Below are 221,434 nucleotides of genomic sequence, written 5' to 3'. Positions count from 1 at the left end.
TCCTCAGTTAATCAGAATGTTTAGTGCTTTCAAGCTCATTTTAGATTTTATAGAACTTGGATCATTATTTTGCTTTTTAAAATGTTTACAAATGATTCATTTATGCCACTACACCATGTGATTAAGCAAAGCAATGACTTATCTGAGGCCAAGCAGGAAATAACACAGCCAAATTCTCCAATGTTATTTATATGGGAAAACAATACCCACATTACAGTTGCATTTACTATGCCAAAAAAGTAGAAACTACTTAATTTATTGACTTACTGATTTATTGATTTATGCCCTGCCACTTTCAGAAAGAATTTCAGAAAGCAACTGTGTCCATAGTCATATTCACCACATTTGAACAGTATAACTATCATTGTTGTGTTGTTGTTTATAGCTACCTTTACATAATTTTTTTATAAATAAAGTTTTATTGGAACATGGTCCCACACATCCTTTTATGTTTTTTGTTTTCTGGTTTTTTTTGGTATGTGGTCCTCTCACTGTTGTGGCCTCTCCTGTTGCGGAGCACAGGCTCTGGCTGCACAGGCTCAGTGGCCATGGCTCACGGGCCCAGCCGCTCCGCGGCATGTGGGATCTTCCCGAACCGGGGCAAGAACCCGTGTCCCCTGCATCGGCAGGCGGACTCTCAACCACTGCGCCACCAGGGAAGTCCCTTTTTTTTTTTAAAGCTCTATGGAGTTGGGGTTTTGGGGGGGGTCTTTGTTTTTTTATTTTTTGGCTGTATTGGGTCTTCGTTGCTGTGCACGGGCTTTCTCTGGTTGTGGAGAGCGGGGGCTACTCTTCGTTGTGGTGCTTGGGCTTCTCATTGCGGTGGCTTCTCTTGTGGCGGAGCACAGGCTTTAGGCGTGTGGGCTTCAGTAGTTGTGGCTCGCGGGCTCTGGAGCACAGGCTCAGTAGTTGTGGCGCACGGGCTTAGTTGCTCCGTGGCATGTAGGATCTTCCCGGACCAGGGTCCGAACCCGTGTCCCCTGCATCTGCAGGCGGACTCTCAACCACTGCACCACCAAGGAAGCCCAGTCCCCTACTATTATTGTGTTACTGTCGATTTCCCCTTCTCTGGCTGTTAGCATCCACCCCGTGCATTGAGGTGCTCCTATGTTGGGTGAACAAACATCTACAATTGTTATATCTTCTTCTTGGATTGATCCCCCGATCACCGTATAGTGTCCTTCCTCATCTCTTGTAATGGTCCCTATTTTAAAGTCTATTCTGTCTGATATGAGAATTGCTACTCCAACTTTCTTTTTTTGTTGTTGTTTTTGTTTTTGTTTTTTTGCGGTATGCGGGCCTCTCTCTGTCGTGGCCTCTCCTGTTGTGGAGCACAGGCTCTGGACATGCAGGCTCAGTGGCCATGGCTCACAGGCCTAGCCGCTCTGCGGCATGTGGGAATCTTCCCGGACTGGGGCACGAACCCGTGTCCCCTGCATCGGCAGGCGGACTCTCAACAACTGTGCCACCAGGGAAGCCCTCCAACTTTCTTTTGAATTCCATTTGCATGGAATATCTTTTTCCATCCCCTCACTCTCAGTTGGAATGTGTCCCCAGGTGTGAAGTGGGTCTCTTGTAGACAGCGTATGTATGGATCTTATTTTTGCATCCACCCAGCCAGTCTATGTCCCTTGGTGGAGCACCTAATCCTTCTACATTTAAGGTAATCATTGATATGTATGTTCCTATTACCATTTTCCTAATTGTTTTGGGTTTGTTATTGTAGGTCTTTTCCTTCTCTTGTGTTTCCTGCCTAGAGAAGCTCCCCCAGCATTTTTTGTAAAGCTGGTTTGGTAGTGCTGAACCCTCTTAACTTTTGCTTATCTGTAAAGGTTTTAATTTCTCCCTTGAATCTGAATGAATTCCTTGCTGGGTAGAGCAATCCTGGTTGTAGGTCCCCCCCACCCCCCACAACACTTTAAATATGACCTGCCACTCCCTTCTGGCCTGCAGAGTTTCTACCAAAAAATCAGCTTTTAAACTTATGGGGATTCTCGTGAACGTTACCTGGTGCCCTTCCGTTGCTGCTTTCAATATTCTTTCTTTGTATTTAATTTTTGACAGTTTGATAAATATGTGTCTCTCATGTTTCTCCCTGGGTTTATCCTGTATGGTACTCTCTGCGCTTCCTGGACTTGACCAACCATCTCCTTTCCCATGTTAGGGAAGTTTTCGACTCCAATCTCTTCAAATATTTTCTCAGACACTTTCTTCCTCTCTTCTTCCTCTGGGACCCCTATAATTCGAATGTTGGTGCATTTAATGTTGTCCCAGAGGTCTCTGAGACTGTCCTCAACCCTTTTCACTCTTCCTTCTTTATTCTGCTCCCTGGCAGTTATTTCCACCATTTTATCCTCCAGCTCACTCATCCGGTCTTCTGCCTCAGCTATTCTGTCATTGATTCCCTCTACAGCAATTTTAATTTCAGTAATTGTGTTGTTCATCAGTTTGTTTGCTTCTCAGTTCCTCTAGATCCTTGTTAAATGTTGCTTGTATTTTCTCCATTGTCCCTCCAAGACCAAGGATAATCTTTACTATCATTTCTCTGAATTCTTTTTCAGGCAGGTTGCCCATTTCGTCTTCATTCACCTGGTCTTGTAGGTTTTACCTTGCTCCCTCGTCCATAACAAATTTTTTTGTCTTTTTTTTTTTTTTTTTTTTTTGATGGGTGGTACTGTATTCCTGTCTTACTGGTTGTTTGGCCTGAGACGTCCCGCACTGGACTTTGCAGGCAGTTGGGTAGAGCTGGGTCTTGGTGCTGAGATGAGGACCTCCCAGAGGCCTCACTCCGATTGATATTCCCTGGGGTCTGAGGTTCTCTGTTAGTCCAGCAGTTTGGACTCAGAGCTCCCACCACAGGAGCTTGGGCCCGACCTCTGGCCTGGGAACCAAGATCCCGCAAGTTTCGTGGCATGGTTAAAAAAAGAAGAAAGAAAGAAAAAAAGGAGCAGTATGATATCAAAGAATAAAAAACAAAATAAAATTAGAAAGATAAAAAATATATTAGGAAAAATAAAAATATAATGGAAACAACTGCAACAAGGTAAAACAAAACCGCAGCAGAAAAAAGAAAGAAAAAGCCTTGGCTATGGGGGCGGAGTTTAGGCGGGGGTAGAACTTAGGTAGGGCCAGGGTTTAGGGTGGGGTGGGACCTAGGCTGGTGGGGGTGTGATGTTTGAGCATGGGGCGGGGCCTAGGCTCAGGACCCACGCAGCAGGGAAAGGCCCTGGGGGCGGAGCCTAGGCTGGGCCGCGTTCAAGAGTGTGGCGGGGCCTCTGCTTAGGACCTGCACAGAAGGGGAGAGGCAGCGCGTGGAAAGGGAGGCCTGTGGAGCGTGGAGTTCCCGAGTTTGCAGGTAGGGCCCTGAGGGTGTGTGGGTGGGGTTCAGGCCCAGCGTGTTGGAGAGCGTCTCAGAGGTAGGGCCCTGGGTGAGGGTGTAGTAGCAGGGCTTGGGCTCTGCACCGCAGGAGGGAGGCTCCGAGGTTAGAGGATTAGGTCCAGGAGTCCAACAGGCTCCCTGGTGCCTAAGTGGACGGGGAAAGCACTGGCCACATTCCCTTCCGTTCCTTCGTGCCCCTCCCCCACTGTCTCCCCCAGGGTCTCCCCCGTCCCTGCTGGACCCCTAACTGTGGGTGCGTCCCGTTGGGTGTAGGAACTCCTCCCCTCTCCCAGCTGCCCCTCAGGGGTGCCGGTCCCCGGGGTCCAGCCTTTACTTTTGCTCCCCCTTCCCTCCCTCCCACTCCCTCAGGACCTGCTGGCTGGAGGGGGCCTCGGTGGGCAGAGGTTCAGTCCCGGGAATCTCAGCAGGCTCTCGGGGGCCCAAGTGGGCAGGGGAAACCTGGCCTTGCTCCCTTTTGATCCTCTGCTCTCCCAATCATTCCTCAATTAAGCTAGTTAAGATTCCCTTGGCACACTAGTTAAGATTAATTTCCAGTTCTTCATAGCTAAGTCATTAGAGACTCAGAACACTTTAAATTTAAAAAAATTTATTGTTGATAAATGTGGAAGTTTAATGTTGAATGTCCATAGAGCCATTACATTTTCCTTCTGGGCACACAGTTAAATATGTACAGCTTAGCCTGCAGTTAGGTAGGGCCGTGTGATCTATTTCTAGCCATTAGAATATGGGTAGAGGTGATGTAGGCCATTTCCAGATGTGGCCCATTAAACCTCCCAAGAACTCCTCCACACCCCTTTCTCTCCACTGCGGAGAAACCTGCATGTTGAAGATGGCAGCTACACACAGTGGGGGCACCAGCAAAGCCCCCATCCCCCATATACTAGCACTGATTGGTTTGAATGTAATGCAGGTGAAAAATAAACTTTTGTTGTTTTAAGACACTATCTGGAGACTAATCTCAAAATAATGCCCTAACTCCAAGCTGTCCAGTGCAATACCTACTAGCCGAATGTGACTATTTAAATTTAAGTTTTAATTATTGTGGCTATTGCACACTTGAAATGTGGCTTGTGTAACTGAGAAACTGATTTTAATTTTAATAAATTTAAATAGCCACATGTGGCTAATGGCTACCATATTGGACATAGCAGATATAGAATATATCCATCATCACAGAAAATTCTGCCATACAGTGCTGCCCTAACTAATAAAATAAACACAGAGAGAAAACTGTTCTTATTTTTAAAATAATCCCCCACCACCACCAAAACAAAAACAAACGAACAAAAACACCTCCCTACCGGGCTTCCCTGGTGGCACAGTGGTTGAGAGTCCGCCTGCCAATGCAGGGGACACGGGTTCGTGACCCGGTCCGGGAAGATCCCACGTGCCGCGGAGCGGCTGGGCCCGTGAGCCATGGCTGCTGAGCCTGTGCGTCCGGAGCCTGTGCTCCGCAACGGGAGAGACCACAGCAGTGAGAGGCCCGCGTACCGCAAAAAAAAAAAACAACCTCCCTACCTCTTTAATGGCTAATTTCCCTCTGCCTAAAAGAAGACTCAAAACACTCATTTTTCACATTGTTACCTCTGCCTGACACTGAATGGACAAGCTTCCGTCCTGCTCCTTCCTGCCTTTGCCTAACTTGGGTTCAATTAGAATTGAATGGGTGGTCTTGAACTCCTTGCAGTTTGGCTTCCCTTCCCTACTACTCACCTGTGCGCTTGGCAAAAGTCTGGCCACATCTCTCTCCCAAATGTTTCCTAAATAGTTCTCTCTGGATCCACTTCTCTCCTAAGCTCATTTTCACTCTTTAGCAACTCAAGGTCACCACACGTTTCAGTGACATCTCATCAGACAGACCAGGTCAACTCTGAACTATTTATGCCAAACCACAGATGGGTCATGTTACCATTGTTACCCCATCAAAATAACTACAGGCTTTTCAGTGTGACAGAACACATTCGCATTTAGACGAACACTGAAGGTATCATGAATCCTTGATGTTTGCAAGCTTAGAATTAAAAGGAAATAAATTCATTAGGAGGAGGCAGTCCCGGTACTGAGCAGAAGGGCTCTGACCACAAGCTAATTCATATGCGAGTCAGAGCCCTGTGAGGGAACTCTAGGCCAGCTTGCTAAAACCGAGCAGAAGAATTTGGAGACGGTCCAGAGGGGAGCCACAAAAACAACCGAAGCATGACAAGAAAAATGGCAGTTCTGTTAGGAAGAAGCCATCTATATCAGGCTTTTACCATGTGAAATGTTACAACGCCCAGCATGGAGAACAGCTGTTGTGGGTCTTACTAAGAGGACGGAAGAAATGAGAACAGGTGGGAGATCAAGAATTTAGGTTAGACACAGGGGAAGTCAGGACAGTTAAAGGTGGGCTCACCTTCTCAGCTGAGCGGGTGGCAGCCTCCTCTCAGGGGCAGCACACTGCCCCCCCCCCCCACCCGCCTTCCCAGGGAAGCCATCAGACTGGGTTAAACTTGCAGTAAACTATTTAACTTCCAGTTTGCTGCAAGAAGCTTCTAAGTATGTGGTAGGTCGTTCTAAAAATATGGTGAAAAGGAAAGTAAAAAAAAAAAAAAAAGTTATAAAGCCTGTACAGAGTGCAATTATCTGGAAAAACTTAGCAGTTTAATTTCCTTGAAAAATGCAGCCAGAGTTCAGAGTGCAGTAACCAAGGCAAGTTAACTAAGTTGATGGCAGGTCTAAGTAAGTAATTGGAAACTGCAGACATGAATATAAATCTGAACATGACTATAACAATTTGAAACATTAGATATTCAAATGTGACGGAGAGGAATCCACAGGCTAAGCCATCAGACTAACAACTCTGCAAGCCAAAGGCTCACAAACTGCACCAGAACCTGGCCTTAGTCTTATTGTGTTTCTGGCACAAGATTAGAAGGGCCCCGTTGGTTCAAGTGTCGCTTGGACAGAGCAGGACAAATTGTCAGAGACATGGCATAATTTTTTAAACGACCACTGTCATTTATTGCCCTAGTTTCCCAAATAAGTTTGTGAATATTAAAAATATTGATATATAAATGCAGTGCGTTCCAGTTTCAATAAAATAGCATTTTTTTCCATAAGATGTTTCTTTTCAGTTTATAATACTTTCTAAATACAATAAAAATCCTCATAGTTTCTATCTTTATTAGCTATTAAAGGTTCTGCATGGTATTTGTGGACATATGAAAAAATAATTTTTGTAGTTCCCCTTTGAAATGTATACAATATCTCAAAAGTTGGGTCAATATCCTGGAAACAAAGGATTATGTAATTCATACAAAATTATCCAGTGAAAAGTTTTAAAATTTAGTGTAACTTTTATTTCCATAGAACTAAAAAGCATTGCATAAAAATAAAAGCAGAAGGAGCATATCTTTTCAATTTTTTATGAGGTAAAAATATTCAACATATAGGAAGCCAGTGCAATTTTTGTGTCAATATTTGGAAGGGGTATCTTTTTTTCTATTTTCTTTTCTTTCAAAGCAAGATTATAATGGCTTTTATTTTGTGTTCATCTGATTTTAGGTTTAAATTGCCCAAGGAAGTTACATAATATTGAGTACTATTGCCTAGGTTCTATATTTCATGTGAGAATTATCTTTACATAAGAAAGACAGTTTAAGGGAAAAAATATGGCAACCACTTCATTTATAAGAGAAATTATGTTTTGTTCACTTGTATTTTGTTGGCTAAATGACATATTTGTTACCTGGATTCACAGCATACTTTTCACAGATGAAGATTAAATCATTTCCATGACCTTCTAATTTTTGGCCCATCCCCGGTAGGCTGTAGAATAAATGGTTTTCATGTAATATTTTCTTGTGTCTCCACCGTTGATTGGTTTAGGGAAATGATGTGTGTGTGTGTGTGTGTGTGTGTGTGTTTATCTATCAAAAATGACAACCAGCACGAAAGTCTCAAGGTCAGAAGTACATTTTAAGTACATGCCTGGTGAAATACATAAACTTTTTGTTACAAAACACTTACTTAATAATAGGGAAAAGGGAATAATTAACACTTAAAATGAAATACTCTTCTCAGCCATTTTAGTAACTTCACTATTAAAGTTATTAAAACATTGCAACTCTATGGAGTAATGTGGCAGAAGTCATTTGAGACTGGCTAGAATCTGAGAGCCGGAGCTCCAGGGGAAAGACATTTGGTGCCTAATGGTATTTCCTACCATCTCAGGAGGAAATAGCTGTTTTGTCAGACAAAGTGGAACAAGTTAGTATGTAGCTATAACTTTCTAATATAAGTATCAAAATATGGAGAAGAGCTAACTCCCTAATATTGGGCAGGTATGTGATCTGTTATTTAGGACTTTGGGTACACAAACACACACACACACACACACACACACACATTCATCCAACCTTTTTTACTGGAACATTTCCACATTAAAGAATATCAGTGTTCCAGAAAGTTCTAGAGCTGAACAAATCAGTTTTTAAAGTATTCTTGTTTGTCTTTCAAATATTTGAAGTGCAGTTATAGAGCCTTCAAATTCTATCTTTGCAAGATAGAATTTTTAACATTGAAAAATTATTGATCTGATAAATGAGGGTAAGTCTCATATATTTATTTTTCTTTGTTCTCCAGAGTTATATGGTGTTTCTGTTTCAAAGCCTTGCATTCTGACAAATTGCTAATAGTTTACTTGTTTTATTAAAGGACTCTAGGGAGTCATAAAAAGAGCATTACATATCAAAATCCCAAGGTAGGGACTTCCCTGGTGGTGCAGTGATTAAGAATCCGCCTGCCAATGCAGGGGAAACGGGTTTGAGCCCTGGTCCAGGAAGGTCCCACATGCTGTGGAGCAACTACGCCCGGTGCCACAACTACTGAAGCCCGCACGCCTAGAGCCTGTGCTCGGCAACAAAAGAAGCCACCGCAATGAGAAGCCCGTGCACCGCAACCAAGAGTAGCCCCTGCTCGCCACAACTAGAGAAAGCCCGCACACAGCAACGAAGACCCAACGTGGCCAAAAATTAATTAATAAATTAATAATAAAAATAAAAATCCCAAGGTAATACACTCTTATTTTCCATTTTCCCCTGTGTTCCATTATTTTCTCCTGTTCTTATTTGAATGAATGGGTCACACACAAAATAGAGGCTTGTATGCTTGATATGATTACTTATAGTACTGTAGTCTTGTCAGAATTTGTGGGAAGAAGTTTGACTAAACAGCTATTAATCCTATTGTTTTATTATACTTTGTAAAAGAAGACGCTCTAGGTTCATAAAATCAATTTAAAAAAAACAAGGTAATAACTGCTTTACTTGGTGTTATGTGTTTAAAAACGTTACAATCTTTCTCTAAATTTCTGCATTTATTAACACAGGTTATGGTGGAATAGGGTGAAAAGGAAATAGAACGAGGTAGCATGAACTATTCTCAGCCCCCTGTTACTTTTACATGTGTTCTCCCATCTTCATTCACTGCCTCTCAATAGACAAATTAAGCAGTCATAAAAAGAATTGCTTTGATATTGTGTCCATCTACACATATAGTTCTGTGTAACTTCCATAACCTTGTTTTTAAGAGGAAGCAGAATAGCCCAATGATCAAGATTCGGGGGCTAGATCCCTTTGAGTTGGAATTTAGCTCAGCTATTTTCCAGCTGTGTCTTTGACAAGTCCCTTACTCTCTCTAAACCTTGGATTTTTTGTGCGTACAATAGGGATGCCTACTGTGATGGCTAATTTATGTGTCAACTTGGCTGGGCCTCAGGATGCCCAGACATTTGTCACACATTATTCTGGGTATGTCTGTGACGGTGTTTCTGGATGATATTAACATTTGAATAGGTAGACAGAGTAAAGCAGATTTCACCCCTTCATGTGGGTAGGACTCATCCAATCAAGTGAATACCTGAATAGAACAAAAGGTCTGTAACGTTTTCTTTCTTGTAACTGGTATCATGAACATTTCCTCATATTATTAACCACCTTTCTACTTTCTGTTTTTGTGACTTTGCCTACTCTAGGTACTTCATGTGAGTAGAATGATATATAATTTGTTCTTTCGTGACTTTTTAAAATTTTTCATTTAGCATAATGTTCTCAAGTTTCATCCATGTTGTAGCATGTGATATTCCATTGTAGGTGTACACCACAATTTCTTTATCCAGTCATCTGTCAGTGGATACATGTGTTGCTTCCACTTGTTGGATATTGTGAATATTGCTGTGATGAACATGGTGTGTACAAATATCTCTTCGAGTCCTGCTTTGAGTTCTTTCGGATGACGTTATATTTTTAATGTGCTTTTATTCCCTCTCTCACCTGGCCATCCCACTTGGCCCTCTTCTAGATTTGTTTTCTTTTTCTAAACACAAGCATTGCAATTGAATGCAGTCAGGGCCATAGATTCCAATGAAATATATTCCTGAGGGACCTCAGAATGCAAACCTGGGCACCAAGCAGCTGGAAACACACAATGACAGGAAAGGATAAACCAATGTGTGCAACAATGTAAAATGAGATACTTTGTGTGAAGAGTGAAGCCACTTAAGATGAGCTCGTTTATCTCCCCTTCACTGTAAAGCTTTCTTCTCCTTAATTTCGTCTCAGTCACAGAAGAAAATGCCTTTAGACTTAGCCAATCTTCTTATGATCATATGGCATTCAAATCCACACCCAGCTCCTCCCTTCTCCTGGCTCCACTACTGGAGGGTGGAAATAATAACAAACCCTCACTGAGTACTTATTACGTTCAGGCATTGTCCAAGCTCTTTCATATGTTAACTCACTTAATACTCACAAAAGCCCATGAGAAGCCCTAATTTTTATCTGCATTTTACCAATAAAGAACTGAGGCACAGAGAAATTAAATAACTTGTCCAAGGTACAAGTGGGAGCTAGGATATTCAAGTATATAAAGATATAGTAATAGGTACACAGAAAATTAAGCAAGTTTAAAAAGTACACTTAACTCCAGAAAAAACAAAGTTCCAAAGCAAAGGAATGTAATCATATCCACTATTTAGTTCATCTATGAATAATATTTTCATAATAATAATGAATACTGATTTAACAAAAATTGTGGTAGAACTAGATTGTGAGGACAGGAGGAGGAGAGATACAGGATAATGAGTGGGTGGTTTGAGACCACAGAATTTTCATCTTTCATGGTACAAAGTCAATAGGTGATTCTGAAATTGGTATATGAAGAAATAGCAATGTAAGAATATTTTTGGAAACATAACACGAAACCGTTAAAATAGTTGTGTCATTTTCTCAGATGCAGATAACAGAATTCTCCCTAGCAAGTTTAAGGAAGGGATATTAGTTCACAAAAGAACTCCTGGAGCTACAATACAGAACTGGCCTAGTAAGGGTGCTGCTGAGGCTGTCTCCAGAGCTAGCTGTGTCTACTGTGGTCAGGAAACTCTTGCTGCCAAAACTGACCCCTGAATATATTGTCTGCTGTACGCATACCAGCAAAAATGGACTGCAGTCACCCAGCCTCTTTCCTCACATTCTTTGCGTCTAAAATCAAAGTATATGATTAGCAGAACCTCAGTCACATTCCCTAATCCAGTAGCAAGGGAGACTGGGATTTTTTCCCTTAATTCTATCTTGGTAAAGTGGGATTCACAATGAGGGGGTTATCAAACTACGGAGAAGGTGTTCGCAAGATTTGGGGCAGCCATGAATGACAGATATTCACTATACACACCTTATCTCTTCTTTCTCTCTAATCCCCTGTTGTCCTCAAATCACTAAAACTGTAATCTCCTTCATAAATAGCTCATAAATCTGTTCACTTTTCCCCACTCTCCCTGCCATTTCTCTAGTGTAGATCACTTTAACAACTTCTCAACTGGTCTCCCTTCTGGCAGTGTTGACTCTTAGATCTGAGTATGGAAAATAAGAGGCTAGATAAGAGAAGGAGAGAAAAGCTTAGAAATTTATGGGTTTTCTATAAACATTGTCAAATTAAAATTTAATTGTAGACAATGCCAAAGGCAGAAATAAATCTAAATTGTTTCCACAGGGACAATTTAGTCTTTTGTTTGTTTGTTTGGTTTTTTTTTTTTTTGCGGTACACAGGCCTTTCACTGTTGTGGCCTTTCCTGTTGTGGAGCACAGGCTCCGGACGCGCAGGCTCAGCGGCCATGGCTCACAGGCCCAGCAGCTCCGTGGCATATGGGATCTTCCCGGACCAGGGCACGAACCCGTGTCCCCTGCATCGGCAGGTGGACTCTCAACCACTGCACCACGAGGGAAGCCCTAGTCGTCTTTTAAATGGAAACAGAACTCCTCCCTGAACTTCAGTGTTGACTTATGAACATATTCAAGGCAGCCACATGGGGGATGGTGCAAACTCTCTGGACTGGGAGACTAGAGCTTAGGTTCTGTGATCTTCTTTACTCTTTCTGTAATCTTGAGCAACCTCTCTGAGCCTATTCACTATAGAAGCATTAGAGAATTTCTATGGAATAATCAGGCATTTAAAAGTACTGAGGTTGTTGGAAGTGTCCAAGTGACTAAACAAATGATGACCAACCTACACACCAAAATGCTATGTAGGCATTAAAAAGAAGGATGTAACTCTAAATATGCTAACGTAAAACAATTTTCAAGATATTCTGAGTAAGAAAACATGGTATAGAACAATGTATATAGTATGCTACCATGTGTGTGTGTGTGCATACCAGCATGTGTGTGCGCTTTTAAAGAATATAGACATATTCATGCTTGTAAATTCACAGACCATCATTGGAAGGGCGCACAAGTAACTGTCAATTGTGGTTGCCTTCAGAGAAGAGAACTTAATGGCTGGAGGTGAGAAGTGTTCATCATCTTTTGAATTTTGTTCCATGTTCATATATTACCAACTCAAAAAATAAATACATGTATTTTTAAAGAACTTGGAATTAACTCCTATTTTTGAAGTCTGAAGAGATGAGAATTAAGAGATAACTAAATCTGAAACTTGGGTGCAGCAGAAGCTTGGGGCTCATCTGTTACCGGAAATTCTCCACACCTTCATTTTTCTTTTTTTCTGAAGCAGTTGAAACTTTACATATTTAAATATCTATGGCTTCCTAGGTAGGGTTTTTGTTATGCCATACATCTGTGTATTTCTCAATTTCTTTGCTTGGAACAGATTCATTAAATTCTATTAAATACTCAAAAGGTATAAATCATGAAAAGTGGAAGGACTTTCAATAGGAATTATTTTTCAGGAGCTTAGAAATAGTTACGCCTAATGGTTTTATAATACCTGCAGTGCAGCATTTTGCAGTGTACGGAATGCACTCACATACTTTATCAGCTGATCCTTTGTGCAGAAGCTCCATGTGATTTTTGCTATTCTCAGCTTTGACCATGAACTAAAATTAGAACTAGGCTGACATTACATTTCACTTGGTTACAGTCTGACTGAGGATTTTAATCATTCGGAGTCACACTGAAAACAATTCTCCCAGCAATCCACGCCTAGCTGATGCACTAACTTTGGGCATGTCAGCGTTTGCATCTACCGACTGTGGTAAGTAGTTTTCAAAAACATTTTTTCCCACTCTTGACATATAAATAAATTGCTATTGATGTTTATACTGTGTCAGTATTTGCTGGAATATACAACTAAAATTGGAATTGAATTTAAAAGTCTCTTGGAGGTTCATAGTCATTCATGTAGTTGTCCTCCTCAGGAAGATTGATTTCCCCAGAAGTCAAGAAGTATTTCTTCTGAGATTGTATTTCTTTTGTTTTCTTTTGACTCTGGGAAGCTGACTCCTGAGTCATGTCACAGCCATGCCTACTTCACTGCTACGCGATGTGCTTTTCTGTTGTGGTAATCAAGGTAGAGAACACAATCCCATGCTGAAGGCAGACACACATATCACTACTGACTTGTTTTCCTCAAAGGGGCATTGGTCGCTATTACAGAAAAACAGATGGTTGACCAAAGTTTAATGGCAAGCGAGGACATGAATGAGCACATGAATAGTTATATATGTCCAGTAAAATACACATTTACCTGTAGATACTTGAGATTTTAAACTTTATTATTTGACAAATAACTACTTCAAACCTGCTTACATCTGAGGTAATAAATTGTAACTGGACAGGGGGTTGGAATATTAGCATAAATATCCCAAGGTTTCTTGATGGCAAAAAGGTCTTGCAGATCTGTTCCTGTTTAAATTCCACATGCATTGCTTAAAATAAGGACCTCCTCCTAATAATTTTCTGCATATTGTCACTTATACATTCATCCTGAAACATTAAACTTTTTCCCTCTGTAATACCAACACATTTTTCTCCCACTCTCTGTCTCTGTCCTTCTCTCACACACACTGCATACTTTTAGTTTAAAGAAATCAGTAATTTAGAGATTAATAATGAAAAGCAATATTATCCACCCCATTTCTATCACCCTAGAAGTAACCGTTTTTTAAAATAGATCTTTATCGGAGTATAATTGCTTCACAATACTGTGTTAGTTTCTGTTGCACAACAAAGCGACTCAGCCATATGCATACACATGTCTCCATATCCCATCCCTCTTGAGTCTCCGTCGCCTCCTCTCTATTCTACCCCTCTAGGTCATCGCAGAGCACAGAGCTGATCTCCTTGTGCTATGCTGCTGCTTCCCACCAGCCAACTATTTTACATTCAGTAGTGTATATATGTCGATGCTACTCTCACTTTGCCCCAGCTTTACCCTCCCACCCCATGTCCTCAAGTCCATTTTCTATGTCTGCCTCTTTATTTCTGTCCTGCCCCTAGGTTCATCAGTACCTTTTTTTTTTTTAGATTCCATATATATGTGTTAGCATACGGTATTTGTTTTTCTCTTTCTGACTTACTTCACTCTGTATGACAAACTCTAAGTCCATCCACCTCACTACAAATACCTCAATTTCGTTTCTTTTTATGGCTGAATAATATTCCATTGTATATATGTGCTACATCTTCTTTATCCATTCATCTGTCGATGGACACTTAGGTTGCTTCCATGTCCTGGCTATTGTAAATAGTGCTGCAATGAACATTGTGGTACATGTTTCTTTTTGAACTATGGTTTTCTCAGGGTATATGCCCGATAGTGGGATTGCTGGGTCATGTGGTAGTTCTATTTTTAGTTTTTTAAGGAACCTCCATACTGTTCTGCACAATGGCTGTATCGATTTACATTCCCACAAACAGTGCAGGAGGGTTCCCTTTTCACCACACCCTTCCCAGCATTTATTGTTTCTAGATTTTTTGATAATGGCCATTCAGACTGGCGTAAGGTGATACTTCATTGTAGTTTTGATTTGCATTTCTCTAATAGTGATGTTAAGTATCTTTTCATGTGCCTCTTGGCCATCTGTATGTCTTGCTTGGTGAAATGTCTATTTAGGTCTTCCACCCATTTTTTTTTTTTTTTTTGCGGTACGCGGGCCTCTCCCGGTTGTGACCTCTCCTGTTACGGAGCACAGGCTCTGGATGCGCAGGCTCAGCAGCCATGGCTCACGCAGCATGTGGGATCTTCCTGGACCAGGGCACGAACCCGTGTCCCCTGCATCAGCAGGCAGACTCTCAACCACTGCGCCACCAGGGAAGCCCCCACCCATTTTTTAACTGTATTGTTTGTTGTTTTGATATTGAGCTCCATGAGCTGCTTGTATATTTTGGAGATTAATCCTTTGTTGTTTCATTTGCAAATATTTTCCTCCATTCTGAGGGTTGTCTTTTTGTCTTGTTTATGGTTTCCTTTGCTGTGCAAAAGCTTTTAAGTTTAATTAAGTCCCATTTATTTATTTTTGTTTTTATTTCTGTTACTCTAGGAGGTGGGTCAAAAAAGATCTTGTTGTGGTTTATGTCAAAGAGTGTTTTTTCCTATGTTTTCCTCTAAGAGTTTTATAGTGTCTGGTCTTACATTTAAGTCCTTAATCCTTTTGGAGTTTATTTTTGTGTATGGTGCTAAGGAGTGTTCTAATTTCATTCTTTTACATGTAGCTGTCCAGTTTTCCCAGCACCACTTATTGAAGAGGCTGTCTTTTCTCCATTGTATGTTCTTGCCTCCTTTGTTGTGAAGTAACCATTTTAACTATTTCAGGATTAGTTTTCAGTGGTTATCTCCATAATACATTTTTTTTTCCAAAGGCAGTTATGCTGTGTCTTCTCAGCTTTAGACATTATCTATGGAGTTTCATTATGAAAGATGATGCTTAAATTCACTTGCACCCCCATAGAGTTATATCCCTATTTTAATTTCTTTTGATTGCCTTATAACTTAAATCTCTATTTCTTGTTCCATAACGTATAGACAGTATCTCTTGACTCCCCTACCCTCTACTTCCCCATTTCCTTCTTCCACATTCTATTAAAAGTACTTTTATTTTTATATTTTCAAGATGTACCACATTTATTACATTCTGGTTGTTAGCCATAAAGCTTTGCTTTTTCATAGGTTGATTTATTTCAAAAAGTTGATTTTCATCATTCAAAAAAGAAACTTCGTACTCTTAGCAATCCCTCCTATTTCCCCCTCTGCAAAGCCCCTGGTTATCACTAATCTATTTTCTTTCTTCATGGATTTGCCTATTCTGGACATTTCATATAAATGGGATTATACAATTTGTGGTATTTTGTGTCTGGCTTCTATCAGCATAATTTTACTCAAAATTTCTCCATGAGGTAGCATGTATCAGTGCTTTGTTCCTTTTTATGCCAGAATAACATTCCATTGTATGGATACACCACATTTTGTTTGTCCATTCGTTAGTTAATAGCCATTTGTTTTCCACTTTAGGGCTCTTAGAATAATGCTACTATCAACATTCATGTACAAGTTTTTGTGTGAACATATATTTTCATTTCTCTTGAGTATAAACCTAGGAGTGATCTTTTTCTTTTTTGTATTTCCATTTTTTTCTATCTTTATGTTTTAGGTGTGCCTTTTGTAAACAATACACAGGATTTTGTCTTTTATTCAACTGGACAATCTTTGTTTAGTAGCCTGGAACATTTATTAATCAGGAAAGCATAAATGATAACCATGATGAGATATCATTTTATGTAGTAGTGTATTGGTGAGGATATACATCAGTGGGGACATTTATACAGTTGTAGTAGGAGTATAAATGGGCATAATCATTTTGGAAAACAATTGGGCTCTATCTTAAAAGTTTGAACAGTCACATACACAGTGATCTAGCAATTCTAATCCTGGGTATATACACAATAGGAATAATACCACTTGAGCAACAAGAAGATAACAGGAATTTTAGAAACGGTATTACTCATAATAGCAAAAATTATTACTCATAATAGCAAAAATCTGGGACCCAAGTATCCATATTAATTAGAATGGACAATAAACTGTCATAGTCATACATTTTGGAGATCATGGTATATCAGTATATAAAATGCTTTTCCAGGCTTCCCTGGTGGCGCAGTGGTTGAGAGTCCGCCTGCCGATGCAGGGGACACGGGTTCGTTGCCCGGTCTGGGAAGATCCCACATGCCACGGAGCGGCTGGGCCCGTGAGTCATGGCCACTGAGCCTGCACGTCCAGAGCCTGTGCTCCGCAACGGGAGAGGCCACAACAGTGAGAGGCCCACGTACCGCAAAAAAAAAAAAAAAAAAAAAAAGGTTTTCCTTCTTTATGGAGCTATATAATTTCCCATGATATGCATGTACTATAATTTATTGGTGGAAAGTATGTTGTTTCCAATCTTTTGCTGTTATGAAAAACACCATAGTGAATAACTTTGTAATATGTCATTTTACAATTGAAAATATTTACAGTATATATTCTTATGAGTGTGAATGTGGCTCTGTAAGTTTGATAGATATTACTAAAATTCTCTCCATAGAGAATATAACAATATATACTGTCACCTTTAGTGCATGAGAGTACCTTTTTTCCTATGCTGTTGCAAATTTCACTTTTTCCTTTCCAAACTTTATACCTTTCTATTTAATTTTCTTGAATTATTGCATTCCAGTATAATGTTGAATAGAAGTGGTAATTGTGGACATCTTTGACTTCTTGAATTTTGAACAAAATAGTTAAACTAATTGTGAATCAAATTTTTTCATTATTACTAATATAATCTGGTGAAAAATCAATACTATTATTTGTAAGACAAAGAGCATTCCATCAGATAGATCTACCATAATTTACATAACCATTCCCCTATTATTATTTTCCTCTCATTTCTGAGATTCACATCACAATCCTCAGTGTTAGATGAGTCCGGTTTGCAATTTATTTTACACAAGAGAAAACAATACCAATATATCCCACTTAACTGAATTCCAGCTTGTACATATAGCATTTAGATTAAGCAGATATACCAAGATACCTGCTTATCTTGTATATCCATTATTAAACATTTCCTTATAATTGGACACGTAAACCAGTTGCAGTTTTTCATTATTGTGAATTAATAGTAACAAAGGAAGTAGACTTGGCATCAGTTCCCCCCTCTGCCACTTATTAGAGATGAGACCTTAACCAACTGCCCACCTTTTTTAGGGGTCGGTTTTCTCATGTGTATTAGAGACAATAAAAGTACCCATGTCATGATATTTATATGAGAATTATTTAGTGAAATATGGCATGTAAAGTGCATAAAATAGTTTTGGGAACGTGGAATGTGTTCAATAAAAAGCTATTACGATCATTGTGGTACTCAGTAAACATTCTAAAACATTACTGTTTTTTTTCTTTCCTCTGGTACAATCAGGCCCTTTCTGAGATGGCATCTGTGATTCAGCTATTCAAAATGAAGTTGGTGACTCTGTGACAATGTGGAGAAGTCATGTCAGACAATGTGGTTTGTACTGGGGCTGTCAATGCTGTAAAGGAAGTTTGGGAGAAAAGAATAAAGAAATACAATGAAGACCTGAAGCGAGAGAAGGAATTTCAACAAAAGTATGCTATAACATGTTTATTATCTTGAATTAGCAAAAATTCATAACATCCTCATTATTAAAAATAGTATTTATTAAATGCCTATTATTGAATTTGATAGAGGTTTCTGTTTACTGAAAACCCAAAATATAACTAAAGGAAGCACCTGACAATTAAGTGTGGCCATGTGATGGGGGCCACAAAAAATACAAGTGTCTGTAAGTGAAAATAGTAGTTGTCCTAGGAGTCTGTTCAACTTCATCAAAGTTTGATTAGTATCATTTAGTCTACTTTTCAGAGATTGTTTGTTCAACATTATATTCCCTAGGATCTAAAACAACAACTGGCAGTAGAAGGTACGGTAGATTCTCACCTATTTAAATAGCTGTGAGTTCCAGCCAGGGCCCCTGTGGATCACCTGATTCCTCTATTTGGGCTATACTTAAATAGTTCGGCTCTCACTTCCTCTGCCTCATTGATACCAACCTACCTTCCTCATTGGATATCTCCAAATTATCCTACTACTCTTGCAAGGATAGCCCCTTTCCTCATAGATTCCACATAGCCCCCTACAGTTATCATTTGTTAGGTCTCTTTCTAAACATTAATAGTCTTGCAATATGTACAAATATCAAACCATTATGTTGTACATCTAGAACTAATATAATGTTATATGTCAGTTATATCTCATTTAAAAAAATGGTCTTGTGTCAGCAAATAACAGAAAACTCAACTAAAAATGGGTTAAACAATAAGGAAGTCCTGAGGTAAGGCAATTCCAAAGCTTCAACAGTTTTAAAGACTCAGCTTCTTTTTATCAGTGTGTCAGTTTAGTCCTCAGGTTAGCTTCTCTCAGTGTCACAGGATGACTGGTATACTTCCAGGCATCACAGCCAGGCATCATTATGTTATCAGAAGAGCAGGAATTATTTATTTCTGTATCTTCTTTAAGAATGAGAAAACCTTTCTGAGGTCTCCATCAAACTTCTCCATTACCTCTCATTGGCCAGAACTGGGTCATTAGTACACCCCTAATCCAATTACCTTCCAGGGAAATGAGATTGTATGATTGGTTTAGACAAATTAAGATTTATACTTGGGTAACTTGGAGGAAGTGTAAACACTTAGAAATAACTGGCATTCTCCCAGCAAAGAAGAGGGCTGGCACAGCACTGCACTGAGTCACACATTCAGGCTTTTATCTTGTTGTTCAACTGTGCACAGTCTCCATTCCTTTAGGAATGGACTTTAGTCACCTCATGGCCCCAAATACATAGATACACCAACTGTGGCCAATGTACTTGATTCTAGCCAGCAGGAAGTTGCACACATGACTATTTCTGCTAACATCTCACTAGCCAAAGCTTCATATGACCCATACCTAACTGCAAAGGAGGATGGCTAAATGAAGTCTTGTGCCCAGTTAAATTTAGAGGATCTGTTACTGAGGAAGAAGAGGAGTAACAGATACTGGGGAATGATAAGCAGTCTCTGCCACACATAGGTGATATTATTTTCTCCATTTTAAAGATGGAAAACCTGAAGGATAGGCCTAGGTAACTTGTCAAAGATCACATGGCTAATAAATGTGGAACTGGTATTCACTTGTATTCATACCTAAGCAATGTGACTCAGTAAGCTTATGTTCACCTTAGGTCTTATATTTCCCTAGACTGAAATGTGTAAAACTACTCTTATGACACATATTATGTTTATATTATACAATTATGACAAACTTGACTCAAGTACTATTTTTTAAAAAATTTTATTGAAGTATAGTTGATTTACAATGTTGTGTTAATTTCTACAGTACAGCAAAGTGACTCAGTTATATGTGTATATATATATATATATTTTTTCCATTATGGTTTATCACAGGCTATTAAATATAGTTCCCTGTGCTATACAATAGGACCTTGTTGTTTATCCATCCTATATATACTAGTTTGCATCTGCTAATCCCAAACCCCACCCCGCCCTTGGCAACCACAAGTCTGTTCTCTGTTCTCTGTTGACTCGAGTACTCATAAATCCTATCCACTTTTTAAAAAACTGTGGTCAGAAATCACAAGTTGGTTCTAAACTCTTGAATTTCACCTGTTATATGTGTCTAGTTAAGAATCATTTAATTTCAGCAGCGTCAAGTTTTCTCTGTACAAAACAGGCAAGGGGTAAAAATGTAATCTAATGCTTCTTCTCTCAGCTAAAAGAGGCTAAAGATTTAGCTCAAAAAGCCTTAAGTTTAAACAGAAATTGTTCTGTCTTTGGATGCCAAGCTGCCTTGAAGAAAGCAAGCACTTGGGTAAGAGTTGGTATAACAACATTGGAGAAAGTCTTTAGGCTATAATAAAAGGGTTTTAGAGGAGGTAGAAAATTTCTGTTCAAAACTTTGAAAGAACATCAAGCTTAAAATAAACAGTGTAGGAATTATAGAATACTAGAGCTAGAAGAGACCTTAGATATTATTTAATCCAAACCCCATGTTTTATCGGCAAGGTCCTTAGAGGTGAGATGTCTTGCCCATGGTCACCAAATTAAGTGATACATTCTGGACTTAGATCATAGTAATACAGAGCCAGAAAGAATTAATGAATCATTTAAGAGATGGAAATAAACTTGTTTAATAATAGTTAGCCTCACTCATTAAGGACAGAGCTTTTTGTATCCACAATGTCCAGCATAGTATTTAGCATATAATGGGTGCTTGATGAATTCTTTAATTGAAATTAAACGTTAGGGAATAACACACTTCATTGCCCATCATTAAATCTTGCTCTGAAATACATATATTTCAGTAAGTAATAAGTAATTAATAATCATTATGTCTACTGTTTAAATAGTTCTATTTTTATAAAACGTGGTGTAATTGAATAGATGGCAGTATACACTTTGTCTCACTTAACCACATCTGTTGGAAGCTTAGCTGTTCAGTCTAGGAGGCCACACATAACCATTGCCACAGTGCACTTGTTAGCAGATTAATTAACTTTCAGACAAGCAGTGGATAAAAATACTCAGACTCCATAGAAATGTTTTGCAAACACAAACATATATAGACAGCAAATATTATACTTTTATTTGGTTTTCTGTTCATTAAAATAAAATCCTCGGGCTTCCCTGGTGGCGCAGTGGTTGAGAGTCCGCCTGCCGATGCAGGGGACACGGGTTCGTGCCCTGGTCCGGGAAGATCCCACATGCCGCGGAGCGGCTGGGCCCGTGAGCCATGGCCGCTGAGCCTGCGAGTCCGGAGCCTGTGCTCCGCAACGGGAGAGGCCACAACAGTGAGAGGCCCGCGTACCGCAAACAAAACAAAACAAAACAAAACAAAACAAAAACCCGTGGAACCCGTGTACCCTGCATCGGCAGGCGGACTCTCAACCACTGCGCCACCAGGGAAGCCCCCAAGTGGTTGTTTTTGATGGGTCACTTTTTCATACAAAAGTGAATGCTACCTATGTCATTACCTGTGAACTAAAATGATTTCCTGGTCTCCTAGGCTAGTGCGAATCTGGGAAGAACGAGTGAGCTTAACCAAGCTAAGAGAAAAGGTCACCAGGGAAGATGGAAGGGTCATTTTGAAGATAGAAAATGAGGAATGGAAGGTAAGCTTTATAGAAGTAATATTTGATTTTTTATATTTCGCATTTTGTGGGAGAGTTGAGAGAATGATTCTTAAATTATGTGCTTAAGTCTGGAATAGTTAGGAATTCTAATAATGTACCAAATGAATTTGGGCAACATGAACTGAAAATTAATGTAACTTCACAACTGTTTATTGCAAAACTTCAACCAATGTGCTTGAACTCTGCCTAAATTTAAGTCATTTGTAATATTTCTCCCACTAATCCTTCTAATAAGTAATTTCTCATTTTCCGTAAAAAGATGACCATCTGCTTAACAAAAATCGTGTAGCTTTTTCAAAGCAAATGCTCAACTAAAAGCAGCGGAAGGTGTTTTAAATAAAGCTTTGGCCTTAAAGTAAAAAAAAACAGCAAATGCTCAGTTAAAACTTCACAAAATGGAAATGTATATTAATCTTTTTCTTAGGTCCACAACCAAATTCACATTATCTCCTCTTTCTCTCTTTCCAACTCTCTCTCTCTCTCCCTCTCTCTCACACACACACAAACATAGTTGCTTAATTACATTAGGCCTACTCTAAGTTTGACAAGGGCCACCTCTATCCCTTGAGTCAGTGTTTGTTTTCATACATATCAGTATATTTAGCTAGGGGGTTAGCTCCTGTATTTTGTCTTTTGGCTACTTTAGGCTGAAAGGGAAAAGGCATAGAGTTCAGTATAGTTGAAACTTTTAAAATTCTTAAATTAAAAGAAAATCTGCTTAAAAAAAAACTAAACTATTTCAAAACAGAATGGGAAGAGAAGTTTGGATTAGAATGATCTTTTTCTCTATAATTTCAATTAGCCACCATATTCTCATGTTCAGTAACATATGTATTCTAGTTAAGCCTAATAAAATAGAATCTTTAGAACACAGCTCTATGTGTGTGCAATATTGACTGAAATATGTTATTTCTGTTTATGTTATTATGATTGGGGTTTGAAGGTTTAGCACCCACCAAAAAAGGGAAGTTCTTAAAACTTAGAAGTAGCACAAAGTATTTGGAAATATAACCCATTAAAGAAAAAATATTCCTAAGTTCTTTTACAAATCAAATAGTATCTCTACAGTCATATTTCTGTATGTCATGATACTAAAATAATTTAAGTAATATAGTAACTTTCATTTTTTTTACTTGAGTTTAGACCCTCCCTTCTTCTCTACTAAAACTAAATCAGCTACAGGAATGGCAACTTCATAGAACTGGCTTGGTGAAAATTCCTGAGTTCATTGGAAGATTCCAGAACCTTATAGTGTTAGATTTATCTCGAAACACAATTTCAGACATACCTCGAGGAATTGGTAAGGAAAATTGCTTTTATTCCTGTGTTTTTCACTGATAATTTTTTTTGATACATGGAATAAAGATCTCATCTTTATATAGTCCCGAATCTTAAAATTTTAAACATCTAGTCTAAACTGAAGCTTCCAGGGGATTCAAGCTTCTGGATTTACTGAGGTGATTCAAGATGAGATTTCAATGCAAGAGAAGTCTCTTTGGAAATAATATTGTGTAGATTCTGGAAACAATATTGTTGGTTTGGTTATTTCTCCTAGAAGGGAAAAAATTGAAGACAAGAAAGAAAATTAGAAATAATTCCTTAAATGAGGAAAAAAAAAATCCCCAAATGGAAAACTAGTCAGGATATAGTATAGATAAAACCGAATAAAAAAAATATTTTTGTCTATAGCACTGATAAATCACCAGCTCTTTATCTGAAGAAGGGGCAAGACACACAGTGGGAAAAGGGAAGAGCCTAAGTGTGAATTTGCCAATATGAAACGGGCAAGTAAGTTATGCTGTAATACTTAATAACTGGAAACATTATTTTATATCCCTCTGCTCTTTACTGCGTATTATTTTCCCGTAGGACTGCTCACTAGACTTCAGGAACTGATTCTTAGTTACAACAAAATCAAAACTGTCCCCAAGGAACTAAGTAACTGTGCCAGACTGGAGAAACTTGAACTTGCTGTTAACAGAGATATATGTGATCTTCCACAAGAGGTCAGAATGATATAAATACTTATGATTTTATTTTCCTTCTACTGGTGGTTTACTTCTCCACTGCGTGATCATTAAAAATAACACTAATGGAAGAATGCTATAAATTTTATTTCAGAAAATGTTTAGAGAAAACCATTTCCTATTATTATAAAGCATGTTTTTAATTAGAGAAAGATTTATTTAGCATAAAAAGCTATTTCTATTATTGTTACAGTACTGACATCATTAGTGATCTCCTTGAAGGCCAGAGTGAGAATCTTATTTATTTCACTTCCCAGAATTGAAGGTACAGCCTAGGTTGTAGATGTTACTTAAGCCTATTGAATGAATAAATGATTATCATAAAGCACAATGTGGTGACAGAAAAACTCTTTTGTTTATTAGTTAGTTTTTATAGGTGATCAGCTTTTGAGATAGAGGTAAAGTAAAAAGACATGAATTCTTCAGTTTAGGAAAAGTGTCTGCTAGCGTCCTAGGCTCTACCAAGTAAAGCAAGGCAGTGGGCTTGGAAAGCCCTCAAACTTTGATTTGGTATGATATCTTGTTCTTGGTAAGACCAAACTGATCATAGAGATATAGACATTCCTGTCATTTTTCAAGCATATTTAAGGCTCTTAGAATCAGCAAAGGAAATTTCCTTGGTGCTTTGCCTTGAAAACAATGATTTTGCAAGATAAAAGTTAAGAAAAATAATAAAACTCAAAATGAAAGACTATTCCCCTTTCCCACTTTATCTTGGTAAGAATGTCACTTTCCTCCCCAAACCAGTAAACATGCACCAATTATTGTTGCTCTTGCAAGTAAAACATAGTTTCTATAGCTATATCCATCTGATCTTATAATAGTTCAGTTTAGTGAAATGTATACACTTGATTATGATGAAAATCATGATCACAGGGACAATTTCTTTATACCTAAAAGAGGGCCAATAAACATTTTATTTCTAATTTTTTTTTTTTTTTTTTTTTTTTTGCGGTACGCGGGCCTCTCACTGTTGTGGCCTCTCCCGTTGCGGAGCACAGGCTCCGGACGCGCAGGCCCAGCGGCCATGGCTCACGGGCCCAGCCGCTCCGCAGCATGTGGGATCCTCCCGGACCTGGGCACGAACCCATGTCCCCTGCATCAGCAGGCGGACTCAACCACTGCGCCACCAGGGAAGCCCTCTAATTTTTAATTATTGTGATTTTGTTTCTAGCTTTGGTTCCGTCACTAAAAAGCTATGTGAATTTGGGCATGTCTCTTAACCTGTCTTTACCTTAATGTCTTTACTTAAAGAAATACGTTTTACAGGAACAAATAGTGAACTGAGATCTTGAGCCTGGAATTATTTCCAAGTGTGGCCTTTAAGTAGCTGTGAGGCCTTGAACACACCACTTTACATAACTAGGTCTCAATTTTCACATATGCAAAATTAAGACTTAGATTATAATGGTTTTAATATCTTTCTTCAAGCTTTTAAAACCAAAGAGTTCTAGTCCCACTGAGAAATCTGCAACAGGAGACTTAACTCTCAGCCATTAAATTGCACACACTGTAACACACAAACAAATTTATGCTAATGTAAAAACAATCTTTTTATACACTATTCTGAATCATTTGAAAATTTTAAAAGTCTGATGACAAGTTTTGAAAAGTGTTTCATTCATGACGAATTATAAAGCTAGAGAAATATCACCTACTAAATGGAAAACTGCTTTTTTGCATTACCCATAAAACGCTGTATTTGTGCATTTTTTGAGGTGTTAAAGTTGTGGAATGAATCTGAATGTGCCCTGAGATAGAAATAAAACATAGAACTTGCCTAGCTAAATGGAGAGTCTTTTGTAAAAGTTAACTAAATTCTTACATTTTGAAATTTTCACTACAGAGGAAAGAGAAATTTAGAAATTTTGCAGCTTTAGGTCCACGAAAACTTGAGTGCACATCATAGCTCCATCATTTCTAGTCACATGGCTTCTCTAAACCATTTTGTCCATAAAAGGGAAAAAAGGTACTCACCTTGTAAAGTTGATGAATAAACTAGAGCTATATGCATCAATGTGAATACATATAAAGACTGATATTGAGAGAAAAAAGCAAGTTAAAGAAAGATAAGTACAGTATCATCATCTTTAAATAAAATTCAAAAACATATAAAGATAATTTTGTTTATGAAAAATACACATAATAGTAATATATAGAGAGAACTATATAGAAAACATGTATTTATGTATAGTAATAAAAACATTTAAAAAATGCATGGAAATAATAGATACCAAATTCAGGATAGAGTTATCTTCAAAGAGGAAGAAGGAAGAAGTACATTGAGGGCAGTCATATTGATATATTTGTTTTCTTAAGCTGAGCACACTGGTGTTGTTATATAGTCTTAATAAATGTTTTATTGATGTTTTCATTTTAAAAATAGAATTACCAAACAGTAAATTCTATGACTGAGATAACGTTATGTAAAGCATCAGGCACGGGCTTCCCTGGTGGCTCAGTGGTTGAGAGTCTGCCTGCCGATGCAGGGGACATGGGTTCATGCCCCGGTCCGGGAAGATCCCACATGCTGCGGAGCGGCTGGGCCCGTGAGCCATGGCCGCTGAGCCTGCACGTCCGGAGCCTGTGGTCCACAATGGGAGAGGCCACAACAGTGAGAGGCTCGCGTACCGCAAAAAAAAAAAAAAAAAAAAAAAGCATCAGGCACAAAGAAAGGGGGTTAACAAAAGTAACTATTATTCTGAAGTTTGAGTTTTCCCAAGAAAATCTCAACTACTAGATAAAAGGAAAACATAACATATATTTACTCCCAGAAAGAAAAAAAAAAGCTTCTGCCAGGCAGATGCTATAAACCCTGGAGCTTGGTTATTTTGGAAGATAAGCTTTCTTTGAATAGATGAACTTTCTATGAGAGAGTTTTTCATTTATCTGGAGGTTATTTAGCATTATTGTTATCTCAAATTTGTTGTGGACTGCTGTGACTAAATAAAGTGCAAGCATCATGTAGACAATCCTTGATGTGATATATCTCCTTTACCATTGTGGGTGTTCTAGTAGTTTACGTTGTTGACATTTATTTTGAAAAACCTTGCCTTCCTCTTCAGCTCAGCAACTTGTTAAAGCTTACTCACCTTGATCTGAGTATGAACCACTTTACTACAATCCCTCCTGCTGTGTTGAACATGCCTGCCCTTGAGTGGCTTGATATGGGAAGCAACAGACTTGAACAACTTCCTGATACTGTAGAAAGGTAACATAAATAACTTTTTTGCTACCAAGAGACATGTTGAAGCTCTCTATGATAAATAAGAAAGAATAGACAAAACACAGGGGACCCCAAGCATAATCAATCACAATAGATCTATTTAGTTCCAAATAATGTATGCTACTTTTTAACAGAATATATTCATGTACTCCAAATTTAAAAAAAAAAAAAAAGGGTTTTGAGGAATTCCCTGATGGTCCAGTGGTTAGGACTCAGCGCTTCCACTGCAGAGGGCTGGGTTTGATCCTTGGTCAGGGCACTAAGATCCCACAAGCCACGTGGTACAGCCAAAGAAAGAAAAGGGGGGGGGCGGGTTTGGGAGAGAAAAACTGGCTATCTGACTTGAACAAATTGACAAGAATAGGCCACAGCAATAACAACATTGCTTAGTGCATGCCAGGCACTTCTGTGCACTTTAAAAACATTGAGGAAACTAATGTAGAGATGATAGTAAATTGCTCAAGATCACAGTTAGTAAGTGTGCCAGTTAGGATTTGGACCCAGGCACCCTGGCCCCAGAGTCCATGCTGTTAACCATTATGCATACTTGCCTTGCCCTAAATGGGCATATTAATAATTTCTGAGTTTCCTCTTAAGACTCTAATTCAGATTAGATAGCCTTTTAGCAGGTCTTCTGCAAGAAATCCTATGAGAATAGTGAAGAATTCTAGAATACATTGATTTAATTTCTACCACTACATGATGAGAGCTATACAGTAGGTAGAGATTGAAATCTCCCTTGTCATAGTTTCCCTAAAATAAGGTAATGTGAAGTCAGTTAACTCAATATGTATACTGGTTAAAGGAGATGTTATACAAGATGACATTTAAAAAAATTTTGGGTTAATAAGAACCAGGGTTTTCATATTGTATGTGATTAATCACAGGAACCTCTTAATTTTTCAGAATGCAAAGTCTACACACATTATGGCTCCAACGGAATAAAATAACATGCTTGCCAGAAACAATCAGCAATATGAAAAATCTGGGTACTCTTGTTCTCAGCAACAATAAACTGAAAGATATTCCAGTGTGCATGGAAGAGATGACCAATCTAAGGTAAAAGTTGTAGACACAGAACTGACATGTTCCTTTCTGGCTGCAGAACAAAGTAATATAAAGAAATTGTTATTAACAGATTTGAGTTCTCATTCACATAAATGAATACATTTAAAAATCTTTTCCAACCTTGAAATTCTATAATTTATAAAGAGGATAAATATAATACTGGTCTAAATTATTCAAGAAAGAATCCTTGAAACTAAAGCTGTACTGGGATTTATCAGCTTTAAGGAATGCCCTGTGTTGGTGACATTTTCCTGAAAATCATCTCTATAACTGCTAACAAACTTTATCCACGATACAGTTTTATCCACGATAAACCAAAACCATAAGAATAGTGATTATTTTCTTCCTAAATAACTACAAATGGACAAGGCAATTACGTTAGAGGTAAATATAACTTTTTACTAAGTTAATTACTAACAGAACTCCCTCAAATAACTTCCAAAACTTAATTTCCTGACAGTGAGCATAAGATGTGAGAATTCACACCAAATCTCACAACTTTCATAACAAAATCATTCATTTACTTATTCAGCAACTACTAAGCCTTGTACTAGATGGTGACGATACAATGATAAATAAGACATGCTTTATAAAATATGCAGAAAATTTAAGTTCATAGCATTAATTGTATATTTGAGATGCATTAGGGTTGCTCTTGGAAGTTAAAGTGTACCACATTACACATATGCTATGGACTAATAGTTGCTTTTACAAGCTTGGAAAATAAGTTGTCTAAAGCTAATACTTTTTTCTTCTAGGCAAGAAATTTAAAGATTCTTGGGATATATCACATCTCACCAAGATGTTCAGTTACTGAAACCAGTTAAAAAAAAGAGTAATTTTAGTATATTACCACTTGATCTTTCTCCAGGAAAATAAATGTACACTTCTATGGCACCTATAAAAATACTGTTTTTTGGTTAACTGCTAGGTTTGTGAACTTCCGAGACAACCCACTGAAATTGGAAGTAACACTTCCTCCTGGAGAAAACATAGATGAGGAAGAGGAAAGGGAATTATTCGGCCTTCAGTTTATGCACACGTACATACAGGAGTCACGGAGAGCAGGTATGAGATTTGTACATAACACAGGTTAAGAATTCTTTTTAATAGAGGAACGCATATATATATATATATATATATATATATAAATTCCTTTATAGACTTTTCGTTCCATCTTACCTTTTGTCAAATTCTGGTCTCTTCGTTAATATTGTTGAAGCAAAAAAAAGTGAAATTCTAATCTGTTCACGATTTTGATAAAGGCTTGGAGAGAAAGGTTGTAAAGATACTGAAAATCTTTCAAGTAGAGTCAGGAAATAAACTTCTTTGGTCAAGCACTTGAAGCACGACCAAGTGAATGAAGATGTAATTCTTAAAGCTTCATTACCTCATCTATCAGTTTGTCATGTCAGTTTACTCATGAACACTACCTTCCCTGCCATTTCCTCTTTGTCTACAATAATCCACAAATAGCAAAAAGAAATATTTTGACTAGGAATGAAAACTATTTTGCTACTGTGCCTAGGAATGAAAAATATCAAGAGAACATAGATTTTAGCCAACAGTTAAAATGTGAGTTTTTGATATATAGGCTTCAATCACTTTTATCTCTGATAATTTAGAATTAAAACCTTTTTTGTTGCTTTTTTAACTAAGGAAGGAATGACTTTAACTTAACCCAAGATTAGGGGAAGAGGACAAACAACATAACTCTCTGTTAATAAAAAATATAATAGGACTTCCCTGGTGGTGCAGTGGTTAAGAATCCGCCTGCCAATGCAGGGGACACGGGTTCGATCCCTGGTCCAGGAATATCCCACATGCTGCGAAGCCATCGCAATGAGAAGCATGTGCACCGCAAGGAAAAGTAGCCCCCGCTCACTGCAACTAGAGAAAGCCTGTATGTAGCAACGAAGATCCAACACAGCCAAAAATAAATAAAATATAAATTTTAAAAGAACAGCTTTATAAAAAAAATAAATAGTATAGTAATGGAAAACATGGTTTTATAATTCACTAAAATGTGAAGAATTTTTGAGTTAAAAGGTAGAGTTTAGTTACCTCTTCAAATAGTTACTTTGAAGAACAGGTAGAATCTGAGCAAACAGATATGAGAGTATTTTCAGCTGGAGAAAATATTTTTACCAACATCCAATAGAGGTCATTAGATCTGTTGTAGCAAGGTCACAGAAACAGTAACATGGAGGTTAGACTGGAGGAAGATATGTAAAAAAGCTGTAATAGTTTGGGGCCTAGGTTTGAAAAGTACAGTATAAATATATAAAAGCCAAGCAGGAGACAGAATTGATGACTGAAGATGAGAAGAGGGAGGAGTCTAGGATGAATCTGTTTTTGGTTAGAGCAACTGGATGAATGGTGGTGCTGAGATGGGGAAATGAAATATAGAAGCTGGTTTGGTGGTAGAAGTGGAACATGAGCTTCAGTTTTAACAGTAAATTTGATATATCTGTGGGACATGCAGGAAGAGGTAGTTGTGTAGATCAATCTAAAGTTCAAGGAGTTTGCTGAACCTGCAAATTCTGCAGGTCGAGAAACAGCTATAATGCATATCCCATGTATTCACTGTCTCATGTAATCTTAAGGGAAATAAGCAAGGTTGGGGAAAACAATAATCTTGGTACACCTGGCATGTTGAAGAACAACCTTATCTTCCCATAGAGGACTTGGTATCATTGTCAGAAACATTCATTGGGCCACAGGACTCTATCAGTATAATTGTGTGTGTGTGTATGTTTTATGAAATATAACAGAGATAATGCCTGTTGTAGCATAGCTTTTATTTCTGGGCATAAATTGTTGAATGAAGCAAAACAGACTGTATAACACAAATTAGCATTGCCTAACTGAGTAAAATCAGGTTAATTATTGAACGACGTATTATTATCTTCATTTATGTTCTCTTGAGTTGGGGGCATGAGTAGCTAATTTAAACAAACTACCTTATTTTAATAATATTTGACACAGAACTTATAACAAGAGAAAAAAGGTTACAACTTAAACATAATAAAACCAAGTCTGCCTATTTCATTAAAAATATTGTTATGAATTACTACTATTAAAAACGGTTAATATTTATTGAGTACTTACTCTGTACTTAGAACTGTTCTAAGCATTTTAATGTGTTATTTCATTTAATGCTCATAACAACCTTGTGAGGTATTATTATTATCTTCATCACGCCCATTTTAAGTGGGGAATTGAGGCACAAAGAGATCAAGTAGTAGGGTTGGGATTTGAACCTAGGCAGTCTCATAAGACATGTAAGATTAAAGTAGAAAGGTCAGAAACTAAAAATGAGCTAGACTTCTAATTTATAATTAAGGTAATCATAGACCTACAAATAATAGTTACCTAAGAATATCATTACAAATATCTACAATCAGTAATTCTGTATCTTTGTCTTGGCAAATGTACAATGATTAAGATAAGTTTTACAAATAAGGCAGAAATAAACCAAGGATAAGATGAGGAAAAGACTAACAGTCTTACCATATGTTTGGTTTAATGTTTTCTTGTGCATAGAAACTGCTTATGAGCTAAATGAGGCCCGAAAGTGAGGTTTTTGGTATCACTATCTAATTTCTACTTTATTCCAAATTATTTTCCCAAACAGGAGAGAATATATTTGTTCTTGTATATGTAAAAATGACCTTTTAAAAGATATGACACCTAATTAACTTCAGAAGTTATTTGCAAATTTCAATTTAATTTGTGAATTAGGCTTACAAGTATCTTTTTAGAAGTTCTCACTAGATAATTAATTTAAAAAATGAAGTGAAATAGTTTTTTTCCTTGAAAATATCTTTTTAGGGGCTTCCCTGGTGGCACAGTGGTTGAGTCTGCCTGCTGATGCAGGGGACACGGGTTCATGCCCCGGTCCAGGAAGATCCCACATGCCGTGGAGCGGCTGGGCCCCTGAGCCATGGCCACTGAGCCTGTGCGTCTGGAGCCTGTGCTCCGCAGCGGGAGAGCCCACAACAGTGAGAGGCCCGCGTACCGCAAAAAAAAAAAAAAAAAAAAAATTATATATATATATATATATATATATATATATATTTTTAGTTTTGGTGTCTGTCATGGACAAATTCTGATAATATTTAAACACAGGTATGGCTCTTGAAATCTGAAGGTGAATTCATTAATTGATTGTGAACATCTCTGAATTTGTTTGCAGTAGAAACAAATAATCACAATTAATTATTCTTTCTAGATCTGCCTGGACAAAAAATCCATACATAAACCAACTTCTCAGATTGGTCCTTGTTATAAACTGACAATTGATTATTACATCTTGAACTTGAAAAATAAAAAGTATTAAATAAAACCAAAAGAAAGTAAATTTCCAAAATTAATGCAAATAGAAAGTTAATGTGCTAGTTACATGTTGACATGTTATGTGTGTTTCAGGTAACCAAGTCAACTGCTCTACTACTTTACCAAACTCTATAAATGCTGATGGATAATATAATTCAAGATGCCCTGCTGAAGAGGATTACTTTGGGAATTTGGTGAATTCTCTAATGTTTGGACTTCTAAAGTAAAAAACAAAGCCATTACCAAAGTTCAATGAGGCCACATTTTTTAAAGTTCATATTATCTGCTATTTAAATTATATTTTCATGAATATAAAAATACAATTAAAAAATTTTTTTTGGTGGAAGACAGATGTTGTTCAAAATTTCTTTTCCATTAAGCAGTTGTTTCTGGTGATGAAGAATGATTTGGTAAAGCAGTTAACAATACATTTTCCAAAGACACCAGAGGGTCTGTATAGTACTGTAAAGCGGGATTGAATCCTTTCTGCTGTAAATAGTTGATTCGGCCTTGGTCAATCAGCAATTTACAAAGATGCCCTATTTTCTTCTTTTCTTCAACATTAAGAAACCTAAATTGAATAAACACACACAACACATTGTTAAAATTCTGTAAAACCTTATAACAAATTATTTTAGTCTTATTCATTGATAAGCTGCTAAATAACCCACAACATACTATGTGCTATGTCCCATGCTCCCAAGATATGTTTTATTAATGCCACAGTTAAAGTGTGTATCTTTTAACTTATTCTAAAATTAGTAAAATATACATATATATTTTTTTAGTAAAATATATTTTCATGAATGAATTTTTGGTAATATTCATCTAAAAATAAAGTATAGTAATAATAAAGTATTTCTGCCCTAGTGTTGTGCATTTCAAAGTAGTCACTTACCCAGGCAAACTCTCAGTGCTGTCATCTGTGATTCTGTATCCTCCATCATCATGCTCTTCACTGCCATCATTCTGTTGATCTTTTCTTTTTGTGGAGATATTTGAAGCTTCCAAAGATGTTTTTTGCATCCCACAAGTCGCCCAACTACTCATTCGCTGGAAATAGTGGAATTCCACTGCTCCAAGGCCTAGAGCCCTGAAATATTCTTTGCCCACATAATGTCTCCAATCACACCTGTGGTGACAACAGAGTGCAATAACAATGCCAGCCACAGGGGTCCACTTCTCTGGGATATTTTTTTCATTTCCTTCCTTGGCCAAAGTGTTAATTTCTTTTTCTGTTTTATCATTCTTTACGCGTTTGGCTAAAGGTTCTTCATTCCTTTCCTCACAACTGGCAGCATAGGTTTCAACCAAACATCGTAATGCAAGATCTGCAAACACAATTATGTGGCCCCCCAAACCACATCATCTTTAAAAATAAGTATTTTTTACATTTATTAGGCAGTATGGTTTTTAAAAGCCCAACAAAAACTTACTTAGCTCTATACTTGTACTAATTCTTTCATGTATTATCAACTTTGTTCATATTTGCCCTTTTCTCATTATTGTACCATTTTCTCTAATGATTTATTCTGCATAAAGTCAACTTCCCCAAAAAAACTGTGTGAAGCTTAAGATCTAAAATTTGGAAAACTTTTTGTCCAACTACTCAAATTTGCTCTCATTTCTCCTACCCTTGTTAAGGAAACGACTTGTATAGAAAAAATTTATGTCTCTATATTTAACATTCCAGGGAAGTTTTGAGCTTAAAGAACCCAAAGAAAGAAAGACGAAAGGCATTGGCTAAGCATCTGCTAAGTTGATGTTAGGTGTCAGTCTTGAAATGTAAGATGTTCACAGCAAATAGTGAAGAGTTGAGAAGAGTGGAGTCAGAAGGTGGAAAGTAGGCCTTGCTGAGTAGCCTTACTATAGTTATACATTCATTCAGCAAATAGTTACTGAATGCTTTTCATGTGCAAGGCTTTGTGGATGTATGATGATTAATAAACACAAACTTAGAGAAAAGTGAACTCTATATTAAAATGAAAAATTTATAGTCCACTTAAAAACTAAACAAATGGATTTATGATGATTATGATAATTTCCCACTGACGACTGCTATATTATTGACAATACTGGAAAGACTCCAAATATATGCTGTAAAACCCACATTTTCTGTCTGATTAGAATGTCACACTGTGTTTGATCAATCAAAAACATATGTATTTTTAAACTTTATTATCGCACGATGTCACAAGTGAATAGTAAATGATCTGATATTTTACTAGTATATATAGTACAATATATGAATTTAAGTCAACAAACTATCAGGAACGTGTTATTTGGAGAAGGCGATAGCTGATCTATTATTTTATAAACTATTATTTTCTGACAAAAGATATTCAGTCACTGTTTTACTTAAGTAAATGTTTTTCAGAAATGGGGATAATCAGAAAAATTATTAAAAGAATGAAGTTATTTTAGAATCAGAAGGAGCTTTAGCAATCCATCTCAACCCCCTCCTTTACAGAGAACTTGAGGGACAAAGCCACGTACCTAGAAAGGGACAAGGAAACACAGCACATTTGTGGCCAAGATTATTTATTCATTCAAATAATAAATAAATAAATAAATTCTGAACAAATTCATTCAGAATTAGATATATAAACAGAAAATTAATATACAATGAGCTCCAGATATGCAGAGGCAACTATGATAAACACTAAGGAGGAGTATCTTATTTAGGGAGGTTCCCTGAAAGTGGTGACAATGAGCTGAAGAAGGAGTAGAAATTGATCAGTTTAGAAATGGACACATTATAGTATACGGGAAGGGTTAGAATGTATAGACCAATAGATATAGAGGCAGAAAGTGGCAAAGAGAGGAAGGCAGAGGCCAGATTAAGACTAGGATGTCATGTTAAAGAGCTTAGACTTTAAGGTGTAGGTGACTGGGAGCTACTGAATAGTTTTAAGGGGAAAGACACATTAGGTGTGTGGAAGATGGGTCTGAGTATTAGTATTTAAAGGACAAGTAGTGGAAAGACACCATGAGATATACAGAAAGAATGGCACAGATGTAGGGGAAGAACCCGGAAAGAATGTCACAAAAGAGAAGAAAACAGAATTTCCAGAAGGGTAAGCAACAATAGCAGAGATTTTTCATTAAGATGATGATAGAGTGATGAAGGGAGAATTCAGATAGAGTGAATCAAGGAGGGAAAAAGTGTGTGGAACAATGAGAAATGGCCAGTGTAGATAAGATTTCTGAGAAACTTGGGTTAGATGGGTAGGAGTAAAGGAGCATTTTTTGTTTCCTCCCCAGGACAGAACTGGCTTACTTCAGAAGGCTTTTATGAGAGTTAAATGAGACAAGGTACGTGAAAATCATCTAAAAACTATGAAGGACAACACATATATAATACTTAAAGTCATCTCCAGCCAACTTGAATAACTCTTATGGAGGCTCCAAGTTCCCCATATGGGTAGACATGAAATTAGCGGAAGCCAGAAGAAGATATAACAATAGTTAACATTTATTGAGCACTGATATGTGCCAGACACTTTATATGTAAACTGGCAAATTATATGTTGTTATCCTCGTTTTACAGACGAGATAACCAAAGCTCAGAAAGGTTAAGTAATCTGCCAAGGTTATACAGCAAAGTTGAACCCTGTACTATCTGATTTCAAAGCCCATGTTCTTTCTACTTTATCATGCTACATCCGATGGATCCAAGTGCTAAGGCACATCTTAATGTTTCCATTTTTGTGTTCCCTAGAATCCTGATACATAATCATCTTCTAGTGGGAGAAGTTTCAGAGTCCTTCCCAAGCAACTCCTCTAAAAAAATGAGTAGCTTCTGGGATAGAATCATACAGTTTCCATAAATGGTTTATTTCCTTTTTGGTTGAAGTATAACCCAACGAACTTTAAGGTTCCATATGACACAGTATTTACACGTAAAACTCTTTAATTCATCCTGCAAAATGGCCAAAATGAGCAGATAAGTAGGAAAGCTCTAAATCTGATATAATACAGGGCCAGTGCTACTATGAAGATTAATCAGTTGCAAACAAAGGATAAAAACTACTGAAAAGAGACTCTTTAAATATTTGAGACCATGTTAAGCTAAAACTTAATGTGTTCGTCTCGACATTATTAGTATGTTTACATACCTGTTGCCACACCACACAGATGTTTTCCAATTCCTACCACAGGTAGTTTTTCTTTGCTTAGCAAAGGAATCTTGTCTGAAATAAAAAGAAATGAGAACTAAGTTAGCTCTCTTGTGAATTAAGGCATTAAGTGGCCTCCCAAAGAGAGAACTAATTAGAATCTTTGAATTTTAGGGCTGAAAGAGACACAGACAAAAAATTCTCACTTTATAGCTTAGGAATAAGAGGCTCAAAGATGTAGTGACTTGATAAGTAACACAGATGGCTACGGACATAGCCAGAATCAGAGTTAAAAATTTTTCTGTCTTCCTTTTCTTCCCACCTCGACCCAGCTGGTTCTTTACTCCCGAGTTAATTTCTTGACTTTTAGGCCAATGCTATTTCTTCTATACTGACTCAGGACTTTACCCTGTAGAAGCCTTATTTTGCTAAATATTATTACCCATTGATAAAAGGACTGAAAAGTTTCCTTACTAGATTTATTTTGCATAACTAATATATATGATAAATACATATAATACAACCGACACTTTATATTATAGAATACTATATTCAATATTATAATCAAACTAAAGATATAGCTTTCATTATATCTTGATAATCAAGGATAAGATATTTTAGCTTTCACACTGTTCTGAATATGAATAAAAGAAAATATTCATAATAGTAGTATAAAAGTAAAATAAAAAAAGACATCTACAAGGTAATGCAGTAAAATGTAGTATATCACAGTTATGGCTTCCATTTTTTCCTCCCTATTCATTTTCCTTTTTCTAAGATTCTGAAATGAAAAGTATGTTTCCCCCTACAAATCCAGCTACAGCGCCCAGCACAGTGAATTGTCCAATGGAGGTCCTTAGTAAATATTTCAAATTCTTTGTTGCTTGCTTTCAGATGATATCACATACTAGGAGAAGAAATTGGTACCAACTGGAATAGTTTGCCTGTGTAAGGTGGTTCAAGAAACTTATCCTCAATCAGGGTGAAGAGAAAGGTTGTCTAAGAAAGCCCTTATGGAATTGGGGGCATCAGGAACCTTGGAAGTAGAGCTGAGTTAGTTACTGATAACAGAGTGTGCCTGCACAAAGTCTATTTAACAAGTAATCAGATCCTCACCTCATAGCCACCTGGTGACTACCTCTTTACCAACTGGTGGAAAACTGTAGGTTAATTCTCTCAAGCAAGTAAAACAGGAGGTCACTGGGTTGAAGGATAATAGGAAGTTGAAAGTTGAAGTGTGGTAAAATAGCAGGATTAAGTGAGTATGCGTATAGATTAAGCTCTTGTCACTGGGTCCCAGAATGTTGGTAATCAGACCTTTACCCTCTAGGCAGGTGATCAGAAGAGTCTTTTCTGGGGAACCTGACCAGCCCAAGAGGAAAGATCATGTTCTAGACAGGTCATTCCAAACTGGAGCTCAGAGTCGTCAACTCCACCTGAAGGCTCAGAGCTCTTAGTCCCTCAGTCCTCACTATGAACACACCATCAAAAAGCACAGATGTTTGAGCAGAGCCTCTAAGTTGAAAGAGACAGACCAAAACAAATGGAAAAGAGCAACTTAGTGAAAATACAATATGAAGGGAGGATACTTCTAAAAAAAATCATTAATATCCTCACAAAGATAGTTTAATTATGAAAAAAGAACAGGTTACAAAGATAAATTCAGAGAAAAAAAATCTTAGAAATTAAAACTATGACAGAAGAAATTAAGTTGAAGAAATCTGAGAAAGTATACAAAAAAGGCAAAAGATATAGAACAGAGAAGTAAAGTCAAGAAAAGTAGAGAACCATTCCAGGAGGTCTAATAACTAAATCATAAAAGTTCTTCCATTAAGGGAGAAAAGAAAAAATGGAGCAGAGAAAATTATGAAAGAAAGAATGCAAGGAAATTTCCCAGAAAGCTGAGAATACTGGAATCTCTCAATCAGGATTTCTCATCCTTGCCATTATTAACTTTCGGCCCCCAATAATTCTTTGTTGTCAGGAGCTATACTGTACCTTACAGGATATTTAGCAGGTCTCTGGTTTAGCAGGCTCCCTGGCCTGTATCCACAAGATGCTGGCAGCATGTGCATTCTTAGGACAACGAAAAATGTCTCAGACATTGTCAATGTTCCCTGAGGGCCAAAACTGCTTCTAGTTGAGAATCACTGCTATACACAAAAGAGTCCATCAAGTGCCCAGTACAACAGATAAAAATATAACTACATCAAGACACATCACTGTGAGAATTTACAACACTGAGGACAAAGAAAAGAACCTATAAATCTCTGTAAAGAAAAAAGCAGATGACACACAAGGGATCAGGACTCAGAATGGCACTGAACTTCTGAACAACAATACTAGTGGAGTAATAGTTTCAAAATTCTTAGAAATAGAAATACCCAGACAAATCAAGTGTAAGGGTAAAGTAAAAGATATTTTCAGACAATGCAAGGTCTCAAATTTATCTCTAATCCAATTGTTTCTCAGGAAGCTATAGGAGGAGGTGCTTTCCCCAAAGACAGTAAATCCATAGAGGAAGATGTGTGATAAGATGTGGAAAAATAAATCCCAACCTAGGAGAGTGAAGGGAATCCCCAGGATGAAAATGAAGAGAATTTTAAGGTTGACAATTGTGCTCCAGGAACAGAGGGCACCCAGTCTACGTTGGAATGTATCTGAAGGATCCAGGAGAGAATTTTTCAGGAAGATAGAAACTAACAGAATACTTGGTAAATGTATTAAAACAAATACAAATTTTAAAGTTATACCTTTTTGTTTAAATTGAAGTATAGTTGATTTACAATGTTGTGTTAATTTCTGCTGTACAGCGAAGTGATTCAGTTATACTTATGTATATTTTCATATTTTTTTCCATTATGGTTTACCAGGAAATACTGAATATTCCCTGTGCTATACAATAGGACCTTAAAACAAACACATTTTTAAAAGACCAAGTAAACAAAATTTTAAATTAACTATTAACTCAATAAACAAATTTTATTTACTACAGGGGCCAGCTGTGGTTTGCGTCACAGGGCTGAATTTAAATTAGCAGAAGAGGTTGCTGGCATATGTTTGCATTATTTTCATTTTATTTATTTTTTAAAATTTATTTATTTATTTTTGGCTGCATTGGGTCTTCGTTGCTGCGTGCGGGCTTTCTCTAGTTGTGGCAAGCAGGGGCTATTCTTTGTTGCGGTGTGTGGGCTTCTCATTGTGGTGGTGGCTTCTCTTGTTGCAGAGCACAGGCTCTAGGCACACGGGCTTCAGTACTTGTGGCTTGCGGGCTCTAGAGCACAGGCTCAGTAGTTGTGGCACACGGGCTTAGTTGCTCTGTGGCGTGTGGGATCTTCCCGTACCAGGGCTCGAACCTGTGTCCTCTGCATTGGCAGGTGGATTGTTAACCATTGTGCCACCAGGGAAGCCCATATTTTCATTTTAAATAATATGAAAAACTATTTTTTTTTTTTTGCGGTACGCGGGCCTCTCACTGTTGTGGCCTCTCCCGCTGCGGAGCACAGGCTCCGGATGCGCAGGCTCAGCGGCCATGGCTCACGGGCCCAGCCGCTCCGCGGCATGTGGGATCTTCCCGGACCGGGGCACGAACCCGTGTCCCCTGCATCGGCAGGCGGATTCCCAACCACTGCGCCACCAGGGAAACCCAAAAGGTACAGAAAGGGTATTAAAGAGTATGACTGATATGTGTGTGTGTGTATGAAATATGAGGTCCATGGGTTATTTTCTTTGGTACAATTTAAAATTGTAGGAAGTATTTTTTACATATTAGCTAGGCAGAAAGTATCTTTTACATATTAGCTAGGCAGAGAACTATCTCATTTCTGTAATAGTTTAGCTAAAGTCATGTTAACTATAGGCAGAAGGCTAGTGTATGGTATGAACAGACTCAGTAATTAATTTAAACAGGATAAAGAAGCAACATAAGGACATATTCTCAAAACTTTTAAGCTATTCCCTAGTATGATACTTCATTCCTAGTTGATACTGAAAAACAATTTCTTAAAGTTTCAACCCTAATTCTATTTATATTTACCTAAATGTTAGATATAACATTCTATATTAACAAAGGATTAATCTCTGTTTTCCCTGAAGCAGTGTTCTGTGGGATTGGATTTCTAAGCAACCCTCAGAGTTTGAAATTTCTATGATTTATGGACGAGCAACTGCAAGTTATGCAACTTACTCAAACACAGGTGCTGAATATCAATTTGAAGTCTCTCAAACACTGAATTTTTCTTTCTGTGTTTGCCATCTACCTGCGCAAATAGAACATTATTATAACAATGCCTTTTATGTAAAAAAAGAACAAAAGCTTTATGAAAAAAGATTTCTATTTGTTTTCAAAATTCACAGCAAATAATTTTCCATCTTAGTTTTTAGTGTTTAAAAAGTAGAATTGTTAATTAAAAAAATTTAAGATTGTATATTCTGTGATGAAAACTCCAAAATAACAATATTGTACATCTTTATAAGACTTGAACATTCTATAAATTATTATGTACACATTATTTCCTTTAACTCTAAAAATTCCCAATTCACTGATGAAGGAATTAAGGTTCATAGATAATAAATAGCTCTACTTCAACAGCAAGTTCATTCAAAACTGAACTCATTATTTCTCCCTCCAAACTATTTTTCCCTTTCCTTCTTCTGTATTCCCTATCTGAGGGAAGCACACCACTTAGTCACTTAAGGCACAAAAGGTCACCAGAAGAACTCCTCTTTCACACTTAATAGATAACAAGTCACCAGGTCTCGGGGCTTCCAACATCATAACATTTCTCACACTCTTTTATTCCTCTCTATCTCATTGCAACATCCTTAGCTCTGGCCCATTTCTTACCTGGATTACTGGATAATAATGATCTTATTATTAATCTCTCTAATTCAAGGTTCACACTCTTCTGACACAGCTTCAATGGTACTGCTAGGAGGAACTTTTAAAACCCTTTTCTATTTACTTCACTAATTCTTATATATTCTTTCAATCTCCTCTCAGCTACCACCTCCTCCAGGAAAACTTCAGTGACCCACACTAGACTGAGGCTGGCACTCTATCTTCACACTCCTATAGCATCTGGTACTTATCACTATCATAAGACACTTAGCATACTGAGCCAAGATACTTATAAGTCTGTCCCATTAGATGTAAGCTTCCTGAAGACAAGAATTAAATCTTGTTTCCACTGTACCCCCAGCTTGTAGCAGGATAAAGTCAAACTCCTCCCTTCGCATAAAATATGAGCCCTTCCAGAGTCTAGGCCTCCTCTCCCATCTCATCACTGCTGAACTCTACTTCGCACCATGGACTTCCATCACACAGAAATGTTTCCATGCCTCCCTGCCGTTTCGGGCATTTAGTTACACTCTTCTTGCTTCCTAGAATGCTTCTGAAACCCTGTATCTAGCAAATACCCACTTTTCAAGATATAGCTCAAGCACCACCTTTTCTGTGTAGCCATTCACCAGCCCTTCTCTGCAGTAAAACTTGTCACTCCCTCCTTTGAACCTACACTGTACTCTGTATGACCTTTTTTCATATTTTAACCCTTTTCTATAATCATTTATCTGTTTGTCTCTTCTTTCATAAGTAACAGAACATAGGGACGTTGTCTTATTTGACTTTACCCAATATCTATTAAGGTGCTTGTGGTATGCTCAATAAATGTTTACTGAACAAATAGTTGGTAAGTTTCAGATGTAGGTTAGGACTTAAGACTTTTAACTCCTAGCTTGAGCTTGGCTCTTTCCACATAATTTCTTGTCTCTGTAAATATTTTAAGAACTCAGATCAATGAACTATCAAAATTTAGATTAAAAAATTTACCTTCAGTTTAAATCATCAATATAATTAGAATAAAAAGCTATAATCAAATAAACACAAAAAAATTCATTTTCTTTAAGAGGCCTGTTTCTGAGCATCATTTTTTTTTTCCAAACAAGAAAAGTGCAAACAAAGTTTGGTTACCAATAGACTACAATGATTTCACTTACCTTGAATCTTGTGGTCACCTTTTCTACTAGGATGAAGTGAACTTTTTCAGCATCTTTTAAGGCAATATCAACCCAATGAGATAATTTTCCCTTTCCTGCTCCAAACTCAACAAAGCATCTTCTTGGACCAAGTAACTTTAATTTTTCAATGTTACCTAAAATAGAAGCCTGCAAACTTCACGAGATTATTTTATAAACTAGAGCAAAAACATTCGGCTCAAATGGGAAAATAGCAAGATAATTTCTATATAGGGCAGCATGTTCACACTGATAATTTTTGTTTGGCTTTAAAGCTTTTCTCTTGCTTTTAAATATTTAACATGTAATACTCAGAACCATATCCATTCCAAGGATTTTTATATATTTTTATATACATTTTTTGAAATGGGGATTCTGTACCCTGAAAGATAATCTAAACAAAATCTCATTAATAACTATATTTAGAAACAACAGAATGTTAGCTTTGACAAATGAACAAAAAGGCCATTTTTAGTAGAGTTACTATGGCTAAACATACCTGCTGTTTCAGATGTTTGGTTGCAGAATCACCGTTTTTAGGGTCATTAAGGGCATCATGCAACGCTGGATGGGACATAATTTGATCTTTAAGTGTAGAGTTCAAACCTGTGCCAAATAAAAGCACAAAAGCTTAAACAACCAAACATGAAACCATAGGGCTCTAAACAATGGTAGTAATATCTCTTAAACCACAGTGGAATTAACTCATATACCACCTGATTATTCTAAAAAAATTTAACTTGCAAATTTAGGCAGACTTACCCTCACTTGCTTTTCTCAGTTTCTTAATTAAGTTTTCCATCTGCTCTTCAGAGAGAAAAGAAATTGGAACCTATATACAAAAATGGGGCGTGAGCTGGTCTGGGAACTAATAAATAACATTGATTCTATAAGAAAATGCACTCTAAATCAAAATAGTTAATTTATTCCAAAAATTGGAACACAGCTTATTTACAGTGTGGAGATGATCATAAATACTTTGTAAAATTAAAAAGTCAAGTACTTACTAATTGTTCAGGTATTTCTGTTTCATCTTTTAAGCCTGCATTAATATCTTGAATAAAGAAGTCCTGAATAAAAACAAAACCAAACCATAACAATACCGTTATTAACGTGACGAGTTCACAAAAATTAAGCTGAAAAACTGATCCGTGCCTTCTTCCAATACTTTGTACCTGCCATCCTCCCTTTCTCCCGTTCATTTATTCATTAAATAATTACTGAGTGACTACTATGGTCCTTAACTTGCTTTAGGTGCTGAGGATTTACCACAGTGGAGAATAGTACAGACAAAAATCTCTGTGTTCACGGATCTTACATTCTAGTGAGGTGGCTATGTGAATAAATATTTATAGTCTGAAGAAATTCATTAGTAATTTTTATTAAAGTTTTTACCTGTCTCCAGCATAGACTGAGGACTGTGTCATTTTTGCTAATGGTTAAAGCAAAAACAAAGACCCAACTACAAATGGCTGTTTATCAGATAGGCAGCAGGGCCAAAAGCAGAGATAAGAAAAAATATTACAATGGTTTAGGTCTGATTTCTTCTATTTTAAAATACTAATTAAAATAGAAATGTCCTGTGATATTATGTTGTTTAAATTAACATAGTGAGATATTTATAGTCCATTTTCAGAGAGAGAGACCCTAGGTAAGGATCTAGATTAGCATTGTCCAATAGCACTTTCTGCAACAATGAAAATGTTCTACATTTACCCTGGCCAACTTGGTAGCTATTAGCCTTGAAATACGGCTAGTGTGACTGAGGAACTGGATTTTCAATTTTATTTAATTTCAATTGACTCAAATTTTAATAGTTACATAGCCATAGTTAATGGCTAGTGGCTACCATATTAGACCACGTAGATATAGATGAATGAAACAGCACAATTTTTACAAATTCTGTTTTGAAAGTGAAAACAACTCCTGGGACATTATGCATAGCAATGGGCTTTAGTTACGCAGATAGGAGAAAGGTAACATGTGGATTGTATGCTGCTACCTTTACCTATATGGGTAATAACGGAAACCAGTGATTAAGTGGAACAGGTGAAGAAAGCAGGTATTAGAATATTTTGTTGGATGACTGGCAAAACTATAAGAGAAAATTAACTACAACTATTAGTAAACAAACGAGTGATAAGATTTTACCTGGGTTTCATGTTATACATAGTGTACTAAACACTGTTCTGCATTTCTTTCCTCTTATCTCGTCATCCCACTACTTTTCTCCCCTTCCTTTCCACTGTGTCCCAGCATGCAATGGAATCTGTGCAGGGGTATTCCTTTTTTTTTTTTTTTTTTTGCCCATGCCATGTGGATTGTGGGATCTTAGTTCCCCAACCAGGGATTGAACCCAGTCCACTGGCCATGAAAGCACGAGTCCTAACCACTGGACCACCAGGAAATTCACAGGGGTATTCCATTTTTAATAAATTCATTTCTTCTCTCAAACTGTTTCCAGAACACGTATTCAACCTGCTTGCTTTAACTAAAGCCTGACATTTAGGTAAGGAAGATAACCTCCATGCATACCTGAAAGTAAAGGCAACATTCTTTCTTCTTACTGAGGGGCTAACTGGGGTAGTCATCACTTTTCTTCTACATGTTTTTTTCTTTCTCTTTTTTTTTTAATTGGAGTATAATTGCTTTACAATGTTGTGTTTCTGCCATACAAGGAAGTGAATCAGCTCTATGTATACCTATATCTCCTCCCTCTTGTATATCCCTCCGACACCCCCCCCCATCCCACCCATCTAGGTCGTCACAGAGCACCAAGCTGAGTTTCCTGTGCTTTATTAGCATGTTCCCACTAGCTATCTATTTTACGCATGGTAGTGTATGTACGTCAATCCTAATCTCCCAATTCGTCCCACTCTCCCCTTCCTCCCCTGTGTCCACATGTCCATTCTCTACGTCTATGTCTCTATTCCTGCCCTGCAAGTAGGTTCATCTGTACCATTTTTCTAGATTCCACATATATGAGTTAGTATACGATATTTGTTTTTCTCTTTCTGGCTTACTTCATTCTGTATGACAGACTCTAGGTCTGTCCACATCTCTACAAATGACCCACTTTCATTCCTTTTTATGGCTGAGTAATATTCCATTGTATATATGTACCACATCTTCTTTATCCATTCACCATTACACATTTAGGTTGTTTCCGTGTCCTGGCTATTGTAAATAGTGCTGCAATGAACATTGGGGTGCGTGTGTCCTTTTGAGTTATGGTTTTCTCAGGGTATATGCCCAGTAGTGGGATTGCTGAGTCATATGGTAGTTCTATTTTTAGTTTTTTAAGGACCCTCCATACTGTTCTCTACAGTGGCTGTATCAATTTACATTCCCACCAGCAGTGCAAGAGGGTTCCCTTTTCTCCACACCCTCTCCAGCATTTATTATTTATAGATTTTTTTGATGATGGCCCTTCTGACTAGTGTGAAGTGATACCTCATTGTAGTTTTGATTTGCATTTCTCTAATAATTAGTGATGTTGAGCATCCTTTCATGTGCCCCTTGGCCATCTACATGTCCTCCTTGGAAAGATGTCTATTTAAGTCTTCTGCCCATTTTTTGATTGGGTTGCTTGTTTTTTTGGTATTGAGCTCCATGAGCTGCTTATATATTCTGGAGATTAATCTTTTGTCTGTTGCTTCAATTGCAAATATTTTCTCCCATTCTGAGGGTTGTCTTTTTGCCTTGTTTATGGTTTCCTTTGCTGTGAAAAAGCTTTTAAGTTTAATTAGGTCCCATTTGTTTGTTTTTATTTTCATTACTCTAGGAGGTGGATCCAAAAAGATACTGCTGAGATTTACGTCAAAGAGTGTTCTTCCTATGTTTTCCTCTAAGAGTTTTATAGTATCCAGTCTTACATTTAGGCCTTTAATCCATTTTGAGTTTACTTTTGTGTATGGTGCTAGGGAGTGTTCTAATTTCACTCTTTTACATGTAGCTGTCCAGTTTTCCCACCACCACTTATTGAAGAGGCTGTCTTTTCTCCATTGCATGTTCTTGCCTCCTTTGTCATAAATTAGGTGACCATGTGTGTGTGGGTTTATCTCTGGGCTTTCTATCCTGTACCACTGATCTATATTTCTGTTTTTGTGCCAGTACCATACTGTCTTGATTACTGTAGATTTTTGGTATAGTTTGAAGTCGGGGAGCCTGATTCCTCTGGCTCCATTTTTCTTTCTCAAGATTGCTTTGGCTATTCAGGGTCTTTCCATACAAATTGTAAAATTTTTTGTCCTAATTCTGTGAAAAATGCCATTGGTAATTTGATAGGGATTGCACTGAATCTGTAGATTGCTTTGAGTAGTAGAGTCATTTTCACAATGTTGATTCTTCCAGTCCAGGAGCATGGTATATCTCTCCATCTGTTTATGTCATCTTTGACTTCTTTCATCAGCGTTTTATAGTTTTCTGAGTACAGGTCTTTCGCCTCCTTATGTAGGTTTATTGCTAGGTATTTTATTCCTTTTGATGAGATGGTAAATGAGATTGTTTCCTTAATTTCTTCCAAGACTGAACCAGGAAGAATTAGAAAATATTAGCAGACCTATCACAAGTAATGAAATTGAAACTGTAATTAAAAATCTTCCAACAAACAAGTCCAGAACCAGATGGCTTCACAGGTGAATTCTATCAAACATTTACAGAAGAGCTAACACTTATCCTTCTCAAACTTTTCCAAAAAATTGCAGAGGAAGGAACACTCCCAAATTCATTCTGTGAGGCCACCATAACCCCGATAGCAAAACCAGACAAAGATATCACACAAAAAAGAAAATTACATTGATGAACATAGATGCAAAAATCCACAACAAAATACTAGCAAACAGAATCCAACAACACATTGAAAGGATCATACACTATGATCAAGTGGGATTTGACCCAGGAATGCAAGAGTTCTTCAATATACGCAAATCAATCAATGTGATGCACCATATTAACGAGCTGAAGAATAAAAAGCATATGATCATCTCAATAGATGCAGAAAAAGCTTTTGACAAAATTCAACACCCATTTATGATAAAAACTCTCCAGAAAGTGGGCACAGAGGGAACCTACCTCAACATAATAAAGGCCATATATGACAAACCCAAAGCAAACATCATTCTCAATGGTGAAAAACTGAAAGCATTTCCACTAAGATCAGGAACAAGACAAGGATGTCCACTCTTGCCGCTCTTATTCAACATAGTTTTGGAAGTCCTAGCCACAGCAATCAGAGAAGAAAAGGAAATAAAAGGAATACAAATTGGAAAAGAAGAAGTAAAACTGTCACTGTTCGCCGATGACATGATATATACATAGTATACAAAGAAAATCCTACAGATGCCACCAGAAAACTACTAGAACTAATCAATGAATTTGGTAAGGTTGCAGGATACAAAATTAATGCACAGAAATCTCTGGCATTCCTATGCACTAACAATGAAAGGTCAGAAAGAGAAATTAAGGAAACAATCTTCTACACATCTTTATGTAAAAATATTTTTCTTTTTAAACTTATGCCATTTGTCCTACTAGTTCTCACTTGGGAGGCATCTGGAAATGTATGGGGATATTTTGTTCTCAAAATGACTGAGAGGTGTTATTGGGAGACAATTATCTACAGGTCTCTCAATTTTCTGTAAGTCTTATAAGCAAAGGCATTGACCCCCCTCTATTCTAGACTATCTTTGCAAGGACATTTGTATACCAATCAATCTTGGAAGATAGAAGTAGTGTCTCCTTCTAGAGCAGTGGCAGGCCTGCTTATTGTACAATACAATAAAGAAATGTCTACTTATGGAACAAAGGTGAGGCAGGTTTCCTTACTGCTCATTTAAAAAGATGTATTTCCTAAGCTTGGCCTTCTTCAGCTATGACACAAGCTGTGCACAAACATGTGCAGCATCCACCAAGACCACTTCAACTTGAGGGCACTTAGGGAACAAAGGGAGTTGATGCAGACAAGAAGCTCACATTGCTTGCTGTGCAGCGAGTAATAAAGCCCTTTGTCTCTGACCCAGGAGTCTCATATCTTCTTCCAGCATCCACAATCCTATGGTAGGCTAACTTGTTAGCTTGAAAATAAGATTAAATTTCAAATCCTTCATACTTCTTGACAAGGGCCTTTGTCATCTTCCACTCAGAAGCCAGGAATTCTAAAAACAGGGATGCTCTCAAGTGCACAGGATAGGACTGTCCCACTCGAAATGCCAAAAGCCCCCACTGAGAAACAGTGGGCTGTTAAACATCTTCTAATTCTCCCAGCAGTTGTCAACTATCAATCTGTTGGTCATTATCCAATATTCATTAAGAACTTTGACACCAAGCTGTTCTTTCCACTAAGTTCAGCCAATTTGACTATGTTTTCAAGGCATCCAACAAACAGCTCTGCTTGACCTTTTTAATTCTAATGACCTTTGCTCCACTTTGGCAAACTACTTTCAGGGGGCCTCTAGATTCTGGTGTTACTATGAACCATTTAACCTCTGAAACCTTAAACTTCATTAGCCCATTCTCTGACTATAACTTTGTACTATGTTAGTACAAAGTATAGTGATTCTCTTGTTCCTAATCATATTCTTTCACCTTTTAAAGAGTTTCACCTTTTAAAGAGTCTATTTTTTTCTCAGCTAATTTCTGGCTTCCCTTTCATGCCACCCAGTCTGGACACTCAGTACCATTGTTATCATTATCTTTCACAATCTGGTTCTCTGTCAAACCCACCCTTACAAAACCGAATGCCTGCATTAATATGACGTTTTTTGGGGGTTTTTTTGTCTTTTTTTTTTTGCGGTACGCGGGTCTCTCACTGTTGTGGCCTCTCCCATTGTGGAGCACAGGCTCCGGACGCGCAGGCTCAGCAGCCATGGCTCACGGGCCTAGCCGCTCCACGGCATGCGGGATCTTCCCGGACCGGGGCACGAACCCATGTCCCCTGCGTCGGCAGGCAGACTCGCAACCACTGCGCCACCAGGAAAGCCCTAATATGACTTTTAACTCCCAATAGTTTGAAAGTTAAAACTGCTGAACACTGCTGAAGCAAAGCTCCTCAGTCATTTGGACTGGTGCCAGTTCAAATTCAGTATCTCCATCAGTCTGACTCTCAAAGATGCCTAGCAATTATTCTGCATAACTCTAATTCTAAACTTTTACCTCTCTCCTCAAATCTCCTACTATACCATCACCTCCCTTAATCACCTTATCTCTTACTTCAGCAAGGAAGTGTAGCTATCAAATGACATCTTTCTCAATTAACCTCCTGTCAGCTCAAATTTACCTGAACTGATATCCATCTTATACTACTTCCCATCTACGTAAGTGGAAGAGCTATTTCTTCCCTTCGACCTCTATTTTGTACCCTATTTCTGCCTGCTTCCTGGGGAGCCTCACACTAACAGTGATGCCCTCTTCTATTTCCAACTTCTTCTTCTCTACTGGCTCATTACTCTAAGCATACAAATAAAACTCTTTTCTCCCATTTTATCTATCTATCTATCTATCATTTATTTAAATTCATTTTTTGGCCACACCGCACGGCACATGGTATCTTAGTTACCTGACCAGGGATCGAACCCATGCCCCCTGTATTAGAAGCGTGGAGTCTTAACCACTGGACTGCCAGGGAAGTCCCTCCCATTTTAAAACACACTCCTTCTGTCCTACCTTCCTCTCTGACTGCTATTCTACCTCTCAAGTTCCATTCATAGACTAGTTTCTTAAAAGAATAGTTGACACTTAAGATTTCTACTGCCTTGTCTTCCATTTACTCATATATCATTTCAGTCTGATTTCTGCCCACTCCATTCTATTTAACATGCATTTTGCTAAACTCTTTGATCTTTAACAACTGCCATATAGCCAACCCAACGGATTCTTTTCTGTCCCTACCTTACTTGACTCCACTGTGATGCTAGACACAGCTGATCACTCGTTTCTTTTAGGTGTCAGTGTCACCTAGAGCTCTGTCCTTGGTCTCATGCTCTAATTCCTGTCTACCTCTCATCTTCTATTCAGCTCTCCCCTTGTATTTCATACTTGTCATGTGAGTTACCCATGTTTTCTTCCTTGTCTGGATGACTCTCCTTTGACCTTTAGGTCTCATCTTATGACATTCCTTCAGAAAAGCCTCCTTGACTCCTTTCCCATCTCTCTAAACCCCTATGTCCTCCCCCAAAAGGGTTAGGCTCTTCTCCTTTATTCTTCCATAGCACTCTGTAATTAATCTATTTTAACACATATAATATTGTATTTTCTATCCCTTCCACTAGATTTTCATGTTATTTTAAGCAGGGTGCTTGGTACAATGTCTGGCGTAAGTGCTCAATTAATATCTATTGAATAAACAAGTCCCCCAACTTCCCCCCAGTTCTAACTAATCTCTTACCCTGGGTAACTTAAAAATCCAAAGCTTCACCTATGATCTGTATGTATTTGACTTCTGAATCTTTATTACTCGCCCAACCCCTCTACTGAGTTTCGGACTCACATATCCAACTCCGAATTTCCAATCAGTCAACAACTTTTATTGATTCTGCTACATAAATAATTCTTGCATTTATCTATATTCTTTCCATCCTCTTTAATTCAGTCTCTTATCATGTCCTACCTGGATTGCAGCAATGCCCCCCTCACTAGACCTTCTGATTGCAAGCCATCCTCCCACATTGCTCTAAGAGATAAATCTGACCCCACCATTTCCTCACTTGCAATCTTTCAATGGTTCCCTGTATCTTTTAGAATAAGTACAAGTTCCTTGAAAACCTCAAGTGGTTTCTCAATTTCTGCCTCTGCACATATAGTTCTTTCCACTTAGAAAGATTCTTCTTTCTTTTCTTTGCCAAATCAAGACTTAGCTCAAGTGTTATTCCCTCTGGGAAGCCTTTCTTGACCCCTTGGATTTAATTTTAATGCAAGTATGTGCTCTTATCACATGTGTACTTACTTCTTTCATTGAACTTATTAAATAATGCCCATTATTTACAAGTTACTTACCAGTCTCAAGTAATTTCCATGAAGGCTGGGATCATATTTTATTGAAATGAATTTAGTAGGCACTAAGTAAATATTTTTGAATAACTAAACTGTGGAATTATTCTCTGAATACCACTCTTCTTGCATAAAATTCTGTTATCTCAATTAGGAGTCTAAGTGGATTCACAATCTGATGTCTTATATACACTCAAATGTATTTGCCATATTTAAGCCTCCTTGTTAAAAATTCACATTTGTAATCTACTAAGTATATATAAACATTACATACCACACATTTCACCATTCAGTTTTACTGATCAAACACTTACAGGTTTTGGCTTCTCTCTTGAGTTACATTTTTTCAAATGTTTTGCTAGTTGATCTTCATATACTGTGCTAAATTTAAAGAGAAAATTATTTAAAATAAGACTGTGATAATCACTGTTTCCAGCACAGAAAAACCCTTCTCTGACCCATACTTACTGTTTTGGATCTAAAGGACACAGGATTCTTTTCCGAGCATTTTCTTCCTAATTAAAAAAAAAAAAAAGGCATATTTATTTGAATAAAATATCAAGATACTAGATACAACTTCAGTGTAATCATAAGCTTATGCTATCCCAAAACAAGGTAAGGAAACCTTACAAGGACATTAACAAAACACTGGCAAAATCAGGTCATAGAGTTTAACAACAAAAATCTCCAGTGTCATGTGATATCACCTCATACCTGTCAGAATGGCTATCATCAAAAAGAACACAAATAACAAATGTTGACAAGCATGTGGAGAAAAGGGAACCCTCCTACACTGTTGGTGGGAATGTAAATTGGTGCAGCGGAAAACAGTAGGGAGGAATGTCAAAAAACTAAAAACAGAACTACCTCATGACCCAGCAATTCCATTCCTGGGTACAGATCCAAAAAAACCAAAAACACTAATTCGAAAAGATACATGTACCCCAATGTTCAAGGCAGCATTATTTACAATTGCCAAGATATGGAAGCAACCTAAGTGTCCATCAACAGATGAATAGATCAAGATGTGGTATATATATATACATATATATACACAAACACACACACACACACACACACACACACACACACACACATATACACACAGTGGAATACTATTCAGCCATAAAAAGAATGGAATTTTGCCATTTGCAACAAAATGGATAGACTTGGAGGGTTTTATAGTAAGTGAAATAAGTCAGACAGGGAAGACAAATACTGTAGGATATCACTTATATGTGGAATCTAAAAAAATACAACAAACTGGTTAATATAACAAAAAAAGAAACAGACTTACAGATATAGAGAACAAACTAGTGGTTACCGGGGGGAGAGGGAAGGGGGAAGGGGCAGTACAGGGGTAGAGGATTAAGAGGTACAAACTGCTACGTATAAAATAAATAAGCTACAAAGATATATTGTACAACAAAGGGAATATAGCCAATATTTTATAATCATTATAAATGGAGTATAACCTTTAAAAATTGTGAATCACTGTATTGTACACCTGTAACATATAACACTGTACATCAACTACACTTCAATTAAAAAAACACCTTTGGTGTAGCTCGTTTATGTATATCTGAGCAAATAATGCTTTGGACAACCAGGGTCTATAGCTTCAAACACGTTATAGAAAAGGCCTACATATGGAATTTTGAATCTATGACAGCACTGACTATAATATACACTATTATTTTAGGTATTACTAAGAAAGGAAAAATGTTGCCAATTTAAATTATAACATGTCATTGATTTTAAGAAGCATTCGAATTTCAGAGATGTTAAAATGTGAAAAAAAAAGTAAAAAAAAAGTATCTCAGAAACAAAGAAAGACAGATCTTCCTCAACTTATGATGGAATTACAACCTGATAAACCCATCATAAGTTGACATATCTTAAGTCAATAATGCATTTAATACACCTAGCCTACTGAACATCGTAGCATAGCCTAGTCTACCTTAAATGTGATCAGAACACTTATATTAGACTACAGTTGGGCAAAATCATCTAACAGCCTATTTCATAATAAAGTGTTGAATATCTCATGTAATTTATTGAATACTGTACTGAAAGTGAAAAACAGATGGTTGTATGGGTACAGAATGGTAGTAAGCATATTACTTGTTTACCCTCATGATAACGTGGCTGACTTGAAGCCCTGGCTCCCTGCCACTGCCCAGCAGTGCATATCGCTAGCCCCGGAAAAGATGAAAATTCAAAATTCAAAGTACACTCTCTACTGAATGCCTACCGCTCTTCCAACATCATAAATCCAAAAAAATCATAAGTCGAACCATTCATTGTAAGTTGGGGACTGTCTATATGGTATTTTAACCATTTGGTATGTGGCCTTACTCTACTAGCTTTGCAACTTTTTAGTATAGAAGAGTTACATCCTGTTCGTTTCTAAGTTACACGGATTTAACTACATATACTCAGGGAAAAAAAAAGGAATTAATAGTGTTGGCAAGTCTACCCAACACTGACATGAATCTGTATGTAACAGGATAGCATAACAGTTAAAACCAAAGGTCAGCCAGACTACCTAGGTATGACTCCCAGTTCTATCTATCAGGCTCCTAACTATCAGCTCCTAACTCTACAATCTGAGGTAGTCTTACTGCCTCATCTGAAAGATGAGAATAATATATCTTACCTCCTAAGGGTTGTAAAAATTAAGTGAGCTAATAGGTTAAAAAAACAAAACAAAACTGCTTAGCATGGTGCTGTTCATACAGTAAATGCTAAGTGTTCACGATTAGCATTAAGAATTCCTTTTTCAGTTTATTTCAGTTCTGATCTGCCTCCCAGCATATTCATGAAACTATGTACACAGAATTTCATGAACATGCTAAGAGACTTTTCAGTATCTTTTGAAAATATAGTACATTATTCTTCCCTATTTGCTGACTTGAAAGTCTAACCTCCATGAAAGAGAAGACTCTATACTAACCTCCCAAAGCTTAATGATAGAGTAGGGGAGAAAAGCACTTTTAACATTTATTATTTGGGTTTACAAACAGGGCTTCTCAACCTTGGCACTACTGATATTTCAGGTTGGATAATTCTTTTTCGTCCTGTCCATTGTAGGATGTTTAGCAGAATCTCTGGCCTCTCTCCACTAGAAGCAAGAAACACTCTTCAGTTGTGACAACCAATATGTCTTCAAACATTGTCTGGGGGTGCTAAATCAGCCCCATTTAAGAACCACTGGGTAAAACTGAGTACAAGTGATCTCAGCCATATATGACACTTAAGAAAAAAAAAGACGGAAACAATACATCCAATTATAACATAAATTACAGATTCAGTAGGATGCCCAAAATTGAAAACCAAATCATAGTCATGGAAACTGTTTCCACTTAGTGTTTTGCAGTCTTTTTTCAAGGGATTAATAACATGATGTCATTCCTCTCCAGGAATATGGATCACCCTGTAAGGATCTATTCATATTCTACCACTGTCACCGTCTGCAGTCACCTCTGGGTGTCTGATTAAGGTGAAGTGTAAGGCCTTAGAGTGAGAACAAAATCCTCCTCCTATCAGAAAGTTCATTTTTCAATCAGGGGATGTTTGCTGGTGCTCTCAAAACCAGCCAATACAACAGAGAGTGTACTTCAAAGAGTTCCCATAAATCACAGGTCACTCACATTCCAAAACAAGAATAAGCTTGTTTCAGTACACTTCACCCTAGGCAAATATTAGCCAAATCAAAATATGAACTAGAGCTATAGCTATGAGGGACAGTAGGAGATGAAGGGGTTCTGGGGTTATCTGTACTGGATAGTGCCTAGAAGGATAAACCATCTAACAAAGAAAAATAATGTAAATAATACTGGACATTCAGAAGGCATAAAATCAGATGCTTGTCTCTTTGGTTTAATCTTTCTAAAACCTATTAAACATGCTCTTTTTCTATTAGCATTTTATTGTTCTTGATTTTTAAATTTCCTATCATATATATCCTAAAGAAACACACATACTAAAAATATGTTGTTTGACAATACAATCATAAGTATAATTGAACAAAAACTGTACACTTTCTGTTCTCAATTTTAAAAGGAGAGTCAATTCTTACATGTTTTTAAATCTTTCCTTCCCCTTTTCAGCAAAGTAGTTATTAGTTGCTTTCAAAAGACCGTACGTCTAAATAAAAAATTTAAAAAGTTTCTCTCAACCGCATTGACAAGAAGTTATTATCACTCACGGAACAATGAAAACACAATTAGTGAAACCTTGGGATGCTTCTTTGATCACTCTTCTTTCTAAACCACCATTTCCCATCAGGAAGGCGGAGAGTGAGCGGAGGGCAAGAAGCGGTAGTCTGCCGTAAAACTAAAATCTAGCATTACCATGAGTTGGTATCAAGATAAACGGGTCACTGCTGGCGCTTTACTTAGTACAAGAAAACACTGCACTTCACTACGGCTCATCATCTCTCCCTAGGGAGGCCAGGACTGCGTTTATCACAGGAAAAGCTGGAAAATCCAGGGGACTGAAGCAGAAATCTGTCAGAGGGGAGGTGCCGGACCAGGAAACTTATTTCCGACTCTCGAGAGGGTAAGGCGATACCAGACCTCCGCGGCTCCAGCGTGTTCACCACAGAACCTTTTTCCTGCTGCCACCACCATCCTGCAGAAGCGCTTCTTCTTTTCCACATAGTAGCCACATCGCCCCTCTGCTGGAAAGCCAGTTCCGTGCGGCGTCGGCGCAGAAGCCGCCATAATTCAGGTCTCACTTTGGGTGGCAAGCATTGATCGGGTGAAGACAGGAAAAGTTGTCAGGTTCTCTCGGGTCTCCTTCCCTTAACAAATATGTCTGCCTCGGGTCCAGCCACGCAGGATAATGCCCGGAACTACCGCCCCATCCGCCGAAAATAACCGGAAGAAGCTGATGGTGGCTGGCGAGGTCCAAACTTCCCGCCTAGCCCCTCTGTTTTATTTTTTCCCCGCCTCCTCCGCGGAAACCGAGCGCCAAACTCAAACTTTAACAGGACCCGGACGTCTTTTAGGCTAGTGCTGCGGGCCGCACTTGGAGTTTCCCGCACACCTGCCGGGGAAGCGGTTCAGCATGAGCCAGGTTCTCTTCCAGCACCTCGTCCCGTTGCAAGTGAAATGCAAAGACTGCGAGGAGAGGTGAGGTCAGCGTTACCCCGTGCCCGCGGATGGCGGTTGGGGTCGGGCCAAGGGGGAAAGATGGCGGCTCCAGCCAGTGGGCCCCGGCGTGCGGCTGGGTGTCCGGCAGGAGTCCCCGGGACGTGGAGGGAGACCTAGCTGGGACCTAGTGGCTACCTCTCACCAAGTCCGCCGTTGCTGAGGAGGGAAGGGTGTGAGAAATGGGACGCTGACCTGCATCACGTTAAAAAAAAAAAGATCTTATCGCTGAACATTATCGTGGACAGTATAGCCCCTTTCTCTCTTTTTGACAGGTAAGAACTCTGGCCCAGAGAACTTCATTTACTCGAGGGCTTACGAGTTTACAGCAGGGCGGGCACTAGAACTCAGGCCTTGGCTCCCAGCCTTTTTTTTTTTTTTTCTTTCTTCTTTGAATTATATTGGAAATAAATTTAAGCTTCGACTTAAAAAAAATCAACTTTATGGTATATTGCCTTTTTTTCACATTAGTTACTAAAAATAGATTACGTTTAATAGACTAAAGACAGTTGGGGAAAACTACAATTTCATCCATTCATTTTTTCATTCAACAAATACTGCATACTTGCAAAACGCCTTGCTGGGCCCTGGGGATACAATGGTCAGGAAAAAGTCCTTGTGTTCGTGGAGTTAACAGTCCAGTGGGGGAGGAAGTAAAGGCCAGTCTCACAGGTAAATGCGAAATTACAACTGACTAAAGAGGTCGTGCTGTTGAGGCTTAAATAGAGAGATCTGGCTGGAAGTCAGGAGATTTCAATTTTGTCTCAGTTCCACCACTGAGTGTCAGCTGTCTCTTAACTTCTCTGAACTGTAAGTTTCCTCCTTTGTAAAGCTGATATAGCAGGCCTACCTACATGGTTGGTTGTTAGGAGGATCAGGTGTGAAAATGTGTGTGAAGGCTAAATGGTGTGGAAATGTGACATAAAAAACGAAGACATTGCTATATTGAGCTGCCAGTAATGTGAAAGTAGTATATAGTGCAGAATTCGATTCAGAATCAATTGGCAGGCCAGGCAAGGAGATGATACCAAGACCAGCAGCTGTAAATGCAGATCTATAGGTTAGTTGATCATTCTTTTGTGCTGCCCAGTATGGGAGCCACTGTGATTGTTGGACATTTGAAATGGAGCTAAGCTGAACTGATGTGCATAAGAGTAAGTTGCATGTTGTACTTTGAAGACTTACTAGGAGAAAAAAGGAATGTAAAATATTTCAGTTTTTATATTGATTATGTGTTAAGGTGACAAAAATGATATATAGGGTTAATTAAATATTAATTTATTTGTTTCTTTTAATTTTTTAATGTGGCTTCTAGAAAATTAAATATTACATATATGCCTTATATTTGTGGACATCTGTGTTCTAGAATGATTACAGAAAGATAAAAGAAAGGGAGGGCGTAATTCCTGATCCCAATGTTGAAACTCCTAGCTCTTCTCCATCTCACTACATTGTCATCACAGTTATCTTCTTAAAACACAGTTTCAGCATTTTTAGACTTTCTGTCTAGAAACTTTTCGTATATTCGTATCACCTATAGCAGGAGTCAGAAAACTAGAGCCCGTGGGCCAGATAGCCCACTACCGTTTTTTGTAAATAAAGTTTTATTAAATTTAGCTATTCTCATTTGTTTAAGAATTGTCTGTTGCTGCTTTTGTGGTATAAGGGCAGAAATGAATAAATGTGACAGACCTTATAGCCTGCAAAGCCTAAAATATTTACTATATGGCCTTTTACAACTAAAGTTTGCTGACCCTTGACTTATAGGAAAAACAGTCCAGACTCTTTAGTTAAAAGTAGTCAAGGCCAGTTCAGCTCAACAAATATTTATGAATGCCTACTGCGTACCAGGCACTGTCCTAGGTGCTGAGAAGCTCCCTTCCTCCTCACCACCTTCCTCCAACGGCAGCAAGAGCAAAAAAACAATTTTCATTCTAGCCCTCAAGGAACTCACACTTTAACAGGGGAAACAAAAATATCTTCCTTTGAGAGGCAGCACAGCACTGGTTAAGAGTTCAGGCTCTGATAAACAACAAGGTCTTACTGTATAGCACAGGGAACCATATTCAATATCCGATGATAAACCATAATGGAAAAGAATATGAAAAAATATATATATTTATCACTGAATCACTTTGCTGTACAGCAGAAATTAACACAACATTGTAAATTAACTATAGTTCAATTAAAAAAAGGATATATAATCCCTCTGTTTTGTACATTAAAAAAATAGTTCAGGTTATGGAGCCACATTGTCTGGGTTTATTTATTTTTTTTTTTAATTTATTTTTTGGCTACGTTGGGTCTTGGTTGCGGCACACGGGCTGTCTAGTTGTGGCTCATGGGCTCTATAGTTGCAGCATGCGGACTCTCTAGTTGTGGCGTGTGGTCTCCGTTGCCCCGCAGTATGTGGGATCTTAGTTCCCTGACCAGGGATCTAACCCATGTCCCCTGCATTGGAAGGCAGATTCTTAACCACTGGACCACCAGGGAAGTCCCTGTCTGGGTTTAAATTCCAGTTCTACCACTTACTGCTTGCTTTTGTACAATTTTTCTTACTTCTCTGTGCCTCATCTTTAAATTGATAAAAATAAAAGTACCTACCTGTGGGATTATTATGAGCATGCATTAAATAAGTTAATACATATAAAGTGTTTAGAACAGCGCCTGGAACTTAATGAGCATTCAGTAAACATAAGCTATTATTAAAGTATGATTAATGCATGAAGTAATGTAAATGAATTAAAGTCATAGAGAAAAAGGGACTTCAGTTGAGGACGTGGTAGTGCTCAGAGAACTCTGTCTGGAGGAAAGTGATGCAAAATTTTGAAGCCCATGGTTTGACACCAACCTGCTTTTTCATTTTTTTTTTCCCTAAGCTCCTCTATCCAATATAGTAGTCACACAGGACTACTTGTTATCCCAAGTGTACCCTGTATTCTCTCAATATCATACCTTTACTCCGTTTTTTCCTGATACCTCAAATGCTTTTTCTTTCATAACTTTCTAGGTCTGTCTTAAAATTCTTTTGCTATAGGGACCTTTTCAAAGTTGCCTAAGTTGATATTAATTGTCCTTAATCATTTATTAGCATGGTGTAGGTGAAAAGTCTGAGTTCTAATTTGGGCTCTGCAGTGTGACCTTAACGAAATTTGTAATTCTGTGCATCTCAGCTTCTTCCTTTGTAAGGCAGAGATAATATTTACTTGGCATTATTGTTGTTAAATAAGACGATATAAGCAAAGTGTCTAGCAGGCACTCAGTAGTGAATGAATTGGTAAGTGCTAGTAACCATTCCCTCCTCTCTCTTGAAGCTTTAAAATACAATCAGAAGCAAACCTTAGGGTAAAGTCATTTAATCTGATCTCAATTTGAGAACATGAACCATGTTTATTTCTGTTTGTATCCCTAGCACCCAGCATAGTACCTGGCTTAGAGTAGCTTTTGTTTGAATTGAGAGTTTAAGGTCACAGCTACTATGTGGCAGAGGTGGGCTAGAATCCAGTTCTGCTGAATCTAACTGACAGAATGTTATGCAGATTTATGCATTGTTCAGAATGTGACATTTATTTTGAAAAATAGCATTTTTAAAATTGTTTTTTAAACTTCGTTTTATATTGTTCCTATGACATTAACCATTACAGTGGAGGAAGTAAGATTTGTGATTTCAGATCCTCTGAAAGCTCATGCTTTTTCTACAAGATATTTCTCTGGAGGTTTTTGAAGTAAACGTGGGGAATAGTTTTAATCTATGGGCTTCTCCTCCTCTTTTTCCCCCCAGCATCTAATGCATATAGGCTTTTGGAATATATGCAACAAAATCATTAATATGATTGGAAATTTATCATAGTAATAAAACTTCCAGTATTATGTAGAGAATACTTTATTTAATGGATGCTTCTTGAATGTTTTTACAAATTTATCAAGTGTGACACACTTTTAAAAGTGTAAAGTTATCAACCACAGTGTCATATCACTATGGCAGTATGTACTAGAAAAAAACTTAAAAAGGGGCTTCCCTGGTGGCGCAGTGGTTGAGAGTCTGCCTGCCTATGCAGGGGACACGGGTTCGTGCCCCGGTCCGGGAGGATCCCACATGCGAGGATCCCACATGCCGCGGAGCAGCTAGGCCCGTGAGTCATGGCCGCTGAGCCTGTGCGTCCGGAGCCTGTGCTCTGCAACGGGAGAGGCCACAACAGTGAGAGGCCTGCGTACCGCAAAAAAAAAAAAAAAAAAAAAAAACTTCAAAAGATGAAAACGAAACATAATGACATTGTAGAGCTGAAAAGGCCCTCACAAACCTAACTCAGTTCACTTTTTTTCCACTTTTTTTATAAGTTAGGGAATTGAAAGGTTTCTTCCTGCCCCACAAGAACACTTAATTTAAGTGGAATTGGAGTAGGAGTTTAATCTGTTTCACATACATTGCTTTGGATACTAGAGAGACAGAAACAAAACATTCTCTTGTTTTAAAGGTAATTCTTCCTACCTTTGTGGTGTTTACCAGTGCTCCTTGTTCCTTTTTAGATAATATACAAGTTATGGTAACCTCGTCATGTGAACTAAGATTTAATATCCAGTCATATGTTTAATAAGAAATTTAACTAAAATGACATGTATTTAACCAATATAAATTACAAGTCAGAGCATAAAAAAAACTAAACAATTGAATCTAGCTTTAGTCAACTATTACCAAGTTTTTCCATCAACACTCGGTTACTCTGTCTGTACTTCTGTAGAAGTAGTAGAATGTGGAAAAAGTTTAAAACATCTTTAAAAGAATAACTTAAAACTGAACAAATTCAATTTGTTAGTTTATTTTCCCTTCACATTAGGGAAAGACCATTGTTATTTAATTCTAGCAGAATAATTTGAGAAGCACTTATGCAGAGATGTTTTTCACCATTTCTCCTTTGTTTCCTGAATTATTTAAACATTTTTGCTCAGTTTAATTAATGTTTATGAGCACCTTTATTTATATGCCTCTGTTCAATACTGGGTTTTCTAAGATGCAGTATAGAATGTGTAACACTATGGTTTTTTCCCTTTAGGGTTTAGATTTACTCTGGGATTAGATAGATAATAAACTTGTTGACCATACTTCTGTGGATATATTGCATAGAGAGTCTATTGATCAGATGTAGTTTGTGAATCTGAAAAAAAATTTTTTTGTGTATGCATAAGGGAAGTGAACATGTTTTCTTATTTCCTTTGTTGTAAACATTAAAGTATTTTAATATTATTCACACTTTAAAATTTTCAAATGAAATCTCTCATAAATCAATTTGGTCATTTCAGGTGGTATTTTTTAATGTGAAAAATTGTTATAAAACTGATGGTTTGTCTTTCAGTAGATGTTATTTGAGAATCAGGCCAGTAAGGTTGTATACCAGGCTAACAGTAGGCATTCCACATCATTTATCTCATGTAATCCTCACGACAACCTCTTTTTACAGGAGAGAAAAATTTATCCTCAGGTTAAAAACCTCATTGCTTACTTGTAGAAAAATAGGAACTTAAACTTCAAATCCAGGGTGCTTTCCAAACATCTGTTCATAATTTAGGGACAACCTGTGGAGGATCTTGTGGCTTAAGATGGAAAATGTTAGCTATACAAATGGTGGTAATAATTCATTTCATGTGAATGTTTCTGATAGTTGGGCATATCTTTTCATACAGGAGAGTGAGTATTAGACTGAGCATTGAACTACAATCAGTTTCTAATCCAGTTCACAGAAAGGTTGGTATTTATTTCTTTTGAAATAAATATTTTTCTTTTTTTGAGATACGGTAATTCTGTACATTATAATTATTTTTGTTCTTTAAGAATGTGAGATCTTTTGTTATATCATCTTGCTTTTTAATTTGGGGCCATTTTATAACTTGCAGATCTGGGGTGGTAGAACCTACTAAGACAACAACTGAGAGATTATTATATCATATATTCCTAAAGCATGCAAGAATTGGGGATTGGGACAACAGTCTCCTTAGGTTTGCTGCATTGCACTTCTTTTTGACCACCCCTTGTGGTTTGCCGGATCTTAGTTCCCAGACCAGGGATCGAACCCCACCAGGGATCAAACCTGTGCCCGTGCCCCCTTGCAGTGGAAACTCAGAGGCCTAACCACTGGACCTCCAGGGAATTCCCCCATTACACTTTTTTAAGTTGCTAGAATATATATTGCTACTCTGTAGAATTGGCGTTTCATGTAAATGTGAGAACAGAATGAATTGAAGCACTGCAGGGAGATAGTTTTGAATCTTTTTGCCTTTTGAAGAGAGGTGTTTAGAACATCATTCTAATCTGATTTAAAAGTATGAGTCATTAACAGAAATGAGGATATAGAATGGAGGGCTAAGAAATACATCTGTTTTCTCTGTCATAGCTTTCCCTGTACATATTCAAGGATCTAATGGTGTTAGTAGCAGCTTCAGTTTTTTATAGCATCTTGGGGTGGATTTCAAGAAATACTTAAATAGAAGCTGCTTTAAGAAACAGTGCCTTCTGAAGCAGAGCAAACACCTAGGTTGCTAATTTTCTAGGGTAGAGATTATATATTATACTTCTTACATGTTATTCCTATGCCTACTGTACCTTTTCATTTTATGAGCTCTACTCATAAAAGTGGTTTAGATTTTTCTAGGACCCTAGTGGTTCCTCAGTAGCCACAAGTAGATATTATTTCTAAGTAGAAACTTAATCTGTTAGCCCATCATCTTGCTAGTCCTGTTTTCCTTGTGCCAGTGTGCTCTGAAATACATAATTTTTGTGTACTTTTCTGTCAGCTTTAGCTGCTGTGATAAAATGGTCTTTATGAAAGGTATTCACTTCATTTGAAACTGAAAACAGATAGGGTTCCACATCAGTGGCCACTTAAGAGTGGGAGAGAATAGGTAGGCTCTTAGGAAGAAGCCCTGACAGCCTGTCACCTGATACCCCTGTCCTCTGCCTGAGAGACAAATGTTCCTTTCTTATCTAGGGTAGATGATTGTTTGTCATTTCTGCTGATGTATTTACCACTTCGGAAATACCAGACAATTAACTTGAGGGAAACTGAAAATATAATTGATTATGATATGATCAGTGGTAAAGAATACTTTTGTTATGGTATCATAGTGCAGCAAGGGCTGGGTCTAAACTTTCTTAAGCCTCTGATAGAATGATATATTCTTCAACTTACAACTCCTAGCATTTAATTAGCTTTTATAGACCCCTTTCCTTCCCACCTTCCACTCCATGTGGCTCTCAAGGAGCAGAATATTTAACCCTATTTAAGATGCTAAAGTCTCCAAAGACCAATGAAAACCCAGCAGCACCAGAAGACAGCTGTCTGAACTATAACAGTGATATGTTGATAATACTAGATGATTTCATTTCCAAGAAGGAAGAAATTACTCTAAAAGCCAAATCTACTGAAAACATTAAAAATAACAATCTTTCTTTTAGGATTTAGTTATCCGTCTGACTGATGATACTGATCCATTTTTTCTGTATAACCTTGTTATATCAGAGGAAGATTTTCAGAGGTAACTATATTTATTTTTCTGGTCTTTGATCTAGGAATAAGTAAATTTTTAAGTTTTGTGAATGTATCGGTACTATCCTCTTTGAAACACATACCTATTAGAAACATTTAGGCATTTTGGGAACACTGGACTATTTATACTGTAATTATTCAGGCTGTTTTTGAAAATAAATATTTGATAGATTATCAGCATTTTGCTTAACAGCTCAGAAGTTTGGAGCTTTAGCTAGATTTATTGACCTTTTCCCTCCCATTGAATAAACTCTATAAAAATCAAAGTTCCCTAGCTTCATTCTTGATTATAATGTGTGTTCAGTAAATAAAAGAATAGTCTTTCAGGATGTTATTTGTAATTAAATACAGTAATTAAAATTCTAAAAGAATTTCTTTTCCTGTCTTCTGTATAGTTTAAAATTCCAGCAAGGTCTTCTGATAGACTTCTCAGCTTTCCCACAAAAATTCATAGATCTCCTTCAGCAGTGTACTCAAGAACATGCCAAAGAAATTCCAAGGTAAGTCTCAGGAGAGCACTATATCATTAAACTTCCCTAAAGACAGACTCTTCTTTGTAAGACAACTTGATGGGAAAATATTCTATATAAGTACCTCTGTCTGTTTTCAAAGCTGTGGTGAGAGGTTCATAAATCTCAAATTTATAAAATCAGAAATATTTGCCCCTTAATTTTCATGTTTTGGCAAAGCCATTAAAGTTACCTGAAATGTTTAACAGCATCAAATATATATTTTTTCCAAAGGTTATATTCCATTTATAGTTATTATAAAATATTGGCTATATTCCCTGGGTTGTGCAATATATCCTTGTAGCTTATTTATTTTATACATAGCAGTTTGTACCTCTTAATCCTCTATGCCTATATTGCATCTCCCCCCTTCCCTCTACCTACTGGTAACCACTAGTTTGTTCTCTATATCTGTGTCTGTTTCTTTTTTGTTATATTCACTAGTTTGTTGTATTTTTTAGATTCCTCATATAAGTGATATCCTACAGTATTTGTCTTTCCTGACTTATTTCACTTAGCATAATACCCTCTAGGTCTATCCATGTTGTTGTAAATGACAAATTTCATTCTTTTTTGTACTCTATTGTGTATATATACCACATCTTCTTGATCCATTCATCTGTTGATGGACACTTAGGTTGCTTCCATATCTTGGCAATTGTAAACAATGCTGCTATGAACATTGGGGTACGTGTATCTTTTAGAATTAGTGTTTTTGTTTGATTTGGATATGTACCCAGGAATGGAATTGCTGGGTCATAAGGTAGGTCTGTTTTTAGTTTTTTGAGACACCTCCCTACTGTTTTCCACAGTGGCTGCACTAATTTACATTCCCACCAAGAGTGTAGGAGGGTTCCCTGTTCTCCACATGCTCGTCAACATTTGTTATTTGTGTTCTTTTTGATGATAGCCATTCTGACAGGTGTGAGGTAATATCTCATTGTGGTTTTGATTTGCATTTACCTGATGATTAGCCATGTTGAGCATCTTTTCATGTTCTTTTTGGCCATCGGTATGTCTTTGAAAAAATGTCTGTTCAGGTCTTCTGCCCATTTTTTTGTCAGGTTGTTTTTTTTTTTTTTTTTTTTTTCAGGTTGTTTGTTTTTTTGATATTAAGTTATATAAGCTGTTTATGTATTTTGGATATTAGCCCTTCCTTGGTCATAACATTTGCAAATATTTTCTCCCATTCAGTGGGTTGTCTTTTTGTTTTGTTGATAGTTTTCTTACATTGTGCAAAAGCTTTTTAAATTTAATTAGGTCCCATTTGTTTATTTTTGCTTTTATTTCCTTTTCTTTTAGGAGATAGATCTAAAAAATATTTCTACAATTTATGTCAGAAAGTGTTCTGCCTATGTTCTCTTCTAGGAGTTTTATGGTTTCCGGCCTTACATTTAGGTCTTTAATCCATTCTGAGTTTTATTTTTTTATGTGCTGTTAGAGAATTTTCTGTTTTGTTCTTGTACATGTAGCTGTCCAGTTTTTCCAGCACTACTTATTGAAGAGACTGTCTTTCCCCATTGTATATTCTTGCCTCCTTTGTCGTAGATTAATTAACCATAAGTGTGTGGGTTTATTTCTGGGCTCTCTGTTCTGTTCCATTGATCTATGTGTCTGTTTTGGTGCCAATACTACTGTCTTGACTACTGTAGCTTTGTAGTATGGTCTGAAGTCAGGAAGTATGATTCCTCCAACTGTGTTCTTCTTTCTCAAGATTGTTTTGCCTATTCAGGGTCTTCTGTGTTTCCATATAAATTAAAACTTTTTTTTTATTCTAGTTCTGTGAAAAATGCCCTTGGTATTTGGATAGGGATTGCATTGAATCTGAAGATTGCCTTGGGTAGTATGGTCATTTTAACAGTATTGATTCTTTCAGTGCATGAACATGGTATATCTTTCCATCTGATTGTATCATCTTCGATGTCTTTCATCAGTGTCTTGTCTTACAGTTTTCTGAATACAGGTCTTTTATCTCTTTAGGTAGGTTTATTCCTAGAAATTTTATTCCTTTTGGTGCAGTTGTAAATGAGATTGTTTCCTTAGTTTCTCTTTTTGATAGTTTTGTTGCTAGTGTTCAAGTATATGTTTTTGTAATGAACTTGGAAAAAGGGAAGAATAAGATTTTGTGTGCACATATATCTGTATTTGTTTAGTGTAACACGTGATCCTTTCCTTGTAAAGCTCCCAAACCTTTTATGTATAAATTTCATCAATTGACGATTCTTGTTTGAATTAATTAGCAACTATAAAATTATGCTTTTCCAGTTCCATCATTCTTCCTATATTTATTAGATATAATTCTTCTATAAAGAAGAACTTTCCTTTATCAATTAGAGCTATTTGATTACTCTGAAAATTCATACAGGAAAGGATACATGCTCAATTCTTACTTTTAAATTGTCAGTTTTCAGAGTAAGGAGTTGTTACTCTAGTTACTTTTGTGGTTTCAGTGGGTTTTTGATTTGTTTTTGTTTTTAGTGTTTTGTTTTCTTCTCCTCATCTGTTTCTCATTGTGAACTCGTGGACATTTATATATTCATTGTTTTCAATCAATAGATAAATCTCCATTTTACTGTTTACACTAATTAATCCAATTTTACCGTTGGGAATCCTTTCATATTGGCTCCTATGATTCCAGTATGCTCCCTTTTCTGATCCTTTTAATCATTGATGATCCAATAGAGCTCATGATTCAATGGGAGAGTTTCACTGTCTCATAAATGTGTTATGTCACACTTTGTTTTCAAAGGTTTTTGCTACAGTTAGTTTCTCCAGAAGCTATTTTGGATAACTCACCTGCTTTTTTAAATGTGGTAGAGACAAATCCTTTTAAGCATCTTACACACCTTTCATTAAAACTGTTACCTGGAAATGATGTGGAAATAAAGAAGTTTCTAGCAGACTGTTTGAAATGTAGCAAGGTAAGATTTAAATTTAAGTTAATCTTTTAAATAAGTCCCAGAGCTCTCTGATAAACCACTGAAAAGCTATATTGCTATTAGATTTTGTTTTCTGAATAAAGTTCTTTTAAAGATGTACAGGAATTTTTTTTTTTTTTTTTTTTGCGGTATGCAGACCTCTCACTGTTGTGGTCTCTCCTGTTGTGGAGCACAGGCTCCGGACACGCAGGCTCAGCGGCCATGGCTTACGGGCCCAGCTGCTCCGCGGCATGTGGGATCTTCTCGGACCAGGGCATGAACCCGTGTCCCCTGCATCGGCAGGCGGACTCTCAACCACTGCACCACCAGGGAAGCCCCCAGGAAATTTTTATAGCATGTACTGACTTTATTGTTTTAGTTAAGGTACAACAGGATAGAACTGGACCAGGAATTGAGAAACTGAGGTCCCAGGATTTTTACTGATTTTCTGTGACCTTGAGCAGTCACTTAAACTCTTGGTGTCTTGGTTTCATCAGCTGGTAGATATGTATGGAAATATGTACCCTCTCTAGGCTGTCTTAAATGAGATAAAATATATGGAAGTGTCTTGAAGATTAGAAAGTGCTCTATAACTATATAAGGTATGTAGCACAAGGAAACAACATTGGGATGCCTTGTAAGAGTTTTCAGAAAGTCTTTTTAGTCAAACACTATGGATCAGTGCATCTCAAGATTTAAGGGTTAGGCAAATCTTCTAGGGATCTTGCTCGTGCAGATTCTAACTCAGAAGGTTTGAGGTGGAGCCTGAGATTCTGTATTTCTGACAAACTCCCAGGGTGGTACTGATGCTTACTTTGCTGCACTTTGAGTAGCACAGCTACAGATGATTAAATTAAATTATAAGCTGCATACTTTTATTTTTATAAATAGGAAGAAAAATTATCATTGACACAATCACTAGATGATGTTACCAGGCAACTGAATTTCACACAAAAGGTAATTCAAATTTCATTTTGTCTTTGTAAGTCATCCAAACATAGGCTCTGAATTGCTTCTTGAATCAAATCTAGGCTTTTGTGTATTTTTTTTCAAAGCACACTGCCATTGAATTCCCCCTCCTTTTTGCCACCCTTCCCCTACCAGTTGTCTTAATCTGATGCTTTTTCTTCTTGATAGTTTATTCTATCCAAACATTTCTGTTATCCCCAGTATATGACACATTTTCTCCAAGTCTTCATTAAATAATGTATAGTATCTGTCATATGTTCTGCTCCTCTTTAATTCACCTCATTCCTCTTGTCTAAATGGCTTTTCAGTTCCTGTCTTCTAAATCTTTCCCTTCCTTCCTTCTGTTAAGTTTAGAATTAATTCCTCTGATAGGCTTATCATCATTTCAGTCATAGCTACTCCTTGAAATTGAGGACCAAAGTATCTGATAAGCTGCATGGCTTCAGGTAGAAAATTGTCCTGCACCACGTGGCCCATCTTGGGAACCTGTGTTTCTAGGTTTTAGGTGTATAAGTAAACTACAGTTGACCCTTGAACAACACGCGGGTTAGGGACACCGGCCCCCTGCACAGTTGAAAATTCTTGCATAAGTTTATAGTCAGCCCTCTGTATCTATGGTTCCACATCATCAGATTCAACTAACCGTGGATTGTGTAGTATTGTAGTACGTATTTCTTGAAGAAAAATCTGAGTATAAGCGTACCTGTGCATTTCAAACCTGTGTTGTTTAACGTCATCTGTACTACTTATGACTTGGTCTACCCTGGGTTTCTTTTTTTCTTAATGCCAGAGGAGAGGATTGAGAGGCGAAGAGCCAGATTTAACTAAAAGGTTAGTGATTGTTAAACTGTGGACCATTTTAACTCTAAAATTGCTTTTATTCTAATGTTGATTTCTTTAAATACAAAAAGATCTGTGTAAGAAAAGGCTTTGAGTATGTCTTAAAAAGCTGTGATTCCATCTCCTTTAATATACTTTGCAAATATTTTCATGTTCCAATCTAATAACATATTCAAGAATTTTAATATTTCATATTGAACTCTACTACAGACATTATCAGAAAAAATCGAAGAATTAGATAAGTTACGGAATGAATGGGCATCACACACAGCAACATTGTCAAATAAGCATTCTCAAGAACTGACAAATGAGAAGGAAAAAGCTTTGCAGGTATGAATATTAAAAAGAACTGGAAAAATATTTTGTTATTGCCGTTAGTCATTTTGTTAATTATAAAAGTAATACATGCTTGCTTTAACATTTTCAAACAGTACGGAAGTATATAAAAATTAAAAGTCTATCCTTAAAAATCTTACTACGCAGAGATAATTTATAAACATTTTGATATTTGTTTTTCCAGACTTTATATATGTAAATAATATACAATTTATAAATAATTGTTTATATTTATAAATTTAGAAATATGTAAATTGGGAGATATGTACACACCTGAGTTTTGGTTTTGTTCTAAGCTAACAAGGTCCTCATGGATATATTGATTGTAACTTTTTTTCACCTAACTTGATATCATAGATATTGTTTTTTTTTATCAGTTCAGAAGTAGCTGAGTAGTATTCATTACTTGGACATAAAATAAATTATTTAAGTACTTACTAACTGATGGACATTTAAATGCTTCAGATCTTGGTTACTGCAAATAATACTGCAGTGAACATTTTTATTCCTAGAAGTGAGATTGCAATATACCCATATAAAATATTAACGGATATTGCAAATTCGCCACCCAAAAATGTTGTACCAAATGGAATCCCAAAGATAGTGTATGATCATACTTACTTCCCCATATTCCTGATAATATTAACCTTCTTAATATCTGCTACCGGACAGGTATTATAGTAGTATTAATTTTAGTTTATATTTCTTAGATTTTTAGTGAAGATAAGTATCTTTTAATATGACTTTTGGCCATTTTAATTTCTTCTGTGGATTATTTCTTTTAATATCTTTTGCTTTCCCTGTGTGACTCTCATTTTCTACTGCTTTGTAGTGTGGATTTACAGTATTTTATACCTTTTATATCAAATTAATTTCTTTAATTAATGTTAAATTATTCTTTAATATAAAATTCTGTTTTTGCTTTTTGCACCTTACTAAATGTTTGCTTTTAAGGGTACTGCTTGATAACAGTTTATGTGTAGTTTCACCCAAATTAAGATTCAGAAAATTGTACCACCCCTTTAGGTTTCCTTGTGTGCCTTCTCAATCCATTTCATACTCCCACAGGAAGCCCATCACTTCAAAACAGGTTTTGCCTGTTCTTGAACTTCAGATAAATGGACACATACAGTATGTACTTATTTGTGTGTGGCTTCCTTCACTCAGCATAATATCTCTGAGATTCAGTTATATTCTTGTGTGTTTCTTTTTGTTGTTGTGTAGGATTCTATTATATGAACATGCAGTAACTTATCTGTTTTCCTGTTGGGAGACATTTGAATTGTTTCTGACATTTTGCTATTATTAAACTGTTACGAACTTTCTTGTACATGTCTTTTTGTGAACACATGTACTCATTTTTCTTGGGTATATATTTAGGATTAGAATGGCTAGGTTCTAGTGTAGGCATATGTTTAGCTTTAGTAGAAACTGTCAAACAGTTTTCCGAAGTGGATATGTCAGATCACACCGCCATTCAGTGGCTGTATGGTAGTACCTCATAATGAACACCTTTTCGTATGTATATAGACTGCTTGGATATTTTCTTGTGAAGTGCCCATTTGAGTCTTCAGCCCATTTATTAATTGTGCAGTCCGTGTTTTTCTTAATGATTTGTAGGAGTTCTTTGTATATTCTGGACCTGAGTCCTTTGTCAGATACATGCACTGTGAATATTTTTTGTCCATGGCTTGCCTTTTCATTTCTGGTGTAAAGTAAGGATATTATACCTTTACCTACTATGTATATTATAAACATTGTATTTTAGCCTGTCATTTGCATTTATTAGTATTTCTTGCCATATATAGTTCTTTTTTTAATTTTTATATTCTTTTTTTTTTTTCGGTACGCGGGCCTCTCACTGTTGTGGCCTCTCCCATTTCGGAGCACAGGCTCCGGATGCACAGACTCAGCGGCCATGGCTCACGGGCCCAGCCGCTCCGCAGCATGTGGGATCTTCCCGGACCGGGGCACGAACCTGTGTCCCCTGCATCAGCAGGCAGACTCTCAACCGCTGCGCCACCAGGGAAGCCCAATTTTTATATTCTTAAATTTAAATTATTTTATTTATTTTAAAGATTTTGTTTATTTATTTATTTTTTGAGCTGCACCATGCAGCATGTAGAATCTTAGTTCCCCGACCAAGGATCGAGCCCACGCTGCCTGCATTGAAAGTGCAGAGTCTTAACCACTGGACCGCCAGGGAAGTCCCTATAGTTCTTTTTATTTGATTGTCATCCAGTCTTTCAATCTGTGTTTTTATGGTATAAGGCTGCATTTTATGTTTGGAAAGCCTTTGCCACCCCAAGGTTATGAAAGATATTCTCTGGTATTCTCTTCTAATACTTCTGTAATTTTCTTGTTGAATTTAACTTTTTAATCTGTTTGGAGTATATTTTTCTGGAGTATGAGATGGATTTTTTTTGGCATATAGTCAGTGAGTTGTTAAAATACCATATTTCCCAGTGGTTTAAAATGCAACCTTTAATATATACTAAATTCCTTTATTTATTTGGTCTTGTTTCTGGACTATTGGGTAGAACTGATATCCTTGGAATTTTCTTGTCCAGTGTAGAGAAATATCTCTTCATTTATTCAGGTCTTATTTGTTTAAAACAGGTTTATAGTTTACTCTTCATTTACCTCCTTTTCTCTTTCTTTTTTTCTTTTACAGTTCTTGTTAAATATTTTTGCCTAGAGATTGTACAGATTTTTGCTCTATAAATGGGACCACCTATCACACCCCTCTACTGTGATAATTTCTAAGTGTTTATTGCTAATGTGTATTAATGTCATACCCATTAATTCTAGGTTATATTTACAGATTTGCATTTTAATTTACATATTCTAATAGTTTTGGAGATTCTCTTAGGTTTTTCTGGTAGATATGTAAACTATACAAAATGGTAATTTATCTCTTCCAAAATTTATATCATTTTTTTCTTATGCAGAGAAATGATAAATAATAGTGGAATCCCTATCTTGTTTCAGTGCTTTTTAATTTAATTTTTATTTTATATTGAAGTACAGTTGATTTACAGTATTGTGTTAGTTCCACGTGTATAGCAAGGTGATTTCAGTTATATATATATATGTATATCCATTCTTTTTCAGAGTCTTTTCCCATATAGGTTATTACAGAATTATTGAGTAGAGTTCTGTGTGCTATACAGTAGGTCCTTGTTGATTATCTGTTTTATATATAGTAGTGTGTGTGTTAATCCCAAACTCCTAATCTATCTCTACCCCCCCTCCTTTTCCCTTTGGTAACCATAAGTTTGTTTTCAAAGTCTGTGAGTCTGTTTCCATTTTGTAAATAAGTTCATTTGTATCATTTTTTAAGATTCCACATATAAGTGATATCATGTGGTATTTGTCTTTGTCTGACTTCCTTCACTTAGTATGATAATCTTTAGGTCCATCCATGTTGCTGCAAATGGCATTATTTCATTCTTTTTTATGGCTAAGATTCCTTTGTATATAAGTACCACATCTTCTTTATCCATTCCTCTATCAATGGACATTTAGGTTGCTTCCATGTCTTGGCTGCTGTAAATAGTGCTGCAGTGAATACTGGGGTACATGTATCCTTTCAAATTATGGTTTTCTCCAGATATATGCCCAGGAGTGGGATTGCTGGGTCATATGGTAGCTCTATTTTTAGTTTTTTAAGGAACCTCCATACTACTCTCCATAGTGGTTGTAGCAGTTTACATTCCCACCAACAGTGTTGGAGGGTTCCCTTTTCTCCACACCCTCTCCAGCATTTACTGTTTGTAGACTTTTTGTTACTGGTGTGAGGTGATAGATACCTCACTGTAGTTTTGATTTGCATTTCTCTAATAATTAGTGATGTTGAGCATCTTTTCATATGCTTTTTGACCATCTATATGTCTTCTTTGGAGAAATGTCTACTTAGGTCTTCTGCCCGTTTTTTGACTGGGTGGTTTTTTGATATTGAGCTGTATGAGCTGTTTGTATATTTTGGAGATTAATCCCTTATTAATCGCTACATTTGCAAATATTTTCTCCCATTCTGTGTGTTGTCTTTTCGTTTTGTTCATGGTTTCCTTGGCTGTGCAAAAGCTTTTAAGTTTCATTAGGTCCCATTTGTTTATTTTTGCTTTTATTTTCATTACTGTAGGAGGTGGATCCAAAAAGATCTTGCTGTGATTTATGTCACAGAGTGTTCTGCCTATGTTTTCCTCTAAGAGTTTTATAGTATCCGGTCTTACATTTAGGTCTTTAATCCATTTTGAGTTTATTTTTGTGTATGGTGTTAGAGAATGTTCTAATTTCATTCTTTTACATGTAGCTGTCCAGTTTTCCCAGCACCACTTACTGAAGAGACTGTCTTTTATTTCTCCATTATATATTCTTACCTCCTTTGTTGTAGATTAATTAACCATAGGTGTGCAGGTTTGTTTCTGGGCTTTCTGTCCTGTTCCATTGATCTGTATTTCTGTTTTTGTGCCAGTACCATAGTGTTTTGATGACTGTAGCTTCATAGTATAGTCTGAAGTCAGGGAGCTGGATTCTTCAAGCTCCATTTTTCTTTCTCAGGATTGCTTTGGCTATTTGGGGTCTTTTGTATTTCCATACAAATTGTAAAATTTTTGTTCTAGTTCTATGAAAAATGCCATTGGTAATTTGATTGGTATTGTATTGAATCTGTAGATTGCCTTGGGTAGTATAGTCATTCTGACAATATTGATTCTTCCAATCCAAGAACATGGTATATCTTTCTATCTGTGTCATCTTCGATTCTTTCATCAGCATCTTATAGTTTTCAGAGTACAGGTCTTTTTCCTCCTTAGGTAGATTTATTACTAGGTATTTTATTCTTTGATGAGATGGTAAATGGGATTGATTCCTTAATTTCTTTTTCTGATCTTTCACTGTCAGTGTATAGAAATGCAAGAGATTTCTGGGTATTAATTTTGGTAAGTTAATCTTTTTTGGTAAATAACTGAAATACCTCTCCAGTAGGAATGATGTTTGCTCTGCTTTTGAGAAAGTTTTCTTCTGTCTGGCTTCCAAAGAGTGCTAAGTCAGATGAAGTGACTTTTGGGGATTTAACCAAATAATCATTTTTCTCACTTTAGTAGTAAAATAATGATAATAATAGATTTCCAAAAGTGGAACCAATTTTGAATTCAGAGGATAATATTTAGTCAAAGATTTTTAATATCCTGTTGAAGCAGTTTGCTAATATTTAATTTAGGACATTTGTATATATATTCACACATGAGATTGGTCTGAGATTACTATTATCCTGCACTCTGTCTTAGTCTGCTAATTAAAATTATGGATTTTGGACTATGGTATTAGAATTATGCTAGCGTCAGGAAAGGTATGAAAACATTTTCTGGTTTTCTCTATGCTTTGGAACAGTCAAATAATGAAGAATTATCTGTGCCTTGAAGGCCTGATAGAATTAGCCTTTTATCATTTGGGTCTGATGTCTTTTTTTTTTTTGACAATTTTTCTTTTTTAACATCTTTATTGGAGTATAATTGCTTTACATTGTTGTATTAGTTGCTGCTGTAAAACATACTGAATCAGCTATATGTATACATAGATCCCCATATCCCCTCCCTCATGCGTCTCCCTCCCACCCTCCCTATCCCACCCCTCTAGGTGGTCACAAAATATGAGCTGATCTCCCTGTGCTATGTGGGTGCTTCCCACTAGCTAGCTATTTTACATTTGGTAATGTATGTATGTTAGTGCCACTCTCTCACTTCATCTCCGCTTACCCTTGCCCCTCCCCATGTCCTCAAGTCCATTCTCTTAAGTCTGCATCTTTATTCCTGTCCTGCCCCTAAGTTCTTCAAAACCTTTTTTGTTTTGTTTTTTAGATTCCATATATATATGTTAGCATACTGTATTTGTTTTTCTCTTTCTAACTTACTTCACTCTGTATGACAGACTCTAGGTCCATCCACCTCACTACAAGTAACCAATTTCATTTCTTTTTATGACTGAGTAATATTCCATTGTATATATGTGCCACATCTTTATTCATTCATCTGTCGATGGACACTTAGGTTGCTACCATGTCCTGGCTATTGTAAATAGTGCTGCAATGAACATTGTGGTACATGACTCTTTTTGAATTATGGTTTTCTTAGATTGTATGTCCAGTAGTGGGAATACTGGGTCATATGGTAGTTCTAGTTTTAGTTTTTTAAGGAACCTCCATACTGTTCTCCATAATGACTGTCAATTTACATTCCCACCAACAGTGTAAGAGGGTTCCCTTTTCTCCACACCCTCTCCAGCATTTATTGTTTGTAGATTTTTTGATGATGGCCATTCTGACGGGTGTGAGGTGATATCTCATTGTAGTTTTGATTTGCATTTCTCTAATGATTAGTGATGTTGAGCATCCTTTCACTTGTTTGTTGGCAACCTGTATATGTTCTTTGGAGAAATGTCTATTTAGGTCTTCTGCGCAGTTTTGGATTGGGTTGTTTGTTTTTTTGATATTGAGCTGCATGAGCTGCTTGTATATTTGGGAGATTAATCCTTTGTCAGTTGCTTTGTTTGCAAATATTTTCTCCCATTCTGAGGGTTGTATTTTCATCTTGTTTATGGTTTCCTTTGCTGTGCAAAAGCTTTAAAGTTTCATTAGGTCCCATTTGTTTATTTTTGTTTTTATTTCAATTTCTCTAGGAGGTGGGTCAAAAAGGATCTTGCTGTGATTTATGTCATAGAGTGTTCTGCCTATGTTTTCCTCTAAGAGTTTTATAGCGTCTGGTCTTACATTTAGGTGTTTAATCCATTTTGAGTTTGTTTTTGTGTATGGTGTTAGGGAGTGTTCTAATTTCATTCTTTTACATATAGCTGTCCAGTTTTCCCAGTACCACTTATTGAAGAGGCTGTCTTTTCTCCATTGTATATTCTTGTCTCCTTTATCAAAGATAAGGTGACCGTATGTGCATGGGTTTATCGCTGGGCTTTCTATCTTGTTCCATTGATCTATATTTCTGTTTTTGTGCCAGTACCATACTGTCTTGATTACTGTAGCTTTGTAGTATAGTCTGAAGTCAGGGAGCCTGATGCCTCCAGGTCCATTTTTCTTTCTCCAGATTGCTTTGGCTATTTGAGGTCTTTTGTGTTTCCATACAAATTGTGAAATTTTTTGTTCTAGTTCTGTGAAAAATGCCAGTGGTAGTTTGATAGAGATTGCATTGAATCTGTAGATTGCTTTGAGTAGTATAGTCATTTTCACAATGTTGATTCTTCCAGTCGAAGAACATGGTGTATCTCTCCATCTGTTTGTATTATCTTTAATTTCTTTCATCAGTGTCTTTTAATTTTCTGCATACAGGTCTTTTGTCTCCCTAGGTAGGTTTATTCCTAGGTATTTTATTCTTTTTTGTTGCAATGGTAAATGGGAGTGTTTCCTTGATTTCTCTTTCAGATATTTCATCATTAGTATACAGGAATGCAAGAGATTTCTGTGCATTAATTTTGTATCCTGCTACTTTACCAAATTTATTGATTGGTCCTAGTAGTTTTGTGGGAGCATCTTTAAGATTCTCTGTGTATAGTATCATGTCATCTGCAAACTGTGACAGTTTTACTTCTTTTCCGATTTGGATTCCTTTTATTTCTTTTTCTTCTCTGATTGCTGTGACTAAAACTTCCAAAACTATGTTGAATAATAGCGGTGAGAGTTGGCAGTCTTGTCTTGTTCCTGATCTTAGTGGAAATGGTTTCGGTTTTTCACCATTGAGAACGATGTTGGCTGTGGGTTTGTCGTATTTGGCCTTTATTATGTTGAGGTAAGTTCCCTCTATGCCTACTTTCTGGAGAGTTTTTATTGTAAATGGGTGTTGAATTTTGTCGAAAGCTTTCTCTGCATCTATTGAGATTATCATATTATGGTTTTTATCCTTCATTTGCTAATATGGTGTATCACATTGATTGATTTGCATACAATGAAGGGATAAATCCTCACTTGATCATGATGTATGATCCTTTTAATGTGCTCCTGGGGTAAACCTGAGATAAACCCCACTTGATCATGGTGTATGATCCTTTTAATGTGCTGCTGGCTTCTGTTTGCTAGTGTTTTGTTGAGGATTTTTGCATCTGTGTTCATCAGCGATATTGGCCTGTAGTTTTCTTTTTTTGTGACCTCTTTGTCTGGTTTTGGTATCGGAAGTCTCTGAGTCCATCCTCAGTTCTTTTCATTCTTTTTTCTTTATTCTGCTCTGTGGTAGTTATTTCCACTATTTTATCTTCCAGGTCACTTATCTGTTCTGCTGCCTAAGTTACTCTGCTATGCTTCATTCTAGAGAATTTTTAATTTCATTTATTGTGTTGTTCATCATTGTTTGCTTGCTCTTTAGTTGTTCTAGGTCCTTGTTAAACATTTCTTGTATTTTCTCCATTCTATTCCCAAGATTTTGGATCATCTTTACTATCATTTTAGATTGTGGATCATCTTTAATATCATTACTCTGAATTTTTTTTCAGGTAGACTGCCTGTTTCCTCTTCATTTGTTTGTTGTGGTGGGTTTTTACCTTGCTCCTTCATCTGTTGTGTATTTCTCTGTCTTCTCATTTTACTTTACTTACTGTGTTTGGGGTCTCCTTTTTGCAGGCTGCACGTTCGTAGTTCCTGTTGTTTTTGGTGTCAGCCCCTAGAGGGTAAGGTTGGTTCAGTGGCTTGTGTTGGCTTCTTGGTGGAGGGGACTGGTGCCTGTGTTCTGGTGGATGAGGCTGGATCTTGTCTTTCTGGTGGGAAGGACCGCATCCGGTGGTGTGTTTTGGGGTGTCTGTGAACTTAGTATGATTTTAGGCAGCCTCTCTGCTAATGGGTGAGGTTGTGTTCCTGTCTTGCTAGTTGTTTGGCATGGCGTGTCCAGCACTGTAGCTTGCTGGTTGTTGAGTGGAGCTGGGTCTTAGTGTTGAGATGGACATCTCTGGGAGAGCTCTCGCTGATTGATATTACATGGGGCCAGGAGGTCTCTGGTGGTCCAGTGTCCTGAACTTGGCTCTTCCACTTCAGAGGCTCAGGCCTGACCCCCTGCTGGAGCACCAAGACCCTGTCCGCTGCACGGCTGGAGTACCTTGACAGTAGGAGAAGCTGGCCTGCAGTGGTTCTCCTTCTGCGCTACACATTAGAATCACCTGTTTCTTCCTTGTTTTGCCCCAAAGGCAGTGTTCCACAGAGAAAAACAGTAGCCTTGAAAATAGTCACAGCTCTAAGACTCGTTTCTTTTTCCCTTTGTGCTTAGTTGGGTTTCACTTGCTCACAGGGGGCCTCGTGCAGAGGCCTTGCACCCAGCTCTTCTGACCGGAGTTCCTAGTGTGGAATGGCTACCGCTAGCACCTCAGCTCAGGCGGGCCGTGTGCATGGGTCTGATGCCTTTTTAAGGCATTTTTCTTTAGGTTCTTTTCTGATTTCCTTCATGATTATTGGTCCTTTTGGATTTTCTGTTTTTTCTTGAGTTATGTTAGTTATATTTCCTTAAAAAGCCATGTATTTCATCTTTGTGTTTAAATGTATTAGTAAAATATCTTATATGTTGTTTTATGATTTTTAAAGTCTTCATACCATTTCTCTTACATTCTTAATGTCTTTTTTTTAATGAGACTTGTTTGTCTGGTTTTTTGTAGTATTTTTAAAGAACCAGTTTTTTCTTTCATTAATTAGTTCTATACTGTCTCCCCACCCACCCCGATTTCATTAATTTCTATTGTTTACTAAAGTTTTTTTTGCCTCTATTTTCAAACAAGTTAGGTTCTAAAAGTCTCATAATAAGTGTATTTGTTTATAACACCAAAATGACTGAAGGATTTGTTTGCATTCCTTACTGCATTTTCTAATAGGATTGTGAATCAGTCCTTTGAGACTTTAAAACCAAGCAAGCCACTCTTCTCTTCCTGCTGATAGATAGTCTATAGGGCAGTGATTTTAAGACTTTAGTGTACATCACAATCACCTGAAATAAACAAAGTAGAAAATGTAAATATTGTAATTCTATCCATTACACTTTTTAAAACAAAAGCTCCAAAATTCTGATTATCGCTGGGATAAATCCAGTTTTGTTTTGTTTTTTTTTTTTGTGGTACGCGGGCCTCTCACTGTTGTGGCCTCTCCCGTTGCGGAGCACAGGCTCCGGACGCACAGGCTCAGCGGCCATGGCTCACGGGCCCAGCCGCTCCGCGGCATGTGGGATCTTCCCGGACCGGGGCACGAACCCGTGTCCCCTGCATCGGCAGGCGGACTCTCAACCACTGTGCCACCAGGGAAGCCCTAAAGCCAGTTATTTATGTTTATAATCTTTGGTCTCTGTTGCCTTCAGTGTGTTTAATTACCCTCTTAGACAGTTACAGTTAGCATCTGTACCAGTTTGCTCATTGTTATTTTTTTCTTGATTGCTCCTTGAGTGTTTTCTTCCAAGGTTGCATTTTCAGTTTTGTATGGACTCTTTTTTTCTGTTTTATCTCTTTTTCTTCCTTCTTCTCTCAATTTTAGTTTCCAAAAATGAGGAATTCTTAAAATACTCATGTAAAATTCCCAAAGTATTTTATGAGAGAGACACTCTCCTGGTTTTGTGGTAGGAATTTTTGAATGGGTACAACATTTCTGGAATGCAGTTTTGGAACTAGTATCAAGCTTTATATTTGTTTACATATTTTTGACCTATAATTGATCAAAAGGAAATAATCTGAATTTGGATGTATGCTTATGTACAAAAATATTAACCATAGTTTTATTTGTAATTGTGAAAAATTGTGAACTCAGTATCCATAGTAGAGCAGGGGTTAATTGCATTATGGTATAGCCATGGGATAGAATATTGTGCAGCTATTAAAAGTATTTACAAAGAGTTTTTTAATGATGTGAGGAGGTGCAAATGCTAAAGGATTAAAAAGCATGATTAAATTGTGTAAGCAGGTTGGTCTCATTTTGTTAAATTTAACTATGTGTGTTATGTGTGTATGTGTGGTGTCAGTATAAGCGTATAAATGACTCGAAAGGAATATTCCTAAATATTTAGAATGACACCTTGGATGAGATCATCGGTTATTTGTGATTTCTTTCTTTATGCCTTTAAGAGAATGTATAACTTTCATAATGAGAAAAATACTCTTTATTTTTTAAATGTATTTAGGATTTGATAGTGTTCATCAACAAATTATTTAACATTTTTAAAATTTGTTATTGAATGAAAGATTCTTTAAATTCTGTAGTGCTTTACAGTTTTTAAAGTTTCACATGCATAATTTTATATAATCCCATAATAACTCTTTTTTAATCCTCTAACCCTATATAGCCCCTCCCCCTTCCCTCTCCTCACTGATAACCACTAGTTTGTTCTCTGTATCTGTGAGTCTGCTTCTTTTTTGTTTTATTCACTAGTCTGTTGTATTTTTTAGATTCCACATATAAGTGATATCATACAGTATTTTTCTTTCTCTGACTTATTTCATTTAGCATAACGCCCTCCAAGTCCAACAACAGAAATTATTAAGATAGATTAGTGGTATGATTCAAAGAGGTACCAGAGATTTCAGAGTTACAACTATGTTCAAATTTTATTGTTGGTGAAATGTAACAACTAAATGTAAGACTGAGCAATACCTTGTCAATTTTACAAGTTTAGATGTTTCTTTCATTAGAAGACATATATACTGGTTGTAAAAAACTGAAACAGTATAATGTGGTTTAAAGCAAACACTGAATGTTCCTTATGTACCTGCTCATTTGTTTTCTCAGAAATAGGTTCACACTATATATACTATTTTGCAATTTGCTTTTTTCTTTTTTAACTTAATCCTATATCATTCTTCCCTTAATTTGAAGACCATTATGTCTAAACATGTGGGTTTAGGAGAAGAAGAAATTATGAACAAGATGATAGTGGTAAATTTGACTTTGTTGACTTTTCTTTTTCATGAAACCCATAATTGAAAATAGATTCTCTTAAAAGCAAGGAAATCTTATAAAGAAGAATAATTAAGATTTTTTTTTCTTCAAATCTCATGTTTGTATTTTTTTTTCTTTGAATTTTGGTACTGTATTTTATTATATAATAGGCACAGGTTCGATACCAACAGCAGCATGAACAACAGAAAAAAGATTTAGAAATCCTCCATCAACGAAATGTCCAGCAGCTACAAAACAGATTGTCTGAGTTAGAATCTGCTAATAAAGACCTCACTGAAAGGAAATATAAAGGAGACTCTACCATCAGAGAACTTAAAACAAAACTGTCTGGTGTTGAAGAGGTATGGAACGTTGGGGTTGGTCTTCCCCCCCCCCCCAATTTAAAAGCACAGTTTAATTTAGTGACTTGATTTTAATTTGTTTATTACTTTATTACTTGTACGGGTGGTGTTCTGGATGCTCTGCAAGGATCTCTTGTAGTTTTAGGGTAGTCAGTTCAGACAAAACGAAAAAAATGGAGAATCGAAAATCTAATAAAATGGACTAATTGAGAACAGCGCTAAGGTAAACTTGGATATTTTTTGTTGGGGCCTTGAGTAGCAGCTCTTTGGCACAGCCCGCAGATCTTTCAGTGTACTTTCAACATCAGCACAGTGTCTGTGGCTCAGGGTGCTCAGTGTTGGCAGGGCTGGTTCTTTCTTTCAGTGTACTCAACATATTAAACAACTATATGAAGTTTAGTGTCTAGAAATAATAATGCTAATGATAATAGAAATGATAATAGCTAATGCTTACTGAACACTGTTTTATGTGCTTTGCATATATATTAACTCATTTAATTCTTATAACAATTATTTTAAAGAAGGTACTGTTATTATCCCCATCTTACAGATGATGAAACTAAGGCACAGAGAACTTAAGTAACTTGCCCAAGTTGGCATGGCCATAAGTAGAAAAGTGAGGATTGAAATCCTTTATTTACCTGTCTCTAGTACTACCTTGTTCTTTTAGGCAACAGAGACATTTAAAATATTTTGCTATAGTGGTACTTTTGTTGATACTTTGCCAGTGATGATAGACTCCTTCCTAGCATTATTATACATTATTGTCATATGAGTTATTAGAAAACATATGTAGATTTTGTTAAGTCTGTCATGTTTGAATGTAAAGATCTCCAGTGTTATTCTAGCTCACAAGACATCCAACTCCATTTGACCAGTCTATTATGCTTAGAAACTCTAAAGCCTGATTTTTTTTTTTTTTTTGCGGTACGCTGGCCTCTCACTGTTGGGCCTCTCCCGTTGCGGAGCACAGGCTCCGGACGCCCAGGCTCAGTGGCCATGGCTCACGGGCCCAGCCGCTCCGTGGCATGTGGGATCTTCCCGGATCGGGGCACGAACCCACATCCCCTTCATCAGCAGGCTGACTCTCAACCACTGCGCCACGAAGGAAGCCCTAAAGCCTGACTGATTTTATGTTCAGATCCTCACAGCATTCTGTCCTAACAATTAGATGTCTTCAGTCCTTCTCACTACCCTCTTCACCTTTCACATCAGTTAGTAAAACATTTCAGCCTGCATAGTACATTGGATAGTGAATACTTCATTATAATGCTACGTGGTTTCTTCTGTTTTAGCACTGACACTGGCCAGTGTATATAAACAGTGTGCTTTGTTATGTTGATTTTCATATAATGTAATCAAAATATTTCTTCCAAGCTTTGCATAAGACTTGCAAATTATGAGTCCTGGGAATTTTCTTTTTTAAACTTCTGAGTATTGTTACCTAATTATGTTAAATTATACCTTTTAGAGATTAGTACCCTAAAATTAGTAATTACTACCGTTTATCAGGTATTTACTATGTGCCAGGCAATATGCTAAGTAGTTTATGTAAGGGTTTTTGTGAAGATGAAATTAAATAATTTATGAGGTGTTTTTTCTATTCTACAAATAAGGGACTGAAATTTAAGGAGGTTAAGTAATTCCCAGGGTCACACAGAAGAGCCAGGATTTGTATTCTAAGTCTGCCTGATAGCAGAGTCTGTGTTTCTAAAACCACTATGGTATAATACTATAAAATTATTTTGTAAAGTTTTTGTTAAAACCGAAAACTAATTAGGAATACTACATACTGGGCTTTAGTATAGTATACTGGCAACATTTGGACTGATATTAGCTGATTGAGATGTGATCTAGTATAGATATTTTTAAAAATTATTTTTTAATATTATTTTCATATTTTCCATTATGGTTTATCATAGGTTATTGAATATAGTTCCCTGTGATATACATTAGGACCTCGTTATTTATCTATTTTATACGTAGTAGTTTGTATCTGCTAATCCTAAACTCCTAATTTATAACCAGCCTGCCCCCCAGCTGCCCTTTTGGTAACCATAAGTTTGTTTTCTATGTCTGTGAGTCTGTTTCTGTTTTGTAAATATGTTCATTTGTATCATATTTTGGATTCCACATATAAGTGATATCATATAGTATTTCTTTCTCTTTCTGACTTCACTTAGTATAATAATCTGTTTTTAATTAACAATTATTGTCAGTTAACAATATCTCGTGCATGATTCCTTGGCTACCCTTGGAAACAGTTGAAGAACTCAGGCCATATCTCACACTAATGAAATCAGAATCTCTTGGGCATGGTACCAGGCATCAGTAGTTTTTAAAGCTTTCCAGGTGATTTCAATATGCAGACTAGATTGAGAGTCACTGCTTTGGTGGTAGAATGATAGGGCTTTCTTTTCATTTATATATTTTATGTATTTTGAAATTCTGTTATAATGAGCATTTTATTACCTAAGTGATTTTTTTTAAACTGTAGATTTCAAGACATCAGAAAATTCTTGTTACTGGTTTTCAAAAGTTCTAGTAATTTATTCATAAATAAGGATTGTTTTATTTTCCCTTGTCATTGCATTAGATACTAGTGTATTTTACAATTATATTTCAGATCTACAAGTTACATGTGCCTTTAGAGAGACCTTCATTTCTTTAAAAGAATACCAGTACTAGAACTTTAAAGTTATTAAAGACAATTTTTCTGTTTTAAATATCTTAATTATAAATTACCGAACCAGCCAACTTTCCTTTTTCATAATGCAACTTTTTTTTTTCCTCCTCTAGGAGCTCCAGCGGGCTAAGCAAGAAGTCCTCTCTTTGCGAAGAGAGAATTCTACACTTGATGCTGAGTGCCATGAAAAAGAAAAGCATATTAATCATCTACAAACAAAAGTGGCTGTTTTAGAACAGGAAATCAAGGATAAGGATCAGCTTGTTTTAAGAACAAAAGAAGCATTTGATACAATCCAGGAACAAAAGGTCTGTTTTAAAATTTTCTAAACAAATTGATGGTTTATAAATGATCTATAAATGATCACGTTTATAAATGATACTTTTCCTAAATAAACACAGACTTCCTAATTATTCATGTTTTTAAAAATATGTATCAGGTGGCTTTAGAAGAAAATGGTGAGAAAAATCAGGTACAACTAGGAAAACTTGAAGCTACAATAAAATCATTATCAGCTGAACTTCTTAAGGTTTGTTTTTAAAAACTTAATAGAATATTGATATTTCATTGGATTATGTAGAGATGTACATATAAAGCTCTTTTACAGGCAAATGAAATTATCAAAAAGTTGCAAGGGGATCTGAAGACCTTAATGGGTAAATTGAAACTAAAGAATACAGTAACTATTCAGCAAGAGAAACTCTTGGCTGAGAAGGAAGAAAAATTACAAAAGGAACAAAAAGAATTACAAGATGTTGTACAGTCTCTCCGAATTAAAGAGCAAGAGGTAGTTAATATTTTATATTTTTGCGTGTGTGACTATTTGCAAAGCATAATGAATTTCCTCATGTATTTTTAAAACTTCTACTTCGTTATATCAGAGAATAGTTTTGGCTTTTTTTCCCCAAAAGAACGTGACTATAATCAATAGAATTTAATAACCTATTTCAGTTTGAAAAGTTAGTTATCATGACTCAGATACCTTGAGTGTTCATACGTATATATGTGTATGTATATGTGTGTATATATGTAATTATATATTTTATTTCACTGCTGAGCTAATTCCTTTCTTATTTAATAGTAATTAATAGCTGTTAATTATTTAATGAATAGTAATACATTTCTTCAGTCTTTATTTTAGTCTTTATTATGCTTACTATAAGGATTAACATATTTCAGGTATGCAAATTACAAGAACAATTAGAAGCTACAGTTCAAAAACTTGAAGAAAGCAAACAACTTCTAAAAAATAATGAGAAGTGTAAGTATTTTACCTTTTTATGTAAATGAGGTTTGTAGCTTTATTCTTAACCTGAAATTTTTATTTGAATTCATAAGACTAGGTAAATCAAGGTACTGCTATATACAAATAATCTGCTTTAAATGTACCATCTTAATGTCTTTGCTGTAGTAAATTATATCAACTGTCCTGTAAAACAGTTACCATCATTATTTAAAAAAACCCTATCACATGTGTCAGTAACCCAAAATTAAGTGTTGAAAATATTAACTATAATTTACTATTTAAATTCTTTACTACTACTTGTTATAATTGCTGTGTTTACCTACTGGTAATAGTATGAACTATTTGAAACAAAAATATGAGATTAGGCCTTTAACATTTTCTCAGTTTCTGATACTGATTATGAGAAATAAGAGTTTGAATTTTAAATAAACTGGAAGGTATCATTCTGGAAATGAAAGCCTTTAAAGAGATCCTTGACTAGCAGAAATATGTGCTTCTGATAGTAAAAGAATAAGGAGTCCTATGTGGCAGTTGCTAAAATAAGAATATTTAATGACAAAAATTTAGGTGAACCTATGTTATTCTCCTGTGATATAAGGTAGTTTTAAAAACTTTAAATTAAAAAAGTCAATATAATTTTTAAATATTTAAAATTATTAGAAAAATAAAAATATTCAAAATTCTTTACCTTGTTACTTGTTCTTTTATTTAAGTAATCACATGGTTAAATAAAGAATTAAATGAAAATCAGCTAGTGAGAAAGCAAGATGTATTGGGACCTTCAACCACTCCACCTGTACATTCTAGTAGCAACACCATCAGAAGTGGAATTTCTCCTAACTCTAATGTGGTAAGATTTAAATTAAGATGTTGTGAGTGGTCTTAGTAAATTTTCTAAAACAAACATATTTCCAGATTGTTAGGTGCTGGTACCTAATATGACTAGAGTCCTACAATTTTTAGCACTGAAGTAGAGTTTAAGTTCCATTTGGAAGTGGGACATAAAGGTACACTTATTCTTAACAAAGAGGCTATATTTTAAGGGTACACTTCTTTGTAAGATTTTAATGGACATTGAAATCACTCAGTATTAACTAATGCCAAATGTGCTGAAAAACTGTTAACACACACACAAAGTATTTAGGAGGCCTCAGTAAGGGAGAACAAGGTATGGGCTCAAGTTTGACACTGTAGTGGAGGAGCCTAATCTGAGTTCTATTAGAAGAAAAAGAGAGAAAGAAAAACCCTATTACCAGGCTTGTCAGCTCTAGATTCTGGAAGAAACTCTTTAGAGTTTTTTAGCTCCGAGTACCTGGATCTGGCTTGGTAATATCAGCTAGGTCTAGGGATTGCTGGGAACTGACCTTGCACTCAGAGCGAGGTTTTGGGGTTCTCCTGCTGAACATAAACAATTTCACAGAGTATCAGCATCAGGCAAGGCCACTCTCTGTGATGGATCAAGACAAAAACAAGACCACTTCATAATCATGTCTGAACACAGACAAGAATATGACATTGCCAAACCACAAAAATGGGCAAGTATCCTATCCTGGCTAAAGTGAGTGACTGCTGCTCATTACTAATTATAGCTTCAGCCTTTATACATTCATCCTGCCTTATTAGATAAGATTTATTCAGATACCCTGTCATATAGTTATCCCCGTTTCTTGATAGCATCCAGTCCACAGCAAAGCCCTGTGTTCTTAAACTGTTCCTTAACTCACCTAACACATGACTAAGTCCAATAAATAACTCCCTTTTAACACTGTCTTACTGAGACACCTCTCTTACTAGGTTCTACGTGGTGTTCAGTCTTCCTTGTTGCAAAGAGTGAGTACACCTCTAGATATGTTTCTGGTGGTCTTTGACTGGAGGGCATTGGCAGAGGATTTAAAATGCAAATCCATAATAGAATTTTTAATCTACTCTAGTAAATGAGATAGTACTTGATGTTTAAAGGGAAAGGATTTGTGCTAATTTGGGAAAAGGTGCAGAGTGAAGTGCCTGGTACTGAATTACAAACTTGAAAAAACTTGACAGGTTTAACCTCAATGACTGATGATAAATAGCTGTGTAAAAGGTATTTTTGTCATACAGCCACTTTTGTACATGAGTGCTTATTAAGATTTGTGTTGTAATTGTCCTCTTGTAAAAACAAACTTTTCATGATGTTCGTTAATGGTGGTGTCACTATATTGAAAATTAGTGGCAGAGCAAATTATTTCTAAGAACACAAATACTGTTTTTACTCAATCTGGCAGAAAATTATTTTTATTTATCCCTTATTGGCCTTTTGATCTATGACTACCCCTCAACCCCCTTTTCAGTAATTTGAGGCCTCGAGGGAACCAAGATGGTTCAGAGGTCTTTGTTTTACTTCAGTTCAAAGGCAGGTCCAGTGGTTTTGTTTTGTCTAAGCTTGCAAAGCCACTCTGAAAAGCCCTCTGGGCCAAAGGTATTCCAGCCTCATGATATGTTATATAATGAAGCAGAGTTTTGTAGTGTCATGATAAACAAAATCGGCTTCTGGGATAGTGTCCTTAACTGTTAGTTATTATAACAGATGTTAATGCCTCCTGGATCACCAAATACCATTTAGAACTAATTTCTTATCCTTAACCTTTTTTATGCTTTTATTTTTAGGTTGATAGTAGACTGACTTACCCAACTTGTGGGATTGGTTATCCTGTCTCCTCTGCATTTGCATTCCAGAATACCTTTCCTCATCCTATAGCTGCCAAAAATAGCATCCACCCAGTTTCAGGACCAAAGGTAGCCAATTCTAATACCTTTTTTAAAAAAAAAAAAGCAACTTAAATTTTAATTAAAAAATTAATTTATTCTTTGATCAGTTGCTAAGTGTATTAGGTGATAGATGAATATATTTCTGAATATCTAGTGTATATGCTTATAGGAAATATTATCTACATTATATGATTTTTTTTGAGTTACTATAATTTATAATAACCTAGGTATCAGTATGTTTAAACATTTTTTATTCCTGTTCAGCCTCTCCATTTTTATTCATTCTTCTACTTATATCTTCTAGAACTCTCAAACTTATCTAGGATTACTGACTTCATACTGCTGGCATATTAGCTGTGGTGACATTTTGGATCCCATTGTCAGAATTTAAGGGTCTGATGGGCAGGGTTATTACAAATTATAAAATGTAGTTTTGGCAACATTATCTCAAATAGCACATGCTTAGCAATCCCTCCAAACCTTGATTTATTTGCGAAGGCTTTTCTCTGCTCACTTGAGTTTTTCATCATTGTTATTACTGTCTTAGTTATATACAGTGTTTTCACATGTATTATAATTCTATTTTCACTGTAATTTAATCCACCCAGATGAGCCAGTGATTCTATTTTCATTCCTAACTTAAGGTCCAAATTGATTTTTTCCTAAATCATGGGGACAAACATTTTTGAAAAGAATATTTTATAAAATGTAGAATTGAGGACTTTGAAACTGCTGTTATAAACGCTTTCTCAAATTAGTTTTGGGCTGCCCTAAAAATAAGTTTGCTTTGTTGCTTAGGCATGTACTTCTTTTTAACCATAACCTTATTAATTACTATTTGGAGCTATTGAGAATTCTCAGTGAAATGAGAATTAAGCCTGAGTTTTTATGCTTAGAATGTTATTATGTAAAGAGTATTTAGTTGCATTTAATTGGCTTTTCTTATATTGCTTATTGAAAATTAGATATGTGTAATCAAAGGAATACTGTTGTTTTAAAATAAATATCAGTATGCTCACGCGTGCTTATGTCTTGATAACAGTTTTTTCTTGAGAATTATTATCAAATTCACAATTGCTTTTTTATTTTAAACAGCTTTCCAGGAATATATATAATGTCCAAAATGAGGACAGGAACTAGTACAGATAATTGCTTAGTTGGTAGGACTAAATATGACTTAAAGATTACCTTTCTTATAGCTCTTCTGAAATCAGAGGAATCATTTTAACAATCCTGTTCTTAAATACTGACTCAAGACTTTCAGTGTCTCCTATATTATTGATCTCCATCTTCTTTTGATATGCATCCCTAACAACAACAACCAAAAAACCCTAATACACTATGAGTTTGAATCTCTGATACATGAATATTTATTTATTTGTGAATTGAATGCATATACTACTCAATTATAATGGTTAAAAACATGGAATCTGTTGTTAGAGTTTAAATCCTGCCTCTGTCAGTATGAAGTTGGGCAAGCCAGTAACAAACAAAAAACAATATCCAACTGTTTTGTTTCAGTTTCTCCATTTGTAAAGTGGAGCAATAATTTTATCTATCTTACTGGATTTTTGTGATTATTAAAATGAGCAGCTGCATTTGCTTAGAATAGTTCCTGGTACATAAGTGCTTCATTAATGTTATCTGTTATTATTAATGGTAAAATGTATTCCAAAATAGAAATTAAAGAATGAGATTAAAAAATGTATATAAATCAAAGTTAAAAGATTTTCTTCTCATACCCCAATGGACGGTTGTAATCACTGCCTGCTATGGAGACCACTAATCTAGGTAGTCTTGTGCTAGCAGCTATGGCGATTAAAACATGTTCCTTTTAGTTGCGGTAAAAAAAAAAATTAAATTATTTAATGACATTGAATCTGTGATATACCTAATTTCTTAAAATGTTACTGTCAAGATTTAGTACATTCAAGTAGTTGTTTAACTGTGAGGATGTAGAATAACATGAGTTAAATTAAGAAAGAAACAAAATCATGCTGAAGGAAATACATAGGAGTGTTTTAAAAGATTGTGCCATGCTGACAAATAGAAAGATCACTTGATACTTTTAAAGCAAAATAGACAAAATAACTTGTTTCTTCACTTTTATTTTTGAAGACAGTAATCTCTAAGGATTCATTCTTTTGGTATATATTTAATGAATGTCTGCTATGGCTAGACATTGTTCTAGTTGCAAGAGGTATAACAATGAACAAGACAAAGTACAGTTTGTGGTAAAACACATTATGATGGTAAACTGTAGTATCTTTCAGACTAACCTGTTATTAAAGAGGAGATGTTATTTGGTGTCAAAGAAAGTACTTGTGACAGAATCTCTTAAAAACTTTAGAATATCTGATTCTGATTCTTTTTGTGTGGCATAAATTCACAAAGTCAAACATGATCAGATTTCATCCTGGAGATTATGCAGTAGGTGAGGGATTTTCTGCAGTAAGAAAGGAACTGAGATCAGATGATTGATTAATTTTTGATAGTGTTTAGCCCACAGTGTTTATTCAGAGACAGATTTTTTTCTAGGGATAGCATTTCTCAGTTTGCTTAACCATCTCATTCCACAGATGGTTCTAAATTAATTTTTATTTCTTTTGTATTAACTATTTAAAAAATAGATAAAAATATATAAGCATGGGAAGCTCCCAAATATTTAAGAGGATGTATTGTCTAAATGTACCTCCTGTGGTCCCTAGTCTCCTCCTCAGAGAAGAAATCCGGGGAGTTTTTTGTGATATATTCGAAAAATACTTAAAATATATATAAGGATATATGTATATGTCTGTATGTTTGTATACATGAGTGTTGGTATAGATAAGCATAAATAGTACATGCCCACTGTTCTACACCTTGCTTTTTTCGTTTAACAGTATTATCATGGTACAGGTCCATTTTCATGTATTAGAATGTAAGTTTTTCCTTGCGTGTTTGTTTTTAATAACTTAGAAGTATTCCAGTATATAGATGTACGATAATTTAATAGTGCTCTGTTAATGGATGATTAAGTTGTTTTCAATCTAGATAGTCATACATGTTTCAGTAGTTACCTTTGTATATACTTCTTTGTGTCTGTACAAATAGATTTGTAGGATAAATTCTTTTTTAATTAATTTTTATTGGAGTATAGTTGCTTTACAACGCTGTGTTAGTTTCTGCTGTGCAGCAAAGTAAATCAGTTGTATGTATACATATATCCACTTGTTTTTTAGATTTCCTTCCCATTTAGGTCACTACGGAGCATTGAGCAGAGTACCCTGTGCTATACAGTAGGTTCTCATTAGTTATCTATTTTATACATAAGAGTATATATGTGTCAATCGCAATCTCCCAGTTCATCCCACCCCCTCTTCCCCGCTTGGTAACCATAAGTTTGTTCTCTACATCTGTGACTCTTTCTGCTTTGCAAATAAGCTCATCTGTACCATTTTTCTAGATTCCACATATAAGGGATATTATACGATATTTGTTTTTCTCTTTCTGACTTACTTCACTCTGTATGACATTCTCTACATCAGTCCATGTCTCTGCAAATGGCACAATTTCGTTTTTATGGCTGACTAATATTCCATTGTATATATGTTCCACATCTTTATCCATTCCTCTGTCAGTGGACATTTAGGTTGCTTCCATGTCCTGGCTATTGTAAATAGTGCTGCAGTGAACATTGGGGTGCATGCATCCTTTTGAATTCTGGTTTTCTCTGGTTATATGCCTAGGAGTGGAATTGCTGGGTCATATGGTAGCTCTATTTTTAGTTTTTTAATGAACCTCCATACTGTTCTCCATAGTGGCTGTACCAATTTACATTCCCACCAACAGTGTTGGAGGGTTCCCTTTTCTCCACACCTTCTCCAGCATTTATTGTTTGTAGATTTTTTGATGATGGCCATTCTGACCAGTATGAGGTGATAGTAGTTTTGATTTGCATTTCTCTAATAATTAGTGATGTTGAGCATCTTTTCAAGTGTTTGTTGGCCATCTGTATGTCTTTGGAGAAATGTGTTTAGGTCTTCTGCCCATTTTTTGATTGGGTTGTTTCTTTTTTTGATATTGAGCTGCATGAGCTGTTTGTGTATTTTGGAAATTAGCCCCTTGTCAGTTGGCTTTGTTTGCAAGTATTTTCTCCCATTCTGTGGGTTGTCTTTTCGTTTTGTTTATGGCTTTCTTTGCCGTGCAAAAGCTTTTAAGTTTCATTAGGTCCCATTTGTTTATTTTTGCTTTTATTTTCATTACTCTAGGTGGTGGATCAAAAAAGATCTTGCTGTGATTGATGTCAAGGAGTGTTCTACCTATATTTTCCTCTAAGAGTTTTATAGTATCCAGTCTTACATTTAGGTCCTTAATCCATTTTGAGTTTAATTTTGTGTGTGGTGTTAGGGAGTGTTCTAATTTCATTCTTCTACATGTAGCTGTCCAGTTTTCCCAGCACCATTTATTGAAGAGACTCTCTTTTCTCCATTATATATTCTTGCCTCCTTTGTCATAGGTTAAGTGGCCCTAGGTGCATGGGTTCATCTCTGTTCTATGGATCTATATTTCTGTTTTGGGGCCAGTACTATACTGTTTGATGACTGTAGCTTCAGAGTATAGTCTGAAGTCGGGGAGCCTGATTCCTCCAGCTCTGTTCTTTCTCAAGATTGCTGTGGCTGTTTGGGGTCTTTTGTTTTTCCATACAAATTGTAAAAGTTTTTGTTCTAGTTTTGTGAAAAATGCCCTTGGTAATTTGATAGAGATTGCATTGAGTCTGTACGTTGCTGTGGGTAATATAGTCATTTTCACAATATTGATTCTTCCAATCCAAGAACATGTTATATCTCTCCATCTGTTTGTGTCATCTTTGATTTCTTTCATCAGTATCTTATAGTTTTCTGAGTATAGGTCTTTGGCTCCTTATAGGTTTATTCCTAGGTGTTTTATTCTTTTTGATGTGATGGTAAATGGGATTGTTTCCTTAATCTCTCTTTCTGATCTTTCATTGTTAGTGTATAGGAATGCAAGAGATTCCTTTGCATTAATTTTTGTATCCTGCAACTTTATCAAATTCATTGATTAGCTCTAGTAGTTTTCTGGTAGCATCTTTAGGATTTTCTATGTATAGTATCATGTCATCTGCAAACGGTGACAGTTTTACTTCTTGTTTTCCAGTATGGATTCCTTTTATTTCTTTTTCTTCTCTGATTGCTGTGGCTAAAACTTCCAAAACTGTGTTGAATAATAGTGGTGAGAGTGGACATCCTTGTCTTATTCCTGATCTTAGAGGAGATGCTTTCAGTTTTTCACCATTGAGAATGATATTTGCTGTGGGTTTGTTGTATATGGCCTTTATTATGTTGAGGTAGGTTCTCTCTAAGCCCGCTTCCTGGGGAGTTTTTATCATAAGTGGGTGTTGAATTTTGTCAAAAGCTTTTTCTGCATCTGTTGAGATGATCATATGGTTTTTATTCTTCAATTTGTTAATATGGTGTATCACATTGATTTGTGTATATTGAAGAATCCTTGCATCCCTGGGATAAATCCCACTTGATCATGGTGTATGATCCTTTTAATGTGTTGTTGGATTCAGTTTGCTAGTATTTTGTTGAGGACTTTTGTGTCTGTGATCATCAGTGATATTGGCCTGTAATTTTTTGTGTGTGATGTCTTTGTCTGGTTTTGGTATCAGGTGATGGTGGCCTCGTAGAATGAGCTTGGGAGTGTTCCTTCCTCCCCAATTTTTTGGAAGAGTTTTAGAAGGGTAGGTGTTAACTCTTCTCTAAATGTTTGATAGAAATCACCTGTGAAGCCATCTGGCCATGGACGTTTGTTTGTTGGAAGATTTTTAATCACAGTTTCAATTTCACTACTTGCGATTGGTCTGTTCATATTTTCTATTTCTTCCTGTTTCAGACTTAGAAGGTTGTATCTTTCTAAGAATTTGTCCATTTCTTCTAGGTTGTCCATTTTATTGGCGTGTAGTTGCTTGTAGTAATCTCTTATGATCCTTTGTATTTCTGTGGTGTCCATTGCAACTTCTCCCTTTTCATTTCTAATTTTATTGATTTGGATTCTCTCCCTTTTTTTCTTGTTGAGTCTGGCTAAAGGTTTATCAGTTTTGTTTACCTTCTCATGAACCAGCTTTTAGTTTCATTGATCTTTGCTATTGTTTTCTTTGTCTCTATTTCATTTATTTCTACTCTGATCTTTGTGATTTCTCTCCTTCTGCTAACTTTGGGTTTTGTTTGTTCTTCTTTAGTCACTTTAGGTGTAAGGATAGGTTGTTTATTTGAGATTTTTCTTGTTTCTTGAGGTAAGATATATTGCTATAAACTTCCCTCTTAGAACTGCTTTTGCTGCGTCCCATAGGTTTTGGATTGTCATGTTTTCATTGTCATTTGTCTCTAGGTATATTTTTATTTCCTCTTTGATTTCTTCAGTGATTCATTGATTATTTAGTAATGTATTGTTTAGCCTCCATGTGTTTGTGTTTTTTACACTTTTCTTCCCTATAATTGATATCTAATTTCATAGCGTTGTGGTCGGAAAACATGCTTGATATGATCTCAATTTTCTTAAATTTACCGAGGCTTGATTTGTGACCCATGATGTGATCTATCCTGAAGAATGTTCCATGTGCACTTGAGAAGAAAGTGTATTCTGCTGCTTTTGGATGGAGTGTCCTATAAATATCCATTAAGTCTATCTGTTGTAATGTGTCATTTAAGGCTTGTGTTTCCTTATTAATTTTCCGTTTGGATGATCTATCTATTGGTGTAAGTGTGGTGTTAAAGTCCCCCACTGTTATTGTGTTACTGTAGATTTCCCCATTTATGGCTGTTAGCATTTGCCTTATGTATTGAGGTGTACCTATGTTGGGTGTGTATGTATTTACTGTAGGACAAATTCTTAAAAGGAACTGGGTCAGAGCATTTTGCCTATCTAGTGACTGATGTTAATCAGCATTTCCCTGATTATTAAGTGAGGAACATCTTTTTGTGTATCTATGGATTATGTTTACTCTTCTGTATAATTTCTCTTTATTTCTTTTATTCATTTTCTGTTTGGGATGTTTAACCCCTGTAAGATGACATCATAAGTGTTCTTTATATATTCTGAACATTCACTGGTCTGCTATTGATTTTATATGTTAACTGTTATTTCCCAATTTTGGAATTATCTTTTTACTCTTTTTAAGGTGCCTTTTGAAAAAATTTAAAACTTTATTATAGTACATACATGCAATCCTCCCATGCTTAAGTCTACAGTTCAGTAATTTCAGTCAGTTTATAGAGTTGTGAAACCATCATGATGGTCCAGTTTTGAGCATTTACGTTTCCCCAAAATGTTCCTTAGTGCTTTTTTGCAGTTAATCCACACTCTTTTTTTTTTTTTTTTTTTTTTTTGTGGTATGTGGGCCTCTCACTGTTGTGGCCTCTCCCGCTGTGGAGCACAGGCTCCGGCCGCGCAGGCCCAACGGCCACGGCTCACGGGCCCAGCTGCTCTGCGGCGTGTGGGACCCTCCCAGACCAGGGCACAAACCCATGTCCCCTGCATCGGCAGGCGGACTCCCAACCACTGCGCCACCAGGGAAGCCAATCCACACTCTTGCCCCCAGCCCTAGGCAACTACTGGTCTGCTTTCTGTCTCTATAAATTTGCCTTTCTGCATTTCAGATGAATAGAGTCATACATTATGTCTGCTTTCACTCAGTATGACTTTTTTGTGCTTTTTCCAGGTGGTAGTGTGTATCAGTAGTTCATTCTTTTAATTGCTCAGTAGTATTTCGTTGTATGGATATACCAGAACTTGCTTATCCATACATTCATCAATTGATGAACATTCGGGTTATTTTCAGCTTTTGGGTATTACAAATAAAGCTATGAACATTTGGGTACAAGTCTTTGTATTTCTCTGGGGTGAGTACCTAGGAATGGATTGGCTGTCAATATATATTTGATTTTTAAGAACCTACCACACTTTTCCAAAGTGGTTGTGCCATTTACCACTAGCAGTCTGAGAGTTCAAGTTCTGTATGCTTATCAACACTTGATATGGTCAGTTGTTTAATTTCAGGCATTCTAGTAGATGTGTAGAAGTATCTTGTGATTTTAGCATGCATTTCCCTAAAAGCTAATGAGGTTGAGAGCAGTTTTTTATGTGTGTGTTTGACATCAGTATATCTGCTTTGGTGAAATATCTATTTGAATCTTTTGCCTGTTTTAAACTTAGGTTGTTTCTCTTGAGTTATGAGTTCTTTAAATATTTTGGATACAAGTCCTTTATCAGATAAATGTTTGCAAATATTTCTTCCAGTCTGTGGCTTCTCTTTTATTTTCTCTTTTGAAGAACAAAAAGTTTTTAATTTGATGAAGTCCAGTTTATCAAATTTTTTTCTTTAGTTGATCATGCTTTTGGAGTTGTATCTAAGAACTCTGTGCAACCACAGGTGGAAAATAAGATCTGTGATCCATTGCGAGCTACTTTTTATGTATAGTATGAGTTTTATGTATGGAATGAGGTAAGGGTCTTGGGTTTTTTTGTTTTGTTTTGGCATGTTGATATCCAGTTCTCTCAGTAACAGTTGTTAAATACTGTTGATTTAGGCAAATTATTTGACCATAAATGTAAGAATTTCTGGACTCTTAATTCTGTTTCATTGATTGTCTGTTCTTGTGCCAATACCACACTGTCATGATTACTGTGACTTAATAATATTAAGTTTTGAAATTGAGTAGTATAAATCCACCAACTCTCTTCTTTTTCAAACTTGTTTTATTATTTTAGATACTTAATATGTCCATATAAATGTTTGGATTCAGCTTGTCAACTTCTACAAAATAGCCTGCTTGAATTTTGATAGGATATATAGAATTTATAGATCAATTTTGGAATAAATGTCATTTTGACAACATTTTATTTTTAAATCCATGAATGTTAATATGCCTCTCCATTTATTTAAGTATCCTTTAATTTCTCTCATCAGTGTTTTACAGTTTTCAATGTCAGATTCTGCATTTCTTTTATTGTTTATTCCTAAGTATTTTACTCATTTGATGCTATTGTGAATGTAATTGTTTGATTAATTACTTTCTCAGAATATTCATTGATGCTGTATACAAATGTAATTGATTTTTGTATATTGACCTTGTATCCTGAAAACTTGCTCTACTCATTTGTTAAACTCATTACTAGTGGCTTTTTAATGCATTGATATGATTGTGTGATTTTTCTCTCATCAGTTAATAGATGTATTATGTTGATTTTCAAATATTGTATAAGCCTTGCATTCTTGGGATGAACTTCACTGATCTAAATGTTAGTCATATTCAGTTGGTGGATTTTGTTCAGTTCTTCTACATCCTTGTTGACTTTGTATTAGTTAACTGAGAGAGGAGTATCTCCAGTATTGGATATCTCCAATTATTATTATGGGTGTTTCCATTTCTATCAGTTTTCCATTTAATTCTATCATTTTTTTGCCTCACGTATTTTGAAGCTCTTTTGTTCAGTGCATACACCTTTATAATTGTTATGTCCTCCTGGTTGCTTGACCCTTTGATCATTATGTAATTTCCTCTTTCATTTTTGGTAATTTTTCATGCTCTGAAGTCTACTTTGTTCGATATGAATATAGCTACTCAGGTTTTCTTTCGAGTGGTGTTTCCATGGAGTATCTTTTTCCAACCTTTTTCTTTAAACTTGTGTATATCCTATTTAAAATGGTTTTCAGGTAAAGGGCATATTTAGTTTGTTCCCTCTATTTTTCATTCCTTTGTTTCCCCTTTCTTGAATTCATTTTTGGATTATTTGCACATTTTAAAAATATTCCTTTTTAGTTCTTCTGGTGTGTTTTTTATTATATCTCTTTGTACACTTTTTTTTTTTAGTGGTTGCTCCAGGCATCATAATAAATATATTTAGCTTTTCACAGTATGTATAGAATTAATATTTTACCACTTCAAGTGGAATATAAATACCTTACTACCATGTATAGTCCCTTTACCTTTACCCCTTTGTTTTGGTGTGTCATATGTATTACAGCTATACATTGGAAACTATCAGACAGTGCTGTAATTTTTACTATTAACCAATATACATATGTATAAAACACTTGAGTGGAGAAGCATGGTCCATTATATTTATCCCTGTTTACCATTTCTGTTGCTCTTCCTTTATTCCTGGTATTCCATGTTTTCCATGATATCACTTCCCTGAATAATAGAATATTATTTAGCTTTTGTTTTAGAGGAGGTTTTCTGGCAAAGAAGTTTCTTTGTTTTTCTTCATCTTGGAAACACGCTTCTTTCACCTTCATTCCTGAATGATATTTTCTCTGGACATAGAATAATGTATTTATAGTTTTTTTTCCTTAAGCACTTTAAAAATATTCTACTTCCCTCAGACTTCCATGATTTCTGATGAGAAATCAGCAGTAAATTCCAACTGTTGTTCAACTATATATAATGCATCCTTTTTCTCAGGCTGCTTTCAAGATTTATTCTTTTCCTTTAGTTTTCAGGAGTCTGATGATGTGTCTAGGCATGAATTTATTTGTATCCTTTTTGGGATTTGCTAGGTTTCTTGAATCTCTAAGTTGATACCTTTTACCAAATTTTGGAAGTGTTCAACCATTATTTCTTTTCTTTTTTTTTTTTGCGGTACGCGGGCCTCTCACTGTTGTGGCCTCTCCCGTTGCAGAGCACAGGCTCCGGACACGCAGGCTCAGCGGCCATGGCTTACGGGCCCAGCCGCTCCACAGCATGTGGGATCTTCCCGGACCGGGTCACGAACCCGTGTCCCCTGCATTGGCAGGCGGACTCTCAACCACTGTGCCACCAGGGAAGCCCAACAACCATTATTTCTTAAAAATGTTTTCTGCCCTACACTCTTCCCCCATCCTTCTGGGACTCAGGCAACATGAATGTTAGACCATGTATGTTTTCCCACAGGTCTATGAGGCTCTCTTCTTCCTTTCTTTTTTCTCTGTTTTTCAGATATGATAATTCCTATTGATTGATCTTACAGTTTAATGCTATAGAGTCCATCCAGTGAATTTTTTCAGTTCTTAAATTTCCATTTGTTTCTTTTTTACATGTCCTATTTTTTTTTTACTGAGACTTTTTCTTTACATTTATTTCAAGAGTATTCACTTCTACTTCTTAGAACATGGTTATAATAGATACTTTTAACTGCCTTTCTGATAATTCCATATCTTTGCCATCTTGGAGTTGACATCTGTTGGCTTGTTTTTTGCCTTGCAGATTAGTTAGATTTTACAGGTTCTTTTTTGAGTGATTTTGGATTCTGTCTGGATCCAATATTGAATATTATGAGACTCTAGATCTTGTTTAAATCCTAAGGAGAATGTGAATTAAAAAAAATTTTTTTAATTAAAAAAATTGTTTTTTGTAGCAAATAGTTTTGTTATGTTCATATTGCAAATTCTGACTTACTGTTTGTAGGCTGCTGTTTCTGTGTCAGTTCAGTTCTTAAAGAGTTTGCCCGTGTTATTTGGATCTGTCTGTGTGTACACCATCTAGTGCCTGTTCTGTGACCTGGGTGGTGGTTTACTCCATAGTTCAGTTCTCAGAGCCTTTGGTATGGTGACTATGGTCAGATCTTGCATGTCCAGCTTAGAATAGAACCCAGTAGTTCATATACAGCTTTTATAGGATCTCTTTCTTGAGTTCCTTTGTCTCTTTGATTTCCCCCCAGATTTCAGAATCCCCTGAGTCCTTCTTCCTGAAAACTGGCTAGAAATCATGGACCTAAATTCCCTTGGTCTAAGACACAGTTCCTGCAATTGTGTCTGTGTCTGGTGCCAAACGTTGGGAGGACAGAGAGAGAAAAAATATAATGAGAATTTGTATCATGCTTGTGAGACCACAGCACTTCTGGTCAGAGGGTGTGATTGCCCTCTTTCAGAGTTTTAGGTGCCTGCTTGGCCATTGCTGTTATCATCATTACTACCCCTGTAGCTTCTGTTTCCATTGAATTGCCTGAGGGTTGGGGCAGAAGACAACTATGAAAGAAGGGGGGTTTTCCTCACTCTCTTTGACCCTTAGGAATTTGTTTTTTTCATTTCTCAGAACAGAAAGAAGACTGTACCTTAATATTAATATTGTACTCTGGCTTTCTTAGTGTTTACATGATGTATCACTTTCTTTCCTTTTACTTTTACCAATCTGTGTCTTTATATTTAAACTGGATTTCTTTTAGATATTCTATACCTGACTCTTATATTTTCATCCATTCTGACATTGTCTTTAACAATTTAAAATTTAATGTATATATTCATACGTTTTATCATCTTGCTGTTTGTATTCTATATATCCCATCTGTTCTTTGTCCCTCTTTTCTACTTTAATCCTGACTTTTCAATTAATTGCTGATTTTATTTTGCATTCTATTTTGTCTCTACTTATTGGCTTTAGTTTTTGTTTGCTCTAGAGTTTACAGTATACATCTTCACCTTATCATAATCTATCTTCAAAATTTTATACTGCTTTCCATATAATGTAAGAACCCTACAGTAATTCCATTTCCTCATTCCTGTCCTGCTAACTACTGTCAAAATTTTACTTCTGCATTTGTTATAAATCCCACTTTTTTTTAAACAATCAGATATCTTTTCAATAAATTAAACAGAGAGGAAAAAGTCCTTTTACCCATATACTTACTATTTACACAACTCTATTCCTTTATGTAGATCTACATTTTCATCTGGTATCATTTTCCTTTCTCCTGTAATGAAGATTTCTTACAGTGCAGCTCTTTAAGACTTCTTATAGTGCATGTCTGTGGGAAATTCATAAAAATCTCATAACATTTTTATTTTGAATTTATCTTCTCTACATTTAGAATTCTGGGTTGACAAGTTTCTTTTTTCCTTTCAGCATTTTGAAGCCATCATTCCATAGTTGCCTGGATTGAACAGTTTTGGCCTGGCCATTATTTCTTCACTTTTTTATTTTTTAAAACATTTATTTATTTACTTACTTACTTATTTATTTATTGCTGTGTTGGGTCTTCGTTGCTGCGCGTGGGCTTTCTCTAGTTGTGGTGAGCAGGGGCTACTCTTCGTTGCGGTGTGTGGGCTTCTCATTGCAGTGGCTTCTCCTGTTGTGGAGCATGGGCTCTAGGCGCACGGGCTTCAGTAGTTGCGGCACGCAGGCTCAGTAGTTGTGGCTCGCAGGCTCTAGAGCACAGGCTCAGTAGTTGTGGCACACGGGCTTTGTTGCTTCGCAGCATGTGGGATCTTCCTGGACCAGGGCTTGAACCCATGTCCCCTGCATCGGCAGGTGGATTCTTAACCACTGCGCCACCAGGGAAGCCCCTCTTCACTTTTTTTATTATCTCCTTTTAGTATTACAGTTACTCATGGTTGATCACATGATATAGTCCCATTGAGTCTGTTCGTTTGCTTCGTTGTATATATATTAGATTCTAATGCTTTCTTAAAGTTCACTAATCTTTTCTTCTGCATTGTTTAATTTGCTGTTAATTCTGTCCAGTGAGAACTTTTCATTTTAGATATTTATCATCTCTAGAAGTTCCATTTCATTCTTTTTTTATATCTTGCATTTTTCTCATACTTTTAATTTCCATTACATCCTTGTTCATAGTTATAATTGTTTTAACATGTGCATCCTTATTCTATCATTTGTATCATCTCTGGATCTGTTTCTGTTGAGTGATTTTTCTTGGTATGACGCATGTTTTCCTACTTGTCATTTTTAATAATTTTTTTTAATATTTATTTTATTTATTTATTTTTGGCTGCTTCGGGTCTTAGTTGTGGCACACGGGATCTTTGTTGCGGTGCATGGGCTCCACAGAGTGAGGGCTCTTCGTTGCGGTGCGCGGGCTCTCTAATTGAGGTGCATGGGTTCAGTAGTTGTGGCACATGGGCTTGGTTGCCCCATGGCATGAGATCTTAGTTCCCCGACCAGGGATCAAACCCGCATCCCCTGCATTGGAAGGCAGATTCTTGACCACTGGACCACCAGGGAAGTCCTCTAATAATTTCTGATAGGATGTGGAACATTGTTAATGCTACATTGTTGATTATCTGAATTTTGTTATCTTCCTTTAAAGGGTGGCAGTTATTTAAGTTACTTGTGGATCCCTTGGTCCTTTTTGAGTTTTTTTGTTTTTCTCTTTTTTCCTTTAGCTTTACTAGGATGCATTTAAAGTAGCTTTTACTCAAGGATAGTTCAGCCCTGTTACGAAGCTCCCCACAGAATGCCCTAAATGATTACCAAGGACTGTCCACTTTGTCTCCATGATTATGAACCTTGGAAATTGTTCAGCTTGAAACTCCCATTTTTATTTGCCCAGCATTGTGGAGTTTTACCCTATGCATGTTCCTAGTACTCAGCAAAAACTCAAGGGGATTCATGTGTAGATTTCTGGGGCTTGTTCTCTTTATAGCTCCCTTTTCTTCAGAATTCTGCCTTGCAGCCTCCAGGCACCTCATCCTCCCTGAACTGATTTTAATCTCCTCCATTTAGCAATTATGTTCTTTCTCTGTCCCTATAGTCAGGAAGTACCTCTAATTAAAAAGCTGGGTCAGTTGTAGGGATCACATTTTTCTTAGAGATCACAGTTCTGCCCTACCAGTTGTTCAGTTTTTGGGACCATTCTTTTTGTTTATTTTGTCTGGTTTTCTAATTATTGGTGGCTGGAAACTATATTATGTATTAATATACTCTTTAAATTTTCTTCACTCTTGCATGTTTATTTTTCTATAAGGAATATGAAAATCAGCTTATCTCACTTTTTAAAAATCCTCTTTGTATTTAATGTGATCTGATATCTTTAGAATATTGAACCCTGATAGCCAAGGACAGCAGCATATACCTTTCTCATTTATAATTTTATCCTATTAAGCTAGTATCTCCCTATTTTATTATGATTTTTTTTTACCAAAAATAGATATTTATCTTCTCATGCCTTTTTCCTTTTTTCTTTCTTTCTTTTTTTTTTCTTTATGCGAGTCATCATACCTTTTTTCTTTGATTTATTAGTATGGTGACTTACATTTATAGACTTCCTAACATAGAACCCATTCCTGGTATGAAACCCCCTCAGTCATAGTCATTATTCCTTTAAATAAACTATTACATACTATATGCTTGATATTTTAGTTTGGACTTTTGTATAGATTCTTGGATTGCTTTTGACTATTTCAGTATTCAAATTCCTAGCACTCCTTTAGAATCCTTAAATATGACAGGCTTAAAGTTCGTGAAAAGGGAAGAATTCTCAGAATGCATGAGGTAAATGCATCATCGTGGTATTTGGTTACTTTTAGCATCAATAACATTTAAATGTATTAGTGTTCATGTTTTTGTTTCAAAATAATTAAAATAATTTGTGCTGTTCATCTTGCTGATATGACAGGAACTTTTTTGTCAAGGAGAAATGGATTTTTAAATTAAATCTTCTCAATAAAATGTGCTTGTGTTATATAGCTTGAACTTCTGTGGTCTATATTCATCAGAGAAAAAATTTAACCACCTATCTCCATATAGAACTGTCTCAGTTCTCACTAATTCAGTTACATGTTTTCCCTCTTTACAGGTGCAGTTTAACTTGCAGTTTCCAAAACCAAGTACATCACTAGGAGATGTTCAATCAGGAACAACTGTTAGTATGCCTTGCTCAACTGATAAGGAAAAGTAAGCTCTTGACATAAAATTTAATGTTTGTAATTTTTTTTAATGTTTGTAATTTTGAAAGGGAGTTTTTAATCAGTGTTTGAAAGCTATTATGACCACTTATTTATGTAACGTTTTAAGTTGCTGATCAGTGGGATTTGACTTAGTCCCTTTTAGCTATAAGAAAGAGGTTTCTCACATTTTTTAAAACTGTAGGATAGACATATAGTAAAATTTAATTTTTTAAAAGGGATTTTCCTACATAAGTGAAGAACACCCTTTCATATATTCTTGGGCAAATAGATAGAAATGTTTTAAATTCCTCAGAGTTGGCTGTTTTGCTTTTGTTTTCCTGTATGGCTGTGTCTGTCTCTAGAAGCTCTTTGTTTTTCTGAGTAATTGCTTCCGGTGTAAAGTAAACTGAGAAATCAGCTGGTTAAACTGTTAGAATTCTGGGGTAGATAAGAGTAAAAGGGTTTGTGAGGTTGCCCCCTAGCCAAGCTAACATAAGTAAGCTTTAGTGCCAATTTGTGACTTCTGTTTTGCCTACTCAGAGATTCTTTGCCTATTTTTTCAGATCTTAAGCAGGTTTTATGTACTGAAGTTTGCTGAATCAGTGAGTTGTAGCTAGAGTAAACAACTTATAGATGCAAACTTGTCTCTCTGGGTAGTCTTTGTTTGTAATACTGTTTTCTTATTGTGCCTTTATTTACTTAAAATGTAATCGCTTTAAGGCCTGTCTGCTGGCACTCATTATCATGAGCTGTCACCATCCCCAGTATATTGCAAACTAAAAAATTACTGTCATGGCTCAAAGAGGCTTCTTATTCCAGCTCTCTTCACTCATTGGCTCCTCTAAAATTAGTACCAAGATGAGTATTAAAATAGTTAATGTTTATGAGCCTCTGTTTTTTAAAAGTGAGAATTCTTTGAAGTCCTGAAATGTATGTGTTTGTTATATTTAAGCTCATATTTGTTAGTGGCAGAGCACCTAGAATTCATATTAATGGTAGAACACCATGTTGTTTATTTGTTTAACTCCATCATACCACACTAAGAACAATTTTACTTACAGATCATATTTGTGGTACAAAATCAAACATAATCGTGTCCATAAAATTGGGACTGTTCAGCTATTTTGAGATTTTTGTTTAGAATTGGTTTGTTTTGTTGTCAGCTAGTAACAAGTGGCAAAGGTTAAAGAAAAAATTTTAAATTGGAAAAGACACCTATTCAGCCACTTAATTCTTTTCTGAAAATTGGGAAAAGACCATCATTTAATTTTAAAGATAAAATGTCATTGTTTTGCAAGAGCCCTGAACTTCTTGCAGGTGTACTAATATAGAAACTGTTAATACTAGACAGATTTAGAAAGAAGGAATATCGTGGTTGAAAGAGGAAAAATACAACTACAGAAATATCCCCTCCTTTGTTTTTTCAAAATTTCATATTTGTATTCATCTGACCAGAATTCATTATTGTACAATGTGTACTAATGTTTAATAATGACAACTTTGAAGCATAACAAAATTTTGAGGAGCTTTTGGTCAAAGGAAAAAGATAACTTACTCTTTACTGGGAAGAAGTATACTTTGGTTTATGAATAGATGAATTATTTGCTTAAGAACCCAGTGAAAAATGGGATTTGTTTTGAACAAAGCTATAAATATAACTTATATTATTGCATACATAGTATATGTATGTATATAGATTAAACATTCAAACTTTACTGAAGCGAAAGTAAGACTTTGTTAAAATAAGTAAATAATTACTATTTTCCTTTCAAGTGCTGAAAATTTAGGGCTGGAATCCAAATATCTGAAGAAAAGGGAAGACAGCATTCCTTTACGTGGGCTCAACCAAAATCTATTCAATAATCCAGGTGAGAAGACATTTCTGAAGTGGATTGTACACTGTGGTTTAATTAAATGTATTATATAAAGACTTAAGTGAATGCAGATAATCTTTTTTTGTCCTCATTTGCAGACCATCAAAAAGACGGCACTTTAGGAGCATTACAGACATCTTCCAAACCCGTAGTCCTCCCTTCTACATCTTCAGCATATTTCCCTGGGCAGCTACCAAACAGTTAATCCTAGTGTCATCTTTTACTTTTATTGAAATTTTAGAAATTCAGCATGGTTTTAATATAGAAACAACACAGATGAAATTCTGAATAAGCAAGTTTCAAAGTTTACTTGAGCTACTGTATTAGATTGTTTGGATCCTTTAAGCACTGCTGTCGTTTATGCAGTTTAGAGGGGCATATTTGTACTAGGGAATGGGTGAAGATTCTTTTTAGTTTGGAACATGGTGTTTTGTAGAATAATAGTATGAATTTTATTAAACTAATCCTTAGAAATTCTCAGAAGTTCTAAGGAAAGAGTTGATCCTTGTAAGGGGACATTCTAATCATATTCAATAACTCAGTTAATTAAAACCTGCTCAGATATGTATACTAGTATGAAACCAAAGAATGCTATCAATTCATTTTATCCTTTTCATTAGTACAATAAAAGTTTTAAATTTGCCACCTGAGAATTTTAAGGGAAAATAATTATCTCTTGAGATATATTATTGATATTTACAGTAAAGGGAAAAGTCCTGAAATTACCTTAAATGAATAAATTCTTCATAGCAAGTAAATATTTTCCTTGAAACCTTTAAATTATCTTTTGAATAAGTCTGTTAAGTAATTTTGATAAATTTATTGTACAGAAAATCTTGGAGTCTAATTATATGACCAGATTAGGTACAAAGTGCTTTTAGTCATTTGAGGTGCAGTTTATGGATTTTAATGCTTCCTGGAAGTCTACAGTCATCCAGTTTTTCTCCTTCATTTGGAGTTTTGTTTGTTATGCAGTTAAATCTGTATTAGTGGAATATTTGTTTTAAAAATTAGTACTTACACAAAATAATTACTGAGAGCATCATGAATATTCATTTTGCTTATATCAAAATAGGTTCATTTTCATGTTTGCTTATTAGTAAAGTAGGCAAAATGAATAATGTTAGAAGTTACAACTTTCTTCTCTTCCCTATAATTAAAAGTTTCAAATAAGAATTGTTCCTTGGGAAAAATGAGGTAATTTAAAAAAAATTCACCCAGGATCACAGGGTTGCATTTTGTTTTCTTACAGACAACCATCCAGTAGAGTAGCATTCTCTTAAGAAAACTAAATCATTTTGTTTGCAGAGATTGCTCATGCTCATGTGATACTTAAAAAAAATATTTTCAAGGACCTTATTACACAGATGAGGAAGAGAGACATTTCAGGATACTGATGACCTACTAATGTTATTGGCTTCCATGGTAAGACAAAAAATATTTGCTAATTTTTTTATGAAGCCACAGTATTGAGTCTTTCCTTATGATACTTTTGAAACTGCTGGTAACCACAAGCTGTCTTAAACTAAAAAATTTAATAACTGTTATTAGGTAGTCACTTTTTATATATATTTTTTTGTCATTTAGATATACTATATTAGTAAGAATACTCAGTTATAATAACTTGAAAGCACTAATAATCTGGAAAGAAACTTTCTGGCAATATTGGAATCTTTCCTGTAAATAGTATGTAATATAAAACTTTGTGACAAGGGTTTGGATAGGATAAATGACATACAGGTAGCTCTTTTTTTTAAATATAGATATCCTTTTCCATATCCACACATGGAAAACTGGGAGAATTCCCAAAAGATATAGAGATCATTTTGATATCAAACTTGCTAAAGACTTTTTGGTATTAAATATATATACACAGACTTTCGAGTGTGCTAATTATTTGATCTACCTCTTAAACTTTTATTTGAAATTGTTTTGCTGTGTGCAGTTGTACATGTGTTAATAATCAAAATATTGCATTTAATGTATTTCTGTAAACTGTGAGCTTTGTTAATAAAGTATTAATATTTTGGGAATCTGACATGTAAGCAGTATGTAAAAACAAACATAGGACTGACCTATAACACCTGTGCTTAGAAAATTAAGTACTTACAGTTAATTTATGAACTGAGTTTTCATTTCTTTGCTTTTGTCTTCCTACAACAGTATTTTATTGAGGTAAATGAAATGGATTCAAAGGGAGAAGGTATAATGCTTTGATTTGTTACTGTAAAAATATAGTAACAAAGCCAAAACAGCCCTCATAAGGGAATCACAGATCAAGACTTTCTTTAAAAAAAAATCATTAAAATATTTAATTTTATTAACAGAATATTTACATTTCTTTTAAGACCTTATTTAAACCATAGTGAATGTTCCAAGTTTAAAAAGCATTAAGCAGTAACCACACATAAGATGAAAACAGTGTAAACTATACAATACTTTATGTACAATTTTTTACAAAGTAACACTTTTTTAAATAATATAACTGGACACAAAAATATACACTTTAGAGAAATTCACATCAGTAATTGTATAAAGCTCTCTTCTAGGGTCCTGAAAATTTAGGACAAACATTAGCTCTGTAAATAAAGTGTTACTGTGACAGTCCTGAAAGGCCACTATATATATTTATCTACATATAGATATCACATTGACATTTTCAAGGCTACCAGCTTTACTATATAATTTTTAGATTATGTATTCAAGTGTTGAGGTTCTTATGATTATGCAAACATTAAAAGAATAGTGGTATAGTATAAGTAGCTGGGGAACAAATGCGAGCCAGCATTTAGATTTACAGGCTCCAAACACCCCAATTTAAATTCTAAATGGCTGATATTTTCTCATTTCAAAAACAGTAGTGAATAATGTTTAAAATAAAATTACTACAAACAAGCTTGAAACATGATTCAGATTTAATATAGTTTTCTTAAGAGTTTTGTTTTTTAAATGCAAACAGTTCATTTACCATTTCTTTACTTTAGTGCATCTGCATTAAGGCTTTGAATTACTTGACCCAAGATTTTACAATATTAAAATCTGACTCACGATTTTACAATGTTAAAATGAACAGTTCCACACTATACTACCTACTCTGTCTCACTGCGAGTCAGCATAAATAGTTAAAGCTCAACACCTGAAGGAAATGGTAGCAGAGACATTGCTAGTATCTAAGAAGTTACATATATAGTTTTAAATTTTAATTAAAGGATGTATAATAAAACAAAAAGCTTAATGGCAAGAAACTGGTGCTAATAAACAAAAAGGTTTCTTTTCAAAAGAAATTGTAACATCTTTGGAAAACTGTCCAGTTCTTTTCTTTAGTTCCCACGGAGTTCATGCAGATACATTTCTTAAGACAATCTTAAAGTACATTGTAGATGGAAATGGAATGTACGTCCAGAACTATAGGTGAAAACTAAGACCTGGGTGCTGATAGAAAAGTCTTCCTGATTTCGGTTGTCACACATTTGTGTCCTGGAGTAAAGGTTCTTTGGCCTCTCCTGGCGCTTGTGCACTATGAGGATGGCTGTGACTGCCACAGTGCTTTCTCCAACTGCTGGACCTTAAGCTTAAATTGGTATGTTCCGGAATAAACAAGGCAACAAGCAGAGCCAGCAGTACTGAACAGGCTCCAAAGAGGAAGGGGGGGCCAGGGATGATGGAATTCTGAGGAAGGAAAAGAGAATTAGGATTTTTGCAAAGACTTCTTTGTTCATAACAAGAAATTGCTTATCTTTTAGTAGTAACTGATTGCTGTGAATTATAAGCCAATGACTCCTCTCTTTCTTCATTAAAGCCACAGCTAGAAAAAACATTCCCTTTTCAAGGGGAAAAGAAACACTGTCACACTCTCAACATAAAATTCTGGGGGATAACAGCTGACCCAAGAAACAGCCAAAAGATTTTTTAAAAACAAATACATGCAAAAATATATTGTCATTTATAGCATAAAATCTGAACACATTCTATGAACCTTCACTTAATTTGTTAGTTCAAGAGGAAAACAGGGAGATCTCACAAGTAAAATCAAGTAGTATATAATATTAACTACAGTAGCAGAATCAATTACCATTTTCTTTGTTAAAAAGGTAACTACATTCTCTAGTGACAAAGTAAGGAAAACACAGATAATGTCGTTACCATGAGAAGAATCAAACAGACCTGTGTTTTAGCCCCAAATCACATTCATTCTTAGCAAAACCTTGCACTGCCAGTTTTACCTGTGTAGAGCCCACAGACAAACATTCTTTTTTATTTAAAAGTAGTCTTAACTGGTTAGAAGATTAGTGTAGAACTCTGCTAAATACAAGGGAACTAATGAGTTGTTTGTACTGGCTAAAATAATGTGTTTCGCTGTTAATGTTTTCAGTTGTATGGAGGGGAGTATAGCGAGCAAGTGAACAAAGATGTTTACCAGCACCTAACTGATTCTTCTACAGAAGGCAGACCTGATACAGGGAACCTCTAACATTCCAGAAGCCTCAGATGAAAGACAAACAGTAGTATAGACAAATGGCTGTTACCTATGCCACTAGGTATACTAAGACAAACTAGAATACATAATTTTTTAATTATCAAGGGAAGAAAAGAACACACAGCCAATTTTATAAAGAAGTACGTATATAGGAGGACATAGTCCCTTAGGCTTTGGTTTTAAGTGTTTTTATTCAATCTAAGAATCTCAAATAAAAGCTTTAGTGACCAAAAAACATCACCTTTCAATCCAGCCAAATGAACTATATTTTTATAATTACCTGTTCAAAGTGGTGCTGTGGGCTTGTGTTTGTTCCCAAGTCTGTTCCTGTCATTGGCAGTTCTTTAAGTTCCACATGGAATATGTAGAAAATGAATCCATAAAGGGCTGGTCCCAGACCATTGCATAATCCTCTAATTCCTGTTATCATCCCTTGAACGACACCTGAATTGTTTAAACAAGTTATTTAGTGTACCACTTATTTTTTCCTACCCTAGAACCGATACAAACATGAAATCACTTATTCTAAAGGCAAAACTTACCAGACACTAGCAACTTACTGCAGTGGCATCAAAATTACTTAGAAGCTCTACAAAGTATAGTGAGCTATCTGATGCAAATGTAAGCTCAGGTCTAATGTAGAAACAAGGGGGCAAAAGCACTGTATTTCCTTTAAAAAAAAATATGTTGGCTCAAAATCAGCATGAGTTCATAAGCACAGCTGTTAAAAATTCTGTCCCCAAGCAGCTACTTAAGACCCCAAATATAGCCCCTTTTTATAGAGTTTGATTTTTGTTTACCTCTGGGATCTTATCCCAAATTTAAAATGCAGCTTGATTTGGCCACAGGCCTTTCCTTATTTATAACTAAGTGACCTCTGCCACTCTTTTGTAATGCCCCTGTTTTTCCTTTTGACATAAACAGGCTTTTCAAAGAATTATTCCTCACCTATTAGTATTTTAAGAATTAAGTGTTCCTGCCACAAAAGTGTAAGACAATAAAAATATATTTTCTATGTGTCTTTAGGTGACAAACATACAGTGTTAATGAAAGGGTTATCTGCGTATCCCTGAGATGTCTAGAACATCATAGCATATTGTTTATGTAATAAATAAATGGTTAGTGAATATAAGGTGACTAACCTTCATCACTAAATTTTCTAGCAAAAGAACAGACAGGGCCACATATTCACAGTGAGAGACAAGGTTATCTACCTAAGGATAATACCCTAGAATCTGCTTTTCCTCTTTGCAGTGAAAGCAATTTATTTATTTTAAAAAAATTTTATTGCAGTATAATTGATTTACAGTGTTGTGTTAGTTTCAGGTGTACAGCAAAGTGAATCAGTTATACATATATCCACTCTTTTTTAGAGTCTTTTCCCATTTGGGCCATTACAGAGTACTGAGTACAATGAAAGCAATTTAAAATTCTCTACCCTGAAGATACGCTTATGTTTCAGAACTTAGGAAACAGACAGAACAGAGGATTAGAATATTCTGTATTTTTAAATAATTATCATTGGGTCTTATCAACTCACCTTGTTGATCAGCATCAGCAGTTCGTGAGACAAGTGCACTGACAGCTGGAAAGGTAATGCTAGACATGGCTGCCACTGCCCCAGCAGCCCACATCATCCTGCAATCAAAAGCAGCAAAACAAAAATAGTATGTTATTATTCTTCTCCACTGTACCTGTCAAAGTCAAAATACATACTTAAAATCAAGTAAGAGAAATGGCTGTGGTACAGGAAAAAGAACTATACTTGCTCTTCCTTCTTTCCTATGTGACTGGACAAGTCACTTAAAAGTCTAACCCTGTTTACTCTTCTAGAAAGCAGAAAAACAACGACTTATTCACAAGAATGCTGTGGGTTTCAATGTAGAATTGGGATATCACACATCACATCTAAACTGTAAAGTGTGTTGGGTATTATTTCTGCAGGACTTGGGCAGGTGGGGAGAGAATGTAGAGAAACATCATTAAATGTTTCCAAACGTTCGCTAGTAGAACGGCAGGGTTCCCAGAGACCTGTGATTCAGTGCGAAGAAATCACTAATTTGATCTAAATGTGCTACTGGCTTGATGTTTAAAAGAAATGTTTTTGATAAATTGTGAGCACCTCTTTTGCAAGTCTAGACAGAAAAATAAAACATCCATCAAAACACACTCTTGGTGCTTACTCATATCCAAGTCCAAACAGAGATGATGTGTTCAGTTGAATGAAACACTACTGCACATTGTGGAGTTCAGTCCTGTTAATACCTGAGCACAAAGGTGTGCATGTGCAACCTGACAGCAGCATTATTACCATTACCTCCCTGCAGGAAACCAGACTGGCAAGAAAAGCAGAGAGCTTTCCCAGCATAAAGCCAGGACCAAAACAACTGGACTTCTTTGCCATCAGTAATGATCACTGGTGTTACTCAACTTTTTTTTCCTAACCTTGCTGCTTTGGGATTACATGTGTTTTTCTGACAAACTAAACTGGATTAAATGCTCATTAGAAATTGAAAAACTCCATCTCATTCAAAAACCCAACCTGTTGCTTAGATACAAAATGTCACTCTGCTATCCTCAAGCCACTATAGAGTATACAAATACACAAGTGAGAAACCTGTGTTATATACACTTTGAAAGAAAAAAAGCATATTAAGAGACAGATTAAAGTCTAAGCCTTAATTGAGAAGCAAATTAAGAAATATAAAAGTTTTGTCAGTTACACCTCAATAAAGCTGAAAAAAACAAAAACACGGCAAACACCAAAATTAAGAAAATTAAAATATTTGTACCTACCAAGGTTCTGAACCGAAGCCATACCATGCCAGCTGTAATATTTGAAATCCCAGACCCAATAAAATGGTGTTCTTATTTCCAATTGACCTCATAAGTAAACTCAAGACTATGGTCTAGAAAATATGAAAAATCAAAGTGGCTTATTAGAATAGAATAAGCTTTTTAATACTGAAAAGAAAAAAAGCTATTTGGTGACCTATTTCAATCTATAATATAAAAGGACTATTACCACTTTTCTACATTTTGGCTTTTCAGCAACAATTGCCCTGAATATATCTGAGACCATTACTCCAGGTCATATAAGCAGATGAAAGGTGCCTCTGCTGACACAGATCCAGATTCAGGGGAAAAGTCAGAAAACTGAAAATAGAAAAGGTGAACTTCATGTTCAGTACATTTCTACTGAGGACCACTTAAAATCAGAAATTGTAAACAGTAGGGTTGAAAGGTTCTAACTCATGGTTTAGAGATCCCTGTTATGTAATAGCTTTAAAAAAGTTTTTACAGGTCCAAGTTAATCCAAAACGCTGACTAAATAAAGCTGAAACAGTACAATTACTCATATATCCTTCACCTAAATTAACCTATTGCTGATGCTTTTATGAACAGTAGATCAGTTTAACAAGTATGACTTGGGAGTCGTGTAGGCTAATAACTAAGAACACAGCCTTGGGAAAAACAGCCTTAATCATCATTTTGGCTCTAACCATGTGACCCTGGGCAAGTCACTTCACTCTGAAACTCAGTTTGGTCTCTTAAAAGACTGTGATAATAGTACCTATTTCAAAACTGTGTCATGTGAGTTAGATGAAATGATATACTTAGCATTGTGCCCGGTACATTTAATCAACAACATTATGAATTGGGTTTTCTTGCTTTTCTCTCAAAGTTAATAAAAATTCAGCAAACATTTGGGGACATTAGTATTAAACATACCCCTTAAGATAGCTATTAAGTCCATAGAGGAAGAAGTGAAAATAATTCAGGAAATCACTACTTGATGACTGGCTGATACTCTAAACTCAAAATTATCAAGTGTAAGTTTAAAATTCTTTAAATTGAGACAATCATTTAAGAGTTTAATCAGGCTTAATCACAAATAAGCCAGCGGGAAGCAAATGAAGATCCTTTTAAGGATTCTTGAACAATTAACACTCACAGCTTTCCTCTCTGAGATTTTCCCTTAAATCGGGTGAGCGTGAGATTGAATTCCACAAAGCACAGAGCCCTGGAGTACATTCTTCAACAACCACAGCTATGAAAGGGAACTCACCCAGAGCGAGCACTCAGAGAAGAAAAACTTCCTGTGTATATGATACTCTAACTGGGACATCGATTCTCTCCCAAGGGCAAGGACTTCCTTCTCATTTATCTTTGTATCCCCAGCACCTAGCATAAGTTCTTTATTTAAAAAAAAAAAAAAAATTTTAAAGAGAACAGAGAGAACCAAGAGAGAGAACCAAGTCGTAAAGGTTAAAATGACTTATGACTTAACCAAGATGACACAGCTAATTAACAGTTAACTGACATCAACTTTGGTCACTCGGTCAACAAATATTTGCCCAGTTCCTACTGTATCCAATGGCTATTCTAGGTCTGAGGGCACTGACCCAGGTCAGAGTACTGGTCAGCAAAGAGATTACCTCCTAGTAGAGGGAAAACGGAGGTAAGCATACTTATCAAACCAGATAATTCCAGGTTGTAGCTGTTCTAAGAAAATAAGACAGGGTAATGTGATAGAGGTGCTGCTCCAACCAGGATGTGCAGGGAAGGCCCTTCTGAGGCGACATCTGAGGCGAGAGCTGAGTGAGGAGGAGGAGGTATGTGAGTATCTGGGCAAAGAGCGCGCGGCTGCAGGTGAAGCAAGCACAAAGCCCTGGGCTGGAGTGTGTTCAACGACACGGAGAACGGAGGAAACGGGGGCTACGTCGAGAGCCTGGATTTCATTCTGGTTGTGACAGGAAGGGAATATTAAACAAGAGAGCACTATGGCTCAATTCCCACTTTACAGCAATTCCTCTGCCAAGTGGCAAACAAGCCGTAGGGAGACAAACATGGAAACAGACCAGATGGAGGCTACGGTCTTGGCTTAGACTAGGCTCCTAGTAATGGAGATGGTGAGAAGTGCTTCAATTCAAAATATGTTTTGGAGAGAAGTGAAAGGAGATACCATCTGATGTGCCGGGTGTGGGAGAAGGAGAAAAAAAGTAATCAAGAATGGCACCAAGGTTCCTGGCCCCAACAGCCAGGAGAGTGGTGATGCCACTGAACGAGATGAACAGCACTGGGTGGAAGGAAGCCAGGTTGCAGTCACAGCCATGTCAAGGGTGAGATGCCCACCAGGTGTGTGACAGCACTGAGGAAATGTGTAGAACTATCTCCATGCACTCGTGTAAACGTTTATTGAGTGCAAATGTTATGAACTCGTGCCTGCTGGTGCCAAGGAAGTGATGGGGCCTATGGCAAACCAGAGAGCAAAGGCCCGAAGGGGACAGCAACCATGGGGCTTCCACTGAAGGTCACATTCATGTTACCACATCTCCTCATTTGGGGGAGAAGCTGCATTTCCATATTTTTATATCACACCTCCCAATTTTTAAATGCTTACTACTACTTTTTAAAGTTTTAAAATCACTATGGGAAAAAACCAATGACCTCTAATTTAGCACCTACTGGGCTGCAGGCACAGTGCAGGGTGTTAGAGTGACCAAGACAAATATGATGTAATTCTGACCTCGCAATCCTCTTGGAGCTCTACTAGAGCTCACAAAGCTACTGAGGCAAAAATAGTAAACAGAGGTAAAATTCGTAATATGGTGTATTCTGTACCATGATAGAGATACACCCAAGTTAATACGAGAACTCAGAGAAGGTATACTTAGGGGGTGAAAGGGGGATGCAGTAAGGACGGCAGGAACAAAGGCACAAGAGCAAGCAAGAAAATAAAGAGAGGCAGGCTCTGTGCTACTGGAGAGGAGAGTCAGACACTAGTCTTTCACTTAGAGGTCAACAGGGGAGAAGTCATTCTCAACTGTATACTTGCCATAAATGAGAGCATAAGCTAATGCTTCTTCCTTTGGGGCTATAAATTTTACTTGATATTTTAATTCATATAATGACATAAACTTAATTATCAATATTTACATGCAGACTACATATGCCTATTCACCTGTTTTTGAAGTTCAACTAATTTTCTCACTTTGAGAAATGTGATTTTACATCTCAAAAACTATGCTTCTGTGTAGGCCCCAAAAGCTGAGTGGTCATTTAAGTACTGTATTCCTTGTAGACCATGTTTCTGTTTACAGTATCTGCTGTGCTAGCAACGCTGGCTGGGTCGTGGCTCATTCCTTCTAGATTCACAGCCCTCATGACCCTGCTGCTGCAGGGCTCTTTCCAATGCAAACCCAACCACGCCCCCTCCTGCGTTCACATGTCTGCGCTCCTGAATTCTGAGCTCTTAGGGACTGTTTTCCATCCTGTATTCCTTTATGCCTGATGCAATCTACTGAGCAGAGGGAAGATTTCCTCTAAAGCACCTTCAACTCATCATTCAAGCAGTCTACAGTGTGCCCAAATTTATTAGGTGCCCACCTACAGCTTGCCTGCTCAGTTAAGTATGAAACGGAACTTAAGACCTTACAACTACTAACCTCTTTAAGTGTCATTATAGTAAATGTTAGCCTGTTCTCTTTAAGATCTAAATCAAATAAAATAGTAGCAAATCTAATCTCAGCAATATATGAAAAAGATAAGACATAATGATCAGGCTGGATTTATCTCAGGATTCAAGGTCAGTTTAACATTTGATAATTCATGCAGCTCTAGTCTTAGTACACTTTCCTTTGTGTTCAGAAAGGTTTTTTTTTTAAGCTATTTTTATATATGGGCAACAATATATTTCCCCCAAAAGCTAAAGAGCATATTTCTGAGGCCTTGGGGGAAGTATATTATACAATTTAAATTTAAATTTGAAGCCTATCACTAAATCTACCAGAAATTCATAAATGATGAGATCTGCAGAAGCAATCCTACCTCCAAGCTGGTGAAACATCCAAAGTACTATTAAATGGACTTTACTTTCCATTTTAAGAGTAGAATAAAACAGAAAAAGCTGCAACCTAGTAGATTGGATCTAAGGTGGGAAAGAGTGTTAGAGTAGATTGTTTACAGAGTCTGGAAAAAACATAGCCCAACAGAAAGAAATGGGAGGGGTTTTTTCCACAGAAAGGAGAAAGAGTGGAACTGAGATAGTCTGAAGGCCAGATGAAATATCTCCTAAGAAAATCCAGATTCTTCTGTTGATTAATATCTTATTCATCAAACAACCACCAGCTACCAACTGGGTTTCCAAGATAAAAATATTTTCATGTCACTTCTCTGCTCAAAACCCTCCTATCTTCTTGTCAAGTCTTACGATGACCCAGAAGGCCGCACACGATCTGGTCCCTCTCCACCTCTCAGAATTCATCTCCTGACACTCTCTCCCTTGTTCACTCCACCAGAACCATACTGTCCCCTGGCTCTTTCTTACACCTGCCAGGAATTGTCTTTCAGAGTTGTAGTTCTGTTCTGGCATATTCCAGTGGACTGTTCGTCCAGGTATTCCAGTCGATTGTTCCTCATTCCTTTGGTTCTCTGCTCAAATGTCACTTGTATCAGCAAAGCCTTCCCGACCCTCCCAAATAAAATAACACCCTGCCCCCAGCCACGCTCTACATCCCTTGTGCCCTTTTTCTCTATAGTTTTCATTACACCTGATATGTTTACACTGACATGCTTACTCATTCTCTTAACCCACAAGAATGCAAACTTTACAACAGCAGGGATCATGAGCGCTTGACACATGATAGGTATTCAATAAATATTTACTGAATGAATCAATCAACAGTAGAACAAGACTAACGTAAAATTTCTGATTTTATGCAGGTGAATACGCTAGTGTAAATCAATAAACTGTCTTTCTGGTTTACACATCATATGTTGATTAGTTCGTGTCAGTCCCCCAAATCTAATCAATACTACCTATACTAACAGAATTATGTTTCCGAACCTTCGAACATCTCTCCCTCTAACGAAAAAGAAACTCACCTGTGCAATAATGGAAAGAATGCCAAGGACTGCTATAAATGCTGCAACACTTTCTGGTGAAAATTTCATAATCTAGAAGGTTTCCAGAAAAAGTAACATTAATAAAATAAGCATAACAAATACCATACTAATGCAACTACTTGTATATTAACATTAAATCAGCCAGAAAAAGAAAATGCAATTCATTTGTAACCAAGTAACTCCTCAGAGGAAGAATCTGGCTTTCACTGAGGACCAAAATTATAATAAGTGTTAGATACTGAAAATAATAGCTACATAACTTAGATTAAGTAAATCTAAATCCCGTAATTTTGATTTCCTAAATAGGAGACCGCTATCAAGCACTCAAAATCCATTTTACAAATAAATATTGCACCATTTTGTGCTTTTTACAAGTACTGATAAAGGCTTAAATCTCTGCCTAGTAAGATTAGTGTCAAGGAGAAAAGAACTAATGCTCTTATTTTGGCTAGCTGCTTTACAAATATATGTTCTAAATCACAAAGAGACTGGAGCAGGTGAATGGATTAAAGCATCCCATCACCCGTATAAGCTACACATAACATAAACAAGCTCAAATGACACACTTTGACAGGAAAATCATCTCTTTTTGCCTAAGCCAAAAGTCTTCATAGAAATGCATAAGGAACGTCAGCCACACTGAACAGGAGGTTAATTCTAGTGAGCCATTATTTTTTAAATGATAGTCATTTCTAAAAGTCCCTGCTCTTAAAGTTCTCTCAAGAGTAAATATTTTGTACTAAGGCACTCAACAATGAAAGAAAAGTCCACCTTGGTAGAACAGAATTTTACCTGTCTGAGGTATAAAAAAAAGCTGGAATATTGGCCTGCCTCCGGTAAGTAGGAGAGAAACACCGTAATGCAGATCAGCAGCACTATGGAGTCCTGGCCCACTTTCTTTAAGGACTAGAAGAAGAAAGAGACCAATACAAGGTTTTATATCAAAACACTGAACTATTCTTAATAACATGCAGAGATATCTTCTGGCAGTGTATATACAGATAGCTAGTTGTCTTTTTTTTCCCCCCAGTTTATTCTCATCCTCCCCAAAAGTATTCTGAAAAGTATTTCAAAATATTTTTAAAAATCCATCATGATGTTTTCCCCAAAGAAACATCCACAACAAAACATTAATGCTGCGCTGAATCACACATTCATTTTTTTGTCAAAGTGAATGAAAAAGCATAAACTTACTGCAAAGGGGTCAGCCTGTTCCCAGGAAATGGGCGCTCCCCATGACGCGGGCCGCATCTTCTCAGGTAATGACTCTGGCACAGCAACAAGGATAAAACAAATATCTAGCAGAGCTATTGCTGTAGCCAGGACCACCACCAAGCTGTCCCCATACACTCGCCCAAGATAAGCGCCAATTGCAGGGCTGGTTACCAAACTTGCAGCAAATGTTGCTGAAACCTGCAACAAACCAAGATCAATAGAAAGAGATTAGGCAGGACATCTGGCTCCTTTACTTCCACACCACAGAGACTCTGACTTATGTCAGTCCTCCTGCTGCAGTTTCCCTTTCCTCCTCCTACCTATGCCAGTTTTCTTATACTTTCTTCTTTTGCAGAAAGAGAAAAGAATTAGATTCTTAACTAAAAAATATGTAATAACCTCTAAGATAGTGGCTTCAAACTTTCTTTTAAGCCTTGGAGCCCTCTGTTTAAATAAATCCTACTGACAAACTTGTAAGTAAAAACAGATTTAAAAATAAAAAACTGTTTTAGTTGAAGAAGGGTTGGGGGCCTGGATTACCACACCCAGCCCACCCCGACTGCCAGGCATGCTGGCCCCTAGGGTGCCTCCATAATCCCACAGTGCTCTGTGAACCGAGTCTAAAACAATACTCTAAGGAAATCCAATGCCACTGGGATCTTTCCCCCAATATTAAAGTTAAAATTAAATGAATGTTTACTTTGATACATATTTAAAGCTGGCTGAAATAAAGCTTAAAGACTTTAAAGTTTATCTTTTCAGCAGTAATAGTGTTAAGCCGCAGCACAAATCTGAACTTGGTCATCATTAGGTGGCAGGGTTAGGAAGAACGAGATCATCCATCCTTGGGATTGAGCCCATCTCTAACCATGTCTCTCTAACATCCTGAGGAAGCCCATACAAGTCTGGTGAAGATGCAGATTAAAGTATAGAAAACAGGGGGAGAAAAACTGTTAATCCCAGAAATATCTGGCCTACTGGACAGTGGCCTGCAAATCAACAATAGATGTGACAACAGGTAACAAATGATAGAGACCACATTCTTCAGAGGATAATTAGAAATTAATGTTATAGGTGCATGAGCTTCTGCTCCCTACTCTTGTGCTTTATTCTGTTTGTATGCTCTTTCTGACTTTTGCATGGAGGATTTAAACTTCACAGGAGTGCTTATTTACACAAGCACTTATTTGACAAGTACATAAAATTCTAATAACTATAAACATCTAGCTATCAACCCAAATGTTCATCAACTAGTGAATGGATAAACAAAATGTGGTATATCCTGTACAGTGGAATACTACACAGCAGTAAAAGGAACTACTGATATATGTATCGGCATAGATAAACCTCCTAAGATTATGCTAAGTGCAGACACAAAAGACTACATTTTGCATTATTTCATTTATATGAAATTTCTATTGAAAGCAAAACTACAGAGACAGAAGGTAGACTGGTGATTGCCTGAGGTCAGAGGTAAAGTGGAGACGGATGGCAGATGGGCCCAAGGGAACTTTTTGGGCTGATGGAAATGTTCTAAAACTGTATTGTGGTCGTATTTTGTTACAGTAGCTCTAAAAATTCATTACAGTGGGCTGTGGTCTCAGAGAGACCTGGGTTATGAGCAGAGCTCTGGCACTGGAGTTGGGAAAGGGGCAGTGGTTCTCACTGTAAGCGTCAGTGAGGTATCTGGGAATAGGAGAGAGCAAAGGTCTAATCAGAGTGCAGGTATTTCATGTCATTTCCCTTCTCCTCGATTCTCCTCCCTGGTGGCTATTTTTTTCTGGCCAGACAGAAAGATGACCACAAAGATCACTTTATTCCCTTTTATCTGCAGCCATATTATTTCTAGAAGATTGAAACTGTCATTTACTAGATGTGCCTTCAATACATAAAGCTTCCAGGTTGAAACTATTAATTTCAAAGATTTGGCTATGACAAAATAAATTACCTTAGGAAAAACAGAAACAACCTGGACTGTGGGCATGTTGCAAAGCTGTATAAATTTACTAAAATTGATTTAACTATACACATAAAATGGACAAATTTTATGGTATGTAAATTATATCTCAATAAAGCTGTTTTAAAACATCCTGGCTATCATTAACTTCATATCATTTAATGTTCTTGAGTTTACAACTGATCATTAGTTTTTTTGGTATGTTTCTCACTATAGGTATTTCCCTCCAAATCCTCTTAATTCCATGATTCTTCGTTATATTTTTTGATCTTTGAATCAAAGACAACAGACTCTCATAAAAGTAAGATTCAACCTGACACAATACTCAGTCCTTATTTAACAAAAGATGCTTGCTCCCTATCTGCTGAAGCTCATCACTGTCCTACTTCTGGCTAACAGTGATCTGTTAACTTATTTTATTTCTAGATTCGATAGACATTAAGTGTCCAGAATTTGGCAAACTACTGCCTCTGGGCTGAATCTAGCTATAAATGATTCTTCCCCGTTAAAAGTGATATAAACACATGTCCACAAGCAAAAACAAAAGAATATGAGAGACAAACTTGCAAGGAGTAGTAAATAAGCCAAAGAGATCCAATGCAAAGTAAAATGAATATAAACAATATTGTACTATAATTATGTAATGTGATAAATATAGCTATAACAGCAATCATATTACAATATATAAATGGATCAAAGTAACACTTTGTGCACCTTAAAGTTAAATAATGTTATTATGTCAGACGTATTCAATAAAAATTAATTATTAAAAAAAAAAAAAAGAAAGAAAAGAAAAAAGAAAAAATATGAGAGAGACTCTGTGTGGCCCAGAAAGCCACCAAGAAGGTTTGGGATCCCTGAGATGGGTGTTAACCTATTATATTTTAGATTAGCCATTAAATAATATTAATTTTAAAACTCATTACATATTAAATAGTTCTTTTAGTATTCTATTAAAAAGAACTTATATAAGGTAAAAATATTCCACTGTAATTTCAAATCTGTGTGACTAATACTGACTGAATGAAAATATCAAAACTTACATGGCTTTGTACTGAAAAAAAATTTAATGTAGTCTAATGGATGATTTTATTATAAAATGTACTTATGCAAAAATAAATCTTATAATGCAAAGGCTTGCACTCCTTGTAATAAAAGACAATAACATGGTGTTTTTCAGCAGACACAAAGGTACAGATTAAAAATACATACCAGTCCATAAGCCATACTTCTTTCATGTTCTTGGGTTATATCTGCTACATATGCAAATACCACAGAGAAAGTCACTGCAAAAACCCCAGAAACAGAGATAACAGCAAAGTACCACCTAGGATTGAAAGATAATTGACAAAAAATGGTTAGAAAACAATTACTATTACCTTAATCTTCATTTTTATAAGTGAACTAATGTACGTATACCTAATTTCAGTCAACAGCTTACTAGGACAGTTCATAGATTAATTCTTCTATAAATCATAAGCCCCAGATATTATGTAAACAGGGCTAGATGTGGGCCTTCGATAGCAACTCAGCTACTATGCGGGAATACTTAAAATTAGAAAATGTATTCAGGTCAATTTTTTACCCAATTGTTGAATTGTTAAGTGGCTTTGTTATTGTTTCTACTAAAAATAGCAACAAACTAGAGTCTACTATAATTCATCTATTACAATTTCCCATCACAGTACTACACAAAAAAACAAAATCCAGTAAATAAAACTGAGGGACAAGTTAGTCTATATTTATCTTGAGTCTATATATAGAAACTAGATGTTTTTCCATAAGCTATCTTTAGTTCTTCAAATGTTGGCAAAACAACCTGTATGGCAGTGTCCAAAATAAAATGAACAAAAGCTATTTTAAAAAGCAAATTACATTTTGCTATACATGATTCAAAAATACCTGGCTGAGAATAAGAAGTCTCTATTGTAATGCTGATGTTTAGTTTTTAAAATCAAGTGAAATCATATTGCACTTTCAAAATATCATGCCACCGGGACTTTATTGCTTACCAATTTTTTTCTAACATGCTGCTTTCCACAGCAAATAACTTGTTCATGCCCTAGATTTGTTTGGTAAGATTTCATTTAAATGATTAGCATTCATCAAGGGTTTGGCCTTCAGAGTTATATCTCACCTATGAGAGGAAGGAAGATCCTGCCTCATAAATAGCCCTGACCTTTCTAGATTCACCATGGAAATACAGCCGATCTATGATATAGAATTAACTAACATTAATATTCAAGTGGAGTAGAATATTAGTCAAAGAATTAAAAAATCTACAACTAAATTGGGCTCTATTATCTTGGGAAAATCATTCTCTTTGTGAGCTTTCCCTCCCTTCCTCCTCAGTGGAAGACTTGATTTTAATCAGGGTGGCCAAGAGCCCAGCCTCTTGTAACTAGGAGCAGCGTATGCCTGAAATCTGACCAAACAGACGCAAGCAGAGGTTGGGTGGGAATTCCATAGTTTCCCTAAAGGAAGGCAGTATGCTCTTTGTAGCCACTCCTTCCATCTTTTCTGCCTGAAGGTGACACAAGCTGGAGCTCACTTAAGCAGCCATCTGGACAGTGAGGTGATAGTGGAGGATGGCAGAGCATGAAGATAGAAAAAGTCTGGTTCCCGGGAACTGCCCTACCAGCTCTGGACTACTCAACTCCAGACTTCTTTTACATGGAGAGAGAAATTAGCAGTGAATTTCCTTGTTTTTAAGAAACGATTATTTGGGACTTTACTGATATATAACAAAATCTATTCCTAATTAATATAGATAATGATGATAAACGTTGTGTTTAACATCCTACTTAAGAAAGTAAAAGTTAGGGCTTCCCTGGTGGCGCAGTGGTTGGGAGTCCGCCTGCCGATGCAAGGGACGCGGGTTCGTGCCCCGGTCCGGGAGGATCCCACATGCCGCGGAGTGGCTGGGCCCGTAAGCCATGGCCGCTGGGCCTGCGCGTCCGGAGCCTGTGCTCCGCATTGGGGGAGGCCGCAGCGGTGGGAGGCCCGCGTACCGCAAAAAAAAAAAAAAAAGAAAATAAAAAGTTAGCAACCCTATCCAGTACCTAAAATATTGTTTTGAAATTTGGGCTGTGAAATCCAAAAGCAGATTAACTGGTAGTCTACATGCTTCCTATAGTGGCATCTAGTTCAAAAAACTTTATTACTTACTGTTATATTACTTAGCTACTATATTTTTAAAGGCCCTCTTATGTGTATCAAAGAATAAATGTATTAGAAAAATAAATTAAAAACCTACATAGATAAGATGGAAAAAAAGTGGAAAAAATAAGGGAATATTCAGAAAACAATTAACAGTTGATATTTAGTTGCTATAATCTGAATGTGCACGTACCATGGGCTGATCTTCATTAAAGGAATTGGGGCACACGTGAAAAATACTGTTAGCAGCAAGAAGGATTTTCGGCCCCAAACATCAGAAAGAGCACCAATAAGTGGGGCACTGAGGAATGACAACAAACCCTAAAAAAAAAGTTAAATGAAGAAAATACATATACTATGTATACTGATGAGCCAAAAATAAATCATTTTACTACCACAGAAGAATTTTAAACAAGTTTATTTCTAAAATAAGTATATCACCAAACTTTAGATAAACAACTTGTTTCTTGTCTGTATATAATTTTTCAATTTCCCAAGACCATACAGAACCATCTGCGGGCTGTGGTAGCATATTAAACACAAAACGTTCTAATGAATTCTCAACCACAACTCTAGCAATTCTAGAAGGAATATCATATGCTAATTATCAGTTTATAAACTTGTTGATCAAATGGAACCAAGAGTAAAGAATATGTAGAATAATCAAAACTTTACCATATTGATATATTTTATACTCATGCATTTTTTAAATAGTTCTTTTCTCTTCAATCTATATTCTTGTTGCTAGTTTACAAAAAGCACTCAGATCTTTGTAAAGAAAGTGCCAACACATAAAACACAGGGGAAATTTGTTATGATGTGGTTTATCATTATTATACATAGTTGGCTATATGTAAGTCAAATCATATTTAAAACCCAGTTCATTTAAAAAGTGCTAAGTAATCCCCCAAGATATACTCCAATTGTAAAAATTAATACTTAGGAGATTGATCAACTAACTTAATAAACTGGCAGAATTACATATATTTACATAAGTATATTTGTGCATGTTTGTGTACATGCATATATATATATATATATATGATTGATCCTACCTTTACTCCTTGAATTAGGCCATTCATCAGAAATGTATGTTTAGGGAAGGTTTCATGTAATACCTAAAGAATAAGAACAAAATAAAAAGCTCATGCTACATTTTAGTCCTAGTAAAACGTAAAACATCCCTTCATAACACAATGCAATTTTATTTCATATAAATTTTCAGGTTTGTATGACACTATGCATATGAGTAAATACTAATAACACCAAACATTTATACGGCATTTACTATGTCACAAGGCACTAAATTGGGCACTTTATCACATTATCTCCTTTCATTCTTCGTAATGGCCCTATTAGAAAACTGATACACAGAGAGGTTAAATGTCTTATCTAAGATCACATAGTAAGTAGCAAAACTGAAAGTGACCACAGGAAGTCAAGCTTGAAAGTCCATGCTTTTAATCACTATGCTATCCTGCTTCCAACATATAACGGACTGACTTATAACTCCCTTTACAGACAGGTGTATTATCTAAGATAGGAGACTAGGAGAATAAATAGGGAAAATTTAATTGCCAAAAAGTGGACCTAGAGATTCCATAAGGTAAGAAAGAAAGAAAAAAAAATCCCAACCCATGAAAATGTATAACAAGTTTCTTTATCCTTTCCAAGGCCTGGTCTCACACCACATGGCATCAGTTTGTTCACTGGGTAACAAGTGAACCATTGGGAACTCATTGGTTGAGAAAGTAACTGCGGGAAAGGTAACTAAAAAAATAAAAAGCAGCAACCACCATTTTCACAGCCTATGTATCAGAGGCTTTATATATACTTTTACTTAATCCTAACAATATTATGAATTAGATATTACCACTTTACAGATGTGGCAACTGAGTTCTTGCTTGACTTAAAGCCAATGCTTCTTCCATTATACCATACTGTCTCTCAATAAAAACAATAGAGAATGGCAATGTGGGGAATGAGACAGGTCGGAAAATCTTCTCTTTAGGAAGAAAAACTATGCTGGTTGTACTTTCTAACATCCTGCAAGTAAAACCTTTAGAAGGATTAGAAGGCTCGCTTTTCTTCAGTTACTCTTCTGCCAATAACTAGAAATTTAACAAAAATTAGCTTTTATGTAAAAATAAAATTAGAAATGTTTAGTATTCAAAGAAAATCACTAATATGGAAAAAATCACATATTTATGATATTCACATATTTTGTGATTCTCAACGGAGGGTGATTTTGACCCCCAGAGGACATCTGACAATGTCTGGAGACATTTTTATCATAACATGAGGGATCGGGGAGGGCGGGGGTCAGGGGAAAGAAAATATGTTACTGGCATCTATGAGGTAGAGGTCAGGAAGGCTGCTGAACATCCTACGATACACAGGTCAGCCCTCCCCCACAATAATCATCTGGCCCCAAATCTCGATAGTTGAAAAACCCTATTATTTATTATTTATAGTGAAGACCCATGGATCCAAAGAAGGTGGGTGCAAACTTTTTCTGTAAAGAACCAGACAGTACATATTTTCAGTTTTTTCTAGCTTTGCAGGCCATACAGTCTCTGTCACAAGTGCTCAACTCAATAAAAGCAGCCATAGACTATATGTAAATGAATAGGCATGGTTGTGTTCCAGTAAGACTTTATTTACAAAAACAGGGTACTAGCAGTATTTGCTCTGGCCATAGTTTGCTAGTTCTTGTACTAGAGAAAAAGATTTAAACTCCTTATCCCCAAACCTTTCATAACAACTTAAATCTGCTTTTGTTCCAGTTATTACTAAGGGCCAATTCTTTCTAGGGACAAAGAATGGATTTGGTGTTAAAAAGAAAGAAGGACATAACGAATGCTTACAAGAAGTTTTGTAATACGCTAAATCTTATTTCTAACAATTCACTTTGCCAAGCCATCTTCCATTCCAATCAATCTGGTCTTTTCACTACTTTAGAAATATTCCTATGCTTTCCAATATTCATACTTTTACACATGATATCCTATCTACCATAAATGTTTGTTCCCCTTATCTTCCCTATCTAGTCGACCCCAAAATCTTCCATATTGCTCCTTTGCTACCAAACTTTCCTGTCCAAAGCAATCAATTTCTCCTTTAGGACCATATAATGGGTGATTACAGCACTCCCTTGGTCATCACATATAGCTTTCTAATATTTTTTATATTACAGTACTCTGTTACTTAGGTCTTGTATTTTTCATCTTTTCAGGTATTTGATAAATATTTCTTTTCAATTATATTTCAAACTTCTTAAGGGCAGACAGGCACTATATCTACTACACTTTGCATTTAATATATTTTTATATTTATATTTTTTTATATATTTATATATTTTTATTTCTATTAGTGCCTCATCAATAGAGGCACTATTAACCGTTCACAAATGTTCATAATTAACAGATTATAAATTCTGCTTTCAAAATGACTTAATATAACATGACAATTATGCAAATTGTTAAACCAAATGTTACAAAATAAAAACTTTTATAACCCCTCCAAAGGAGTATAGCTAAAGATAAACAAACCCTCACTTTTTTTTTTAACAAAAATTTTAACACAGAGACAAATATTAATATAAGAAGTAATAAAAATGTTGGTTGTAAAGATTTTTGATTCTGGGGGACCCTTAAGCACTGGGGCTGAATAGGAAAACAATGTGTCATTTTCCAATAAATTTTATGGATCTTAAAATTTTTAAGAACTTAAAAAATTTTGAGAGTAAATAGTCCTTAAACTATTAAATGCTTCAGGACTATCTCTGAGCAAAGAATGCTAAGCCATAGAAGAGATGCTGGAGGACTGGAGTGCAGGGTCTTGCTCCATAACATGGATTGTGCATCTAGCAACCTGAACCATCAAATATTGGCCTAGTATTTCTAGAACCATAGGTCTGTCAAAAAGTGAAACCAGTTCTTAGCATTATAGATCCTTAGTCCAACTGTCATTAATTCTCTTTATGTAAATGTATATTATTTAGTCAATCAATAATCACTGACTGAACACCCACTATGAACCAACCATATAGTCATAACCTCTCAAAGTGTTAGATTACTGTCCTTAAAAATGTCAATATAAAATTCTTCTGTGTAATTAACGTAAATCCCCTTGTTGGAGATTTCACCATCCTGCCCTGGGCAGGTCCTCCACATAGAACGCAGCCTTTGTTCTTTTACTGTATTCTAGAACAGTGTTCTGCAAGCTCCATGGGCTTAAAACTCAAAGATAATTGCAACCACATGAAATTTTTTTTTAATTTCTTTTAACTTCATATTACTTTTTAAAATGAAGGTTACTATAAATCCAACACCAAACATTTATTATAATTAATATGTTTTAAATTTGGTTATCCGTTAAATGAATTAATTCAAAGAGTATCTTTGAAAATTGAAATGCTTAAATTTTATAATTTTTGAGAGCTATGTATGGGAAGAGAGAGATACATAAAATGCAAATAAACTCAAATATATCTTCATCCTCACTTTCCCTTTTTAAATGAATAAGAGCTGTGACTCTCTAGCAGGCACCATTTATAATCAGTTTCAAAACACGTAAGACAGAAATAAAATGTTTAAAGGTTAACAGACTTTTGGAAAAGAGAGCAAAGTGCTACAATTTGGTGCCTTCTACCCCAAAACTCACTTTTCCTCACACCCCAACACGGGGGAGTATAGGAGTTCAAAACAAAGAGAAAAAGCCTGCTAATAAAATCAACAACAATAAAAAATTGCAAGCAGAAAGTCTCAAAATGAGCAAAACCTTTTTTAAAAGCCCACAGTGAATTAGTATATTGGTTCTTAATTAGTGATATATACTAGATATATGAGAATCACTTCTAAAAAAATATACATGCCTGAGCCTCCCCCTTGAAAACTCTGATTTCAGCCAGAAAGGTTGTAAGGCCAGGTATTTGGGGGAAAAAACAAAAACAGGTATCACTAATATTCACCTCTGGTTTAAAAAAATCACTGACTTAATAGATACCACATTCTAACAGCTGAAACCTTCATCTCCAGTTGGCCAATCTGTCCTAATGGGGCTGGTAAAGCCTACCCTGAAGCCAAAATCTCCTAAACTGATGGTTGCCTGGAGGGATGAGTAAGACTGCAGGAGAACTCTCCTGTTCTTACACATTTCACATTGCTTAATGGTCTACAACAGGCAGACACTGTTTCTAATTACTAAAAAAGTAACATATGTAACAGAGAGAGAGAACTGTATATATATATAGATTTCCCATACACAACTATTTTTCAATGATGTTTCAAAGATTCTTGCTGTTCCAATGCCCAAAGGCCAAAACACCAGTAAGTACCAAGAGTATAACAAATCTCAACACTTAGATACATCTAATCTCTACAATTCAATCCTTGTTTTGCCTAAACCACCCACGGTTTTCCCCATCAAGCAAAAAAATGTAGAGCACAAACACTGCAATTATTTTTTAAAATGTGTATACATTAAAGATGAGAAAAGAATCAGAAAAATAAAACTCTGAGCTTAACATTCATTTATACTTGAACTTATTTTTCATGAGAGAAAGCTTGATTTAAAAAAAATAATGAAGTGAAAAATTGAAAAAGGTAAAGAATTATGACTATGATAATATTATGGACAACTGCCCCATGTAACACCTCATCATTTCACCATTTTTAAATATTCAAGTATTAAAAAAAAACATGGGAATTAAGAGTAACTGTTACAACAACAATGGGGCGAAAGAAGTCTTTCCATAAATAAAATAATTGGCAACAATGTTATAGCAATTATTCTAAGATATGTATTTATGCTGGCAATAGAAAAATAATTCATTAAGTCCCAAATTAGCACTTTTCATTTTCCTGACCATAATTCAATTCAGTATTCTAAAAAGTAAAAGAAAAAAGAGAGAAAAAGAAAAATCAAAGGTACTATCCATTTTTTAATCAACAAAAAATAGTTAAGAACGTATTAAGCACACAGTTTTCCCATAGCTATGAAAAATGAACTAACAAGCAAGCAGTTATATCTAAATAACTGGATTTCTTCCTTGTTCTTAAAGAAGACAATCTTTTTGTCCAATTAGAAAAAATGATACCAAAGTTAGACAAAAAGTTGAGATATCTAAAAAATATAAATGAGATACGAATTTAAAAAACAGCTACATGCACTTCAAATCATGATGACAAATTATGGAATCATCACAAAAAGCTTTTTTTTGGATGGCTTGCTCACAGTTTACCCAATATTTTAATCTCTCTACTTAGCTAGTAGTTGCGCTGCAGATAAACTCAACTACCTAAAACATGGGTATGAACCACTTGCTACCAGTATTCTCCAAGACTGAGCACTAGGAACAAAACAAGCCTAGGTTTAAAACCAAAACTGCAGTTTACTATCAGAGTAACAAGTTGCTTAACTCTTCTAAACCTTAATTTCCTCATCTGTATTATTGAAAATGAGGAGGACCCTGTAGGGTCTCCTGGGCACAGGGAGCCTTTCTGTTCAGCTCCATGACCTTCCCTGAGTTCCAAAGGGCAGATTTGAACAGTTGAACAGTTGCTAATCCAGGAAGGGAAGGGATGCAGAGTCAAGGCAGGAACAGTCAAGAAACAATAGTGCAGCCTTGGGGCAGGATCCTGGTTCCATCTCAAGGGACACACATAACAATATGGTTTATAGAATTTATAGAATTAAAACCAACAAGTGGAAGATGTCAGCATTCTCCATACCAGAGAAGACCAACTGAGGCCAGACTAAAGGAACCAGAGAAGCTCATCAAGATTACCTGAGAAGAGATTAAAGGAGTGCAGGCCCTACACATACCCTACCTAATCTTATCAACTCCACCCTTGAACTATTGCTATAAAACTCTTCATCAAATCCTCCCAGGTTGGGACACATATTCATAGTTTCACAGAGGGCAGGAGCCCGCTGTGTTCCTCTTTGCCTGGCAAAGCCATAAAGCTATTCTCTTCTACTTCACCCAAAACTCTGCCTCCAAGATTTGACTCGGCACCAGTGTACAGAGAGGCTGAGCTTTCGGCATCATTATGAGGCTAATTCCTCATTGATAAAGTGGTTTTGAGGATTTAAAGTAATGTATTTACAGTGCTTAGACGTATTTACAGTGCCTGGACTCATCATTATATAAATATATACAAACTGCTATTACAAAGCTCAAGTACTTTAAACCATAGGACTAATGATCCACCAGACAGATTTATATGTTAAATTGGTAGATTATAAATAAGCACACTCTAATATTAGAAAACTAATACAAAGGTGTGAGAACACAGTTATTATAACACCACAGTAGCCCCTTGACATCAGGTTATTACAGTATAATGTGGTTACAAATGTCATAATCATAATGATTAGTAGACTAGTTCAATCTATCTATATATGATCAATTTATGAACTTTTTATAAAAGTCTTTTTTGTGTATCAACAAACAAGCTCATGAAAAAACAAGGAAGTATATCTCTTTAAAAATCTGTTCTTCTGGGATTTAGAAAGCTGTACATTTATCCTGATTACACCTTTCAAGATATCATAGAGGTCTACCATTACTCCTTCCTTCATTCCATTCCCCTCATCTAAACCGACAGGAGAAAACTAGCTATCACCTAAGATGTTTGGTCTGGCAGGGAGGTCTTTTTGTGAGGTTCTAAACCTGGGAATATTTGAGTAAAATCAGCTTAGAGCTATGAAAAGAATGACCTCTCTAGATGGTTACCTCTAGATCCTCTGCCTAAACTAAAAGAAACTTGTATTCGGAAAATGCAACTGCAGGAATGAATCTCAAAATAATAATGTTGAGTGATTCAGGGCACAGACACCATTCTTCCTAAGCTTGTCAGTATAAGAATCCTTTCCACCTTCCCCAGAGCGGGGACTGAGCCCTGCTTAAACTTGTCCAGTGTTCACCAGAAGAATCACACCTGCCCAAGCCCTGCTAAAAAGTAAGGAAGAAGTAAAGGTTGGAAAAGACAACTAAACCAGTAAAATACAGTACTAAAGGGCTGACGATATTGGTGGGAGAATTAACCTTGGAAAGAAAAAAGAGCCTTTTTTTCCTCCCCAAACTTATTTCCCTCCTGAAACCAAAGAAAAAGAAATTTTAAAGTCAGTGATAAATAAGTTAAAAGATTACTTACCACCAAGGTGGGTGCTGTCAATAATCCCCAAGCAAAAAACTCCAAAAAGATGACGATAACCGCATGATAAACACTAGGAGAACCTATTCCTTGAGGCTACAAAAACAGAGTTTTAAAACATTAATGGTGCATTCCAGAATTACTAACAATGACAACAGTCGATAAATATTTATGGAGAACATTCATGTATTGGGCACTATGCCAAATATCTGGACACTCACTGTCCCTGTCCTCAAGGTGATGGGGGCAGACAAGGAAACAAATACATACATTATATAAGCACCGTGTGCAATGGGAACACAGAATCCAGAGTAGGGTGGGGAGTATCAGAATTCCAGGAGGAAGGCTGAAAGGAAGTAGGCCAGGAGCAAGAGTGGGAACGAGGACAGCAGAAGTCAAGGAAGCAGCCTGCACAAAGGTGGCAAGGCTTGAGAGCAGGAGGCATTACAGGACTCATACGGTTCAGTACAACTAGAGCACGGGCTGCACACTGAGAGTACTGAGAGATGAGCTAGAGGCACACAGGGCTAACTTCCATGCTAAGGAGTCTATGTTCAATCCTGAAGGCAATGGGGAGCCACTAAAGGATGTTAAGTAAGACTCATGTGATCAGATGAAAGTTTTAAGAAAGATCATTCCGGCAAAGATGTAACAGATAGATTAAAAGGGGGCAAAACTAAGGAAAGTTAAGAGGCTACTGCACTCATCCCAAAACATAAATGAATCATGTGGCAAGAATGGTAATAGACACCAACATGGTTCAAAAGCAGAAAAGTCCCGAGTAGTATATGAGAGATCTTGGACTTGATATACACAAGAAAGACATTACAAAATTAACTTTATACTGCTGCTAGAGATATCTTAAGAATTACTTCAGTTGCTGGGTTTTATATTTCTAAGGGCAATATTAAATTGATAGAAAAGCAAATGACCAATAACATTAACTCAGTCTCCATTAACAAGTTTATATAGCAGAAAGACAACTTTAATGAATACATATAACAATGTCATACTTAAGTTTTAAAAATATATTCAGTAGTCTTATGTGCAAAATATTAATAGTATTTGGATTTCTCTATACACTAAAAACGATGCTACATCATTTTATAAAAATAGATGTCTCTCCCAACCTGCAGAATACAGGTACCTGAAAACCCCCTTGGTATGAGAACCTGCAGTTGAGGAATCAGAGACAACAGAGGTGGGGTAGGGGCTGGGAGACATAAGAGCTGAAGGACCATGGCTGGGAATGAGTGTATTCATTCTCATTCATTCAACAAACATTCAGAGTACCAGAGGTGCTGGGATTACAAAAACCAGTAAAACACACTCCCTGATCTCAAGGACCTCACAGTTTAGAGAGGAAGAGGCCTCACAATAATCATCTGCTTATATGTAAATGCAGTAAAAGAGATATATACAAGTTAGGAAGCAAGGAAAGGTTACTGCAAGAAAATGAAGTAGTGTGGATAATCACATCAGAGAAAAAAAACCAGACGAAGTAGACAACGGCCATAACAGTTTAAGGCTGAAAGGAAGGCAGAAGAAGTAGCCTCTAAGCTTTGGTAAGGAGTTTTTCATCTTCACTCTAGAGATACAGGAAACCATTGAAGTTTTAAGCAAGAGAATGGTGTGATGAGACCTGCATTTTTCAATACATCACGATGATTTCCTAAAGGATGTAACAGGAGCAAACTGCATGCAGAAGCAGGCTATTAGAATCAGTTCAAACAAAAGGTGATGAGGGCATGACATAGGGGAGTGGCATGGATGCTGGAGGGGAGGGAACTGAAATAAGAATTTAGGATTTGAAACTGAAAGAATCTGATAAATGTGGGAGGGAGAGTCAAGAAGACTTCCAAGTTTTTAGCTTGGTTGTCTACTAGTGGAAGCTGGTAGCTTCCTAGCTCTTTTTTCCCCATGAGGCTCAGATTTACTTCAGATTCCATCTACAAGATAACCCTTGTACTTAAAACATTTCTATTGTCCTCTGAGGGCTGATTAAAACAATTAGTTAGCAGCAAATGTGATATTTGAAACCACCAGAGTAGGTGAGATGAAGTCTGAAAAGAGCAGTGGGCTACGACAGAGCCCCAAGAAACACCAAAATTTAAGTAGAGCTGACCCTTGAACAATGCAGGGGTTAAGGGGCACCGAGCCCCACACAGTCAAAAATCCATGTATAACTTTACAGTCAGCCCTCCGTATCCAGGTTCTGCATCTGTGGATTCAACCAACTGCAGATCATGTAGTACTGTAGCATGTATTTATTGAAAAAATCCATGTATAAGTGGACCCAGGCAGTTCAAACCCATGTTGTTCATGGGTCAACTGCAGTGGGCAGAAGAAAAGGAACCCATGAAGATAAAGGAACAATCAGAGAAACATCAGGAGAATCAAGAGAATACAGTGTCACATGACAAAGCAGCAGTTTTAGGAAGGAAGGGGTAATGCCCAGTACCAAATAGATAAGGTAAAAACAAATGTCCACAGGATTTCGTTAAGCTCCAAACTAGTTTTGTTCACCATCACACACACTCAGCATCTATTAAAATGCCAAGTAGAACTTCTCAGGGCCTTTAACATGCTAATTTATATTATATTATTTATATTATGAATCTCCAAGAAGATATTATTTTCCAAACTTGACCATGAAATCCTCTGTCATATAAGAGACAGTATCTCACCAACACTTGAGTTCCTTGGAAAACTGTCTGAGGAATACTGATAAAAAGTAAGATGATAATTTCATAACAATGTGTATAAATATACACATAGAGCCAAAAGCCTGGAAGTGGCTGCTTAAGTGAAGAACACTTAATCATTCAAGGACAGTGTTGGGAAAGCTTTGCAAAGGAATTAATAACATAGAGGGAGTAGGGATGGAGCAAAGTGAATGGCTACAAAAAAACATTTAAGAGGTAGAATAAGGACTCAGTCAGTGGATGACTAGATGTAGCAGAGGAGGGTAGAGAAGATCAAAGATGAAAAGATTTCAGTTTCTGCCTTGGTCAGCTGGACAGTGAAGAAAAGGGAAAGAATAAAAGATTAGTTTTAGGCATACTAGTTTGAGAAAAACACGTACAGCATTAGCTGAATTTAAAGAAAACAAAATGAGTAAACTATGCAAGAAATAGCAAAAGATTAATATCTTAACTAGGTAAAGCATTCATGAAAACCAATACAAAAGCACTATGATGCTATAACAATATAAAGAATATAAACAAATAATTTTAAAAATAGCTCATAACATTCTATCATGGAAATAACCAAACATTCAGTAAAAGCTCCACCACAAAGATGTTCACAGCAGCATCATTTATAGTAGTAAATATGGAAATCTAAATGTTCAACCTTTAGTTACATAGCCTATAATCAAATCATGGTATATAAATTAGACAGAATAATATGCAGCCAAAAACTGTTTATTGATAATCTTTAATGACAAGTAAAAATGTTTATGGCAATGTTAAATTTAAAAAAATCAAAGGAGGATATAAAATTGTGTAATTTCAACTATGAAGAACAAAATAAAAACTCACCTCAATGTTAACAACAGTTATATTAGGTAGTGATTTTAAGTGACATAAAATTGTTTATTATGTTGTTCTGAATTTTCTAAATCTTTTCTAATAGTCATGACTGTACTTTAAATAAGAGGGGCTTCCCTGGTGGTGCAGTGGTTGGGAATCCGCCTGCCAATGCAGAGGACACGGGTTCAAGCCCTGGGCCAGGAAGATCCCACATGCCGTGGAGAAACTAAGCCCGTGCTCCACGGCTGCTGAGCCTGCGCTCTGGAGCCCGTGAGCCACAGCTACTGAGCCTGCACTCTAGAGCCCGTGAGCCACAACTACGGAAGCCCGAGCGCCTGGAGCCCATGCTCCATAACAGGAGAGGCCACAGCAATGAGAAGCCCGCGCACAGCAACAAAGAGTAGCCCCTGTTCACTGCAACTAGAGGAAGCCCGCGCACACAACGGAGACCCAACACAGCCAAAAATAATAAAATAAAATAAAATAAAATAAAATAATCACCTCACGTCGGTCAGAATGGCCATCATCAAAAAATCTAGAAACAATAAATGCTGGAAAGGGTGTGGTGAAAAGGGAACCTTCCTGCACTGTTGGTGGGAATGTAAATTGATACAACCACTATGGAAAATAGTATGGAGGTTCCTTAAAAAGCTAAAAATAGAACTACCATATGACCCAGCAGTCCCACTACTGAGCATGTACCCTGAGAAAACCATAATTCAAAAAGAGACATGTACCATAATGTTCATTGCAGCTCTATTTACAATAGCCAGGACATGGAATCAACCTAAATGTCCATTGATAGATGAATGGATAAAGAAGATGTGGCACATATATACAATGGAATATTTCTCAGCCATAAAAAGAAATGAAATTGAGTTATTTGTAGTGAGGTGGATGGACCTAGAGTCTCATACAGAATGAAATAAGTCAGAAAGAGAAAAACAAATACCGTATGCTAACGCATATATATGGAATCTAAAAAAAAAAAAAGGTACTGATGAACCTAGTTGCAGGGCAGGAATAAAGAGGTAGACACAGAAAATGGACTTGAGGAAATGGGGTGGGAGGGCAAAGCTGGTGCAAAGTGAGTAGCACCAACATATATACACTACTGAATGTAAAATAGTTGGCTGGTGGGAAGCAGCAGCATAGCACAGGGAGATGGACTCGGTGCTTTGCGATAACCTACGGGGTGGGATACGGAGGATGGAAGGGAGGCTCAAGAGGAAGGAGATATGGGGACATATGTATGCATATGGCTGATTCGCTTTGTTGTGCAACAGAAACTAACACAGTATTGTGAAGCAATTATACTCCAATAAAGATCTATTAAAAAATAAATAAAAATAAAATATTTTTTTAAAATAAATAAATAAGAGGAAAATGTTTTACTTATCTAAGAGAAAAACTATGTAAAAGATAGGTAGTTGCATATGCTTGTCCCTCCTAAGCCATTCTCTCATATTTCCCAGAGTTGGGGGAAAAAAAGTGTGTGTGTGTGTGTGTGTGCGTGTGTGTGCGCGTGTGCGTGTGTGCGTGTTAAGGCAGGGCAGGGAGAGAGACAGCTGCTTGCCCTAAGGTACTAGTAATTTTGAGAGTTGTATTATACCCATAGTCATCTATCCTGTTTTAAATGAATTCAAAAGTAATACAAGATCTTAATAAAACTGACAAATTTTTAAAATATTTTACTAATCTGGAATTACAGAAACTTCTAGGCAGGACTTTTGATGTTAAGTTTTAACGGAATACCGATCCATAATCAAAATTCCAGGACAATTTGGGAAGAATACAAGGGTCATGGCCTGGGCAGAAAGACTAAGGGAAGAGGGTTAACAGACAGGTAGGGGGCAAATATTTGACCAGTGCGTGGTTTACAGCATCAAGAGTAGAAAGTTCAGCATAATGAGATCATATCAACATATGACATTTGAAGATTCTCAAAAGAATTAAGAGGTACACAGTGGAAAATTCTGAAGGAGACAAATTTGAACATAAACTAATACGTACCCAACCCCAAATGCCAAGATATTCCGCCTAAAAGCGTAATAATTACTATGCCAAAAGTCCATTCAGCTGAGTAATTTCCCTCTTATGGAGGCATGAGAGATGATTCCATGGCAGTCACCTCTAACTTCAACCTCAGAAGTCAGGGACAATCTCCTTTAACCCCACCTCCACCCTCCAATCTAATTCCATTTCCCAAAGCATACTTTCCATTGGTAACATATTTGGTTTCATCATCTAGGCTTTTGGCTAAGCCTTTTAAAAATCTACTTATTTAGTCTTCTATAACACTAGATAACTTTTACAAAGTTATATTTTGTTTTGTAAAGTACCTATTTCATTTTATTTAACTTAAATTTACCTTTTTCAAGCTCACGCTCTCTGAGGCAGGCCCTATGCTTTATTCTTCTACAATCTGGAGCATGTGGTACATGCATAGCACAAAAGGGTTTAATAAGTGTTTGCAGAACTGAAATGAATTACTCTGTAAGTCTCCTCTACCTATCACTTTAGGCATTCAGTATATGGTTACTGTATTTAAATATTGTTAAAAGGGTAATATATTCATTAATTAAATTTGCAACTTCCCCTATTAACTCCCTCCTCTATACTCTTATTGTCTGCTACTGTATCATCTATCACATGGGTTTACTGTACACATACATGAGATTAAAATAATAAAAAAATCACTAAAGACTTAGAATGATTTAAATTCATAATCTTATTTACCCCTTCTAACCTTTCAAGTTAGATACTGTTATCTCCATTTTACAGTCCAATACAGCATATAAGAGATGGATCAGTCAATCCAGGCAACTGCAAAGCCCACCCAAGTCTGGAGCTACACTCGTTGCAGTAGTTACACTGCATATATTACCACAGACTGTTACTTAAGAGTAGGGATCCAATCTTAACCATCTTAGTATCGCAATGCATAGCTCAATGCCTAGTACAGAAAGGGTATTTCATGCTCATGGACTGACTGATAACCCTTGTCATGAGAGTCAGTAGCTGTTAAATGACTTAAGTCACTTTACCTCTCTTAGCAGTTAGGGGTAAACTATTAATTTCTTACCTAAATCCTCATCTAACTCTCAAATTCCACATCTATGATTGTCCAATCAATATGAGTTTATGAATCCAGCAGTTATTGTGGGGAATATGGACTTTAATAACTTATGTTATATTCCTATCAATGAATCAGGGACTTATATGGGTTGTTGGCCAGGAGAAAGAAGTAATTCCACCAGTAACTGGGCATTACAATCCTTTTTATTAAATAGAATGTTATCATGTGAGTAAACCATGAGAATAAGCCAAACTGAGGATCATTCTTCAAAACAAAGGCTTAGACTATTAAAAATGTCAATATTATCAAAAATAAACAAAAAGCTATTCTAGACAGAAGAGACATGGCAACTAAATGTAATAATTAAATTCTGCATCCAAAAAAAGACTATAAAGGATGTTATTGGGAAAATTGGGGAAATGTGACTGGCCTATATATTACACAATATTATTGTATCAGTGTTAAATTTTCTGAATATAATGATTATATTGTGGTTATGTGGGAGAATATCCTTATTCTTAGGTGATGCATCCTGAATGTTCTAGGGATAAAGTGTCATGATGTCTACTACTAACTCAAATGGTTCAGAAAAAAATGAAAAAATATATATAGAGAAAGGAAAATCAAATGTGGCAAAATGTTAACAATTGCTGAATCACAAATCTATGGGATGGGCAAATAGATATTATGCTATTCTTGCAACTTTTCTGTAGTTTTGAAAATTCTCAAAATAAAAGTTGGGGAAATAAAAAACACAACAAAAAAAATAAGGTATGAAGGAGAATAATTTTGAACTTAGAATTTAATACTGACAAGTTATCAATCGAGAATGAGGATAAAATAAATCTTCAGAAAGAAACACTGAATTTTCTCTGAACAATATATAACTAAGTTTACTAAAATAATTTAATGTAAAAGTCTTACACAAAAAAAGACAAAGATTCTTAATTATAGACATCTAAGACCTGGAGCTTTCCATGGAAGAACACTAAAACAAAAATTTCTATAGAGAATATCGTAACTACAGAGCTGCTTTCCTGGGATCCTGCCACATTATGGAATAACTGGAGGAAATAAGGCTTTACTACTAGTATTTGGCATCATGTTTCCTCTCTCACAAAGTCAGCTGGTGTTTTCTTATTTTCTATGACCTTAATCAGGCAAGGCAAGGTTTACTACATTTGTGAACAAAAAGAAAACTGATCCTTTATATCCTGAAAGTATGAATCACCATAAACATGTAGAGACACCATTATACTAATTAAGTCACTTTGGCTTAATTTGCAGCGAGACTTCAGAATTATTTTATGGATACATTATGGATCAATTTAAAAGAGATATTCAATATTTGTATATTACAGAAGTGAAGAGGTATTGGTTAGATTGCCCCTAAACAGAGTGGAATACACTTCCTATAAATATTCAACAAGAGTATAGTGAGGGGCTTCCCTGGTGGCGCAGTGGTTAGGGGTCCGCCTGCCGATGCAGGGGACACGAATTCATACCCTGGTCCGGGAAGATCCCACATGCAGCGGAGCGGCTGGGCTCGTGAGCCATGGCCGCTGAGCCTGCGCATCCGGAGCCTGTGCTCCGCGGCGGGAGAGGCCACAGCGGCGAGAGGCCCTTGTACCACAAAAACAACAACAACAACAACAAAAAAAGAGTATAGTGAGATCAAGTTTTACTCTTAAAAAAATAAAGAAGGTTTACAGCTTGAGACTGTACTGCTTTGAGGTAAATTTTGAAAAGATAAGTAACATGACAATCTATTGCATCCCTCTCCATTCTTGAGGGGAAAATATGCGGCTGACTGTTAAATCATTACGTTAAGTGCTTATCCCCATGAACACCGAATTGGTTACACAGTTCATATGACTACAAACTAAACTCACTAAAAAGTTAAAATAAAATTTAAAAACCCCCATCAACACAAAAATCAAACTGTCACCAAAGTCTAAGACGGAGCCTAAGCTCAAGACCGGTCTTAGGGTAATCTCTAATTACTCAATTTATAGAGCTAAATGATAAAATATAGACCACCTCTTGTTTTAAAAAGACTCCCTAAGAAGTATTTCCTGTGGTAGAATTCATAACTGTATTTATACACTATTGAGAAAGTAGACCTATTATTAAGAATAAGCTACTATATCTGGCTCTGAAAGAAATAAACCCATTTCAGGGATCTTGATGCGCCCTGGCTGAAATGGTCACCTGTTACTTTAATTGACACTTCTAATTCAAAAAAATGCCAAAAGACAACTCAAGCTTTTAAATAACTGAAAATTTTAAATCATATATACTTATCAGAATGATACTTGAGAAAAGCTATTCTTTTTACTTAACTTCAACACTTCAACCGTAAGTGAATTTCCACAGATGATATTGGAAAGCAGGTCTTCAAACTATAGTAAGACAAACTGGAAATATAAACTGAGAAAACTGTTTACTAATTTACCCTCAAACACACTAACCTAAAGCAAATGTTGACTCAAGGAGGTAAGGAGGTAAGTCATTCATGGTTCTGCCTGCCACAAGCTTGCCAAGGACATATATACATCCTGATGTTTCTAGGCATGCTCTACTGATTTCAAAGAACAGCTGCTTTTTGAAAGGTACCATGGCCCTCTTCATGGCTTGCACTCTAGGAACCAGAGGCTGCTCTCTGGGGGCTACAAAGAGCTATTCTGCAACTCCTTCAGCCATCCTAGCAGGTGAAGAGTGCAAATGATCAGAGCTTAGGTCCAGACATTTGAAATGATTTTTGACTCCTACTTATTCTGATTAAAATCAGAGATATCAGGAATAAGTATCTGGTGCTCTGCATCTCTGGGCATATCTGAAATGCCAATTTTACTTTTTTCAGGTACTTCCAATAAAGCAATACACATATGCCTTGCTTTCTATCTAATTTTTAAAGTCATTTTACCAATTCACTTGTGGAAAAAATGGACATTTTTCACTTTGTCAGAGATGCAGACTCACAACTGTATTCACAAAACAATAAAGATCACAATAAAAACAAAGAAAACTTTAAAAAATCATAACGAAAATTCTATCTTTGATAATACAAATAACTCGTGTAAGTAATTCTTTGGCTCTTAGCCTCTACCAAGAATACTTATAAGCTATCTGCTAATACATGGTAATGATTTAACAACAAAACCCGAAATATTCTAAAATGTCAGAATGCACTTTCAATTCAACTGTCCTAAATGGTCTGCAATGAATAAGAGATGTAGCAAAATGTTACATACATTAAAACATAATTAAACACTGTAATCCTATGTGCTGATGCTTCAAAAAGCAAAATCACCAATAATGTCACAGCCACTTTCATCAGTAAAATGGTATAAGTAGATGATTAAGTAAATATTTATTGAATTTAACCTGTGAAACTATTCTTTAGTTACTTATGTTGTTTTCATATAGAACAACTGTTCTTAAACTTTCAGGAAATATGGATCCTTTTGTGGAATCTCCCTAGAAAAATGTGTAGTCAAAGAAAATTTTGCAAACAACTTCAGGGTGAACAGACCCAAGTTAAGAATTCCTGATACAGAATCACACACCTTCACGTAATTTATCTTAATTGTGTACTACTCAAATGAACAACATAATAGTCAGACTTACCCTGGCTTCAGCGCCAACTGAAATACAATTTCAAGAAAAAAACATTTAGTTACTTATGATTAACCTGGTTCGCTTAGAAGGGTTCACTTCTTCAAAACTGTTAAAAACTACAATAGGTATGTGCTAAGCTTTTGACAAATTAACAGCTCATTACTAATTTTGTTTATGAATATTACAACTGGTTGATCAAGCTTACAAAGATGCCATTAGTAGAAGGACAAAGCAAAATAATCTTAACATTGTTGAACACTAGGAAGAAAACGGAAGGGGATCAGGTCAGTACCATTGGCCAGGGATGTGAAATACTGTTCAGAGCCTGTCATGTATGACCATATAGCCTCAGACACATGGATGTTCATAACAGTAGTCCGACCAATTTTTAAGTAGAGAGGTAGAGAAGTAAATGTCATTTTAAAACTATTTTTATGACTATAATAATTATGACTACTATAATTTCACTTACAGCTAGAGTAGATTAAAATACAAATACTGCAAAATATTACCCTGGCACTTCTAGAAATATAAATATCTCCTGATTATATATGGGAATAAATAAAATTACACTAAAAAATCATCTTAAGGGCTTCCCTGGTGGCGCAGTGGTTGAGAGTCCGCCTGCTAATGCAGGCGACACGGGTTCGTGCCCCGGTCCAGGAAGATCCCACATGCCGCGGAGCGGCTGGGCCCGTGAGCGGGCCCGTGAGCCATGACCGCTGAACCTGTGCGTCCGGAGCCTGTGCTCCGCAACGGGAGAGGCTGCAACAATGAGAGGCCCGCGTACCGCAAAAAAAAATCATCTTAAGAATGTGCTACTAGACACATTTTTAAAAATCACTTTAAATGTGTTTTTATCACTTTAAATTCACATAGTAGGCCCTGTAGGATTAAAAGATGCATAAACAAAGTCCCTATTCTAAAGAGGTGTCCAGTGCTCTTAGAATGGAAAGTTCAGCATAAGTGTACAAAGATGATAAATGATAATACCCCCATGCCCACATCCCTCAAAAGAAGCTTTCATTTATTTTATGATGGGGTAAAAACTGTATTTTGTGTCCAAAAGCAAGCTATGAATTCACTACAACTTCAGTAAATATCAAGATAAAAAAAAAAAAATCCTCTTCCAAATCGCCCAGGATTTAATTGCTATAAAGCGAAATTTAAAAAGTCAGAGGTAACAAAACTGAACTTTACAAGGTAAAAGGTGTGTTTCTTGAAAACAGCTTCATTCTTATCTTTTATAAAAAAAATAATAATAATAATAATACTAGGAGCTTCCCTGGTGGCGCAGTGGTTAAGAATCCGCCTGCCAATACAAGAGACGTGGGTTCGAGCCCTGGTCCGGGAAGATCCCACATGCCGCGGAGCAGCTAAGCCCGTGCGCCACAGCTACTGAGCCTGCACTCTAGGGCCTGCGAGCCACAACTACTGAGCCCGCGAGCCACAACTACTGAAGCCCGCGCAGAGCCCCTGCTCTGCAACAAGAGAAGCCACGCAATGAGAAGCCCGTGCACCGCAACGGAAGAGTAGCCCCCACTCGCCACAACTAGAGAAAGCCCGAGCGCTGCAATGAAGACCCAATGCAGCCAAAAATAAATAAATAAATTCATTTTAAAAATTACTAATCTTAAATATCACTTGCTTTTACAAAATACAATTCTTTGATGCTTCAATTTTTAGATTGTAGATGAACTTAAAATATCAAATCCCTATGATTGACAAAGGCAACCAGTATTCTTTCAAGCTATTTCTCTCCCCACATAGTAGTTCTAACCAACTTGGTCAAAAGAGCTATGACAATTCATAACTGACTTAATCAAAATAATGTTTTAATTAATTAAATAATAAATTAAATACAACAAAAAGATCTGAAAACTTGAATTTCAAAGTTTCTTTTTTCACCAAATGTCAAAGCTATGACATCTATGGATTTGACAGTTAACTAAAAGTATATTCTGAAATTGCTACATATGTCCCAAGCTTTCTAAATTTTAGCATAACTAACTGGGCCGTATTCTGAAATGTCAAAAGAAAGTTGTCTCTGATTTCAAATGAATTTAGCAAATCCTCAATGGCGACCTAATTACATATTTAGCACTATGCTAGTAGCTGAGGGCTCCAACAAAACACAAATATGGAAAAAAGGAACCATTTCTGCACATTTCTCGGAAAAGTGAAGTATGTATTTCACCTTTGCATTCTATTTCGGAACGTGATATCAAAGAATGCAACAAAGACCAGAGAGTGTAGCAACGGAGAATTTTCAGCTAAAAAAAAAGTATAGGCGAGTTATTGTCAATTAAAAGGCCTACGTCCCCTGCCGGTTAACAGCACAACGCATAAAGTTGACTGTGATGACAACTGTTTCTAAAAAGCAAAAATTTTTTCCTTGCCCTCAATCTGTCTTCCTTTCAAAGGTCTTCCAATCCTCAGCCCATGATCAACTCTGCCTAGTATTTTTTGTTTTAAAATACACCAGGTGATTTTAAAACAACAGGGTGATGACTCTTCTTTGAAAACTAGCAGATTGAAGTCTAGGCCCCAGGTGTCCTCCGTCACGCTCCAGACTGCGGGAAGTGAGGAGCAAAGCCCACCTTCTGACAGTGTTTACCGTACTGGAAGCAGCCAAGAGCACGAGCACTGACCCAGAACGCCGTGGAAGAAGGGAGCGAGCGCACTACGGGGCCCCAGTGGGGTCGCCGCGCCAGATGCCACCCGGTTAGCAGCATATGGGAGGGCAGGGATTGCTCCCGGCCGCTTCCAGAGCGCGGCCACGGCCTCGCGGGGCCTGGACGGCGCAGGCGAGGCTGCGGAGGCGAAGGGGACGGCGGAACCAGCTACGACCCGGCGACCCGGCGGACCGGCCGGCAGCGGAGCCCGGCGTCGATTCCTCCCCGCGGCTGAGGCGCTCGTGGGCTCAAGGCCGCAGGGCCTCCAGGGGCGGCCAAAGGAAAGGGTGGCAGGTGCGGGAGAGGCGGGCGGCTTCTCCATTCGAGAGGACGGGCCCCGGAGGCCGCAGGCCGGGGCGAGGGAGGAAAGCCCCTGGAGCACAGGCACTGGGGGCCCGGGAACCCGAGACACCGGCACCGCGGGAGGGGTAAGGGAGGGCAGGGGCAGTCGGGGGCGGCTGCAGGCGTCAGCGTTAGGGGCAGAAAGAGATCCGGGCCCCAGAAGACCCTACCCGGCGCGGTACCCCAGCTCACCGTGCCTCCGTCCTTAATGATGATTTTCTTGGCCAGCATGATACTGCGGTTCGCGGCCCGTTTCTTCTTCTTCCCCTGGGTCATTTTACCATCCTCGATTCCTGGCGTTGCTGCAGCCACTCCCGGGGCGGCCGGCCCCAGCGGCGAGTGCCGTCCCGCCACTACTGCCGGGCCGAGCCGCTCGGGGCGCCCGCCGCCATCTTGAAGGCCCGGCCTGCCTCCGGCGGCGCGTCACATCGTGCGATCGGTCGACCAGCCCGCCCCGCCCACGTGACGCGCCCCGCCCGCTCAGCCGCTGGGCAGTCTGCGCCCGCGAAGGGAAGCCCCGAGGGAAGCGGGCGGCGCGCGGCCGAGGCAGCCGGTGGAGGGAGCGGCGCGTGGAGAGATCCGTGTGCTCTCCGTTCACCAGCTCGCTCAGCCCTCACCGCAGACCTGGGCGCTGGGGACGGTTATAGATCCCCTAAACAGAGGAAGAATTTAAGTTTCTAAAAGTTACCTACTAGTGGAAGTACAGCTGATAAACGGTTGCACTGGAATTTTAACCAGGTGTCCTCAACTATGAGAGCTGTCTCCAACTGTGTTCTAACCAACACCGGAACCGAAGGAAACGGTTGAAATAGTTTTACAGAAATAGTGGGTGACTGAAGGAGTAAAGATAAACTGAGTTTTCCTAGTCTTTTGTCCTTCTGGTGCCGGGGGCGGGGGTAGAGAAAGCCTGGAGCTCAGCTGAAGCCCGCCTGTTTCCAGGAGCTCCCTGGCCCCAGGCAGGATCTTTTCTCTAATCCCTGTCAATAAAAATTTACATAGTCTAGGCCACTACCTGTTTTACCGTGTTTAAAAATTAACGTTGTTAATTAACGCTGTTAATTAACAGTTGTCACAAGTGGAGTATGGACTTCAAATTAAAGTATCACGATGTTAAATGTGCGATTACTGTGTTATGTAAGAGAATATCCTTTTCCTTAAGAAATATACACCGGAGTCTTAAGGAGTGAAGGAATGTGATGCATGCTACCTACTCTAAAATGGTTAGGAAATAGCATGTATGTATGTGAGAGGAGGGGGTTGAGAGTGATAAAGCAAAATGGCAAGGTGATAAAAAAAATAGTGAATTTCTGTGTGGTGGTTTTAAGATATCTTCACAAATTCAGTGATATTCTCTTCTGGAAGAGGAGTCTAATTCCCCTTCTCCGGAGTGTGGGCTGGGCTTAGTGGCTCTGTTATCTAATAGGATATTGTAGAAGTGACGTATCTGACTTCCTAGGCTAGGTCATAAAAGGCTCTGCATCTTCCCGCTAGCTTTCTCTTTTTCATTCACTCAGGACCCAAGTCTAGTGGAAACTAGCCGCCATGTCATGAGGACACTGTACTGAGGCCTTCCACCAACAGATATGTGAGTGAGTCATCTTGGAAGCCAGTCCTCCAGTCCTGCTCAAGGCTTTGGCTGGCAGCAACCCATGCCAACATCCTGACTGCAACTTCAGGAAACCCTGAGCAATGCCTGCCCAGCTAAGCCACTCCTGGTTTCCTGACTCTCAGAAACTGTAAGATAAAAAGTACTCGTTTTAAGCCACTAAGCTTTGGGGTAATTTGGCACACAGCTATATAGATAACTAATACACAGGGTAAAGGGAGTGTATGTTCTTGGTACTATTACTGCAACTTTTCTGTAAGCTTGAAATTATCTTAAAATGTTAAAAAATAAATTTGATTGAATTTTCTATTTCGATAACTGATTAGACATAGAAAACAAATCAATTTCCATGGAAGGGAGAAGAAAGGCATTTTAGCCTGGTAATTCAAGTTACATGTTTCCTCAATAAGTAAACTCAACATTTGTTTAAAAATATTCTCTTACTGAAACTGACTTGAAGTTCTTTAGAGAAAGTAAGATGAGATAGATTTCATAGTTAAATCCCCAGTAGTTTGTTTTGGATGGATAGAGAGGGCTGGTAAGATCATTTATTGTGCAGTTACTCTGACCTTTTTCAAAATCATACTTCATCTAGCTGCACCAGCTTTATCATCCTTAACAACTGATTATTGTTTAGTCATTCAAAAAAATATTTGAGGGCTTCCCTGGTGGTGCAGTGGTTGAGAGTCCGCCTGCCGATGCAGGGGACACGGGTTCGTGCCCCGGTCCGGGGAGATCCCACATGCCGCGGAGTGGCTAGGCCCGTGAGCCATGGCCGCTGAGCCTGCGCATCTGGAGCCTGTGCTCCGCAACGGGAGAGGCCACAACAGTGAGAGGCCCAAGTACTGAAAAAAAAAAAAAAAATTTGAGAGCCTGTAAGTGTCTGCCACAGTTTTACTAGACACTGGAGATACATCAATAGATGATATTTATGTATGTAGAGCTTAATTATACTGGGGGACAGAGTTATAAAACAAACACAAAATGAAGATAATTACAAATTGTGGTAAGTGCTGTTGTAAAAAAGGTAATAAGAGAAATTTAGCATATATTGAATGTCCAGAATGTCCCAGGCGTTGTGCTAGAAGAGCTGCAATAGTAAACAAGAGATGACTCTTGTAACAGACTTACTGTGCATATACTTGTGGCTTTCTGTGTGATTTGGGGTTGTGAAGATTCACGAACTTTAAGTTAAGAGGTTGATGTGTCACTTAGGGTTCTTTGGTTATAGTCAACAGAAACTAGCATTAGCTAACATAAGCAAAATGGAGTGATTTGGAAGGATCCTGGAAGTTCCCAAAATTAATGAGAAGGTGAATAATCAGGCTTGAAAACAGGCAAGAACCAGTATTTGGAAATTTCATGAGAACACTTCATGAGGCACTTTGGAAGGGAGAGAAATCCCTTGGAGAGAAGGGCAAGTGGCTGAAGCTAAATATTCCTAAAGAAACAAGATTGTATGGCAGAATCCAATCCCCCCAAATGTGCCGTTTATTAAAGAAACTGCACTTTACCATACAAACAGAAGAGGGCCTCCTTAACTATGAAACAGTCACCTACATTCTTTCACCCCTTCCTTCTGTAGAACAATCTGTTCTGGCTGATCCAAGAAAATCCTACATGTTTTACGAGGGACAGAAAAAGCCACCAAAACCCCATAAAAGGCTACTATAAGAGGAAAACAGAAAATGAAAACTTTTAAATTAATAGAAAATACTACCCTCTAGAAAATATGAAGCAGAGGAAAACTATATACATCACTCCAATATGAATTAAATATCATTAAATGAGCAATTGCAGATGTGAAAGAATGTAACAAACTGTTAAAAACTCAACAGGAAGATGAGAGTTGATCAAACTCAGGCAATTTACTGAAATAGTAAAATCATCTAAAAAATGAAAACTAAATTACAGGGTTCCTAAGAGAGAACAGATACACATGAAAATAAGGAACATGGAGGAGAAGAATAAATCAGCTATAAGGAAAAAAAGAGAAAATGACATGGAAAAAATTATCTGGGCCTCCAGGAAAAAAAAACAACAACAACAAACAAAGTTAATATTTTTTCCAAAGGGGGAAAAAAAATCAAATGGTGCCAGATTTCTTGACAATAACACCAAGCAACACAACAATGGAGCAGCATTTTCAAAAAAACTCAAAGTGTGAGCCAAAGATTTTATAGTTCATCAAGCTGTACTTAAAGTATCTAGGCTCTAGAAGAAATTTTAAACATGCTAGAACTTAAGGAATATTGTACTTACAAGCCCTCCTTGAGTACTCTACTAGAAGAGCTTCATCCAGCCAAGAGTTGACTGGGGAGCCTTCAGCTAAAGTACTGGTGAAGAGTATTAAATATACTTAAAATATATTTAATTTTATAACAAATGCAGGGACTAGGGTGAAAAAATAGTGTGTAAATGTTATATGTTCTAAAACATTTCAAATAGAAATAAGGCAACTAAAAAATATGAGAAGATGGAAGGAGTAGAATAAGTTCATTGGTTGTCACAAAGGCAATTAGATGGGAGTCAAAGAACATTTAAAACGGCAAATAGTAGAAGCTTAAACAAGCAAAAAGAGGTCTTTTATGGCATTACATAAAATGTTATCAGTAAAAAGGTAACCACTAGAACAGAAAACCCTTTCTAAACATAAAAAGAAATTTTAAAAGCAAGGAACACACTCCACAGGGTGAAACGCAATAAATATAGCAATGTACACACTTTATTTTTTTAAAAGAAACACAGGAAAGATAAACTAGCAACTAAAGAAAATAATTATCTATAGGAGGTGATTAGGAATGGGCTGGAGGCATAGGCATGGCAGCTTGGCTAATCTGAGTATACTTTTTATATAGTTTTAACTTTGAACCATGTAAATGCTTCACGTATTCAAAAGCAATAAAATTTTTAAATTAAATATGAAATTGAATACAAACAAAAACAAACTAAACTAGTTAGATCACAGTGATAGCATAACCATGTAGAGAAAATAGTAATTTACATTAACTTTTGAACATACTCTCAGTGGGCTATTCTAAGGACAAAGAGAACTGCAAATTTTATTCAATATGTTTTCCATTAGTAATACTGGTATTGTAGTGCTGAAACATAAGCTATATAATAAAACATATAAGCAAATATGCTAATGTTACTCAGAACCAATATTTTCACTGTAAAAGAGAGGCAAATATAAAGAAAATAGCTTGTAATACTAATTTTTAATTGTAAACATTGATTTAAATTCATGAACTCTTAAAAATGTTATTTCCTAGCTCTGCCCACTGATATATGGCTCATAAGTAAATGGAGTTCAAATTCCATTCCCCCTAAAAGGAATAGATAGGGCTCCTTGGAGAAATAGCTGATATTCCCCAGCTTTGGAACAGGACAAGTACGAGGCAAGTCTAGAACATATTGTTGTACCTGAAGCAAGGAGGACCTCAGAGACTAATGTGGTCATGTCTAACAGAACAGAAGCTAGCTTCTAGTGACCTCCACTGGCTACTGGCTTACAATATGAACATCAAAAGGAAATGTGACTGGGGAATTCCCTGGAGATGCAGTGTTTAGGACTCCACACTCTCACTGCTGAGGGCCTGGGTTCGATCCCTGGTCAGGGAACTAAGATCTCATAAGCCGTGAGGCACAGCTAAAAAAACAAACAGAAAAACAAAACAAAACAACAAAACTGTGACTGTAATTAGCTATAATGTTTACACTGAAGATTAAGGACAGTGATCTGGGGAAAAAAAAGAGGGCTTTGGGAACAAGAAAGGAGGGAAAATAGTCTTTTTAAAATAGAGGAATAGAAACTATATAATGTAGAAGAAAATTAGAGAATTAAAAAATTTTAAATCACTATTTTGCACCTCAGTGTATAAATGATTCAGTTAAGAATCATCAGTTGATGCTAAAACCATTGAGTGAAAGGCTGGTAGGAAAAAGAACATTCCCATGGTGCCAAAATACTACCCTAAAGAATACTAATTACTAAGGGGAGAAAATGACCTTTACAATGGAAAGATCTGTTAGTCACCACCTTGACTGAATGATTATCATCAATGAGACAATCTAGAATTATGTGTCTTCTAATGTGATACAATATAAAACGTAAAAGATAATCTGAAATATTCTTTCCCAAAACATTTAACCTGAAGTTAATCAAACCTACAGACTTCCAGTTTGAAGGAAATGCAAAGAATAAAGGGAACAAATCAAGGATATTGACAGATCATGGATGGATGCCAAGTGACTTACACTCTTCAAAAAGTCACATCATGGGGAAAAAAAAGCCATTGGGGTACAGGGAAGGATCTTCTAGACTAAAAGAGACAATCAAATAGAAAGTATGATCCTCATCTGAATCCTGGATCAAAGCCAAAAAAACATGTAAAAGGTCATTTTTTGAGACAACTGGAAATATCTGAATATGAACGTAGGTGATACAATAAAATTAAATTTTCTTAAGTGTGATAATGGGATTGAATTTAATTAGAAAAATGTCCATATTTTTAGAAGTGTCCTGATAAAGCTAGTATGGCAAAATGTTAATTGTTGAATTCAGGTGGACGGCAAATGGGTATACTATTATTTCAACTTTTATATACTTTAAAATTTTTTCAAAATGAGAAGCTGGGGAAAATTTAAATTAAAAAAAAAAGGTCTTTTAACAATGCTTACTTTGTGAGTACACGGAGATGACCCATGAATTTTTCAAAACTAAGCTGACAATCATAGCATGACTGAAGTCATTAAAACAGCAATAACAGTATAAAAACGAAATATTAAAAGCAAAAACAGGGGAATTCCCTGGCGGTCCAATGCTTAGGACCCTGCGCTTTCAGTGCCGAGACCCAGGTTCAATCCCTGGTCAGGGAACTAACATTCCGCAAACTGTGCGGCGCGACAAAAAGGCCTTTAAGATGAATGGAGACAAATATAAAGTAATGAAAATTTGGGGCATTATATATATATAACATCCAAAGTAAGCTTCAGATTTTAAAAGTTTAGAATTCATAGCAGTATTCTGAAACAGCCGTAAAATGAAACATAAACTCACCTCTGTCCTTTTCTGTAATCCTATTAGCATCCAAGAAATATTACTGTTGCTATCTTTAAAAACCTGTTGAAGCAGCTTGCATATATTAGAAAAAGCACTTAGCATCATAATTTTTAATTGCTGTATTTACTATCCAAGCAAAATAGAATAAAATGGAACATAATAAAACTTCAGCCTAAAGGAGAAAACTTAAACCCTCAATTATTAGAAATTGTGTTTTTGTATATACAATGTTTTTTAAAAGAACACACACATAAACTCACATCCACAGATTTTGTTTAAAATATACAAGTGAAGTCTGATTTAACACATTTAACTAAACCTTTTAAATACTTTACATTTAAAGTACATTTTTTTTAGAGTGAATTTTCAGATGATTACCCCAAAACACTGTAACAGCATTCATTATTCTTTTAAATCCTCAGTAAGTTCAAGTTAAAAAAGGATGAACGTGTGTATCTCAGGTAAACTATTCCCAAAGGAGTATCATTACTGTTTGTTTTAAAGAAGTTACTTTTAACATATTAGAAACCCTAAATAAATAAATGTAAATAAATGCATAAATGAAAAAACCTGATTAGATCCAATGGAGGGCTGATACTTAACCCCAATAAAGGATGACTGGAAATGTGGAGCTGTCAGTTAACAGTGAAAGCCTACTATGAGCCAAACTAAAGTGATGGCTACTGGTAATTTACAGTTAGCTCAGGGAGCACCCTTCTAGTTGCTAGATGGGATGCTGCCCAATTCATGAATCGTCAAAAAAGCCAATTAGATCTTCTAAATAAATAAAATTAGCTCAAAATTGTATGTTAATATACAGCATAGATTAAAAGTTTATAAATTAATTTTTAAATGTCTTTTAAGTATTCCAACATTTAATAAAATTGTAATTAAATATCAGAACTGAAAACTAAATAAATACTACATATGCTACTTAGCACTGTATCTGATTATGTTTTTCTGCCCTTGAGTCATGTTCAGAATCATTTCACAAAATTTCTGAAATTAAAAATGACAATGTATAAATGTCTCCATAAACAATTGTCATTGCTTGTGTCATCCTCATCAGTTCAGAAGTATGTGTATGAGAGACGAATGGCCACCGTGTAAGGAATTTGGCCTTACCCAGAGTTCTGGCCTTTATCGTCAGGAGGTCCCAGTGAGAGGAGTGTCTTTGTTATTCATATTGGGCTCCTCAAATCACATCTTATAATTTATGCTAACATGAGCCCCTAGAGCCTGATGTCAGCTAGTTCTCCAGGGACAGTCAGGGCTGGAGAGTGAGTTCAACCATGTGTGCAAAGAATCTATCAATCATGCCAAGTAATAAAACTTCAGTAAAAATCTGAACACCAAAGCGTGGGTGAACTTTCCCGATTGGCAGTACTTGCGTGTAGTATCATAAATTGTGGCCACAGTATATAACATTGTCTAAGACTCCACAGGGAGTGGACAATTGGAAAGGACGACTGGAGTTTGGACCCCTCCTAGACTCTGCCCTATGTGTCTCTTCCTTTGGCTGGTTCTAACTTGTATTCTTTCTCTGGAATAAATGTGATTATAATAGCTTTCAGTGAGTTCTTTCTAGTGAATTATTGAGCCTGAAGGTGAATTTGGGAAACCTCTGAATTTATAGTCACCAAGACACTCTACTATAGTACAATTTCAAATCTTTGGGATTTGAAATTCGGCAATTTATTTCCTCTGATATTTTCTCCTCTGGAATGTGTATGTAATCAATCCTGCTTTGAAAAAATTCTCTTTTTAAGAACAGTAAGAAAGACAATTATGATTACTAACACTGGTCACTATCTGTGTTGAACGGCAGTGGTATCTATAAGATTTAGATTATGAGGCGTATTTGCATAGCACAGGATTCAAGGATTTTGATATACTTTCAATGAAAGTATTACAATAAAAAAAAATATTTAAAGATTTTCAGTTAGTGCTTCTGAGAAGATACCAAAGAAGGGTATACATTTTTTTTTTTTTTTTTTTTTTTTTTTTGCGGTATGTGGGCCTCTCACTGTTGTGGCCTCTCCCGTTGCGGAGCACAGGCTCCGGACGCGCAGGCTCAGCGGCCATGGCTCACGGGCCCAGCCGCTCCGCGGCATGTGGGATCCTCCCGGACCGGGGCACGAACCCGTGTCCCCTGCATCGGCAGGCGGACGCTCAACCACTGCGCCACCAGGGAAGCCCAAGGGTATACATTTTAATGCTGATATTATTTTAGTAACATTTTAAAACAGCATTTTGTACAAGGTTACTTCAGTAATAAAGGTGGAAATAAAATCCTTTATATTGCTTATCATTTGATCTCTATGCATTGAATTGATAGTCACAATAGAAACAATTATATTCAAATTATGAAGAAAACTGGGAATTTCCTGGCGGTCCAGTGGTTAGGACTCCGTGCTTCCACTGCAGGGGGCACGGGCTTGATCCCCGGTCGGGGAACTAAAATCCTCCAAGCCGTGCGGTGCAGCCAAAAAACAAATATGAAAAAAATATATACCGATTACTGTAATTTCTTAACTTTGAGGCTAGCAAAGAGATAATTTATTTAAAGCAAAAAAATTTTAGACTGGTATCATCATACAGGTAGAGAAATTCTAATGAGTTTAAATAAAATCCAGTCTTTCATGCTAAGGCATAGGCTAGTAAAAAGGAAGATCACACACATGATAAAGGTAACTTGAGAGGTAGGGAAAGGCTCAGTGAGTCATTTTTGATATATAGAGAGGAGACTAATTCATGGTTAAGTCAAGCACGGGTGAACAGGGAAACAAGGAAATATAGGAAAAAATTTACATAGTTATGAAAATAATCTATTTCCATAAATCTACTGAATAGATAATAACTGGATACCAAAAAATGACAAAGAGAAATTTATCAATTAAAAAGCCATTTAACAAAAGACCAATTTACAGATTCCTTTGAATTATGTCCATAAAAAATTTAAATATACAAATCACAGCCCCAAACCCAAAAGAATCTTCCTAAACAAAGGAAATACACATATAGACAAATTCAGAATCCAAATCATTAAAAAAATAGTTTAAAAATCACAGTAAATTATATCTTATAATAAGAAATAAAAAACCAAAATGACAGTTATATACAATTGTTAAAGTTTCAAAATTTCAATGATGGAGCAATAGTACCATAATTTATTTAAATAAGTTCTGTTCACTAATACTTGTATAATATACCTATTTTAATATTCTGTTAGATAATGGATTTAAATAGCAAATGTTGAAACAATGAAAAAATTGAATTATATTCTTAAAACATCCTAATTTTGCCTATGTGTCCAAAATTGTGAATTACAGTAATGTCCTCCAGAAAAATCAGGTATTTGGTAAAGCAAGGCACATAGGACCAGGTTTTGATAAAGGTGCTTTTTCTTTGGTCCTATAATTACTTTAAATATGCTACATATCTGGGAGATCCTTAAGATGACTTTCGATATAGCATAAATAACTTTCATAAACTCTTTCTTATGTAGAGCATACATTCATATGTAATTAAATATTATGACAACAAAAGTGTAAATAAAATGAGTGATGCTAAACCCTGTTTTTAAAAACAAAACAACTCAGGTGACTATACAATGACATTTTAAAAGTCTAATAATTTGATATGTAGGAAAAGTGTATCAATTCTTAAGGATAGTTTGTATTACACTAAGTCTACTGAGCACAAAGTCAATTAATTTCCACTCAGATTCTGTCTCTTTAGATTCTAGTTTAAATATCAAACCACCTTTCCTTCTATGAAATTGTGACATTCAATATAAATTGATGTAAATATTTAAGTTTTGCATCTCTAAACTACATTTTCCACCATAAAAGTAGTCTACAATGTCTCTAAAAATCACTTATTATAGAATTGATAATATTACTGTGTTGATACATCTACATGTTGCATTTCAAAATTTTCTTCCAAAATACCATATTCTTAAGTTTTATAGAACTATCAGTTGGCACTCTTCTCCCATAAGTTAGCACATTTTTATAATGAACAAAGTAGTAACATGTAAACTCTAAAAAGTATAAGAATTTAAATAATCAAGGAGTCATCATTATAAAAGATTGATACAATAAGGCTTCTGGAGGTCATCAAAATATACAGCACACACAGAAGAAAACAGCATTATCTGTATATATGACATGATCTAGGATACAGGTCCACCTTCTCAAATGATTATTTCTTTATGAATCACAAACTACACAACCAAATCTCTAATAACGTTTTCAAACCTACTAGAAAAGCAAAATATAAATTATGCCTGTCTAATAAAAGTTTGCTTTGCAAATAGACTATTTTGCCCTTTCTCAGAACTCTTGATTACATTTTATAAACTTTGGTGGGAATCTTGAAAATTGTGTTATTTTGGACACCTGAAAATATATTACTATTGTAACTAACATGTCTGATGTCCAATAATTTGCTGTATCATTTTTTGAAGTGTTAAAATTGAGACTAAACCTGAATTAACAATTAATTATGAATGCACACTGAATTAACACATAAGTACCCAACCAGTACTTCAGTGTGAGCTGAACATAAATCTTTATATTTAGTCTTGAATTCTGTGCATTATAGGATTTAGATTTCCCTTAGCAGTAAGTAATAAGATGTAAGCCTGAATGTTGTTACAGTCTAAAAACACCATTCTCAAATTGTGGTAAAGTTATTAAATAAATACTCTAAAAGGTGGTCACTGAAAGTCGTAAGTCAGAGTTCCAGAAAGTTTGCTTGGTGCCAACTTGGAATCACCAGCAGATTAATTTAAAATACTTTGTGATTTTAAGCATTTTTTAAAACTCTGTATGGAATATATTAGGCTTTTGTCCTGTAGAGGCTAGGTTTGCCTCAGCAAAGTAACACAGCCAGTCCTAATTAGCCAAGAATAGCCAACAGTTTGTAACATAGTATTTTTCAGCCAAATTTTGTTTAACAAAATCCATTAGAATTATATAAAAATATTTATTTTTTACAGATTTATACTATTAGAACAGGAGACTTTTAAAAATATATAATGTATGAAAGAAAAAAATAAATTCCTATACATAATAGGTAATTCTGTCTCTAGTCAATAATTAAATTAAACCCATATTCCAATTTTAGAAAGTATTTGTGCCCACCTGTTCATTTGATCATTTCTGCTATATTTTCTCTCCCTGAACCAATTTATTAAATAACTCATGTAATTTGCAATCTCAACTCCAGTGCTAATCAAAGGGAAAGGAAACCACTATTGTATAGCAAAGCTGTGGCTCCTTCCTGGCAGCTTTTGTAGGGTCACAGAAAGGGAATTCAGAATTCAGCTGCCTCTCCCAGACATGCATCAGAGAATTCCTGGGAATGGTGGGTTTATGAGAGGCCTAGAAAGTTCTTCTGAGCAGCCTTGAATTTATACTTACAGTGCCATTTAAAATAATGTAATATCATGGCAATCTGGAATGTCTCCAAGAAAAGTCATTTTGGTCTCAATTTATTGACATCTGTACTACTATTTTTTTGGTTTTGTCAACAGTTGTACATTAAAAGAAGTTTTTACAGATCAATGAGTAAAATATTCATCTAAAAATGCTCTAGTTATTATACAGTATATGCTTTGATAGTTCAAAATTCTCCAAATGGAGACATTAGACAATAATTATTACTTTAAATTATTATGAGTATTTAAATTACATTTTAAAACTTTAATGGAAATTAACACACACAGAAATTTATTTTAAAGTAATATTAAGGATTTATCTGATTTACAGAAAAGAAATACAATTAAGAGATTAAGGACAAAACTCCATTAGTGTAAAAGTAACTGGCTACTATCTAGCACAGGAACAACTGGATTGCTTGCTTCCAGCAGTTCTGAAGCACTAAAAGATCTTAAAATGTAGGTGGAGAAATAGATGTGTATATTTCTTTACATTAAATTTAAATATGAAATTTATTGTCTGACAAATCAGACCCAGAATGTTACTTTATCAATTTTTATGCAGTTGAACATTTGTAACATATAGCAATCTTTTGTTTAGTAATCTTCTGTATAAATATAAAAATCTGAGATACATGAAAATGTTTTTCAAATCATCCTATTTCTTCACAGCTTTATAGGTAATTACAATTTTCAAACTTTGAATATCCATGTTATTTGATATATCTGTACAGAAAGAGTAAGATAAAAAACATTTAATAAGATTAAATATATCTAATTTGCAAAATTGATGTCTGACATTTGTTGTGTGCTCTTGCAAAGAATGCATAGGATATTTCTGCAGCAATCAAAAACATAAAATCTTTTTAAACTCAGATTTCAAGTTTCCTCCAATAATCTAATCCCTGGAAATACTTTCAAGTTTTGATTTCTTGATGCAATAGGCATTTTGTTACATATACATATATTTTATCCTTAAACTTTCATATTTTCAAACCATTTGAACATTATGATCAGATTCAGCATGATGATTTTTTTCTTAGAATCTGTAGAAGTCCTCTGTGCAGGATTAATGTTGAGATTCCTAGTGCACCATTGTGAAAAACCAGATAAAGACAGTATTACCACTATGCTTTAGTGGGATTTCCTGCAGGTTTAGGATCATAACCATATAGGAAAGTAGCTGTTATTACAAGGATGGCTCCAAGGAAAAAGACACTAAATAGATGAAGAAGAAATGAAAAAGAGAAAATCAGATTAAAAACAAAACAAGTCATATTTCTTTACTATAAAAACAAATATAATTTGGGACAAAATGTTCCAGTAACATGGCTAACAAATACTGAGTACTTACTACATTCCAGATATTTAGCTAAGTGTTTTACATGCATTATCTCATTTAGTTCTCACAACAACCTTATAAGGAAGGACTAGCACTGTCCTCATTTGTTTATATATGAGGAAACAGGTTTAGAGAATTTAAGTAATTTGCTTAAAGTCCCACAGCTTGAAGTGGGAGATAGAATTCAAACTCAGGTATGTTTAACTCTAGAGCCAAGCCTGCACTTTCATCCACTGTGCTATACTGTAGTCTCCCAAAGCAAAGATGTATAAAAGGTTGTATTTCATCTTTTTTCAAAACCATTTTTTAAAATTGAAGTATAGTTAATTTACAATATTGTGTTAGTTTCAGGTGTACAGCAAAGTTATTCAGTTATACATATATGTATATATAGTATTTCATTGTAATGTGCCTTTTGCCTATAATACATTGAATAATAAGAGATCTCGATTTTTTTAAAAATTTGAATATATAAAGGGAAAACTGCATTCTTTTCAAACCACAGTAAAGTTCAGTTTAAAATACAAGGTAGTAATAAGCAAAACTCAGGATTTTTATAGGATGCTTTACAAAAGGAAATAAGACTGAATGCAGGAAGACTTGGTTTCTTCTTTAGTTTATCTATCCATATATATAATATACCTTACTATAAACAGGAAATGAATTTAAACTGGTACTGGAACTCAAACTGAATGTAAACTGGAATATCAGTCTTAACTTTTAACATGTACATTCTTCAAAGTGCTGTTACAGGGACATGAATTAGTCTTGCTTTTACAGTTTTTATTAACAGTTTGAAATCACTCCCCTGCCTCAAAAAAAAAATGTTCTATAAGGGAAAAAGATCACTAATCCTTATTATGAGTTAAAGGGCCCTTCATAATATGGTCCTTCCAACCTTATCTCCCACACTCCACCCCACCCCATCTATAATTCAGCCACTCCATTTAGTGAACACAACATGCCTTTCAGGGCAGTATCCTTGTAGATGCTATTCCTCTGCCTGCAGTGTCCCTCCCAAGAAAACTGCTTATTCATAACAACTCAGGTCTTAAGTCTCCAAGACTAACTCCCTTAAGCAGAGTTACTCTATGGTAACACTTTATCACACTGTAGTAAATAATGTGTTATTTACATTCTGCTCCCTGCTGCCATGTGTTCCTCATTCATCATTATATTCCTAGTACCTAGCATATATAGGGAGCTTAATCATTATCTGTTATGATAAATCTAGTGTTGACTTGATGCAGATGTGTAACTTTTCAAACACCTTGAATACATATATACATATAAGATTAAGAGAACATAAAACTTCCTATAATGTAAATATCTTGAAGAAAATTACTACCACAGGAATATTTGGTAACTATTTAGGCTGCATAAGCTTCTGACTGAGCACTTTCTTTGTCAATCATTATGAGTTTCTCTTAACTTTCCAGAAATCTGGAATTGCATAGAATCACATGCTCAGTTGGAAAGTTGTCTGATCCAACTTTCTACCCACCGTAGGAACCCATTGTATGATATTTCTAACAGGATCTACTAGACCAGGGGTCCCCAATCCTGGCCTGTTAGGAACCAGGCCACACAGCAGGAGGGGAGCGGCAGGCAAGTGAGCAAAGCTTCATCTGTATTTACAGCCGCTTCCCATCACTTGCATTACTGCCTGAGCTCTGCCTCTTGTCAGTATCATGGTGAGTTGTATAATTATTTCATTATATATTACAATGTAATAATAATAAAGTGCACAATAACTGTAATGTGTTTGAATCATCCCGAAACCATCCCTCCCCATAAGGCTGTGGAAAACCTGTCTTCCACAAAACTGGTCCCTGGTGCCAAAAAAGGTTGGGGACCGCTGTACTAGACTATCTACTGTCAGGAAACCCCTGCTTCCCAAGCCAGCTATTTTTTAGGTAGTTCTGAGAGAAATAATTTTGTTAAGGAAAAAGCTATCAGAATTTAATATTTCAAGGATTTGAGCCCCCTCTTTCTAACGGAATTGTGTATATACTTCCATTGCTGCATTGATCATAGTTACAATTTATTCTCATGCCCATCTCTCCAGTCACTGTGATCTCCTTGAAGATAGAAAATCATATCTTATTCAGGCATTCCTGTTTTTCTAGGATCTAGTACACTGGCAGGCAGACATATAGTGGACACAATAAATTTTTGATAAAAGAATAAGCAAGCCTAAATACAAGGATGGTAATACCAATAAGCAAAATAATGAGCACAAAAAAAATAGGAAAGGGAATACTGGTAATATATCAGTAGAGATGTCTAGCAGTCAGTTGAAAATAGGGATCTAGAGTTATCTTCATAGAGAGGACAGGTAAGACATGGCAGTGGATGAGATAGATAAGAGAGTGAATGAAGACTGACAGTTACCAAAGGAACAATCAGAAAGGCAGGTACGGGGGTCAGGGGTACTACTTCTGAGAAACCAAAAAACTTTCAGGAGGTGAAATGGGTATAACAAAGGAAAATATATTATTATATTCACAATATAGATCATTGCATTTATTGGATAATAGAAGTTCTCCACAAAAGAAAGAATACATAAAGATGGAGGGCCTAGCTATCTATTTTAGGAAAAATAACCTGTCTTCTCCATCTGACTTGGTGTCCTATGCATATTCTCAAAACATTCATTCATTCAATAATAACAGTATCATTGTCTTTTCTCTTTTTAGCTTCACCCCAACATACCTTACATGCTCCCTCAGAAACATGGATTTACAAACACAGGTATGTAGCTTACTGAAAAACTCCTACTCTTTTGTCCCTCTGCTGGTTTACGTGATCATTTACTTGTTTATTCCCTGCATGATTTGAAGATTTAAAGTTAACACTTTGGCCTTATTTGATGTTTTTTTTTGAAAAAGGTATGCCTTTTTAAGTTACCCTAAAAATATACAAGTTCCAAACATTCTCAAATAATATTAAAGCATGTAATTTCCCCATTTAATACGTAGGGAATAAAGCATCACTAAGACATAGGTGCTAATTATTACGGTTGTCTCAATGTAAGTAATTCATTCCCGTATCAAGTTAAAAACATAAATACTTTTAAATTCATGCCTCAGAAAAATTACAGATTTCAACACGCATGTCCCAGACCTATTGTCCAAGTTGCTAGAGAAGAACCAAACCATAAATGTTCAATATAGAAACAGAATGAGCATATTACATTTTTCTACTATCAAATTCCACCCACAATCCTATCTCACTCTCACTAACACAAATTAATTTTACTAACTGTATTAAACTTTTAAGGTCTTGAACATTCATTCAACAAACATACTGAGTATCTATTATGTGCCAAACTCCAGCCTTGCTTACTTATTATCAGATGGTGGTAAGTCTTCTGAAGACAGGAGGAAAGAATGTTGGAAGAGGGGGTGCTTTTTCTTAGATCTCTTGATAAAGGGATATTTGAGCCAAGATCTAAGGACATGAGGGAGTATGCCATGTGAATATGTAGGGGATGCGTTTTCCAAGAAAAATAGGGCAAGTCAAAGCCCATAGCAAAGAAGTTACAATAGCAAAAAAAAAAAAAATTAAAAAATTAAAAAAAGGTAAACAAGAGGAAAGTAATATCAGGTAAGGATAGAAAGGTAGCTAAAAGCCAAAGCAAATAGGCTGTCGATGGTGACAACTTTTGAGTGACATAGGAAGCAATTAGAGGGTTTCTGAGTCTGATCTGATTTACACTGAAAAGAACCATTCTGGTTACTGAATGGAGAAAATTCAGGGACACAGGTGAAGAGAAGAAGCAAGGAGACAAGTCAGGAGACTATTTCCTTAATCTAGACGATAAATGAGGGTGACTTGGATCGTGGTGGTAGCAGTAGAGGTTGTGAGAAATGATCAGCTTCTGGAGATATTAAAAAGGAAGAATTGACAGGATTTGCTTCTGGATTAGAATGACATGTGAGAGAATAGTAAAGAGAAGCTGACGACCTTACTTCACTAAGAAAATTTAAAATTTCCATACATTTTAACTTCCTCTTATAAAGCTATCTATATCCATAGCTATAGAGTCTGCCTTCTCTGAGGTTACTGTGGATATACTGTGTTCCTATCTAAGTCAGAAAGGATTTTGGCCTAAGCAACTGAAAGAATGAAGGTGCTGCCACTTACTAAATTGGGAACCCTGACAGAGATGGGGAATGAGTTAGACATTGAAGAAAATGTCAAACAGACAATTAGATATAAAAGCCTGGAATTCAAATTTAAATTTGAGAGTTATTAGCCTATAGATGGTATTTAAAGCCGTGAGAATAGAGATCACCAAGGGAGTGAGTGCAGATATAAGAAGTCCAAGGACAGATGAAGAGAGTACTCCCGAAGTTTAGAGAACGAGAAGATAAGGAGGGGAGTGAAGTTAGAGGAAACCATGAATGGTATCCTGGAATCCATTAAAACATAATCTCATTACTCTGGGATTACAAATTAGTAATTGTAAAAAAAATAGAACTTTATTACACTTTACTCTTCCTCACTCTGTCTTCTCTCTTGGCATCCATGACACTACACGATCCTGGGTCTCCTGCCTCACCCATCATTCCTTTTGCAATTCTTTTTCAGACTATTCTTCTCCCTGCCACCACCTAATTGAATTTTCTCATGAGCCACCTTCTCTATATAAACAAACTATCCTCTTCAAGAATGTCACCTACTCTCTTGGCTTTAGCTATATAAATTCTTCATTTAAAAATGTAATTATATGACTTATTTTATGACTTTTATGACTTATTAACTTTTAAAAATATGACTTGTAACTTTGGGGAAAAAAACCTATTCAGATCTATTGAGAAAATTCTGGCGAGCCAAATTGTATAAATTGCTTTCCAGTGTTAGATTTTTTTTCATGCATTTAGTTTGAAACCTTTTTAAAAAGATAGTTAAATGGGGGGCTTCCCTGGTGGCTCAGTGGTTGAGAGTCCGCCTGCCGATGCAGGGGACACGGGTTCGTGCCCCGGTCCGGGAAGATCCCACATGCCGCGGAGCAGCTGGGCCCGTGAGCCATGGCCGCTGGGCCTGCGCGTCCAGAGCCTGTGCTCCGCAACGGGAGAGGCCACGACAGTGAGAGGCCCGCATACCAACAACAACAAAAAAAGATAAATGAATCTTACTATATTTCTTCAAAAGTTGTAATAGAACAAAATTTTTCAGATTAGATCTTATGAAAGACTCTTATTTTTCTATATACTTTTGGAGGTTTAAAGAAATGGAAAAGAATACACTACCTGGTTGGTACGAAATCTTGTAGCCAAAAATAAGATATCAGTGTTGATAATATTATGGACAGAGAGGTTGCAAATCCTTTTAAAATGTTATCCGCATACTTAATAACAGCAGCTATTACAAGGCCTCCCAGTGCCTGCAGAAGTTTTAAAAGATTATTTTAAAAAATAAACATATATAAAACTGCTTTTCAAAACAATCTCAATGAAGCTTCAGACTTTGTCCTATAACCTAATCCCATTAAAGTAAGTGATTTTTATTAAACATCTCATAACAAATGGACTTATAGGTTTTGTTCAGTAGCCCCCTTATTTCAAAAGGTATCTGACAAAGTAACTACCAGCATAATCTGAAGTTTGTTATAATGGAGTTTGACCATATTATGAATAAAACATCTATCCTCATCCAATTTAGTAATTAAACATCACTTGTTCAGACAAATGTGGGAAAATTGGACACACTGATTAGTGAAATATTTTTACTTTTGATTAAAAATAAACTGTAACTTGAAAGTTATTTTACTAGCCTTTTAATAGCCTAACTTGGATTTCTTCCTCTAGTTTCTTCCCATTCTAATCTACCTTTCATTGCTGTCAGATTACTCTTCCTAAAGCACTTTAATCATTCTCTTTAAGAGTGAAGAATTGGGCTTCCCTGGTGGCGCAGTGGTTGAGAGTCCACCTGCTGATGCAGGGGACACGGGTTTGTGCCCCAGTCCGGGAAGATCCCACATGCCGCGGAGCGGCTGGGCCCGTGAGCCATGGCCACTGAGCCTGCACGTCCGGAGCCTGTGCTCCACGACGGGAGAGGCCACAACAGTGAGAGGCCCACGTACCGCAAAAAAAAAAGAGTGAAGAACTTTCTACCAAATCCCTCTCAAATTCCAAATTGTGGCTACTTAAATAACAAAGTTTTACCATATCTCATAGTTTTGTTTTCTACCGAACCCTACATATCAGCTCCCAAGTCTGGGTTACCCACTTTCACTGTACCTCTTCAAATGGTAGAAGCTTTATGAGAGAAAGTCACAAATTATGCCAAGTGAGCTCACTACAGATTGATGTTTGAGTCCTGGTATTTCTTAGCAGTGTTCTCATTCCCCTATTTACTCCCTCATACCAACTGTACCAAACCTTCTAATTTTTCTCAAGTCTTTAGCCCCTCTTAAGGAAAGAGAGCTTCCCTCCTTGATAGGATAAAAGCCATCATACATAAACTCTCCTGACTTACCCTATCTCTACCTCAAATTTTCTCTGAATTTTCACTACCCTTGTCTCCTTTTCTCCTATATTAAAAATAGAAGTATCCTTCCTGCTTTCAAAACACAACTATCCTTTGCTACCTTCACCCATCCTCCCTAAGGGACCTTGTTTCTTACAGCTTCAAATACCTCTAGAGAAAGGCTTTGTGAAGGCAGCGACTTCTATCTTCATTTTTGTATCCTCCAGAGTACTCAGTAAGTATTTTTTGAAGATGAAATTACTCAACCCTTGAATAATTTCAAGTTATAAGCCGAGGTAATTTGATAGGAGTACTCCAATATGTAACCAAAATGTAAACTATAAACTGTTACAGATTTAAATATCTAGACCTGCTTCTTAAGCCTGAAATAGCTGACCACAGACTTCCTGTAAAATGATCAGAACAGTAGAAAAATTACAAGTTATATTTCTCCTCAGCTTTCAACTTTTATTCTTAAACTTGCATTTTCGTTATGTTAAATTTAAATACCATAAAGTTCATTCATGATTCATTTTCAAATAAGTTTTCATTACAGCATTTAGATCAGTTCTATTTTAACTTCCCTGAATAAACTAGAGATAATGAGAGTACTGATAGGAGGGACCCTTCTTCCTTATATCAGTATATCATAGCTACTTTGATTCTCTATATTAAAATAAAATTTATTAGCATAAATGTAAGACTTTAAATGCTTTACCTGAAGAACAACAACTATCCAGGTCAGCCAGTTATACCCCTGAAAAAATCCATTCTTTGATACCAGTTCTCCATCATAAACATATACACCCATTAATCCAAATATACTCCCAAAGAAACCTAAAATAAAAGTAAAGTCTATGTCAAACATCATTTAGTTTGCCTGGAGAGATATTTTTCTATAAACATTCCAAATAATTTTAAACTTAACTTTTCCTTTTCAATAAAATTGGACTACTTTAAAATTTTTTTACTTGTATAATTATATAAACTTAAGAAAAGTATACTTAGTACTATATTATGACTGTAATATAGACATGGGATATATAAAAGAACAGAGATTACCAACTTTGGAGGACTGAAAAAATATAGTGTATACATTCCAGGACGAAATGGCTCTCCCATTCAAATATTTCTAAAATGCTCACTTTTGGTGTATTTCATTGTATCTTATATCTTCCTATTGCTAGATCTAGATTTTCATATATTCACATTCATACATGCAGATATAATAGCTCAGGTATGTGGTCCAGCATTTTCCTCTATTTGGAAATTTTGGATGTACAATAATTAATAAACAAAAAATTAGAGCTAAGAAACAGTCAGCCATAGGCAACATCAGAATGTTGTTATTGAAGTCTCACTGTTAGGGAAAGTCAGCTCAGTGAGAGCCTGAAATGTGTCTTATTCACTGCTGAATCCCTTACTTCTACCACAGAGCTTATCACATGACTACTGGATCTAAGATTTCCTGGAGCAATCCTAAACTATGAATAAAGAAATGGATATTACAGGGGTCATCTCTTTGGGGCAGTCTGTAGTAAGATATGCAAAGAGTGCAGGGTAAAGCAATTTTTTATAAAGCCGCAACTACTCAAAGTATTCCACAGTGAAAAAGAACTAAAAGGGATGTGAAATGTTCTTTCTAAAATTTTATTTATGCCAACTCTATTATTTTAATATGTCTAATTTAGAACATGAAAAAAATACAAAATCACAAAAATAAACACTTCCAAGGGTATTACTCATATCTTTTTTAATTATAAAAATAACACTTGATAATTTAAAAAAATGTATAGAGTACAGGAGAGTATACACATGTCAGTATGTACAGATCTACTGCATTCTTCTATCAGTTGCGTAATATTCCATCGTACGGACAATAACAGTATGAAATACACATATAACGCCACATGCAACAAAATGTACTAAGTGCTTTATGTATGTTAACTCATATAACAACCCTATGAGGTGGACACTTCTAGTTCGTTTTACAGATGAACAAACTGAAGCAAAGAGAGGTTAAATAAACTTGCCCAAACTCATGTTGCTGGTTAGTGATGGATTCAAGATTTTAATCCAGGCAGAGAGGTTTTGAAGTCTATGATCCATTTAATCATATTGATAATTTATTTAACCAGTATTCTAAATGTTTTCTATTTTTCACAATTGTAACCAATGCTGAAATGAATAAACTTGGACATTTATCTTTTTTCTCTTGTATAAATATTTATATCTGTAGGATAAATTCTTATCCAGACATGGAATTTTTACATTAAAGCTGTAATTTATTTAAAATTTTGTTATATATTCCCAAATTGAGATCCAATAAGGTTACATCAGTCTACCAGTTGCCCCTCCATATTCGCAGGTTTTGCATCCACAGATTCAACCATCCGTGAATCAAAAATGTAAAAAAAATATTCCAGAAAGTTCCAAAAAACAAAACTTGAATTTGCCAGCACAGCAACTTATTTACAAAGCATTTACACTGTATTAGGTATTATAAATAATCTAGAGATGATTCAGTGTATATGAGAAGATTGCATAAGTCATATGCAAACACTATACACCATTTTATACAAGGGACTTGATCATCCACGGCAGTCCTGGAACCAATCCCCCACAGATACCAAGGGAAGACTGTACTCCTAGCAACCTAAGGTAACAAGAGTTCCTGCTTCTCCATTCTGTGGCTAATATTGGATCTTATCAATTAGCTAATCTTTGACCGTTGATGTTTGAAAACTTCTATACATTGTTTTGTTTTTGTAATCTCGAGTTCTATAACTTATTTATGTATCCTTTTCAAAACTTTGAGTTATTACCATTACCATTAGATTGTGTTATGAGGTCAAACCAAAGAATAAGAAATCCATGAAATACCACAGTCATGAATTCTGACCTTTCATTTTTATCTTAAAATCGAGAAAATTTGGGGTAACTCATACAAACCTGAATATTTCTTTCTTTTCTGATATTTGCGTATTAATGTAAATAGCTGACATAAGTGCTTAGGCACTAATAAAGCACAAGGCACTTTATTCTAAACACTTTACATGTATTATCTCATTTAATCCACATAGCAACATATGAAATAAGTACCATAATTAAGTATATTTTATAGATGAGGAAGCAGAGAGGAAGGTTAAGTAAGTTCTGTAATCCCACACACGTGGTAGGTAATAAAATCAGGATTTGGGGCTTCCCTGGTGGCACAGTGGTTGAGAGTCCGCCTGCCAATGCAGGGGACACGGGTTCGTGCCCCGGTCCGGGAAGATCCCACATGCCGCGGAGCGGCTGGGCCCATGAGCCATGGCCGCTGAGCCTGCACGTCCGGAGCCTGTGCTCCGCAACAGGAGAGGCCACAACGGTGAGAGGCCCACGTACCGCAAAAAAAAAAAAAAAATCAGGATTTGAGTGGTCAGACTACCAAACCAAGAGTTCTTAACCACTATGCTATAGATATACTCTTTCTGAAATGGTGAATGCTTTTCAAGTCTGAACTTGCCTTCTAGACAAACTGAACAAAGGGAAGCTAATTTAATTTTGTTTTCAAAAATATTTACCTTGACATTCTTAAAAAAAAAACAAACACACGATACATTTCTACAAATTTTGAAGAGAAACAAATAAATACTATGAGATAAAATGAAGGTTCAGTCTGTTTGTCATCATATTATGTGAAAACAGCTGAAAGAATGGACTTTAATCAAATTTTGAAGGTTTGTCTTAAAATACAGGCCATTAGGATTACAGACAATTCACTGTATAGGGCCTGGAAGGGCCTGTTATGACTGCTATCAGGAAACATGGTATAGCTATTAAGCTGATGTGAAGAAAAAAACAGTGGCTTCAAAGAAAAAAAACAATGGTTTCAAAGATGAGCTCCAAAGTCACAGGGACAGAGGCTTAAAACAGAACATGTTGATTTGCAGTTGAGCTGCTTCTCACATGTAGCATCTTCCAAAATGAATATGACAAGAATACTAAATTCTGAAATCTTTGTATGAGGAGTTAAATATTACAATACTGTATACAAATAGTTTAAATATCTATTCAAAGGCAATCTCTTTTTTCTTTTAAACTATTCACCTTCAGTTAGAAAAATGCTGTAGTATTTAAAAGCTAAAATGTAACAATTTGAAATAAAAAAGCATAGTAAGATTTTAAAGAGACAAAATTTCTTCATTTCAAACTTGCTCCATTTAAGTATCTATTTTTTCAGCTTTACTGAGGTATAATTGATAAGTAGAATTCTAAGACATTTGAAGTGTACATTGTGGTGATTTGATATACAACATGGTGACTGTAGCTGATAACACTGCATCATATAATTAAATTTACTATCTTTTTTTGTTTTTTTTTTTTTTTTTTTACTATCTTAATCTCTTTTTCCAGGAGGAAAATATGTTAAGTTATTTGCAACATCTGTGGAAAACACAGCAACCAAAGACAAAGGCTCCAAATGGTGAGGACAGAAACAGGCTTCATACATTCTTAGGAGCACAGACCCAAAATTCCATATTCTTGAAAAGACATTCATTTAAAATACAGTTTTTCAAAAGGCAAAAACCCTGACAGATATTTGCATCAACAGCAGCTTTTATAAAAGGTTTATTTAATTAAAGATACATAGGACTTCCTGGCAGTCCAGTGGTTAAGATGCTGTGCTCCCAGTGTAGGGGACACAGGTTCAATCCCTGGTTGGGGAACTAAGATCCTGCATGCTCTGCGGTGTGGCCAAAAAATTTTTAAGAAAAACAGGAAAACACAGAAATCTTTAAACATAACAATATAATCCTTTAAAAATAGTATTAGAAAACATTTAAAACTTACCAAGTTGAATGTTTCTTATCCACACTGATTGTTTGGTTTCTTTTAAGATTTTCTCAAAGTAAACCCCAGCAAAGCCACTTGAAAAACATGCTGTGAGAACTGCCATGAGGCCTACAAATTGTGAGCCAGCTGAAAGTTCCTTAGAATTAAGCTCTTGAGAATCTGAGGGCCACTGAACAAAAAGAAAAAACTGAAGTTTAATTCCTATAATATTTTACAAAATACACATTTAGAGTCCACTCTTAGACCTTAAGGTAAAAATACAGCCAATACCATTCTGGGGGATTGCAGAGAAGAGCTTTTGAAAGAAAAACTTAGAATCACTTTTTTTTCCCCATAGTGATATTACTGTTGTAATTTATAATTTCAAAAATACCCTAAAAAAGAGAACAAGTATAATAAACGCACAGATGCACAAAATAGCCTCCACAAGCAGTTCAGTTGTAGAAATTCAGAGTGTGAAGTGTTGGAGCAGCAAAAATGAGTATGGAGCTGATGTTTCATTATGGAAGGTCCATTTCATGCTAACCATTCTGAGCTTTATTCTGTAGATCAGTGTTCCTAAAACTTCACTTATTTCCCTATCATCTTCATGGTTTTTGTCAAATGTATGTTCTCCCTAAACTATTACTTGATATTTTAATTTAAAATACCTCACTTTTTTTTTAAAAGAAGATGTTGGGGCTAGGAGTTTAGTAATTTATTTATTTATTTATGGCTGTGTTGGGTCTTCGTCTCTGTGTGAGGGCTTTCTCTAGTTGTGGCAAGCGGGGGCCACTCTTCATCACGGTGCACGGGCCTCTCACTATCGCGGCCTCTCTTGTTGCAGAGCAGAAGCTCCAGACACGCAGGCTCAGTAGTTGTGGCTCACGGGCCTAGTTGCTCCACGGCATGTGGGATCCTCCCAGACCAGGGCTCGAACCCGTGTCCCCTGCATTAGCAGGCAGATTCTCAACCACTGCGCCACCAGGGAAGCCCTAAAATACCTCACTTTTAAAAACGGAATACCAACTTTACCTTACCTTAAGCAGAATCTATGAAAATATGGGTTTGATATGCCAATTATATTTTTCTAATAACCACTTAAATAACTATTAGAAATATTTATTCAAAATATACATACCACACTCTGAGGAAAGTGATTGTAGGGGAGGGGGGCTTTGGACAGCAGGAGATTGACATGATTGGATTTCTTTTAGATAGACCACAGTGGTGACTAAGTGGAGGCTGAATTGTAAGACAGAAGTTAAAAAAAAAAATCAATTAGGAGGCAAAAGATTACTTGAGACACAAAGAAGGCATGAAATGTGGAAGTGTTAGTGATAGACAAGGACAGAATCAAGAAGTATTAGAAAGCAGAGTCAGAAAGTCTTAGTGATTGACTGGATGTACAGGCTAAAGGAAGAGTCTAGGACAACTCTCAGGCTAAGTAAATCATGACTGGAAAAAACAGAAATAAAGAACAGGTTTGGTGGGGAAAAGGTAAAGTGCAGCTTTGGATACACTGAGTTTATAAGGCCTATTGAACAACCAAACAAAGATGTCCAATGTGCTTTTAGATATATAAATCTGAAACTAGAGGTGATAACCAGAGCTGATGACACAGACCAAGAAGCTATCAGCATATGTGTTAATAAAAACCTTCAGAAAGAATGAAATCTCCAAAAATAAGGAAATAATTTAAGAGAAATAACAAGCCTATCAACAACACAATATCTAATGGGAATATCAAGAAAGAGGACCCCAGGAAGGAAACCAATAAGGAATCATTAGAAAGATGTGAAAAGAACCAGGAGCGAGTGGTATCAGGGAAGCTGAGAGACAATAGGAAGGGAGTGGTTGATCTCAAATGTCCAGATACTCAGTAAAAAACAGCTTTGTTTTACATACAGTGTCTTATTTCCCTAAATAGACTGTTCATTTCTTTACGTCAGATAATTTGATTCTACTTCTTTGTGTCATTTATAGTCCCAATGTAGTATCTTGCTCAAAGGAAGCCCTCAAAAAATGTCAGTTGTAAGAATAAGCATTTTCTTCAACAAATAACAGAACCATATTTTCCAAAATGAGGTCTGAAACTGTGATAAAAGTAAAAGTTATACTTATCTTGAATAGTTACCTGTACAAAAGCAACTCCTGTCATCAAAATTACTAGGGAGAGCCACTGGTACACACCTAATTTTTTACTAAGCATCGACACAGAAAATAATGCAGTCGTAAGAATTTTCAACTGATATGTGACCTGAAAAAGAAAACAGCTAATATTATTGTTTGTTTCTTTCTTTCTTAGAAACACTACTAGAAATGTATTCTAAATACCTGATAAGTAGCTGCATCTAGATTTGACAGTGCCACATAGAGTAAATTATTCTGAAGAGTATATATCCCTGATGGAATAGCAAGTTTAAGTGTTTCCATAGGTTTATTAAGAATTTCATCATGTAGTATTCGATTCAGTGCTCTTAGACTACATTCTAGAAAAAACATGAAATGGACAAAATCAATAATTAAGTAACTCCAAATAAGTTACATACTCTCTCTGAAGTCCTCAGTTTTTTCACCTGTAAAAAATGAAAATTTGGCTACATGTTAAAATCCTTTTAGGTCTAAAATATACAGACGTACCTCAGAGATATTGCAGGTTCATTTCCAGACCACTGCCATAAAGTGAGTATCACAATAAAGTGAGTCACAAGAATTTTTTTTGGTTTCTCAGTGCATATAAAAGTTATGTTTACACTTTGCTGTAGTCTGTTAACTGGGCAATAAGATTATGTATAAAAAAAATAATGTGCATACCTTAATTTAAAAATACTTTAGGGCTTCCCTGGTGGTGCAGTGGTTGAGAGTCCGCCTGCCGATGCAGGGGACATGGGTTCGTGCCCCGGTCTGGGAAGATCTCACATGCCGCGGAGCAGCTGGGCCTGTGAGCCGTGGCCGCTGAGCCTGTGTGTCCGGAGCCTGTGCTCCGCAACGGGAGAGGCCACAACAGTGAGAGGCCCGCATACCGCAAAAAAACAAAACAAAACAAGACTTTATTGCTAAAAAAATACCATCATCTGACAATGGAGGGTTGCCACAAATCTTATATTTATAAAAAACACAATATCTGCAGTAAAATAAGGTATACCTATACCTTTAATGATGCTAATATTTCAAATATTAAATATATATTTCATTGGGAAATAAATCAAATTGATTATATATACACATATGTATTTATGATAACCAAAACCTCAAAGTATTCGTCAACCAAGTATTCTTACTTTATCATAGCAATATTATAATATTGATACCTTGTATTTTATAATGTATTTTATCATCAGCCATTAATGCCAATTAATAATTATGAAGACTTTAATCATAAAAAGAAGGATATCAGGAGGTGGGTTTGGCTCAAACAACAGAAAACCCAACCAACAGTGGCTCAAACCCATAGGGATTTGTCTCACATGTCATGAGTCCAGGTCAAAAGCTGCTACAGCAGCTCCGTGATGACATCAGGGACCTAGCTCTCTCTGTATATATATTGGCTTTTTATTTTCATGCTTTTCATGTATTGTCTACATGATTTTTTGCAACAGATTGCCAACTGACTGATGCACCTCTGGTTCTTCTTTCCGGAAGGAAGAAAGAAGAGGAGGAAACAGTGGCCTAGCAGGCATCTTCTTCCCTCTCACTGACCAAGACTGTGTGTTGCATAACTACTCCCTGCTGCAAGGGAGCTGGAAAATCAATTATTTTCTTTTATATTCTCCACATTAGATATAAGAAAGTGAGAAAGGAGTTAAAAATGGACTCTGAGCTAGCCAACCCACAGTATCAATCACAAAAAAATGTCCAAAGAACTTTAAGAGATATATAAATCCCCAAAGAAGGGAGAAATTCTAAGGAACCCTACCACCTTACCAACAATACACTTCACAGATGATTTTCTCTCGCAACATAAAACTTGCAAACTTTATGAAAACTGTTTTAAAATGAAAATACCTTTTTAAAAATTAATTTTTATTGGAGTTTAGTTGAGTAACAATGTGTTAGTTTCCAAAATGAAAATAACTAAAGAATGCTACTTGATATTCAGCCTTTCCTGACTAAAATAATGGTAAAAAAATTATGTAAGTAAAACAAAAGTTACCAAAAGATTATTTTAGTTTTAGCAGAAAAAATATAAAATATAAGCTCATCTTTAAAATTAAATTTTTAAATAATTAATGCTGTCACATATTTTTCTCATTAGCAGTATGAGGGTAGTGGAATTGAGTCTTGATTTCTCTGATTGCTAGAGAGGTTGAACATCTTTTTATACATTGATTGGCCACCCAGGTTTTCTCTTCTGTGAGTTGCCTATTTATATCTTTTGTCCCTTTTTTTGTTGAGTTTCTTATCTTTTTCTTATTGAGTTGTGGGAGTTCTTTGTACATTCTGGATATTAATTATTAGTGATTACCTGTGATGTAAATATCTTCTCTCAATCTGTTGCTTGTCTTCTCATTTGGTTTGATATATAAAAACATGAAAAAGTCTGTTTTTCATTTTAATGTACCCCCAAATAATCTAACCACATGGAGCCCTAACTACTGGACCACCAGGGAATTCCCTCAATAAAGATTTTTTTTTTAAAAAAACTATATCAAATTAGTCACTGCTGGACTAATCATGCAGCAAATAAAATAAAAAAGCCTTGACTTTAGTAAAAAATTATTACTCCTCTAAATTACTTATTCTCAAATTATTATTAATGCAAGAAACTGTTTCATATTTACAGCATTAACCAGAGGACATGAATCATAACATAGATAAAAATAAAATACCTTTATTACTAGACTAAAACCATCTTAATAAAATGAAAATTGAAATGTTCTTCAATAATGCAAGTGTTCAAATGTGTAGTTACCTATATATATATGTCATATATATAGGTATCTATACATATATACTATATATATATCTCACATGTGAATAACTCCAAAATAATTAAATAAATTGCAATGACTTAAAAAACCTAGATACCTACTGCTGTCTTTGTAGACTAATAAAATGCAGGCCATTATCTTCAAAAGTTCAGCAACAACCACGGCTGTAGATGACAGATAACGAGGCCCCTCCTCTTTTAAAGTCCTAGAATAACGCATCGTTAGAACCAGACTGGTAGTCTGAAAGACCAAAATTCCCAAGGAAAGGTATTTTAGGTTGGCTGACATTGTTTTATCTTCATTTGCCTGAAAAACAAAATACACAGGGCAAATAAATAGAAAATAGAGAAATTATAAATATTTTAAAAACCAGTAAAAACAACAACAACAAAAAAAACCAGTAAGAGATGTCTGGTTCCAAACAAGATAAAGTGCATTCCATCCTATTCTTCCTGCTAATTACAACTATAAACCTTGGACCAAAGACAAAGCAACTACAAGGAGACTCTTGTAGAAAAGAGACTGGCTAGAGACTGCAGATCTTGAGTGATTAAAAAATCTTGAGATTTTTTGCCATTCATGTATCTCACCCTGGGTGTGACAGCAGTTTACAACCTGGAACCACCAACAGGTGTAGGTCAACAACAAAAAAACCATAAGAAAAAACCCACTGTCTCCAACCAAAGGACTGGGAAGACAGCAGCCCTGAAGGATGCAACCCTCCCAAATGGGTGCTGTATAATCTATGGGGCAGAGCCTTGCTGACCATCCCAACCCTGCAAAAATGACAACAGAGGTGGTGGCCCTCCCATCCCCCACCAGGATGCAGCCACAAAGACTATGGGGGCAGAGCCCTGCCAACCATTCCTGCCCTACATAAGGTGAATGTCAGCAAAGACGCAGCACCATTCCTCCCTCTCCAGTGGCTGCCTACTAATATAGACGATTTAAGTAGGAACCAAGGTCTCATAACACTCAAAATGTCCAGGATACAATCCAAAATGAGTATACTCATCATTCCAAAAGACAGGGAAAAAAATCTCAACTAGGATGAATAAGGACAAATCAACAGACAACAACAACATATAGTTGATACAGATGTTGGAATTATCAGACAAGAATTTTAGAGAAGTTACTACAAAAATGCAGCAACCAACAGGCAATAATAAACATTCTTGAAATAATTTTAGACTTACATAGTTGAAAAAAATAGAACAGAAGTTCTCATGTACCCTCCACCTGGCTTCCCTCAATAATAAAAGTAGCAAAGTTTCTGTATTTTTCCTAAAGCAATTTAATATTAACTCTAAGAGACTCACTTTAAATATGAAGATACAAATATGTTAAAAAGTAAAAGTATGGAAAATGATAAAAGCCATGAGGAAAATAACTATGAGAAAGTTGGAGGGGTTAGATTAATATCAGGCGAAACAGATTACATAAGAATTATTTTTAGAATTAAAGGACACTTTGTAATGATAAAAGAATCAACACATCAGGAAGATATAACCATTATAAATGTATATGTGCTAATAACATAGCTTCAAAATACATAAAGCAAAAACTGACAGAACTAAAAAGAAAAACAGGTAAATCCAGTCAGAATGTGAGATTTTAACCCACCTTTCCCAGTAATTCATAGAATATACACACACAAAACCCAGTAAGAATATAGAAGATTTGAACAACACTATCAACCACTGTATGTAGACTTGGAGATGCTCCACTAAGATCCTCCTTCAAGGAAGGACTTAATGTAGTGTGCATGATCATTCAACTGCCTCTCCACCCCAGGTCACATCCTTTGCTTCAAATTCATCTAAAGATTCAATCTCAAACAAAATCTCTGAAGGACTTTTTGGTAGAAATTGATATTGATTTTAAAATTTATAGGAAAATACAAAGGACCTAGACCAGCAAAACAATTTTGAAAAGGAAGAATAAAGTGGAAGGAGTTAAACTACTGAAATTCCAGACTTACTATAAAGCCCTAGTAATTAAGACTGATATTGACATAAGGACAGAAGAATAGGTCAATGGGATAGAATGAAGTCCAGAACAGGGACTTCCCTGGTGGTGCAGTGGTTATGAATCTGCCTGCCAATGCAGGGAACACGGGTTCGAGCCCTGGTCCGGGAAGATCCTACATGCCGCGGAGCAACTACGCCTGTGCGCCACAAATACTGAGCCTGTGCTCTAGAGCCCATGTGCCACAACTTCTGAGCCCACGCGCCTAGAGACCGTGCTCCGCAACAAAAGAAGCCACCGCAATGAGTAGCACCCACTCACTGCAACTAGAGAAAGCCCATGCACAGCAACAAAGACCCAACACAGCCAAAAATAAATTAAATAAATAAATTTATTTTTAAAAAAGCTAAAACTATAAATATTCAAGAAGAAAACATAGGAGAAAATCATAGCCAAATAAAAATAGGCCGAGATTTCTTAGGATACAAAAAGCACAAACCATAAAAGAAAAATATGGAAAAACTGGACATCATCAAAATTTAAATCTACTCTTCCAAAGACACTGTAAAAATAATGAAAGGCAAAACACATCATGGGAGAAAATATTCTCAACACAAAAATCTGACCATGGTCTTGTACCTAGAATTTATAAAGAACTCTTAGGACACAATGAGTAGAAGACAAACAACCCAAATTAAAATGGACAAAAGATTTCAATAGATATTTCACCAAAAAAAGATAAATGAATGGCTAATATGCACATGAAAAGATGTTCAACATCACAGTCATTAGAGAAATACAAACTAAAGTCACAATGAGATAACATTATACACCTATTAGAATAGCTGAAATCTTAAAAATTGATGCTACCAAGTGTTGAAGAGGATTTAGAGCAAATAGAACTCTCAACTTTGCTAGTGGGAATGTAAAATGCCACAACCACTTTATCAACCAACTATCTCATTTTTATAAATCTACATTAGCAGAAGAATCCTAGTGTGAAATAAAATTATAGCATTTTAGAAGTGGAAGATGCTTTAGAAATCATCTAGTACAATATCTTCATTTTAAAATACAGAAAATAGTGAACAGAGAAGTTAGATGACTTGTTCAAGGTCTTATAATTATTAATTGAAAATAACAGTTATAAAGTTAAATATCAAGTTCTGCAGATCCCATTACAAGCTACTGTAGAATTTCAAATGACTTCCCAGTGGCCTTTATCTCTGTATAAAAGGAAGACAAGTTGCCAGCAATCTGCATTTAGCACATGCATTTGATTTTCCTGGGAAATGTCAAACAATTATTTCAAACCTGTTCAAGAAAGTCTTTTGTTTATTCTGTACAACTAAGACCATAATGTATGTGTTACAACAGCAATACTCTGATTTCTTTTCAAATGAAAATTTAAAGGTCAGATTCTAAGCCAGGATACACTATTTGTACAATTTTGCTTTTCCATTTCCAAGTACATACAACATCAATATAAACATTCACTGTGATAATACAGTTCGTAATATTTTTAGTCTCTCACAATGTTTTGTTTTGTTTTTCTAAGTCTGTGAGATAACAGAAAAACGTAATATATTGGTCTCTGGTGCTGGCTCCTGACACAGGCCTCCTGAAACACTTGTAATTTCCTAAGTGATAAGAGCACTAGGAGCATCTTTTGTTCTAATATTTGGTCTTTGACCCCAGTTCCTGACACAGGGCTCCTGAAACCCTTGTAATTTTCTGGGTGATAGAAGTGTCTTTTGTTCTAGTGAGGCAAATTTGGGCAGGCTTCTGGATGGCTTCTGAAGAGAGCTGCTCACCAGAAAGAACAAGCCATGATTAGAAGCTTGGAATTTTCAGCCCCATCCCCCAAGCTCCCCTACTCCCCATCTCTTGAGAAGGCAAAAGGGCTGAAAATGGAGTTAATGATCCATTTTGCCTACATGATGAAGCCTCCATAAAATCACAATACTATAGGGTTCAGAGGGCCTCCAAGTTGGTGAACACATCCACACAGGGAAGGTGAGGCACCCCAATTCCATGGGGACAGAAGTTCCTGTGCTGGGGACCTTCCCAGACCTTGCCCTATGTATTTCTTCATCTGACTGTTCATCTGTATCCTTTATCATATCCTTTAATAAACTGGTAAACATAACTGTTTCCCTGAGTTCTGTGAGCCACTATAGCAATTTAATCAAACATGAGGAGAAGGTCGTGAGAACCTCTGATTTGTAGCCAAGTACAAGTCAGACAGAAGTTGTGCATAACCTGAGGACCTACTACTTGTGATTGGCATATGACGTGGGGTGGGAGCAGTCTTGTGGGACTGAGCCCTTAACGTGTGGGATCTGATACCATCTCCAGACAGACAGTGTGAGAATTGAAGTAGGACAACCAGCTGGTGTTGCGGAGAATTGCTTGGTGTGGGGAAAAACCTCACATACATGTGATGACCAGAAGTGTCAGAAGTGAAGTATCCTGTATGAGGAGTAGAGGAGACACACAGGAGGAAAGAACGGCGTTGCTTTTCTAATATGAAGTTGAGAAGTAAAATACATGCAAACACATGCTCATTTGCACTAGATCACGTGTAAAGAATTACAATTTAATTTACAATTCTGCCTAAGGGAAGAAAAAACTCAAAATGAAAAAATTCAAAATACTAGCATTTCTAAGATATACAAATACTTAGTTTGGTTGGAGTACAATATAGGTAAAAGTTAGTACTTTCACTTAGTACAATATAGGTAAAAGTTAGTACTTTCACTTAATACAACCCCTAAATGCAAAGCAAATACATAAACACGAAATAGACCAAAAAAAGATTATGTTCCACCTCTATAATTTACAAGAGTAACACTGTTTCTTCCTTGTAAAGTCTATAATATTTTCTCATTATAACTGAAAACAATCTTTTACCAATTTCATGTTTAAGATTTAAATTCAGTCTCTCCTACATTTTTTTCTCTTACCGCCGAATTCCCCTTCTTTTATCCTTTCAGGTGTTGCCAATCTTCTGGTTTCCAGATCATTCTGTTTCATAAAAATTTCCTATCCAAGAAACTTTTATATCAATAATAAGAAACTGTTAGGTTCTTTCACAAATGGAGCCTCATTCAGTTTACTTTCAAAAACGTCATGAACCAGTCCACAAATTACTACCCATGTTCCATTAAAGACCCCGATTACTAAGCTCCGTAAACCCACTTGGAGTTCAGTGAGGCTCTCAGATTTATAGCAATGTCAAAGAGACAGGATGCTTAGATGCTCCACTTCTACCTTAACAGCTAAGACCTGAAAAATGTATTCTTCCTGGTCACTAGAGTAAATGGCACTATTTCATTTGGATTGCTTTCCTTTGTTTTCGTTTGTTCTGGTTTTTCTAAAAAAGCATTTATTATTTTATTTACTTTAAAAAGTAGCATATTATTAGTGAGAAAAAATTAATAAACTTAAAAATTATATTAATAAGTAAAAATTTGAACCATAATCTCACCACTCAAAGACATCTAATAATATTTTGATATAGATTCTGTCAATTTTTATTAAGTTTTTTGGAAATCTCTAAACTCAAGAACACTAGCAGCAAAGGTAAAATAAAGTACCTAGACCATTTCATACTCCCACTGAAAGGATTTCAACAACTTTTGGGGATTCTTAGTTATATAGAAACTAGTCTTGTAATCACAAAGTTCCAAATTCTCCTGAAAAATAATAGATCTTTCTTGAGGGAAAAAAATGGATTTTAAAAATACAATAAAGTACCAAGAATATAACAAACATCCATGATTCTACCACCCAGAACTAACAATTGTCAATCTTGTCACATTTGCTTACCTTTCCTTTTTTAAAGGAATAAAACACAACAGTTAAAGTCCCCTTTAAGCCAAATTCTAAGTCCTATTCCTTTTCCCCTCCCCTATTATCATACATTTGGAGTATGTATTTCAGTGCACTTTTAAAATTTTATACACCTATATAGAAATATCCGTAAGCCTAAATATTTTAATATACATACATGGTATCAAACTGTATACATTATTCAGCATCTTCCTTACTTTATTCAGCATTGTTTTGCCATCTACATTGATATACAGACCTAGTTCATTGCTTTTAATAACTCTATGTTGTTCCAACAAATAAGCAGACCTTCTATTTACCCATTCTCCTACTGATAAACATTTACGATCCTTTCTTTTCCTTTTAAAGATTTATTTAAAAGTTTTCTTAAAATTTTTCAACAAGTAGCTACTAAATATTATATAAGCTACAAATATTTCAAGCCATTTTGCTAAAATTTAATATTGTATATGATTTCTCAGGTCTCTTCCAATTCTAATACACACACACAATTTTATTAAAGTAATTTCAATTTTTTCATCTGAAAGTGTCTCAATTTTTAAATTGTAAACTTTGAGTATACATATAGTAATACATAACATATATAATCATTAACTATTGTAAAACTATTAGTGTATAATTATTGCATAATAATAATGTATAATTATAATTTTTGTGTATGTGTGTGTATACTATAATCATACTTATTCGATACAGTCACACTGCTAGTACTTCTAAAAGTCCTTTGCACAGGAATATTTCAGGATTTGGTTAGTCACTATAAAAGATCTTGTACTTGCTTTCCAATCATTATTTTTCTCCTGAATTGTTAGATAAGTTTGGTATTTACAAAGTTGAATTTTATTATTTTTAAATGCCATCTCACCTCTTGAAAGAAAAATGTACAACAAAAACTTCATTCATCTAATAAGCTCCATTCATTTGGATTTGATGATGACTTGGTTAGAATTGTGTGCAAAAAATATTAGTAAGCTCATTAAGAGTTCAAAAAATTTCTCAGTAATTATTTATTACTCTTAAGGGGGAAAAAAAGGTTTTTCAAACATGCTAGAAGGTATAATTTAAGTACATTTTATATGCTAATTACATATCCCTCATTTCCATTAAAGTCGTTCCCTAAGATCCCTGCCTTTACAATGCTTTGTCAGCCAATTCTGAGATACTTTACAGGCCTTAAACATTTAAAAAATATATATTACACAAAGTATATATATCATTAATGCACACTACTACTACTTCCACCCTTATATTAATCAGGGTTAGTGAGAAATTAGTTGTTTATACCATCATTATTGCACTAGATATGCATTAACTAAGTTCTGAAATATTCAAAACACTATATACTAATAATTTCTATTTATCTTTTCAAACAGAGATAGGTACTTGAAGGTAAACCTGAAAATCAGTCTGGCTACATTATATCCAATAGGTTACATGTATAATCTTTAGGTCTGTGTATGAAGCCCATTATTCTACTGAGACAATAATATCTGTATTTTGCTGTTATGTCTTCAGCCACTAAAAGTTCCACAAAACTAAATCTTTAGTCAATGTCTTTAAATTGTAATAACATTTATATAGAGAGATTGGCTCAAGATGGTGGAGTAGAAGGTCATGTGCTCACCTCCTCCTGCAAGAGCACCAAAACTAACTGCTGAACAACCATCAACAGGAAGACACTGGAACCCACCAAAAAAGATACCTCACATCCAAAGACAAAGGAGAAGCTGCAGTGAGATGGTAGGAGGGGTGCAATCACAATAAAATCAAATCCCATACCCGCCGGGTGGGCGACCCACAAAGTGGAAAACAAGTATACCACAGAAGTTCTCCCACTGGAGCAAAAGTTTTGAGGCCCGCTTCAGGCTTCCCAGCCTGAGGGTCTGGCAACAGGAGTAGGAATCCCCAGAGACTCTGACTGTAAAGGCCAGCAGGATTTGATTGCAGGACTTACGCAGGACTGGGGGAAACAGAGACACCACTGTTGGAGGGCACACACAAACTCATGTGTGCACTAGGACCCAGGGAAAAGGAGGAGTGACACCATAGGAGACTGAACCAAATCTACCTGCTAGTGTTGGAGGGTCTCCTGCAGAGGCGGCAGGCAGGTGAGGCTCACCGTGGGGACAAGGGCACTTGGCAGCAGCAGTTCTGGGAAATATTCATTGGCATGAGCCCTCCCAGAGAGCACCATTAGCCCTGCCATACAGCCTGTAGGCTCCAGTGCTGGGTTGCCTCAGGCCAAACAACTAACAGGGAGGGAACATGGCCTCACCCATCAGCAGACAAGTGGATTAAAGTTTTACTGAGCATGGCCCTGCCCACCAGAGCAAGACCCAGTCCCTCTTAGATAGCCTCACCCACCAGAGGGCAGACAGCAGAAGCAAGAAGAACTACAATCGTGCAGTCTGCAGAATGAAAACCACAATCACAGAAAGTCAGACAAAATGAAAAGGCAGAAGATTATGTCCCAGATGAAGGAACAAGATAAAACCCCAGAAAAACAACTACATGAAGTGGAGTTAGGCAACCTTCCAGAAAAAGTATACAGAATAATGATAGTGAAGATGATCCAGGATCTGGGAAAAAGAATGGAGGCAAAGATTGAGTAGATGCAAGAAATGTTTAACGGAGACTTAGAAGAACTAAACAACAAACAAACAGAGATGAACAATACAATAACTGAAATGAAAAATACGCAAGAAGGAATCAATAGCAGAATAACTGAGGTAGAAGAATGGATAAGTGACCTGGAAGACAGAATGGTGGAAATCACTGCCACGGAACAGAATAAAGAAAAAAGAATGAAAAGAAATGAAGACAGCCTAAGAGACCTCTGGGACAACATTAAACACACCAACATTCGCATTATAGGGGTCCCAGACCGAGAAGCCAGAGAGAAAGGACCTGAGAAAATATTTGAAGAGATAATAGCTGAAAACCTCCCTAACATGGGAAAGGAAACAGTCAACCAACTCTAGGAAGCACAGAGTCCCAGGCAGGATAAACCCAAGGAGAAACAAACACACAGAGACACACAGTAATCAAATTGACAAAAATTAAAGACAAAAAACATATTAAAAGCAATAAGGGAAAAATGACAAATAACATATAAGGGAACTCCCATAAGGTTATCAGCTTATTTCTCAGCAGAGACTCTGCAAGCCAGAAGGGAGTGTCATGATATATTTAAAGTGATGAAAGGGAAGAACCTACAACCAAGAATAATCCACTCAGCAAGGCTCTCATTCAGATTTGACAGAGAAATCAAAAGCTTTACAGACAAGCAAAAGCTAAGAGAATTCAGCATCACCAGACCAGCTTTGCAACAAATGCTAAAGGAACTCCTTTAGGCAGGAAAGAGACTAGCAACTTAAAAAAAAAAAATTTATACAGATTTTTAAAGACTACTAAGTACCTAAGTAATTCTGCAAATCAATTTTCCTTCTATTATAAAAACAAAAGGTTAAATTTCTAACTTTAGGTTTTTAGAGTGAGCTATATTTACATTTTCTAAACATTAGTTCTGAAATATACTCCCTAAGTATAATATTATAATCTATTTTAGGTTAATGACACAACAGAGTACATATGAAAACACACACATTTTAAAGTGCTATGCAAATATAAATTCACATTACACTAGTCAGAAACAGCTATTGGTATAAAAACAAACCTTTCAAAGTTTTTCCAAGTAAATGAACAGAAAAAGTAATGCTGACCTCAGCTGCAATTTTTTGTTCATTATCTTCCATGATGCCAAAACTTTAAAACTGCAACCTACAACTGTGTACTAAATAATGACAAAATTCATTACAACTGGCTTTACTTCTGACACTGGCATTTATATATCTTCCTGCTAAACTATCTCAGAAGTAGAGACAGTATTCTCCAAAAGTAGCAACAATATGTTGTACTTGAAGTCCATAATAATCCTGTGGAAAACCCAAAATCTTATTTATAAAAGCGAAAGAAATATGAATTAAAGGTACTTTACATTATTGACATAGTCAATTTTGTTTCTATGATAAAAATAATAAGTTCCACTAAGTGAACTTAAGTTCACTCTTAAGTGCTTAAGAAAAGCAAAATCCTGCTCGACAACACTTAACAACTGACTCTTTACATTCTGTGACTCCTATTACATTCTAAGTTAAACAACTTTTCATTGTTTCTCCTTCCTTTTCTTCCTCAAGGTATCAGGTATCTGTTTACATAAGACAATATCACTTGTATGTAAGTTAGAGTACTGTGTCAATTTTTAACTTGTTCTTTTACAGACTGCAGAATTTCCACTCCTACATTCAGATAAGATCAATAGTACTCAACTATTTCTTCAACTTAACAAACATAAAACCTATCTGCATTCTAATTTTTAGATTATAAATTATTCAATATTATTGTACTCTTTACATAATGTCAGTGACTGGGAAAACATAAAGACCTAATAAATATAGCCCTAAGATCCCCTTCTAATGTGAGGTGCCATGTAAAAATGTACTCCTTTCTCACCCTCTCATTTCCCCATCCCTGTGCCATTCTGCTCTACCACTCTGCTATGGTCACTTCCCACCACTTACAGCTAAAGGCTGATGTTAAAGGTATTCTATAAAGAACAGAGACTACTGTACAATCCGGGTAGGATCTGTAGGGTAGCAAAACTTGTCATGCCAAAATATCTCTTTGGCATGTGGGTTATTTCAAGCTGGAAACAGTGAAGGCCCTAAAGACTCAGCAAGATCTTTGACCTTTCCCCTAACTGATAAAAAAAAAAAAAAAAAATTAGATAGATGGCCTGTTTCCACAGTATCACCAGAGATATCTGCAAAGAATTAAGAATATGGGCTATGTGTGGTGGAGGGAAACTCTAGGCAGAGCCTAGAGATCAGAGTCCACTCTGTGTCCCACTGTCTCTGCATGGCCCAGCAAATATTTATTTATCAAACTTTTGCTTTTACATCTCCATGTCAATTGCTTTCCTCCCCTTTGAAGCCTCAAACCACTACCCCCAACATCCTCTCTTGTCTTTAGCTGCAGATGGTATGTAAGGTGAGGGTTTCAGCCATTTTGACAAGTTACTCAGTTTTCCTGGGTCTCTCCCATGTATCCGTGTTATTAAACTTTTGTGTGATTTTTCTCCTCAATCTGTCTCATGTCAATTTAATTCTTAGACGGGCCAGAAGAACCTAGAAGAGTAGAAGAAAAATTCCTCCTCCATGACAGGTCCACAGGCACTAACCATTAGTAAGGTTTCAAGATTCAGGAGATGCGGTCAGAAGTAGAAAATAAAGGTATCACACAATTCACCATCAATATTTAAATACTAACTATGGTCAGGAACTATGATGAGCACTGATACACAATGATGAACAAAACAAATATAATCTGTTTCTTCATAGAGCTTATCCTCTAGCATGGAAGACACATATTATTCAAATAATTTAAGAAACAGTATAAGGGTGTAAACTGCTATGACATGGTGTATAACAGGAAAATATCATAGGAAAATTATGATCCTTGTATTATTATGGTCCTTGTATTTACTGTATCAACTTGGTTAAACTCAAACACATTTCCGCAAATCCCCTTCTCTATATGGTGCCAGGTCAGAATTGGCTAAACACAAAACCTGCACAAGATCTGGAAGGCAGAAGTGAAGCAACAGCCATTACTCCAGACGATTCTCAGTTAAATGTGGTGAAACAGAAGCAAAGGTGCCGGCAGGTTCCAGTTATCCTCCCTTCCCTGCTTTAGGTCAACTCTTCCCAACTGCTGATAACCCTACTGAGCAACAACAGGTCCTAATCCTTAAAACCTGTAAATGTTACCTTATTTGGAAAAGGGAATTTTGCAGATGAAATTAAGTTAAGGATCTTGAGATGGGAAAATTATCCTGCATTAGCTAAGTGAGGCCTAAACGCCAACGTAAGTGTCCTCATAAGAGACAGAAGAGGAAAATACAGATACTCAAGAGAAGAAGGCAATGTAAAGATGGAGCAAAAAGAGATTTGAAGATGCTGGGCTTGAAGACTGGAGTGATGCACCCACAAACCAAGGAATGTTGGCAGCCACCAAAGCTGGATGAAAAAGGGAACAGATTCTCTCCTAGAGCCTCCAAAGGGCGCATAGTCCCTTTGACACTTTGATATCAGCCCAATGATACTGATTTCTGATTTTGGATCTGATTGGAGCCATGGACAGCTACAAATTTTGAAGAGTTTTGGATACTACCCTAAATAATTTTAAATTTATTCCGGATTCAATAGACAGTCACCGAGTATTTCTGAGGGAAAAGAATACACAAGACCTCTGGCTTTAAAAAGCAGTATCGGCGGGGGAGTTATTGGAAGGAAGACAGGCTGAGGGCAGCAAGTCTAGCCACTGCTATAGCATAAGTAAGAAGAGGAAAGAGAAGCCACGTTAAGCACAGGAATGAAAAAGGGAAGAAGCAAATTGAGATGCTGAAAAAGTAGAATCAATACTTGGGAGGAAAGTTAGGACCAGAAATATAAATTTAGAAGTCATGCCTTTAAAGGAAACAACCTGAGTTTACCAGTGAAAATGAGTAAGCGCACGAAGTGAGAAACTGTACCAAAATTTCATCTTTAACTACCAAAGTTGAATGTTGATTGAAAACAAAAAACTTAACTCTGGTTCCATTTTCAAATACTACATGTAATAGAACATAATAAAAGACTCAGTCTTCTACCATAAAGTAATGACACGTGTTTTACTAAGCAAGGCCCAGTACTACATTTAATATTATTATCCTTTAATTCATTTGAACCAGCGTTCCCCGGAGTTTAGTTGGTTTAAATAAATGTTAATTAAAATGCTCCCTTCCTAAACACTCAGAACCCTCTCCCAACACACACACCTGTTCTGATAGGAATCCCACCTGGCCTCAGACAGCCCTTGCCTATGTATTAGCCTTACCAAGGACTGCTTTTCCATTTTTTGAAGTCCCTGCGGCTTCTTCAGCGCAGCGTCCCCGTCTGGTGGCTCGGTACCTGCCACAGGGCCACACACCGAGCAGGAGCTCCGGGGAAGTTCGCTGACGGAATGACCGCCAGCCTGGCCCTCCGGCCGCGGCTCCCCACGCCCCAGCCTCTAAGGCAAACACTGCGTTTTTCATTCGCTTGACACACCCCTTTCCCCGGGCCCTTTTTTCCTCTTCCACCCAGCACATTCCTCATATATTCCCTCGGACTTAACAACGTGTCACTTCATCCACTCCCACCCCTACTTAGCTAGTACTTAAAGTCTATCCACACCGTCCCCTTCACTCAGACGGATTTCACATCACTGCCCTGGCCGGAGCCACGGTCACCGGCCTCCCCGTGCCCGCAGCCGCCCAGGAGCGCGCCAGACTCACCTCCCGCCCCGCTCGGCCGGCTGCGCGCACTGGGGGCGGCGGCTCAGCTCCGCCGGGCCCCCCAGGCTGCGGCGCCCGCCGGGTCCCCCGCGACCCCAGAAGCGCAGCGGCGCCCGCTCCCGCCGCCGTCGCTGCCGCCGGCCCGGTGCGGCCCAGACGTTTCCGGGTTCCCGCGGTCCAGTCCCCCAAATGCTCCGGCTTCCTCCTCGACCCGAGCGAATACCGTTCCCGGCTCCGCTCTGGTGGCCGCAGCTCTGCACTGGCCGGCTCCATCCCGAAGGCGAGGCACCCGGGCGGCCCCACGGGCGACCCCCGGTGCCGGCTTCACCGTCCGGGGCAGTGCCTCCTGCTGGGTGTGTCCTGAGGGGACCTGGCGGACAGAGTAACTCCAGTGGCGGGCCTCTGCCGGGCTGCCCGGTGGCGGAGGGCGCCAGGGTGTCAGACTGCGAAAGTAAAGTCAAACTCCTTTTGGGGCAAAGGACCCGGAGAGGGAGTGAGGAGGTGGATTCGGGAAGGAAACAAACCCGCTTCTAAAAATGACTGTCACTGACAGTGAAAACCAAAGAGATTCGCTGTGGCGCAGGCTGCCACCCAGTCATCTGGAAAGCTTGTTCGGTTGGAAACAACCAATTCTCCCACCCTGGCTTAGACCCTGAGGCAGAGCCGCGCCCAAAGCAGCGCAGCCAAATAGTAGATAGAGTAGGATTGTCCCTTTCCTCTTAACACAATGCTTTATATTGCAAATGAGTAAAACTACGTCCAAGAAACACAAACGGAGAGAGAGCAGTAAAATAAAATTAAATAACTCTGTTAGAGTAGAATAACTGGCTTTAAACTGTTCTGTAATATGATCTTGAGAAATTCCCCGAATGGTGGAATATATATCAGATCTTAATGTTTGTCCATATATTTTGGAAGTATAATGTGCCTGGTGCATAATAATAATAGCTAGGCACTATTCTAAGATTAAGAGGTAGATAGATAGATATAGATAATATATAATGAATATATATTTATTTTAAAAATAGTAGTAATTATGTGTGGTTGTAAGGGGGAAAAAAGATTTAAAATATTTTAAAAATACACGAGCAGAAAAAGTATACCTTATGACATAAGTACAGCTTTTTAGAGAAAAAAAAGAGCTTTTAGTCTGTTCAAAAAGCTTTAAAATGAAAAAAAGGGACATGGAGACACTTATTAATTACAAAATAGTAACATGTGCTTTGTCATCTTGGAAAATGACCAAAACTCTAGACAAACAAAAACAACAATGAAAATAGAGGGTTAAATATATGAGACCCACAACTGATGTAAAGATATTAGTCCCAAAACTGATGACCAAAAGAAAGTAATACTTTCATTAACCTCTCCTAGCTTTACAATTTATACTCTAACAACACTGAACAACTTTGAGTTTCTCCATATATACCATTCATAGTACCTTTTCCTATTCCTCATGCTGTTCACTGAATGTAGAATATGTTTCCACTGCTCCTGCCTATATATATATATATATATATTTTTTTTTTTTTTTTTTTTTTTTTTTTTTGCGGTACGCGGGCCTCTCACTGTTGTGGCCTCTCCCGTTGCGGAGCACAGGCTCCGGACGTGCAAGCTCAGCAGCCATGGCTCACGGGCCCAGCCGCTCCACGGCATGTGGGATCTTCCTGGACCGGGGCACGAACCCGCGTCGCCTGCATCGGCAGGCAGACTCTCAACCACTGCGCCACCAGGGAAGCCCCTGCCTATATTTTTTTAAGTTAGCCCCATTCATCTCTTAAATCTCTGTTCAGATATTATCACAAACTTCAAGCCTTTTCTTGCTTCCTTCCTCCCAGGGGTCTGAACTTCTCTGTGGTTCCATAACATCTTGAGGCATCTTGTGCATATCAAAATATTTTACTTCACTGTATTGTGATCTGATTTATATATATCCTTTCTGCCCAACAGTCTCCTTGAGGTCAGTGCTATCCTATTTATCTCCGGATCTCCAGCACCTAGCTGGAGTAGAAGTAGTAGAAACTTAACACGTATTTCCTGAACGGACCTGAACTGGTTGGTAATGGTGGTGAAGACAAGCCAGGCAGTACAAAAGCTCACCAGGGAAGAGTATCCAGCAGAGCCTAAACTGCAAGTCTAGGCATCCAACACATTTAAAGATTCAAGTCAGCACCCAAGGCCTGAAGCTCTTTTAGTAATAATAATCCAGTAAGGATTGTACCTTTGAGTAGGTTGCCTGTATCAATCTCATTTAACCCTCACAACAGCCCTATAAAGTAGACATCAGTACTTGTATTTTACAGAAGGAGAACCTGAGGCTTACAGACATTAAGTAATTACTGAAGCTCCCATATGTACTGAAAGGTGAACTGGGATTCAAATTCTAATTTGTCTGCCTTTAAGTCCATGCTTTCAAACAGTACACTTAGCTGTCATAGGAAGAAAAAATGGAACAGAAAAGGAATGAGCACAGTATAGAAAAAAGGTGGCAGGCAGCAAAAGTAGCAATAGGGGTAGAAGTATCAGTGAAGAACAGAGATGGCTGTGAAGGAAGAGAGAAAAACAGCAATCTGGGGGCACTGGGGCAGTGGACCGGCTTTGGTGTTTCTATGATAACAGCTATGAAAGGCAAAATTTTGACACCCTAAAGACAGACAAATTAGAGTAACATATCAGTCTAAGGGCAGCTAGAGCCAAACAGGACTAGGTATCTCACTGGTACTTGATTAGTGCTGCCAGATAAAACACAGGACACCTAGTTTAACTTGAATTCCAAATAAACAATGAATAATTGTTTAGTATATGCAATATGTGGTGTACACTGTGGAAAGGGAATGTTGCCTGCCATTCCAGTAAACAGAGTGTCGCCCACCGTTCTAGTTGTACAAGGATCAAGCCACCAGCCAAGGCAGAGCACCCCACCCCTAGCACCCTGAGGGGAATTCAGGATGGAGAAAGACAGGAAGCAGGCTAGGCTTCTGGATACTGGCCTTAAATAGTTGAGATGTATATCTAAGGAATCATTTCAATGTATTGGTCCATAGAGAGAAAAGCACTAACATAATTAACTTTAGATGTTTTTTTGTGATTAGCAGTAATCTTTTGATGTTAGACTGCATGTTTTATTTTCATCAGGAACTTCCTATATATCCTGGCTCCTCCCTTAACTCTTCAGAGCGGTTCCCCAGAGCTATCTGAAGAGGCTGTCTCCCAGGCTACAGTCCTCAGTAAGATCCACAAATAAAACTGAACTTGCAACTTTTAGGTTGTGCAAGTGACAATACTTAAGCTAAAAAGAATTTATTGTTTATCAGAAATTCAAAATTTAACTGGGTATCCTATATTTTTATTTTCTAAATCTGGCAAACCTATTGAAAGCATGAGTACATTATAATATTGCACAATAACTGCAGTTTCCAAGAGTGGCCCAGAGAAATTAAGACTAAATTAAATTATTTGTGGTGCAGATGATACTGCAAGCATTATGCACACAAAGTGACATTCCCCAGATCAGTATCTTCAGGCAGAGTCAAGGCTGATAGTTTATAATCTTTAATGGCTTAAGACTCCATAGGAAAAGACGAAAAGATAAAAAGAAAGAAAGAGAGCATGGACTATGGCAATTTATATTTTTAAAGAATTGCTTACCAAAACAGTTAAAATACAAAAAATGTCAGTGCTTAGGGAATTAAATCTCAGGTTTCCAGGTGTCACTTATACTTTGTTTCTATGCTATTATAATTCTTAAAACTATTGAATTGAAAGTATAGCTCACAAACAGGAAAAACCAGTTGTTCTCTCAAGCTACCAAATTAGCTGAATCTGGCATGTTCTTGTTAGTTCTTCAGGGCAAAGGACCTGTGTGGAAAGTATAGCCAAAGGTTTTGCTTGTCCATCATTTACCTCTAAGAGAAGTTGAATGAGGTCACTTCCATATCATCAATAGCTCAATAGTCATGTGATTCTTTTGCTTCCTGATAGATCTGTAGAGTTCAACACTCTATAGAACAGCTATTTGACAGGTTTGAAAGGAATTTACTTTTTATTTCCTTCTTTTCCAAGGAGGGGCTTCTGCTTGGCTTTTCCTATTATAACAGACTTACTTTTGTCTGGGGGGAGTGGATCAAGGGGTGTTTTAATGGAAGTGATGCCATTTGCTCTATATATTCAGAAACTGGGAGAATTAACCTGGATGATTGCTGCCCCATGGATCTTGTTGATTCTGGTCAAAGCATCAGTTATAACCTGATATTCTTTTAAGTCTCTGGTAGATAAATTTGGTTGTCTGGGCATCAGTGAATTGGTTTTATCTCAGAGTCAGGGGATTCTCTTTTACCTGGCATAGTTACCTGACAAAATCACCACAGATCCTTTTGTGGAAGTCTAGGAGAAAGGTACATACTATGTACTTGTGCTATTAAAGCTGGTCAGGGGCCTCTTAAGTCTGAGAATGGTTGAGGGGGTGCAACTGAGTGAAGTTTGGCCTCTATATAGTCCTAGAGTACATTTAATTATACAGTTCATATGCACTTGGATTATGCTGTCCACAAATACTTCCTGCTCTCTACCTTCAGGACATGTGGTAGGTTGTGCTTTCTGACGCTCTTATGGTTGAATGGGACCACATGACTAGTCTGGCCATAGGGGAACAAAATTTACCACCCCAAGATTTCTCTTTGGTATGTGGATAATTTCGAGTTGAAAACAATCATGGCCCAAAAGACTCAGGAAGAAACTTTGACTTACCCCCTAGCTGCCTGAAGAATGTAAATAGAGGACTGTAGTATGAACTAGGCATGTAGAGGGAGGAACCTAGCAAAGTCTGTTTGTTAAAATTTCTCTCTGTGTCCCACTGTCTCTGCATGATCCAGCAACATTTGCTTACCAAACATTTGCTTCTCCATCTCCACAGCAATTGCTTTCCTCCCCTTTGAAGTCCCAAACCACTAACTCCCAACACCCTCTTTTGTCTTTAGATGAAGATGATGTCTAAGGTGAGGATTTCAGCCATTTGGGTGTGTTATTCAGTTTTCCTGGGTCTCTCTCATGTATACATGTTATTAAACTTTTGTTTGATTTTCTACTTTTAATCTGTCTCATGTCAACTTTAATTCTTAGACCAGCCAGAAGAGCCTGGAAGAGCAGAGGAAAATTTCTTTCTCCCCCACATGGCCAATCAGTTGTAAGCAGATTGTGTGTCAACAAGGGCCATAGCATTGAATTGCTATTTTGTCATCCTCTGGAACTCTCTTTCTCTCTGCTTTGAGTCTGGCAATGTTCATGATCATGATTCCATGAGCCTACATAGAGTGAGGAGCTGTAAAGTGAAGTCCTCAGCAACCGGCAACAGACATTCAGCATGAACAAGAAATAAATCTTTGTTATTGTATGTCATTAAAATTTTGACAAAACCTGGCATATATTGATTGATACAGAAATTGATACCCAGAGATGGGGTGTGTTTTAATAAAAACCTTCCTTTTGTAGAAGTGGCTTAGCGTTCAAGTAAGCTGATTTTATAAGCTGGAAGAATGATTATGTTATGCATTGGAATATTTGATAAAACTGTCACCTACAATAACTTGGAAGGTAAATAATGAACGTAGTAGGCTTGTAGCTCTGGGAGAAGAAAGTAGAAAACAAATGTTAATTGTATATGTTGGTTAGTGTTGGCTGCATTTGACAAGATGCTTCACGAAAGAGAAGCACTCAAGAAATAATTGACTTTTTTATAAGCAGAAATGGAAAGGAATAAAGAGAACAGAGAAGTTCAAGAACTTTCAGGGTTGGGAGTGGCAAATGCTTTTCACCTCAGTTGGTAAATTACAAAATTGAATAGGCTTTTTGTCTCCAATTGGTAAACTATAAAACTGAGTAGCCTTTGGAACAAAAAAAGGCTATTAGAACTAGGCCTTTAGGCAAGGATCAAGTCAAGCATATCTCTGTCATAACCATCTTTAAAATCTCTGCCTGCTGCTATGTACCACAAGTTCAAGTCTATGGTATGAGAGAAATGTCTACTCATGTGACTTTAAGCATTGCCATAATGTGTAAAAAGACAAATTTATAATAAGACTTGTGAAAATGAAAGTGCTTGTTAGCACAAAAGACATTATTTTTAAGCTAGGAGAGTTCTACTTCAAATATGTTTAAAGCAATACAGCCTACTTAACATACAGCTTGTGGAAGTATATCTCAATAGGTCACACCCACATAGCAAAATTTCTTGAATTATTGTTAAAAGTATAGGTTCCAGCTCTAGTTAAATGGCATAAACATACTCTATTCTATTTCTCCCAGTGACTATAATAAAATCCTGAACCGAATACATAAAGAAACTAAGGACTCTGAAAAGTAAATAATAGCAGACAAATCAGGAAGGAAATCAAAACTCAAAAGTAAGACCAATAGTGAGTTCCCTGGTTTTTTCCCTCTATTATTTCCTGGTTTAGTCTCAAGGCAACCCAAATTCTGGAACATTGCAATGGGCACAGCCAAGAGAAAAATCACTCTCTCAAATAAGAGGAATGGGAAAAGGGACCCCTGAAGAATGCAGAGAATGGGGAAATATCCTGGTTTTGTTTTCCTCTATTGGCTCTGCAGGGCTCCACTTCCAAAGCTGCACTCTCTCTGGGCAGTGGTTAAGGGCAGTGAGTGCATCAGCAGCTGAGCTTCCTGATCTGCCTTGAAGGTAGATCCAGTTGTGGGAGGTGTCTGTCTGATAGCACAGAAGACTGAAAGCCAGGCATTCTGGCCAGAGGACCAGGGGAAGAAACCCTTGGAGCCAGAGAATGTTGTGGAGATTTTGAGAGGGGGGAGCTCAAAAAGTGAATCCTATAGATATATGTGTGTGAAGTTCTAGGATCACCCCAGGAACTCATGTGTGAAACTAATCTGATAAAGAAGACCAAAGGCTTTGAACATTGGTCTATGGTAAAGACCACTACCCAGGCCCGTTTAGCCCCTGGGGGAAACATATAGAACAGATCCAAATAATACTGCAAATGTTTGAAAACTGAAATTACATTGGAACCATGGCCCAAAGAAGGCAGGCTAAGACATTTGGCCTGAACCCAACTGGGACAACCAGCTGCTAAAGCAAAACAAAGAAAAACTCAACATTCTCCAGAGGATTTTAACAGAGCTTAGAGTCTCACAACATAGCAATTAAAACATCCAGGATATAATGCAATATTACTCAATGTTAAAAAAATAAAACAGAAGCAAGAAAATTGTAGCAACTCACAAGGGAAAAAACAAATCCCAGTTTGAGATGACTCAGATGTCAGAATTACCAGAACAAGACTCAATAGCTCAATAGCAGAATGGAAAAGAGGAAATTGTCTGTGAACTTGAAGATCAACAGAAATTATCCAATCTGAACCAGAGAGAAAATATTGGAAAAAAATTGGACAGAGCCTCAGGGAACTGTAGGATGATATCAAATTGTCTAACATTTAATGCATTTGAGAGGCAGGAGGAAAGGAGAATGAAATTAGTGCAGAAAAGAATATTTGAAGAACAAAATTAGAGGATGTACGCTACCCAATTTTAAGAATCATTATAAAGCTATAGTAGTCGACACAGTGTGATATTGGTGAAAGTGTACACATATAATCAGTGGAACAGAATAGGGTCCAGGAATAGACACAAATATAGTCAACTGCTTTTTGACAAAGGTACAAAGTCAATTTAATGGATAAAGGATGCTCTTTTTAGCAAATGGTAGGGAAAAAAAGTTGTACATCCAAATGCAAAATGAAATGAGATGAAATGAAATGAAATGAAATAAAATAATAAAACAAAATAAACCTCAACCTCAAAAAACCCCCCAAACTATAAAACATTCCAAAGAAAACATAGGGGACTTCCCTGGTGGTACAGTGGTTAAGACTCCATGCTCCCAACGCAGGGGCCTTGAGGTTCAATCCCTGGTCAGGGAACTAGATCCCACATGCATGCTGCAACTAAGAGTTTGCATGCCACAACTAAGGAGCCCAAGAGCTGCAACTAAGGAGCCTGCTGGCTGCAACTAAGACCTGGAGCAACAAAATAAATAAATAAATAAAATAGTAAAAAAAAAAAAAAAGAAAACATAGAAAGAAATCAATCACTGTGACCTTGAGTTAGGCAAAGCATTTTTAGATATGACACCAAAAGTACAATCCATAAAAGAAAAAATTATAAATTGGACTTCATCAAAACTTCAAAATATTTTTTCTGCAAAAGACACTGTTAAGAGAAATAAGATACAAACTGTAGACTGCTAGAAAATATTTTAAAATCTCCTGACAAAGTACTTGTATATAGAATTTACAAGGAACTCTCAAAAGTCAACAATACGAAAAAGCCCAATTTAAAAAATGGGCAAAGGATTTGAAAGGACACTTTCTCAGAGAAGATATACAGATAACAAATAAGCACAGGAATAGATAGTCAACAGCATTAGCCATTAGGGAAATGTAAATTAGAATCACAGTAAGATACCATTACACACCTATTAGAATGGCTAAACAAACAAACAAAAATTGACAATAAGTGCTGACAAGGATGTGAAGAAAGAAACTATCATACATTGGTGGTGGGAATACAATATCATGTAGCTGCTCTGGAAAACAGCTTTGCAGTTTCTTATTAAGTTAAATATATACTTATATGACCCAGCAATCCTGCTCCTAGGTATTTATTTACCCAAGAGAATTAAAAACTTATGTTCACACAAAATCCTATATATGAATGTCTATAGCAACATTATTCATGATTGCCCAAATCTGCAAATGCCCCGATTGTTTTTGAATAGGTACATCAATACAATGTACGATTCCATTATATGACATCCAGGGACCAAGTAGGAGGGATTAGTAGTTGTCAGGGATTAGAGGTGGAGAGAAATTTTGATTACAAAGAAACAACATAAGGAAATTTGGGGGGTGATGGAGCTGTTCTGTATTCTGATTGTAGTGGTGGTTGCATAAATCTATGCATGTGTTAAACCTAATAGAACTGGACACCTTTTTAAAAAAGTAAATTGTCTCTTTCTCTCTTCCTCTCTGTCTCTATCTCTCTATATAAAATACCTTTACCAACACTACGTTATAAATTCAACTTTGTCTTGGCAGCAGGTTGTTTTGATGGTATTTTCAGCAAATTGGCCTTTGACGAAAATATAAGTATTATGCTACCCTTTTTTTTTTTTATTAGGGAGGTACCAAGTATTTGGGAAATATGTATGTTAACAAGGTACTGACATTCCTCCCTCTTAAATTCTGTGCTAGGAAGGCCACTCCCTCAATTAAACAGCTGCTCCAGATCTGAAAGATTGTGTTGTCTTTTTTCTAGCTCCTCACTGCTACTTTTAAAATATTATTCTCTCACTGACAAGGAAAAAATTTCTCCTTTGCCATCTTTATTCTCCCACCTTATGCCCCTTCTTATCCCTGACATCTGCTAACCACATTTCCACATTTCTCAGGAGCATTACCACATGATTTACAGTCTATTTCTTTTACTGTACTTTAGCCACCTATACCCATGACTACAGTTTAGACTTTATCACCATGATGCTCCATCCCTGAAATAATAAATCTCAATAGTCCAGTATTTATCCAGAACTTCCTTTCATTTCAGCTGTGTCATTTCTTTACTCACTATACCTACCTATTTGAATTCTTCAGGATTTTTAGTCATTTTGTTTCCTCCATTTGCCTTATTCTATCTTTCCCCTCTTTCTTTCTTCTTTTTCTACCTAGATTTGACCCCCAGTGTCCATAACCTCTTCCTGTTACCATCCACTGCCATGTCCTTTTGTACTTCTATTCACCCAGAATTACTTAACCTGGATCAGTCCACTGATCTCCTTTTCCACTCATACACTCAGTTAACAAATCTGCCGAAGATTCCTGGAGAAAATTACACAACCACGTAACTTAGTGGATTAGAGCCACTGCAAATTTACAGTCTCTGGTATTAAATAACGTGTCTACTCAATATCTTCAATTCACTTACTCTATGTTTCACAGTAATCATTTCAAGCCTTCACAAATCTCTAGACAGCCCTCCTCCTTATGTCAACCCTCCCCGTCACACACATACCTCAAAGAGAAAACTGAAGTTATTAGGCAACTTTCTCAGCTTCTTGAACTACCCCTGTTGTAAGCAGAATTCTAAAATGGCCCCAATGTTCTCTGCCCCTGGTGTCACACCCATGATTAGATTGTTTTATATAGTGTCAATGTTAAACTTTACCTGAGCCTGGAAAATAGAGGTGCTTAAGAAATCCCCCCAACCCTTTGTTTTCCAAAATTCCTCTACCCTTTCAGGTTCTGAGAAATGGCTTACTATAAAGAACCACTTCTCCCAATACAACTTAAATAAGATTTGCTGTCCAACTTTCTCATGGTTCCCATAAGACTCACAGTTGACCCTACCATTTACCTGTGACAATTTCCTTTTACCTGAATCCTCTGACATGGGCAGACTCAGAACGTCCAACTTCCATTTTCTGTCTCATGATTGATTAGCTGAGATTAGAACTGTTTGGTCCACCTGAAACTAGCTAACCACAGGGGAAAACATTTCCTGTTCAGCTAACCAACTGAGACTTCCCCTGTTTGCAAAACAATGCCAACTGTAAATCACTCTATCTGCAACTTGTTGATCCTTCCTGTTTTAGTTCAAGTTGCTATGACAAAATGCCAGACTGCGTGGCTGATAAACAACAGAAATTTATTTCTCACAGTTCTGGAGGCTGGGAAGTCTAAGATCAAGGTGCTGGCAGATTAGGCGTTTGGTGAGAGCCTGCTACTTGATTCATAGACGGCACCTTCTAGCTGTATCCGCACATGGCAGAAGGGGATAGGGAGCTCCATGGATTCTCTTTTATAAGAGCGTTAATCTCATTCATGAGGGCTCCATCCTCACACCTAGGCACCTCCCAAAGGCCCCACCTCAAAACCATCCCATTGGGCATTCGGATTTCTACATGAATTTTGGGGGGACACAAAAGTTCAGACCATAGCATTTCTCTATGAAACTCCAAGGCAAAACCACTTGCTGAGATTCTCTAATCCACTCTCTCTAATAGCCTGAATAAAATCAAGATCCTGACTTGTCCAGCTTTTGTCTTCAATAGTGTGGTGCCATGAATCATATGGGACTGGACCTCTCCCTCAATCCCTCTTTACTCCATCCAAGCAAGGGGAACTCCTCATGCCCTTTGTGCTCTACTCTTGACTGGAGATCCAGATTGTAAGGCCAACTGGCCCAAGGCAGGGGAACACAATCAGATCCACAGGTTGCATCAGACCGAAATTCTCCCGACCACCCAGTTCCAGAAACTGCCCTGGAGACATTCCGGACCACCCAGTTCCAGAAACTGCCCTGGAGACATTCCAGACCACCCAGTTCCAGGAACTGCCCTGGGGACTTTGAACCCAGCCCAGCCTTCCCGCCTTTCGAGAGGCGGGACTAACGGTCCCCCAGGATACCCGAAAAGACCACCAAATAAGGAATACCCTGCGCCCTCCCAGATTCACCACACCCCTTTCCCTTCTTCCCCTATAAAATCTTGCCCAACCCTCGCCCGGGTGCGACTTCTCTGGCTCCTTTCTCTCGGACCAGTGAACCTCGCCCGGGAGCGCTCCCTAATAAAGCTCACTTGAAGCTTTCCTTTGTTTTGCGGTGCCGTTTGTTAAGATCCGACCTTACACAGATATTCAACAGCAAGTCCCACATGTGGACCTGTGTTGCAGACTCCTGTCCATCAGCAGCACAGTAAGGACTTGATTTGTATTCTTTTTGAGTACTGGCTTGATTTCTGGTGCTAGCTTCTTTTGGTTTTATGGGCTGAACTTTTGATGACCTCTGTAAATGTTTTAAATGGTTTATAGAAATCTTGCCTCTGTGGGTGAAGCATAGCAGAGAATCTGGTCTATTACTCTGTTTTTTTCTATTTTGTCTACTTGAAACTCAAATCAATGAAAAATTTGTACCTAGGGGCTTCCCTGGTGGTACAGTGGTTAAGAATCCACCTGCCAATGCAGGAGACACGGGTTCGAGCCCTTATCTAGGAAGATCCCACATGCTGCGGAGCAACTAAGCCCGTGTGCCACAACTACTGAGCCTGCGCTCTAGAGCCTGCGCTCCACAACAAGAGAAACCACCGCAATGAGAAGTCCGCACACCGCAACAGAGAGTAGCCCCTGCTCTCTGCAACTAGAGAAAGCCCGCACACAGCAATGAAGACCCAATGCAGCCGAAAATAAATAAATAAAATTAATTAACTAATTAAAATTTGTACCTGATGAGAACAAAACCCCCTTTTTTTTCCTACTTGGCTGAAATACAAAATTGACTGAAATTTAAAAATTGAAGCTATAAGCTCTCTGTTTGGGTCTGTATATATGTTTATGTGCCTGTGAGTATGTAATATTTTCTTTCCTTCATGGTACTACCAGATTATAAAATCTCTTAAAAGAGTGCTACTTGGAGTGATTTAGAGATAAGTAAGCCTTATCTAATTCTAAAATTCCCAGAAATTAAGGAAATTGATCTAAAAATTTTTATTTTATATATATATAATATTAATGCAAATGGCTTAGGAATTTGAGTTCACATTATTTAGGTAAATCTTTGGCAAATGACACTAGTTTAATATTCTTGGTTTAATAAAAAGCTATATTTTCTGAGTATTAGCAATAAGCATATTTTCTTGATACATATTTATTCTAATTGGGTATGTTTTTCATAAACTTGTTCATTTACTGATCAAATAAGCTAGCATATATCAACTATATGTTTAAGATTATGAAAAATGTAAATTTGTGTTTAACCAAATTGAATTGTTATTCTGGCAGACTTTATTTCAATAGTAATTGTTTTGTAATATGTCCTCTTTGAAATAGCTTCCAAGATCTCTAGGTGACTTAAACTCTTGGACAAAAGCTAAGTTGAGTTAATTAATGGATATTCATAGAAACCTAGATCATTTCTAAGTAGAATAGATAGGATACTGAAACATTAATTGTAAAGCATAATTTTTAGTTTATTTAATTTTTGTACACTTTTGCCTCTCATTTTTATTGATACACAGAGGGTATATATTTGGATCTGTTAATGAATGTGTTCATTTTTTGCAGCTTTGGGATATGTATGGCTATAAAAAGTTGTGAGATGTACATTCATAAGCTCTGCTGATCTGCCAGAAATGCTAGTGTATTACAGATAGTCACAATTACCTAACCTCTTAGTTTTCCCTGTGAAATAGAAGTGACTGTGATTAAAAGTTATAATCAATATATGTAAATGAGTCTCTACTCAGAGCAATAGTGGGAGAGAGGAACTCTGTATGCAAGGTATGCAGGATGGGTTTTTGTTAAGCAAAAAGAGAAGTTTTCTGCTAAAGTAAACCGACTCTTTGTTTTAGAATGAGAAGGAGGAAGGTGTAGGAAAAAATTGGGATGGATATAGAAAGTTGTAGCAGGTTCTCAGAAAGGAAATTTTAATTGTGGTGGTCAAAAGTGGCTAAAGTTTAATGGATTTATTCATGAGATTGTCAAAAAGTGTTTTAGTAGCACATATACTGATAAAAACTAAAGACTTTAGCTTTCTCTCTGTTCTTGGATTACTTGCCTGCTTTATTTAGTAAGAGGTTGTAAGAGATTTTTCTTTACCTTCTGAGTAATTTGCCTGTATAACAAGGATCTTGTGTCGTATCAGAATGACTTCCTGTGCTTTATGTTGATTTGATCATGTCCTTGATTATTTAAGAGTACAAAGTCTTCCTACTTTTGAAAGAGCTAGGTTCTTTACAATCATGTTATCCCTTATGTACACTTTTAATGCATTTAACCAAATATTTTCATTGTGGTTAAATAGGTGGCCCAGTATTGTTTCACAGTAACCCATGATTCTATTTAAGCAAGTGTTCAAACCTCCTAACAATTCTTGATATTCTGCATTCCAAATATCAAATTCCAAATGATATATTTTCCATCTAAAACTGATTTCTCAGAAGGCCCTTGAAAAATCACAAAGAATTTGTTCTTTTATCTTATAAAAAGAGAGGTTCTAGAAATAATTAGGTTTATTTGATATGTTACTATTAATGAGCTGCATGGGAAGAGTTGTCAAATCAGAAGAAAAGCTTAACCTTCCCTACGCTAATTTTGTATAGATAACATATTATTAATATAAATATTTCAGAAATTAAATGTTGTTTGAGAAGTTCCTAGAGATTTGTCAGTATCCTCACTGTCTATAGTATGTTTCTATTTATTAGAGTTGAGTGCTACTTTGCCTGATATGAGACAACAAAAGGATAATGAATACAATCATAATTTCAGTAATTTTTTAAAATGTTAAGTTAGTTTCCACTTTCTTTAATTCGAATGTAGCTTCTTCTAGTCCAATGGTTTTAAACTGGGAATTCATATCACTTACCTATGGAGTTCTATGAATACACAAATATTAAGGTCTTACTCCATTCTACTGAATCTCTTTACCTGATAAATTTGATATATTCCTGGTATATTCTAATTACGTACTTAGAATATCCATGGTATGTTATGTCTCAGGATTATTATATGTTAAATCTAAAGTTTTTTTCTCTGTAAAGATTATATTCTTTCATTTTCATAAAATAAATGTAATATACACTGGTCTTTGAAAATAGGATTGTTATGTTTATAGATATTTTGTCTAAAATTTCTTTTGGATTGACTTTGTTTTGGATGTCACAGAAACAGTCTTCTTTGTCAGTTTCATTATTCTAATAATCAACTCTCATCAGATCTTTTTAAATTTTTATTTTATTTATTTATTTGCACCAGGTCTTAGTTGCAGCATGCTCGTGGGATCTAGTTCCCTGACCAGGGTTCGAACCCAGGCCCCCTGCATTGGGAGCTCAGAGTCTTAAGCCCTGTGCCACCAGGGAAGTCCCATCATCAGATCTTTTACTTTTGAAAGTTATCAATAATAAATTAACCACAGCCATTTTAAGTCACTTGTCATCTACAGATAATTTTTTGTTTTACTCTGACGTTTTCCTGAAAGGACCTGCAATTGGCCACAGGCCAGAGTGTGTCAACAAAGATGGACTTTCTCAGAGTCCTGTGCCCAGGTACTCTTGGCTTTCCAGAACTCTAGTCCAGAAACAGATGGGTTCCTGAGACTGCTAACCCAAGGTCAAGTAGAATAAAAATTAATTACACAGGGCTGAATAAACTGATGAGGGATGATTGTGGATTGGAAGTCATCCAATCCTTTAAAAGCCAATAGAATATTGTTGATGTTAATGTTATATTTTCTAGATAAAGGAACCCCTTTCTCTTTCTTCTTAAGCTATCTATAACTCATAATAATTTAGTATACTCTGCTTTTGTAAACAGAAAATGAAACATTTATCTTTTTCTTTCTTCCTGACCCCTTCAGAATTCGAAAACTCTTATTGAGTATTCTTATTTTCATAGCAACGTAGGTATTTACACAATTTCAATAGGAGTCTGTCTTCCTTGTTAACAGGACTTAATTGAAAACATTGGTTATGCAACTAAGGCCTTGCCTGGAATGAATAATTGAGAATAATGCTGAATTCAATCAGATATGACCAGACTTTTTTTTTTTTTGCAGTACGCGGGCCTCTCACTGTTATGGCCTCTCCCGTTGCGGAGTACAGGCTCCGGACGCGCAGGCTCAGCGGCCATAGCTCACAGGCCCAGCCGCTCCGCGGCATGTGGGATCTTCCCGGACCGGGGCACGATCCCGTGTCCCCTGCATCGATAGGCGGACTTTCAACCACTGCGCCACCAGGGAAGCCCATGACCAGACATTTTTAAGGAACTACAGTTAACTTTATGGCACTAATTCTTACAAAGCATGCTTAGAAAAACTGGACTGTTCTCTGGTTTACAGGGTGAGTAACAAAGGTCCCTTTCTGGCAAGCCTAGGAACCTTAGGACATTTCGGGAATTTGAGAAGAGAGGAATTTACCCAAGTTTATAATACTACAAGTGAAATCTGACGGTGAGTTCTTAGCTGAAGAGGCTTTTGAAAATCCAATTTGACATTTCTTATTAAACTTCCAGCAAAGCACATTTTAAAAGTACTATATGATAAATACCATTTTTGCTGCAGTTATGTAAATATTCAGGCTAAATTTTATGAGACCAGATTTATTTTATGATCAAAAATAATCTTTCTTTGAGGTTATCTTTAACAAGGAAGTGACTATAGAGAGAGATTTTGTGTTTCAGTGGAAAACAATACCACACCCTTCTGACTCTAATCCCAAGTTAGCAATAGTCAGAGTTATGACTCTAGCCTTGTTTATTGTCCTTGTGCTCTTTGCTCACTTAGTAAATTACAGGTAATTGATGGATATGCAAACTCCATCTTCTCTGGTAGAGATTTAAGTGACTTCCTCCCCACCCCCCAACCCCGGCCCACCCCCGCCCCACCCTTGTGGAAAAACCAGTTTAGGAACCTACCTATGATTTGGACTGGATCCTCTTACCTAACACAAATCATTAAAACTTACCAAATAAAAAAAAAAAAAAAAAAAAAAACTTACCAAATGTTCCATTCTTCCAGATTCCTTCCATATCTGGCTACAACCCTCTAAACTAAGCTTTCCAAACTCTGTGCTTCCCGTGTTCAGAAACTAAAATCTGACCATCCAGATTCCTTTTGTGTGCTGCACTGGCCTTTAATCCCAGGATCAGAAGAAACCCCATGAGCTAAAGCCCAGTCACTTCATATAAAACTTGAAGGACTCAAGGACTCATCACCATAGCAGACCATGCATGGGTTGGATTTTTCCCTGGACAAGCCATTGTCTGGGCCAATAAGGAAGCTTGGCAAGATACTGGGTCACATATGCCCTTACATGAAAGGTAACCAAGGCTGTGGACCACATCACCAAGAGCATCAACATCTTAACTTCAAGGAACTCAGTGAGTGGTGTTCCACCAACTTCTTAGAATCCATTGGACAGGTTACTCTCAGGTGCAGCTCTTAAGGTTATTTACTTTAGTACAAACTTTCATATTAATACTTCGTATCTTCATTTCAGACATTCCTTTTTTAACATATCTGATGTCCAGGACTCTAAAACAACTGAACATTTCTATCACTTCTCCATAAATGGTTCAACTGATTTTGAAGAAACAGTACCAAAAAGAGATTTTAAGAGATTATTTCTTGGACCCTGCTTGACCCTCCTCAAGAGGTTTATTCTCACCTCTGAATTGTTCAGCAAAAAAGGATATTCATTCGTCTTCAACAAAAGAGACAGTGTTGAACTTCACCTAAGCCCTATGTTCTTGGAGAAGAGGAGCAGTTAAGAAATCCCCCACCCCCCATCAACATTTTGTGTCCCAGGAAAGGGCTTCCTGCAAAGAACCATCCTTCCCCATACGACTTAGATAAGACTCCCTGTTCACTTTTTTGTTTGTTTGTTTGTTTCAGTTCATAAGCAAAGGAAAGCTTTATTCTTTGAACAAAGAATTGGAGATGTATGAGCTTGCATTCTAGAGTTCACACTCTCCTGTTGACTCTTTCCCACGACTCTTGTAAGACGTAAGGATAACTCCACTATCTTCTACCTGTGACACGGCCAAACATACACCTTTCCTTTTTTGTATGAACTTACTGAGAAGGCCCAACAGAACCTCCTACTTCTTGTTCTTTGTCTCGTGATTAGATGAGATTAGAACTTTCTTCACCCTGAAATTAGCTGTGATGGCTAATTTTATGTGTCAACTTAATTGGGATACTTGGATAGCTGGGAAAACATTATTTCTGTGTGTGTCTGTGAGGGTGTTTCCGGAAAAGAGTAGCATTTAAATTGTTGAACTGGGTAAAGCAGATGGCCCTTCCCAATGTGGGTGGGCTGGGTGGAAGTCATCCAATCCTTTAAAAGCCAAATAGAACAAAAAGGTGGAGGATGGGTGAGTCCCCTCTCTCTGCTTGAGATGAGACCTCCATCTTCTCCTGTCCTCAGACGTGAGAGTTCTTGGTTCTCGGGCTTTTGGAATTGGCACTTACACCACCAACCCCTTGATTCTCAGGTCTTTGGGCACAATCTGAATTATACCACCAGATTTCCTGGTTCTCTAGCTTGGAGATGGCAGGTTGTGGGACTTCTCAGCCTCCATAACTGTGTGAGTCCATCTCTATAGTAAATCTCCTCTTATATCTATCTATACACACTTTGGTTCTGTTTTTTGTTGTTGTTGTTTTTGTTGTTTTGGAGAGCCCTGACTAATACACTAGCTATCCACAAGGAAATAAACATATCCTGTTAAGCTGACTGATACCTTCTCTGTTTGCAAACAACTCCAACTGTAGATCACTCTATCTACAACTTGTTTACCCTTCTCTATGAAATTTTAAGGCAAAACCATCTCTGAGATACTCTGATCTTTGGATCTGGGATACTCTCCCTATTGCAATAGCTTGAATAAAGTTAATACCCTTACCTATCCAGTTTTTGTCTTTGTTAATAGCAAAAGGGATTTTGTAGATGTATTTAGGGTCTCTAAACAGTTGACTTTAAGACAGGGAGATTATCCCTGGAGGGCCAAACCTAGTCAGGTGGGCCTTTAAAAGCAGAGAGATTTCCCTGGCTAGTCACAGGAGATCAGAGAGATGTGCTTTGGCTGGCCTACGGGAAAGCAAGCATCCATACTGTGAACTGCCTATGGGCACTATGTGGCAAGGAATTGCAGGAGGCCTCTAGGAGCTGAGAGTGGCCCCCAGCAGATACCCAGCCAGACACTGGGGGCTTCAGTTTTTCAACTGCAAGGAACTGAGTTCTGCCAACAATGTGAATGAGCTTGGAAAAGTTCCTCAAACCCCAGAGGAGAACTACAACCTGACCAACACCCTGATTTCACTCTGTGAGACTCAGCTCAGAGAACCCAGCCACATCATGTTGGACTTCCGACCTACAGAATTGTGAGTTAATAAATGGTAATTTATTTGTGGTAATTTTTTTACACAGCAATAGAACTCTAATGGAACCCCGTACAAACCATTTTGTATCTTCACTGATCTGTACCTCTCTCCTTTCTCAGTGGTTAATACCTCTATCTATGCTATGATCCTGCCCGCTTCTGCACCCTCATCCACAGACAGCTTACTCCATTGAATGCTCTGATTGCTACTCTTCCTCTGTGGTTCATCCCCTTCAACATATAAACAGGGTTAAATCTCTCCTATTAAAAGCAACAACAACAACAATAAACAAAAAAACTCTCATTTGACCTTATCCTCCACTGATCTTCTCTTCCCTTTGCTATCTACTGATTTGAAAGAACACTCGTCTTGATGTGAAACTTGATGTTTCGACTTCCTTACCTCTTACTTACCACTGATCCATTATAGGAGGGCTTTCAACCAAACACACTATTAACATTGTTCTCAGTAAGGTCACCAGTGACCTCAGTTTTGCTAAACTTAGTAGATACTTGATCTCTTTGTGTGTTTTACCGTGATACTCTTCTGGTTTCCTTAAGGCCACTCTCTTGTCTCTTTCCCTTATTTCTCTGAGTAGTCCTTTGATCCTTCTCAGCCTTCTTTATAGGGGTGCTCTTCCTACCCACTCCATATATTAACATTAATAGCTCAAGTTTCTATGGGTTTTGTGAGGTCTGCATACACCTACAAATCTCACACACCCTGGGTTTCACTGGGATTCACTTCTCATAAACAAGTTCACTTTGCTGGCTGCTGCAGTGGCTCTGCTGTGTGATCTCCTTCGCATCACCTCTCATGCTCTCAATTGCACATGAGCCTCCCAATGGTGGCTGCCCTGCTCTTCCAAACATCACACCCACTTCCAGTACTGCCACCTTCTTTCAGCACATAGAAATAGAGTCTAGGTGCTCCCACCTCGCTGCCTCCTATTCAAACTGGGAAGTTACCAGAAGCAAACGAAGCAAACTGAGGGTCTGCTATGAGGGATGCAATGTCTCTTTCCCTCTTCTTCTTCTTCTTATTTTTAACATCTTTATTGGAGTATAATTGCTTTACAATGGTGTGTTATCCCTCTTATTTTATCTGCAGTCAGAGGAAGTCTCTAGCTAGTGCTGCTTGTTTCCTGCTTGAAAACCTTTAGGGAAAATCTTTCTGCATTTCTTGCAGTCTTTTCTCTCTCCAGAACTCAGACCTACGTATCCATGGAGAAAAATGGAAATAGAGTTGATTGACAAGCACCGAACTGTTCTCAAAATTCTGTTCCCCTCTATGGCAAAGGCGTTCTTACTGAATTTGTTCCTATGAAGCTCCCGAGACCATGGAGGACATCACTGTTGGGCCTCTTCTACTATTACATCAGATAAGCCTTGACACATTTGAATCTCTTTGCAGTGGTGACTAGGGCAGAACTTCTCAATTATCCTAGTGAAAAGACCAATTCTTTTCCCCTCGAATCATTTTGGATTGTACCTTGGTAAAACACAATAAAAGGCAGCTACTAAAAATGAAATAGAAATCACACTGATCAGGCAATGTCAGACTGCCATAAATTTTCCAAAGGCTTACTCTCGATGTCTGTTTTTCTCTATTTGCAGACTTGTAACACACAGTTCATTTCCCTGCACTGGCCTGCAGAGCATTCTGATTAAAACTGGTCTGTGAAGCGAAGGGAAGCCAAGGCCCGAATGTCCTGCCTGTTATCTTGAACTGTGTCCTAGTTACTATTTTTCAGGATTTATTGTTTCTTCCAGCTTCTGGCGAACTGTGTAGATGATGACCATCTTTCCTTCATTTGAACTCTCAGCTCTCAATTTGCTGGTGCCAAATTTTCTACTTTCTGAATATTTTTAAATGATAAACATTCCCCTAAGCCTCCTCTGTCTTTAGTTTATTGCTCTTTGGTAATGTTAACATCTCCACCAGAGAGTGTGAGAGGTATTTGCAGGGAATCAAATTGAATTGTCATAGAGAACAGACTTGTGGTTGCCAAGGGGGAGGAGTGTGGGAGAGGGAAGGAGGATTGGGAGTGTGGGATTAGCAGATGTTAACTATCATATATAGGATGGATAAACAACAAGGTCCTTCTGTATAGCACAGGGAACTATATTCAATATTCTGTGATAAACCATAATGGAAAAGAATATAAAAAAAAAAGAATTGTCTATATGTGTATAACTGAGTCACTTTGCTGTACAGCAGAGATTGGCACACATTGTAAATCAACTATACAGCAATAAAAAAATTTTTTTTAAAGAATAACAGGGCTTCCCTGGTGGCGCAGTGGTTGAGAGTCCACCTGCCGATGCAGGGGACACAGGTTCGTGCCCCGGTCTGGGAAGATCCCACATGCCGCGGAGCGGCTGGGCCTGTGAGTCGTGGCCGTTGAGCCTGTGCGTCCGGAGCCTGTGCTCCGCAATGGAAGAGGTCACAACAGTGAGAGGCCCGCGTACCGCAAAAAAAAAAAAAAAAAAGAATAACAAATTGAATTGTCAGCGTTTTGGGTAGCATCTCTTGCTAAAGCTTAGAGTTAAACAGATGTTTGAACACTAACTGTGAATTTCATTTTACTTCATAAAAATATTACTCTACACTTGATCTGAAGGATCTTCCTTCCCAGCAAGACTCAGAGTTGAGAAAACATAGAAATATTCATTTACTCAGGTGGTAGGTGGAGGGAGGTGGGGTGGGGATGAACTCAGCTATGTCACTCTTTTCATCTAACTTTCCAACAGTTCTCTTTTCTTTCCCAGTTTTTTCCAACTCTTTATTGTGCAGATCAACTTAACCTCTAAAGCTTCTCTTTTTCCAGGCTCTGAATTTAGAATCATAATGACCTGAATCATAAAGTTGGGGACCAGGGTAGTATACCCCAAAATGTGCCTTGGTGGCATATTGATTATTTTGAATTAAAGTTACTTAAGAGATAGCCAATGCAAGAGGGATACTCTGACCCTGCCTTCTGTCTCCCTGAAAGCAGGTGCACGCCCTGCATCTGGAGGTAGGACTCCTTTGTCCCCAGAATTCGAGGCCAAGAAGCCTGTATAAACAAAGATTGTTACTTCTTTAATTCACTACCCCGATCCCAAACTCTGTTTGGATTCTTCACTCATTGGGTGGGTACCTAAAACCTAAGTTTTTTTGTCCTATCAATTCCTCACAAAATGTATTGTTTCTTTGTCTAAAAAGTATAAAAGCTGCCTACTTTGGCCACTTCTTAGTTCCCATTTTATGAGACCTCCATGCTCATGAATTAAAATTTGCTCCTTTTCTGTTGCTAACCTGTCTTGTGTCAATGTTATTATCAGTTCAGCCACAAGAACTCAAGATGAGTAGAGGGGGCAATTCCCCCCTCTCTAACAGTTGGCGAGTCAGGCAGGAGGCTGGCTGGACCTTGTTTCCTGCCTTAAAGCTGCTGCAACTGAGGAATCCTGGACATTTGACAAAGGCCAACAGAAGTTAAGATTTCTTACCACGTCAGCCTCCCAGATCTCTGCCTGCAAGGTCTGGTGGAAGGGAAAGCGGTGAAAGCCCCTTTTCTCTCTCTCTCAATTTAGATTAGTGGGAGAAAATATTTGTGGAGCTAGTCCCTTGGACTTAGCGACTCTTGGGGATTCTTTTCCTCCCAGAGAGGGTCACTTTTTCTTTGTCTCTGTCTATTGTGTTGTTTGTCATAATGAGGAAGAAACAGGGCAGACCGCAGGCATGGGTCCTATAAGTCTGCTTGCAAGCTGACCGTACAGACTGGTGAGTTAACAGTTCGCATCAGACTGGTGTCTATTTAGATAGACTTTGCTGTGGTTCCTATATATAAAAAACAGATGAGGTTTTTCCTTCTTCCTTGTTCTATGTCTGGAGAGTTGGCTTTGTGTCCAGTGAGAATATTCTCTCTGGTTTCCACCATGCAGAAGGTGCACTTACTAGGGTGCATCTGATGTCCCATTGAATAGAATAGGGTTCTGAGACACGAAGTCACAATGAGCATGCTCTTTGTCTGGCCATCCCAGCTTTCAGGGGATTTTGTTATAAGGGGTCCAAGTTCATAAGGGGCCCCTTTTTTTCATTTTTGGCTGCATTAGGTCTTCGTTGCTGCACATGGTTGCGGCGAGCGGGGCTACTCTTCATTTTGGTGCATGGGCTTCTCATTGCGGTGGCTTCTCTTGTTGCGGAGCACAGGCTCTAGGCACACGGGCTTCAGTAGTTGTGGCACATGGGCTTAGTTGCTCCGCAGCATGTGGGATCTTCCCGGACCAGGGCTGGAACCAGTGTCCCCTGCATTGACAGGCTGATTCTTAACCACTGCGCCACCAGGGAAGTCCCGTAAAGGGCCTTTATCAACTCAACCTTTGTTTCTTGTTAATGCTGGAAAAGTCCCATTCCAGTAGCAACTGCCTGATGGCATAAATTAGTGGGTCTATGGCTGTGAGGAACCCCACATTTTTGTGGGACACGAGAGGCACTGTTTCCACTGTACCATTCTTATTGCCTATAGTAATGAAAGGCTTTTACTTTCTTAGACTATCTCCGAGAGTGAACTTTCTGGATCTTGTGAGGGCTACATATTCTCTTGTGAGAATATGCCTCTTGCATCTTTGGCTAATTGACTATATTTTAAAGGAATTTTTTTTTTTTTTGAGAGAGAGCTCTCATAAACAACCGTCACACTGGTACTTACGGGAGGATCAAACTGAAAGGAGAAAAAGATAAGTATAAGTGGCCGTAAGGAATCCCTTATTAAGAAGAAAGAACAAAAATCAGACTGAAAACAAAAGTCCATCATAAATTCCCCTTCTTAAAAATTGCCCTGTCTCCTCAGCAATTCCCAGGCCCTCCTACAAATAATCGGGAAATAAATCAGCTGGAGTCCAATATTCAAGGGTTAATAGAAACAACTGTCTGTCTTGCAAATGTCTACACAACCAGCAGTACAACACTAGAAACAAGCCAAGGCCCATCTAACTTTACCAGTCCCAAGGCCTTGCCTGTTTCTCTCAAATTTCTCAATATCTTGTAGATATTATAAAAGATCAAGATACTGGAGCAAAATTGTCCTGTTGAGAAAAAAAAAATTACCTTAAGACTTATGACAACAGACAAATATACTACAAAACTCCTAAGAGAAAACTTACATTTTCTTTCTCTGTCCCTTAAAGTTATAAATCTTATCATGTCTTTGAAATGTAGACACAGCCCACATCCTCTGAGACTGAGCCCAGATTAGCTCAATTGGTAGATCTGAAACCAAAGGAAAGAAAAGGGAAAGAGGCCTTTTTCAACACAAGCTGTTAAAAGTACTCTCTTGCCCAAATAGCCTCCTTAAAATTGCTTGTCAACAACAAATACAGATCTTAATAGTCTTCTCCACAAATAATAAAAGACTTTAGCCATCTGAAGGAATAATCATAGCTATTCCAACTGTCATTTATAAACTAGTGAGTTTTGTATTGTACCTAAAGTTTTAAAATGGAAACTATGAGATCTCTTGTGTCTTTCTATATGTCTATATGTGTATGTTATAAATATGGTATCCTTCTACCTCTGCATGGTATTGCCAAAATTAATTTATAAGAGTTCTATTTAATTGACTTAAACAAACAAGCACTCATATAAAAAAATCTTTAAAATGTAATAAAAAATAACTCAAATGTTTTTCAAGTTTATGTGATCTAGGATATTCTTTAGTAAATAACAGCTAATTTTAAGCTTGTTTATTTAATTAGTATAGGCATGTCTTCAGAATTAGCATTAAATATAATGCATATAAATAACTTTTGTTCTACCTGGGTTTGCTAGTCAAAGGGCAAATGTTTCTCTCTGTTGCAAATTTTGTCAGAAAAATAAAACACTTGATAATGACTAACTGCTTTAATGTCTCATGAAATTTTCATGAGTAATCTATGTATGATTATTAAGAACAAATGAATTGGGCTTCCCTGGTGGCACAGTGGTTAAGAATCTGCCTGCCAATGCAGGGGACATGGGTTCGAGCCCTGGTCCAGGAAGATCCCACATGCCATGGAGTGACTAAGCCCGTGAGCCACAACTACTGAGCCCACGTGACACAACTACTGAAGCCCACGCGCCACAACTACTGAAGCCCATGCACATAGAGCCCATGCTCCGCCACAAGAGAAGCCACCGCAATGAGAAGCTTGCATGCCCCAATGAAGAATAGCCCCTGCTTGCCACAACTAGAGAAAGCCGTACGCAGCAACGAAGACCCAACACAGCCAAAAATAAATGATTAAAAAAAAAAAAAAAGAACAAATGAACTAAGTAGATGTAAATGAGATAAGACTTTTTAGGTGAACTTTTTAACAATAATTGTTTTATGATATGTCTACGTAATTTCCTAAATCTCTTTGGTAACTTACACCCTTTGAGTTTTGCTAAGTTAAATGATTGAAATTCATTGAATGTCTAGATCATTTCCAAATAAGATAAGATACTAGAACATTAATTGCCAAACAAGTCTAAGTTTACCTACTTTTGACCTCTTATTAGAGAGACTAAGTATGTTTGGGTCTATTAGTAAATATGTTTGGTGCTTTATTGAAAGCTTGTACTATGAAGTAGTGTATGTTTCTAGAAATTATAAAATGTATTTATAAGTTTGCCAAGACATAAAATTTTAATACAGTTCACAATTGTTTACTTCTTTATTTTCACTAAAAAATTAAGATTTCAAAGGATTAAGAATTCTAACTAATATATGTGGTTAAAACCAACAGTGTAATAATAGAAATAGGATGTGTTTTTGAGTAAGAAAATGTATAAGGTATGGAGATGTTTTTGTTAAAGAAATAGAAAGTGATTTTATCCTAAAGCTGGTTAATTCTAAATGGGAAGGAAAACAAGGGACAAACTAAAATGGGCATAAAAAGTTGTAAATATTTGTAAAGGAATCTTTAGAAAGGAATTTTTTGTTTGTTTGTTTGTTTTGTTTTGTTTTTTTTGCGATACGCGGGCCTCTCATTGTTGTGGCCTCTCCCATTGCGGAGCACAGGCTCCGGACGCACAGGCTCAGCGGCCATGGCTCACGGGCCCAGCCGCTCCGCGGCATGTGGGATCTTCCCGGGCTGGGGCTCGAACCCGTGTCCCCTGCATTGGCAGGCAGATTCTCAACCACTGCGCCACCAGGGAAGCCCCTAGAAAGGAATTTTATGTGTTGTCAGGACTGAGTAAGATTGGAATGAATTTAATTAAGTAAATAAGTTTTAATGTCAAAAGTAAACTGGTGTAAAATGGAATTTTGTTTTTTCTCTGTTAAAAGAACAGTGTTGGGTTTTTTTTCTCTTTTTTTTTTCCTATTGTTCTGTTCTTGACAATAAGAGATTATGAAAAATTGTTCTTTAAGTAATCTGCCTAGGGGAAGAAAAAAAAATCTTATGTCTTGTCAAAATAATCACTTATGTTCTAGGTTGTCTTTATCAGTTCTTTGATTACTTAAGTAAACCAAATCCTCTCAATATTAAAAGAGATAAGTTTTGCTCTGGACTATGTAACCTTCTATATTTGCCTATGACGTCTTTATTATTTTGGTTAAATATATGACTAAGCATTGTTTCACAGTGACCTATTTGACTGTTTTAAAACCTTTTTGATATTTTTGACAAAATTCCCCCAAATCAAATCTAAATGAGTCCTTTTGACTTAGAACTAACTTTGAGATATAAGGTATTTCAGAGGGCCCCTGAAATATCTCAAAGATTTGTTCTCTCTCCTTATAAAAATATATTAAATTAATTAGGTGCATTTGATATGTTAAATTACATAGGAAGCATTGTCAAGAAGTAATGTTAAGCCTTCTTTATGTTGAGTCTGTATAGGTATGTAATATACGTGTTCCAGAAACTATGTGAAATTCCTGAAAGTCTTATATGTCTTGGCATAAAATGTTATCAAAATTGAGGCTCACACTAAAAGGACTGAACTTAAGTATCAGGGAAATGCTTTGACTCACGCAAAGGCAACAACAACAGAATCTGTAAAGATTTTGGCACATGTAGATGAAGTCTATTCTACTTCTGCAAAAAAAATTGATCCCTTATTGCCCGACTTTTGCCATCCTGATGGCCTTATAACATGGCAACAGTCTGCTCCTGAATCAGAGAAATTAAGATGGATAAACAAGAGCTGTAAATTAAACAACGGTGAGGGCCATAGGAAACCCAAGATGGCTGCTTTGTTCTTCCAGCTTCCTGACAAACCTCATTTTTTGTTTTTGTTTTGCATTCCTTCACCCACCATAGTGCATTTAAGATGACTCAAGTTGTAAGTAGACATTGGTGGGAAGACTTCTATAAAATTGCAAAAACAGTCTACCAACAATGCCTGACCTGTCAGGTTCATAACCCTGGAGAAGAAATCAACTATTTTTGTCCCCAGAGGACTCAGACCTCTTCCCTCTGGACCCTTTGAACACCTGCACTGGCCTTCATTCAACGGATACTTAGTATAGGTTATCAAAACATACTTATTATGATGTGTATGTTTTCCAGATGGGTTAAAGCCTCTCCTTGCTGCAAGTCCGATGCCCTCATAATAGCAAAAAAATGGAAAGATGTTTCCTACTTGGGTATACCTTCAACAGCCTTCAGTGATCAAGACATTGACTTCACTAGGCAATTCATAAGAGCCTTAACAAAAGCCTTGCAAACTTCTTGGAATTATCACTGTCCCTATCACCCTCAGTCATCAGGCAAGGTTGACAGATCTAATGGAAAAACTTGACTCAAGCAGAACAAGGATTAATTACATAGGATTGAATGAACTGATGAATATGATTATAATTTTTATGACTTTTTGCCTCAAATATTACTGTTTTTTAAATCTTTTGTTTTCTAGATACAAGGACTTTTTTAAAGACTTACAGCAACTTAGTAAATTATACCTTTGTAAGCAGCATTGAAACATTTATCTTTTTCTCCATACCTGATCACTTCAGAATTCAGAAACTCTCAGTAAGTATTATTTTCTTGGCAATATAGTTATTGCGTAAGTTCAATAAGAATCTGTTCTCCTTATAAAAGGACACAATTGGAAACATTTAGTTATATTACCAAGGCTTTGACTAGAATGTCATATATGAAACTCAGACATGTAGACTCAGATATGACTAGACAGTTTGAAGGAACAAAGGTTGACTTTATGGAGCCAATAAAGCCCCTTGGAAAATCAGCCTGGTACCTTACTTACAGGATTCCCGGCAGCCTTATCAGGTGAGTAAGGAAGGTCACTTCCTGGCAGGTGCAGGAACCTCAGGATATTTTGGGGACCTCAAGAAGAGAGAAATTCACCCAAATTCATAGGTATTATAGGTGAGTCTGATGATAAGTCTTTGGTGTGGTTTCCAGGCCTTGAGAAGCATTTAAAGTTCAATCTGGAAATTCATTATGAAAAGTTCAAGCAGAGCAGATTTAAAAGAGCCTATATGGGGACTTTGCTGATGGTGCAGTGGTTAAGAACCTGCCTGCCAATGCAGGGGACACGGGTTCGATCCCTGGTCCAGGAGGATCCCACATGCCACGGAGCAACTAAGCCCATGTGCCACAACTACTGAGCCTGCGCTCTAGAGCCGCGAGCCTCAACTACTGAGCCCGCGAGCCACAACTACGGAGCCCACGTGCTGTAACTACTGAAGCCTTTGCGCCTAGAGCCCGTGCTCTGCAACAAGAGAAGCCACCACAATGAGAAGCCTGGGCACTGCAATGAAGAGTAGCCCCTGCTCACCGCAGCTAGAGAAAGCCCATGCGAGGCAACAAAGACGGAATGCAGCCAAAAATTTTAAAAAATTTAAAAAAATTAAAAATAACAAAAGAACCTATATGGCCAACTGCTATTCTTGCTGTACTTATATACATAATCAGACCAAGTTTATCAAATCTAAACTTATTTTGCAAACAAATCAGTCTTAATTTGGCTATCTTTGATAGAAATGAGGGTGATTTTAGAGAGAAAAATTATGTTTCAATAGAAACTATAATACACACTTGTGGATATTAGATTCTAGTGCTATTAATATTCCTTGAGGTTTTGTTATTTCCTGAAAACTGGACTGGATCCTGAATTTTTCTAGTTTCCTCCAAAATCTGGCTATAACTCTCTAACATTTCCAGTCTTCTCACATCCTTTTGATTTGGAATCATCGAGAACTAAAACTGCCTTTTTTCTGAAATCCTGCAAACTGAAGCGAGGTGGTTTGATATAAACTTCAGAGAAATTACCACAAACAGCTCACATTTAAACAATCCTTGTGCCTGTTTCTGTATGAGTCTCTCAGAAACCTCACCTGAACACCCAATGACATCATCAGAGACATTTCAAACTGCAAAAGATGCATGACACTGACATCTAGAAATCTTTTTGACTGACTGCCCTCTGGGCTCAGAAACTGGCTTATAATCTGCTCCAATCATTAACCATTGTTTTTTCTTTTGTTTCCATATAAATGCCTCTTATTAAAGGCCTGATTGTTTGTACCATAGGACTAGCTTTGGGAGCCCATCTGCATCACTGCCTCCTGAAATGAGATATAACTGTTTAACTGAACTGACCTCAGAACTAAGAAAATTATTCAGTGAAATGGAGGACTTTACTAACACTTTCTCTCTCTCTGCAGTCAGCAGCTCAGCTTTAATATGTGAGTCTTCCAGGTATGTTTCAGAGGAGGGAACTGTTGTGGCCCAGGGTAGGCTGTCCCAAAATGTGCTTCAGTGGTATATTGACTTTTTGAATTATTACTTAATAAATAAAGTTACTTAATAAATCTCTCATGTGAAAGGTGCACTCCTTGTATCTGGAGATAGAAGAACACCCTTAATAAGCTAGATATAAATTTGGGGGTCAAGAAGCTTGTATAAAAAACATTGTTACTTCTTTAATTCACTACCCCAATCCCAAACTCTATGATGCTTCACTCATTGGGCACCCAAAACCTAAGTTTTTTTTTTTTTTTTTTTTTTTTTGCGGTATGCGGGCTTCCCACTGCTGTGGCTTCTCCCGTTGCGGAGCACAGGCTCCGGATGCGCAGGCCCAGCGGCTATGGCTCCCGGGCCCAGCCGCTCTGCGGCATGTGGGATCTTCCCGGACCGGGGCACGAACCCGTGTCCCCTGCATCGGCAGGCGGACTCTCAACAACTGCGCCACCAGGGAAGCCCCCTAAGTTTTTTTGTCCTATCAATTCCTCACAAATTTGTTTTTTGTTTTGTCTAAAAAGTATAAAAACTGTCTGCTCTGGCCACTTCTTAGTTCCCATTTTTATGAGGCCTCCACGCTCATGAATTAAAATTTTTCTTTTTCTCCTGTTAATCTGTCTTGTGTCAATGTGATTATTAGGTCAGCCACAAGAACTCAAGAGGGGTAGAAGGGAAACTTCCCCCTCCCTGACAATAGATCCCTACAATTAAGGAGAAATGAGGAGGAGATAATTATCTGCATAAGTCATATTTATAACTGTTTTCTTTTACATATAAATCTCTGAGTCATAAATGTGAAAGTCATGGTGGACCTCAAGTTTCTTCACATTTATTATTCAAAAACACTAACTTTGACTAGAAATGACACGCCAGAGCAATTTTTGATCATTTTGAGGTGAAAACAAACAAACAAACAACCCCCCTCCAAACATCCAGGATCTTTTTCTTTTTTCCCAGCACCAAACAGAAACTTATGGTAACTTAATTCACCATCTACAACTTGTTTGATAAGACTTAAAATGCCAGGTTAAGACTGGCATTTTCCTGACTTCATCCAGGAAAAAAAAGACCAAGGTTATGGATCTCTCTTCTTAACAGTTTACTGTTAAGAAGAGAGATCCTGTCTCTCTTCTTACTGTCATATTTTAAGTACAATCATGTCTCATGTTTCTAAAATATTCTCCAGACACACGTTCCCTGAAAGTCTCTGAGTTGAATAGGAGAGATTCTCTTCCACAATTGGCTGTGAACAAAATATGAAATGATTGAGTTACTTTGTTAACTAAAGGGAAAAGATTAAACTGATAAGGGTCATCAAAATACTGAGACTTTTTTTTTATTGGAGTATAATTGCTTTACAATGGTGTGTTAGTTTCTGCTTTATAACAAAGTGAATCAGTTATACATATACATATGTCCCCATATCTCTTCCCTCTTGCGTCTCCCTCCCTCTCACCCCTCCAGGTGGTCAAAAAGCACCCAGCTGATCTCCCTGTGCTATGCGGCCGCTTCCCACTAGCTATCTACCGTACGTTTGGTAGTGTATATATGTCCATGCCTCTCTCTTGCCCTGTCACAGCTCACCCTTCCCCCTCCCCATATCCTCAAGTCCGTTCTCCAGTAGGTCTGTGTCTTTATTGCTGTCTTACTCCTAGGTTCTTCATGACATTTTTTTTCTTAAATTCCATATATATGTGTTAGCATATGGTATTTGTCTTTTTCTTTCTGACTTACTTCACTCTGTATGACAGACTCTAGGTCTATCCACCTCATTACAAATAGCTCAATTTCGTTTCTTTTTATGGCTGAGTAATATTCCATTGTATATATGTGCCACATCTTCTTTATCCATTTATCCATTCATCCGATGATGGGCACTTAGGTTGTTTCCATCTCCAGGCTATTGTAAATAGAGCTGCAATGAACATTTTGGTACATGACTCTTTTTTTTTTTTTTTTTTTTACATGACTCTTTGAATTTTGGTTTTCTCAGGGAATATGCCCAGTAGTGGGATTGCTGGGTCATATGGTAGTTCTATTTGTAGTTTTTTAAGGAACCTCCATACTGTTCTCTATAGTGGCTGAACCAATTCACATTCCCACCAGCAGTGCAAGAGTGTTCCCTTTTCTCCACACCCTCTCCAGCATTTATTGTTTGTAGATTTTTTGATGATGGCCATTCTGACCGGTGTGAGATGATATCTCATTGTAGTTTTGATTTGCATTTCTCTAATGATTAGTGATGTTGAGCATTCTTTCATGTGTTTGTTGGCAGTCTGTATATCTTCTTTGGAGATATGTCTATTTAGGTATTCTGCACATTTTT

General features: G+C 36.8%; 5 protein-coding genes across 13 annotated transcripts; 2 read left to right on the top strand and 3 right to left on the bottom strand.

The window, feature by feature from the left end:
* The first annotated feature begins 12,805 nt into the window (after nucleotides 1–12,805).
* Nucleotides 12,806–32,917, top strand: LRRC39 (leucine rich repeat containing 39). Its single transcript, XM_067727035.1, has 9 exons — nucleotides 12,806–12,925; nucleotides 18,123–18,310; nucleotides 21,786–21,891; nucleotides 23,056–23,212; nucleotides 23,782–23,918; nucleotides 27,005–27,150; nucleotides 28,072–28,224; nucleotides 29,165–29,301; nucleotides 32,665–32,917. Exons 2-9 carry the CDS (start codon nucleotides 18,198–18,200, stop codon nucleotides 32,718–32,720), a joined length of 1,005 nt encoding a protein of 334 aa, XP_067583136.1. The 5' UTR covers nucleotides 12,806–12,925; nucleotides 18,123–18,197; the 3' UTR covers nucleotides 32,721–32,917.
* On the bottom strand, nucleotides 31,018–56,416 carry TRMT13 (tRNA methyltransferase 13 homolog). 5 transcript variants are annotated; one of them, XM_067727026.1, is made up of 11 exons: nucleotides 56,270–56,416; nucleotides 52,158–52,204; nucleotides 52,004–52,070; nucleotides 43,712–43,774; nucleotides 43,467–43,536; nucleotides 43,204–43,310; nucleotides 42,687–42,854; nucleotides 40,876–40,948; nucleotides 36,690–36,764; nucleotides 33,470–33,902; nucleotides 31,018–33,142 (listed from the first exon to the last, which is right to left on the bottom strand). In XM_067727026.1, exons 1-11 carry the CDS (start codon nucleotides 56,414–56,416, stop codon nucleotides 32,947–32,949), a joined length of 1,446 nt encoding a protein of 481 aa, XP_067583127.1. In that variant the 3' UTR covers nucleotides 31,018–32,946. The 5 variants fall into 5 exon arrangements, with proteins under 5 accessions (XP_067583127.1, XP_067583128.1, XP_067583129.1 ...); XM_067727027.1 differs by lacking the exon at nucleotides 56,270–56,416 and adding an exon at nucleotides 56,045–56,182; XM_067727028.1 differs by lacking the exon at nucleotides 31,018–33,142 and having other exon boundaries at nucleotides 33,515–33,703.
* Nucleotides 56,417–56,683: 267 nt separating this feature from the next.
* On the top strand, nucleotides 56,684–113,487 carry SASS6 (SAS-6 centriolar assembly protein). Of its 4 annotated transcripts, none has more exons than XM_067727019.1 (18): nucleotides 56,684–56,827; nucleotides 62,525–62,585; nucleotides 64,293–64,372; nucleotides 64,779–64,883; nucleotides 67,642–67,813; nucleotides 68,702–68,767; nucleotides 69,830–69,949; nucleotides 82,019–82,210; nucleotides 85,010–85,204; nucleotides 85,336–85,425; nucleotides 85,504–85,683; nucleotides 86,076–86,157; nucleotides 86,856–86,992; nucleotides 87,937–87,972; nucleotides 88,786–88,914; nucleotides 104,461–104,558; nucleotides 106,325–106,419; nucleotides 106,524–113,487. In XM_067727019.1, the coding sequence occupies exons 1-18, from the start codon at nucleotides 56,763–56,765 to the stop codon at nucleotides 106,628–106,630; spliced, it is 2,010 nt and encodes a 669-aa protein (XP_067583120.1). In that variant the 5' UTR covers nucleotides 56,684–56,762; the 3' UTR covers nucleotides 106,631–113,487. The 4 variants fall into 4 exon arrangements, with proteins under 4 accessions (XP_067583120.1, XP_067583119.1, XP_067583122.1 ...); XM_067727018.1 differs by having other exon boundaries at nucleotides 106,497–113,487; XM_067727021.1 differs by lacking the exon at nucleotides 87,937–87,972.
* On the bottom strand, nucleotides 108,725–155,197 carry MFSD14A (major facilitator superfamily domain containing 14A). Of its 2 annotated transcripts, none has more exons than XM_067727023.1 (12): nucleotides 153,222–155,197; nucleotides 133,304–133,399; nucleotides 126,197–126,259; nucleotides 125,335–125,462; nucleotides 123,195–123,309; nucleotides 120,005–120,223; nucleotides 119,603–119,716; nucleotides 118,790–118,861; nucleotides 113,699–113,811; nucleotides 112,443–112,540; nucleotides 111,183–111,346; nucleotides 108,725–110,094 (listed from the first exon to the last, which is right to left on the bottom strand). In XM_067727023.1, exons 1-12 carry the CDS (start codon nucleotides 153,327–153,329, stop codon nucleotides 109,888–109,890), a joined length of 1,497 nt encoding a protein of 498 aa, XP_067583124.1. In that variant the 5' UTR covers nucleotides 153,330–155,197; the 3' UTR covers nucleotides 108,725–109,887. The 2 variants fall into 2 exon arrangements, with proteins under 2 accessions (XP_067583124.1, XP_067583123.1); XM_067727022.1 differs by lacking the exon at nucleotides 153,222–155,197 and adding an exon at nucleotides 146,746–146,973.
* Nucleotides 155,198–155,746: 549 nt separating this feature from the next.
* On the bottom strand, nucleotides 155,747–189,759 carry SLC35A3 (solute carrier family 35 member A3). Its single transcript, XM_067727031.1, has 8 exons — nucleotides 189,440–189,759; nucleotides 176,343–176,547; nucleotides 173,645–173,799; nucleotides 173,445–173,567; nucleotides 171,326–171,497; nucleotides 167,208–167,326; nucleotides 165,271–165,404; nucleotides 155,747–159,888 (listed from the first exon to the last, which is right to left on the bottom strand). The coding sequence occupies exons 1-8, from the start codon at nucleotides 189,710–189,712 to the stop codon at nucleotides 159,798–159,800; spliced, it is 1,272 nt and encodes a 423-aa protein (XP_067583132.1). The 5' UTR covers nucleotides 189,713–189,759; the 3' UTR covers nucleotides 155,747–159,797.
* Between the last annotated feature and the right edge of the window lie 31,675 nt (nucleotides 189,760–221,434).

This window comes from Pseudorca crassidens, chromosome 2 (genome assembly GCF_039906515.1).
Source record: "Pseudorca crassidens isolate mPseCra1 chromosome 2, mPseCra1.hap1, whole genome shotgun sequence".
NCBI classification, from domain to species: domain Eukaryota; kingdom Metazoa; phylum Chordata; class Mammalia; order Artiodactyla; family Delphinidae; genus Pseudorca; species Pseudorca crassidens.
The sequence above is the reverse complement of the archived record's forward strand: the minus strand, read 5'-3'. Positions and strand labels throughout refer to the sequence as shown.

Excerpts from the sequence above, each read along its gene's own strand:
- LRRC39 (XM_067727035.1), top strand. The coding sequence starts at position 18,198 with ATGTCAGACAATGTGGTTTGTACTGGGGCTGTCAATGCTGTAAAGGAA. Across the intron at positions 21,892-23,055 it reads TAGAAAATGAGGAATGGAAG|ACCCTCCCTTCTTCTCTACT; the intron begins GTAAGCTTTATA and ends ACTTGAGTTTAG. Across the intron at positions 29,302-32,664 it reads ACAGGAGTCACGGAGAGCAG|GTAACCAAGTCAACTGCTCT; the intron begins GTATGAGATTTG and ends TGTGTGTTTCAG.
- TRMT13 (XM_067727026.1), bottom strand. The coding sequence starts at position 56,416 with ATGGCGGCTTCTGCGCCGACGCCGCACGGAACTGGCTTTCCAGCAGAG. Across the intron at positions 42,855-43,203 it reads CCAAACATCTGAAACAGCAG|GCTTCTATTTTAGGTAACAT; the intron begins GTATGTTTAGCC and ends TGAAGTTTGCAG. Across the intron at positions 33,143-33,469 it reads AGCACTGAGAGTTTGCCTGG|GTTTCTTAATGTTGAAGAAA; the intron begins GTAAGTGACTAC and ends TATTCAATTTAG.
- SASS6 (XM_067727018.1), top strand. The coding sequence starts at position 56,763 with ATGAGCCAGGTTCTCTTCCAGCACCTCGTCCCGTTGCAAGTGAAATGC. Across the intron at positions 85,205-85,335 it reads ATACAATCCAGGAACAAAAG|GTGGCTTTAGAAGAAAATGG; the intron begins GTCTGTTTTAAA and ends AATATGTATCAG. Across the intron at positions 86,993-87,936 it reads TTTCTCCTAACTCTAATGTG|GTTCTACGTGGTGTTCAGTC; the intron begins GTAAGATTTAAA and ends CTCTCTTACTAG.
- MFSD14A (XM_067727023.1), bottom strand. The coding sequence starts at position 153,329 with ATGATGCTAAGTGCTTTTTCTAATATATGCAAGCTGCTTCAACAGGTT. Across the intron at positions 133,400-153,221 it reads GATTACAGAAAAGGACAGAG|CCTCAAGGAATAGGTTCTCC; the intron begins GTGAGTTTATGT and ends CTGTTTTTGTAG. Across the intron at positions 111,347-112,442 it reads TGCTGATGCTGATCAACAAG|GTGTCGTTCAAGGGATGATA; the intron begins GTGAGTTGATAA and ends TAAACAATTCAG.
- SLC35A3 (XM_067727031.1), bottom strand. The coding sequence starts at position 189,712 with ATGGAGCCGGCCAGTGCAGAGCTGCGGCCACCAGAGCGGAGCCGGGAA. Across the intron at positions 176,548-189,439 it reads CCGGCCGAGCGGGGCGGGAG|GCAAATGAAGATAAAACAAT; the intron begins GTGAGTCTGGCG and ends TTTGTTTTTCAG. Across the intron at positions 165,405-167,207 it reads GGATAGTTGTTGTTCTTCAG|GCACTGGGAGGCCTTGTAAT; the intron begins GTAAAGCATTTA and ends AAACTTCTGCAG.